The sequence below is a fragment of the Tauraco erythrolophus genome, chromosome 1 (genome assembly GCF_009769465.1).
Source record: "Tauraco erythrolophus isolate bTauEry1 chromosome 1, bTauEry1.pri, whole genome shotgun sequence".
NCBI lineage: Eukaryota > Metazoa > Chordata > Aves > Musophagiformes > Musophagidae > Tauraco > Tauraco erythrolophus.
In genome coordinates this window covers 61,179,213-61,467,570 of record NC_141465.1, presented here as the reverse complement: position 1 = coordinate 61,467,570, position 288,358 = coordinate 61,179,213, and the positions used below count along the sequence as shown (strand labels likewise).

At 41.3% G+C, this 288,358-nt stretch overlaps 2 protein-coding genes across 4 annotated transcripts; one reads left to right on the top strand and one right to left on the bottom strand.

Moving 5' to 3' along the window:
* Nucleotides 1-71,230: 71,230 nt before the first annotated feature.
* GABRB3 (gamma-aminobutyric acid type A receptor subunit beta3) lies at nt 71,231-276,243 on the bottom strand. Of its 3 annotated transcripts, none has more exons than XM_086609878.1 (10): nt 276,143-276,243; nt 201,176-201,223; nt 193,111-193,202; nt 192,885-192,952; nt 104,538-104,758; nt 97,979-98,061; nt 96,731-96,868; nt 89,104-89,256; nt 84,519-84,763; nt 71,231-71,581 (listed from the first exon to the last, which is right to left on the bottom strand). In XM_086609878.1, exons 1-10 carry the CDS (start codon nt 276,241-276,243, stop codon nt 71,231-71,233), a joined length of 1,500 nt encoding a protein of 499 aa, XP_086466004.1. The 3 variants fall into 3 exon arrangements, with proteins under 3 accessions (XP_086466004.1, XP_086466022.1, XP_086466012.1); XM_086609896.1 differs by lacking the exons at nt 201,176-201,223; nt 276,143-276,243 and adding exons at nt 76,575-76,596; nt 193,381-193,427 and having other exon boundaries at nt 84,535-84,763; XM_086609886.1 differs by lacking the exons at nt 201,176-201,223; nt 276,143-276,243 and adding an exon at nt 193,381-193,460.
* Nucleotides 228,046-283,459, top strand: GABRA5 (gamma-aminobutyric acid type A receptor subunit alpha5). Its single transcript, XM_009982921.2, has 9 exons — nt 228,046-228,131; nt 236,430-236,551; nt 238,386-238,453; nt 238,567-238,787; nt 256,062-256,144; nt 274,551-274,694; nt 280,440-280,592; nt 282,006-282,217; nt 283,157-283,459. Exons 1-9 carry the CDS (start codon nt 228,046-228,048, stop codon nt 283,457-283,459), a joined length of 1,392 nt encoding a protein of 463 aa, XP_009981223.1.
* The last annotated feature ends 4,899 nt before the right edge of the window (nt 283,460-288,358 follow it).

Genomic DNA, 288,358 nt, shown 5'->3' with positions numbered 1-288,358 from the left:
AAGAGGACCAATACGAAATACTGGAAGGAAGCCAGAAACACAGGCTGCAAATATTTACGAAAATGGATATGCATCTTAGCAATCTGAAGTCATTGACCTTTTTCTCAATTCAGCACACAGAGTGTCTATACAAGCATTTAAGACTTAAGTGTCTTGGAAGACATGCTTAGACTTAAATACAATTATTGATGTAAAGAATTACGAAAATCATTATAACATAGTAATTTATATAAATATCACATGTTGCACAGTTTATGGGAAAATGTGAAAAAAAGTCACCTAAAGTGTAGGACCAGGGAATAATTTAAAAGCATTGCTAATGCAGAACTGATAAATTGTGCTAGTAAGAACAAGAAAAAAGGTGTTATAGGAAGGTATATCACAGCAACATATGCACATAGATGCTGATGAATGTAAAGGACCAAGAGTAGAGATGCCTGGGATAGGATTAATCTTACTTTCCTCTGGTAGCTAATTTTGAGCTCTCTTAGTTCCTATTGGTGCCAAAAGAGATCTAGTAAACAGAAACAATGGTGTATAAAGAGTGATTTACCTGGTGGCTATTTTATACTGCAGAGAGTCGCTCTCTAGACTTTATTGGCTGGTGTTGGCTAGATGGCTATTGACTAGAGTGGAACCAGGCTAATCACTCACATGTTGGTATTTGCCTTGTAGCTAATCAGGTTAATACGAGATGAATTCAGTTCTAAATTTGAGTTATATTCTACCTTATTGTTGAATAAATGCAAAAAAATGAAAGGGAAAGGCAAAGGCTGATATTGTTAAATTATGAAAACTGTATGAGAGAATCAAAATATGAAAAAAAACCACTTGAAATTAACTATACTGGTGGGAAATAAATATTCTTTTCCATTTGACACCTGTCTGGAATGCCAACTCCATTTTACCGTCAAGGTTATTTCAATAGAGATGTGATTATATGACTAGCTTAGCCATCAATATTTTATACAATTTTGCATTTATATAATTTGCACAATTACATTTTATACAATTATAATTAGATACTTTCATATTTCTTTTTTGTCATTGGCTATATTTTATTACAATTGAAGTAGTATCACAGCTTCATAAATCTCAGGAATTATTCTTTGCTTTGAATTGCTTTTTTTGTATCCCAATGCATTAAGACCTTATGCATTTTTTGTAGCTATTCAGAAAGGAAATAGAATCTTTGATGACTTAATAAAATTAAATCAATCATAATTACACCATTAGACTGCAGAGTGGACGACTGTTATGAAGATAACTTATCTTCTAAAGACAATGTTTGGTTGGTATGGCTTTTGGTTTCAAAAACAAAATTCAGACCTACTCAGGTGGCTGGTTGATGATCAGTAATTTTAATTATTTTAAATAATTCTAAGGATGGTTGAGGTTAAAAACATGTTTCCTTTGCATGATGCCAAAAGAAAAACAAAAGAACAAATAAGAGAAAATATCTTATAACTTGGTCAGTTATTCTAAGGGAACGCCGTTTTCCTTGGAAAACATTACGAGTAAGACTATTGGAAATAAGTCTGCTCCATGGGGTTTGTACACAAGGGGTATTCACACACACACACACACACACACACACACACACACACACATATTCCTCAAGCAGGGTGTTATTCTGCTGATGGAAAGCATAGCTCAACTGGATCAAACCTGCTTGTTTTACTCTCCAGGAAAGTAGAACAGCCAGAAGCCTTGGACATGAAAAAGAGGTGAGGAGCATTCCCTCCTCCATCCAGTTCAAGCTGTACCTCTGTGCAGCTAACAACTTAAGAACTGATTCTACAAAGAAGAGGTAAGATGGCTCAACAGCGAGGTGGTGAGGGCCACTGTCTGACAGGACCTTCTCCCATTTTCATATTTTGCCACTAGGGTGAAAAACATGAAAAATAAAAATCTAGTTCCTGCACAAAGGCTCAGAAACGAGGTAATCCCAATTCTGGCTACAATCAAATGTACAAACATGGTCTCACCAATATTTGCGCATTTTTGACGGCAAAACTTGATACTATTGGTGCCACAGCTACCACCTTCCAGCTCAGTCTGTAATGAAATCAATAAGGGAGTTTTGTTGGGGAAAAGACGATTTGAATTTTGTGAGACTGATAGGTCACTGAACCCAGGCATATCATTTCCTGAGTCATCTCACCAATATAGGTTTTTTGTTAGAGAAAAGATCACGCATTTTTGACAATTATATTATAGCACTCTACTTAATTTTTGTACTGTCCTTGCTGTTGTCAGGGTGCATTGTGTGTGTGTGTATCAAACTCTGTATCATGGGACGACTTCAGATGAGGACAGATTTGCCTTGTAAAGACCTCAGCACCCATCGCTGTTACAAACTGTATCTACACTAGCAAATTGTGTGATACAAAAGGAATGGATTTGAACAGTGAGATAGGTAGTGTGGAGGACCTGATATTTGGACTATATATATGTTTTTCCTTACACTAGCTCTAGCCTCAGCCCATGGACTCAGTGACCATTAACAGCTGAAAAGCATTTGGTGCATTTTGGGAATACATCTCCTAGTTCAATTAATCTGAAAGGAATCTGCCTTAAGTGCTGTGAGACTCATCCATGAAGCACCGTCAGAGGGACAGCCAGGAGATCAGTTTCAAAAGTGCACCCCTGTTTGAGCTAATATGGCAATATAAATATACCCACAGAAAAAGAGTGTTACACCAAGAGCAAACTTGGCCAGCAAACACCTCAGCCTCTGCAGATGCCAGAGAGGTTGGGTGGGACTTCATAGGTCATAGTTTTAAGCTTAGATATCTACATGTTGTCAGAGTCTGTTTAGATACCTCAGTATTTCAGCAGAGCAAGGACTTAACCTCTCTGGGCCTTCATTCCTCAGGTGTAAGGTGGGAATGATGGCATATCTCTCTCTCCAAGGGAAGTTGTGAAGATGAGAAAAAAAGACTGCTAAATACTTCAGATTCTATGGTGATGAAAAATAACAGTACAGAAAATGCCTCATTAATAATTTTTAAAAGGCTGTCCAATAGAAAGTTCTGTTACTAATAAACTTGAAAAAAAGACCAAAGTGTGAAGTATGTGGAGGGGGAAGCAATACACAAGGAAGCAGAGGAAAGTTCACAGTGTTGCAGAGCTCAAGGAAGAGCTGTGATCTCCATCAGCAGTGCTAGCAGCATGAGGGAAGATCTTTAGGCAGCGCAGGCAGGTGAGGCTGTGTTACTGCCCAGCTGTGCCTGCTGAGGTGACTGTACTCTTAGTAGCTTCGAAAATCCGACACACATATATTGATAATTCCCCACCAAGGTGTGAGGCCATAGTGCAGAAAACTGTTTACTTAGACATTGCAAGAAGTTTGTTTTCCGTTGAAAAGACTGAAAAATTTCAGGTCTAATTTGTGGAAAATAATTTTCAAATTGGCCTTCTCCCAAGTGGCTGATTAACCTTATCTGATACAGAAGTATATCATCAGGCCTTAGCTAACCATTACAACAGTTTGAACGGCTTACAGAAGAGCTAGTGACAGAGACTCATACCTAGACATTACTTTACAGGTTCTGTGAATAATGAGACATTTAAGAGAGTTTCCTTGCAGCTGATACATCAACAACAAGGAAGATTTAATTCCTTGAGTTCTCAAAGTTACATTCACAGACCTTACAAGTCAAAAACTTAATTCTGCTGGAGTTCTTTCTTTCACTGAGATATTTTTGAAAGCAATGTGCCCTTCACTCAGAGATTAAAGCAGACAACCTCTCTTTTAATTTAAATTTACAATACTCATTTGCGAGGCTATCACTTGTTTTCATTTTTCTAGACAAGCAGCTACTGTTCACCAGCCCGTGCACTTGAACTGCAGATTGTATCTGCATGAAACTCATAACTCAAACCACAACAGCATGCAAGAGCCCATTTGGAAAATGATGCCCATCAGGAAGAGATTCATTTCTCTCCATGAATTTTTGGCAATACTCTATGCTTCATAATTTGTACTGCAACTGCTCTCGTTTACTGACACTACAGTTGTACCTTTGTGTGTTCATTTTTAACTGTAGGTGATTAAGGAAAAAAAATAATTCCCTCAATGATAAATCATCTATTCCATCTTTGTCAGATTTCCTAGTGCTTGACTTACAGCTTTTTCAGTCTGAGTCAGCTTGACTATGGTGTTAATGAGAAAACCAAGCATCATCAACTCTAGATCTTGAAAAGATCAGCGGATTGTCATTTAGATGAGGAATGAGTACTATGATCTACAACTGGATGTGATCAAATCAAGTACCATATCTTCACAACAAATAACCTGTATGAGATAAATGCAAAACCACGTACATTTGCAAGAGCGGGACTTCATTATCAAAAAACTTGTCAGTCCTTCTGGTCTCCTTAAACAGAGTTATTTAAAGATTTTGTGCAGGCTCATTTAGTCACACTTCTCCAGTGCTTCTACTCAGAGATTCCATATTTGAAAATAATTAACATGTCTGAGAAATAATTTTTCCTTGTATTTCATTCCAAGAAAAAGGAAAAAAAAAACAAAACAAAACAAAAAGAAAAAAGATAAGGAACTAAATAAACACTCTTTAAAACTGATTGCTAGTATCTTATTCAAATAGTGTCATGGAGAAGCAAAAAGCCAAATTCAAAAGGCATACCAGCATGCAGGGAATTACCAAGTTATCCACAAGCACTGAGGTTAGGGTGCTTCACTGTTGGGTGTGTTTCTAGAGGCTCCAGCAAAGACCAAGTCTCAGGATGATGAGAAAAAATGCAGGTCACTTTTTCCTCTCAGGGTCTTCTAACCACTATGTAGGTGAGTATTTAGAATTCTTTTGGTCCATTTACTGTGTATGCTTACCGTAAGGTAGCAAATATCTCTTCATGTATTCTCATTGCAGAAATGTAGAACTCCTGAGACCTACCAGTATGATAAAAACTGATTATGACTGGACGTGTATTAGCAAATGTGAATTGGCGCCTGAAGTAAATGCTGGCACAGCTACATTGACTAGTTATAGTCACCTAGGGGAAAAAAAAGTCAAATCTTGTGAATACATTATGTTCCTACCCCTCCCAGCTACTTGCTGCTGAAAGTCTTTGTTCACTTAATACCTTTCTTTCTTGAAAAGGACAGATGTTCCAGGTAAGTGCAATTATACAAGTCAGAGAAGGAAACCAGTAAAAAGAAACTCGATCTTTAGAGAAATGTAGGATAAATGCAGAGTAGGGGAAAGATAATTGAGACCTGCATCCAAAACTAGCTTTTTCAAAGCTTATTTGGGTATCTCATTTAAAACAGAAGCTTCATTGAATCATGTACAATTTGCATATTCTCTTTACATCTCATAAATCTTATTTTTCTCATGGTAGAAAGAAAGTGGTAATCTCAGCAGCAAATTACTTTGATGGAAATAATGCACTGGAATGCACATCAAAACAGTGTTTGTATAATATCTTACAAGCACTGTAAGTAGTCACATTTGAGACTAAGTACCAGCTTATGTGAAGAAAGATTTGAGGGAAGCATGGGGAAATCCATCTGGATACATGCAGCTTGATGAAGACCCACTAACTGGCTTTGAAGCATAGCGACACACCAGTGCGGCCACAATGGGTTTGGGACCTGAGCTGTCATCTCTGCACAGCACTGCAGTATGCATACTCCTTCCTTGGAAAGGCTCAAGAACTTATAAGGAGATGCAGCACCATAGCTTTGATAGTTTTCCATGCAGCTGTAGCTAGGAAGGAGCTTTGATGGAGCTCCTGACAGAGCTTTGAACATGCTTAGACAAACTGCCAGCAATAGAGGGTGGGATTTAGTTGCCTACCTGCCTTATCATGCCTGGTCTTCAGCAGGCCACTTTAGACACCCAGATGTAGCTGTGACACTTGTGCAGGACTGGCAAATCTAACACTGGAGATGCTTTGCCTTTGGAGTAGCAGCTGGAGGACAAGGAGTTTATCCCATGGCACCTAAGTGGCATTGAAGATGTATGACTGGGTCCTGGAATCCTTCCCAAAGTATTAGTGTGCTTCAGAGCAGTGACTTGCTTTGAAATATATCTAAGAACTAGCAGGAGAATTAGAGAAATAAAAGCACTATTAGGACATGGTTTTTATCATGCAATTTTGTACTTCTGTCATTAGCATAATTCTGGGAAATGATAACTTTTAAGAACATGTTGTTTTGTCCTTTTAAACTTGTCTTCTTAACTACAAGACAGGTTTTATTTTAAAATATTTGGAAACCGAAAACCAGCACTAATAAAGACTGTCTTACAATGATTTGTGCTTTCTTTTGCCACCCCTCCCTCATTAATCTTGTACTATCCACTTCATCGCTACAAATAATCAGTGAAAGATTTGAGAAATTTCATTGTATATTTTGGCCTGTGGCCCAATGGACAGGACATGCTTAAGCAAGGCACTGAACTTGGATTTTCTGCTTCATAATTAATCGCTCCCACTACTTGGCTATGGTAAAAAAGGAGATCTGTAGCCCTTGCCACTGAAAGCAGTGTGTCTTCTCCAGTTCTTTAGAAAACTGCTGGTAGCAGCCTGCTCTTAGGAAGAAATTTGAGCTCTGGACTCTACATGAACAGAGCTTAATAATCCTTACCTAGGATCTAAAATGTGAAGTTTAGGCAAATATTTATGCTTGGAGGCTTTCCAGATGTTTGGCAGTCTCAGGTACTGAGCCCCTCCCATGTGCTGAGGCAGGACGGTTTGCAGACAGCACAGTCTGGTAACAGGAGCCCAAGCAGTGAAGCTAATGTGCAGTTGTACCTCCCTTTCATATACTTACAATCTTTACTGGACTGGCTCCAAGTCCTCAGCAAGGGTCGGTCTTGTTCTCATTAAAATGAATGAAAGTTTTCCCACTGAAATCAATATAATGAGAATCAGAGTCATCTTCATTAAGTACAATTCTCATAGATTTAAGAGTCCATCATTTTATACTGACTGCTTATCAGTCAATATAAGAAATGGACCTCATTATGGAAAAAAACAGCATTGAGCTTCACATTTTCAAAGCATGGTTTAAATATGAACCAATTAACTTCAAAGTTTTCACCTGATACAGTGACAAATCATGATGACAAACATGCTAGTGCTAGTTATGAGTCTCACTAACCCAGTCTCCATGCCTTGGAGTTAAGTCTATAAAAAAGTTTTGAAAGAACCAAAGTTCTACAGTCATGGTTTATAAGGGAACATGAATCATTTATACAAAGAAAAATAATGAAAGAATTTTACTCGGAAAGGTATTTGCCTTTATGTACCTTGATGTTAAAACACCAGTAAGTTTATATACTGCTAAGAGAAATGAAGGGAATAGGACGGTTTCTGAGAACTTAAAAGAAGCTTTTTCTCATTCTCCTATAGCTGTCAGAAATTTTGTAAGGTGAAAAAAAAAAAAAAAGAAAAGAAGGTATCTATGATTGTGTCCAGATTTTACATTTTTTTTCTATTTGATTTTTAAATTATACTTCATGTTTAAAATGTTTTGCTCACTGCTTTTAAGACTGAATCTTCAGAAATTTTTTTGTGCATGTCTCCAGAATGTCATCTTCTTTAATGTAGAATGAGCATCCCTGCTCATTCTTTTCTCTTCTCAATGTTTTGGAAGACTGATTAGCAAGAAGTAACTTCAGTGAATTGAGAAAACCAAACTGTAAGGACTAAGAACAGACATTTTTGACAACAAAACAAAACACCCCTCTAAAAAAACTGAGCCAAGACTGTCACTACCTCTTTTCCTAAACCAAGTTTAAGATGGTCATCTATCTGGGAAGATTTCTGATGACTGGAAACAGTAAAGTGTCACAATCATTTGCAAGAAAACTCGTCAGCTTCGCCTTAGTTCCTGGGAAAGTGGTGGAGCAAATACTCCTGGAAGCCATTTCCAAGCACATGGAAGTCAAGAAAGTGACCTGGTTGCCTTCTGAGCCATGGGCTCATTTATGTTGACCTTGGCAAGGTCTTTCATGTAGTACTTTTAAAGCCAAATTTGTGAGACGCGATTTGTATCAGTGGATATCTTATCTTTGGATAAAATACATGCAAGATTGGACCACTAGGCTCAAAGAATTGTGATCAGCAATAGAAAATCCAGCTGGTCACTAGCAGCTACTAGTGATGTCTGTCAGGAATCAGCACTTGCCCAATGCCCTTTTAAGTCTTTATTTGAGATCTGCACAGTGGGACAGCATGTCCCCTCAGCATGTTTGTGGATAACACTAAATTGGGTGGAGTAGTTAGTACGCTGGAGGGCAGGGCTGCTATTAGCAGCCACGTTGACGTGCTGGATATATGGGCTGATAGGAAGCTCACAAAAATGCTGAACATCAAGTTTAGCAAAGGGAAATGCAAAGTCTTGCACCTAGGAGTGAATAGTCTCCTGTATCAGTATAGGCTTTGGGCAACTGGCCAGAAAGCAGTTTTGCAAAAAAGGACTTGAGGGTCGCACTGAGCAGGAAGTTGATCACAAATCAGCAGTGTCATAGAATCATAGAATATCTCAAGTTGGAAAGGGGTCATAAAGATCACCAAATCCAATTCCCAGCTCCTCACAGGACTGCCTAAAACTAAAGCATATGACTAAGAGGGTCGTCCAGATGTCCCTTGAACTCTGGCAGGCCTGGTGCAGTGACTGCTTCTCTGGAAAGACTGTTTCAGTGACTGACAACCCTCTCAGTGAAGAACCTTTTCCTAATGTCCGATCTGAACTTCCTCTGACCCAGCTTCATACTATTTCCATGTATCCTACCACTGGTCACCAGACAGTGGAGATCAGCACCTCCCTCTCTGCGGTTTCTCTTGAGGAAGCTGTAGACTGCAACGAGGTCACCCCTTCTCTTCTCCAAGCTCAACAAACCAAGTGACCTTAGCCAATCCTCATAAGCCTTGACCTCAAGCCCTTACAGTATCTTGGTTGCCCGCCTCTGGACGCACTCTAATAGTTTAATGTCATTCTTACATTGAGGTGCCCAAAACTGCACACAATATTCAAGGTTAGGTCTGCACCAGTGCAGTGCAGGGTGGCAAAATTGCCTCCCTCGACCACCTAGCTATGGTAGGCTGGCTAGCTATGCTAGATGAAGGCTAACTGGATACTGGGGGGCTGTCTTAGCAATACAATTAGTCAACAGGTTGAGGCAAATGATCCTTCCCCTCTCTTCAGCACTTGTGAGACCACATCTGGAGAACTTTGTGTAGTTTGGGGCTCCCCTGTGCAAGAGAGACTTTGCCGTACTAGGACAAACGCAGTGAAAGCCACCAAGACAGTCAGAGGCTGGAGCACTCAAGAAATGAGGAGAGGCTTAGGGACAGAGGCCTGCTCATCCTGGAAAAGAATCTGTTTTGGGGGAACTTATTACTGGTCTTACTGACCTACTAGGAAGATGTAAAGAAGACTGAGCCAGATTATTTTCAGAGATGCACAAGAATAAGACAAGAGGCAACAGATACAAGTTGAAACATAGGAAATTCCAAGTGTAGGGAAAAATTTTAAAGGAAAAGGTAGCTAAATTTTGAAAGAAGACACCTGGAGAGGATGTCGAATTTCCATCCTTGGTGACATTCAAACTGCAGCTGGACACAACCCTGTGCAACATAGTCTGACTGGACCTGCTTGGAATGAGCCATCAGCCTAGACGACCACCAAGGTCGTCCAACTTAGGTTATTCTGTGCTGCTATGAAAAGAGGGCAGAAAAGTGGAAAGGGCTGGAGCACACCTTTCTCCTGAGAGTAGTGATGGATGGAGTAAACTCTTGTGTCTAGGAACTGGGCACAACTCACAGCTGAGTGATTGAGTTACAGTCCTACTAATTTCCCTTACTTTTAGTGTGTAACCCCTTCTGTTGACAATTAGGATTTTCTAGTGAACAAGCAGTTTGCAATGAAAACTGGTTACAGTGCTTCTGTGCTTCTAGCATCAGGTTTTTTTCACTTTGCTTTATCTCATTTTCTCTGTGTACATTCATTTTTACAACTTCATAAGAACAAATGGGTTTGCCAAAGTAGAATTTTCAGTTTTAGGTCTCTCTCATCCCACATCTTAAATATCCAAAGAAGTTGCAAAGTGCAAATGGATCTAAAAAAAAAGGCTTACATATAACGAGATAAGGCAAATAAGAACAAATGCAGGTATTACACTGACAAGTTCTGAATGGCACCCACGAAAGCAGGCTGACAAACAGAATGCGTTCTTATTGCCCAGAAAAGGAACAATAATTTTATATTGAAGAGCAGAACAATCTAAAAAAACCCAGGATTCCTTCAATTTTACATTTCAATATGGCTTAAAAAAAGTGACACAGAAAACCTGGAGCCTTTTTTGTTCCTTAAATTATAGCTTGGAAAGTCATTACCATGAATATCTTAATCTTTCTAAATGATCATTGTCTTCTTAATATTCTTTTGCATAATACACCATCAAAATCGAAATTCAAGAGTGAATTTTTTAGCTGTGAGCCATTTTACAGCTGAATGTCATGATCTGCAGACTGTATACGCACCATTTTCCTCCTTCGTTCTCTCTTGCAGATGTGTAGGTGAACTGTGTTAATTCTTACTTGGCAAATAGTACTGTTTTTCTACTTGTAAAACGTTTTTTCCTCCACTCAGGCTTCTCAAGACAAAATGAAAACTCCAAATTAATATAATTTGATTTGTTCTCCCAGAAGCTTCAGACATTTTAGAGCCTGGAGATGCCACTAGGCTTGCTCTATCTTGGAGACAAGACTGTTATATCCCATCTCTTTGCCCCCAAATTGAACACTACAGTCTGTATTTAACTAAACTATTTCTTCCAAACAGAAAGGGCTTGATCTGCTAGCCTGAAAGGGTCCACCATTTCTTTTGGTAATTTCATCTCATGATTAGAAGTTTGCACCTGTCTTCTTATTTAAATGTGTCTGATACTAGCTTTCAGTTGCTAGTACTTGTTAATCTCTATTAGATTAAGGAATCTTTTCATATTTGTTCACATTTTTGTTCCTGGGATCAGTCTTAAATATTGCAATCAAGTCAATTTGTAATCCACTTCATGATAAATTTTTGTCATATGCCATGTTACTGTGCACTTCTTATTTTTAAATCTTACCCTAATAGACCTTTGCTTCAGCCTCTTGAAACATTTTTACTTAGCTGTTGTGTTTTAGCCCAGCCAGCAACTAAGCACCACAGCTGCTCGTTCACTCCTCCCCTCCAGTGGGGTGGAAAGGAGAAAATATAACAAAAACCTCAAGGGTTGAGACAAGAACAGGGAGGGATCACTCACCAATTATGGTCATGGGCAAAACAGACTCTGTTTAGGGAAAAATCAATGTAATTCATTACCAATCATGTCAGAGAGGATAACGAGAAAAAAAGAACAGATCTTAAAAAACACCTTACACCCACTTCTCCCTTCTTCTCAGGCTTAACTTTACTCCTGATTTCCCTACCTCCTTCCTGCCAGTGACGCAGGGGGATGGGAAAAGGGGGTTGCGGTCAGTTTGGCACACGTTGTTTCTGTTGCTCCTTCCTCCTTCCAGGATGCAGCTCTTCAAGACCTGCAGCAGCTTGGGTCCTTCCCCTGGGGTGCAGTCTTTCACCAACAGATTGCTCCAGTGCAGGCTTTCCCATGGAGTCACAGCCTTTTTTGGGCTCAGCCACCTGCTCTGACGTGGGGTCCTCCACAGCCACAGGTCTTCACAGACTACTCCACCATTAATGTCCATGGACAGCAGAGGGGCTGCCTGCTGTCTCACCACAGGCTGTAGGAAATCTCAGCTCCAGCACACCTCCTCCTGCTCCATCTTCGCCGACCTTGGTGTTTGCAGAGTTATTTCTCTCACATCTCACACCTCTCCTTGCTGCAGCCATGTTGGGCCCAAATGACCCGATGAACGCCAGTGGCCCCAGTGGGATGAGTTTTGCCCAGTGGGTGCTCTGGGGAGCATTGGAGCTTTCCAAGCTGTGGCCATCGCCCCTGCCATCAGGAAGAGGGAAGTGAGGGGAGGCTCAACACAGAGAGCTGCCTGCACCTCCCACCACCCTCTGCTGCAGGTCCCACATAGCGCAGGTTTCTTTGTTCCTTCTTAAAATATATTATTCACAGAGGTGCTGACTGGCTCTGCCCCGGCCAGAGGTGGGTCTGACTTGGAGCCAGGGAAGCTCCTCTCTGCTTCTCACAGGAACCATCCCTGCAGCCCCTCCCCTGCTAGCAAAACCCTGCCACATAGACCCGACGCATCAGCCCTCTCCAGTTCCTCGTTGTATTTGACACCGGAAGTGGAGGGGTTTTTTTTGGTCTTGCTCACATTCAATGCTGAAGAGACCGCTTCCATATTCTTGTTAATTTCTTCTCATGTATTGATATGAAGATCACATCAATCCTTCACTCACGATGTTATACGCAGTGATATTGTCTTTACTTTCCCCAAAGTCTTCTGAGAACACTTACTTTCTACAGTAGCATCTCCCCTACCCTATGTTGGTTTATCTTCTTTCTTCCTAAATGCACACTTTCAGGGGATATTCACCAAAGGCATTCTCCTGATCAAATCTATATTTATAATGTAAGTGCCTACACCTGAACTACCACATACAAGATAAAGGTGGAGATATTTCTAAGGTCCTACTGCTCTTATCCTGAGGAAGGTGTTAAAAGTAGGCCAGGTGAAATCATGCCCTAAATGACGCATTTTCTATATTGATGATAAAGGCAGCTGAGATGGCTAGATCTGATGTAGGCAACTAGTAGGAATCTACAATGAGGTAAGCATCACCCATCATGCTTGCTTGCACTCATCTCACTGAGAAATCACCTTATGCTATATTACCTCTCACTCCTCTCGTGCTTAAATATGTATATAGTATATATTATAAATATATATAAAATGATACTCATTTCTTCAACAGTTTACATCACCCACAAAATGCGTTGGCAGTGATGTTATACTTGCTTCCAAATGAAGCACGAAAATTTGACTGTGTGATGTTTAGCAGTAATGCCTGAAGAATCATTGAGTAGCTGGGACTGCCCTCTGTTCCCCCCAAATGTCATCAGGTCATGGCCACAGGTACCGTGCACAGTCCCTAGTGCAGTAGTGAACCTACCTTTACCCTTTACAAGAAAGTCCGGAAGAGCTGTGTGCCATATGCTTTGGACATGAAATGTCATCCTTGTCTTTTAGAAGTTGATATGAACTACTGGCTATGTACAATTGTACATCCATCTCCAGATTGAAGCTCCCAATGAAGTCCATGTGATTTCTTTCCATGCATTACAAAGGACCGTTAAATCTCATTTCTTATTTATACAACATCTTTGCTGTGTTCCAGTACACTCAAACTATGAAACAAAATCCTAGCGATTTACAAGCTCCTCATCTCTATTTAGGAAACAAAAATAACCTGCTCTGTTTTAGAAGGTGATGACTCTTTAAATATTTAACCTAATGATTGGTATAAGACACACATCTTCTAAAGGACAAAGATAAAGAAAACTACAGTAGTAAATTTAGTGCTAGGAGAACAGGCTGCATCTTTCCCAGTAAAGTTACTGAGACTTCTGTGACTTACACTCTTATTTATGTGATATCAAGGGATAGTAGTGGATAGATTGCTTACATTCCTCTGGTGTTCAAATTGACTTTTCTAACCTCTGGAGCACCACTGAGACTTTCTTTTTATCTATTAAATCCTCTGTTCCTTCATTTCACCATGGCACTAATTTATGTGAGCTGCAGTGCGTTGACATTGTGGGTTGGAGTCACCTCATTTAACTTTTTAAAGCCCGCGATGTTGATGTCCACATGTGACCATGTCTTCCCAGGCTCAGTTCAGAGTCACTGGAGCTTGGTTCCTCTGACTTATTTTAAACATCCATGTTAAGACTAATTAAATCACACGTAGAAAAGCCTGCTTCTCTCTCCTGATGGTAAGCCTAGGACATGAAAGTCTACAGTGGAAATCTGGACATCTGGTCAGGTGAATCCCACACGCACGTCTGCCTGTAATTGAGGCTGGCTGAAAGGCTTCTGTCAGTCCCCTGCCCTCCATGGTAATGAGGATGACAGGAAGAAAAACACAGAAGAGGTTGCTTTGCTTTGAAATACTAAATACAGCAGTGAGTCAAAATAAGCCAGTACAAACACATTCTCAATGGAAAATGAAAACTATGGTTAAGTCATAGCAAAAGTCCTCTCAACTACTGAAACCAAAGGCTGTTCAGTTTTCAGATTCAATTTAGAGGTAACATTTTCAGTTGCAAATTTTAACTCAGGTAGAAGTCTGGGCTCACTTTCTGTTCAGAATAAAAAAGTTTTCAACTGATTTATTTAAATGTTAACATTTAGAATCCAAATGCTCTAACTATGAAACATTACTTTTATGTATTTCCAAAACGTCTCTGAAAAATGGAATTGAAAAAATTCAGAAGGCAGCAACACAGCTAAAACAAGCTATTCAAGCATGAATTATTCAGTTTAATTCTAGGTGAAAAATATTTGTAAAACAATAGATATCACAGTGAAAAAAAGCATATTGCCAGCATTTACTGTTGCATAAGCATTGAATCTTCAAACATTTGTATTGCTAGAAGGGAAAGATAAGTTGTGCCATCAGACATGATCGTTGTCACAGGGCCCTTGTTTCCCATGGCAAACAGCCTGGACAGCAACAGCAGGTAAGACAGAGATGTGATGGTAAATGATGCGTGCGCACGCACGTGTGTATAGGTCTAACACTCTAACTCTACAGAGGGCATCGTGCTCAAGAGGAAAACGTCTGTCTGCAGGATTACATGATAACCAGGGAGTTTCACAGACACTTTTGAAACAAGGAAATCGGCGAGAAAATGAGCATAAAAGAAGCATAAAATACTTGTATTAGAAGAGAGAGTGCTTGGGGTGGAAACAGAGTGTTGGTGAAAATTTTGGTGGCCCTGTGGCTTCACAGCCCCTGCCCAGACGGCCTCCCTGGGGGATGGGGACAGGGACAAGCAGACAGTCCAGAGAGGGTGAACGTGTGGGTGCAGCGTGGAGGGACCCACACCTCTGGGTGTGCCTGTGGAACCATGGGGGCTTCCTCACCCTCATGGAGGTCTGTGGAGTGTTGGGAGCAGTGAGGGTGACATACAGCCAGCACAGCCACATCTCTCACGTGCTGTGTGTGTGTGTGAGATCAGAACTCCCTGGGACCAGCTATAGAAGGACATTTAGAAATCTGTAAGTGTTCATTATCATTTTGTAACTATCTCATTTTGTGGTTCATCTGTTACATTACCAGTATTGATACTGCATATATGGTTCGTGGATTGTGGGTCAACGGTTTGTCATTAATAAATCAATAAACTGTTTCAATTCTGATCGAGTTCAAACCATGGGAACTGAGCAGTTTTTCCCTGTGACATCAGAAATGTCTGCAAACAAACACTTCAGTCTATACTGCCGTCCCTACAGTCTCTTTGTGTGCTGTTCCAAAATGACACTTTTGGCTCCACAGTAAATGAGGTCTTTTCTTATTAAAAAAACCCCAACAAACTAAACACATTAGAATTGCAAACTCATCAGCCCTGCAGCAGACACTGTCCACAGAGGGAGACGGTGGGCTGCAGCTGCTGGAAGAGCAAGCAAGCAGAGGCATTTTTAGGAATGACTGGAGAAAGGTAGCTCTAATATATCTTTCTGCCCTGTGCTTCTCTATTGGTTTGCCAGGGATCAGCTAATACAACCCAGCATTGCCCAGATTCCCAAGGACTCTAGAAAGTATTTCTCCCCAGACACACTTGGTGTCACCTTGAGTGACTCCTTCCACCAAGCCTGGACCGCTACCACAGAGCCTTTATGGCTGCACAAATCCTGGCGTTGTCATCAAAATAATTTACATAAGCAACTGAAAGTGGCTGACAGTAGCTTTATGCTATATCTGAAGAGCCTGGTTTGGAGGATGCGTGCATATTTGGGATGAGGAGGACCCGGGCATGGAACATTTCTAGTGCTTCTGTACACCTGCAGCATCCTCCTGGGCTGAATCAATTACAAGCAGAATCTCTCTCACTTTCAGTAAAGCATCATAAACAGCTGCTGCTTTAATGTTATACTTACAATTTTAAAATATTCTTTCCTTTCTTCATTTTTTTTGTGACTGTAATTGATTTTGAAAGAAAAACATAATGTCAGCAAGACTCACCTTGCCCTCTGGGTATCTCTGTAACGGGTGTGAGGGCACAGCCAGCAGCTAGTCCAACACCTGACAGCTACATTAACAGATAACGGCCTTTTCCAGGAAATAGTTATGCTATCACTCATAAAAAAAAATATATATGTGGAAATTTATCATATGATTCTATGATAAATACAGGAAAATTACAGCAGAGAAGCAACTCAGTCCTTTATAATTCTGTAATTTGCAGAAGGAAAGCCTTGTGTCTTGTCTGGTACTATTCTGGCAGATCTAACCTTCAAGACTATGCAAGAGCTGTTTAAAGACACTTGCTTCAAGAAAGCTGGTGCAATGACCTCCCACAATGGCCCTCTTCTCCAAGTGCAGCCTTGAAAGAAAACTCCAAACATAGCAGCACAGCTGGTGAATAGTCCCTGCGTACACAGCGCCTATCAAACAAGTAGGGTATTTAGTAACTAACCCCTATATTTAATTAACCAAATATAAGCAGTTGTTTGCTTCTCTGTTCTGAAGATGTTTCTCCATTCTTCTCCCACAAACATTTTCATGAAAGTAGTTGCAAGACCAAGGCTGCCTGTCTCCTTTTGTACTGATAGCTATGCTGTTCCCAGACTCCCCAGCCCTGGAGATTTGCAGGTTCATTTCAACCCGTCTAGATTTCATTATAACAATAGCACCTACGTTATCTAGGTTTGATTGGTATCATCCAGGGTAAAAATGTATGAGTTTGACTTTAGGTATTCCCAGTGGGAAGAGGAGGCTGCCAGGTCTGAGCAGTACATATAGCCTGTACAAGCACAGCACATCAGCTTCCATTCTGGTGAAAAGCAGCAACCTCTGTTGATATCAGTGGTTTCAAACTGATCTGACCAGGAATACACTGATACCAGTGCACAATTTGTAGCAGTGTTTGCTTGTCTGTTACAGGTGAATTTTGCAGATGATAAAATCCTGACTTTCAAATCAGGGAGAAGAGAATGGCTTTGGGGAAGCTGGTGGAGCTGCATATCTACACCATGGAGAGCAGGATTGGGTCTAGGACTTGTAAACTGGAGCACTGATGCAAACTGGAGATCAGCTGCAACTGGTTTGTGCATAATGGCTATCCAAGAGGTGCAATGTTTAGTATTCAGATGCTATGCTTCTAAGACGCCAGGCTCATCAGGGGAGATTAAGATGTCAAAAACTGACAATCTAGACAATTAAAAGCTTCCATTATTGGAGCCCATGAAGTAAGAGGGAGGTGCAGATGGAGGGAAAAGGGAGGAGAAAGATTTAATGATTCCTTCAGGGAAATTAATTTACATCATCACCTTTTGTATTTTTGCCAATTTCTGGTTGATGAATGCATGCACAAAAAGCAGGAATTTTAGTGAGTGTTTATGACAACATTCTTTTGAATGCAGTTAATCGCATTAACCTCTTGTGGGCCCTGGTAAAAGTTCTAAGTTAATAACCTTTTGTAAGTCTGTAAAGTAAAATATCTGCATCTGGACAGGGAGAAAGAGAGTAATGCCTGATACATAAGAGGAGTCACAGCACTGCCTTGGTTATCACAGTGGCTGTCCAACAAATGTTTGCAAAAGGTTTCCCCTTGAGACACGTTTGCAAGTTCCTTAAAATGAGGCCTGAGCGTCTACTACAACTCTTGTGAAACTGAAGTCTGTGCCAATTTTCCTTGTTCCTGTGAAGCCGCTTATGGTCTGACAGGTATTCCAGTGCTGACTCAAATGGAGGCAAGATATTACCAAGATACTTCTCCACAGATTTACAGTGAAAGCTTTTTTCTTTTTCTTATCATGTCGGTTTTTTTGCCAAAACATATATTCTTTTACTATTGTAATGTCAGGTTGGTGCTGCATTTGCCAAACAATTTAATCTGGGCTTCATTTGATCTGAGGTTGCTTTTCTGATGTCCTCAGAGGCCTGCAGATCCCCTCTGGATGTCTCAGATCCTCCTCACCGACCTCCCAGGAGAGCAGGATCAACACTGTGGTGCAGTTTTCCACAACATCTTCCTCTCACCCTCTGCTTGCAGCCTTTCCACTCTGTTCAGAGCACTTGAATACATTCAGGACCATCTTCTCACACCACAGCAGCCCTCCAGCTGGCTGCTTAGGGCAGCACCAGGGACACAGACCACCTGGGTTTCAGTCTCAGTGCCCCTGAAGAGTTACAGGTTTTGTGCATAGCTGAAGGGCTTCAGCAGAAGTGAAGGGCATGGTCCATGCCATACACCATGCTGTCTGAGGATAAGGCTCTTTTTCTGGGCTTTGAGTTGAGGAGAAAGGAAGATTTCTGTTGGGGAGGCTGAAGAGTTTCGGCTGAGCTGAAGTTGTTCGCCTGATTCCCATCCTCCCATTGAATTATATAACCTTGTGGGCTAATGAAAAATTCATTGCTCTGCTTTGATGTAACTAACAGTGGGGCCTGACTCCTATCTTACACCAGCTTTACCAGATTCAAAAGTTGGTAGCTTTTTGCACTTAATTTCAGCCCTATTTTTCTCCACTTCTCATGATTAAGAAAAGAGAAATAATAGAACAAGGTTAAAACACTCATCTAGCAATAGTTACATTTATCTGACAAATTTTGCTGTTAAGTAGCTATTGAAGTTATCTTTAAATGCAGTGATACCCATTACAGACATTATATAGGAAAAAAAAAAAAACATATCTGGGGGCTGGAAAAAGATTGTTTGTGTATCCTTTTTATCTATGTACTTATTTTAACACCATTGCATCCCAAAATGCCAAAGTCCATTTTCTGAGACAGGGAACTCTCAAACAGAAGGGAAAAGTAATTAAGGATGAGAGATTATACACTTGAAATTAATAACTTCTCATGAACAGTGCCTAGTGAACCTGCGTGGATCGCATTTCTTGGACTACATCTGTAGTAGTACTATTATTAGGGTCACCTAGCTGGGTGACAGGACAAAATCAGGCACATGTACACCCACTCACCTCATGATGTTGGTTCTTACAAGGACGAAAGCCTAATGTGGGGGCCGAGCAGATGCGACAGGGTGCTCCAGGAGATCCCTGGGTGATGGAATCAGTGGGACTGAATCACAGAGAGTGTTGGAGTGAGCATCAGTAAAGCCAGATACAGCTTTTGGTGCTAGCCACTAACACTCAGAAAATGAGAATTACTGCTAGAAAGAGCTTAGAACCTGGAAGATGAGATGTGTCAACAGGGTGAAGGAATTTTAAATAGGAGAAAAGTTGATTTATTGGATGATATTTATGGAACAGTTCTACAGATGCAGTAAGCCAAATGGTGGCATGACAAGCAAGGATTTCATTTGAATTGCTGCAGCCGAGGATAAGCAATACTCTGAAAGCAAATATTTCTAAAACAAAAAAATAAAAGAAATGGTTAATAAAACAGGTTTACATTCATCATCCCCTACACATGTAAACTCTGTTGAATAGAGTAGAACATACATACTATGAGCAGTTAAATCCTAACCATGGCAGAAGTAGGTCACTGCATTTCAAAGTATGGACTCCGTCCCCAAAATATGAGTGGATTAGCTGATTTAAGAACAAGTATTAACCTTTCATTTAAGTCACAAGCCTGCAAGGGATCTGTGTATACTTGACTGATGCAGTGTCACAGCCTTGCAAGTCACACGCTTCGACTTCGCTGGCTCTGCTGAGGTACAGGTTGAAAATAAGAGCCTGCAATGTGTCAGACAGTGAGGTAAAGGACATTAGAAGGAAATACTGAAGTGGAAACGTATGAAGAATTGCTCATAGGAAGGCCTCAGCTTCATAGGAATCTTCATAGCAGCTATGGAGAAAACAATGAGAAGAATTGCAAGCAGCATGAAAGCTCTGATATTAACAAAAGAAAAAAGGAAAAAAAGAAAATTGAGAGTAGAAAGCAAATAGCCAGCTTTTCAGTATCAGAACTAGATGATCTTCAAGGTCCCTTCTGATCTAAACCATTCTGTCATTCTCTGATTCTATGATCTCAAAGCAGATCTTTCCCAAATGGACTTTCTTCTCAAGCCTGGTAGCCCGGATAAGGTACCATATAGCCATTGCTCTGCTGACCTCTGTGTCCAGCATTGACTATGCCTGGTGAAGGAGCTACTTCTCTTAATACATTGTTCATTTTTCCAGTCTCAAGGGCCATGTACCCAAGTCACATGTAAATAATTGTGTTACAGCTCTTACTGTGGCACGTTTTATTCCTTTTTTAGGGTCAGACTTTAGGAGTTTAAGTGTGATTGACTTATAAAGGTACTTATGATCCCAATAGACTATTGAAAATGTTATACCAAGACTCAGGAGCTGAAGTTGTTTAGACGCCCTTGAAAATTTTACCTTCAAACCTCTCTTAACGTCAACAGAAGTTGCCAAACTGACAGAGGTCAAAAGTCAGACCAGAAACACGAGCATTCAGTGGATTATCATTTTATACTGTCTCCCTTGGACTATTTGACATCTTACTTCCCTAAGAAGAAAAATAGCAAAGAAAATTCACTTGTGGTAGTTGTTAAGCAAGTAGCAAGTATATATATATATATTTTTTTTTTTTACTCTGCAATGGAACTCATTGGATTCTTCCCTTCATCAGCTTCTCACAGCTCTTCCTGAATGTTGAACGTGAACTCAGGCAGTTAAGGTCTCCTCACTGAATTATTATAGGCAAGTTGATATTGCCAGGCCCAGAAAAAAACTAAAGTTTTCATTGAAAAGAAATATCTTTATTACAGCATTGCTTCACTGTATCATCTTAGGTGCAGTTCCTCTTGAAGTGTCGGAGTTAATTTTAACGTACATCAGATGCCCTTTAAATTTCCATTTAAAAAAGAAAAGCACAGCAAAAATTCATAGTCGGTGAGCAGCCCTCAGAGAGAATGAAAGAAATCCACAGACCTGGGCTGGCAGTCTCAACCTTTTGCATTTCATTTTGCTGGCCAACCGCATTGACTGAACATTTTTATCTCCCAAGGAAGAAAGCCTTCTTCATAGCTTTTCTTCAAACATATGACCACTGCACCCCTCTCTCCAGATTGTAGCTCTGTGTGTGCAATTTTCCAGATCTCCATAGCTCCTGGAAAATGAGACTTTCTTTTTTTTTGTGATCAGGATCCAGGAGGCAGTAACTGGAAGCAATGCAAATATCTTTATAAGAAGCTGAATTTCTTAACCCCCAAATTTCCAAGCCTGGCATGCAGTAAAAGCTGTGTGGCCAGAACTGGCTCTGCTGACAGGTTAAAGCACGCAGATTTTGCTCAGTGTTTTGCATTAATGAAAAGGGATTAATTTTACTGAAGAAAGTATTAGTGGTATTTAGAGATCTCATGGGAGCAGTCATGTACTGTTCTTGGCAGAATTCCTTCATCATCTAGTTAATAACTTCAGTTTCCTACACTGTTGACCCAGAGATATCTTTGAGGGGAGATGGATGATGAAATTAATTTTTCTTCTAATCTTTGATTAAACATGACAATGACTTACTTGAACTGATACATATATTATAAGACCTGTTTCAAGGGAAGAGACCACAGGAAAGGATGGAATACTATCCAGTTACATAGCTTTTCCTTATGTGTTCATGGTGAAACAAATTTCTGATTGTGTTAAGTGGTTACTGCAGGCTTAGTCTGAACTGAATGTTAGCTTCAGGACTGAGTTTAATCAATAAACTACTTTGTCAAAGTGGTAAATCATAATTAATCCCCATAAGTAGATTTTAGTAGTTTTCTGGAGTTAATGCAACCTAATATAAGGAATTTCTTGAAATTACACTACAATAGGATCGTTGTCTTCTACATTCAGTTTCCATTTTGAGATTACCCAGTGCTAAGTTTGAAAATTATGTGAATTCTGCTTTGTCTGAAGCAGAAACAAAAGCAATAGGCACTGGACACCAATTTTTGATATGTTCTAAATCTGCAAAATGTCCTTCAGATGGTAAAAAAGCATTAGTAGCTAGGATCATTTTACTTCTGTATATATGCAAAAAAAAAACCCTACACATCTGAAATACTGAGCAGGCATTGTGAACAAACTCAATAGTAGCAGTCACATCTGTTCCTCAGAGTTTACCTTGAAAATTCCTGTTAACTGTAGTGACTGAGTGCAGAGATCCAGGTGACTCAGATCTTATCTTTGATGTGTTGTAAGAAGTCGTTGAATGAAGAAACCTCTATTTTGGATAGACAGACAGTGTTGCCCTGTCCGACACAGTCATGCAAAAAATTGGTCATAGGGAAGAGCTATAAAGGCTTTTCTTGTAGGGGAATTCTTGACCAATGATTTTTTTTTTATTTTTAAATACTGAAGTTATCACACTTGTATCCTTTTTCTTTGCAATATGGAGGAGAACTGAAAGGATGCTATAAAATGTATCCACTATGTTGTACTTGAGCAGTTTTCTGGTTAGTTTTTGAAGGCCCAGTCCTACATATATATACTCTTGATCATAGAACTTGTAATGCTGAAAAAAATGGACAGATTGGAAGTAACATAAATGACCAGTAAGATTTTAATAACTCTCCAACATCCTCTCTGCTCAGCAATAGTCAGTCTTTATGCGAGCTCTTCTACATGGCATTTCAGCAGTGACAAAATTCAGAAAAGGGGCAAAATGCACTACTACTCCCTTTTCAGGTGCCATAAATTTTCCATGATGACCTTTCCCTTCTGGCATTTGCTAGAAACTCTGTTAACTAGAGCAAGATTCCATACTTTTGTTCTTCTGTATGTTGCTCTTCATTTTGCTGATCAACCTTCACCTTTTCTCCACGCTTGCATCCTAAAGATGATGCAGGGCACATTTGGCCATGGTTTTAAAAGCAACATGGAGAAGCTTTGGGATACCCATCGAAGTGAGCAGGAGAGTACCAACCATTATGTTTGATTTATTTCTAATGGAGTACGTTTCATCATACATTTCTACCAAGATGAGGACAATCATGGCAACAGAGCCTACTTAAATCTATTCTGAGTGTACTTTTACATCAAAGACGTGACTGGAAATGTTTTTTTAAATTAACATTAGCCAGAGCATTTACTTATGTTCAGAACCTTGCTCCAAGAATAAATAGCAACTGAGGAGAGAACAGCTTCTGCTCCTGAGACTGTGACAAGGAAATAAATATTCACTGCAAGAAGTCAGGCCATCTAACTGCGCTTTCTGTTTTCTTGGGTTTCCTTTCAGTCATGCAGAGTTTTGTGATGTCATCCAAATAATGTTACTGACGTCAAAGCAAACAAAGGCAATTTCTTTATCTGATAATTATGGCCTTTCTCATTCCCTGCTGTGTGTACTTCTTAAATAACCAGTGTCATTGACATCAGCAGCTACCAGTACATGTTGTCTCACTTGCGTACCACATGAAGCAGAGCTGGTAAGAAATGTTCCAAATAACTAGGAGGCTATTCATTGGCAATTAATCACATACTTTAATGGGTTTCTTAGCAACATCATTTACTCTAAGCATATGCCCCTAAGGGATGTGTTCTATGTTGTCAGACAAACAGCAAATGAGGGCAGCTATTGATCCCTACCCTATCGGGTGCTAATTTACAACATACAAGAATAACTATGTCAAAATTGGACATTTGGACTCAACATGCTTATAGTACTAGATGTTTTCAATGTTTTCATTAAGAATGAAATGTCCCCTCTGTTCCCCCAATGGGATTAGCATCTAAAAGTATGATTTAGTGAAGGGATTTCAATCACAAATTGCCAAAGAGTAAGTCAAATCTCCAATCTTGAAGTTATGGACGCATGTTAAAAATTCAATACCTGCTGGAGAAGAGAACGGAGACCCAGGTAGTCCCCAAAACTACATGAAAGCATTTAGTCAGAGTGTTTTTAGGGAAAATACAGAAACAAGATCTTGAAAAGCTTTAGAGACTCCATCTAGTTCTAAGCAAATTTCCATAGTGGAGTGCGCATAGTTTAAGGGCATAAAAGTTTGCAAAGTGATGGCAAAGTTTCTTCTAATGCTTCACATAATTTTGCATCTAGTATTTGTATTTTCATCTATTTCTTATTCCTTCACTTGGGTATGGAGGACTGCTCATTCCCTTCTTCTTTTGCAAGTATTGTTTTACATGTTTGAAAAATACCACTTTTCTGAACTAAAAAATGCCACTCTTGCAATTTTTCCTCATGCAGCAGGTTTTCTAGACATCTGATTACTTTTATTTCTCTACTGATCATTTTCCCTCCCCTTTATATTTTTTGAAGTTGTTGACCAAAGTAGATCTAATATACCTACGACAGCTTAACTAGGGTGAAAGCTTTGACTTACCACTGTATCTGAGAGTCAAAAACTCCTGTTAGTGCAATGATGGGGCTCTGTGTGCACCAACAGGTTCCATAACCTCTTCCCTCTCCTCAGGGTCTGGCTACAAGTGCTTAGCCAGCTCTGCTGTGGCTTGGCCAAGTAATCTGGGATCACACTGCTGGGAAAGAGCTGGGACAGAAAGAGCTGGAATAAGTTTCACCAGGGGCTCTCCTTTCCTTGGAGCTATATTTGAGTTCATTTCCTCTCTCCTTGTTCTTGGCTGAGCTATTGCTGTAGGTATGGCTACACCTGGCCATGTACCTCATTGACCCTGACCTACGGACTTGACTTCCCAACTGGACCTCAGCCCTGCTCTGGCACTGCAGCCATGCTGAGCAGTCACGTGGCTCTGGGTTTATCTGTCACCATTCCTGCGCTTGTTTCCTTGCTGGGCCCTAAGGGACAGTAAGGTCGGTGAGGACACAGCTCTCTGAGCCCCTTGACCACCCCGTATGCCCTGCCCTTGTCAGGACAGCTGGCCTTTGCTACGCCCTAGTAACCACTCAGGTCATTATTAACTCATTTAAACACGTTATCTATGTATGTATGTATGTATGTATGTATCTATCTATCTATCTATCTATCTATCTATCTATCTATCTATCTCCCTCCCCCCCTCCCTTTCTCCCTCCCTTCTTCCCTCCCTCCATCTCCTATGTTGTACGATGCAGTTGGCTGTTCCAGGCGCAATGCTTCTCCCATTATGAATGGACTAAATTCAAGATATGCTAGCTGATGTTTCTTCCCAGTCTTTAGGACCACTGTAACAGAAGGAAACTACACAGAATTTCAGAGTGCTATTTTAACAAAAAGTTGCTGTTATCTTCTGCCCATGCATGAAATAGACTTCAGTTAAATAAAATATTCCTTTTATCTAGTTGATGCTATTTGCTATATGCTTAATCAGAGGGTGTTACTCATCTCTCACCAGTGATGCTTGCTGGATCTGCCTTGTTTTCAGGACACATTCACAAGTGTCAACAATGTTAAGCCTCACTTCCAATATTTCTTGAAATAACAGTAGTTGTTTGGGCACTATTTTTGTAAAGTTCTTTTGAATCCTAATGAATGTTAAAAGGTAACCGTGAAATGGCACTGAAAACAACCCACAAATTAGCTTCATAAAAGTTCAAAACCAAGAATCGTGAATAGATAATTTGTCTTCTCACAGGTGGATCCTTTTTTCAAGAAGTATTGAAAAAAAAGTACAATAAAATTTTGTACAAAAACTATACAATATAATGCAATTTCATTTTAAAAAGACATATAATACAGTTCATTTTAAAGCTCTATTCATGTTTTCATTCTTGTCAAGTAGATATTCTGACCAGGGTAGAAAACTGAGGTTAAAGAACAAATGCGAAGGAGACCACAGCCAGCATCTACCTTGGTTTCTAGGCAATGTATGTACATGCAGAACTCTAAGGGCAATGGTAGCCCTGTGCTAGCTGCACAGTCGAGACAAAGAAGGTAGATGCACAATTCATACCCTGCCTTCGTCTGATCCAGGTGTCAAGGGCTCTCTGTTTCTTCAGATTGCCCAAGGCTACAAGCAAGTTGTTCTGCCCTTACCATGGGTCTTTGCTCTTTGAAGTCTGCATTGTGTTGGTAGCAAAGGCACAGTAGTGCCTGATTAAACCCAGGCAGGCACTTAGGACTTTCATATGTAAGCCTGCTTATGGAAGTGTTCCCTTGCTGGCTACAGGGTTCAAAGCAGGCAGGTGGCCCGCATAAGTGTTTTCCATTAGTATTTTTCATTGAATAGTCATCAGTTTTCTATTTTCTTCTTTTTTCTGACATCCTAGAACAAGATTTTTGCCATGTCTCTTCCCTCTACCATGGCCAGAGAAACAACAATGTAGGTGTGAAAAGCACAGCAAAAAGTGTGAGGAACAAAACAGATCAGGAACCTGATTTTACTGTCCATGTGTGTGTATCTATCTCATACTTAGCCTTCAGAGAGGTTTATGAATAGATCAGACTGCAAATGAAAAATGAGATCAATCAGAAAAAACTTACACGGCATTTTTCTCCACGTTTCTTCTGATATATCTCTGTGTAACTAGATCTCACTGCTCTTTTAAAGAAATTAGGGCCAAAATGGGAAGGGAGGAGGAAATCACCATTTGAATAGGGTTTTTATTCAGCACAAATACATGATAATGTTTCAAAAGGGCAGACAGAACATTAGCTTTATTGTGCCAGCCTCACCTGACTTGACACACTAGTGGATTCTGAAAATATGCAAACTTTTCGTATCATTTATGTTAATGGGATAAATAGTCATCAGTTATACTCAAGCGAATGATCGTATTCCTTTGATAGGTACTGCATTTTAATTACCCTTGAAGATCTGTGATACCATCCCCAGACTGGTACTCAGTAAAGGACCAAGCTGGAAACTCATAGATTTCATAGATTTCATAGATTTCTAGGTTGGAAAAGACCTTAGAGATCATCCAGTCCAACCGTCCCTAATCCCCATTAAACCATATCCCTAAGTAGTTCATCCACCCTATTCTTAAACACATCCAGGGATGGGGACTCAACCACCTCCCTGGGCAGCCTATTCCAGTGGCTGACAACCCTTTCAGAGAATAAATACTTTCTAACATCCAACCTGAATCTCCCCTGACTAAGCTTATACCCATTTCCTCTTGTTCTATCACCCATCACTAATGTAAAGAGCCCTTCCCCCACCTCCCCACCATCCCTTCTCAAGTATTTGTAGGCTGTAATCAGGTTTCCCCTCAGCCTCCTCTTCTCCAGGCTAAACAGCCCCAACTCCCTCAGTTGCTCCCCATAAGTTTTATTTTCCAGCCCCTTGACCAGTTTAGTCGCCCTTCTCTGGACTCACTCCAGGAGCTCAATATCTCTCTTAAAGCGAGGGGCCCAAAACTGGACACAATATTTCAGGTGCGGCCTCACCAGTGCCGAGTACAGGGGCAGGATCACTTCCCTGTTCCTGCTGGTTACACTATTCTTGATACACACCAGTATCCCATTGGCCTTTTTGGCCACCTGGGCACACTGCTGGCTCATATCAAGCCGGTAGTCAACCAACACCCCCAGGTCCTTCTCCGCCAGGCAGCTCTCCAGCCACTCTTCCCCGAGCCTATAGTGATGCTTGGGGTTTTTATACCCCAAGTGAAGGACTCTGCACTTGGCCTTATTAAAGCTCATGCCATTGGCCTCAGCCCAACAATCCAGTCTGTTCAAATCCCTCTGAAGGGCCTCCCTAGCCTCGAGCAGATCGACACAGCCTCCCAGCTTGGTGTCGTCCGCAAATTTACTGAGGGTACATTCAATCCCCTCATCCAGGTCATTGATAAAGATGTTAAACAGAACTGGACCCAGCACTGAGCCCTGGGGAACCCCACTGGTGACCGGCCTCCAGCCGGATTTAGCCCCATTTACCACCATTCTTTGGGCCCAGCCGTCCAGCCAGTTTTTAACCCAAAGGAGGATGTGCCTATCCAGGCCAGCAGTTACTGTTTCTCAACCGGAACACTATGAGAAACTGTATCAAAGGCTTTACTGAGGTCAAGGAAAACTACATCCACAGCCCTTCCCTCCTCGACCAGGCGGATCACCCCATCATAGAAGGTGATCAGGTTTGATTGGCAAGACCTGCCTTTCATAAACCCATGTTGACCCATAAATCCATAAACTCAGTGACAGTGTGAGAACCAGAGGACATTTTGTGTGGTAACCGGTAGTCTCTCAGGTCTATTAATTGAAATCTGATCAGTTTAGCCCTCATTTCAGTCACTTTTCTTCAGATTGTTCAGAATACATGCAACAAAAACTTTGACTTTGTTCCAGTAAAAGCACTTGGCAGGAGAGATTTGAAAGTTTGCTCTCATGGGGGAGCACACTATGAATTTATGTGCTTACTTTTCATTTTCTTTAGGATATACTTTTTTCACAAGAATTTTTTGAGAGTTAATAGCTGCTGTCCTCCTTCAAGATGAAGAACTCTCTGGAAGCACTAAATACTAAACGTTTCTGATTTTTTGCAAACTTAAGTAATCTTACCAAGATTTGAGTAATCATTTGGTAAAAAGCATTTGAGTGTTACTATGGACTGCAGAAATTCCTGGTTGCATTTTAGTTAAGATAAACCACTCCACTAAAACAAACAGTTCAAAAGAATCTTTAAAAAGTTAAGCATCTTAACACCACACAGAAAAGTTATCAGATTATTCCTAAAACTTTCCTGTAGAGTACTTGTGTCTTAAAATACAAAATTAAGCTTTGTGATTTGACAAAGATTGCACAGTGGAATTGCCCCTTTTTCTGTGCATGAATGCCAGCATTATTTCAAGTGACTCACAAGATGTTAGCAAGGGTCAGTACATGAAGTATTTCACTCTTCAGTCTGTTTGATAGTCATTGCTTCAATCTCTTCCCAATGAACTTCTCTTCCTGAATCCAGTCCTCCTGTTCCACATTTCTGCAAGTTGAGAACAATTCTGGGACTTACCACAGTTATTTTTTTCTTTCCAATTAATATATAGAGACTTGATTTACTAAATTCTGTCATTGTCACTGAGCAATGAAAGGGAAAGGAAAGGTAAAAAAATGCAAAATTCTTACATTTTGTTTATGTTCTTTACTCTCTTCTTACAGCTCAACAAATTGTATTTTGAGCAAAAAAAACTCTATAACAAAGCAAGCTTCTTCTGAACAATGTCTTCTAAATGTTGTCTTTCAAGAACCTCCCTCAAGTTATGAATGATATTTTCTTTTTATTAAGTGATGGAGTTATCCATCTCTCCACAATTTCAGTCTACAAAATGGCCCTATTTCCTAGGGAGATAAAGATGAAAACTTTCAACAGAGCCTGAAGAAAACTGATTGTGTTCTCTGAGTTATGAATCATTTCAGAAAGTCATGAGCTTTTGAAATTCTAATTTCTGCCTCTTGTTTTGGATTTGTATTGCTTCCAAAACGAATCTATATTTGCCATTAATTTAACAATCCAGAAGTCCCCGTATTCTATGCATTTAAAGTTTTAGTGGCTGTAGAGCATATCCCCAAGAGACAGGAGCCAGCGTAGCTCCAGGAATGTAATTCAAGCTCTATTGATTTACATCTGCTGAGGATATGCTGGTGAATGACATAGAAAAAGGAAATATACTCTTTCAAAGCCAGAAAAATCCTGTTAAGAAACCAGTTAAAGTTGCTACTTGCCAATAAAGTCCTTTTCTATTGCATTCATAGGTGATAAGTATTTAAAAGAGAAAGAAAATATCACCTAGGGATATTAGAAACCTTGTCTTACCCTGCAGCTGCTATATGTGTTTTCAAATGTTTTTAAATGATCCTTTGTGCTGTGTGCCTGATTAGTATGTTTGTGCCTGACTAGAAACATCTTAATTGTTTTATTTTTAGAAAGACAATCTTATAGCTTGTGCCCCCATCATCAAAAACATCAAAAGATGTTCTAGGGACATCTCTAGTTTCAAAATCTGCCTTCAGAAAATCTTGGTCCTTCAGCTTAAATTATGGATATAACCATCAAGAAATAGCGGTCTGATGGCTCTATCCTCTTGCCAACTTCACTGGTCTTGTGTCCCTGAGCTTAAGAATTACAAGGTCAGAGAAATAGAATTTGGCAGTTTCCCTCTTTGCCACCAAATCTGAAGAGATTTCCTAACTCCTTTAGACCTTAAGCCTCAGCAGAGAATACATCCTACCAGTCAACTGAGGGAGCCTGCATTCAGCATTGCCTTGCACTGTTCACAGAAGCTGCTGTGTCTGATGAATACATGTGAGAAAGGGGATTAGCAGGAAAAGAGTCAAAAAGAAGTGGGGACTCTACTTCAAGGCCAATCTCCTGCTCCAGAAAGCTCATGAAGGTAGACAAGGAATGAAAAATGTGTCAATATGAAGGCATAATAGAACATGTAAAGGGAAAACATAAGGCATTTCACATATTAAAGGTGTGTGAAGAAAGAGAAGTACCAGGAAAGGCTGAGTACAGTACGGAATCTCCCTCTCAGATAAATACATATTTGTTTCATTAACTGTCCTTGAGACAGTGAATATAAAGGTGAAGAGAACATGACAGAGCCTCCTGGTGATAGGAAAAAAACCTCATCTCAGTGTAAATTGAATTGGCATTGAAGCAGTTCAATTTATAGCATGTATTTAACTGATAATCAGTAAGCTGTACATTCAGGATCAATATCAGCACCAGAACAAATGTAAGCTGTCCCTTATTACCATCAATGCACTAGGACAGGTAGAAGAGTGCACGTTGCTGCATTCATGCCCTGTTCAGGAGCAGGAAAAACCTCAGGATGCTGTGAAGTAAGATCTTGCTCCCCAATGTTGTGCTTTGACTTCTTTCCACATGCTGTTCTCTGCTGCGTTTTTCTCCTGGCTGCCTCACATATTTTTCTCAGAAACAAACAGCATCTGAAAGCTGCTTAGCATGTGGAAACAGAAGAGATGGCAGTGACAGAGGACAAGGGTGGAGTATGGTTCCCTAAAAACAGATGTCCAGGGGCTATTGAAATGTTCAAAGTTATCTGACTGCCACTGCGGAGTGCCATGAATCTTTCCTAGGACAGATAACCTAGGAAGGTTTTATGTCATATCTGACAGCCTGTAAGGATTTCTTTCCCAAATGTCACTGAATTCCTAATGGGTAGGTGACAGCACCAGCATTCAGTGCAGGCAGTAGAGTTGGAGACTCATCCAGCTTTCCCTGAAGCCGATGCTTGTAGTTGGTGAGTTTGGGAAGAAATCTCTAGTTTCTTCACTAAGGTGAAGAGAATGAGTTTAACTCTGGTTTGAAATAGCACAAGACAAAAAGGCAAAATAATGTGGACCTAAGGTACTGTAAGTGCCTTATGGTATCAGAAACAAAGCAATATAATTTCATTTGGGATTCAAATTACTCTGGGGAAGAGGGAGAAATTAGTAAAACCTATTCAGTATTACTGGAAGGATTGTAGCTTCACGGGCCCTTTCATTTCCTTCCACACTGTAAAGTAAGGGTTCCCATTTCCTGGTGTTCCCAATCTTGGCTTAACAGGGAATTGCTCTTGGTTACAACATACCTTCCTTACCCTGATTTAATATCCCTATTTCGTGCTAAGACATTTGATTTAAGTGGTCCAAATATTGGACCTGGAATATTGTGTCCAGTTTTGGGCCCCTCGCTTTAAGAGAGATATTGAGCTCCTGGAGCGAGTCCAAAGAAGGGCAACTAAACTGGTCAAGGGGCTGGAAAATAAAACTTATGAGGAGCGGCTGAGGGAGTTGGGGCTGTTTAGCCTGGAGAAGAGGAGGCTGAGGGGAGACCTGATTACGGCCTATAAATACTTGAGAAAAGATGGTGGGGAGGTGGGGGAAGGGCTCTTTACATTAGTGATGGGTGATAGAACAAGAGGAAATGGGCATAAGCTTAGTCAGGGGAGATTCAGGTTGGATGTTAGGAAGTATTTCTTCTCTGAAAGGGTTGTCAGCCACTGGAATAAGCTGCCCAGGGAGGTGGTTGAGTCCCCATCTCTGGATGTGTTTAAGAATAGGGTGGATGAGCTACTTGAGGATATGGTTTAATGGGGATTAGGGATGGTTGGACTCGATGATCTCTAAGGTCTTTTCCAACCTAGAAATCTATGAATCTATGAATCTATGAAATCCACAATGATGTAAACTGGCTGAGTCACTGAAAAAGTTAGTCTACACCAACTTTGGCATCTAAAGATATAAGTTGAACACCTGTAATACCTTTAAAGATGGTTCAAAGAAAAAAGTGCCTCCAGAAATGACTCATCTTATCTTAAAATAGTTGTCCAAGACAGATCAAGCGAACCATCTCTGGAGGTGCCCATTTTTCTCTAATAACTGTAAAAGAAGCCTGCCGTGACTGGCACAAGCTTAGCACTCTAACTTTGACATTTCTAGGGTAGATGAGATACCATCTGTGCTCACTGACTTTGTGGCCTATAATGGTGTCAAGGACTGTCGAAGAGGCAATGCTGGAGCAAGCAGGTTGCCAAGCAAAAAGAAGTGCCAGGTTTGGATCCCTCGTCCTGGTTATCAGAATCGTGAACAATACTACAGGCTCACAGCCTTTGTTTTGTTGGAGATATTTCTGTTTTGAAAGCAGAGTTTCTGTGAAATGTTACTCATTTTCGCACTTCTCTTTGCTTCCTCAAATCTTCAGGTCTCTCACACAAAAGTTCCCTTCTAACACTCCAAATTTATGGCATTGTGAAAGGAGAGGTAATCACCTCCCAGGTTTCAGTGTGGCTGGTGTCTTAGTCCCAGATAACATACACATCTCATCCACAAGGGACTATTTATTCTCAGCCCCTTGTTTTGCTAGTCCTGAAGAAAAGTAGCTCTTACACTTCTTTAGCTCTGGGGATTTAGCTCTGGTGTTCCAGCCTTTAAAGAGGCCAGAGAACAGATACTCATACCTTGGGTCATTCTCAAAAGTAGCATTTTTTAGCTTCCTATTCCCACAAGGCATAGAAGGCTTATTTGCCCCTTTAGTTTTTTGGTAAAAAAACTGTACAACAGTGGGGAACTGACTTCACCCCAAGATAGATAGACCAGGGAAATGTAGCAATACAGAGACAACTGTGTGGAAAACCAAGTATATGTAAGCAATTTTTACTTTTCTCAGTTACAATGTATATTAGTTTTGTCTGTATGAGGTATTCACCTTCCCAGAGTCTGCTTTGTTTATGAAAACAAACAAGATTTATTTTAAATAAAAAGGAAGTCATAACTTTGTCAGTGAAATGTCTAAGTCAATGAAGCATATTAGAAGAAAAATGTCATAGGATTTTGGCACAATTCCAGAGGTTATTATTGCTTTGAAATGATGCAAGAACAGAGACCATCACTTACGTGACAAAGTCTCTTTCAGTAAGAATCCCATGCCAAACTACAGAGACTCCGCAGAGAGACTGATGCCACAAAACATTAACAGTAAATTCACATCTTCGTACCTAGCCAAGCAGGGGTTTTCTGAGCAAGCATTCGCAGGTTCACATACCTGTTCAAGAGGACATATCTATACTTCAGGATCTCCAAATCTGGCTTCCCTTTGCGGAGGGTTCTGCTGCTCTGGGAACTCTCCACAGCTGTGCAGAAGGGGCTGGATCCTCTGTGCAACATCTGCTCCCTTTGGAGAGCATGCAGGAGGAGCAAACACAGCAAGGGTGGACAAAGTTTGAGTGTCTGTATCTGTCCTAGTTTTAGCTGGGACAGTTAGCTCTTCTTTTTAACAGCTAGAAGAGCTCCGTGTTTTGGTTTTACTCAGAGGCTCACTCTGAGAAGAATGCTGATAGCAAGCTGATGTTTGAGACTCCAAAGACTTTTCAGTGTGCCAGACTGCAGAAACACGGCGGGATAAGGGGGAGCATAGCTGGGACAAGGGGGACACGATTCCCCTTGTGATTTGTGGTGGAACTTAAGACTGAGGGCCAAACTGGCCAATTAGTATTCCATATCATGCAGCGTCACGCCCAGTATAAAAGTGAGGGTCAGCCGGACAGAAGGGCTTTTGCGCTTTGGCTCTTTCGCTGCTTTTGCTCTTTTTGCGCTTGCTGCGCTTTTGCTCCATTGTTTTTCTTTTTCTCTCTCTCCCAGTACTCCCATTCTCGGAGTACTATCTCTTTCTCTGTCCCTCTCTATTTCGGGGCCTCGTGTTCGTCCGGGATTGCAGCTTCGGGACGAGACGGGCTTCACATACGAGGGGGTGGTGAGCATCTACCCTGTGTATTAAATCATCTGTATTAAATCACTCTTATCTCAACCCACGGGTTTCCCGTTTATCCTTTAATTCTCTCCCTCATTCCTGGGGATGGGGGAGGGGGAGTGACTGCCTGTGTGAGGGGTTTCAGCCTAACCCACAACAGTATCCCCCAGTGAAAGACAGACATTCTACTACAGAGGACAGAGTATAGGGGAAGCTAGGAGAAAGTGGCTATTGTGCAATGACTCTGCAGCTTGGAGATGGCATGGTATTAAACAGACCTTCGATATATTTAAATGACACCCGCAAGAGTACCCTAGAACTGCTCTTATGGGTATCAAAAGATGGCTTAGACCTGAAGCAGTTTATGTACACATTAGGAAGGAATGCTTAGAAGGTTGTCTCAGTACAGATATACGAATTTTATAATTAATACTGAGATGTAATTTACGGTATCTACAAAAGACTTTGAATCAAAGGTAGATCTGTGAGTGACAACTCAGATGCTAATTTTTACCTTTCCATCTCTTGATTGTTAGGAAATTAATGTTAAATGGTAATGTTTACCGTTTTCACAACTGTGATTGTGTTAATGATGGATTTGTCTGTGTAAGTTCAGGCTTAGTATGATCAATATTTTAAACAAATTTTTTTAACACTTGATAAATTACAGGTTTTACTTGCTGACTCTGTCAAGGAAATAAAACTGAGATCAGTTATTTCCCTAAACTGCAGTCTACAATCTGATTAAATTAAAATTCAAGTGCTTTGATTTCCATCAGTTTTTAGTAAATACTTCAAGCCTTCTTTTCTCCTTTTGCTTGTTTCTTTATGGAAATACTTTGGAGGCAGACAGTGAGGAAAAGCCTGGCCACTAAATTCAACATCACCCCTCAGAAAACATTTTGGAGGTTCAGTGCAGTCTCTTGGAAATGCTATTCTATCAAAAGAAAGGTAAAATGGGGTGAAAATAAAATTTTTCACTTCTTTGGGGTGATAGCAGAACAGATAACCTCCAAGATTTGGATTTCTCAGGGCAGCAGTTCTTGTTGCTGTCTACATACATTATCTGCAAATGTGAATTTTGCCTCCCCACCTGCTGCTTACCTACTCAGACAAGTTAGGATAGTCTCAGGGCTGAAGAACTCCATGTCCTAAGGCCTTCTTGGCAGAATCTGTCTTGGTAATCCCATGACCTCTTTCGATGCATCACTGCCATTTAACAGGAGATCCTTACTCTACTACAGTCTCCTTCCAGGAACAAGTAGGTCACTGTATCCATATCTGTATGGCCTCTGTTAGTCACAGCTCAGTGTGGATTTGAGTCAATAGTGCCTGTAGCTGTGTGATCTAAGTTAAGGTCCAACCCTGTGCACAAGCTTATGTAACATGTGGGTGGCTCATGCCTCAGAATAAATCGAGTCACTGCCTAGGTACTAAAGGAGAATGAGACATTTAGACTCAACTCTAAAAAAAAAAAGATGATGTATATTTGTAAATCTTCCTTCCAATAACATATCTTGTGAGTATGATGTGTGTCAAGACTTCCAATTCTGTGAGGAGGAGGGAGAAAAGACATTAAATAATCCTTTTATCCCTTGTTCCTTAATCTTAACTATTGAGGAGGAGACTTGGTCAAAACGCCTTTGATTCTTAGCAGCGCTTTTTCTCCTAAAAGAGGGATTTTTTCAACTGATCAGTTTGCTGTTGGTGGTGATTTTCCCAGTAACCACCAATAACAGTGTCACAGAAAAAGACTTTGTCACATTTCTTTGCTCCTGTCCATGAGTTGATAGATTTTCCCAGCCATGTATTTCAAGCTGCTCCTTAGGTCATACTCTGGATGTTACAGCTGTCTGCTATTCAGATATTTGTACATCCAAGTTCCCCTTGTTCTCTTCTGCTTGATGTCTGTTGCCCTCAGTTTACTCTCTCTCCTTTCCTACTCACTGACATATTCCCCAGTCCACAGCACCAGCCAGACAGTTTGGTCCCCACAACAGAATTTCCTTGGGTGAGCAAGATGGGTGCCCCAGCTGAGATCACTACTCTGCAGTGACCCTACCCTATGCTGAACTACTTTTTGCTCTAACAACCCTTCTTCTACCTCCCTCCCTCCATACTACTGCAATAGCGCTAGTATGAACTCTGTCAGAGGTAATTACCCTGCTTTCCGTTTTCCTTTCATTTCGGTAGTTGGCCTGTTTGCGATATTTCTGCACAGGGAAGTATAAATCTACCCTTGGCCACACATTAAGATAATTAGATGTCACAGCCTGCTGCTTTGTGAATAAGCTCTAATAGACAACGTCCGCATCCTGATAATATCCCAGGAACAAACACAGTAAAAAAGAATATGCATATATTTTAACAAAACCTGATATTTCTTCTGCTGTTGTCTGTTCCACGCCACCTGGAATAAATAGCCCTTAAAGCTTCTCTGCTAGTGAACAACCAGCCTCTTCCTCTGTGAAAGGTGCCGAGTGACCACATGTAGCCACCACGCTGTCTGAAGACTTAGGCTTGTAGTTGGCAGGTCCAGTAATCAAGTTAAATCTATTAGTTAAAACTAAGTTGTAGATCGGCACCTTTTTCCTCCATGACAGTGTTTCTCTGCCTCATTGTTGTCACCCCTACTATGTTGCCAGCTCATCTTCCAGTTGTAGTGTTTCTATTTTCTAGCTTTTCATGTTCTGGCCATGGCTAGGTGTTGTTGATTTCCTCTGCAAAAGTTCCTTTACACGCTATGATTCTCATCCAGACTTTCACTACCCCACATCTTTATTAGAACAAAATTGTTTTCATCTGCTTTGGCAAATCCCTTGCTTTGTATATACATTCAGATTGCTGCTGCAAAGTGCTGTTCTATGAGTCATTAATTTTGATCATATTACTCTTGTCTTGGAAGCTTTTCACTGGCTTTTTTTCTTTTCTATTTTATCAGACACAGACCACTTGTCATCTCTTTCAAGGATCTTAATGTCTTTGCCTTTCCATTTCAGCTCTGTTCACCATAATAATGACTTCTTGCAACTCTTTTCAGCCTATGACATCACCTGCCTTTTCCACAGAGTCCTCTTTAAACCTTTGCAAAGTTATATCAAGATTGTCCTTCAGTCCCTCCTTCACAGTCTCTTTCTCTGTGAAGATAACAAAGACCTTGACAACATTTAGCCTGCTGATGCACTGGAGCCAATACCTCCAATGCCTTTGAGCACAGTTTTCATTTACCTAATATGTTAGCTGGTTTTCTGCACGTAGTGTGCAAACTGTCTGAGGAAAAGATTAAGTTTTTACTTCTGTGCCTGCATTTCCTAGTCTTGGTAGACTTAATCCATTTCCGTGACTGGATTTCCTGATCACTGCAGATTACTGCCAGATGGTCTTATGACTTATTTAAAGTAGTACATACATAAGTTGACGTAAGCTTGAATGAGAATACAACTATATTGGTATACTTCCTGGAACGATATAAGCAATGCTGGCATAAAGATTTGGGATAGCTGAAACAGAAGCTTTTATTACTTAAATAGTCAAGTTAAATAGTCAAAGCTACAAAAATGTCCTTATTCAGAAAACCTATAGGTCTCATTTCACCATCAGACACTGTAAGGGTGGAGATGAGAATATACTGCTGTGAGAGTCATCAATGTTATGACAATGAAGACTAGAAAATACATATGTAGGTATTTAGTATACAAGATTACAAAGACAACACAGATGTCAAATCATCTGGTGGGACTAAGAACATTTTTTGGGGCATGACAAGACCAGTGACCACATCACCATTCACCTCGGTCAGTTACCATGTCTATGAAATTTTCCTCCCTACTTCCCCAACACATCTATGGATTGGTGCCCTCAGAGAATTATATTTATTGCAAAGAAAGCCAGTATTGAGAAATATGACCATGTCTTCTTAAATGTTTGAATTATTATTTGGTCTTCTGATTGTTCCCCATCAATTCCCTCTCCCATTGGATTTTTTTCCAAAGAAGCATTCCCAACATCAATTCCTTAAAGCAACATTACAGGTGCTAACAGCTTCTTTGCTGTGACAATGAAATGCTAAGACATTTTTTCTCACAGTTGCAGTAGATTTAAGTTGCCAGGAGCTAATTAAGTCTGTTTTATCATATGCCCATCCCTTAAGTCTAATAAAATGGAACAACCCAATCAGTCAGATCTGTTTAAAGAACTGGATTAAGAGTTTTAACTAACATGTTAGGAGTAGGAAGTATAACATTTTGATCTCTTCTAAATGCCCTAGTTGAAAAGAGTGAAGACTTGATATGTCTAAAAATAAATCTCTTCACCAGATGTCAATCTGGGGAGCTGAATTGATGCAGCAATAAGATTTAGGAATTGCTCAGGTGAGATTGAACTTGTGAGTCTTTGTTTTCGCAGGGAAAGGTCCTATCACACATCCCTGCATAGAGATATAATTGGGGCAATATTCCCTCTAGATCACATAAAGTAATCAAGAAGCTAAGGCTCTAATAAAGCAAATCCTGTTCTGCAAAGCCCATGTTCAAGTTATAGGCCTCTGTCTTTCTCATGTCATATCCTAATTAGTTACATGACAAGAAATTATATACAGCAGTGGTTAAAGAAGCTGAGAATTAGAGACTGTCATAGGAAATGATTGATAAAACCATCTGCAGGGTTTACTCCTGCCATTGTAAAGGGGAAAAATGATTGGAGCAAAATTCTGTTTACAGCAGCAGCTTCAAGCCCTCTAATTACTCCAGCTGTAATAGTGACATGTTTGCTATGAAACTTAGCCAAATCACTGGAGGAAGAATTACGCCTACAGAGGTGGATCCAGAGCTCAGTTAGACATTAGCATACCATTTTTTCTCCCGTATGCATATGGCCCGAGACAGACTGGTCCTGGATCCCAAGCCTTTAGATCAACATCTGTTCGGAGCATGTCGGTTTGTTTTTTTTTTTTTCAGCCTGAGTAAGTATTTAGATTTCCTTTCCATAGACAGTTGACAAGAAGTTGGGCACAAGGATTGAGGTAGGGCAAGTCACACCTGCGGTGAATCAGGACATTGAGAAAATGCACACCTTCATCCAAGAATTCAGGATTTCTCCTGGCTCATTAATTTAGTTGTCCCTCTGAATGGACTATCATAGGCAGAGATTATTTGCTTGTTCTGTGGTCTGAGTCAGAGGAGTCATCTCAGTCTGTTCTTGACTGTGGTCTATGAGTGCAAGTGATCCTATGCATCTAGTCTGTGTTCAGTCTTGAACCCTGCTCAGACCAGCGTATTTCATACCCTCTTCCTACTAGAAAGTAGGAGAATCATGTCTCTGAATCTCAGAGCGAAGGATGATGTGATAAATACACACCATTTTCAACATCAGCTTCCAATAAGAACTTAATTAGACAGGGCTAAGCAGATTGCAAAATCAAGCAATATAAAAGCAGCAGATGTTTTTGACTCTAAATAGAAGTATTTTGATAGTCAAATAGTGAATGGCAACTGTCCACCCTTCTTTAATGAAGGAAAAAAAGGTTATTTGACAGCACTACATCATTTGTTGCCTTTTCAAAATGCTGTCGTGTAGATGCCACTTGCATTATGTCATTCACATGAAATGTCACTTCAGTCAAGCAAGTTTATGGTTGAGGCTCTGTCATTTTCCACTCGGTTTGCACAATGAATCAGGCGCTGTGATAAAGGGGAGCAGCAGGCAGACAAGTGAGGGAAGTGGGGAGACAGCACACTGAGAAAGCTTGGCAAGACAATTTCTCTCAGCTTTAACCAAACTGACGAATTCTAAGAGAATTCCATTTACATGAAAACCATGATCAGCTTGCAAATAAAGTCTGGTGATTCACAAGCTGCCTCTGCCCTTCTGAAACAATATTTGCAGAGCTATGAAATAATGCATTTTCAATATAGTGACATTTAGGATACAGTAACAGGGGGAGCTGCTTGTGTTTAAAGAAGTCTGCAATTTGCACCAGCCCAAGGACACCCAAAAATGGTTTTCTCACCACATTTGCATCCCTATTTGATACTGTGACCCCATTCATTTCCTCCAACACTGTCCAAAGCCCTTCCAATGGAACTGGAGCTCCCAGAAGATGCTTCACCATCTTCTATGAGTCTGAAGTTCTTCTGAATGGGACAGGAATGTGTAGATATCAGCAAGATTACTTCATCCCTGCCTTTGCAGTTACTACTAGCTAAATCAAGCCTGGTTCTGGCCTTATTGGTGAGCCCAACACATAAGAGGGATTAGAGACTGTCTGCAGCCATCCAAGAGGAGTAAGAGCTGAATGAAATGAAATGCTGGCTCAAGTCTTTTCCACCTCCCAATAGCTTAACTGGAGTTTCTGTAAGAAATCTGAGATAAGAGTGTGTGGACAAGCTTAGCATGCCAGACTCTCCAAGCCAGCAGATTGATTGACCGCTTAGGCTGCCTTCAGTGTCAGGAATTTACCGCCCACTTGAGTTAAGCAGAATTTCTGAGGTCATGTCAATCACATGTTATCCAGTTAAGCCTACGGACTTCTGGTTATGTAGGACATTACTGCATGTGTCCCTGCAATACTGTTTCTATAAATAAACTCTGATGGCTGAGTGGACTTTGGGGGTAAATAAAGATCCTGCCATCAATTTTAGCAAGAACTGAAATTAAAACATATGTGACTCTAAATCACTTCTCCCACCCCATCCCTGCCTAATTGCAACCATTGCCCTGAAGGGGTTGGTGTCTACATGCAGATGGCTGAATCGTCCTGTAGGACTGTGTCAAGGGGCACAGTGATGCTGGAGCGTTGGTGTCAAAAACCGGAATAACAATGGTCTCATCCCTGTTTGAACCATCTCTTACGTGAATAGTTTGGGGGGCAGCATCTGACCCCTGAAAGACTCAAAAATGAAAGTTAAAATTAGCAAGTTAATTGAGGCTTTTCTTCTAACTAGTAAAAGCTACAAGCTGCTGCAAGAAGTTTAGAGTGGTAATTTAAACACTGGCTTTGCCATAAGCGTTCCCTGGGGAGCCAGCACAGTAGCAGCCTAATACATTTTATTCATTACCTGAGCAGAATTTATCCCAAGTGTGAGTGTGATGGTATTTCACTGAATGCAGTGAGCTTCACTGATCAGAAAATGAGAGCCCACAGTACTTAGGAAATAGCTTATGAGACTGAAAATTATGTAGATGTTAATGATGTTGAGATAATAAGGATCATTTGGATTTTGTAAGGACTACATATTCTATTTATCACAGTGGCTTTTAGCTTGCTCTCTTAGATATAAAAACTTGCTTCATAAGTGACTTTAATTCCAAAAAGTTTGTTTTGTATTTCTGTAGTAACTTTTAGAATCTAGCAGTATCTATGAGATTAATTCAGTGAACTCTCAAGCTTAATTTAGTGAACTCGCCTGATCATGATATTGCCAGAGTACATTCAGCCTATTTGAAACATATGTAATGCAGTCTGACCTTCAGGACATGTACATTATCATACAACATCTGAACAAATTATCAACTCATCTAAAAATACTTTTCCTAATAACAAAATGCCATTTTAACAAACACTGTTCTCTAAGCCAACCAACTCTAAGTATGAGATTTATTATCATGTAGTATAGTTGAATTCTACCTGAAATATTTTAAGACTAGGTAAAACATCTATTTTTAATTTCCCAGAAGAAGAGGGTGATTGCATCTGCTTTTGCATTCTCTTTAAATTACTCTTAGTTTATTGCAAAGCATGAGTATCTTCAAGCCACAATCCAATAAAGCTAGTTAATAAACATATTTTGAAAGATTTCCTGGGTGTAGATCACAAAACTACTTCATCCCTGGGAAAAATTAGTTATCACAACAACATCAGATGTTGGATTTAGTTGTACTGTTCAGTATGAGCAGTAAAATTAATAAGCATGATTATAAAGAAGTTTACCACTTACCATCATAGGTTTGTAATGCTGCCTCTTTGTTGGAATTGCAGCCTGCTTCTACACAAGAGAAGCATCAATGCTATTTTGTGTTTGGACTTTCCTTAATAAAGAGAAACGATGTCCTCACTGCAGGAAGGGGAGTTTAACAGATTAGCCACACCAATCTGCATTTGCTCAAGTGTACTGTTTGGATTCCATTTACCACTCCACATCTCATTTTATTATGATGTGAGTTGATTGACAAATTCTATTGAGAAACAGAGAGAGACTTAGGGCTGTTCTATCAATACGATGCTTTATTTATGTTACGTGACAAAAACTGTGGGCCAACTAAAAGGACATTTCATAACCCAGCAACCTATTTCCTTGGGAGGAGCATAAGGGAGGTCTTCACACTGTGTGTAGGAAGGGTATTGTTCTGGTGTTGAGTGGGAGCATGATAATGTAAGTTATCAGCAAAAGCAGCTGCTCAGTGTTGGCTTGGGTGTATTTCCAGAGCTCCTGTTGCCACAGCACTTCTGTGCCCAGCTGTCACGTTTAAGATACTGCTTTCTGTCTGAGGAAATCTTGGAGCAGATCATTGCAAAGTCACGAAAACCAAATTTCTAGTTCCTGTTAAGAGACTGAAAAGGGGAGAATGTCTGGAATCAACTATATCAACTACATATCAACAACAGTGCAAACAGGTCCCAGAGAAGCACAGGCAGAGTTGGTCTGACCACTGAGAGTGTACAGGACCAGACATCAGAAAACCACCAGGCTTACTCTGTGACCATAAATATTACACGTTAACTGGTGGCCAGGAGACCCGTGAAAAGAGCTCACAGTTACTCTAGACAAATAATGTGACAATGCAGCACATGGTGCTGGCTTGGGAAGATAGCACTCCTTGGTGTAACAAAGGCACATCTGACTCACAAATTAGCCTTCTGGTCCTCAGCACAATTGAGGCAGAACAAGCTCCTATTTGCACTATAAAATAAAGTGACTGTTTCTGGGCTCTGTGAAGTTATAAATACCATGCTTTATTTACTCCTGGTTTCTGTTCTCCCAAACTGCTCAAACACACTAATTTTTTTTGTTAAAGTCTCAAATTTATACTCACCAGAGAGTAAGCAAAGCCACAAGAAATCTAGACTTGTGGAGCTTCAGATAAGTTGTGTGGTACTTTCCATGGAAGTATAGGGTTTTGAGGTAGAATTCAATGAACATATAATATCCTCACAGTTCTTCAGCTATAGGTCTTCTATAAAAGCTCAGGCAACAACAATTAATCCTGTACAAAGAGATATACAAGACTTTCTTTGGAAGACAGATACAGAAATTACCTCTGCTTACCTCAGCTCTTTCCTGCAGTCAAACATTTATCATAGTACAAATTTGCACAAGTTATAAATAAATCCAAATGTGCAGTGCTTCAGGATGTTCTGATCCTCAAAGTTCAACCTCTTCAAATGTGGAAATAGTTTGAATATAGCCTGAAAGAGTCACAAAGACCATATAGTACACCATGGTATTTTAGTTAGCTCTGCCTCTTGTGCTGCAAGTAGGTGAAGCACAGCTGTCCTGGAAAAATAAATGCTAGGAAAACTGAACACATCCTTAAATCCAAGTGCAAGGCCCTGCACCTGGGTAGGGGCCACTCCCAGTTAGGGGATGAAGGGATTGAGAGCAGCCCTGAGGAGAAGGTCTTGGGGGTGCTGGTGGATGAAAAGCTCAACATGAGCCGGCAATGTCCATTTTCAGCCCAGAAAGCCAACTATACTCTGGACTGCATCCAAAGACACGTGATCAGCAGGTCGAGAGAGGTGATTCTGCCTCTCTACTCTGCTCTGGTGAAACTCCCCACTGGAGTGCTCCTTCCAGCTCTGAGGTTCTCAGCACAGGAAGGACATGCACCTGTTAGAGCAGGTCCAGAGGTGGGCCACAAAAATAGTCAGGGAGCAGGAGTGCCTCTCCTATGAAGACAGACTGAGAGAGTTGGGGTTGTTCAGCCTGGTGAAGAGAAGGCTCTAGGAAGATCTTGTAGCAGCCTCTCAGTACTTAAAGGGGACCCATAAGAAAGACAAGGACAGACTTTTTATTAGGGCCTTCAGCAATAGGACAAGGGGTAATTGTTTTGAACTAAAAGAGGGTGGATTCAGACTAAATATAAGGAAAAAAATATTCATGAGGGTGGTGAAACTCTGGAACAGGATGCCCAGAGAGATGGTATATGCCCCATCCCTGGAAACATTGAAGGTCAGGTTGGATAGGGGTCTGAGCAGCCTCGTCTAGCTGAAGACATCTCTGCTCATTGCAGGGAGTGTTGAACTAGGTGACCTTTAAAGGTCCCTTCCAACCGAAACTATTCTATGATTCTATGATAAATCCTTGAAGATCACTTTGATCTCCAAAACAGCTGGAAAAATCAATGAGAGAAAAGTTCTTAAAGCCTGTTATACACACAGGCACCACCTGCATCTTGTTCAGGATGCACTTGTGTCTCAGGTTACTGGAGCTAGGAGACTCTTCTGGAGGGATACCCATCTGCATGCCTTGCTCTTCTGTTCTTGACTACCTGTGGAGTAAATATCCTGAGCTTCTTTGGCTTTGATTTGAGCCGTGATAGCTCCTAATCCTTCTATATTTATGATGTGTCTTCATTGATGTTTGTCAGCAAACCAGTTCCAGTTCTCATGCTGTCTCCTCCTCAGGACAGCCCGTGCTGCTGTATATGGGCATCCATTGTGCGCTCCAATTCAATGGTTTTCTAGGCCAAAACTTTGGCCTCTTATTCAGTGTCTGACTAAATTCCTCCAGCACAAACAATCCTCCAGAACTGCCACTCACATTTGCTTTGTTTGGGCAATGTAGTGAGCAGCAAGGCAGCACAACATTTGGCAGATGGCTGGCCAAGCAATTACCATTATAACATAAGTGGGCAGCTGTTAGGCTCCCAAGTCTCCCAGCCCTGCGTCCTTTGCATAAAACACATATTTTGCCCCACTGCCTTGCATGCTTACTAAGTGGCTTCAAAGCACGGTTATGTACTTGGCACACGTACACACTCACCAGTTTGTCTCTTCACAGAGAACGTCCGTGTACTTCACAGGAACATCTTTGCTGTATTAGGAGCTGTTCTAGCTTGTAGCGACATTGTGGTTGAAGTTGGGCGATATCTGAGCACCTTCAGTAATGACATCTATACCTGAACTACTACACGCTTTAGCCTCTTTCTGCCTTTTTGGTCCTTTTCTCCACCTGTCTGCCCCTGTAAGCCTTCTGCCAATACAAACACCTTCATCCTTACCACACTGTTAGCATGGCAAAATTGCCTAAACAGGAAATCAGAGAACGGTAATTTAAGGTAAAATATAGAAGCATGATATCATTTGGCCCTTCCAGTGTTCCTCAATGTTTGGCAATAATTCATCTTATATAATTCTTTATACAAAATTTTAGCAAAACCCTCTCCCTTACAATAAGGTGCTTAACAAGTATTTTGATACTAATTCATCACACCAAGGCTGAATTTCTTGAGGGGAAATTCTTTATCACTGCTCTTCTTAGTAGGGGGAAGTTTACTGGGCTTGGGATTAGGAGGTCTTTCTTTTTGGATAAGTGCCAGGATCTTTTTGGCTGTGGAAATAGCAATGGTGGAAACCCCTCTAAATCTCTCCCATCTAATTTCTCAGTTAATATTTTGACCTCTTCACTTACATTTATGCTACACTAACAAGGCCTCAGGCATAGACTAAAGTGCAAACCCCTTCCTCCTTCTCCTATACTCAATGACCAGAGTTGCTTGAGGTTACTAAGTCCTCCAAAAGAGGACTCCTGGCCATAGGTAATTGCTTAGGTTACCTGCCCCTAAATGTGGCTGGTTTTCTGCCTCTTGAATTTTATTTTGTGCCTTCCTCTGACTTTCCTACAGACAGTATGTTAAAAGCAATGGCAGAAAGTGCACCGACTGCAACTGAATCAAAGTGTCACCTGTCGTCTCCTTACCTGTTGCGGTTCCCCACTTGTCAGTGCTCCCAGGCAGCCATAGCAGCTATGAATTCAACAATTAATGTTTCATGTTTCAAAAAGCAATTGTGAGCAGTTGGCGAGTAAATTCTTTATTCTCAATCCTACCTTATGAGCTGCAGTAAAACCTCTCCCAGTAGCTCCATTGAGACTTGAATTTAGATCATGGCATATAAGCATTTCTGGCAGGAAGGAGACACCTATTAAGATATTAAATGTTCAAGATGCTCCTGCTTTGTGATTACTGATTAAACAATGTGTATCCTCAGTGGTCACACAGTCACAGGCAGCATTTTTGGCAGTTGTCCTAGTGTTTTCTAATAGCCACCTGTCACATCAGCATGTCAGGTACTATGCCTCGTGTTCCCTATTGAGAAAAGCTGATTCAGTGAGTTAGAACAAACAAGCCAAGGGACATGTTTTTAGTTGGTTCACAAGAGGCTTTGTTACTGTGGCTTTAGCCATCTGAGGGCAGAGGGGAGCAGTCTTGCATTACCCAAGAGAAATGGATGTTTTGCCAAAGGAGGAGGCTAAGGGTAGGAAAACTTGTGATAACAAGTTTTTAAGATATTAATGCCAAAACAACACACGATTTTGGCATTAAGATACTAATGCTGAAATAACACACAGTTCTTTTGGTCACAGGTACATGGCCGTGCAAACATGCATACGGGAATGAAGGAGTCAATTTAAATTGTTTTCTGAAGCTTTCTGTTTAACTATTAACTCATTCCCTAACCCTATTTTGACCTCCTTCCACCAGCTGTCTTCAAAATCATTTTTCTGTTAAGGCACCATAAACCTCCCATTTGGCTACGACGCCTGAAGCCAGTCTTTGTCCAGCTTTTATCTAGCTCTGCATACATAGCCAAAGGGAGTTGGGCTTTGGGGCTAATTGCTCCACATTTCTGCCAGTAACAAGCTTGAGGGGCTGAAGCTTGTGGATACAGCGGATAAGGAATGGAAGAAGTTGTAGAGATAAAAGTGCTGAGAAAGAGTACTTCACATTGCACTTAGGAGAGCGGCTGGCTCTTTGCATATTGTAATGCTACTAGTCAATTGGAACAGGTCATGGGTTGATCTTGCAACCACAGTGAGAAATGTCATTAAAATGCCTTTTGGTCCAATGTGAGGAATGGGGAGACCAGGAGACTTTTCGCCTTTCACAAAAGTCAGCCAGGATGAGAATAAAGACTCATTAACAGTAAACTCTCCACAGATTTTGAAAAAAAAAAAAAATCTGTTTCCAGATTTCCAACTATTTCTAAACCTCACAGGAAACCATGGTTGAACCTGGAGCGTAACTGAGAGAAGAGAGGTTAGGATCACAGTTCCCTGAAGAAAAAAGCACAGAGAGAGAAAACAGTGCAACAAGAGCTCTGCAGTGCAAACCGCCGTGCTTAGCATGTCAGTGGTCCTGTGAGCCCTCAGAGGGATGTGTCCACAGGGTCTCTGCTGCACCTCCAACTGATTGTGAAGCTTCCTGGTAGCACTGGCCATCAGAAGAGTCTGTCCCAGGCAGTCAGCTTCTGCCAGACCTGCCATAGAAACTTCTGTGGCTCTCCATGTGCTCCAGAAACCATACGGATTTATGAAAGATTTTGTTCAGTGCTGACATGCTGTGAGGAAACCTGGAGTTAGTATAGATCTATAAACAGGCTCAGAGGGAGCAATTACTTCTGGCACATGAATGATAGGATCAATAAGTACACATTCTGAATAGCCTTTGCCCCATCTGCTCAGTGCATAGTGGAGATTATTTTTAACATGCAAGTTGTCTGCCAAGGTAGATTTTTCTACCTTTGCTAAAGTTACTTTAACCTGGGAAAGGCCAGGGGAGACACATCTGGTGGAAGAGTATGGACAGAGAGCAAGCTTGCTTCTAAAAGAGAGAAAAAGTTTGGACCAAGCTTGCAAAGCCAAAAGCTAGGTTAATTAAAATACATCATCCTGTCATTCTGATGCTCATGGAAGCAAACTAAAATACTTAATAGTGCCCTTCAGGGTCAGACCATGCTTTACTTCACTTCATTTCTAGCTGCCTCCCGCAGTCATTGTTAAGTGCAAGCCTCCAGTTCATAGGGACATTAATCGTATTAATCAGAGATAAGATTAGACCACATTATATTGGTTTGGGTTCCAGGATCACCAGGTGTTTTCTGCTGAGGACTGAGTCTGACACTTTAGCTTGACTGTGCTTTTCTGGGCATTCAGTGGAAAACCATTCTCTACAGTAATGCTGATAAGGTGTCACCAGATGAGGTACATCACAAACTGTAAAAGATGAGGTGGATTTCACATTAACAGAAAGTATTTTGGGCTAAAGTACAAATGCACTGAATGATGCAGCATGGAAGAGGTGTGTCTTGAAACAAACTCTTCCAATGTCCACAAGTGGTGGCCGGGGAGGCTGCAATACAGAGTTGCAGTAGTCTTCTGATGAATCTATAGAATCTTAGCATTAACTTCTTCAAAGTCCTTAGAAAATCTTCAATCTCCCTCAAAAGCCATGTATTAAATGACAGAAGTTGAAGACTACGTTTTTTGTGACTTGAAGCTGAAATCTGTACCATGGTTGCAATGGCATGAGAAGAGAGCAGAAAAGAAACAAAGAAGAGAAGAGTGATTCAAAAATATTTTTTTTAAAAAAAAAGGAAAAAAAAGAAAAGGAAGATCTATCATGTTTGAGGAGAAGGCAAAAGTCATGATGTCCAATTCCCAAACCATTGGACATCATGACTACAGCAAAATACTTGGGAGCTCAGGTTGGTCCTCTATGTCTTCCTCTTCAGGTTCTCCCAAACTGTTCTGCCTTGATTCTACACCATGGGATGGTTCCTCCTTGGGTCAGACAGTGCTAGCAGGAGGTGACAGTCCCCAGTATATTTGCTTAGATTTAACATGAGCTCCAAGCCATTCTTGTTCTGATATTGTTGGTAACAGGAAGAGATAATAGGAAGCTGGATACTCTAAAACAAGTGGCAGCACTGGAGAGTGAGACATAGACTCATTGGTGAGATGAGGCAAATATAAAAGCCAGTGTTGCACGATTTCCAAGAAACAGCCTCTTGGCAAAATCACTGGAAATGGATATATGCCAGTAAAGGTTTATTTCTCCAGGTTAAGGAGGGGATTACCTTTTCCCTGAAACATTTCTAGGGAATACACAGGAAAAAGAGCTGACTTACAACTGTCAGAGGTTAAAGAAGAGGTTAAAAATCCAAGGAGAGATACCATCTCCAAAGAACAGATACCATCTTCTTTGCTGCCTCTCTCTATTCAGCCTCAGGACTCTTGTCTCATTCATGGCGGTTGACTGTAACTACATCAGTCCTGAACACATACTCTGTCCACCCTGAAATCCAAAAACCATGTCTCCTTATGTCTGAAAGACATAATTTCTTGCATGTTTCCAGGTTTGTGAGGCACGCAAAGGAAGCTAGATTGTTTCCTGAGCCACTCTCTCTCCCTGGCTCATTGGTGATCACTGAGAGCTGTGATCCTACAGCTCAGCTCTTCTCTGATCCTCTACTGGTGTCAGCCTCATTTATCCACTTCTCTGCCTTCTTCTTCAAAATCCTGTTCTCCTGTGAGTCCCTCTCAACCACCACCAACAACAGAGCCATACTTCAACCGGTGTAATTCAACAGGACACCAGAACGTTTTTTTTTTAAAGAAAGAAACACGGAATTTCAAATCCTTGTTCTATGTTGTCCACAGGTCCTTCTGAAAAGATACGACGTTATTTCCTATTGTTCTCCTCATTTTTTCTTTATTCACCTCTATCATAAGTTAAACTGGAAACTGATTTCTTCCTCAGAATGTAATAGAGAAATAAGCAACAAAAGGAGGAGTTATAGCTCCATTTCTTTAAGACTTCTGTGTTTCAAAGGAACGAGAGCCAGCCTTTCCCCAGCTCTGCATCAGTGGGAGGAACAACTGCCGGAGGCACAACAGGCTCCTCTGAGGCTTTGCAAACACCACTAGAAACAATAAATCAAACGTGAGCCCTTTCTCAGATCAGATTGAGTCTTCTAGAGTTACTGTAGCTTTTCTCTTCTTAAAGTATTATCTTTCGTCTTTTTTTGTCTCAGCTGGCTGGTTAGACAGTCTCCAAAACTCAGGCCAAGCAGCAAGTGAGGTATAAGAGAAGGTGTGCTAATCCTTTCCTGTGATAGAGGGGGAGTGTATTTGCCAGCTCACAAAACTCTTCACCATGGTCCGTTTTACTGAGTAGTAGTATAATACTCAGTATTTTACTATTAGTGACTTTCAGAGGTCTCAGCAGTGTACAAGATTCAATGCTACCAACTCTCATGAGTTTATCATATAATTTGTGAGTTTATGTTCTGAGAAAAAATGATCAACTGTGGCTTTGTTACCCTTTCTCCTTAAGGAAACACAAGCCTTAGAGCCCTCCAGGTGCATATATAAACTCAGTTAACATCAGTTAGTAATATCAAGACTGATGAGAAAGCTGATGTCTGAAACCTGGGAGTAGTCCCCAGAGCTGGGAGGAGGGTCTGGAGCGGAGAAGGACAACAGACCAGAGAATGAGATGGAGTGTCTCAGGGTGAGGATGTGGGAAGAGGGATGGGCAGCTCACAGAAATGGAGACCAATTCAGCCATGTGGTTGCTGAATAGACTGTGGCTGCTGTAGAGATGGGCAAGAAGAGGTAGAGACAAAGAGGTCATTAAGCAGAAAGCAGGCTTGAGGTCAAAACATGTTGATAGTTTCAGGTTTGGGGCTGACAGTTGGGAGGACATGGGGAGTTATATCCCCAAACTCTGCACGTCAGTTTTCTCCAGCTGTCGACACATGGCTGTGAAATGCAACAACAGAGTTTGTGACATCCTGGGTCTGGTGGGGGTCCTTGCAGGTGGGGACACAGTACCCTTGCTGCTGCTAGGGGCCTCCACTAGCCATAAGCAAAACAACTAAAAGTGCCAACTCTGTGGTGTGCCCAAACCCGTATCAGTACAGTGGTACCTAAAGGAGCCTGGATTTCTCTTCTATTTCTGTTTTTTAGAAAGCTATGAAGACTTTATGCAAAACTCTTGAAAAAAACCTAAATCAAAATAATGCCATTTGCAGACTTAATTATCTCAAAGATAAGCAGTGTCAGAAGCAGGTGCAAATCAGTCTTTGATGACACATATACTAAAAGTTGCCAGTGTCATATGGAAAAGCAGTATCTGAACATGTAAAGGCTCTCTCACAAGGCATACGCAGCAGAGGTGAGGTGTTACATACAAATTACACAAGCAAATGTTGAGTTTTTCGAGCTCATGGGTGCTTTTTTCGGCCATGATAGTGGTGTTATTTTAGCTTCATGAGTTCCAGGTAACCCAGTGCCAAAGTTAATGAGAGGCAGTATACACTGAGCTGCATAACGACATCTATTTTTACCATAAGAGTTTAGAGCATTAATGCCCTTTAAACAGTTTATAGATTTTGCTTTAACTGGATATTTATTGCTTAGTCTTTCATATGTTTAAATTTAACCTTTACAAAATCTATATAGGGAGTTTATGTGTGTACGTACGCAAGCTTATGTACATAGGTGTACTGAAACACTGTTCCATCACCTTCCTCAAGTGAACAACAAACGGCACCCTACTTACCGGTTTATATAGGATATATGTGAATGGCATATGTATACCTATGCTAAAAACATGCATATGCAGAGAGAGGGCATAGAAGATTTTCTAAAAAAAATATTGCTTTCATTTTCTACTGTTTGTGTTGCTCTATACCAGAAATGCATGAATGTGCTAGTGTTTGTTTTGTAGCGGAGTACCTCCTCTACCTATGTCCACAGCATTTTAACTTCTAGGAACCCTAATCGGTGTTCCATTAGGCACAGTGCTAGCTTCACTTCGAATAAATATAGCAAACTCTTCCAGTATGCATCATTAATGACTGCATAGCACACAAAATTGTTCTCCATGAAGAAAAGACAGATGGCTTCTTTATGTTTTTAATATTGCACACAGTCAAATCTTGCACTTGCTTTTATTCAATAAAATCTTTTGTCTCCTCTGCAGTAAGATGTATTCTAGCCTTTATGGCCTCACAACTTATTAGATAAATAATTACCGAATTTCCATCTATCACTGAAGGCACAGATATGCTATAGATACAGATGGGACTGCAGTGTGTTTATGAAACTGATAGATCATCTTTAATCAGCGGGTTCCTGAAGTGACCTTCAGAGATACAAATAGGTGTCCCCGCCTGAAGAAACTGTTTTCTTCTTCCTATGAAGAAAACAGAGTAGGTAAGGCATGTCAAAGGGCAAATAAGAGGAGGAAGTGCTCTAAATTTTTATCTGAGAGGAAGTCTACATCTGCAGATTAGGTACAGTGGCTAGTAAAACAGTGTGAGCACCTAAGCAAAGTTAGAGTCCCAACAAATGCTGGTTGAACCTTGCCCTCTTCCCTCCTCTCCTCCAAGGGGAGCGGGAAGTACCAGAGGAGAGACTATCTTGGCAAGTACTTTGGTTATAAAAGTCTTCAGCCCCAAGGGGAATCTGGGCATTTCCTGCCAGCTGTGGTAACTCGGGACCACCCAAGCACACACTCAGCCTCTGTCTTGATCTCAGAGGCGATATGCTACCTGCTGATTCTGTGATATAATTGGAAATTGATTTTTTAAAGGATTGTTGGAAATGTGTTTACAGGAAGCTTCTTGTGCCTGAAGATGAGGCAGAGCTGGGCTGTTTTCTGGCCATTTTCCCACTCTATGCGAAACAGTGGAATGAATGAGGAAGGTGAGGTGGTCACCTCTCCAGCTAGAAGTTAATGATCTGCTCTAAGCTATTTACCTAAGCTCCTCTGTGAGATATGAAGAAAGAGGAGTGATCCCTTCTCCCTTGTCTCAGACACTGAGACAGTCCTTCCTGGAGGTGCTTGTCTCTTCCTTGTGACACTACAGGGTCACAAGTGACAGCCTCCTCAGTGCATCTACATTTTAGACCTAAATCTTTTGGGTCTTGATTCATTTTTTTTTTGGGCCTGCCACCTACCACAGGTATCACACAGGACAAGGTTTGCTTTCTCGCAATAGCGTTTTAGAAAAAAATCTGCCAGTCTGTGGTGAGAGGCAGTACATGTGAACCGAAACTGAGAGGGGCACGTTATGTTTTTCAAATGTTGAGTGACCTGTTGCAGTCAAGTAGCCGTTCTCCAGTCTGTTGAAGGGCAAAACAAAAAATAAACAAATCACCTTCTCTCCTGTCAATAAGAGCAATAGCAAGAAAATAAAGGATGGCAATCATTGGTATCTTAAGAGAGCAAGGAAAAAATTAAAGTAAATCACTGCCTCACTCCACAGAGAGCAAAAGATCCTCCTTAGGGAAGTCTCATGAAGCCTCCACTGGTTTTGCTGTGGAACCAAGTTACTTATTCCAGAGCAACAAATATCTGAAAGCACAGATGTTCTGCATTGATATTTGCATCATGAATGGCCCAACCTCTGCCCCAACCAGTGTCTAGAGTCTCCTCCGACGTCCTTGGGAATAAGGGCATCAAACACTCAATCTGACTGCTCTCATCCCAAATGAGAATCATTGCTTTCTTTCGCAGCAGTGTAACAGAGGCATAACACATTTGGGCAATTTTCAAAATATTGGAAAAGGGCACAAGGAATTCACACTGCTATTTTTGCAGTGGATTCATTTTTTTTCTCTAATTTTTTTAATCCAGATGAAGAGGAAGCTCAGGCCATCTGTACTTTCAGGATAACCTGGACAACAGCTGTTTCTCTTACATCAATGACGAACATTTTGTTCTCCTCTGTGATTTGTCATCTGTTTTTCATTTGCTGTTTTATTTTTACTAATGTATTCTTGCCCCACCAGGTCTCATTTTTCTCTGAGCTATAGGGGTGTAAATCAAAAGTGAGTCCAACGAAATCAGCGGTGCTGTGCTGACATGGAGACAACATTTTCTCAGTGGAGAAGTCTTTGGGCATGTCTTCCTAATGTTGTTACACACTCTTCTGTAACTGTGCATGAGCTGTGGAAGCTAGTGATTTTCTGAACCAGCAATTTTAATATCTAGTTACAAAATGTAGCCATATGGTCATTTGTCTCCTGGTCTTAAGGGTCCATATATCTTTGCATGCTTCCTCTACGAGGCCACCACAGATGAATAGCACTTCGGGGACAGAAAACAATAGCAACAGCAACACTCACTTCAGCTGGGTGGGAACAGATTCATACCATTCCCATGGTATTGCTGGCAGCTTCCACTTGTCAAAATGTTTATAATTTTCAAGTTATGTAAGAAGAGCATGTGTGCGAAAGGGAAAGAGACATACACAGAGGGAAAATTCTCTGCAATGCCTTTGTAAAAAATTCATTAACTGGAAATGGCAAAAAAATGCTATTTTGCCTCAATGGTACCAAATGTGTTCTCCATCTTCCCCTTGATCTATAAGTAGCTATTTAGGAGTCCAAAGTTTATCTGAATGTGGAGTGGTGGCCACCATTTTAAGTGACATTTATCTCTTTCTTTTAATTTATCTCTTTTTTCGTGATCCGTTCAGCTACCCTGCTACTGACTTTATTTCATTTAGCACAACCTTTCCTCAAAATCATTCTTGAGGTCAGTACAGCCAGGTGGTATCTCCTGACACTGTGTGGATAGGCATAATGACTGCCTGTGACCAAGACAACTACCTTTATCCACCTTTCTTTTTATGGCACATACCATCTTCCTCCTTTCCCTCTTTTAGATTTGATTTCTCTCCAATTACAAGTTGGAGTACAGCTGGATGCCAACAGGAAAAGGCAGCAGATCTGTGACCCTCTTGCTTAAATTGGAACAGTTTGGGCTGTCCATCAAATTGAAAATGAACGTGCCTAAAGAGCTTAAAATTCAGAGAGGGAGATCAATGGTAGGTGGTCTTTTGTGTCAGGCTTCTCTGGTAGTGCTGTGTGCACCTATGATCTTTATTTATTTGCCTTTCAATCACAAACAAAAGCTCACTACTGCGCTGTTTCTATTCCTCACATCTGCTTACAAAGAATCTCTCTGGGGGATGCCTGATGGCTTTTCTCAGATACGTAATTGAAGAAAGGGAACCTCTGAGGGAAAAAAGCACTTAACCATGTTTAACTTCTTGAATTGGATCCACAGGAGTCTTTGACCCTACGGATGATCTCAGATATATCCCAAACAAGATAAATATTCAGGAAGGCTCTTGAAAGTGTTCTTTTTCTATTCTCCAGCCTTCTTGAATTTCCCTCCAAGCTCAGACTGATCTGTGTCACATTTCATGAAACTTGTAATCTCCAAGGGGAAAAAAGCACTTAACCATGCTGTCAGGCTCTTACTTCAGGCTCTCAACAATCTTCTGCTTCCTCTGAACACTAGTGTATATGTATGAGACTTACAGATATTGTCTGACTAAACAAATCAAACCACCACTTATCTCATGGGAACTCCTAAGGTAGTTTTACTCCCCTACTCTTCAAAATGTCAGGATGTCTTTTAAATATGATTGAAAGTCTGCTAGTAAAGCCATTGAAGGTGTAGCAGCCTGAAAGCAGAAGGTGCAGCAGCCGGTGTAGCAGCCGGTCACGAGTGGCGTCCCTCAGGGGTCCGTGTTGGGCCCAGCCCTCTTCAACATCTTTGTCGGTGACGTGGACAGTGGCATGGAGTGCACCCTCAGCAAGTTCGCCGATGACACCAAGCTGTGTAGTGCCGTCGACACGCTGGAAGGGAGGGATGCCATCCAGAGGGACCTCGACAGGCTGGAGAGGTGGGCCCGTGTCAACCTCATGAAGCTCAACCAGGCCAAATGCAAGGTCCTACATCAAGAGGAGCGTGGCCAACAGGTCGAGAGAGGTGATTCTCCCCCTCTACTCTGCCCTCATGAGACCTCACCTGGAGTACTGCGTCCAGTTCTGGAGCCCCCAACATAAGAAGGACATGGACCAATTGGAGAGGGTCCAGAGGAGGGCCACGAAGATCATAAGAGGCTGGAGCACCTTTCCTATGAGGACAGGCTGAAAGAGTTGGGGCTGTTCAGCCTGGAAAAGAGGAGGCTCCGGGGTGACCTTATAGCGGTCTTCCAGTACCTCAAAGGGGCCTACAAGAAAGATGGGGAGAGGCTGTTCAGGAGGGCCTGTTGTGATAGGACAAGGGTAATGGTTTTAAAATAGAGGGAGGTAGATTCAGATTGGATATTAGGAAAAAATTTTTACCATGAGAGTTGTAGAACACTGGAACAGGTTGCCCAGAGAGGTGGTGGATGCTCCATCCCTGGAGACGTTCAAGGCCAGGTTGGACGAGGCCCTGAGCAACCTGATCTAGTTGGAGATATCCCTGTTCCTTGCAGAGGGCTTGGACTAGATGACCTTTGAAGGTCCCTTCCAGCCCTAACCATTCTATGATTCTATGATTCTATGATTTTACTAAAATCCAGAAGAACTACATCCATCACATTCCCTTCATCCACATGGCAGGTGACCTTCTCACAGAAGGATATCAAATTAGTTAAACAGGACTTTCCCTTTGTGAACTCATGTTGACTGTGCCTGATTTGCTACTGCTATGTAAGTCTAATTTCTAGGAACCCTGAGAAATCCGGGAATTCTAAAGGAAGAATCTATGTGTGACCAAGAATATGTTAAATCTATCCTGAATCACACTTGGAAAAGTACCAGAAATAAATACTTAAAATATTGTTAATCCGCACCTGAAGTAAAACATAATTTAGTGGATGTTCCACAGACAAGCACATTATCCCGGAGAACAATCCACAGAAGAATAGACTGAAAAAGTATACATTGATGGATGGTACACAGAATGGATGGGTTATCAAATTAAAGAAAACAGGACCCTTCTGCAGGAAAACCAATTAACCTTGTATGTGGATCATATATGTCAATAAGACAAAGAATCATTGAAGTTGACCGTAACTAATATCTTAGTTTGTGTGTATCAGACTCCATCAGACACAGATGAGTTGTGCAGACATTGCTTTTCTTCAGAGCTGGGTGTGCAGAATGCCCATTCTGATATCCCATACTGTAACCTAGGTATGTCAGTATTAGTTTAGTAATATTGAAGGGAAATACATTTCTGTTGATGGTGTTTGGCTTGGTATTCCACCCTTGAGATGTGTCTGTAATTTGGATGTCACAGAGGGATTTCTTCTGCATTACTTCCACGGTTCTTGCAGACCCTATGGAACCACATGCAGCCCTACAGAAATATAAAGGGATAGTCTGGACCTGTTTTTCTTCCTTTTTTCACTTTCTTTTCTTCCATGCTCAGTTTTATAGCCATCACTTAGACACAGCTCTCGGTTCGTGAAGAAATCTCAAACAGCCTAACAAATGGCATGGGAACAAGCTCTTGATGCAGTACTCTTGTACTCGACATCTCTGCACTGGCAAGCACTTACAATTCCCCTTGGGTGTCTCTAATTATAATGTATGGTTCATTAAAAATGACAACAGAGTTCATTGAGCCTGCATTCTTGTGATTAATTGCAATGTTCTCCTAATCAGTTGTTATTTATACTTCTGTCTTTATGCAACTGATTATACTGTACATTTGCACCATTCAGAGAGTAACAGAAGGCACAGGAAGGGCATGTTTACATGATGCAATGGAGCATGGTGTAGATATGCCTGAACTAGTGGTGACCCAAGCTGTGTGCTGGCACAGCACAGAGCTCTACAGCGCTAGAAATACTGGTCTGGGTCTCCGTCTCAGAGCCACAAGGAAGCCACGCCAAGCTCATAAGCTTTGCCTCTCTGAAGGATTTGTTAGACTCTATGGAAGGGCTGTGGACTCACGTGTTTTCTGCTTTTAGTTCCAGAGCTCATGCTGTCTCCAGTTGGTGAAAATTCACAGGCAGCTCGGTACAGGTATTTCTCAGGAACTCCCTTTGAGTGTTCCTGCCTGTCTATGTGTGTATATATCAGATATCAGATTTCAGCAACCAGAAGCTAAATCCTTCTTTAAGTCTCCTAAACACATCTTTAAAATATCCTAGATCCACTGACTAAGCACTGCTGTGTATTAAAGAACCCACTGAACAAAACCTTAAAAAATGTATCTGAAAATCAGCTCCTGCCCATCAGTAGGGACAGAAATTTTGAGGGTGCAAAACTCCATGTTAAGTTGCCAAGAACAACTCTGCAATTTGATTCACTTTGAGTTTATATCTGTGTGCAAATGATTTCTGGTTGAGTTTTTTTTATGATCTCAGGTAAAGTAGCAAGCTATTTTGGGGGCCTGTTATTGGATATCCCAATCTGAGACAGAAACCAGTAATCTGATTTTTGGAGAAATTGCGGAGCAGCTATCTCTGAAAGTAAGTTAGTCCCTCTTGGGTACACTGGATGTGCATACAAAAATTGGGGCAGTGACGTGCCCGCTCATTTTTCAGAGCATTTTTGCAGAGAAGCTGCAAACTTCCTACATTGTTACAGATCTTTCTTATGTCCTCCTCTTCATTTAGTTTTCTGCTTGCTACACATCTGCTCTGCAATTCTCCTGTTCCTCCATTTCAGGCTTTTAGTTGCAATCTAATGCTATTTGCACAGCATTATCGCCTGGAGGCCTAAGTCAACTTTGGCAAGCCTCCTACTGGCATGTTATCTTAATAACGGATTGGTTTTGTTCTCAGTGAGAGCAATTTGTTCCAACAACTGGGATTCATCCCACTTTTTTTAGCGAGTACACAGCTACGCTCTAGCACAAACACTAAAGGCCAAGATCTTTAAAAATAGAAAGGGAGGGACCACCAGCATCACTGCATCCAATCCAACAGCTGCAGGCAGCCATGGAGTAGCTGCCTAGTCCAAGCTGCACACCCCCACCCGACCCTGCTGTCACACAGCCTTGTTCCTGAGGGCAAATTTGTATTTTCAGACTTCTGACTGAAGTTTCTGAACATCCAAGCATCTTCACCAGCTTCAAATATTTAGACTTTTTAGCCAGACTGTTGCTGAAATTTTGGCCCATGCTAGTATGTAGATACTGCAGGAAAAATCATGTGGATAAAGACCTGAAACTTACTGCATTAATTCATATACAGCAAGAGGAATTAAGGTTGCAGAGAGTTCACTTATCTGCAATGTATCTGTTCTTCAAAATGTGCAAAGTATGTCCCTAATACTACATGCATTTGTATTTGTTAATATGAGGATGCATCTCCATGGCATTTTAACTGCCTGGGAAGTTTAAAAAAAATATCCTCAGACAAACAAAAAATGCTACTCATGAGCAACAAAAAATAGTACGTGAAAATTACTTTGTCATCACATGCAATTTGCATTTTTAAAATGTGTCTGTGAAATTTTACAGTCATTTGCATTTCAAGTCAGCAATTAGATTAAAAAAGCCCACAACTGCAGCTGTGACAAGCACTCCGTTATGTGAGAAAACATAAATAATCCTCTTGTCCTCCAGTAACAGCTCTGATGAGAATGAATTTTAGCATAGTGCTCAACTTTTGTCTCTTCAAGGTTGCTTTCATCCTTGATACAGTATAACTGGAAAACCTAAAAGAACTGGAGTCAAAACAAAATATGTATTTAATAACACAAATTGCTCTTGGTATTGCGCTTGACCCTTTACAGAGTGTCTTTTCAGGTGCCGTTAGGATCAGCTGTAGAGCAGCCCCAGAGCCACAGAGAGGCTTTTCCTGGCACACAGGGTGGGATGGCTTCATCCCATCAGCTCTGTCATCCTTCAGATGAAGGGGAGATGAAGATCTCTGGGGATGGACATCCACCAGCTCTGCTGGAGCTAGGAGCACATGCCTTCCTAGGAAGGAGAGCCAAGGCCAGGTGCTTTCTTCCCCATCTTCCCCACCTGTCTTGTTGACAATGACAGAGACTTTGAGGCTTTTGTTTGGCAAAAAGAGATACAAAAGAGCAGGATTGCAAATAAATACCACCTCTTTTTTCTCAGTTTCCTCAGCCTTCAGTACCAAAACTGGCACCTTCCTTACACAGGTGCCTCCAGCTCATCCTGAGCACTGGTGCACCCAAACCCAGGCGTAGCAGTCAGCCCGTGACACCTTTGCGGAGCAGCAGATACTCAGCGCAGAGAGGACTAACACTGACAGTTTAATTGTTCAACAGACGCTCACGGACCAGGTCTCTGTTAAACAACCTCTATTCTTAGCTTCGTCTTCAAGTTCTTTCAGTCCTGCCACACAAGGCATCTCCCTGTTTAGTGCTACATCCAGCGGGTCACAACCGGCTGTGGGATCACTTTTCTTGGGGCTTGAATAGGATCTGATTTTCAGCAGGGACATTTTGGAAATCAGATCTCCATACAGCCCTGCAAGCAGAGTATCAAAAATGAAAAAGAAAGGGCTGGCAGTTTCAGTCATTTTAGAAAATATCAGCTAGGGATAGGATATGCTTCAGAGGGAAAGCTCCGTTGGCTTTCTGAAACAGCCCTGCTGTTTCAGAATAAAGGACAGTAGGAACAGTATGTATATTTTGGTCATTTATGATCCAGAAAGAGGGTGTTTGTTGGGTTTTTTTTTCTGCAACAGGTGAGAGGAAGACTAAGATGGTGGTCAGAGGAGAGAAAAGCACAATGTAACTAAAAATAGCTGAACTTGGTTTAGCTCAGCAAAGGGAAGGTTGAGAAAGACGTGATTCCTCTCTAGAAATATATCAAAAGAGTAATGCCAGACAGAGAAGGGCTATTTGAGCTAAAGGGCAATTTTGGCAAAAGAACAATGGAGGGTGAAAAAATCAGCCATAAATAAGTTGAGCCCAGAGAGCTTTCTAACTGTCTGAGCTCTAAGAGTCTGCAGAGTACTTTTCAGCTGGAGTCATCAGGGCAATCTCTGGGACTTAAGGGTAGGGCCTGATCATGGCATGGAAATGAGTGAGTGACAGGGCTGCCTGGCTTTGACAAGGCAGGATGCTCCTAATTTTCAGGTCTTGCTCTTGAAAAAGCCAGTGAAAACGGAAATGAGTGGAGGATTTGCTGGCAGCCTTTGTGTTAGCTAGCAGCAATCAGCAGGACTGAGTGCACTGAAAATTTGCACAGCTAGTTATCAGACCCTCATCCAGTCAGTCCCCTGAAGCTCTTACCTTCATGTTTTACAATCACTTTACAATGGAAGAAGGAGTATATCCATGAAGACAATGCTTCAGCGGTTATCAACAGTTTTTCTTTTTACAGCTGAAACTACTAAATATGGTTTTTAAGATCATTTGACATGCCAGCCAGGATTGAACTCCAAATAGGCCAGCTAAACATTAAACAGAAATTCTTCCAAAATTGCTACGTTATTGGCAGCACGAGGGTAGCCTCCCTTGCCTTCGTGCCTTAGAGGTTCTCACCCTTTTCAGTCATTGTGATTTCTCTGTCCTTGTTTAAACCTGTAGTAACTCATCCTCAGACTGGTGGGCTGGTGTCAGTGACCAGGAAGCAGCACAAGATCAGACCCCGTTTTTACTTTTCAACATAGGAAAGCAGCTTCTGGCCAAAAATTATTCACATCCTAAATCAGGCCTATCTCAGAGCTTGGGCTACAGTAACACAGTCAGCTCTTAGATAAGGTTTTCTTTTCAACAAAGCATGTAATATGTCTATATTATTATTAAATAAAAATAATAGTATTAATATCGTGATATCGACCTTTGTACTAATCAAAAACAATTAAAATACCTATCTGTTGCCATAGGACGTCACTCTGCTTCCAGAGGTGGGGAGAGCAGTCTGACCTGCCAGTGGTATTCCCCTTCCATTTTTTCCAAGTGGTTTGGAGATTTTTTATTTGGTTTGGTATTTTGCAGCTAAGGGGCAAGCCTGGGTTTTTTGGACATCCATGAGCAAACTAAAACGCAACCTGTTTTTTTGTCACCTTACCAGCAGCAAAGTACTCGATTAACCTAAAATCGAACAAATTTCTATCCCTTGTGGCTATTGCAATCAATTTCAGGTTTCAGTCATCTACTGTATTTTAATTTTTCTCATAGATATCTTAAGCTCTGGCAATTTTTTGTGTCTTGAATTTTATGTAATCAATTAAGATGTAAATTTTCGGTCAGTCTGGCTAACATTAACTTCAGGTGGTATGCAAAGCCAGTCGAAACCTCTGAGAGCTTTTCTGTCGACTATAATGGGCTTTGGATCAGCATTCTTAATAGCAGTCATTTGTTTGAATCTATTCTAGTTTAATGAGTGATTAGCAGATGTTTTTTTCTCTCTTTACCTAGCAGTTGATAAATCAGAATCCGTGAGGAGCTGTGTACTAAATAATGGTATGATTTTACAACCCTCAAATTGCTTTAGAAAATAGATTTATAAATCATGCACATAAAAGTAAAGGATATTGACAAATTCTCCACTATAAAAGAGGAGGCTTGCTGTGCTTTATGTGATCTCTCAACAATAAAGCGTTACCTACCATGGGACACTGGGAAAAACTATCAGATCTTTATATATCTTGGTGTCTTGGGTAACTCTCTCTCTTAGTCCCTTTTATTTGAGATAATTTACATGTCTTTGGTACTCTGGCTCAAATTCTTGCATCTTTTAGGAGCAGATTCTTGTATCTTTTAGGAGCAGATTCTTGTTTAAACAATGTTTAAGCAACTGTTTGTGCAGGAAGAGAGTTGTGCAAAGAAAAAAGCCCTTGATTTTCCAATTACTTGTTGTTATTCTTTAAGTCACCTTTCAATCCAAGCAATGTTTCTAACACTGAAAGATACCAACTATCAGGATTTGTTCTACTCGACCTTTCATGATATTTAGGCATCTGGATTTTCAGCTCAAGTAATAAAGATGATAATTAAACCTACATCTTTGTGAATGTCAAAACTGTCATCTGCATTCAGAATGTTACAGGTCTGCAAGAAACGATGATCAGGAGAAATTTAACATCAGTGAGGTCATTAGGAAATTGTTCCAGCATTGGCTTCACCAAAAACTGCCTTGTCAAAGCAAATGAGATACATGGAAGTATGCTGTATTAACTGCCCATATAGAATACCTAATCAGCGTCATTATAAATGGAGCATACTTTGCAAATGTAATTGTCGACAGTATTTTAAATAATGCCCAAGCAGTAGTAGCAGGTAATGGGTATCCTTTAGATCATTTCTCTATTAATAACTTGCACTACGTGCAGTTGTATATGCGTTTCTTACACAGATTAATTACTTCCCTGCTGTCAATGGGTATAGTATTTCTAGTGAAACCAACAAAACCCCTCAATGATTCACATTAAATAATGAAAAGTTAAACAGTATTTGGAAAATGAGTTAACAGTGCTTCCAGCTTAGAATAAGGCAAAGTCAGGAGTGTTAAGTTTGCAGGTAAACATGTCTTGAAATTGTTCCCATTTGCAAATGAAGTCATGCCACAGTTTTCCAATCTCAATAAACAATCAGAAGTTAATTCCCAATACCCAACGTGGCCCTGAGTTTCCAGCCAAAGCTGTAAGCACACCCTTGGCTCTCACCAATACCAAAGGGGAGGCGAGTGGGACAGTATTCATTGTGATATGGGATCACTCACATTACAGGATATCTTCTGTCTTATGCAACTGAAACAGTTTAGCCCAAAAGACTAGAAACCTAGGCAAGTCTAGGAATTATTTCCATTTCTCTGGCATTATTTGTCTCTTGTGCTCCCTGCCACGTGCAAACTTCAAGCACGGCAACTCCAGCTGCAGAGCACTGTTTCTCTGTAGGCTGCTTCTGCATCTAGTCAAGGAATTAAACCTCAAAATGTTGGCTTGGAACTCCAGATGTGGGCTTTAAATAGCCTTCAGTGTGATAGCATGTGTTTCCATTGGTTATAAATAGGGTCTACAACGACTGAGGGACTAACTGGGTGCCTCAAATAAACATGCCATGTGAGATGGAACGAAATCAGCCCTCGTGTCCTCTGCAGTGGCAGGGGAATTAGACAGCTCTGAAGGACAAAGCAGCATGTCCAGTGTGCAGCTGTCCAGGAGCAGCAGCAGGAAATACAGAGGTTAGGGAGAAGCCATGCCTTGAAGGCACTTGCAGATACCTGCTGGGTACCCAAAGCCTTTTCATGACAGGAGGTTCCGCTCCATCTAAGATGCAGTTAGATGTAGGGCTTTGCTCAGCTCTCTACATCAGAGGCAGATGCTAGAGCACTGGCCCAAAGGGTTCTCTGGGTCATGTCCTTGGACTGTTCTCAGCTGAGCAGGGAATTTCCATCAAAAGTCTCCAGCTGCTCAGCCAGGAAGAAGGACCTTGGAAAGCAAGAGGAGCACAAGTGCCTGACTGCAGCCTAGCTGTCGGGCTGCCTGCACTGGGAGGTTTACTGTGTGCTGCTTCCTGCTCCCGCAATTTGTTTGCGCCTTTCACATTAACTATCCCCAGAAGAAAAAAAGATGGAAAGATTTCATTGCTAGCTATTTTAAATACTTTTGCATCTACCTACATCACTGGTGTTTTGGACTGCAAACTCTTAAGAGTAGCCCTAGGCAGGAAGAATTTTGTACTAAATTACTTCTGTCCCTGTGGATTAAATGTATAACCTGCAGCAAAATTTGAGCCTGGGTGTATGGAGAGAGGTTCTTAATTGCCTGACAGCCTGCAAATTCCTCTTTTTCTAGTCGTTTTCAAAGGATGGGAAAATGGGGTCTCTAGTGGCAGTGCTGGTATTTTAGACGGAAGAAGTGTGAAGCAGCAGCTAGTTGTTAGACTAATATAGCATCTGATCTGTGAGACACTTTCTAACAAGCAGAAGATCTAATGGTACAGCTGAGCAAGTCGTCACTTGGCAGCACGTCTGCAGGCTTGAGCTCTCAGTAACCCGCAGATGGGAGGTTAACCTAGTACAGGGGTAACGTAGACTCTGACCTGTGATATGGATGAAGGACGGAGGAAATGCCCAGCAAAGTACTGCTGAATGGATTTAAAGTCTTCAGACAGCTCTCCACTCTCTGTTCCAGGCTCCCAAGTACGCTCTTATAAAAAGCATCAGCACCTGGAGACAAGAGTCCTAACTCTTGAAGACTAGAGCATAAACTGAAATATATTTAAATACAATGCTAGAAAAAATAACCTAAAGATTAACACGATATATCATAGCCCTGAGTGCACATGCAGTTTGCCAGTGTACCTCCTGCCAGCTAGGATAATAGCTACTTTATTTCCAGGTTTTTGCCGCAGGAGCAATAACATCTGAAAGAAGCCAACTGATGGTGGTAAACCAGGGGATAATTCAGAGTTTAGCCTAAGGCTCCCTCTGGAGTCAAAGGAGAGAGATCAATGTCGCCAAGGAGGAACACAGAGCTGGGATCCGAGTGGCTTTGGGGAGTTCCATCTAGGGAAAACCCAGGGAGGTGAAGTGCTCTCCCTATACCTCGCTGGAGGTACGCCAGCACAGGGGCAAACTTGGCCTGAGAAGCCACTTTCAGGGTTTTCCCTTGTTGCCAGGGGAGAACAAAACCTGCTAATCCAAATTAGGCTGCAATGCTGGGACAGAGGCATACCGCATAGCACGCCGTAAAGGTAAGGGACACTGTCCAAAGAAATATTGTGCTTGCTGAAGTGTTGCCTAAAGTTCAGTTAATTAGACAATAATTTAAACTCTGGCTGACTTTAGGGACAGTAGTTTTTCTTTTTGTACTATTGCATATCCGATGCACATGGCTTTCAAGTACGACAAGTGATGCTATATGTTGGGTCATCTGCCAAAGGGTTTGATTTTCAGGCGTATGTCCGAGTCCGTAAGTCAGGCCCTCATGAGCTATAAGAACCACAAAAATTAAACACCGAAAATCGGAAATAATTTTAGAAAAGCTCAGACCCTGTATTTGGAGGAGTTTGAAGGCACTTAACCAGAAATTCTTTGTTCAAAAACAGTTCAGAGAAGCCTTGGGATTCCCACTGTTTTTAGTTTAGTTTTCAGTTGTCTGCCATACTACTTCTATTAGCAGGTTGTGTTTGCTGTTGTGACAGTTGTGATTATAAAACCAACATCTAAAGTGTATCTAAAGGGGGTCTTCAAGAAAGCTAGAGAAGGACTTTTTGCAAGGGCATGTAGTGATACGACAAGGGGCAATGGCTTTAAACCAAAAGAGGGTAGATTTAGATTAGATCTAAGGAAGAAATTCTTCAATCTGAGGGTGGTGAAGCACTGGAACAAGTTGCCCAGGAGTTGTTGATGCCCCATCCCTGGAAGTGTTCGAGGCCAGGTTGGATGAGGCTTTGAGCAACCCGGTGCAGTGGAAGGTGTCCTTACTCATGGCAGGGGGGTTGGAACTAGATGGTCTTTAAGGCCCCTTCCAACTCAAATCGTTCTATAATTCTATGCTCTGTGGAAATAGTCTTGATACCAATAGGACCATATTTATTTTGGGAAAACAGCCTATCATTCCTACTAAAACTTGAACTCCTTTAATATAATCAGTAGTACTTAAGCAATTAATTGATAATGTTTATCCATAGATCAGCTCCAAAATACGCAAAGAAAGACATCTCTTACCAGATATTCCCTATCACAAAGCTAAGCTTTGTAAATCATTAGTTTCTCCTACTCTACAATACAGGCTGGTATGGAACAAATAGATAATAGATGCTACTTATGATGTGGGAAGCATTGCTAAAAGTGAGTAGAAATGTACTGAAATCAGAGGGAGTCCTTCTGTTGACTTCAAAGGTCTTGCAATCACATCTACAGTGCTGAATATTTTATCTGCTCCTAAAAATTGTGACATGTATCATTAGCTACTATAAGATTTAGGCAAGTGTGTGACAGCTTGTTTCAATGCAAAGCATGGAAACTGAGTTTTAAGGACGGTCTGCTTTCCAAATCTTCAGGTTTTTTTTTTTTGCTTTAGGGGAAGGGGTTGGAGAACTACTGTCAAGATGATGTTTAAAACCCCTTTTGGAATCTGCCTGTATCCTGAATCCTCTAAAATAACTTGCTAATATTTAGCAATAAAAGGTGTAAGGAACACAATTAGCATTCTTGATACAATTAGCATAGCTGGAGAAAGATTTTTGGTTTGATTTTGAAATATTTATGACTTGATTAATGAAACAAATAAACAGGACATCACTGTCTTGTTTTGATATCAAAAGCTGTTTTGCCTCCTGGACAGGTAGAACTTTCATATAAAGCAGCGGACAAACTTTCTGCCCTTAACTGGCAATGCCCCAGCTTGAAGAGAGGTTGGTTTGCTATTAAGAATCTTGCTAAATCAGTGGATGCAGTTTTTCCCTCTTCCTTAATCTACCACAGAAAACACTAGGAAACATAGTTGTATAATGCTTAAGAATCCCTTTTGTTACCTGTGTGTCAGTAAGAAAATGTTTTTGTGGGTTTTTTTTCTTTAAAATTGTGTAAGACTAATCATTACATCATATTTAATATATAATTAAACATTAAAATTTAGCCAAACAGAGTCATCACACTCCCTCTATCCCCAGGAAAAAAAAAAAGCAAGCAATTAATCTTTAAATCCTTTTTAATAAATGAATAGTCATTCATCAATATTTTCATAAAGCATCTCTTCATCATTCCATTTTACTTTTTTTTTTCACTGCTGAAGAATACCAAAAATACATAGATGTGCCTTAAGCAAAAAATACAGGGTTTTAGTTTATCTTTACAATGGGATGAAATCAACTTAGAGTTAAGCCACCATATATTTCTACTGCTTATTGACCCTTTGGGCTGTAACACAAGATAGTTCCAGGCTTTTTTATTTTTTTAATGCCTTTTACAAACAAACAATGTGTAAATGTTATTTAAAGTAGTGTTGAGTTAGAAAGGAGTTAATTAGCTATGAAATACACTACTCTGGTGAATTTGGTTGAAATATTACCATTTTTAGTCTTAAAGCCATCTATGGTTAAAATCATATACTGCAGCTAGCATACAGGGACAAGAGCCAGAAAATGGGAAGTCAAGGCAAACACTGTTCTTAACACAAGGTTCTGTGTGTCTGTGTGTCTCTGTGTGTAAGAAGTGGTGCTGGGACTGGAGGAAGGGAATTGGCAAAAAAAGGCACAAAAATGTGTGTTAAAGATGAAGTGTTAACCTTAAGTGAGATTTTCCTGGCTTTTTTCAAGTCAAACCAAGACTCGGATCTGTTCAAGGTTCAAGCTGCTTGTGTCCCATGGAACTCAACTAGACTGATGAATATGAAATCTTGTGAAAGAGCTGAAACATGCCACTGTCCACTTTTCGGCGGTGACAGGCAAGGTGGGGGGTACGGTTTCATGAAAGGGGCTGCAGTAACACATTGCCCTCCAGTTGTGCAAAGGTTAAGAGAGGGGGAGTTCTCAAAGACTCCGTTCTCTTGCCCGGGCCTGGTCCCCAAAACGCATATTGCCTCTTTGCTCTGGCCAGACAGTAGTTTTCCATCTGCTTGGAAATCCTGGCTGAAGCCACTGGACAACTGATTTCAGTGGAATTTGGAGTACACATTTCTACCACAACTAAAAAGTCTCCTCTTCTTGTTCAAGATTTCTGCCCAATCACACGATTTCTAGGAGTTGGGGCTTGAATAAAAGAGAGAACTGTCATTAAATCACAAGGGTGGGACCACTTTCTTCTTAAATCCCATTTTTCAGGGTAGTTCTTTAGGGCACTTAAGGAGTCGGTCAAAGATCATTTAGTTAGGGTAATTTTTTTAAAGCAAAGCCTACCATTTTTAAGTTTTATTAAAATCAGACGTTTAATTATATTGTGTTACTGGGATAAAAACTTGGGAGGGTTTTTCAGCAATTCTACCAAATGAGTGCTTTGGGATTGTGTTAATTGTTTAGTTAGTTTGATTATAATGATGACAATGTGCTCAATAATCCCTTCACAGTTTGAACAGATATTAGTGAGCTCATAATACATTGCCGTTCACCAACGGGAGCTAATACTGAGGAGCTTTTAAAACCCAAGTTTTTCTGCTCCAGCTATATGGGTTCCTTTGAGGCTCTTCATACTGTACAGTTGCCCGCAGATACGGTGCTTAAAAACTGCAGTTACAGCCATTTTGCACCACTGCCAAGGATGCAGCAGGACTGCGGTGCTGATCCTGCACACGCCGGCAGCCGGGGCTACGGTGAATGCTCCCAGCCGGGGATCGCACTGCAGCTTTGCTGCAAGGCAACTGCTTGGAGTGGGCAACTGCCGCGGAGCCCACTGCTGCTCGAGGAGCAGCCCCGAGGACGGGCTCACAACACAGACGTTGCCACCCAGGTTCGTCTATGCTGAATCTCAGCCCAGAGCAAAGTTTCACAGTTCAGTTGCAGATAGTCAAGGGCGGGAACAGCAACGGACTGTACGGGGCAGCAACACAAGTGTCATTGCTCTGCTCACAGATAAATCAAGTACTAGCGAGAACACGGGTCGTTACAGAGCCAAGGCAGCCTTTTCAGTTTCATCCCTTTTCGGTGTTTTTGGTAGATGCATATCCACACATTTTTCTCCCATAGACATCTCTGACTAGCATCCAAAGCTCTCTATCTGCCAAAAATTCCCTTCAATGTCCAGAGGAATTCTACATGCAGAGAACTGTCAGGGCCACGCCGGAATTATTTTTTTTAGATCTATGTATGCTACTGTATCTGTTGTTATTTGTGAATGTACATGATAGAAACACTGTTTACAAAAAATATATCTTCTTTTCTTTAGAAAGATTTAGTTCTGATAAATAACAAATTAAGTTTACAGATCTGAAACTGGCATACCTTGATGACTACAATCTACTAGATTGAAAAAAGTTGGAATCCTGGTGAGAGGATGAATTGGGATGCAAACCAAAGTGGTCACATTTGCATGAAGGATATGTTTGAACATAGTTGATGTGGAAACAAAACATACTGTTTGCTATCTCTTGTGATCTGTGACAGCAGCACACTAGTTTGATAAGTGTGCTTTCAGTATATAAATAAAATATGAAAATGCTCCATTACTGAATCAAAGAATCGGAAGTGCTCTATTTGCTCAATTCTAGAGAATAAAGAGTTGTAACATCACAGAAACAAAAATATGACATAGCATGCGGTCACGATAGCAAGCACAGGGAAGAAAAATATTGAGAAAATATATGCATATTATGCAAATATATTTTACATTAACATACAATGTTATAAGAATGTTAAATGATGTGAATGCATGTTTAAAAAAGGCTACAGCTAGGTGGTTTCATGTCAAAGTAGCAAATAACCTGAGACATCTTCTATGCTTTCACTGGAATAACAATCTTTACATCTACAGCAGTCGTAGAACACATTGACAGTAGTTGAACTCTCAGCTAAATTATACTAAAAATGTGCTGTTCTTCTTCAAAATGACATGGCAGCTGGAACCAGTCCAAGGGAAGGAAAATGTGCTGTACATTTACAGTACTTACAAAAGATTCATTTCATTGTTGATGGACACTTAAAATGCTTGTTTGAAATATTATGCACATGTATATGTCTCCAAAGACCTACAGCAACACTCCCATGATCAGCTTGCTTACTGCAGAAGAGAAAGCAAGAGATCAGTAAAAACGATGCCCATTCAGGACTGGGAAAAAAACGTATTATGACATATATAAACCCAAGAAATTCTAGCAAAGAAAAATAAATTTGGCTCGATGAAATCATAGCTGATGGATCTGCAACATAAATGACTTATTTTAAACATACCAGTGTAGCTCTACTGCTTTATGACAAACAATGTTACTAATTACTGACTTTATACACGATTACAGCTGTTTGAAAATTTCTATGACAATCAAAGTTTTGCAGTGCTAATATACAACACTTACTTTCTCAAGGCTTGTTGTTTTGACGACACCTGCCTTTCAATTTAAAAAGTTCCTCTGAAGTGCATTCTATATTAAAGTGTCCATAACCTCAGAACGAATGTGTACATGTGTGTGTGCATACATATACTTTTGCTTTGCAGTGTGTGCTTTTATATACACACAATTCTTCGCTGTATGTATTCACACATACATGAGTATGGTCTACATAGTAAAAGTTCATATATATATATATTTTTATATATAAATATATATATAAACTCTGCAGGCAAGTAGTACTTCACTTGTTATAATTGAAGTCCTTTAAAAAAGTTCAGTCACTCAGTTAACATAGTATAGCCAGTAAATTAAGTTGAAAAGAGAAAATGTGAATGGAAACACCATTCTTGACCATCTGTCGATGGCATTCACATCTGTTAGATCAGGGATTTTTATTTTCAGCTGCGAAGACCTTCTTCGTAAATGGCCCCTCTTGCTGTGGGAGCCTGTTCTTTCTGACGAACGCCGTCCAAAGCTTTCACGATGTGAGCTTTGTTTTCTGTACTGGATTCCTGAGTTGTCAAAGGATATCGTTGAATTTCTGGCATCCGTAACGCTGGTGGTGACCTCATTGCTTGCCACCTCGTTGTGAATTTCAAGTGATGTTAGCAGAATGTTTCCATGGGTGTCCACCTAGGGGGCAAAAATAGAAATATAAATTGTTTCAAAAGACTTGACATCTATCAGCAGAATGTGGGTGTATACAAATCTCCAAACTCACACATATTTTAAGAAAGCATCTATTCATTTTAAGCATGTGATAATCTTAGAAAAAAATGGCAACTCAGCTGCTTAAAATTAGACAAGTACTTCAATACTTTTACAAAGAGAGTTATCATCGTACTACTGATACGCTGTACAAAAACTAATCGTTTTCCTCTCCCTCTAAAACAGTCACGTTTTAAAGAATGGTTTAGTTCAGTGAAATCTCTACGTTGCTGGTGGAGTGGGGAGAGGGTAAGGGATAGATTCTCTGCTACCTACACACAAAGTTTGCTAAAATCACAAGAATGGCTCTGACCTGTTGAACTCTTTGCATTTTGGAATCACAGCACTTATTTACAACTTTTCTCTTAAACTTTTCCTTCCAAAGTCATTTGCACAGTTCGGCAATCATGGCAATGCTTAACTGCAGGGCTTCTCCACTTGGGTACGGGATTTTAAAAAGCAATGAATTTAGACAAGGAAGAAAGCTGCTGAACTGAGGAAACAGGTGGAACTCTTTCCTTCCACCTCCATAGGCAAGAGGCGGTGAGTACAGTGTTGAGCACAGGTGAGCAACGCGATGCCATTTTCAGTAAACAAGTGGAAGGTTATAATCTGACCTAGTTGAGAGGCGTCCCTGCCCATGACAGGGAGGTTGGATTATATGATCTCTAAGGTCCCTTCCAGCCTATGCCATTCTATGATTCTATGAATCACTTAGAGTCTTTAAATTCTAGTTCAGACTCTGTAGTCCCCCTGAGTACCGACAAACGAGGAGCACCACAGAGTTAGGTAAGACTCCTTCAATCCAGAAAAACTTCCAGTTCCCATGAGTAGCACTGATGGGCAGTCCCAAACGATGCTTAGTATTTGGTAGCTTCAATGGTGGAGCACCACGTTCCCTTGTGCCCCATGCCCTGCATGCTGGAGGAGGGGCAGAGAAGACAGCTGGTGCAGGAATCAGCTCCAACTTTCCTGCAGCTTTTGGGAAAGGAAAATAACGTCTGAATGTAAAATAAGCACTCTGTGCTGGGAATTTTCAGCCAGTTAACGCATGTGTGACTCTGTTCAAGTGAACTCGGTTCCCCATGTCAGAAACAGACAGTGAACCATGGCACACAGGATAATTTCCAGTTTTACGTATAAAATTTATTCATCCACAATTCATCCTCCTATTAATACATTTTTCTAACCTGCCACGTGCTCTAGCTGTTGCACGTCTCATGCCAGAAGCATCTGTTTAAAAGTGGTAGAGAAAACACACTACTGTCACGGCCTTTTGAAGTTTGGACAGTTATCCGATACCACGTCCTTTGCAAGCTTCGTGTGATGTGTTAAAAGTACGGGCATGTGCCTGTCCATATGCATTTAGGTTTTTTCAATCCTGTTAAAATTCTGTAAAGTGGATATTTCTTTCATCAATTATTGATGCTATAGCTTATCTTTTCTCAGTGAAAATAATTATGATAGTATATCAGTAACGCTTTGCCAAGTTTCTTGCAAATGGAAAAAGAATATAAAATGCTATGAATGACATACAGGCAAGTAGAAAAAAAAATCCTGAAGTATCCAACAAATCTGGCTCTTGTAGGCAACAGTATCTTACGCTGATGAGTGTCTATAAATAAAAATAAACAACATGAACCAAAATAATGGGGTGGAGAAACCTCAGTGGTGATTAGAAGAATTTATTTTCCCCATGGCAGAAAACCATTGGGTACAAAAGTACAAGCCTGAGATTTGTGGAAACGAGTTCCTGCTGTTGAGCAGTGTCTGTAAGCAGGGAATACACACAGCTGTAAAACACAGCCATGGGTATCGTCACTACTTCTGGTGATCTCCGAAAAAAACTGATTCAGTTTTCTCTGTTTTTTTCCATAAAGTACAAATTATGATCAAGATTTGTAACGGCATTGCGTAAAATGTCTCTACAATCTGCATTTTGCTTATGAAGTTTAAATCTAAATTTCTCATCCAGGCTTCCATGGTGTCACGTCACCTCCTTTCCCATCTCTCCCCAGACTTTGAGAAATGTCCTTCAGCTTACTAAAAACATCCCAGCAGAATCCATTTTGCCGTGCTCCACCCTGACAGCGCTGTCTTCCCCTTGCAGGTCTCTACTCCCTCTCCTTCCACCACCACGATGTCAGCTGCTCTTTCCCTCAGCGCCTCCAGACCTCTCTCGATTCTGTCTGCCACCAACATATACGCAGACATTAGCCTGTCCATGGGGACTTTGCCCTTCTACATCGAGCCCCGCATTTTTCTAAGTGAGGGGTCTGCTGAAAGCTTGAATTCTGGAGGGTGCACCTACATGTTCAGGCTTCTCCTGCCCAAGGAGAACATTAATTTGATTCCCCTTATTTCATCACACTGCACAGCCTGCTTCACCTTATCTGCCATCCTTACGTGCCACCCTAACATAGCTTCTGCCTCTGATCTGCCAATGACGCTGCCACTTTTCACTGCCTGTCACTGCATCTATAAATCAAACCAGAATAGCGATCAAGAAAGTTGCAACATTTGTGTAAATGCTTTGTCTGAACATACCACTATGTCCTATGAGGTTGTATGACAGCATGTATTTTCTCAAAATATCAAACGAGATATATTTGGAAACATACTTTTGAAATGCATCTCTTTGTTAACGGAGCAACAGATTTGCATGTCAAATACAAGGAAGGAGCAGATGGAGAGAAGAAGAGGTCTGCATATACTCGAGACCTGTTCCTGAAAATTGTATTGATTCCTTCAGAGGTTTTGGATAAACCACCTAAGCTCTCAACAAAGTTAGAGCAATGCTTTGTGACAATCTTAAATCGATGTTGTGAAGTATGAATACTTGATGCATGCAACATGTTAAAAAGAATTTGCACATAAGCATGACTTCAGAATGATCTAGAATGGTGCTCTAGTTACCCGGGACATAGAGAAGGCTGAGGTACTTAATGAATTTTTTGCCTCAGTCTTCAATGGTAAAGCCTCTTGTCTTACCACCCAAGCTGTGGAAAGAACTAGCAGGGACTGTGAGGATGAACCACCGCCCACTGTACTTGAAGACCAGGTTCGAGAACATCTGAGGAACTTGAAGGTGCACAAGTCCATGGGACCTGATGAGATCCATCCGCGGGTCCTGAAGGAACTGGCGGATGAAGTTGCCAAGCCACTGGCTATTGTATTCGAGAAGTCGTGGCGGTCTGGCGAGGTCCCCGATGACTGGAAGAGAGGGAACATAACCCCCATTTTTAAAAAGGGGAACAAGGAGGACCCGGGCAACTACAGACCGGTCAGCCTCACCTCTGTGCCTGGCAAGGTCATGGAGCAGATTCTCCTGGGAACCATGCTAAGGCACATGGAGAGCAAGGAGGTGGTGGGTGACAGCCAACATGGCTTCACCAAAGGCAGATCGTGCCTGACCAACTTGGTGGCCTTTTACGATGGGGTGACAGCATCGGTGGACAAGGGTCGACCAATGGATGTCATCTACCTGGACTTGTGCAAAGCTTATGACACTGTCCCGCACGACATTCTTCTCTCTAAATTAGAGAGTCATGGGTTTGATGGATGGACCACTCGGTGGATAAGGAATTGGCTCAATGGCCGCACTCAGAGAGTAGTGGTCAACGGCTCAATGTCCAAGTGGAGACCGGTCACGAGTGGCGTCCCTCAGGGGTCCGTGTTGGGCCCGGCCCTCTTCAACATCTTTGTCGGTGACGTGGACAGTGGCATGGAGTGCACCCTCAGCAAGTTCGCCGATGACACCAAGCTGTGTGGTGCCGTTGACACGCTGGAAGGGAGGGATGCCATCCAGAGGGACCTTGACAGGCTGGAGAGGTGGGCCCGTACCAACCTCATGAAGTTTAACCAGGCCAAATGCAAGGTCCTACATCTGGGTCGTGGCAATCCCAGGCATAAATACAGACTGGGTGGTGATTGGATCGAGAGCAGCCCTGAGGAGAAGGACTTGGGAGTACTGGTGGACGAGAAGTTCAATATGAGCCGGCAATGTGCTCTTGCGGCCCAGAAGGCCAACCGCGTCCTGGGCTGCATCAAGAGGAGTGTGGCCAGCAGGTCGAGGGAGGTGATTCTCCCCCTCTACTCTGCCCTTGTGAGACCTCACTTGGAGTACTGCGTCCAGTTCTGGAGCCCCCAACATAAGAAGGACATGGACCAGTTGGAGAGGGTCCAGAGGAGGGCCACGAAGATGATAAGAGGGCTGGAGCACCTTTCCTATGAGGACAGGCTGAAAGAGTTGGGGCTCTTCAGCCTGGAGAAGAGGAGGCTCCGGGGTGACCTTATAGCGGTCTTCCAGTACCTCAAGGGGGCCTACAGGAAAGATGGGGAGAGGCTGTTCAGGAGGGCCAGTTATGATAGGACAAGGGGTAATGGTTTTAAAATAGAGGGAGGTAGGTTCAGGTTGGATATTAGGAAAAAATTTTTTACTATGAGAGTGGTAGAACACTGGAACAGGTTGCCCAGAGAGGTGGTGGATGCTCCATCCCTGGAGACGTTCAAGGCCAGGTTGGACAAGGCCCTGAGCAACCTGATCTAGTTGGAGATATCCCTGTTCCTTGCAGGGGGGTTGGACTAGATGACCTTCGAAGGTCCCTTCCAGCCCTAACCATTCTATGATTCTATGATTCTATGATTCTATGATTTAAGCAATGATTTAAATGACTTTGGCAAATGTACACAAGCTCTCTCAATGAATAAAGAAGCAAACCAGTAATGGTAGGGTGTCCCGTGCAAGTCAACTCATGTTTGCCTAAATACACAGGCAAGGCAAAATCCTCCATGAGTGAACATAAGTGCGGATTGGTGGCTCCAGGAAAACTGCTCTCCAGGTACAGATAAAGATTAAGAAGAGTAGTTTCCCATCATGGCTACACATGATGAACAAGGCCAATGTCTTTGATACGACTTTAGTTTTACTCATTATGAGCCTTATAATACCATTTTATTAGAGAACTTGTCCTACGAGGAGCGGCTGAGGGAGCTGGGACTGTTTAGTCTGGAGAAGAGGAGGCTCAGGGGGGACCTTATCACTCTCTACAATTACCTGAAAGGAAGTTGTAGGGAGATGGGGGTCGGTCTCCTCCCACGTTATGAATGCCAGAACGAGAGGGAATGGCCTCAAGTTACGCCAGGGGAAATTTAGGTTAGATATCAGGAAGAATTTCTTTCCAGAGAGGGTTGTGAAGTATTGGAACAGGCTGCCCAGGGAGGTGGTGAAGTCCCCATCCCTGCAGATGTTTAAAAACCGTGTGGCTTTGGTGTTGAGGAACATGGTTTAGGGACCCTGACAATGCAGGGTGAATGGTTGGACTCGATGATCTTGAGGGTCTCTTCCAACCAAATGATTCTATGATTCTATGATTTTATCACTTGACTCAGAAATGTCACTGTCTGTGCACTGGAAATTCTCCCCAAAACTTAAACACTGGGCTTTGCTCTTGAATCTTGTTATAAATTAAAGAGATAACATTGTGTATTGGGCCAAGCTCCCCTCACTTCTCACCATTGTGCTTTAACCTAAAGATTTCCCTTGTCTCTCTGTGCCTCTGTGGTTCTTGTAGTCCCCATTCTGCCTAACTGTGGTCCCACCTGAAGCCATTCATTCCCATTTCCCCACTGTGGTCTCTACTGCTGGTGCTCCCATTTTCTCCCTGACACAAGCCAGGGCATGTTGTTTCCATGGAGTGTTTCCCAGTGAGCTCTTCAAAACAGATGGAAACAGCTGAGTACCGAATCATTAATTAATTCCCTGCTGAATCAGCATGGATCCAAATATGCAAAACCGATGCTCTTACTTCAGAATCAATTTTAATCAAAGCCCATCCCTCCCACCTCTGAACAACTACAGCTCCTGCATCAGGGTGAAGTGATTGAATTTCACATAACTCCGTTTGAAGGCTGAGGACCATGAAATGCTGTGAGACGTTTTATACTCGGAAAAACACATTCACATTCGAAGGTTCACCATTTCTGAACTACACATATTACAGTACAAAGAAAAAATTCAAAGACTCTAGCAGCCTACTGTCATTACACAAAAATGGCCATGCCTTACCTAACTGAAGCCAGAAAGAGGAAAATTAAGTTAAGGCTCGTAAAGAACCTCTGTTCGTTGCTCTTGGAGGAACACCATGTCTCCAATAGGCTCAACTTAGATTGTACATTGTAGGTAAGAAACTTCAACGCTCTTTTTACACCTAGAAAGTCCTGTATCTACTTCTTAATTTTAGACAAAATACTGGCTCATTTAGATGTTAAGTATTATATTTTTAAAGAAATACAAGCTAAGAGCTGTTATTGAATACTTCAATCAAGATTCTTGGAAAATTTCAGCTTTAATGCCAGCTTGGAAACACTTTACTAGGGTCAGGAAACTACCATAAGGCTTGATTTACTGTTATGTAGCATCGAAATTATTTCAGGTTCATTTAGTTCTTTGTTTAATATTCTATAAATTTTAAGGAGCACTTTACAATGAAATCTCTTTTTACTCGTAAGTCTCTCGCTCTACTACACAAAAAGAAAGAGGAAGCATTTTGCTCAAATCTCATAGGTATGTTTAGGAGTTCATCAACACCAAATTTTTAAATACCATGTAAACACTTTCCATCATATGAAGCAATATAAATGCAAATAGCAAGTTTAAATAACAGCATGAAAAGCTGTCTCTGTAGTTAGTCTTGAATTATTTTACATCAGAATTGCTACTCAAATACGTTATTCCACAAAATAGATCTCCCCTTAAAATTATGACAAAATGAAAATTATTTTTGGTAGAAATTGTAATCTAGACTCCAGCTACCTGATTCTCACCTGACCTGCACTGGTACAAGCCTCTATGGTATGCAAGGAGCAAACTACCTGGTAGCAATTTTCATCTTCATTACTTATGCATAAATGGCTTTCCAATATGTAGAACAGTAAGCAATCAGGCCCTAAACGTTATCTGTGCTTAAAGCAAAATTCCTTGACCACGTTATGCCTTGGATAATTTAAAAATGATTAAAAACTGCAAGCACAACAAAATAATATTGTCGAGTGTTCCCCGAGTCTAAAACTTGCTACTTCTCTCACTACTATTTTAAGATGTTTATATTAATCAATAAGCACACAAAAATGAGAGAGACGATTATGTTATATCAGCCTAGTAGATGAACCCAGAGTAGGCAGTGGAACTGGGAAGATGAGAAGATCTTAAAAATAAAGGAATAAAAAAAAATGACGAAGTTGCATCACTATCTACCAAGAACAGAGTTTGACAATTAACCTTGGTATGTTTGAACCGATGAAGCAAAATGAAATGTATATACGGTCCTCCCTTCCCTTGCATTTGACACTGTCTATGGATCCTTGCAATCTCTGGGCTGTACTATGGATTACATGTACAATCCTTCTTACCATATCTGGATTTGCACCATTCATACTTGTGCAAAGTGGCTGCAGAACAAAATCAGTACACGCGTGAGTCTCCCAGTGCACAATGAATGTCTCCATCATAAACGCTATAGGACTAGAGTTCTTCCCACACAAACTGTGCTTGTTATCCGTGACAGATTATTTTTCAAAACTTGGCACCTACTCATCACACTCACGCTTCAGAAATATCCCACTGTTCAAAACAGCACCAAAAAAAGTATCCAGGAAAGATGAAGACGCACAGGAGAATACTGCCAGCTTTGCTATTCTCATATTTCCCAATTTAAACTGAGTGATAATTCTGCCACAGCAGCCAAGATATTCATTCTCAGAATAAAACCCCGCTTGTGAGAAGGGTTGCTACAATTAACAATTCTTTAAAAGCGCTAAGTAGATGTAAGTGGCCTGAGTCCCTATTCTCAGCAATGCCTGGTGGGAAGCTGTCGCCTTGGCTGACAGCAGAGGTTTCAGCCAGGAATCTCCAGAGCCAAAAAAATATGCAGGAATTGCCCGATGAGAAGGGCCTTTTTATAAGGGGTTATGCATTATTTTTGTTCAAAGGAAGCTCTTCCCACATGTCTGACAGCCACGGGGGGTTGAAGCTTGAATGAGCTTCTGTGATAGTTACCCTCCTGATTGATACCCTGGGGCTGAACTTTTGGTCCCAACAAACTGAAAACGTAAATTGCCACAGCTTGAACTAAGAAGCAATATTTTTAGCAGGAGACTGTAACAAATCATAACCTCTGTGGATTGGCCCAGAAGGAGCAATGTCCAAAACACATGCTCACCAGCAGATTATGCCAGTAGCCTCTATCACAAGAGTGAACAAGTGAGAACAAGATTGCCTTAGAGCTCTCTCATGCTGATTTAGTTGTAAATTAGGCTGTATCTGAGTCTTATTTAAAAGAAACAATTTATGTAGCAAAACTGAAAGTGCATGGAGAGCTACAAATGAAGCCTGAATCTGCCAACGCAAACAGGAGAAACAGAATTGATCCGTAACAATGGTGATCAATTTTCAAAGGAAAACATTTTTACAGGCCACTTATTCTTTTCTGACAGTTTTTCCACATACAGAGGGCTTTGATTTAGGCACCGATACCATAGGCAGAAGAAATATTTTATGAAAAATCAAGATTCACTTCTTCCTTTTTCCTAGAGCTTGTCCTTATATATGAAAGAGTGTATCAAGGCTGCCACGAGAGAGTTTTCAATCCAAAACTGGTATATGTATGAAAATTGGTTTCCACAAAAAAGGAGTATCCTATGTTCATCTCCAGTAACTATGGTTTACCAGGAAAAGGCTGGAAAAGTTCAGCGAGGAATACCATTTACAGTGCATTATCTGAAACAAAATATGATGCGAAAGCAGTCAGAAGAAGAGACGACTACATGTGAAATTTTCTTTGTAGTCAGCTGCTGATCCACAGATGAGTCATTTGTAAAGGTTCCCTCAGGTTTCAATCTCATCACCAGCTTTGAATCTTTGGAAACCATTTCCAGAGATTCAGTTTAGCCAGATGTGCCTCAGTCACTGTGCCACCTTCAGCAATGCTACCTGGGAGAATGCAGGGCAGAGTTTTCCTCTCCCTTCTGCTTTTCTTTGTCACCTCTGCAATGAGAGGACATTGGCTGCGCTGTTCGCAAGTTATGAGGGTTCTTTTTTGCCGAATGCCTGGAACTATTGGGCTGCTTGGCTTTAATACAGGGGCAGAACCGGACAGAAAGCCACAGGGAAGCAGTGAAGCCAACAGGCAGCTCAGCGGCAGCAGCTGGTGGAGCCTTCCTCAACACAGCAAGCCTCAGTGGCAGCGTATCAGGAATAACTCAGAGAGAAGTGGCTAAAAGCTTGGCGTTGGAGAGACATGTCCATAGCAGCAGCATCAACATGGAGACGGCTGTGCCAGCTTCGGCTTTTCAAACCCATAACCTCTGTTGCAGTTCAATGCAAATGCATTAGGAAGCAGAGTTACTGAGCATGAACAGTGGCTGCTTTGCAAAGCAATTATTAAATAAAACACAAACATACCCACAACTGTGAATTTTGTGGCCTAGAACATTTTTGTTACTAAAACTCTCCTGCTCTACAATCAAATTAAAACTAGGAAAGCATGAAAAGTCCTTGTACTACTCTAAGAGAGGTGTTCCTAACCAAGCCTGCTTAGCTTGCACTCCAGACTTCAATCCTCTGACATGTAAAAAATGAACTACAATACCAGTGTCCATGCTGGTTCTACTGGTTTTCATGGGCTTCTGAGTGAAAATAATGTGGCATCTTCCTTCATCCTTCTCTTCTTCCCTTTGTCTGAGAGACAGACACTGCCTCAGCAGCACTCCCACTCTTGGGTACCATAAGAGCAATGCTTGAACTCAGGGCTGGAATGCCAGGCAACACACTGTGCCGCCTCTGCTCTGCTAGAGCTGCCTCCCGACACCAACAAGTGATTTCCACAGCGCTGCAGCCCCTCCTGTCTGAGCACTGACTCAGGCTGGACCTGATACGGAACAGAGTTGTTCTGTCACTGCACCCACAAGTGACAGCATCTGATGTGAACAATAAATTGACTAATGTTTATTTATTTATTTGCTTTGGTTTGTTTGTTTGTTGTTTTTCCTAGTGTCCTGAGCTAGCACTCTAAATCAGTGACGGGGAGCTCATGCACGTGGTTCATATATGAGCAAATTCAATTACTAAAACTAAACAGCAACACAAATCAATCCAAAATGGTAGTCTTAGAGACAAACTAAAAATAATGTCTTTTCCCAGTTTTATATTTGAACCCTTTTCAATCTTCTTCCCAGCACAGCTACATTTTGACAGTCATCAAAAATGCCTGGTTTTAGGCATTCTCCCTTTCTTTAAAAACGGCGTTTAGATCCAAAGAACATGAGATTTGAAATATTACCCAGGATTAGAAACCTTCCCTTTCTGAATGAAAATACACTCCATGGAAGCCTGATGCCTCACCGAAATCACAAAACCAGTAATTTCATTGAACTTGAGCAATGTAGTCTTCATCTATGGCTCTGAGCCTCCCTTCCTATGCAGTATGCCCTCCAGTTTGTGACCCTCTCCCAGGACACCCAGCCCCTGAGTCCCAATTCTAAAGCAAGAAGCAAGCAACTGCGGAGCAGCTGTTATTTCCATCAGATTCAATGATCTTCAAGAGCCATCAAAGGAGAGGCTGGAAGTTAATGCCTCTTTACTGCCCCTGAAGAGGTCAGAGCCAACGTTGTAGAGCTTTCAGGTCCTGTCCTACACGGCACGTATGTTAGAAACTCTGGCATGACTATGTGTCTTGCTACATCCATGGATGTCTGTACATGTCTGTACAGCACAGTACATGGTGGGCATGATCCAGAACCATGGAAATAATTTTCCTGCTTCAGGGCTGTGCTGTCTGGAAGCCCTGGTAAACTTTGTCCAAAGTAGATCTGCTAGATGGATATTCCCTGAACTGCTTGTCCTGAAAGCAATGGGACCTCTTATCCACTCTAAGCAACTCCCTCTGCTTTGCATTTTCCAGTATTTCTCAAATGAGAAATTCAGATTTGACATCCTTCATCCACTGAATCTGCATTTTCTGTCTATGCTCTATTTCAAAGGAAGATTTCTGATCAACTCCACCTGATGTTTCTGTCTTTTCCTGTTGTATACTGGCACTGTTTCTCTGAAGGCACTGCATACAGTAACTGCAACGAAGCCCTACTAACTTCACCAGCTGAGGCCTGCAGACAAAATGTTTTCTACAGAGAACAGGAACATACCTTATGATTTATTCTATGTCATTTGAACAGCAAATATTCACAGTCAGTATATGTATTTCTACAAAGCATACAGAGTTCCCTTTCACAGCTGGGACTCCAAGGGACAAAGTAACACACTCTTCTTCCAGCTCTGGTGTGCTGAATTTGTATCCTAATTTCATTCATGTGCAGCTGATATTAAACCAGCAGAAAAGTCAGAACAGTTCATGATATTTGCTTAGGATGGTCCAGAAAGAAAAGAAAAGGTTGTAAGCCAAAAGTGAGAAAAACAGGTTGACATATGGTATGATTGGATCTGGGATATAAAAATAGCATCATCTGGGTATGAAACCCCCTCATTTTCATTAGTTAAGGCACTCACGCTTCTGTTGATAATATAGACCAATCGATCTCAAGATAGAAGAACAGTCAGGCATGGGGTGCGATTGGGCCCATCAACAAGACTTGTACTGAATTATGTAAATCATTTAAATGGATGAGATTTACCAGATGGTTTCCATTGGGAGAACTGAACCTTTAGTGCATACATCTGCATTACCTGCTTGCAGCTAAAATCTTCTCCACTACTTTCAGTTGTGATACTCTTTTTTTGTCCATCTGCTTTTTTAATTATTACAACTATTTACTTTTCCAGGAAAGGGAATTCATTCTTGCTGCTAGCTTAGTCCTAAGCAGTGCTGCCAACTGTGAGGAGAATTCGGTCTCATAATATAAGTGGACAAAAATGAATTTACTGGTTCAAAAATTATTTCACAGATATGAGTGTCAATAATTAGGTGTAGTTCTGCATTACATTTACTATAGTAGACGGAATCATTAGGATCAAAAATACAGCTTAAAATTACTTTTATACTGGTATTTAATAAACAGGTAGTAGTTTTGTCACTGTGAACTCTTGTAACTTATAGCCAGTCCTACTCAACAAAAATGAATGAAAAAGCCTCACTGGGAGCATTTTAGCCAATAAAGATGTTCTAAGAAAACCGACATGGCTTGCTAACATTATATAGTGTTGAATGCCTTGAATTTTTCTTCCAAAGTGGAAAAAAAAAGAGGTATTCATTGGATGAAATAATACTCTACGCAAGGAAATAGGCTGGAGTGTAATCAGCACAGAACATGCCAATACTGTGCTTCAGAAATCAATCTCAAAGTTTCTCTAGGAATCATGATTTTCTGCTGGTCTTAAACAGCAGCAGACGAGGATGCCACACACAGCAGTTCAGCTATCTTGGCCTATTATCTAGCATGGCAGAACTAATCCTTTATCCGTTCTCTCTCATTCTAAATGTGTCTGCTCTAACTGAAAGTGAGAAAAAGTACGCTCAGATACTGGATTCCCTTACATAGGTACATAAACAAAATAACAGTTAAATTATATTTCATTTACAGAAGTAAATACCTTTGTAGATCTGAGCCTTTATTTTTAAGCTAGCTGCACTCCCATTGTTTTCTTCTTTTTACAGTTACTTGTCATACAGATCATACTCACTTCAATTTCTGTATGCCTAAATATATTCTTCTATGTAGGTTCTTGAATATAAAAATGCCAAAGTTTATCCACAAAAAGAAGATGTGGTTGGTGAGCTTTGTTTGCTTATTTCACACAGTTAGTTTTGTAATAAAAGAAAAGAGAGACTATATATAGATTAAAGAATCCTACCCGATTGCCTTCAAACTTTGAGCGATCATTGTTTGCCTTTGCTGTTTTTTCTGCAAGTTTCTTCTGCCTTTGAGGGCCTTTTCCAAAGAAAATGTAGTTGACGAAGGCGTATTCAAGTAAGGCCAAGAAGACAAATACAAAGCAGCCCATAAGATACATGTCAATGGCTTTAACATATGGAATTTTAGGCAAAGTCTCTCGCAGATGAGTGTTGATTGTTGTCATAGTCAGCACAGTTGTAATTCCTATGCAAAGAAAATAAGAGCACATATCTTACAACTCCATACATATCATGCTTCAATTTTATTCTTCTTTTTGGCAAATTTGCCCTGTCAATGTGAAAAAGCTTCAAAATTTGTGAAACATATCTCGCAGGTGATATCATTGCAAATGAAAGCAAAATTAAAGCTTGATGCATTATTATTCTGTTACAGTATTTCCTTCACATTACCAGGTGGAATAGCTAATAAGGGGGCCTGGCACCACTGCTGTGAGTTAACGTAGCTTCAAGGAAGTCAGTATAGCTGTGCTGAGTATCTCTTCCATGAAGACCAAACTGATCTGCAATAGGAAGGCAAATAGTCTGCCAAGCACTAAAAGCTGTGCTCTTACAGCACTATGCTGCTCAACCCAATGGAGTGAAGTTTTTAAAAAGTAACAAAACTAATCAGGCGTCTGGATAGATAAAACCATGTACACATATTAAGGCAGAGTGTTCCTATAGATGGTGAAAGATTCCTCTCATGGAGTTTTAAGAGTTAAGCAGTTGGTTGAAGGTAGACCTGTAGGGCCTCCCTGTGGTAGATGAAGAGAGACAGGGACCTTCCTACAGTAGTTAATTCTATCTATTTTAGACACCTATTTCATAGAATACAGAATCGTAGAATCATAGAATCAGAATGATTTGGGTTGGAAGGGACCTTAAAGTCATCTATTTCCAACTCCCCTGCCATGGGCAGGGACACCTTCCACTAGAGGAAAGAACAATACAGAAGGACAATTTCAGGAATTCTGGAAAATCTTTCAGGAAAGGGAAAGATTTGATATGACTAGTTTAGAGCAGTATTTACTTTTGACATAGAAAGAAGTGAGACAAGCAGTGAGAGGCAAACAGGCATATGCGTTTGTGGAAAGAAAAGCCAAAGAGGGAGAGCAGCATTTTTATAGTCATCAACTGGACACTTAATAAAGTACCTAGAAAAATCTATAAGGTATGTCAAGCCCTCATTTATTTACCTAAGGATGGACATAGCACCTGAAAATATATTACAGAGCATGGTTTTGAAAAGCTGGTAAGAAAAGCAAATTTATTGTCAGTCTGCTTGAATTCACAATAAACTGCAGGGTCTGTATCTCTGCTGGAAATTTTATGAGAATCACAAATCACAGGTGGCTGAAAACACTGATTTGTGGAGTAAGTCTACATTGGTAAAAGAGGCATGCCATTCTAAGAGGTCCCCTCCATCACTATTTTCTCCGATTCCATAATTATACCATCAGTTTGTAAGCAGTCACTAAAATGCAAGCAGAACAAAAATAAAGAATGAAAGAAAATTGCTACCATATTATAAAGCACAGCTTCTTTTACCTGAAGAGACAAAAATAAAGACAATATAACTCAAAATCAAGCTGTCAGCGTAAACGGTGTCACTCCAGGGAATTGTAGTAGTAGCCTATGAGGTTCTGTAACAGGTACTTTGTGTATTTAGCAGGTCAGCGTCATGTGGTTTTCAATGCTTTTCCTCTAAACTATGAAACAAGTGTGTGTTGATGCCAGATGTTTCATGGCTTGCAATACAGCAGAGACACACACAGTATAAGCTTATTTAAAAATTGTATTGGGCACAAGATACTCAGCTCTGCAGTAAAATGAGGAATATAGCTGACACATTATTTTTACCTAAAGAAACTTTAGACAAAGTCTCTAGAAATTCTCCATGCCAGCACAGGGGTGAGAAAGCTGGAGGACTGCACCAAACGCTATCGTATATTTGTGGCCCAAGGCATTTCTCTAGCCTAAATTACCCTTTTTCTTTGTATTACCTGCTGCTGCCTCCCATAAGGGATTCCAGAAGTTACCTAAGATCAAATTGATTTTCCTATCAGAAATCCCCAAGATTCCTTTTAACACACCCTTGGCATCTCACTATCATCCTACAGATGCTTACCAAAGCTGAGGTCAACAAGGGACTTAGAAGCCTGCCCAGCAGGTGTTGTAATGCCCACATTTTTGGCGTCTGTTCCCAGGCTGTAATCTCTATTCCAGAGATAAGTCCTTAAACACCACATGGGGAGAGTTTTGTGGCTCTTTTGGTGATCCAGAAGATTAAGCACACTGAATAGAAAGGTGGCTACCATTAACCAAAAGGAAATATGTCCCCTGGGAGATTCTGCTGACACCCTGCAGGCAAATGCCCTTCTGAAGATCAATAATTTATTTTAAAGCACAGCTGGAGGACAAGCATCTGACACTCACCTATCATTTAAAAATAGGATAAGCTTGTGATTACAGTCCTTCTGAAAAGTGAGAACTCTTGAGATTATTTTTCTCCTCACTCATATGACTGAATTTAGGAAGTTCTTGGGCTAACCAGCAAAAACTTGGTTTTGAACAGAATTGATGGTTTTGAATATTACTCTTGAGATCAGCTCTATATATACAGCCTCTACCTGCATTGTCTATAGCACATAGTCTCTGGAAGGAGCTGGTATTTGTGCCATGCCTGGGTTTCTCTGTTGAGGGAACTACTTGGTTCAGTGCAGCCTGGACTACAGACAGTGTGGGCAGTGAGGGACCAGAGACAGGAGCAAAACATGGAACTGAACGAACTACAATCAGGCTCCTTCCGAGAATGCATGTCTCCATGTCCCTAAGGATTACACAGAGAGTTCGTCCTCTAACAAATAGCTAAGCCAACAGGCCTCATCCTCCTCTGAAATGAGTTTTTCAGAGCTAGTTACATATGTCCAAAGGTGCTATATTGCCTTTAAACTTTGATACCATTTCATATCAGCTTCAGACTCATAAGAGTGGCTATACAAGCGAACACAGGATTAGACTCATGGTACTGAACATCATTATATAAACATCAGGTGATACAGGACATAATCACCAAGGCTCTAATTATTTTCTCAAAAGAATCTATTAGATGGATTTTTGTCCCCTCAAAAGTACTTTCTATCAATTGGAAATAAAACATCTGGGCTCCTGAGCTTTCTCTGAATGTGCTCTCTGACTTTGTTCCAATATTTCTGTTATCACAGTACAGTACTTGATGAACTTGTGCTACACAGAAATAGGCGACATGAGACAGTCCTGTTCCTTAAACAAGGAAAAACCATGTGAACCCATTACAGAAGGGCGTGGAATGTCACTGGGTTTGGTAACTTGTGTCTAACCATCTGTTCTCTGCAGTCCTGGCCAGTGTGTAAAATCTAGATGCTGACTGAAGTGTTTGAAAAGCTCCCCTCGCTCAGTCATAATGTCTCCAGGGTGGATCTTTGCTATCCAGTAGTTCATTTAAGAATACATCAGAGCTGCTTGGACTCTATGTTCCACCTCCCATTAAGCTACTACTTATCTGCAACCTGCTGAGCAGGCACTAGCTGCTGAGTGGCAATGCCAGACTGTGTCATGCCCATATGCACCAGCCAATCCACAGTATCTGTAGAATTACTGTATAGTAACTGCAGTTAATCTACAATACCTTCAGTTACCCAAGTTCAGGTGCTAGGACATATTATGATATTGCACAAAGGTACAGCTGTGGCTGCCCAGTCTGCTTTGGTATGTGGGACCTTGGGGGGTACGGGGTACAGAGATGGGAAATCATATGGACATGGGTTGTAGTCCTGGTTTGCTGTGGTACATATCGGAAAAATAAGGGAACCAGGTAATATGTTCCTGTTTTAAGAAGAGAAGACAATACAGCAGGAAGATATACATCACAGGCTTAGTGACAACTTCGGGGTAGGAAGCTATGGGCTATTGGGAAGCGCAGAACTGAAAAGGTCTTGGACAGGGATCACCAACCTATGTCAAATCCATGTTTTCTTGCAATGAGGTAAACAGCACTTTAAGCTGTCATAAAAATGCAGTTAGCATACCATGCATTCTGAGAGTTAGGCAGGATGTCATGGTCCATAGCTGATGTGCCCCTGCACTCCGAACTAGCACATGGTTCTTGAGATCTGTTCCTGCCACTGTCAGTTAAAGCAGCCAGGGCCTAAGTAGGAGACTTGGAGCCACACTTGTCTTCCCACACTGAGCTGTACTAAAAGCCCACACTCAAGCCCCTGGAGTATGATTCTGGAGCTGGTCCCCTCGGTGAAGCTAGTGACAACATTAACTTTGAAGAGAACAAGGCTAGGACCTGTAAGAGCAGCTCATGTCAGAGATTTAGTGGTAGCTACATTCTTGCATGCAGGGGAAAACATCACTTTTGAGGCAATACTGGATGACATGATTTTGACGTAAACGATTTTGGAATATCAAAACACTGACATCACATTGCAGTCTTTTAACAACCTCCAAAGGCTACATTCAGTCTGACATTTTAGGGTCCCACTCATTCTTAGCACATACCAAGGGCAACTCTTGCTGCTGATGCATCATAATTGATCCAGAATGACACCCATGATAAAATGGTAATCAGTATGGAGGGCATGTAGGTTTGAAGAATAAAGTATCCAATATTTCTCTTCAACCTGAAGCTCAGTGAGAGTCTTGGATAGGCACCTGAGGAAAGGGAGGGGAAAAGAGCGTTATTTATACTGAAGAAAAGACACTTGCAGATAGTCGTCTTCAGTTTCCGTAGAAACTAAAGCATGCAGATTTTATGGGGTAGTATGACATCTGCAGAACAGTTGAGAAAACACCTTCACTGTATTACTGGTTGGTATTAAAAGAAACCTTGCAGTGAATATAGTGATATCCAAGCAATTTGTATTTGGGAAGAAAAGAGAGAGAGAAAGTTATTCTAGATTGCTGGACAGATGAGTGAGCACTGGTTAGTTTTTAAAAACAGATGCTTAGGTCTCCAAGTAAAATGCTTATCAAAATACGCGATTTTATGTATAGTATTTATATTGAGAGGATTAGTAATAGCTTTTTATTTACATGGAAGAGTTGTTCATGAGATGGCACTTCTAAATTACATCTGAACTACGAAAAACATTCTACCTGTGTTGTCAAAAACAAATTGTAATGAGTTCCAGTGAGGAAAAGCCTTCAGACCAGATCCTCTAACATCAATTAGAGTCAGACAGAATTTTTCTTCAAAAAATATTTTAAGAAAAAAAAGATGATTTTATATGTGTGTATATACATATATATATATAGTATATATATAGGATTCATGAATTGTTACAATTGGAGCGAATAAGGAAAAAAAATAATAACCTCAATGTCAATGTCTCAAACAAAACATTTTATTATTTAACTTCAAACTGTTGTATTTCAAAATTGATGCTAATCTTACCGAATATATTTTATATATTTAGAAATCTCAAACAGTCAAAAAAAAATTGCAAATTCTTTCATCAAATGCAAAGAGTACAGTTGTACAAGAAAAAGGTAGTCATTCACACATTAGCTCTATGATTTCAGTGTTCGTATTACTAGTCCTAGGAATGATACTTCTAATAGCTCATCTAAAAGCTCTAGTTATAGCCTACATCCCAAAAATCACTTCTGAATGTATCGAAAGCTCAACTAAATATTAGATCACACCCCACCCATTATAATGCAAATATGTGCAAGATATGAAAGATTACATCTAGAAACAAATAGAAAACTACAAACTTCCCTTTAAATTATGTTTGTACGTTTGCATATGAGCATAGGAAATTGCATTTGCCCACATACACAAGAATAATGGATTTCCTTAGAGAGAAAGCGAAAGGAATAGAAAACTGCAGATTTCTCTTCATCACGTTCCTGATAGTTCAGTATACTTTGAGTCATATGACAGAAAAAATCCTACACCATTTCCAGGCAGCAGAAGCATCCAGGGAGTATCAAACTTTATGCAACTATCCTTAACTCTTTCATCGAACGATCTCAGAAGAACTATCACTGCAAAAAGAAGTATTTGGTAGATGTATTTGGTTGCTGGGATTACTTCAACCAGTAGTAATTTTTTCCAGGATGAGATGCCTTCTAGTTTCAGCAAAAGAAGAATACTGGTGGAGTCAGAAGAATTTATTTCATCATGAAAATGAGACCAAGGTTTTCTGCTGCCTAAAGCAGCCAACATAATTTTCAGCAAAGAATCATTTAGACTTTAGCTTGCTTAACATCTTTATTTTCCAATGAAAAATGTTTCATTTCAAAAGATAAATTCTCTCTGACACCATGCTTGTTTTTTTGCTAACAAAGTTTAACTTTTTCACTGAGCTTCTTACGAAATGCTTTCCATGGCCTTGTGTCTTCAGACTATGTAAATAAAACAGGAGCATACCCTGACATCATGAAATACATCAAAAATGTAGCAGAGCTGATAACCTTTCTGCAATAAGAGTAGTGCATCAGACAGAAATCTTTACAAAGTTCTGTTGAGGAAAATTATTTCATACAATACACCATCCAGGCAAAGGATTCTCTCTAAATCTCTTCTTTTCCAAAAGTCCTCTCCAGGTCTGGGTGTCTGTGGAATATCATTGATAAAGGAGATGACTGGAAAATCTCCCATAAAATACGGATTCTTTGATAAATAGTCTGAAGGATTCATTCAAGAAGGTTCAGTGGAACTGTATCACTGAATCAAAGCCTCTTCTTAGGCTGCTCCAGTGGCAAGGACCTGGACACACTGGGGAACAACCTCAGGAAAGAAGAAAGCACTTTCCTGTTGATAAACCAGGGAAAACAGTGGACGAAGGAGGAGTGTGTCAACAGTGAAGAGAGTAATGTGTCATGTTTGCCAGTAATGTTCAGTAATGAAATTCTGAACCGAGGAACAGTGTAACAAAGCAAACTTCAGACACTTATCTTGAATACTTCATCTGTGACCATCATCCATTACCTCATCATCATCTCTGTCTAATGAGATACAGTAATTACTGAAACTAGTAGGACCTGGCCTGAAAGGTGGGCTCTCCAGATAGGTTGTCTCAAAGCCAGAGACGTTGACATAAAGTTGTTTCAAGCACCAGGTTCTTTGTCCTGAAGCTAGAAGATGGAACCCTAACAACCATACCTAGAGCCAGGGCTGCCAGTGCTGTCTGCCTTCCTGCTCTAGAGTTGGAGCTGGACTGTAACAGAGAGATTCAGCTGTGAATTTGAAGGCATATTGTTCCTTTTGAGATGCTCTATGACATCTCAGACACCAGCATGCAGCTGGTGGACACGACACAGCCTCTACATCTTTTTGATCAGCAGCAGGAGGCTAAGGTCGCTGCCCTATGCCATGTCAAATAGCAGCTGATAAAGAGACTCACTTGAACTGCATACACATGAGGTAGATGCCTAAGCTCCGACTACATTTACAGGAGAGTCAGTTCATCTAGTCAATCTAGCAAAGGAAACCTAAAGAATTATCCAGCTCCTCCTAAAATAGACTCCTGTTAGTGGACTGAATTTGTCTCCAGACTCCATAGACTGTATTGACTAGATTCCTATCCACTAAGACATCTAGTTCATATGCAGACACTGAAATTACATTCACCTTAACTCAGAGCAAGATCAATCCCAGCCCTGCAAGTCTCAGGGTCTGCAGTTCCTGGGGAATCTAACCAAAAGTCTTGCTGGCATCATGGCTATTTACTGCAGCTGACATCCTTGCTCAGCTTCACAGAGCAAAATTGAATGTCATCCTGTTTTGTGGTGATTTTCCAAGCTCAAATTTTACTGGGATGTCTGGACCTCAGAAAATTTCAGAATAATTTGGTCTTTGTATAGTTGAGGTTGAAACTGAAACATGAACTGGTAGCCTTGTTTTTTCATGCTATGCAGCTGGACTTCTCCTTTAGGTAGCTCTCCCTGAGACTACAAAGGTTTGTATTACTTTCACCTGTATTGCTTTTATGCCTTCACAGATGATCTATTGGCCCTGCCTCCAGCCTGCCATCTATGCTATAATATCTCATCTCCAGCAAACAGACCATAGGAATCTGTGGGGAAAAAAAATTAAAAGAAGTAACATTCCTTATTTCCCCCTCTTTGTCTGGATGGCTAAAGCTCAGTAAAAACAACGGTCCTAACCTGCACGAAATGAATATTGTAAGCCCAGATCTTTATTTATCTGAAAGAACCATCTTGTGTAATTCATTTAATAAAAATGGATTTCTTGGTGAGCTCAACAATTACACTGTTACTTGCCTGATTATGCTTGGATAATGATTTGTCAGTTAAGGCTCAGTACATTTAGAGATTAATTACGAGGAAATTCTAGTTGTTAACATTCCAGCAAAATTTGATTTTGCCTAAAGAACAGCGTTGCTGTTCGAGTCCAGATTTGTTACCTTTCCTCCCATCTCATATAACATGTTGATGTCTATAGGCTAATTTAAATAGTACAGGAATAACAAAATTTGGCCTGAAGTATTTAAATATAACAACAGTATTGAGAATGTAGGCATGAAAACAAATACTTAATCAATAACTGAGCTCAAAATATTCCTCTTTCATATACTTGAACAGTTGGTGAAAAGTAATTACTTGTTTCTGTTTCAATTTCATTAAAAGCTAGCAAGCTGAAATATCTAGCTTCACAGCTAAATTAGTCTCTTGCTGTTTTATCCAAGTATGAACCAAGATAACAGAGCTGGTCAGTTACAGAATTCTTATTTTAATTTGCTCTTCTGGGAAGGTTCTTCAGCTAATTGGAAATGTACTTTACAGATTGATCTTTCAGTATACAGCAAAATATTAATTTTCAAATCTTTTAAGACTACCCTCCTCTTATCAACAGGTAGCTAATCTGCCTCTGACTGCTATGCATCTTGAAGCTTTTAGGTCGTGTTTTAGATATCCCCATTCCTGTTCAGTTTCTTAGCATTCCTGGATAACAAAAATTTAGGAGGCGGATTCAGCTCACAGGTCTAGGTACTAAATTTCATCTGTTTGTATATAGATATTTACATATGGATGGTGCATAAGCTCTCAGTATAAACCATGGAGATCTAGGCTTACAGTCAGCTGATCCTAAGGATGTGATTTAAATGCCTATACAGAGGTGTCTAATGCTATTTGAGATGCCTTAGGCTACTGAAGAGTAGAACTTAATTAATACTAGTTAAGTAATTAATACCGAAGCACTAGATTGGCACATATGACATAAGACTAAGACTCTGGAATATCAGCCTAATTGCTAAGCAGGATGCTCTGCAGCATCTCAAGAGGCACCAGATACCTATGTTTAGGCAACTCCATAATGTCCTAATAGCTATTCACTTGACAGAATAGAGGTGTTCAAGAGCTGAATAGCTCTTCAGACTCCACCAACAGCACTGATTTGATATCATTTGACTATGGGCTTGATTCAGTTACTAACACACAGGCATCTAGTGCCATTTTAGACATCTTATGGTAGCCTGTTAAGTCTTTCACCTGATATTAGAAGCATTAGAAGGATAGTCAAACTAGATTCTTCTTCTTCACAGAAATTTAAATACTACTTTCTCCTCTTTCCATCACGAATAAAGAGAACAGGCTATTTCTCATGTCTTTGCAGATACCTTCTATACACTTGGAGACTTTATTTAATTCCCATCAAGTGGTGTTTTTTTTTTAAACTACACAATCATACCTGTTTCTCCAGTAATCTCAGGTATTCCATTTTCTAGACTTCCACTCATACTTACTAATTTTCCCTAGACCCTCTTCTATTGCTCCACAATTGTCTTGAAAAGCCCTACCCATGACCACAAATATTCAGTTCAGGTGGCAATGCCAGTCAGAGTCCTTATAGGATGCAGTCTGTTTTGGTTTTTTTTTCCCAAAAATGATGTTATTGGATCATGTTCAGTCTGAGATCAACACCAACCTCTAGATTTCTACACACAAACCCCTGGTCTAACCTGGTATTCCCTATCCAGAATTTGGATAGGAATAATTAGTTGTATAGACATATTTTGCACTTGTCCATACTGACTTTTATACTTTTTTTCATACCCATTTGGCTAATTTGGCAAGATCATTTTTAACTCCAATACTACACTTCAACATGCATGCAGTTCCCCCAGTATTCTTGCAGTCCCACACAGTTTTCTGTCATTATCTATGGGGCTTTTCTCATGCTTACCATTGCTTCTCAGTAGTAACTATGGGAACAGATTTTTTCGTTTGCATATGTTACACAAGATTATACAGCACTGTTCCTCATGGAAGGCAGCAGAAATAACTACTCCAAAAGCTGTTTATGGCAGGACTCTGAAGTCTTCTTTTAGTTTTATACAATCAAAGCACACTAGTACTGAAATCTCTGAAATGTTCACTGAGATATTGCGCTCAAAGAACTAATATCTTCCCCTGAGACTTCAATAACCTCAAAGCCAAAAAAAAAGGCATGCCTGACTTATTTTCCACAAAAAAAGTAGAAATTGGACCCAATTACTAGAACCATAAGAAAGTAGGGTTTTGAGAAAAAAATTGAAAAGAGTATGCTGATTTTATCCATCATATTCACTAGTATGCTTCAGATGTAGAATTAAATACATGGTTTTCAGAAACAAATATAGTGTTTCAATTGCATCAAAATACTTGGGAAAAAAATCATAATTAATCAGTCATTTTCATAATGTCCTGCACCAAAATAATAGTAACTTCAGTACCATAAATTCATCAGTAACAAAAATTATATGCTACAGAAAATGGTACAAGAAACATGGAGTAATGTGACTGTCTCATCCTACTCCCTAATGTCAAGCTGACTTAAACCTTGAAGCATGAGACTTTTTTACTCCTTCCACAAGTGTTTTTGGAAAGACCTGTTATGATTTTTAAAATCTAGCCAGTCATATAAATGTTTACTCCTAGTTCTCATTCTCTCTCATATTTGTCTCATAGCTCTTCGGATTTCTCTTTTTTCCTGAATTTAACAAATTTCTCTCATCTCTAAATTACTAAAACGTGCCTTCACTGAAATATTTCATACTGGACTAAAAGGTGGCTTTGTCAGAAAACCTTCCCAAATAAGCTCTCCGTAGTCTCATTGTTGTCCCTGGGAGCCATCCTACAAAAGCATATCCAGTCCTGTGGAGGGGCTGGTAAGCCCTGGCTGCCAAAGGTGACACTAGCTGCACAATGGAGGAATATAGGATTACAGTATCTGTTTCTCTACAGAAAAAACCCTTTCCATTCACAATGATAAATAAGAACAGCAGCAGTTGGCAAACTCCCTCATATTAATTTCAATCTCAGCAATATTTACATTTTGTTCTGAAATACAACTCGTGTTTCTGCGTACTTTGAAACAGATGCTGTGTCCAAAGAGTGGGTGAAGTGATGCTTACAAACATAATAGAGCTGTGCTTCGTTTGTTCTAGTGCACTGGGATGGACCAAACAGCACACTCCTGTGGTCTGAAGAGCACTGAAAAGCTGGAGGTTCCAAATAGTGACCCCACACTTGCCGATGGCTTCATGTGTTGCTTTGGTATTGTCACACACGACAACATTTTCCTATGCTGGTGTCTAACATTGAACATGTAAATCAACACTGTACTTTATCACCTGAAGACATTTAATGCTGTGAGTTACAAGTAACTTTTATCACATCTTCAGGGAAACAAGGAGGAAACCCAGGGATTTAATTTTAGCATCTTAACAATGATAACAAAAGCACTGGCTATGTATACCGAACTATCTACTCATCAGTGCAAATCAAGATATAAAAGGCATTACATTCACTATACATGCACTGATAAGTTGTAGGGAGGTGTTCATAAAAATGGTTGCTTCTTGACCTAGTATGTCAAAACATACTCATGTATGACCAGTAACCCTGTAGGCTAAAAACCGATGATTCAGAAGTGAATGACTTCATATTTTATTTAGATCATAGATATTTAGGTGCCTGGTTAAGTCTTACACACACATGCACAAGAAAAAGAAAAATAAACAAGAAATGCTATTTCATAGACTTCTGCCTCCAGGCTTTATCAAGTCCTTTCTTTAGCCAAACACACAACACAGTGCTAAGACTCATGATTAATAAATGATTAATTGTCGTACACAGGAAATCAAACACTACACGTGCAAATGACGATACTTGCCTGTGGCAAAGACAACATTCTTTGACACCAGTCTATATTCCACGATGGAGAACTGAGGAAGCTCAATCCTCTCCACGCCAGTGACTGCGTTATCTCCACCTCTCCAGTAGAACTCTATGTCGTCGGTTGTGTAGCCATCTGCAGGCAAAGCAGGCGAGTAAGTCAGAGATAACAGCAGACTCAAGGATAGCTTCAAACACAGTACACGCAGTTTGTCATTTGAGACAATGAAAAGAGTCAGAACAGCCAGAGTGGTGTATGGTATTTTGTTCTGTATGCCTGCAGGAAGGTTTCCCAAAGACCCGTGCCATTATAGTCTGCACAGGAATAGAGGCAAAAATACTCTGTTTTCTTTTTTTTTTTTTTTTAGTATCACTCTTATAAAATTCACATAAGGATTAATGGCCCCAATGAGACAGAAAATGCTACCCAATAATCTGCAAAATAGCAGATTAGCATGATTTAAGGCATCATATGTGTTTAACACTGAAATCAAGTGTATATTTATGCTGATAATCATCATCATCAAGTTCATTATTCAATGAATACAGACAAATGTAATCAGTGCAGATCTTTTCCCCTCACACTAAAGAGTCACATCATTTCCATTAGCTTTTGTAGTGGAGGGTGGAGGACTACAGTTGAATATAGAATATACACTAGTATTTTCTGTATATGGCCCACAATCTCCAGCCACTAGCAGAAACAGAGCAGGAACGCTTGAAGTGTGAGTATACATCTGAATATTGCAATCCTAGGACATGACTAGGTGGAAAAGAAAATCTGATTCTGTGTGGAACACAATTGCAAATCACAAATAAGGCTGATCTGAAAGCTCAGGAGGGGTCCTGTGGCAAGACCATTCATGCATAAAAAAGCATACTGAAAGAAAATGATCTCATACTGTTTGCTCTCTTGAAAATGAATCTGATTAAAATACAAACATTCATTCTCTTGTATTGAAGATAAGCATCCAGCCACTGTCTCTGCCAAGTCAGGTGGGAGCAATAAATTACTTCATTCTGTCCTAAACCCGTTTTTCTAGGATGTATCCATCCATCTAGAAATGGACGACCCCTTATATTTTTTAAAAAATTCAAATAAACAAGCAAACAAAAAATCCAAAGGGTGATAATTACGTGATTCACACAGTGCTTACAGACACCAGTGTAAATATTACACAGTTCTATAGAAGGAAAACGGCCTCACGTCTGAGTAGGTTTTACATGTATTTTCTTTTGTACGTACAGCTCTCTATTTCAAGAGTACAGTTTTGTTCATCTAGTGGATATCTTCTCAAGTCCATCATACAAGCTGCAGTGGTTGTGATTCTGAAAGACAAACACCAAACAGAATTATTGTACAGCCAGTAATCCAGGTTTTGTTGTTTATTTTTCAAAGTGAGGACTTTGAAGAATAGCTTACAATAATTGAGAATCTGGTCCATAGTTTTACCTTGAGCAGCAGTTTAATACAACAGCAGTTGCACTGACTGCAATGGAACAACTCACTGTAACTTACCCTCATGCAGCCAGTCCCTTTGGGGTTCAATGGAGCCATCCACATATGCAAACATTATACAAATATTTGCTGAGATTAAAAAATATGGCTTTATATCAGAAAATGTGAAGTGAAAAAAGTCTGCTACAAACATCAAAGTTATTAGAGTTTTGTGAAGAACTGATTCCTTGGGTTTGTGGCAGCTCTAGGAAAAAAATGAAATGTTGAAATAATGTCCTATATTCAGCAAAATGGTTAATTTCAAAGTTGGGTATATTTCTCTAGTTTTCAAAAGTAAATTAAAGAGGATTTCGTAATGATTTTGCTATATTGAATGTTAAATTTTCTCTTCAAATACCAATATATTTTTGCTTCTCTATTTCCAATGCAGTCAATTTAGCACAGAAAGGATTAACTTGCAAAACATTTCACTATTGATGAATCTGCATTTTTCATCAAGCTCTTGTGTATCAGGAGTGTCAACAATACACATGTACAACCAAAATAATTTTATTAACAACTTCACACAGCATTAGAATCATAGAATCATTTAGGTTGGAAAAGACCTTGAAGATCTTCGAGTTCAACTGCAAACCTAACACTACCAAGTCCACCACTAAACCATGTCCCTAGGCACTCATCTTTTAAATACCTTCAGGGATGGTGACTCAACCACTTCCCTGGGCAGCCTGTTCCAGTGATTGACAATCCTTTCAGTGAAGAAACTTTTCCTAATATCCAATCTAAACCTCCCCTGGTGTAATTTGAGGCCGTTTCCTCTTCTCCTGTTGCTTGTTACTTGGGAGAAGACACTGACACCCACCTCATTACAACCTCCTTTCAGGTAGTTGTAGAGAGCAATAAGGTCTCCCCTGAGCCTCCTTTTCTCCAGGCTAAACAACCTCAGTTCTCTCAGCTGCTCCTCACAAGACTTGTACTCTAGACCCTTCACGAGCTTTGCTGTCCTCTTTGGATACACTCCAGCACCTCAATGTCTTTCTTGTGGTGAGGTGCCCAAAACTGAACACAGTATTCGAGGCGCAGCCTCACCTGTGCTGAGTACAGGAGATCAATCACTTCCCTAGTCCTCCTGGCCACACTATTTCTGATACTAGCCAGACTGCTATTGGTCTTCTTGGCCACCTGGTGCCTCATACTCAGTAGGCTGTTGACCAACACTCTCAGGCCCTTTTCTGCCGGGCAGCTTTCCAGCCACTCTTCCCCAAGTCTGTAGTGTTGCATGGGGTTGTTGTGACCCAAGTGCAGGACCTAACACTTGGCCTTGCTGAATATCATACAGCTGGCCTCAGCCCATTGATCTAGCCTGTCCAGATCCCTCTGTAGAGCCTTCCTACTCTCAAGCAGATGAACACTCCCACCCAACTTTGTGCCATCTTCAAACTTACTGAGAGTGCACTCAATCTCTTCATCCAGATCATTGATAAAGACATTAAACAGAACTGACTCCAATACTGAGCCCTGGGGAACACCACTTGTGACCAGCATTGGCACTTTATTTTCAAATTGACAGATTTATACCTGCATGCTAACTTTTAGACAGATATAGCCATATGCTCATGATTAATCTTTATCTTATTTCAGTGTTTTGTTGAATCAAAGCCTTCATCAAAAGCATGTATATTATGATGTATCATTTTCTTTATAATGGCTTCATACAAATTTCACATTTAAATTATCTTCTGGGCCTGACTAGGTCCATTCCTTACTGATCCTTTTCTGATATAAGCAAGAGATGCACCTTGTAAACAGTTAGTTTCTAAACAAATAATATTCTGGTGACAATTTATATACAAGAAGAAAAATGCCTTAAATGTACCTCTAAAAGTTGGAACCCTCAATGTTAAGGTTTTGTCCATGTGTTGTCTCCATTTTGAAGCTTTCTCTTTAATCCTTTAACCTTCTGAAATTACAATCTTCTAATCTAGTAAACTCCTTTAAAATTCAGAGGCAACAATTCAAGAGGAGAAAAGTAGTTAGGTGCCTTTCTTCAATTCTTTCACACTAAAAAAAGTCCTGTTGTTATTATGAATGCCCTATCCAATCTCCCAGAAAAGGAAAGAAAGAATTTTTATTCTTAGCATATAGGTTATTTCAGATGGATAACCATGTAATATCCAAAGGAAGGGATTAAGACCATTATAACTATCTCATAGGACAAGAGAGGCCACCCTTCTCTGTCTGAGAAGGTGCTTTTGCAAGAAAATATTACAATGTCTTTGCACAGGGAGAGACAGCTGTATGAGCACAAAGACAACAGATGAGCTAGAAGAGGAAAAAGCTCAAGGATCTGTTACTTAGAATATCTTCTCATTTGTGTTCCTACTAGTAGCCAGTGAGAAAAGCACACAGCTGATGTTTGTCCTTCCCAGCCTCATCTATGGCTGCTGGGAGATGCTCTGTTTCCTCTGTTCACACGTGTCCCAGTGGGCAGGAATAGTTTAAAAACAGCAATTCCTCAGCTGCTCTGCAGTTTAAGGGGACGTCTTCTCTGCAGTCAGAATTTTCAAGTGCCCTTCTGGACCCTCAAGCAAGGTGCTAGACACAGGGGTATTAATTATGGAGATGAATGTCTCCTCAATATGATGACTACTAGCAGCTCTAACTAAGCATATAAAACTAGGACCAGCCTAGGGTCTGAGAGGAAAAAACTTAGTCTTAAATCTGTGATCAATGATGAACGTTTTAAATGACCAGGTCTTAGCAGTGATCAGCTTTACAAAGCCATACTGATTGTGCAATCAAATGATCTTGCTCCTGAGTCAACTGCTAACTGTACTCAAAGTAAAACATGTAGGCACACTTGGGCATTGCTGCTGTGAGGTTTCTATCCCGTGCTTTAGTACGTTCTCCTACACTGACCTGGGGCTCATTTAAGATCCTGCAGCAGAATCCACATGAGCTGAGCTGACACATGAGAGAGTGTGGTACCAGGATCTTAATTATTATGTTGTTTAACTAGCTTTAAATGCCAGCCATACAGAACACATGCACTTACAAATGATTAATTTGACAGAATTATTAAAAATTATGCAGCTGGCAAACTTGTATTCAACTTACTAATTGTCTCATGACTTTCTAAGGAATGTATTTTTATTTTGGCCTGTTCACATACCTTAGCAGTTCTGTGTCACAAGTTCCAAGAACTGTACGTTCTTGCTCAAGTAACTTTTTACACTATAGTAAAACATATGTTTTTAATTGCATAAACATCCTCTAGAGAAGAAGATACAGCTAGATATAGATAGAAACAGATTTACCCCATTTACTCAAAGTAAGTTGAGTGCTCAGAGGTTCCTCCTAAACGAACATTCAAGCAACCTCATTTTACTTGCACAAACGCTCACCAAAAGCAAATGTTAATTCTCAGGCTTATACATGCTCCCAAGTAGAGCAAGTTTATTTTTTATAGGATGGGATGCTGCCTGACACAGCAGGACAACAAGGTTTCAAGAACTCATCATCATAGCAGTGACAGAGAAACAATTACGAGTCAGACAAAGATAAAGCAGTACACAAATACACATACATTTTGAGTGAAAGCAATACACAAAGGAAACATTTTTATTTGTTTAAAATTCCCTACTCTAGTTATCTTTCCTCTGGATATAGATTCTCTTATCCTTCTCTGCTACTTTATTAGCAGGCTGATTGCTTTTGATTATATTGCTATATTGTGTAGGAATCCTACTTGTGATGTGCTGGGAGGTACTGCACAAACAATTGACAGAAGGATATTTCCGGTCCCCAAAAAGTTTACAATATACATCAGTCTAGGCAATATAAATACTTCTTATGTGACTAGGTCACAGCCCTGATGGCTAATTTGATCCTCTTTTCATCTTGACACAGAAATATATTCATCCAAAAAAGAACTGAAATAAGGGCAGTTGCCTTGTCTGACCTATCACAACTAACCTTTTCACCTTGCAAACATCCATCATTATATATGGATGATAGCTACATGAGTCCTTTCAGATAAAATATATATATTCCTCCATTCATTTATTTATAACATTTAGCATTGTACTGCCTGAGAACAAGAGGTTTAATACGTCAAACACTCAAGCAGTCGGAAAGTCTCTATTTCTGATCCCAGTCTAACATGTCATTATTTCTTTTTTGGTGTATTATGAATAAAAACTATTGTACCGTCACACGTCTTGTATATTGTTCTGAACAAGATGGAAACAAGCCAGTATCGTGCCTAAAGGAAAAAAAAAATCCCCAGAAATGAGTTGAACTTCAAAAATCTACTGTCCCATTACCCTACTCTCATAGATTTTTGCTGTAGTAGCAAACTGCTTTCTGTGAAGTGGAGAGAAACCTTGGATAACGGAAGGTCAAGTCTTTCGAAACAATCATAAATTCTACATTGTTCAGAAGAGAACACAGAGTCAACGTGGTCTTGAGATCACTTTCATCATATATTTTTTGAGGAACTGCTTTGCTCTGTGGATATTCTATAATCGGTTGCAACTCTCCAAAATTCCTGTTATTCTCAGTGACCCTGTGTTTTACGGCACATAAAACCTCAGGTTCTGGTCTCACCCCATGGGATCAATAATCATCTCCAGACTGCAGCTTAAGGCCAACGCCATCGGGATGGTCTGAAGCCACAACACAAGAAGATAGGCTAGTGGTAGAGCAACACAAAGCTCAAGTCTTTACATCAATGGAGCTAAGGCCCAGGTATTTTCTTCCTTCTGATCACAATGTCCTATATTTTGCCAAGATTTAATTTCAGACAGTTATCTTTCAATAAGTAACTCAGCTCCTTCACACCATGGATATCTGACTCTGGATATTGCATGTTTTCAGAGGAAAGGGAATGGAAAGGAGTGTGCCACACATGAGCCACTGGTGAAATCCCTGCTAAGCAAATGCTATCAAATGAAACGCAACCTGCTTGTGGACATTTACATTTTGCAGAAGAGGAAGCTAACTTATTCAAATGCACTATTTTATGTCAGATAATCTTCACCTGAATGACTCCAAATGTTTTTAGAGTGTGACAGAAAGAGTTCCATACGTTACTATGATCACAAGTGTTCTCATCTCCATCACTTGTTTATTGCATTGCTTGCAGGGGTGGTTCTTGAGATAAAGGTAACAAAAATATCTTGCATCATGTTTGACATTTAAATACTTGTGGAAATAATCCTAAACCTGCAGTGTTTCCTATTGGTCAATAGCGTGCAAGATGAAAGCCTCCTTTTGCTAAAACCAGATAATTATAGAGACAACATGTCTTGAACATCCTAAACTTCTTTTAACTTTTGTAACAGGCTGAGTCTGTTTTTATTTTGTCTAAAAAGATTCATCCAATTATAGTCCACACATAATATGTCATAGGAGTTAAAGAGGTGAGAAGCCGAGACTCAAGTCAGGTAAAATTTCAACTGATGATAAAAAACAAAAGCAAGTAAACTAGTCATATAGCCCATGTGTACCACTTTTCAGATCTCATTTATTTTTATACTAGGGACTCTTTATCCTGTACTACATATGGGCAGCAATCTAGAGTACTATCTATGCTTAAAAACACAAGAAACTTTTGATGATGTTTTCACTGGCAAAGACTTGTTTTTCTGGTACAGTTTAAACCACTGGAGTAAATGGAGTAACCTGTCCAAAGAAAGGTACTTTTTGATACTACTGAGTCTTCCATTAATATTTTTGCTAGTGTAATTATGTTTATTAAGAGAAGGATTTTTTAGCATTCTTAACATAAAAGCTATGACAGAAAACAAAGAAAACACAGGTCAAGCCTAAAACAGGTAGAAAGTAGGATAATATAAGGTCACTTTGTACCTCTGGTTTGAAATATAACACATTGCAGTGCTGGTCCCTGTTCGAAGAAATCACTGAAGGCACTCAGTCATGGTCTTAACTGTGGCTGACTCCATTCAACCAGAGCTGCTTGTGGCTTTTTCTTTAAAGACTACAGACACATCAAGAGACAACATAAGCACCCACATTCAATCTTATCGCCTGTATCTTGGACAAAATTTTCAGGTTTGCAATTAATGCTTGCCTTTCTGCTTCCTAGAGCCACTGGGCTTTCCAGATATGGTGACTCTATAGAAACAGACAAAACCTGACTGAAGGCGCTTCTGGCAAAATTAAGAAACATCGAGTGTGTCATTTGTTTTCTACGGGCATCTTTCAGAGTTACAGGGAAGGTTATATAACACACTACCCAATGTTTGTCATAACCTTGCACCGGGAAGCAAATATCAACAATACATAACAACAGCGATGAAATCTTCATCATGGAAGTACAGACCTGAGGCCGTAAAGCACCGTTCCGTCCGGGTGAAGGCGAATCATTCGATTCTTCACAGTAACGCCATGCACAAATGATTTCTTGTCATTTAAGAAGTAAGTGTCAGGCACCCACAGTTGATCTGCCACTCGGTTATCAAGTGTGAGATTGAGAGGTATGCCAGCGTAAGCCAGCCTCTTATCTCTCCAGTACTGTTGAAAATACATAGTCAAAGTATAATCCTGGAGAAAAAAAAAAAAAAAAGCACAACAGTCAATCATATTTCACCTAACTAGAAAAATATTTTTTTCCCCTGTCACTAGCTTATTTTCCTCTTGGTTTAATTTAATTTGAAATATATTTGGAACAAAAATACTTAATAAAAACATTAACTATTCCTATCACTTATTAAATAATTCTAATAATTCAAGCATCACTATAGTTGAAGCATTTCAAATCTTAAGAAATTCAGCTATTATCAGTATGTTTTGTCCTACTCCAGCAGGCTACATCAGTACTTAGAAGAACAGTGAATTGCAGTAAAGTTCTACTTAATGTCAATGCTTGGTTTTCAAAATTTTGTCAGTAAAGGTTTGCAGTGTCTGCTAAGAGCAGAGATAACTAAAATAAGAGCCTAAACATGGACACAGAAGCCTAAAACATCCATTTTAAAATTCTTTATTTCATTTCAGAATTTGCTAAATTGACTCGGTCATGTTGTAATAACGCTATATTAAAACAGTTTGAAAGTCTTAGACAATAAGACTCATTCATTAGCTTCATGGTATTATTTAAAAAAAAATAAAATATGGGTACATCTTAAAGTTAAGTGACAGCAAAATTGAAAACAAAAAAATCACATGAAATAGTAAAATTTCCTGTTAGGAAAGAAAAATCTTTGTCTCTTCCTCATAAATTTCAAAGTATGGAAAGATTTTTTTCATTTTTTGAAAGTCTGGTTTTATGCATAAAAAAAAAAAAGGCACACATCTGGAAACAATACTTTCTTACATATGGAAATTAATGTTTACAATTAAAGAAAACACTGGGTTTAGGTCTGACGATATTGCTATATTTAACAAAGGAGAAAAAGGAGACAGTAAATATAGGCCATTAAAACTCTGATTTTCAAATTACAGAGGTGCTCTAAACAATAAAACTCTTCACGAAACTCTTCACAAAACACTGAGAAATTTATGCGATCTCCAAACACATTTAAATATTTAGCAGCAGGTGTGCAAGCTACGGGATACCTGCATTTGCATCTGGTTCTACAAGCTGGTGATGCAAAACCCCTCAGGCTTGCTGCTTGTTTGGGAAAAGGATTCTCAGGCTTTCTAAGTACTGCTATTGGGAACAGTCCATTCTTGTAATGGGATTCCTGTGGAGACAACCCAATTTCAGGCACTGATCCTGCCCTGCTTCCCTCAAGCCCTATAGCCTTTCCTTGAAATCAAATGAAACTTGAGCACGCCTTTCACACTCAGAGCCTTTGCATTTTTTATTCAGTGATTCATTCTCTTTAATGAGAGAGCTGCAATAGCTTTAAGAAATCAATTTTAATTGCTTAGAAAAATAAATCATTATAGCTATCAAGGACAAGCTGTTCCCATTTTAGGAAACTGATAGGAGACCTTTGAAAAGAAAAGGGCTCGGTGATGGAAGAAAGTGGTCCGTGTGGAACTGCCTAGAAGGAAGCTCATTCTTCAAAACTGAAATCCAAGACGACTGCTCCAGAGAACATGCTCCGACCTTTTGGTCAGAAGTTGTCTTCAGTGGGACTAATCGTCCCGGCTCATCACTGAACAAGGTACATGCTACACTGGGTGCAGTCACCTCGCTTCCATTGGCACGTCAGGAAGATCACATCTCTCCTCATGTTCTCTGCAACCGATTTTCTGACACTGATGCATTAGAATGAATATCAACATCCTCTACCAGCTCTGTCTCGCCTTAATTAAAGCTTGTTTCTATAAACGTTCAAAACTTGCTATGTGCATGGCTTCTATAATGGTTTGTGCATCAACATCAAGAAATCAGGGATTATGAAAGCTCTGGACACATGAGCAGCACACCAAAAGCTCACTACGTATAAATGCACAATATATGTGCAAAATAATGCAAAACAGAAATAAAGAGACAAGGTGGCACTGCACAGCGTTGAAAGAAGTGAACCGGCTGGCACCAAAATATAAGAGAAGCAGGACATTTGAGCAGAAGAGCTTTAGGCTAGTCGCCTTTTTCTGTTGGCTTGAGACAAAATGCGTTTTAACAGCTAACGAATGGAGTAATTAACTAGCTAAGTAAAACATAGGTAATACCACAAGCAGTAATAGTCTGTCATTTTATTTGTTTATTTAACTATGGCAGGGAACAACAGAGAAAAAAGTTTACAAATCGCACACTAAAAGAGCAATATCCACCAAACATCAAGAAATTTCAGTGTATGGACCAAAAGGCAAATTTTCAAAATACATCCTCTAAGGTACAAATTTTATTAGTGCTTTCTCAATTAACCTTTACTTCTTACTTCATCTTAGCTTTAAATAACAACCACCTATTTATATGTCTGCTAATGTATATGACTATACTTGCATGTATTGAAAGCAATGATACCCTGAAACATTATTTTAAAAAGTACGTCATTGCATGTGAAATATCAGTTCTTTCCTTGCTATCTCTTAAGGAAAACGCTCAAGCAGCATCTTCTGCAATGGCAATATGCTACCCAGATGCACTGACACATCTGCTGAACCCCGCTCTCTGGACTTTGAACCACAGACATGGCAGAAGCAGAGTGCCCAAGAAAGCATGTGTGGTACCACACACCTTGAAGGATCACTGTCCATTTGTGCTGTGTCAGCCTGACCTGCTCTGAAGATGACGGGATAGAAAGAATTAATATGAACCATGCTAACTCATCATCACACTTTTTCTGATAAGCTCAAACCAAAAAGCAGCAGCAAAGTCCTATCAGAACTGCACTGAAACTGCCTGATTGTGCAAGGAGCAACAAATTGAGCAGGAAAAGCCACTACCTTAGGGCAGCTCTACCAACTTCACCACCACCAGAAACTAAGCTTATTAAAACCCATGAGGATGTCAGAACTCATTCTTTGATTAGCTAATTTGTTAGGCTTTGTACCCCTAAAGAAAGTTTTCCCCTTTTCTGTACTACAGAGGAAACTGGTTTGAGTGCGGACTGGAAAAAACACACCACGTATTTGTCAGGTAAAATGAGAAAATGGACTTTTACCCCTAGGCAAGTAGTCTACAAAGTTTATTACGGGCCACCTCCCTCCAGGGGAGCTTATGATGACTAGCTCTCAAATAGAGGTCAAGAGGGTAGATGTCTAAAGCTAGAAGAGATTAATCCCACTACAGCTACTGTATTCGGGTGCTATTGTATGTCAAAGATGACACAGAGCTGCCGCTTTAGGAAATTCTAACTACCGCACAGATCAGTGGACAATTTTCTCAGCAGCAAAGACCTCCATAAATCATTTTTTTTTCCCATACAATACCATGCCATATCCAAGGTCCTCCTTCCCCCTCTCCAGATCCTCACAGTAATAGACGCTTCAGGTCGAGCACGGTAACAAAATCACTCAAAGCCCTGACAGAAAGACAAACACAGTGCTTCTGAAGTACAGGAGAAATGTCCTCAAAAATGGGAAAAGCTTGGCTGTACAGGCAACATGAGTTTTCTTTTGTGTATTCAAAGACCATGGAACATCCTACAAGGATAAAAGAATGGTGATGAGCATCCCTGACTTTCTAGCACTGTGACGATGCCACTAACGACGATGCCACTAACGTAAGAAAAGGCACACAGAGAGGTGTGCTTGTGGTTTTTTGACACAGTTTTCCCTGAGGGGGGGGAAAGAATAAAAAAAAAAAAAAAGAAAAAGCCCAAACAGTAGATAATACTTGGGAAGGAATTTACACAGTGGTAGAGAGGTCTATATCGTAACTTGAACACAGCATAATATATCTGCTTTCTTTGTGTGTATTAGCTGTGACTTCAAAACATCTTAAGCAAGAATTATAGACACAAATATTATATTAGGCTAAGCATGTACAAAGAAATTTTTGAGTGTTTTCTATATATTTGTCTCTTCACAGACTGAACATGCCACGTAGGAAGCACAATGATGATTTAACTGCAAAGCCACTTCAGACAGGCAGAATGTATTATAGTCTGCTACTCTACAGTATCTAATGCACTGACTATAGGACTAATGAACTATAAATACTAACATGCTGTGATACTAAAAGCAAGCAATAATTTGTTTTCTATTACAGGGTTTATTATCTTTAGCTTTTCTCTCCTGCACTCAATAAAAGGAAAGAAAAATTAAAAAATATAGTTTCCTCATGAAAATAAAATTAACAGCATTATAGCAGCAATAATGCTCTAAAATTGGCTATCACTGTTTACAGTCTTAGTGTGTTATGTATCAAGGATGTCAAAGTTTTCCATTAGCTGTAAAAACGTTGTGTTTCTTCAAAATGACTGCTAGATAGAACACTATATTTAATAATTATGATGCAATACTGTCAATATGGCAGTTAAGCAAAATAAATAATTTATGCAAAATAAATAAATGTATTGAAAATTATTGGAAAAACTTATGCAAAAAAGAACTAGTCTACCACTTGGGAGGACAGCCTTATATCTACCTGAAATGCAGATTCCTGTCTTAGAGTTGTATTTGGATGTAAATTCACATCCTTGTTTTCTTGACTAAAACACAAATGTGATTATTACCATCAGCTTTTGGATTACTTATTTTTGATGAATTGATAAAGTAAATATTCATTCAGTTGATAAAAATATTAATTGAAAAACCCATGCCTTAGTCTCTGCATGACTTCAAGGTCCCTTCCTTCACTTTTTCACATAATTTCAAAAATCAGATATGGCTGCTGTAGTAAAGGAGCTATTCTTGAAGCACTGATGGTTGAGTTACATTCTTCCCAATAATCATAGAATCATAGAACGGTTTGGGTTGGAAGGGACCTTAAAGATCATCTAGTTCCAACCCCCCTGCCATGGGCAGGGAAACCCTCCACTACACCAGGTTGCTCAAACCATCATCCAACCTGGCCTTGAACACTTCCAGGGATGAGGCATCTATAACCTCTCTGGGCAACCTGTTCCTGTGACTCACCACCCTCTCAGTGAAAAATTTCTTCCTTATATCTAATAGAACTCTCTTCCTTAGATCTAATCTAAATCTGTCCTCTTTCAGTTTAAATCCATTGCCCCTTGTCCTATCACTACATGCCCTTGTAAAAAGTCCCTCTCCAGCTTTCCTGTAGGCCCTCTTTAAGTACTGGAAGGCTGCAATAAGATCACCCCGGAGCCTTCTCTTCTCCAGGCTGAACAACCCCAACTCTCTCAGCCTGTCTTCATAGCAGAGGTGCTCCAGCCCTCAGATCGTCTTTGTGGCCCTCCTCTGGACTCGCTCCAGCAGCTCCATGTCCTTGTTGTGTTGGAGACTCCAGAGCTAAATGCAGTATTCTGGGTGGGGTCTCACAAGCACCTCCCTCGACCTGTTGGCCACGCTTCTTTGGATGCAGTCCAGGATACGATTTGCTTTCTGGGCTGCAAGCATACATTGCCAGCTCATGTTGAGCTTCTCATCAACCAGCACTCCCAAGTCCTTTTCCTCAGGGCTGCTCTCAATTCATTCTCCGCCCAGCCTGTACTTGTGCTTGGGATTGCCCTGACCCATGCGCAGGACCTTGCACTGGGCCTTGTTGAACTTCATGAGGTTCTCACAGGCCCACCTCTCCAGCCTGCCAAGGTCCCTCTGGATGGCATCCCTTCTCTCCAGCGTGTCCACAACACCACACATCTTGGTTTCATCTGCAAACTTGCTGAGGGTGCACTTGATCTCACTGATAAGCTCAAAGTGAGGTGCAAAGCAAAACTCATGAATTCTATGCTTTAATGAAATAGCTATAAATCTGTCCCCCATCATGTACAGAAATGACCTGAGAAATAGATTCATGCACACATTAATTCACATAGCTAAATATGAATTTAATAAAAATGTATATTCAGAAAGGCTAACCTTAGGAAGTCAGAATTTAGCAGCAAAACTATTCAGTTGTATGAAATTATCAGTTAAACATTTTTCTCAGCATTCAAAATCTTCTAAAAGCTTCAGCAACTTTCATATTAAAGAAAAACTTTACTAAAGAAAAAAATTACATTATATTTTACCTGTTGACATTTTGATTTGCCATACACTACGTACTTAATCGTCAGTGAATGGAGAAAATTACCAAAGTCTATTGTTCTGTGAAGTCTTTTACAAGAAAACTGCCTAATCGGAACCTCTCTGGTGTCACAAGTAGTTCCTGAGCAACCTGAGTGAAGGAGACATGCGCACGCACACAGACACACACACATTCATCCTACTTCACTAAAGCACCTTCCTCTGATGTTTGTTGGTCTACCTGCTGTTATAGTAAAGATTCATCTCATCTTTAAAATCCTGACTCGGGCTTCTCTCTGACACCACTCAAAAACCCTACAACAGTGACAGGTTAAAAATATGGCCCATATTTTCCCAAGCACATGGCAAAAATATTCTTCAGTTAACAAAACGCAATGCTAAAGCAGCTCAATTACACTGATTTCAGTGTGACTCTCCACATGTCCATGTTGTCTTGGTATCCTTTGTACGAATTTACCACGATATTTTTCCTCCTCTACTAAACTACTCTACATTCACACAAGGATGGTGTTATAAATAGATATAAGGAAACATTTAGCCTCCAAGAACCCATTTGATGCTACAAAATAAAGTTTTCCAAATGAATGTACAGTTGAAGGGGTATTTCCTGCCCTCTCATACCCTTTGGCGCAAGAGTTTCCATCTCCACTGCAACCATGGTGCCTTCTTCAAAGAGCCTGTCCCCCACTGAGCATCTCTGGGTGCTCCAGGAGGGTTGCCATACCAACCAGCGCTCAGCTTTCTGCAGGCAAAAGGAGCATGGTTGACATAGCAACCAGTCAAAGCAGCTTCTCCCCAGCTTTTCAGGGACAGATGATGGTCACTGCAAGAGAAGCTACTCAATAGGAATGAAGGGAGCAGCCAGGCACCCTCAGTGGGTACTGCCCCACAGCACCTCTCTGTCACAGCCATCGGAGCTTACTCTTCATAAGCTGGGTACTGGCTTTTCTCTGTATGTGTTCCTCTGCCCACAACAGACTGACTGGGATGCCTTCCCACTCTTGGGGTGTTCTTTCATCTGAACATCAGAGGACACCAGCTGACAAGGAAGCAGGTGCTTAGGCTGAGCTTTGGTAGGCGAATATGGAGAGAGAAAGAAAAAAGTTCCTGCAAATATTTCAGTTCAGGAACATAAGTCAGGACAGCAAGAAGTCAGTCTGGGCTATTTAATCCCTGATGGATGGGGATGCTGAGGGAAGACTTAAATATTCCTTTTCTGATTGAAAGTATCATATTATATGATAATATATAACACCACAGGCTTCTCAGTAATCAGGAGTTTCTATTACCAAAGGATCAATCAAAGGAAAACTAACATACACCTTTACACATCAAGGGTATCATACAGTCTGATCTGATGGCAGAAAGCTAGCTAAAAGAAGTATGGTCCTTCACTACACCTCTGAAGATCTATCCAAAGATTACGTGGCAAATTGCAATCAAAATCCACTTGGTGATGGACAAATAGAACATAAAATTCAACATCTGATGCAGGCCTCCCGAAAAAGAGAAATTGAAATAGAAATGTCAAATGTTTAGATGCTATACTTGAAAACTCTAAAAGAGATTATCAGAAAAAAACCTCACCAAAAATCTTAAAAAAAAAAAAAACCCACAACACTTACAAGTAAGAAAAATAATCCTAGGCTCAGAGAGGCAATGAACTTGCTTCATGAAGCACAAATTTATTTATTTTAGAGCTGACAGGACCTCAAGAACACAGGTACATTTAATTGCACTAATTGAAAACCTGCTAACAACCTACAGGGAAGGAAAAAATCAACCTTTATCAGCTATCAGCTGATTCTCACAATTGAGGCAGCTGACCTTAGAGAGATGGGAACTCACAACTAATGGATTGTGCCTCCTACACAGTAGTGGGATGTGCCACGAGTGAGTTGGAAAAAAGAGCTAGTGCCCTAAAATCTTAAAGCTATGGGATTTCTTTTTTTCAGTTATGAGATGTGAACAGAGGCTAAAAATTTGGGATCTACCAAGCACTCTTTTTAGAGAATGAAGGACTTCTCACACTTCTACTTTGTTCTACCCATAAATATACAAACTTCTATGTCTCTTTATCATGACTTGAATTATCAATAAAAATCTGGAAGGAAAAGCAGAACTCAAAGAAAGCCCTATAAATTGATATTATTTGTCATGTTTGTTCAGGTCTTCCTATTTCTTAGACTAGGACATGCATAATTCTTCTAGTATCCGCTAGGTGTTCCAGGACAGCAGTGATGGAGGTAGTTAAAAGCCTCCAGAGCTGGGCATACACAGATGTGGTGTCGATACTGTGACCATAAATATATAGTTCCATGCCCCTCTTGTTTGCTGTGATTTAACATGAAAACCATTCAAAACAATTTTCGGTAAACACATATTTCAGATTGAAAAGTCTACAGTCTTTTTGCCACCACAGAATTGTAAAAAGACCTTTCTAAAGGCACTCCAGAACTCTTACGATTTTTTTTAATCACTCCACAGTTAAGAAAAAAAACATCCAAACATACATTTAGGAACAGAGAACTAAGGGAAACATGCCCTTGAATGAAAACTGAAATACCTATCTGTTCACATCCACACTCTTTGGTTAAAAAAAGGAATATTTACTGTCGGGAGAAATTTTTAAATTTTCTCACCTCCAAACCTGTTCACTTGCTGACTCTGGGAGCCAGACAGTCTCCCTGGCAGTAGAGCAGCAAGACTGACACCCAAATTTCTACTCTGTCTGCGATTATCCGAACCACCAGATATTCTTAGAGGAAATCCTATTCAAGATAGACACTACAAACAAAATGCCCTTTGAGAAACAGAGTGAGGAGAACACATTGACCATCCAATGCTTTTAAAACATGTACTTTGAAACATGAGTGGTGTATGTTTCAGTATTGCAGCCCAGTCCGTTTGGGTGTGCCAGACCTGGAGGGCATCCTCAGACCTCGCTAGCTCTATAGCCCCCCAGGGCTCCCCCTTCCTCCGGGGTTGTCCGTTCATTGGGACCAGGATATTACGTGTTCATATTTGAGTTAGGAAAAAAACTAGAAGCTATTTCTCTGCAACAGCCAAGAGCCAGAGAGGCGGTCAGTGAAATGCCCCGTGCAGCCTATTGCCTTCCCTCCAGACACGTCACGGACGCTGCCAGTTCCCTCACTTCGCCCTTCTGCTCTATCAGTAACGCTAAATCCATCTTTACATTTTGCAGTAGCAAAACTAGGACACGTGCTAAGTCAAAGGGGAAACAATGCATTTACTAAAAACTCAGTACTACCATCAGGATAAACTCATCCTGTGACACGGCCGTGCTCGTAAAACTCGGTAAAGCGCAAAATAAATAAATGAGTAAAAAAAAGTCAAACACTGCATCCAGAGAAAATGGATACGTGATGTTCAACCCCCACACAAACCTCTTGGTTTACAGAGACTTGCAAAAGAAGTGGAAAGAGCCTGTCCCCTGCCAGTGCCCTTTAAAAAATTAGGCTGTGAGTGATTCTAAAGGGAAATGTCTTGCTAAGGGAGTGTCAACTCATCTGCACATGATCTGAACACCCTGCAAAGATCTGCTAATATCTTTTGTAATCAGGGAATTAAAATGCGTCACTGCATAAAGAAAGATGAGGAAGGTTTCAAACTGCAACGCTGCCTGACTCCTGAAGCCGCAAATAGGATGGTCTAAACAACTGACATAAAACATGTATTTAGTCACACATCTTCAAAACTTCCAGTTTCTGTAGCTGGACATTTTAAAGCAGAGTTCTCCAATGACAGTGAGAACTCCCAGGCGTTTGAATCTACTCAGGATACTTAGAGCAAAACCGGTCCTACAGTGGATAATGTGTTGGTTACTTTCTCCTTTGCAAAAACCTCATGAGGTTCAATAAGGCCAAGTGCAAGGTCCTGCATGTGGGTTGGGGCAATCCCAAGCACACGTACAGGCTGGGCAGAGAATGGATTGAGAGCAGCCCTGAGGACAAGGACTTGGGGGTACTCGTAGATGAAAAGCTGGACATGACCCGGCAATGTGTGCTCACAGCCCAGAAAGCCAATGATATCTTGGGCTGCATCAGAAGCAGCATGGCCAGCAGGTTGAGGGAGGTGATTCTGCCCCTCTATTTGGCTCTGGTGAGACCTCACCTGGAGTACTGTACTCAGCTCTGGGGTCCTCAGCACAGGACAGATACAGACATGCTCAGAAACCACAAAGATGATCCGAGGGCTGGAGCACCTCTCCTATGAAGACAGGCTGAGAGAGTTGGGGTTGCTCAGCCTGGAGAAGAGAAGGCTCCGGGGAGACCTTCTAGCAGCCTTCCAGTACCCAAGAAAGGCCTACAAGAACAATGGAGAACAACTCTTTATCAGGGAGTGTAGTGATAGGATGAGGGGTAACTGAAAGAGGGTAGATTTAGACTAGACATTAGGAAGAAATTCTTTATTGTGAGGACGGTGAGATGCTGGAACAGGTTACCCAGATAAGTTGTGGATGCCCCATCCCTGAAACTGTTCAAGGCCAGGTTGGATGAGATTTTGGGCAACTTGATCTAGGGGAAGGTGTCCCTGCCCATGGCAGGATGGTTGGAACTAGATGATCTTTAAGGTCCCCTCCAACTCAAACTATTCTGTGATTCTACAGTTCTATAATGTCTGTACAGTAACAATACTTTCCTTAAGGCTATCGTAGGCTATTTTCGGACATGAATGCATACGTGCAATACAAGATACCTCTGAAAATGAAAAATTGTGAATGTATTCTGCAGTATGTTCGCTTCAAGTATTTGAATGTAGAAGGGACTACTTGTCTTTGACATTCCTCCCAGTGTGGTACCAACTGGAAGGACAGAAGGCAAATATTTTTATTTCCTTGGAAATTTGGTGAAAACATTGAGAACTTAAAATTCATTTTATATACCTTCCTTACACAAAGTGTTTTTCCTTCACTAGACAGTTACTCTACTGTATGTAATGCTTCTGCTGCAGCAAAATTACTCATATAAATCTGTGCCAGGTAGACACACTGATTTCAAAGGCACTCCTTGAATTCAGGAATAAAGACCATTCCAGTTATTTAAAGAATCGGAGTCTTCCCTACCACAGGTACAGTCTATAATCACTGCTCAATTTCTTACCTAATTCGTCTACTATTGTCAAATACCTCAGCAGCAGCAAAGTGCATTTAAGAGGCAAGAAATCATTTTCCCCACGAGGCCTTTGGGTGAACAAAATGTGGATGAGTAAAGGAGCATGAGCAAGCTACGTTATATACCATTGCTTTCAATCAGAGATTAGTACTCTGCAGAGCACCTCAGTTATGATAATCAGATGGCCTCCTCAAATACGAAAATTATATCCTTGATCATCTACCTCTGCTCTTGCTCCAGCAATGCTTTTTTGTGCTGGCTGGAGACAATCTTTCAGACAATGGCATATGGATGGAGAGGTTAGATTCATCAGGAAATGGACAAAGTTTGTACAAAGTCTGTACAGCAAAAACAGGATTTAGGTAAAGCTGCTGGGACCAAAAACCAGGAAGGTTACCAAAGGAGGGGATTGAATTAAAGACTATAGGAAAGCCAACAGAAGAAAATCTGGCTTGGGGGAATGAACCATAGAGAGGTGAAATTATAAAGTCTTTATATCCTTGAGAAAAATATAAGACAGAAGCTGGTACAACTCATTTAGGACATGAGTTAAGCTCATTTTGCACCCAAAAATATCATTTAAAGATAGCACAGAAAAACAAGCAGCCAGATCAAATGCATACATGCTACTATTGAAATGCTAGAAGGTTTTAAATAAGATGAATGAATCCGGATACCTAGTTTTAAGTGAGAATACTGACCTAAATAGGAACATCAGAGACTTGATGGAAAGAAAGCACTGGAAACCTGTAACACAAACCAAACTACATGGGCAAGATAAAGAAGGATCTAGTGCACGATAAAGCAAGCTTTGAACCAGATAGTTAACTGTATTGAATGTTACACATTATCTCTATGGATTAAGATGCCAGGCCTAATCAGAACGACAATGGTGTCAGTGCGGTGCCAAGAAAGATTTAAGAGACAGCAAAAAAACAAATTAGTAATCAGAAACTTCAATCACCCCCACATAGACTGGGTAAATGTCAGGTCGAGGTGTGATGCAGAGACTAAATGACACCACAAATGACTGATTCATGGATGAGCTTTTGGTGAAAGCTGAAACAAGGGAAGACACTCTTGAGTTGGTTCTGAGCAATGTGCAAGACATGGGTCAAAATGCTGTGACTGAACAACTGCTCCATAACCCCGACGGAATCGGGAAATCACCTTTTAAAACCGAGAAAAGTTTAAAATGACATTAAAATAGTATTCAATTTCAAAAAGTATATTGTATAAAAATGAGGCAGCTAGTTTCCTAGTTGGAGAAGAGGTTGTTTATAGTCATCATAATATGAACTTCAGTATATCAAAAATAACTGTTGTGTAACAAATAAACAAAACCCAGAATGTTTAAAATTGCAGCTAAATCATTTTATTAGAACTAAAAAGATGTACTTCAAATAAGTCACACCCAAAGGAGAAAAAATAGATAAGATAAACATAGAAAAGCAAGCCAAAAACACATAAGTAATAATTTGCTAAAGACATAAACACTTTTGAAAAATCATCAAACAGTCTTAAAGCAAGCCTCGTAGAACAAGAAAGCATTTACTACCACGGATTAATGGCCAGGTAAAAGACAACAAACAAACAACAGAGCCTAGCAGTCATTTTTCACAACAGCAGGAGGTCACTTGCAGACCTGAACGGGGATCTGTGCGGGACTCCATTCAGGTCATCATCCTCGTAAACAGCACAGATAGGGTATGCACATTAGGGTGTTTATATTTGCTACATTTCCCAGAATAATAATAATTAAAGATGTGAGTGTGAGGAAGTGCAGAAGGACAGCAGCATTCTGAACACCCAAGCGATAAAATAGAGAACATTCAATGTTGATGCACAGTACTGCATGGGGAAAACCAACCCTAACTATGGACCAAGTGGTAGGTTCTGAGCTAACTGTGACCACCCAGAAAAAAAAAGGTTGAGATATCAATCAGCAGTTTTATGAAGCGATCAGTTCAATATTCTGTAAAGTCAAAATAAGCAAACAGAATGTTAAGACTGTTTGGAAAAGAAACGGAAAAAAATGAAAAATCATTGCACTGCATCATTTTAGTCTACTTCCTTACCTATTGAATACTGCATGCAGTTCTGGTCCCTGTTCCTAACAGGACAGAGCACAGCAAGATACCAGGAACTGCAGCAAGGGCAGTTAAGAAAAGAAAGGCACGGAACGTCTCTCATAAAGACAGACTAAACACACTGGACATTTCTGCCCAAAAAAGAAGTAACTAAGAGATACATTGCAGATATCTCTAATAACGTTGTGGAGGAGGCCCAGAGCTATTCACAGATCCTCACTTGTGAGAAACAGAGAGCAGCAAAAGAAATTATCAGATGTCAGGCTCAAAACAAATGAAAGGATACTTTATTTTCAGGCTGTCATGGTTTGATGTGTGGGGGGAGGTTCTGGTGGCAGGAGCTGCCCATCAGATCGGACTCCCATCCCCCTTGGGGTTTGAGCCAATCGGCGCCTCTGCGAATTGTCCTTTTTATGTTGGGACAAGGGAACGGGAAAGGTGTGCCTTTGCCCAGGAGCAAGGAGAAGGGAGGGAGGCACGGCCCCCGTTCCCCCCAGCGCCCGGCCGGGCGGTGGCCTAGGCCGGGCCAGTGCCACCCGCTGAGGATGGCGGCGGCGGAGACGCTTGGGGAACTCGGGGAGAGCCCCGCTCCTGGGGTGCCCACCGGGCCGAGTTCTCCCAGAGAGGACTGAGATCTGAGAGAAACGGCCACACCGACACCAGGTCAGTAAAGATGGAATGAGACGAGGTGTGCCGGAGCTGAGTTTCCCCTGCAAGCGGTGGCGAGACAGCAAGCGGCCCCCTTGCAGCCATGGCAGTCTTTGGTGGAGCAGAGACCCACTCGCGGCCGGTGGAGAAGCCACGTCGGAGAAGTGATGCCTGGGCCTGAGGACGGTATGCATCTAGAGTCTGTGGGATGACCTCTGTCGGAGGCGAGGTGTTTTGTTTAAAGGAGATGCCTGAGCCTGAGGACAGTTGTGAATCATGGGCACAGGTAGTGACGCATTTAAAGTCTGTATGGAGATGCATTTAAAGTCTATATGATGACCCACGCCGGAGCGAGTGGCAACAATTCCCTAAGAATCTGAGACTGTGGTAAAGCCCGCACCAGAGCAATCTGATGGGGAAGGATTGCATCCTGAGGGTAGGACTTACACCGGAGAAGTTTGTGAATTTTCCCCGTGAGTAGGGAATCCACTGGAGCACGGGAAAATGATGTAAGGACTCCTCCTCCTTTAAGAGAGAAGCGGCAGTAACAACATGGAATGAACTGACCTGCACTCCCCCATTCCCTGCCCCCCTGCGCCGCTGTGAGGAGGAGGTAGAGCCGGGAAGAAAAGGAAACGGGGTTGAGAGGTGTTGTTTTAAGATCTGGCCTTGTTTTCTTTTTATCCTTTTAAGTAACTGGTTTTGCTTTATTCTTTTAAGTAACTGTTAATAAATAGGTTTGCTTTAAGAGAGCTGAGTCCGTTTTTCCTGGGACCGTGGTTGGTGGGTGCTCCCTCTGTTCTTGTCTCGACCGTCAGTTCTTTTATTACATTTTTCTCCTCTCCGTTTTACTGGAGTGAGAGAGTGGCTGCATGGAGTTTAGTTGCTGGATCGGCCTAAAACCACGACACAGGCATACATGTATGGATGTGCATGTTCAAACTGGGCAGTTCATACCCACTGCTTGACACCAAAAATATGCAGAGGTCCCAGGAAGCCCCTGAGCAGTTTCATAGTTTGATGCTGGGAGAATATCAAAGAAATACCACAATTTAGTCTCATCCTACTTTTATACTCTTCTTGAGCCTTCACCATTGCCCACAGTTGGAAACAGTATACCAAGAAAGATGGACTTCTGGTCATAAGGTCATTCTCATTGCCTTTATCTTCTTGGATATTGATGCTATTAAGTCATTTCGGACTCCGGTGCGTCGTTCATGAGCTGATGCACTTGTCCTGTGGTGTTAATAAGCACTGCTGTCGGGGCTAACAACTTATCATTCCAGGGAGAAAGCAAGTAGAAGTTGTGACCTGGAACACTTATACAATTCATTTTTGATTCAACTGCATATGAAGATAATTTTATACATGAGATTTTTGCAAATAGCATAAATATGCCAATGTAGAATATTTAACTGCCTGTCAAAGTTCAGAAATTATTATAGAGTCACTTCTTTAATGATCTTGAGTGATAGTTATTCTCACTTTAATTTGTCTAACATCTGCTCCTGGCAAATGTAAGCAGATGCATCTAATTATTACCTTTCGATACTTCTATATGCATAGCATGAATAAGAACACGAAAGAATTAGATTTCTGTGAAGTAGAGGTAAAAAGTCTTTGAAGCAAATGACATGGCAATGAATCAGATAGATAGCTAAAATATCTATTTTATAGTTGAGAAGTTAGCAAATAAACACAAGAGTTACATTATTCCAAGTGAAAATATTGTTTGAAGATGACAGATATATTTAGTCTATGTGAAATTTAAATTAGTTTGGCGCTCAAAGTCAGAACTGCATTCTTTCCAGTTTATATTGATTGATAGGGGTAATATTCTTGACCTTATTTTCCAACTGCAACACCATTTACATTTTATTTCAGTGGTTTTTACATGTTGAAAGATTTTTAAATTGGTTAAAACCCCCCCTGAAGTGGTGCATTTATCCTTTTTAACGCAACACAACAATTACGTAGATTTCTAGTCCATGTCAGGAGACATAAGTCTTTAACTATAACTCCCCTGTGACACGATTCTCCACCCAATTACGTCCATCTTCTCAAACTGGGACCGCCAATGCCATAGCCCCTCCTGCAGCCTCTGCACCATTCTCACCCACGTGCGTAGCCCCGGATTTTGGGTCAGTTGTTGACAGCAGAGCTCTTGGACTTGCTGCCGTGCCCAGGGACAAATCGCTGCCACCCAGCTGGCTGCCACTACCACCCCACCGCCGCACAAGCCTCGGGCAGGCAACGCTGTCCGCCTGACTTGCAGGGTCTTGCTGCTGTGCAAGGCGACAGTTGCCAGCTTTACATCCGTACTTCTGACAGATCGCTGTCTGCCCTGTCCCTGGGCAGCTGCTGCTCTGCAAGTTGGAGAGTCCCTGCACTCTTGGGGTTACAAAAATCTGTTGCAGAAAGAGGGTGTGACGGGCTTCTAGGGTGATTTGACTGGGAAAAACTGAACTCTTGACAACTGTTGCAAGAGTAAGATAATCTCAAACAAATCAAGAAGTCGCACTACTCGCACCAAGTGCAAAGTTGGGTAGCTTACTATGTCTCATGCACAGAGCACAGATTGTGCCAGTAAGGAAGGAAACATTTGACTTTAAAATATCTAATCAATCCACAGACAAATTCTATTAGCAGTTGACATTTTAAGAACGTTTGTTTCACTATGAAACGATATGATTTTTTTCACAGTATGTAGACAAAATTGCTCTGCTCATAACCAAATATCGAATTTTCTATATGGTACAAAACCTGTATGTAAATAGTTCCAATTCTGCTAGATGAGAAACATGCACCTAAAACCATACTGCATTCCAATATAAATCAGTGAACAATCTGAAAATAATTATTCATCCACCTTAGTGTGATACAGTGAATTTTCACTCTGTTCCTATTTATGCAAACAGATACCTTTTCTACACAATTAGCTAGTTTCTGACACAACTATAAGAAGTTTGTATCTTTTTCTCAATAGAATTGTAATTATCAGCCACTAGCAGAAACAGAATTACCAAATCATTCATTATATGAAACAACAACAAAAGCAGACCATATCTCAAAGTCAGAAACAAAATGTGTGCGTGATTTGTACTTCAGGATATAACCTATTTTTACATCATCTCTTTCACGTTTGTCCAGGTTCATCTCACAAAGACTTTGCTCCTGTATGGTCAGCTTTTCTACATGGTCCCAAATCCAGTAGCTCGCCTTCAGAGTAGAAGCTGCAGGATGCTGAGCACTTTAAAACATCTGAAGCTATACTGGGAAAAAAGCTCTTAGAAGTCTGGTCGTAATGATGGAAATTGATGCATTTGAAAAACATGGTTGATTGGTTATCTTTTACAACTAACTGTAACAAATGCATTTACATTAATAAAAGAATTGACTTTCTCTGAATTCAGACTCCGCTCCCCAGTGGACTGATTTATTTTATGCTTAGAAAAGGCCTTTGCTAGAATTATTGATGCACGTATTACTATTGAAGTAACACGACATGGTAGAAATATTCCAAATGGATTCATGAAGTGAGTCCTTGATAATATAGCTAACTAAATACAAATATAAAGGCTTTATCTTTCCTACCGGATACACAGATTATACATGCCTTTGTATGTGCAGGCATGAAGGCTTTAAATCCTATCTCCATGCTACTGTACATGAGAGAAACATCCAGTGTCTTCATGTCACACTAACTGATATTTCCAGTAACACAGCTACCCTATCTAGGCTTTAAAAAGCTACTAGTTTATGGTTAATGTCACCATTTCGAAGAAGCAATTTGCTGATCATTCACAAGCCATATGAAATACATGAAGAGTCACTACTTGGGGCTGTTGTTTTAAAACTTTTACCTGAGGCTATGAATTCTAGAAGGCTAGTTTAATTAAAATTTATTTTTAAAATATCAGTAGGTAATATTGCTTTTTTTTGAGTACAAGAATTTATTTTACATACGTCGTGTTTTCAGAATTGGTTGACGTTCCTTTGCAGGAATATTCTTCAAATGACTATGAAATGTAATGTCATTTGGGTGTTTCTAGTAACGACAAATACAAATTACACCGAAACCCGTAGGAAATTCGCCCCTGCCTTTTATAATGCTACAATTTCATCGACTGTCAGATGTTCGAGACACACTCCAGTTACTCCTACTTAGTTAAGGTCTCCTTTCAGTCAAGGAGGATGCAGTGGTTTGAAATCAGGGAAAACAGAATTGGAAAGTCATGTGCCTAGGGACTAAGAGCAACAATGATGTTAGCTGCTCATCAGGTAGGAAGCATGGAAGATGAAGCTGTTTGCAGCTGAGTGGTTGCAAGAGTGCTATGAGCTATCAGTGAAATGCGTATGTGAAAGATGCTATTGTGATCCCATTGTGCGCCAGGCGATGGAAGTCGCAGTGCCACTGCACAAGGCATCAGTTAAAATTTCACCTAAAATACACCTTGAAGCGCTGGATATCTTTCCTCAAAAACTTGAACTGGAGAAGATGCAGAGAAGGGCTAATAAAAGGCCAAGGGAAGAGAGAATCTGTCTTTTGAATAAAACACTGGCTTGTTTACCTGAGTGATATGAAAAATGGATGTCGCTCACCAGCCTGGGCTGCGGCACCAAGGACGCTGTTGCATCTTCCGCAGCCAGGAGGAAATGGCCTGCCTCTTGTAGGCAGGATAGGTACCTTGAGTTGAGTAGTTAATTAGTAGTTCATTATCTCAACTCAGTCCAGCTGGGTAAGAATGATTGGTGCCATAATTCCCCCTTTTTGTTTTACCATTTTTATTTTCACAAAGGCTTTATGGGTGAGCAGAGACCCAGCCCATTCATCCAACTCCAGCACGCTTCCCTCCCACGAATACCACATCGGGGCTTGCGGCTTTACCTTCTTCTCCGAAGGACTCTCGCTCGAGCTCCCAGCTCCAGTGCTGGCTCCGGCTCTTTTGGCTCGGGCTCCTTTTGCTCGGGCTCTCGGCTCGGCGAGGGAGTCGGGGCTTCCCAGGGTCTCATGGATGTATCACGTCGGGGTCACCAGTTGTCGCTCACCAGCCTGGGCTGCGGCACCAAGGACACTGTTGCATCTTCCGCAGCCAGGAGGAAATGGCCTGCCTCTTGTAGGCAGGATCGGTACCTTGAGTTGAGTAGTTAATTAGTAGTTCATTATCTCAACTCAGTCCAGCTGGGTAAGAATGATTGGTGCCATAAATGGAGTGTATTATGACTCTCTTCCTGCACCACACACAACTGATTTGTTTCAAATTGAGTAACAACAAGTGGAGGTATCGTGGTTTAACCTCAACTGGCAACTCAGCCCCACCCAGCTGCTCGCTCACTCCCCTCTGGTGGGATGAGAGAAAATCAAAAGAGTAAAAGTGAGAAAACTCATGGATTGAGATAAAGGCAGTTTAATACATTAAGCAAAAGCCACGTATGCAAACAAAGCAAAACAAGGAATTCCTTCACTGCTCCCCATGGGCAGGCAGGTGTTCAGCCATCTCCAGGAAAGCAGGACTCCATCACACGTAACAGTTACTCGGGAAGACAAACGCTATCACTCCAAACATCCCCCCCTTCCTCTTCTTCCCCGAGCTTTTATTGTTTAGTGTGATGTCATATGGTATGGAATATCCCTTTGGTCAGTTGGAGTCAGCTGTCCGGCTGTGTCCCCTCTCAACTCCTTGTGCACTCCCAGGCTACTCGCTGGTGAGATGGTGTGAGCAGGAGAAAAGACCTTGACTCTGCGTAAGCACAGTTCAGTAGCTACTAAAACATCTCTGCATTTTCAGCACCGTTTTCAGCACCAATCCAAAACACAGCCCCATAGTAGCTTCTGTGAACAAAATTAACTCTACCCCAGTCAAAACCTGCACACCAGGGAACGTGTGCACCTATGTGCACAATGCACAGTCAGGATGCATCTGGATCGTTTACCTTGATCCTAGGGAAGGAAACACTCTATGTTCAGACGCAATCTAAGACAGTTTACAACTGATTGCCTCAAGAACCACTCAGCCACAGCTCATCATTTAACATTAACCTTTCACAGAAAGTCCTAAAATAAACTACAATTTATATTAAAAAGTAGGCAACGGGAACTTTTTTTTTCCAAAGGTGCATGGGTACTGTTAGGATGTTGGCTTCTAAATTACTTATGATCTTAAACTCCTTACCAAAGCTCTCATCAAATAAATGGTTCAAATTTTAATGGGAATCAATCAGAATAAATTAATCAGAATTTTTCTAATTTATTAAAAAAGATATTAATTATATTTAGAAGCATCAGTTGCCTAGTTAATGTTGATCTGATTCATTGGTTGCTGTCATTGATTGTCAGTAATGAAAGACTCGAAGTGTTTATTCTAGATGATTTTATAGTGTTAAAACCAGAAAATCTGAACTGAATCTGAAGTGTGAGACCTGTCCAAGTACTCTTAGGGATAAAGCCACAAAGCTATTTACATGTCTCAATTCTATTCAAGTGTGTACTTCACACTGCACACACACATCAGTGTGCATTTGGAAACCAAAACATGGACCTCAAGAGTATGTGAAGCCATGTGCGTGGGGTCTGATGACACTGGGTGGATGACAGCGACAAGCTGCACCTCTGCAGTCTGCGGAGATGCCTGATGCCGTCTTCTGATGGGCTGCCTCACCAAAAAGTGATGTAAAGGCCCAGGAGTATGGGAAAGGGAGACAAAAGCCCACTTTGAGGGTGTAGTTTGAGTAGTGTGACAGGTCGGTAAATAGTAGTTGGAGACCTCTGTGCTTTTGTGATTCAGACTTTGGAGTTTCCTAAGAGGAAATCCTAGTATCAGGATCCAAGTGTGACTGATGCACAGGCAAGAGCTCATGAGGTAGGCTGATGAAGAAAGAAGACAAAAAGCAGAGGTAAAGCTCTGCTTTGGCACCTCGATACCTGGCAAAACGCGGGTGTAAGTTACTGTCCTGGTATAAGTAGTTGCTGCTTTCAGACTGTTTGTACATCATCACGGTAGCATTATCAGTACCACATCAGCATCACAGTTTTATTTAAAATATGCTTAGTCTTGCATTCGAAGATTATGTTCAATTTTGTCTGAAAGGAAGCATTAAAAGGAGAAGATACCGATAAAAACCTGCAACGACAGCGATAGTATGCAGTTTTATGTTTAACTACAGTTACTATTGTGCTTAGGATGAGAGCATATTCATAGTTTTAATGCACCTATGGCACAATCTATGGCATGTCCATGCCTGGGCAAGCACTCTCTAGAAGAGAGTCATAGTAGAAGAGCCGCACATTTTAAAATACTTCTGCAGTGTGATTCAGAATCTGGACTGAGCTCAGACAGACAATTTACAAATAATGGGCTATGTGGGTCGGGGCAATCCCAAGCACAAGTACAGGCTGGGCGGAGAATGGATTGAGAGCAGCCCTGAGGAAAAGGACTTGGGAGTGCTGGTGGATGAGAAGCTCAACATGAGCCGGCAATGTACGCTTGCAGCCCAGAAAGCAAATCGTATCCTGGGCTGCATCCAAAGAAGCGTGGCCAGCAGGTCGAGGGAGGTGATTCTGCCCCTCTACTCTGCTCTCGTGAGACCCCACCCAGAATACTGCATTTAGCTCTGGAGTCTCCAACACAACAAGGACATGGAGCTGCTGGAGCGAGTCCAGAGGAGGGCCACAAAGACGATCTGAGGGCTGGAGCACCTCTGCTATGAAGACAGGCTGAGAGAGTTGGGGTTGTTCAGCCTGGAGAAGAGAAGGCTCCGGGGTGATCTTATTGCAGCCTTCCAGTACTTAAAGGGGGCCTACAGGAAAGCTGGAGAGGGACTTTTTACAAGGGCATGTAGTGATAGGACAAGGGGCAATGGATTTAAACTGAAAGAGGACAGATTTAGATTAGATCTAAGGAAGAGAGTTCTATTAGATATAAGGAAGAAATTTTTCACTGAGAGGGTGGTGAGGCACAGGAACAGGTTGCCCAGAGAGGTTATAGATGCCTCATCCCTGGAAGTGTTCAAGGCCAGGTTGGATGATGGTTTGAGCAACCTGGTGTAGTGGAGGGTTTCCCTGCCCATGGCAGGGGGGTTGGAACTAGATGATCTTTAAGGTCCCTTCCAACTCAAACCATTCTATGATTCAGCTAATTCGATGCTATTAGAACTCTACAGGTTCTGATGGGGTTGTGCTCCTGTAAAGGAGATGTATGTTTCTCCCAGTAAACAATAAAATAATGATTCATGTAGAATGCTATGATGCAAGACTAAATACAACCCAGAATTAAACATATATGCTTCCCTCCTTTCAGGGCCAACACTGGCTTCTTCTGTTGGTTTCTGCCTGCTAGATATTTCTTTCTCCTCTACAATCTGAGTTTGTGCTCAGGCAAATTCTGCATTTAACTTTTTTTTTTAGTATTCCACCTACAGTCATCCATTATATGGTCTATGCCACTGGAGCTTTATCCTCTTTGTCATATTTTTGTTTCTGAGTATATCTGATTTGGTCTGTGGTTTTAAATGCATTCCTCCTTCCATGGAAATCATATTTCTTCCCCTAAATGTATTCCCTCATACTTGTTTCTGCCACTATGCGCTTTTTACATTACACTTGTTGTTACAATATTATCAGACCAGAGCAATAGATTCCTCCTTATTTCTCTGCTGTAGATTTAGTCTAAATTCACATAGATGTAACAGTGCAGAAACTGAAATAGAACATTTTAAGGTGTTGGAATCAATCTTTTTCCACAAGTCAGCACTTGTATTTATGTGACTGTGTTTTAATAAGTATTTCTCTACCTTATAAAAGTGCTGTGAATAACAAACAGTCACACAATTCTGCAGGGCTGGTCTTGGAAACTTTGCTAGTCGCTCTGTGTTGGTTCTTGCCATGCTTCTGAGCATCAACTGTGTTTATTCATTGTTAGATGCAACCAGTTTAAACCTCACTAATCTAAACCTCTTCAGACCCCACAGGTAGCAAATATAACCCCCTGCCTTGGAAAAAATACAGATCATTGAAGCCACCTAAAACCTAACAATTTTATTAATATGCTCAGATTTTTGCATATGATCTGAGCCACCTGGGCTCAAATTTATCAAGCCCATAAATTCGACAGAAGGAAAAGGAAAGCTGAAAGACTTCCAAGGTTCAGCCAAAAGCATTCTGCATTTTATTCTAAGACTTACAGGCAGGTAAAAAAAGGTAACTTTGGCTACTGATCCCTCTCATTCTGGCAGCTTCCACAGGCTGATCCTGCTGTGTGTTTTAATGTTGCATTACAGAATTAAAGGAATTCACAGGAGAGACATTGCATTCAGGTCTAACTACCTGGATAGTTATACAAAAGCATTAAGGAAAAGGCACTTAGTAATTTGGAGACTTTTCTTTGAATTATATAGATTTCAAATCAGTTCCTCAAAAGGACAGCAGGATAACTGTTGAGAGTAATTAGAATATTCATTAGCAAGGAGTGAATCACAATAGATTGCAAACAAATTAATCTGATGCAGTCATTGTATTTGTTTCCCTCGTAAACAATACATATCACAACTTCCCCAGGATGCTCAAAATTCCTTCAGATGGATTAGCCAAACTACTTCTAAGCAATTTTTAAAACTCTTCTAAAAATGTTATAAAATTTATATTCTGAACATTGCATCTTTACTAAACATTTTGTTCTTTTACCCCTCCTATGTTGCATCTTTACTGAACATTTTATTTCTTTCCTCTTCACATGCAGAAACAAGAGTTGATACTCTTTACTCAAAACATCCTCTCTAAACACAATACTTAGAAAAATATTCTGGAGAGCACACACTTTCCCTTCACTGATCACTTTGACTGTGACGTTCTTATCAGAAAATTTTAATCAGAAAATCCTCAGCAATCTTGGTCCAGCAATATTGTTCTTATTTTTTAAGTTTTTAAACTACCAAGTAACTTCCAAAGTTCTTTGCTGTTTTCTGTCTCAGAAGCAAACTGGAACAACCATAAAACCACACAACTTCAGCCCTAACGTTTGTTTAAACACGTAGCGCAGTTGTTACTAGAGCCTCCAACCATAATGATGAAATCCCATTAATTTTGTGTAGCTATCACTCCACGAGAAGAAACAGCTTCACGAAAACACTGCAACTGAGTTTTACCCTTTTGTACGTGTACAGTTTAGTTACAGTGCAGAGATTATCCATGCAGCAGAGATAGAAACAATTTAGAAATACAAATGCTCTGTTGCAATGAAGTCAGACAGATTGGCTTGAGGGGTTGTGCTCTCTCTTGTCTGGCAATAAAAGAAGTAAATATTTTGATCATCTATTACCATCACATGACACAGTGTCACTAGGTGATACATTTTAAACCAGTATAAATAAAAGGAACCCAGAATGACACCTATATGCCATAGAGATTGACACTAAAAATATTTATGTCGTACGTCTTTACTGAAGCCAGAGGAGAAAAAAACCCAAACCCTAATGCACTACCCTTAAGAAGCCTGGCAAGTACTTCAGTCCAAAGGAGCTACAGTATTTGCACAGGTATGCTTTTACCAGGGAACTCAGACTTCCAACAAAAGAATGGAACTAGCCGAAATACTTGGAGGACGGCACTTTACACATGATTCGCCTCAGCAAGAAAAGGTATGTATCATACCAGTGTCCGAGGACAGTTTGAAAATGCAGATGCTGGAGATTTAGTTTCATTATAAAGATATACAGGAAAGGAAGAAAGGACCAGAGTAAAAATGCACCACCCATGAGGAGAACACTGTGTATGCTGCCCTCAGAGAAAGCCAAGACCCACAGGAGGGTTGTTTTGGATAGACTGCTTGTGGCAATGACCAACTTCTTTTCTGAACACAAGGGAGATTCTTCTTGTTTATGCACAGTGCGACCAGGAAAACAGGGCTTTGCACATATTCTTGCCTTTGTGTGTTTCCTTTGTAAATAAACACCACGACTTGACCACCGTGTAACATCAAACTCATTCGATTCCTTTTCTCACCAAAAAGGCAACAAGACCCTGGATATTACCAAACTGTGTGAATCTCAGCACAGTAATGTCCACACGTGCTGTTACAGTTTTAATGATTAATTAATAGTCAGAAAAACAGTTTCATTATTTAGTATTTACAAAATTGATTCTGCCTGGAATACACATTATGAAGCACCAGATGAATGGAAAAGACGAAAAGAAATATGCTCAAAGGCTGTTTATATATTAATATATTTTAATATGCTTGAAATACCTTTTAGTAAAATCTTTATTTTTCACTTCCATTTTTGAGATTTAAGCCACTGTGGAAGAAACTGACACTCTGTGGATGCCGAACAAAGAAAGACAGTTTTATACTTACAATATATAAAAAAGGGTAAACAAACGAGTTCCCAATTGCCTGTGTATTGAATTCCAGGGCTGAATCAGCTCATTCCTAGAGCTGCATTACACTTTCAGTGTTTCCAATTCAGGAAAACATCAGCCCATAACTAAACTAGAGTGTGTGGTTAAAATCCAAGATTTGCTCATTTCTGGGTCATACAAGATTTTATTATTATCGTTCTTTAGAAATGAAATTAATTTTAGAAAAGAAGTCATCTGCTTAGAAATAGCAAGTCTCTTGAGTTTAATGCATTTGCTGGGGGTAACAGGTGAAAACACCTCTCCTTCAGAATCAGTGACTGCCATTTCAGGCTGCAAAAAATAGAAAGAAGTAAAATGTCAGCTGACACAATGAATATCTGTATAAAAGCAATGATACAACTTGGCTAAAGCTAGGAGATGTATGTGATAGCTGAGGGCAGTAGAGCTGTCAGCCTGCTATGCAGATTTTATTGTATTTCTCACCAAAAAAACCAGTAACGTACTTTATATTGTGCAATACAGATACAATATTTTTGCATTTGTTAGTGCTTACCTTCCTATCAGCACTTTTACTTTGTCACTGACATAAATGTGTAGTGTTAGCAGCCACAGAATGAAGGTAAGCAACAGGATATAATGACGGCTATCTGCCTGTCCACTTATAGAATCATAGAATCATAGAATGGTTAGGGCTGGAAGGGACCTTCGAAGGTCATCTAGTCCAACCCCCCTGCAAGGAACAGGGATATCTCCAACTAGATCAGGTTGCTCAGGGCCTTGTCCAACCTGGCCTTGAACGTCTCCAGGGATGGAGCATCCACCACCTCTCTGGGCAACCTGTTCCAGTGTTCTACCACTCTCATAGTAAAAAATTTTTTCCTAATATCCAACCTGAACCTACCTCCCTCTATTTTAAAACCATTACCCCTTGTCCTATCATAACTGGCCCTCCTGAACAGCCTCTCCCCATCTTTCCTGTAGGCCCCCTTGAGGTACTGGAAGACCGCTATAAGGTCACCCCGGAGCCTCCTCTTCTCCAGGCTGAACAGCCCCAACTCTTTCAGCCTGTCCTCATAGGAAAGGTGCTCCAGCCCTCTTATCATCTTCGTGGCCCTCCTCTGGACCCTCTCCAACTGGTCCATGTCCTTCTTATGTTGGGGGCTCCAGAACTGGACGCAGTACTCCAAGTGAGGTCTCACAAGGACAGAGTAGAGGGGGAGAATCACCTCCCTCGACCTGCTGGCCACACTCCTCTTGATGCAGCCCAGGACGCGGTTGGCCTTCTGGGCCGCAAGAGCACATTGCCGGCTCATATTGAGCTTCTCGTCCACCAGTACTCCCAAGTCCTTCTCCTCAGGGCTGCTCTCGATCCAATCACCACCCAGTCTGTATTTATGCCTGGGATTGCCACGACCCAGATGTAGGACCTTGCATTTGGCCTGGTTAAACTTCATGAGGTTGGTACGGGCCCACCTCTCCAGCCTGTCAAGGTCCCTCTGGATGGCATCCCTCCCTTCCAGTGTGTCAACGGCACCACACAGCTTGGTGTCATCGGCGAACTTGCTGAGGGTGCACTCCATGCCACTGTCCACGTCACCGACAAAGATGTTGAAGAGGGCCGGGCCCAACACGGACCCCTGAGGGACGCCACTCGTGACCGGTCTCCACTTGGACATTGAGCCGTTGACCACTACTCTCTGAGTGCGGCCATTGAGCCAATTCCTTATCCACCGAGTGGTCCATCCATCAAACCCATGACTCTCTAATTTAGAGAGAAGAATGTCGTGCGGGACAGTGTCAAAAGCTTTGCACAAGTCCAGGTAGATGACATCCATTGGTCGACCCTTGTCCACCGATGCTGTCACCCCATCGTAAAAGGCCACCAAGTTGGTCAGGCACGATCTGCCTTTGGTGAAGCCATGTTGGCTGTCACCCACCACCTCCTTGCTCTCCATGTGCCTTAGCATGGTTCCCAGGAGAATCTGCTCCATGACCTTGCCAGGCACAGAGGTGAGGCTGACCGGTCTGTAGTTGCCCGGGTCCTCCTTGTTCCCCTTTTTAAAAATGGGGGTTATGTTCCCTCTCTTCCAGTCATCGGGGACCTCGCCAGACCGCCACGACTTCTCGAATACAATAGCCAGTGGCTTGGCAACTTCATCCGCCAGTTCCTTCAGGACCCGCGGATGGATCTCATCAGGTCCCATGGACTTGTGCACCTTCAAGTTCCTCAGATGTTCTCGAACCTGGTCTTCAAGTACAGTGGGCGGTGGTTCATCCTCACAGTCCCTGCTAGTTCTTTCCACAGCTTGGGTGGTAAGACAAGAGGCTTTACCATTGAAGACTGAGGCAAAAAATTCATTAAGTACCTCAGCCTTCTCTATGTCCCGGGTAACTAGAGCACCAGTATCCTTCCGGAGGGGGCCTACATTCTCTTTGGACTTCCTTTTGTCCCCTACATACCTATAGAAGCATTTCTTGTTGCTTTTTATATCCCTTGCCAAATTCAATTCCTTCAGGGCTTTAGCCTTCCTCACTTGATCCCTGGTCACTCTTACAGCTTCTCTGTATTCCTCCCAGGCTATCTGTCTCCGCTTCCACCCTCTGTAGGCTAACCTCTTCATTTTCAGTTGGTCCAGGAGCTCCTTGCTCATCCACGCCGGCCTCCTGGTCTTTTTGCCCGACTTGTTCTTCGTCGGGATGCACCTCTGCTGAGCTTGGAGAAGGTGCTCCTTGAATGTGGACCAACTTTCCTGGGCCCCTTGTCCCTCCAGGGCCACCTCCCACGGCACTTTGCCCATCAGGTGCTTCAAGAGGCCGAAGTCCGCCTTCTTGAAGTCTAGGGTACAGAGCTTGCTGAATGGTTTCCTTGCTGCCCCATGGATCTTGAACTCCACTGTGTCGTGGTCACTGCAGCCAAGGCTGTCCTTAAGTTTCACCTCACCCACCAGTCCCTCCCTGTTGGTGAGCACAAGGTCGAGCATGGCACCCCTCCTTGTCGGCTCCTCTATCATCTGCAGGAGGAAGTTGTCATCCACGCATTCCAGGAACCTCCTGGACTGCCTGTGCCCTGCTGTATTGTCTCTCCAACAGATGTCAGGGTGGTTGAAGTCCCCCATGAGGACCAGGGCTTGTGACCGCGAGGCTGCTCCTATCTGGCTATAAAGCACCTCATCTGCTCTGTCCTCCTGGCCAGGTGGCCTGTAACAGACCCCTACCGTAACATCCCCTATCCGTCTCCGTCCTCTAATCTTGACCCATAAGCTCTCTGTCAGCTCCTCCTCCGACCCCAGGCGAAGCTCCACGCATTCCAGCCGGTTGCTGACATAGAGAGCAACACCCCCTCCTCGTCTCCCCTTCCTGTCCTTTCTAAAAAGCTTATACCCCTCCATGTTGACACTCCAGTCATAGGAGTCGTCCCACCACGTCTCCGTGATGCCAATAAGGTCGTAAATTAAACTTGTTCAATTAAATCAGCTCAATGAAAATTTTAAAGCAAACTTGATTAAAAAGTAACCTTATTTATTTCTTTTTTTTTTTTAAATTACATTAATCAAGTCAGAGCACCTGCCAAATTACCATGATGTCAGTTTCAGTGAAGATGCAACCCAAAACTCCATGGGCAGCCACTCTGATGCTTCTGAGGATATTTGACATACACAAGTGCACATCATTTGCATCCCCATAAACATGAGATAAACACATTTCTTTCTTGCATCTGTCCTCTTTTGGTAGCTTTGGACTATTATGTGATCTCTTTCTACCAATATAATCTGGCTGGCACTAATTCAAAGAGTGTGTTCCTGCCAAGTAGTTTTCCCTATGACAAAAATGCTTCATATTTTTCCTTCTGTACTCCCACACATATTTGCATCCATCTTTGATAGCCTGACAACTGCTGGGCCTTAGAAAACACTCAAGAAGTTTGCAGAAAATAAACTGTTTTAGCTGCAGAAAAACTACTTGAGAACATTTTTTTTTGTCTCAGAACACATTTTAATATTCACACTGTCCTCAGCAGTTGGTTTGCTGATGTTGCTCTCATTGGCAATACATAAAGCCCAGAGCTCATCAAAAAGAGGATGAGGATTAAAAAAATACCCAAATGTCAACTAACTTTGGTAAATCGGGGTCACTAGTAAACATCATGGTGAAACCAGGACACATTTCCCTGGTACACAATGCTGATCTGACAACAGATACGAATAGTGAGACTACCAGTAAATTATGTAAATCACTTACTACTGATGCCAATACAAGCTCTTCCTTTGTCTTCCATGAAACAAATGACAGCATATATAAACAGGATGAAAAATCAGTGGCAATGATTAGTAGGAGATTTTATTTCCTTTTTGATTCCTCGTGAAGAGACAGCACAACAAATTACAAATGAAAATAAAAAGAAAACTCTACCCAACAGACACTGTTTACTTACAGTCAGTAAAAATTTAACATAATTTCAGCTAGATCTATAATCCTTGCATTGTTGCTTTGATGTTTGTGTGTACGCATCACTTGAAAGAACATATACATAAAAACAAAATAGCTTTTTTCCTGAAATCTATAAAGTAATCATGGAAGCACATTTTTTTCTGAAATACAAATATTACAAATAGGAGAAACCTGGTCAAATCTAGGAATGTAGATATTGATTATGAGATAAATTTATGAGATAGATATTTATGATAGATATTTATGAGATAAATTAACTTAGAAAGTGGATAAGTTGTTTCTTTTCCTGCACAAACAAAATAAACAGTACTTATTTTACAAGGATTTCTTATGATCTTTTTTTCAGTGGCTCTTTACAAAGTAATTCTAGTCCACAATACAGAGTCTTTCAGTGTGTTACTTATAGCTCATTTAGTCCTCAAGGTTTTGGTTTTTCAGAGCTCTCAGAATCTGGCACCCAAACACCTGCTTGTGACCTTGCAATACAGTAACCCATCTCACATCTTTCAAGAAAAAGAACATTTTCACTCTACTGGATACTTGACACAAGATGACTCATGAACTGAATGCCTGGCAACTTTGGGCAACCAGATTAAAACACCATTTTCTGAAACTTCTAGTAGCTTGCTGAGTACTTAATAATAATTCAAATTTTCCCTCTCCAAACCATCGCTTCTTTTTCCTTTAAATTTGCCTTTTTCCTCTCCTTTCTCCTTCTCCTCCCTCTCCCGAACCTCCTCTTTCCTTACTCCACCTCTCCCCTTCCCTCTTTTTCTTTTCTTATCAAAAATAAAAAAGTTCTTCACTTGAGCCATTATGCAGTAAGGGCAATTAAAAAAAATTAAGTGGATGCTGGATGACAACAGGCATGGTACTTCATGAAAAGTTCACCCAAGATACTCTCGCTGTGTATTGCATTCTTAATTCTCCAGCCCTGGAGCCATCCTGACAATTTCTAAGCAGAAAGATGTGACTGCATATTTCAGTTACAGCTTCCACATTCTGAACACTCGTGATCATTGAAAAACTCCTTCACAGTCAATAATACCAAATATTGCTGGATCTTAAAAAGGGAAAAGTTTCCAAGGAAAGAAATACTACACGCTATAATAAACATCTGAAATGAAGCCAATCTTCTGTTTTGCTGTATGGAGAGTGATTCTACATACAGGCTATATGATGATGACAGTTTCTTTTTCACGAACGACAGGAAAAAGGAAAAGAAAACATCTATTACTTCTTCAGGGAGCCTAAGTCCTTCGGCTCGGGCTCATCCTGATGAATTCTAAGTGCTTACATGACCGAGATGCATAACTGCCCCAGGCCAGTGGAGAAGGCAAGATACCGTAGAGGGTCCTTTAGATCTTAGGCAAGCTGAAGCCTCTGGAGATGTGCTTCTCTTTCCACTAACTGCATATGCAACCTAGGACAAACACGCTCCTAATTTAGGCACCTCATATGAACCCCAACTCAGTTTTCACAAGGTAGTTACTCAACTCGGATGAATTAGGGTTGAAACAAAGCCACCTCTGAACGAAATACCTCAGAATCTGAATCAAACGTCTATTGCAAATGAAGTTTTAGTCTTGCTATTCCGATTTTCACCACATAATTGCAAGCAACTCTTGCCCATTTCAGCCCCTCATTATATTTCTAGAGCTGAAGAGCTGGTATTTGTTTATAATAGGTTTAGAAAAAGCTTTATATTTCACTTTCCTACTGCCTCCAAATGTTCTGTAAATAGGATCATCTATTGTCTACTTACTGCTTAAGATAGTAAACAGATAACTAACCTCTTCTAATACACCATATGCCTCTATAAAACTTTCACAACACATTTGCTTGTAGAAATAAAGCAAGAAATAACACACCTACTTCATCTAGAATTGTTTCTGGCAGTTACACTTGCTAGACAGGCTCACAGACTCACAGGACAAGAATTGGTGTGTGTCGCTGTCATCTTACAAATATGCTCTAAATTTTCATCCCAAGGTGGTAAATAAATTGTTTCTACACACAATCATTAGCTTAATTTCGTTAGACTAGCTAAAGCTGTAATTTCATATTTATTAGAAACCCTCTTACGTTTACTGTAGGGAAAAAGAGGCTAAGTGAACAAACAATAATAAAATAATTATCATTACAGAACAAACTTAGACTCGCAATCAAACCCTAGGCTCAACTTAGGTTTCTTTTTATTTCCCAAGAGAAATTAACTCTTTGTCAGAAGGACTCAATAACCATAGCTCTCTTGAGCCCCCACCTGGAGTACTATGTTCAGCTGTTGGGCTGTTGGGGGCCCAAGAGCTGAACATAGTCAGATGGATGTGGACCTGTTGGAGCAGGTCCAGAGGAGGGCCACAAAGACGATACAAGGGCTGGAGCACCTCTCCTGTGAAGACAGGCTGAGAGAGTTGGGGTTGTTCAGCCTGGAGAAGAGAAGGCTCCAGGGAGACCTTCTAGCAGCCTTCCAGTACCTAAAGAAGGCCTACAAGAAAGCTGGAGAGGGACTTTTTCCAAGGGCATGCAGTGACAGGACAAGAGGCAATGGATTTAAACTGAAAGAGGGCAGATTTAGTTTAGATATAAGGAAGAAATTCTTCCCTCTGAGGGCGGTGAGTCACTGGCACAGATTGTCCAGAAAAGCTGTGGATGCCCCATCTCTGAAAGTGTTCAAGGCCAGGTTGGATGGGGCTTTCAGCAACCTGGTCTAGTGGAAGGTGTCCCTGCACAAGGGAGGGCACGTGATCATCAGTGACCCACTCCCTTCCTGGGACAGTATCTGGAGGCCAGATGGAATACCTGCAGCACCTAAGGGGACACTAGATACTTGTAATGGAGCAAAGGACTCCAACGCTCTCTACTACAAAATTAATACAGATTTAAAAAAAAAAAAAAAAAAGAAGAGATGAGATGAGTAAAAGTTGCAGAGACATTAGATTGAAATAGCTGACTGAGTCACTAGTAGCAGGCAAAAGAATAGGCCACAAATTCTGATGTCAAACAAATTTCATGCCTCCTGTGTAACTTCTCCCACTTTCTGTTCTATTTTGTTAACTTAGTCATAGAAGCAGCTCCTGCTGTTTCTCTATCAGGGTTTCATTTTTGCTTTATAAATGAGTCAAAAGAGAAATGAGATAAAAGATGACAAGAAATATTTAACTGATTCAGCTCCTTTACAGTCCATGTCCGTGATGTTCATTTGCAACTTTTCCACCCAGACATCCTCAAAATAAGTTACCGGAATGGGAATTTCAACTCCCAAAGCTGTAAACACCTCCAGATAAACAATGCTTGACAATATATATACACTGATAGGGTAAACACTCACTTTCCTGAAAGTCTCATTGTCAATGTCTTCAAAGAGGGCAGGATTTACTTTCAACAGGCAGACACACCAGCTCCTAGTATCTCTATATGGACAGCAAATGACCAGCTAGAAATAGTACCTTCAAGAAGAATGAATCTTGCCAGTGAAGAATTTGTCTTTCAGAATTACATGCCCGGCACCTGTCCTTGTGCAACTGTGGTCTTCTGGTTCAAGAACTCCAGCTTATTCCAAGTAGGAAGAGGAATAAAAACACAACTTAATTATACCAATATTATAGTTGCTATCTGTTTTATGACCTAAAATAGATAAAGGTGTAAAATTAAGTATTCATGTACATGTATACCTGGAGAATAGAGAAGTGTTTACATCCTATTCATCTCTTGTGCACAGAAGTAATCTTTGAAAACTCACAAAGCAGAGCCAACAAGAACAGCAGGAAAAGATTCAGTCATTCTTACTAATTCTACATCAAATTAATTAAGCAAATTAATAGCAGAAATGTATCTGTCAGACATCACTCATTTTACAGAGTCATTAAAACTTGATGTAAGGAATATGAGATGGATACCAGAAGAGCTGTATGATACAAGCTTTTAAACAGAAGGGCAAAATTATACTCCATGCAAATTGTTGTGCTACTAAGGCAATTTTACATATTATTAATTTTTTTACAATAATTATCGAAGAGCTGTTGAATTAACTTTTGGGATTCGAAAAAGGCAATATGGTTTAGTTCCGGGACAAAGTATGACCAATGCTAGATTCACTGTGTGCATCGTCATGAAGAAATCTAGTGAGGAGAAATAAAAAGAAGCTCATCCTATGGGAGCGACCTTCAGAAACTGGGAAAAGACATTCCATTCATTCCTGAGCACCTTAGCTGGGGGAATTTGCTCAGGATAATTGTACTGGAGGGATATGTCTGTGTTACAGAAGACAAGCATGAAAGCGGCCCACTATAGGCAAAGCTGTAGTAGAGATTTTGCAAAGATTCTGGCTTGCAACAGGTTCAGCACTGAGTTGACTTCTGCTGGTGGCTGCCAAGAGATCGAGAGAGAGAGAGAGAGAGGGAAGGAGGGAAGGAACTTCAGCAAGATTCAGGCCATTGTAACCAAGGAGATCAGAAGCTCCACATAGAGTATTCCAGTAGAGGAGCTTAGAAGACTGTTAGTAATCCATTTCCTGCGGATGTAGGATGATTTGGGTGACAAGCTGAAAATAATGGTGCCTGGTTTGGTGGTGTCTCACACTACAGTCACAGTACAACTGCTGCTACGTATGCCTGACACAGCTAAGGGGAGCTTTCAGTGGTTCTCTGGAGAGAAGAAGAGCTTAAAACAAGTTGCTCCATCCGAAAACAAACTGGGAATGAACGCGCACAGAATCGATACGTCAGAGTACAAGGCAGTTCTGGAAGAGCCTGCAAGGGTAAGTCACATGCCCTCCCGAGGTATGTTTCTGCCCCCTTGCACAGGGTTCCCAGGCTGTCTGCAGTGCACAGAGCGGGCTGGCAGGCAACCGCCAATCTGGAACACTGCTGTAAAACACGCAGATGCATAGGTTGCATCAGAGCACCTGTGGGAAGGAACAGCAACTGGTAGGACTGAATCTGAACTGTACCTTTGTTTTCAAACACACAAGGGAAACCAAGATGAGCCTAAACACCAGTAGATGACATTAGGAGCTAGGATGCAATTTTACCTCCCCAGGAAAACAGGTTAACATCAGAAGGCTTGCTGTACTGATGCCAGATGGACTTTTTCAACCATCTGTAGATCAAACTAAAGGCTTCAGGCAAACCAGAGACAAATACACGGCAGCGTTCATCATCCACTCATAAACAGTACCAGGGAAAATCAAACCAACCAAACAAGCGGATGCAAACAACGCTGGAGGCAGGATTCCTATGTTTTAGGCGTTAACTGAGAAGTGTATTGCCGTAATTTCTTTGTGGTCAGCTACCCCAGCAGGGACATAAGGCAAAATTAATACAGCTAAGCAAGACTTACAACAATTTTGATAGAAGTGTGCCAAGTATATGAGGAGAAACAATCTACTTTTAAGTAAAATCATAAATTTGCTTACATAGGCATGATTTAGAGACATAATGAGAAAACAGTTTGTAAAATTATAAGTGAACATTTTTCTGCTCGGATTAGCCATGCTAATTGGGCAATAGCTTTGCCCTTTCTCCCTACTTCTTTCTTCAAAACTCAGAAGTTAGCACAGTACCTCTTAATTCAGAAAAATGTTTGAGAAAACACAGGTCACTTGTGCTGAGGGACCAAAAAAAGACAACAAAGGAATTAAACATTTTTATTAACAATTCAGCAAGAGAACCAAGGAATATTAACACTTTGGAAATGCCAAAACGGTACTTCAGAGCTCCAGTCTGCCTTTTTCCATGGTTTACGTATAAGGTAGTTATTTAAGGCTCAGGAAACATCCTTTACATATCACCCCCTCGTGAGGAGACCAGCGATCCCCAGCAGTAGGCAGGTGCTCTGCTGCAGAGGGCTGCCTCTTGCTGCTCCTCCTGTGGTCCATCAGCCAGACGCCTGGGAAAGCTGGAACCGAACTTTCATCCACATCCTCTCCTCCACCCAAGCTTGAGTGAGAGAGCAAGAGCCACACAGGTCTTGCTTGGCCTCTTTCTCTGTTGCAGTATCAAAATGCATGGGAGACTGCCCATGCCAGCACACAGGCCAACAAGTTACGTCTCTCGGATCTCCGATGGGGATTAATCAAATCAGCTATAAGGCGACCATAAGAAAGGATGCTAATGAGACAATAATTAACATCACCAGTCATTTCAAGTATTTTAAATACAAAGTAACACAAGCAGAAAGCTAGACTTTGAAGTACTCCCAACACAAGAAAGAAGGAAAGTAAAAAGGGAGGTGTTACTTTATATTCTGTAGGACATCTAAGAGGGACGACAGCTGGCTTTAATTGTAGAGATTTGAATTCAGATCTCTCAGACAAGCATCCCTGCCAGGGGTAATCTGAAGGGTATTTTGAAATGCCTTTAAGCCACTCCTGTCTTTAAGGCTTCTTGTTCTTTCACTAGGTTTAAAATACTCAAATACTCGGGGAGCCATTATGAAGCAAACGTGAAACTAACTCTGTCACCCGACGGCTAGGACATTCACCTATACAGTGAGGTCCTCTTCCTGGCTCCAGCGAACACCAAAGCATTACACACCAAGTACAACACTGTCAAATGGGACACACTTGCAGGACCCCAATTGCGAGTAAGCTATGCTTGTGGTTATATTTTGCAAACAGTAAATGAGTCAAATCCCACTTCAGTAAAGAAAGGAATTGATCCTCAGATGTTCATGCATAAGTGTCACTGAAGGCCTATAAAGTAAAATGAAACCTCTTCTATTTAATTATACTGACTTAAATAGTATTTTTTTTCCTTTGGAAACTCATGAGTGCCTTCTGAATCAATATCACTTCTTCCACACACAAAAGAAAAAGATAACTCTAATTTTAACATACTCAGAGAAGGAAAAAATCACCACTCCAAAAGAAATCTACAGAGACCAAACAGAAAATTAAAAAGAAAACTAATCCAACTGGTTTACAAGTCAAAGGATATATTGGGAAAGGCTATGGTCTTCAATGGCCTTTCTTTCAAACCCCATAAAGAGCAATGTTCCACATCTATTGGAAAACAGTAACTCTGAAGAAGGGAAATGGCTGAAAAAGGCTCACTGTGGTATACGTCTCTTGAACTGGAAGGTCTTCTGAGTTTATCTGTCTATTTATACATATGAGCTAGTACTAATTCATGGTCTGCATGGTCTATGTTTCTCCCTGGCAGACAATTTCTGCCCACCCAAACTGAGTCCCTCTGTGGAAAGGAAGGTAACAGGCCAACTCTCTTACCTGGGGGCTGCTACATCACTTTCTATAATTCTGAAACGCTAAGTTCTATCCGTTTCCAAGTTGCTGCAGCAAAATATAGTACTTTATAGTACTTCTGGAATCTGTAATAGATTCCCCAAGGAAAAAGATGTACCAGTTTCATGCCAGCCATGGAAACGCTACTTCACTGTTTGTTTTCCAATGACAGTCATGGTAAATCCCAAGCATGAGTCTTGCATAATCCTGCAGCTCATTCCCCCTTGTTTGCGGATTTAATTATAGCTGGATAAACTATTGCTCAGATAACTTGAGACACATGAGAAAAAAAATAATTTAGACAATAACGTAATTAAATTTCACAGTGCAAATGTATGCTGTTTGTTTCATTTGTCTAGAATCATATGCCAAACACTAACCTTCTCTCTAATAACCATCAACTAGTAACACGGTAAAGCTGTGAAAGATGTACAGTTATGCTGAGTGCTGTCTGGTTGAAACTTTAATTTGCGTGGAGGCCCACGTGAATCCTTGGTGCACATTATGTAAAACTGTTGTTGGAAGGACACATAGGGCACAGTGAAAGGGGGTGAACTGAGGCTCCATGGTCTGGGTTAGCTGCTTGTGTCTGGTACTCTGATGATGCTACAAAGTTGTTATAGCAACAGGCTAGAACCCTCTTGGAGAGAAAAAAGAAAAAAAAACACAACGGAGTTTACGTGACATGTGGGTCACTGTGAACCTGTTTCGACTGAACAGGGATAACGAGCGGGCACTGCCCCATTCTGATACCTCTGTACAGGCTTGAATTTTTTAATTTCTCTGTTTAGCTTGGGATTTTATTGTCCATTAGACTCTACAACCAAATATGTACATCTCTATTCAACCTTTAATAAAATCCTAGCTGGTCCAGCCAAGTTGAAGAAAACAGATGGGGATATTACAGAAAACATATAGAGATATTAACTTTTTCCTGACTATTTCCCTACAGCTCTGAAATTCCTTAACTTTTCCTCTCTTGCTATTCACGCCTTCACCTTGCTTTTTGACATTTCTGCCCAACATCAACAGCAACCTGTAATGTAAGTGGTTTGAAAGGATTAGTGAGGTAAGGGAGTTGATCTGACTTATATTGAGCTTGGAAGCATGGAAACTATTGAACTGCAAACAAGAATGTGAGACTCTCTCATTGTTAATTGCTATGCTCATCTGCCTCCTTCTGACTTACCTTTGCTAGATTTTGAAACACTCACCAAAACCTGACCATTCATAACAATTTTCTCTTTCCCAAAAAGAATAATTAGTGTCTGGAAATTTCAGGCAAACATTTTTTCTTTTTACCACTCAATATAAAACACTGATAAGGGAGAATTCCTCATTATAGACCTATTTTTAATATTCAAATGATCTACATTTCTTATCCTTATTCTTTTTTCTAATTTGGTAAGAAAACGGAAAAATCAAGTTACTTAGTAATGCACCACAGGAAAAAAGCATTAAAAATCTGCATTTTAGTAACTTCAGCATCTTGAAAATAACAAAGAAATAATTAAAAGGATAATTCAGAAATGCAATCATTCTAACCATTCACTGCAGCATTGGTGCGGAGTAAGTAGCACATCATCTTGATAACGAACCAAAGCAACCTGGATAAATTTCATGTCTTGGTGCATGGCATGCAGCATATGGCAATCTTTGGTTTACACTGTCAAATGTAGATACAGGAAGGGTAACATCAATTCATGACAACTACATTATTCAGATACAGCAAATCTAAGTTTCTAAAACCTTCAGGGCTCTACAGTATGTCAAACATAGTTACCTTCTCGTGTTTAGTGGCCCTTAAACGCGTATCCTAATTATGTAAATACCTACATTTTACATAAAACTCCTCAAGGACTACTGGCAGGAAAGGGGACACACCTTTTGCATACACAAACACAGCCCAGAAAGTGAGGTCCTCAATCTTTCACCTCTTTTTAACCAAGGACTAGCAAAGGGCTGGAAGAAGAGATGAAGTGCTTGAGCTGCCATGAGCAGAGCAATGACCTTTCACTGATGCTTTTCACCCACTTATGGAATTCATAATAGGACATAAATGTAACTTCTTGCTCTACCTGTGAAACTAAGATATTTTTGAAAACATATCCGATTCAGCCCAGAAATAAATAAGCCACTGTACATTCAGCTACATGGGAATGTGCTGAGGATGACTAGCCAGCTGAGGATTATTCATGGCTGTGAAACCTGCTCTCAGCATTCACAGCTGATAAGCATCCAGTGCATGGCCTTTTGGCTGTCTATATTTGTACCACTCTGCTTAGAGGGCTTTGCATTCGCTTAGCATTGGTCAGGTCATTGCATCAGGCATCGGCGCTTCCCCGTAAAACAGCACTATCGCCTGAAGCGGTTTCAATCAGTTTGCAACTGGAAATGTTCCATACAGGTCAACGGCTATCAGTTGTTGGAGTGTGCATAATGTAATTAGCATGGGCTGCAATTGCTATTTTTGACTTAAATAAGAGCCTTTTTGCTTTATTGGAAAAGATACTGAACTTTCTCTCTCTTGTAGTAGTGGCACAGTCCATGGAGGTTTCATTCTCCGAAACACGAAATATGGACTGTTTGAAGAAATCCATTATGCATAAATACCACTGGAGGGGGAGGAGCAGAGGGATGTTTGACTTCCTCCAAGTCAATACTTTGCTGCCCTTTCTCTGCAGAATTTAGGAGTTGCCTTCCTCTTACTAATCAATACAGAACATGTATTGATTACTACATGTTGGAGGGCATGAAAGATGTTACTACTGTTAGTACATACTCTGTAAAGCCCTCCACAAACTGTTCCCTATTATGCCACACGTTATCCACATGATAGCCATTATGTCTGCTGAGTCTTTTGGACCCAGTTGTCTTCTTTCAGTAGAATCTTGGAACAATAGTTTCTGGGCTCCTAGGTGTCTACAGCCGTAAAACTGTTCGTGAACTGAAAGGACACCACCTTTCCTTCAAGCTCCCTCCAAGCTTCAGAAGTTTCTGCAGCTCCTCCTCAGCTGAACCACTGGCTGGTTTCTGCAGCACCCTCCTGTGTTTCTGGGTATTTTGGTAATTAAACAGACTGGGTTTCGAGAGGCAGGTCACGCAATTATTCTGAGGCAAACAAGACAACTTCTCCAGGCTACTGATAGCGGCTGTTGCCCTCTCATTGTGTTTTACATATTTGAAGCCTGACTTCCATCACAAGGTAAAATTAGCACTGAAGCAGATAATTTTTTAAAGCATCAGTTCATAATGTTAAACAGAGCAAGTGACTTTTCCTTTGAATTTGCATGTTAACATCCATCCCCATAGTCTGTGCGTTCCTTGTTTTAAATGGCAATAAGTGGGGAAAAAAGCCAGAGAGGTAAAACAGCAGCAAGCAGTAGTGGTGAATTGAAACAGTATTCAGTGCTACAAAAAGTCTTCTTTTATTACTATTAAAAAGCAACATTAAAGCATTACCTGAACGTATTGATTTAGATTAGGCTGGATTTGCTAGCTACTGTACCGAACAGACATGAATATAGTCTTTATTCTGTACAGTTTACACTCTAAAAGACACACTGAGATGCAAAAGGCTGTCTGGGAATAAATAAAAACATGACCAATTCTACTGTTACGCTAACCTCTTTGTGATTTAAAATAATAGTCAATTACTCTTATGCCATCATCTTCTTAACACACTTGAAAGCACTAAAACTTCGGAGTCTCTCATTGGCATTCCAGAAGAACCAGATCACAAGCAGCCTGAAACCTTACCCATGATGGAGAACTGCATCAAGAAAGGTGTGGGGATTTGTATTTGAGCAGCAGAAGGGTAAGGAAGACGAGGACAGCTCCCGTTGTGGAGGGGTAGAAAGTAATCTGATAAAACACAAAAATGAGCCAGCCACGAAAGATACGGCTGTTTCCAGAAGACAAAATGCACAAAGTGAATGTGATGGAAGAGGAAGAAGGGGCAGTGGTGGGATTCCCAATACAAGAGTTCTGAATTCAAACTTACTGGCAGAAAAAAAAATTACTTGAGTGTCTGTACTTAAAAAAAGGAGGAAAAATGAGAAAGATGTTAGGAAAAACCGAAAAAGAAAGGCAATGTCACTAAAGGACACCGAAGTAAGCTTGGATCACACAAGGACATGTTTTAGCGATTACACACAGAAAGAGAGGAAATAAAATGAGTTGTAACCTTAAACAAACACGAAATATGAGTGGAAAGGCAAGCCTGGGGCTATGTATTTATCTAAGCATTGTTCAGCCTTGATCAAGGAAACCAAAACCTTTGGATCCAAATGACGCCAAAGATCAAATAAAAATATATTGACAATAGGTACTGTTGGTTCAGGCCTAGACAAGAGAACTCATGAGAAGGTTTAACTATCGCATATGTACACAGGGAATTCTTTGGTAATAATTACAGGGAAAAAAAAAGAAATTCAAGCATGGAAGCTTGTCTTAGTAATAGCCAATGCTGAAGAAATCCTTCCTATCATGTTCAGCACAATTAGAACGTGGAGGGGTTGGTTTATTTTTGCTTGCGGTTTGTTTTTTTTAACTGCTGTGTCTCTGACATAATTATTAATTATTCAATGCAGGGCTCTGTTGGAAAGAAATGCCAGTCTGTTTCAGATGACCAACCACTGGAATTACAGCCCGTTGCTAATGATTTGTTCATCCTGTTTATTTGCAGCCTCGATCTCTTCCCTCTCCGTGATCTTTGCACGCTCTTTTTGCTGTTCCCCTCCTCCCATTCTTGGCAGAGAGGTGGACATTTTGAAGGCCAAGCATGAAAGGAAGCAAGAGCAGACTACTTTGAAGTCTCTCTTTCTCCCTATGCTAAGCTCAGCAGACAGTTTTATGGCTTCTAACATGACTTCTGTACCTGCAGCTTGAGGATACCCTCTCCTGTTTCAGGAAGGAAGAGAAGAGGGAGGGAGCCATTTGGACTGGTATCTTGTGCCTGTTCTCCTTATCTGTTTGTAGACAAGGGTATCAGTGCGACAAACTTTGGAAATGTTTGCTGTTCACTGGGTCTAACGTCTGGAAGGGGAAAAAAGCGAATCTGAATAGCATTTCTACCCAAACATGTCTACAGATACTTTGTATTGCCTTAAATCTAATTGTAAACTTTAAAAAAATCTAAACAAACAAAACTTTGCTCCCTCTTCACAGTAGGGAGGCTTCACAGGAGTAATGAGTGTGCTCGTAGACATCCTTGTTTATAATCAAGACCAAAATGCTAAGCTTCATAGGCAAGTTCTGTTATATAAATTAACTTAAATAGTTCAAGCTGGCTTAATTTGTATTGAAAAGATCCCATTAGTATGTACATTCTTCAAACAAAAAGAAATCTGCCTACAAGTGCAGGGTGTATTTATGTGTACAATTAGTGTAATTGTAATAGCTGCAAAACGAAAATCTGTAGAAACACGCCAGAAAACATGGAGTAACCAGTAACAATTATCATTCCTATTGATACAACGTGCTCACAATGAATAGCTCCCTTCTAGAGACTTCTGAATGAGTTTGGGTTTAGAAAGAGCATGAAAAAATGGACAGCTTAGATCCTTTGCACTACGGGTCATTTCTCTAAATCCACTGCAGGTTACAAGAGCCAGATAGCCAGTCCCGTACCAAGCGTGGTTCTCAGCTTGTATAAAGTATTTCATTCTCCTTAATGAAGTCTTACAAAGCACATCACAAAGACGGTTAAGGCACCAATGCTGAAAGGTGATTAATAACTTTTTTTTTCTTTATAAGTCTGGCTAAATAAATTCACTCTGCCCAAAACATTTCAGTACATTCCTAACTTTATGTCTAAGAGGTCACATGGAAGCAAAGGGGACAACATACATGCTTCAAGTTGACGACACCTAAGCGAGCTGCTGAATAAGACCTAAATTATACCCTTGTGAGGAAGTTCAGCTGGGAGGCCAAAGTCATAGAGAAACAAATTACCACTTCGCCCTCAGATCTGCCTTCCTCCAGACACAAACAGAATTATATCAGTGGGGGCTGGGGAGAATTTTGCATTGGTGACAAGATAGGTGCGATTTTCTGTCCAACCTAGGGAGAGTGATAATATGGCAACCCCTTGCAATGTTCCCACTGTCACTCCAGGAGTCCTGGGCTTCTGAAATGAGCTCCTGAGCAGAGCTCAGCCTGAGCTCTCCACCTCCTGTGTAACCGTACTGCTTTTCAGGATACTACCGTCATGGTCTTTAATCAAATTAAAACTCTAAAATCCACGGACAAAATGCTGAATGGTAATTTTATTCAGGGTCTGAAGAGTTGTTTGCAGGAATTGGAGTAATGTAGCAGGATAAAAACTCTGTCAGACGAGTGGGATAACCTCTGCTAGCAAGACCTTTGGAAAATGCACACCACTCAGCCAAGTATCTGAGAGCTAAGGACAAAATTCTCATGCAGAAATGATTGAACTGTACCTTGAGATGGGAGTCCCACTCCCTGACTACTGCCTTCAATCTATCTGTTCATTATGTGTACTTACTCAAATGATATGGTGATCAATAAATTAAAGGAGGTCTATTTTAAGTAAACTGGTTTTGGCCATTAAGTTCATTTCAGCTAACAATGTTCTATCACATCAGCAGCTGCAAAAGAATAAAACAAAGTATTTCCTCAGACAAGCCTCTCACTTCAGTCTGATGCTCAGCTGAGAGGTGGCCAGTTCCAGGACAGCACGGTCCACCAGCGGATGGGTGATGCAGAACCGCCCTGGCACCACTGGGTCATACCCTTCCCTGCCACAGGCGTAGCAGGCCTGGCTTCCAGGAGGAAGATCTTGCTATCCCTAGGAACTGGGTCCCTTTGGCTGCCTCCCATCCTGGCACAGGACTGACTGCTGGCACCTGTCCTGTGCATCAACAGGAGACTGCAACCCTCAGGGCTACGAGTCTAGTTCTGCTCCCTTCAAAAGCAATGAAAATTGTATTTTAAGACTATATAGACACACACATACGTATCCAAAAGGAAGACAACTTTTTATGCTACCGATGAGTAGCCCATAGGTCAGCCCACACCTTTGATATCTAAGAAAACAATATTAATATTTCTATTACGTTTGAGAACCAGGGTACAGAGCTATCCCAAGGAGTTTTACATTATTTTCTGCACATTGTATTACTGAGTTTATATTCTAGAAAACAAAAGTCATTCTTTTTCCGGCACACTCAAGCTTGCAAAAGAGATCAAGCACATTGTGTGAACAAGAATTCAGAGACAAAAAGAAGTCTAGCTCTTTGGTATGATAATTAATTTACCATAACAAATAGAAAGAAAAAACATTTGGAAGGTGGTGACGGACTTAGTGTTGCTGCTAGCAAATTTCACTTTACTTTCAGTAAGAGCATGGTCACTGCATAGCAAACTTGAGTTCACTTTGCCACAATCACTGTAGAAACATTCTGTCAACTGCAGTAGAATCACAGAATCATAGAATCATAGAATGGTTTGGGTTGGAACGGACCTTAAAGATCATCTAGTTCCAACCCCCTGCCATGGGCAGTGACATCTTCCACTAGATCAGGTTGGTCAAAGCATTATCCAACATTGCCTTGAACACTTCCAGGGATCGGGCATCCACAACTTCTCTGGGAAAACTGTTCCGGCGCCTCAACACCCTCAATGTAAAAAATTTTTACCCTCACTGTAAAAAAATTTTCCACAGCTCCATGTCCTTCTTATGTTGGGGACTCCAGAGCTGAACACAGTATTCCAGGTGTGGTCTCACAAGAGCAGAGTAGAGGGGCAGAATCACTTCCCTCCACCTGCTGGCCACGCTCCTTTTAATGCAGCCCAGGATACGGTTGGCTTTCTGGGCTGCAAGTGCACATTGCCGGTTCATGTTGAGCTTCTCATTAACCAGCACCCTCAAGTCCTTCTCCTCAGGGCTGCTCTCAATCCATTCTCCACTCAGCCTAGATAGATGTAGCTGGCTACAGGTAACTGGCCAAGAGTACACACTTTCAAAGTGGTGAGCTGGCAAGGCTTGTCTTCCATTTGGGGGCACAGGACAGGGCATCACTGTTTATATTTGTCTTTGCCTCTACTCTTTGGGCTGTCCTCTGTTCTTTACACAGGGCATATAAAATGCTAAATAGTAATCATCTAATTTTATCTGAGCATTTATGTTTAATGAGATCTGCGTTGCTCCTTCCTGTACATCAAAATATATCATTTGCCAAAAAAAAAAAAATCTTAAATGGAAAAAAGAAACAGGCAATGAGAGCTGAAGAGAGGAAAGACTAATGAGCAAAAATTTAGAGAAAAAAACACAAAAATATGGCTTGACCACCTAAAACAATTCCCAGCTGAGAACTCTCAGCTTCCCTACAAATAAAGTTGCTCCCCTGTAAGTATTTTATAAATCACTATTCTGCTGGCAAACAGTATGTAACCCATTGAGGAACTACAGATGTTATATCTACATCAGAAAAGAATAGCTCTATTTTCAGCCACAAACATGTTCTGGTTAAAGAAAAGCAATGTAAAGCCATGGCAATTAAACCTAATAGCTGTGCACAGCAGTCCTGTCATGCTGCCTCTCTATAGGTGAATGGAAAATGTAGGGGGACTAAAAGCTTTGTCGTTGTCGTTGAAGGAAATGGCACAATGGAGACATTTTTCTGATTTGGTATTTTTAATCTGGTTTTTAGGGGGAAAGAAATGATGTGTTTGAGATTTTCTTCTAATATTAGGGAAAACATTTCAGTGACATTTGTTCCTTCAATACTATACCTTATTCCTTCTAAGAATTACAAATACAGTGAGTTTCAGTTTCTTAGAGCATATTCTGCTGCAGAAGAGAAGAATGAGAGTAAGATGTAATCATTCACCATTTGGCTCTTTGCTTTCCTTCTAGGGTTCTCAACTCCACCTCTACTCTTTAGATCCTCAAAAAAAAAAAAAAAAGCAGACAAAAAAAAAATAAAATAAAAAAAATCCCTAATACAACAGAATGCTTTTTTTTTTTTTTTTTCAGATATTGCAGACATTACTCATTAGTTGACCTTTCTTCGGCCCAAATTTGAGAGTGCTTGGTAAAGCCATTTGTAAGATACAAGATTCAGGATAAATAGGTGTTAATTATGTTTTGAAGAGTCTCTTAGCACTTTTCACCATGTTGCATCTCCAAAAATTGTCTGTTCAGGAAACTTCAAATAAACCTTATCTGAAGTGAGATGTAGCTGGAAAAGGGCCATTAGAAGAAGCAGAAAGGCATTCTGGGATATTATTCGTTGGTAATTAGGAAAGTAAGAAGAATCTTACAAGCTCTGAAAGATTTTTAAAGGATGCAAAATGACTAAATAAGGTTTGGAGTCCTAAACCTTATGCTTAACTACAGGTGAACACAGCCTTAGAGGAAACAAGGGAGTAACAAGATTGTTAAAATTATGGCAATGAGCCCTCTTCCACCCCGTTGAGAGACATACATTTTTCAAGGCAACTGGCAAGGAAGTTTTACAGCCAGCAGTGCCTTAAGATGACATTTGCAGGATGACACTAGTGTCTGAATCAGAGAGGCTTCCTTCAGGTTTGCAGTGGAAAAAAACCCCACTGAACTGGAAGAGATTTAGCATGTCAAGGCTTGCACCCTATGCTGCATGGGGTATAGCACATCCAGCCCTTTGCGTCTTATGTCTAAAGAGATGGACCCAAGAGCTCTTCCAGGTGCTGCTACGAAGGCCAGAAAATAATCACAGCACTTACTGGCCTGAACAAGACGCTGGGGACCAGCGCTCAAGGCACGTCTTGGAGCCTTTTCTCTGAGGATGAGGTATTGCAGTGCTTCAGCTCACAGGCTACGATAAGGGTCAGCTATAGGTGGAAAAAAATGGCTGATAACCAGCACATCTAATTGAGCTTGAGGCACCTGTGCAGATTCTTCCTTTTTGGAAAACTACGGTCAGTGGAAGATGGCTTCCCAATGTGTGTTTATAGGGATGCTGGAACCAGATGTTTTAAAAGAGGGGAAAAACCAATTTCAAACCGCAGCTAACACAAATATATAATTTCAAGATTCACACACTAGAGTTCCCTCTTAAAATAAAGGGGTAGGACCCATTTATGATCTCTGAACAAACTTAGGCTCTCTTTGAGAGTCGTCGTGCAGTCTTTTCTTTATACACTTTCTGCCCTTGCACTCCAGCCAAGGTGAGCTTCATGAAGAGAAGCTCTGTTTCATATGACACTTTGTCTTAGTCAAATGGTTTGCTCCCAGATCACTATCACGAAGATTTCATTTTTCTTTTCTTTAGAGGGCATACGCTCGTACCCAGTCAAACCCTGAGACTGAAGTATCTCTTCATCTGTAATAAAGGCATATCACAGCAGTGACAGACACAGATGCTGTGCTAATAAACACTGAGGACCACAGCCTTATTTGTTACAGCTTTGTACCTCTGAAGGTCTGCAAGGAGGGAAAGCAGAAATCAATACATGCAGACGGTGGGAACACTGAGAAACTGCCGAGGTGGACATACGCAGCTCTTCAAAGGCTGAGGGAGAGGCAGGGGAAATGGAAAATCATGAAGTACTATAGAGAACCCACAGACCCATGAAAACTCCTCTTCAAACATTTTGTCCCGGTATCTTGTAGAGAAAACATACAGAAAACAAATTCCTAGAAGAAGCCTTCATTAAGCTAAAATCATAGTTCAGAACATATTTCAATAACTAAAGGTAATACAAAAGTATTTTGCTCGCAGTGAAATAATCATTAAAAGAGGAGGAAATTGAGTGTCAAATACAGCTAAATGGCAAAGATTCAAAAGCACTGAAAAGTGTGTTATTCAAACAGCTCTGGGTCTATTCAAAAGCTATTCATGCGGAATAACACCACAAAACCCAACAACAAAACAAAATTCAGTTCAGTAATTCTGAGATATCCTTTTTTAGCGGAATAAAATGGGTTCATTTTCATCAGCAATATAGAAAAATAGAATTATTTAAATTCAACTTTTAAATTTTTATACTAATACCATCTTCTGGGATCCACAGAGAGCTCACAACAGAAACCGTATCTTACACCAGTATGATTAAGGGCAGAAGATGGAAGCCAACCTTCCAAAATGTTTTACTGACAACCCTTCCATTATGTTATGGAAGCTCAGTATGTCACACAAAGGCACAGAGGTTACATGAAATAAGACTTGCACATATCTATAAAGCAGCAGAAGGAGAAAGAACCTGACCTTAAACTGTTAATTTAACAAAAACACAATTGTGCTTTTCAGCCTGAAGCCAGTACGCTTACATAAGTACAGTAATAGAGAAAAATGGTTTCCATGCAACATAGCTACATAATCTATCTGAATAAGAAGCTATTTTTAGTTTTCAAGAAAAATTACTTCTTCAGAGGAAAGCATCATGTTTGCTATACTCAAAAATTACTTCTTATCGTCATAAGTAAAATGTCTATGATCTACTTACACGTTTCACATAGATTTGATATTTTACCTGATACATTTCTTAAATACCAAGTTTTAATAAAATACATGTAATTTGTCCTGATAGTAGAATATGTTATTCCAGTAGCTTCTATTTATTAAAATGAATAAACACATTGTTTTTCTTGAAGACAACTGCATTGTTACATGCTGTGTATAGAAGTCAGTGATGTTTCTGTGATATTAAATGTAATTTTTAAAGGCACCGGTGTAATTTCTTTGTAAACCAATTTCTTACAACAGTACTGTGTGATAGCATAAGAAAGATTTTTTTTTTTCCACAGCTTATCCTTTAAGGACTTCTCTCTGCCCATTTAAAAACTCTTTTGCTATGCTGAATGCATGGCACTGACACACAATGCTCTACACAAAAGAATTTAGAAGATGCTATTAATTATTGTCACTGATTTGCACAAAGAGTGCACTACAGGATTAATTTAAAACAGGACTCCACACCAGAAGTCTCTGAGCCAGTCCCTAAACCAAAGTACTTATTACATCAAGAACAGTTAAGGAAAAAAACAAGCAGAGAGGAGAGCATGGCAGCAACTCAAGTCATACTAGTGTCATAGAGTGCCATGCTTTCTACATATAGATACATGAGGCAGGATGACAAAAGAAGTGGGAAGGCGAAAATGGCAGAGGAGAGGGAGCACAACAGGAGAGGGAATGACAGAAAAGAATAATATATTAAAAGCAATCAGCTTAGGCAGTGGATGAGCAGATGATCACAGGTGACTAAAGTCCTGTGATTCCAGTTGTAACTCAGCAACTCAACAGCGATTACCCTCAGCCCAACCCATCAGTGAAGTAAAACCATCTAGGACACCAGGCAAGTGGCTTTAACCAAGAGAGTTTACTTCACAGAGAGGAATGCAGGGTCATGAGTAGGGTCGCTTGATGCTGAGGTACCATCCAGCTTCTCTTTTAGTGAGAGCAGCTCCGTGTCCTCAGCAAGAGCAGCAGTTGTTTTTTTGAGCTAAGGGCACAATCACCCCAGGTTTGTTTGTGTCCACTTGTGTCTCGCCTTTACCAAGAGCTAGTGATGGCCACCGTGATTGTTCAGATTTATGTTTTTCAATGCTGTTCAGTTCTCCATCTGTACGTCAGGAAAATCATGGACTTACTTAGTTCATATATATTCAAAGATAATAATGCAATTCAGCACTACCAGCTGCTTCTCCAGGGAAAAGAAAGTTATTTAGTGTAAACACTTTGTTTACAGCCCAAACTGAACAATAATGCTGGCTAGCCAGCTGACATATGCCCAAAGAATCTTTATGTGACAAAGGAAAACTCCCTCGAACAACGACAACACCACAGTAACAAACAAGCAAATGAGATCTATTGCCCTAATAATACTGTTATTAGGATGGGATTTTAAAATGGAAATACTTTTGAGCGAAAATACCCCAGTTCTGGGAAACTTTCAGGTTTTGCAAAGTCAGCAGATTGTTCTCTTAAGTAAAAAACACCTAAACCCAAATTTGAAATCATATTCCTGTACACCCATAAAAGCTTGTTTCAGCTTTCTGTATCTGCATCTATCATTACAGGCTGTCCCTCGGCTGTGCCAACGCAACTGATATAGAGCTTCTTTGTGAAGCACGTTAGTCGAAAAAATCCTCAACACAGATGTAAAAAGCACTGCACTGCCACGACCATCAGCCTTGCACAGCTGTAGTGACTGCAAGATAAGTATTTGGGGCCACAGGAGGAAGAAAATAGCAAAGCCAGGGGAGAAAATACTGATGATATTGCATTCTCAGCTCCTGCAGCAGCAAGCCTACTTTTCCCTAAAACAAGATGTCAGTGCGTTGTCCTTAATTTTTAAATCTTTTGTGAATTCTAGTATTGCTTCACTAACTCTAAGTTCAGAAGGGCAGTTTATGTTAAGCAATCAGGCCTTGGCTTCTGTTGAATGGATTACAAAGATAAATTATTACTTTCAACAGTTTTGATATCCAACACACTATGGAAAACTTTTTTTATCTTATGTTGTTTCATGTGTGTTTCATAATGAAAACTCCTACCAAATAAAGTATCACCGATGCACCTAAGCATCGTTAACACTTATAAGAGCAACATAATAAAATATCCAAGACAGATAAGTCTTGAAGAAAAAGTAAGAATCAAAATGAACGAATTTACAACTCTAGTCATGAACCAGTAGAGAAGAAAAGAATAAAGCCTAAGGCTTTGGTTGGGTAGGAAGGGGGGCGGGTTGTTGCTGATATTTTTTTTTTTCATTTTACAAAATAGTATTTAGAAGAATATGTAAGACACAGATGAAAAATGTAGAATACATACATTATCTCATCTGAAAAGTATTGCCTGCAGAGTCTTGTTTTTAGTTATCAGTCTGGGATGAAGGATGAGCTCGACAAAGGATACGTAGTTCTGCAACACAGAAGAGTTTTACTGTCACCTGAGACAGCAACAGACAGAAAACTCTGAATAACCGTTTTATGCATGTATAGGGAAATCTGTTTTTATGAGTAATGGATCATTCAGGAAAAAGCTTTTAATGCCCTAACGCCCCTGAATGTGTAGTAGGGGAACTAGTAAATGGGTACTGTGCTGGTTGCCTGGGAACCTGGAAAAAAAATGATGTGTCTTTGTGGATCTTTCCCTGCAAGTCTTTTGCAGAATTCATACCAAGACACTCCATCAAAAAGTGTGTGTCCTTAAGATATACACAAACAGAACTTACATTAGTGGCTGTAAATTCTTTTTTGATCGCTAATATTATTCACCAGGTATTTAAGTGATTTCTGTTTTGTTTAGTTCTCTTTTTTTAAAGTTTTAACAGTACATTTTAGCTGTATTTCAGTTGGGGTCAGCCTGAACACCACTACAGCAATTGCTGTCACAGTTTTGGACCAAATGTGTTTGGACTGAGACAACTTGGTCATTTAGTTTAATTAAATTTCTCTACTCTTCTCCCTTTTCCATCCTGTATAATTTAGGCCGCGAATAGAATCTTAGATTAATGCAGCAGTGAGAAAGCAAATCTTTCTACTGGCAATTTCTTTAAGCAAATCTTATAGTTAGCATTAATAAAGCAAGTCAGGGACTGAATGAGAACAATCTTATGTTTAACAGTTTTTAAAACATTGTACATGTAAGGAATACTAAACATTCTTAATGTTAGTATGTCAGTGATGTTACTTTATGCTATATACTCTTCAGCTGGCACAGTCCCCAAGCATATTGCTGATAAAGCTCAATAGCTGAAATCATTACGCCACTAACACACTTAGGATGTTGGACTAAGCAAGGTGATTGCTATTATTAGCATTTGCCTTTTGATTCAAAATAATAACTCAGAGTGTAATTCAGTGCTAGAGAGAAAAAAAAAAGAAATCATCTCATCTGTGGCGCAATTCTAGTGAATATACAGAAGGAAGACTTTCGATCAATTCATCAACTAAATCTGTTGTATTACATATGTTCAGTTAAGTGACGATGACTTTATTTTGAAAAGTGCCGAAGAAGCACAAAATAAGCAAAGAACCTGTAGGCACCAGAAATTGTAATTACCTGAAGTGCTCCTTGAAGCTCCAAGTGAATCTTCTTTAGCTGTCATAGAGAGATGACCGTGCAGGATTTTCTGATATTTTGTTCTTAGTAAACTACGAAGGCACACTGTGCGGTTTTGTGTTTCTTCCCCAGCCCTCAGTTTTGAAAACTCTTATGTTCTAAAACATTACCATTCTGTTGTGATGTAAAAACCTTGCCTGTTGCTATTCGGCTGTGTTTTGGGTTCCCTATTTCAGTTTTGGAGCAAATTAGTCTTCCTGCAACTACCTAGCTAGACTACACGTTTCTGTTGGATACTGAGAAAAGTCAGGGCACATGTCCATACTTCTGCATCACAACAATCATGACAGCAGTCAGTTTGACTACAAAAAATCTTCTAGGGTCAAAGTTGCCTCATTGCCTCTCATTCTTAAGAGTGGGAGTGATTTGTAAGCAGCATGCTCCATTCTGGCACAATTTAACTGGAAACCTATTGGCTTCCCCTACAACCTGTGGATTGGAAACAAGGTAAGCATGTAGCCAGGGCTGAAAGGCTGTTCTTACAATCCACTTAATTCCCTTGTGCACACATGTAGCCAATCTCAATCTATCCTTTAAAACTAAACCAGAAGAAACGGATTAATCAAATACACACACATGCTTGCATTAGGAAAATAGAGAATGAATGTTATCACCTGTAGAATCAAATTCCATGACCACCACTGAATGTTTCTTGAAGGGTATAATATTTACTATTCCATGGGTTAAACAACCAAAAAGATGTTTAAAAATAAAAGGAAAATCAGGGATTATGCATTTATAGTATTAAATAGCATCAAATGCACTGTGGAGATTCCAGCTCCAAAAAGCAGGAAGAGCCCAAAACCATACAAGAAAAATCTTATCACCCGTGATCTGACAGGCTCAGAAAATTTTGTAGAAATATATGAAACTCTGTTGCTTTCAACACAGATTTAGAGAAAATTCTATCTACCAGAATGAACAAACAATAATTAAACTTGGTACTATGTCAGAAATTTCTACTTTTCATGCTATTGATTAACTGCTGGCAAAAATTACTGCACGTGTCTTGCATTTTTAAGAGCGATCTACATCTACTGCCCTCTGGACAGTCTGGGTCTCTTAAATTACATGTACTGACTAAGAATTTTAATAACTCTTCCAGTGATTGAAACTTTCTGGATCATCAGGAGCTGAATACAAAGAAAGCAGCACTTCAGTGTTTACTATTTTAAATAAACATCAAAAAAAAAGAAAGAAGTCTTCTTCAGCAGGACTGAAACTATCTGGGCAAAAATTATATCACTATTTTTTACAAAACATAAGTTTTCTAACGGGATGAGGAAAAACTCTTCAGGGAGAGGGACCATCAGGACGCTCTTTATATTCCAAACAGAAAAGCAATTAAACGTATAATACATATTATATTGCACCAACTTGCTCAAGTTATGAAAAAAATTGTAAGGAAGGCTAGACTCTAATATCTTCACTCTGCTACAGTAAGCCTATCACAAGCCACTAGAACGCCAACTGTAAAAGGACTGATTGGTAAGGGTAGGACTATCAGAATCAGATCCTACTCTCTCTCTTTCCAAAGTGAAACCTCATACTATTTTTCACTAAAATATGGATTTGACTTACAAAAAATTGGAAGACAATTTAAGAAAATCCCAGAAAATTTGTTTTTTTGAAAAACACATCCCCAAGCTATTTTCAATTATTCAGGTGTTAACTAACAATTTTCTTCAGTTTTTTCTTTCGGGTAAATTATTTTTGTGTAAATTTTTGTGAAATGTCCTGGTAAAGTAACAGAGAGAGTAGCACTGTATTAGAATTTACTGACTACTAGTCTGATTCCTTGATCTCTAAGAAGTTCAGTGTTTGGTTATGAAGAAAGCTACAGTAGATAGTTGATACCAGATCAGAAATTAGACCATTTTAACCATGGTATGCAGAGTCAGGGAAAGGCAAATAAGAAAAGACAGAAAAGTTGGAATAGAGACTCCAGTCAATGCAGAGAGAAGGTGATGGCAATGATCATGTCTAATCATGCTCCTGACTACTTGAAACATGCACTGGATGACACAGAAAACTGAGATTTCCACAGCATAATGAAGTTTGAGAGAAGCAAAATCTCTGATACAATAGTTTTGCTACCTGACATATATATTAGAAGGTCCTGTAGAACTTGAGCCATCATAAATAAGAAAATCAAAAAAAGATAATGCTGAGGTAACAGAAATAGCAAAAAGATGAGTTAGAGTGATCTGTCAACGTCACGAGTACTGATCAGCAAAATACCCGACACAAATTCCAACACCTACAAAGGAAAACAGCCTTATAAACACTTGTGCTTCTAATTTGAAAATCTGTCTTCCTTTGTGCAACTTCTGAGGTGGCATTAACCTGGAATGGGATGCCTGAATCACGGAAGGGTACAATTTACAGATTTTACCTCTTTGCTGGGTAACCAGAGAAGTTCCCCAGCTACAAGCATGTTCTTGAGCAGGAACAGTGTGCAAGCTGAAGGACACAGCAGCACACATTGGCTCATGCATCGTGAAATGTTCTGCAAAAACTGTTTTATTACACATAAACCTGTACAGGTGTCTGTACATCTCATCAGCTTGACTCCTTTACTGCCACATAGGCACTCTCAACAGAGAGCAGTCATTAAACAAACATCATTCCTTACAGGTCACCCAGGGTTTTTCCATCTGTGGATTGGATGAGGTCCACTAATGGAAGCATTTGCTACTAAACTCGTTTCCCAAGTTGTACAGATCAGACTAATAAGCCAAACAAGCTTAGGAGAATTGTTTCTGGAATGGAAAACCATTATTTGCATCAGCAGAATGCTTTAAAAACCTTGGGGGTTCCCTATGTGGCACAATCTCATGTGTGAGGACAAATAATACACAAACAATCTCTAAAGAAACCCCAGCCTGGTTATTTGAAGATTACTTCAAGGCTATAGCTACAGTTATAGGACTGTCTATCTGGGCTGATTTAGCCTGCTGACATTTTGCTATGAAGGCATTTTCAGTACTTTGGTGTTCTGAGTCTCATGGGGGAAGGGAGCACTTTTCACGGGACACAGCAATTAAGTAAATTTAGCAAATATTTAGATAATTTCAGCCTGCTGTAATTCACACTGCTCTGTACAGCCTTAGCCCTGAAGGTTAAAATGATTATTTAACTCCTTACTGACCACATCATCCTAACTTTAATCATATTGCCAATAGGGCACGGTAGAGTCCTTTAGTCTGTAAACAGGTGAAATATTGGCTGCACTTAAATAAATCCACTGCAAATTTACAAGCATAGGAGCAAAGAATGGGAAAGTACCATCAAAGTTACTGAACACCATCCCTTACAACGGCAGGATTAGATGGAGTCATAATTTCATCCACAAGAGAACCAAGAGTAAGTTAATAACCAGTGGCATTACACAGGCAGAAGCAGGCTCTTAAATTAAGGTTCATCAGCCAAAGACTGGTAGAGGCATTGTTTTTCCTATTGTACTACTAATCATTATGTAAAAGGCATGACTTCCACTTTGCAAGCTTAATGTTCTTATGCCCAGAGCATTTCAATTGGCAAAACTTAAATTGCTTCAGTGCTTGTAGAAGGCACACATAGCAGCAGTAGAAATACAAGCAATGCCTGCTCAAGTAAACAGAGCAGTGCAGTAAACAGTGCCTTCTCCAAAAGCTCAGGAACCACACTTTCGATTTTTTTTACCACGAGATGGAACTATCAGCCTTTGAAAGTTATTTTAGATACCAGTTAAAACCCATCTGATATGGGCATACAAATGGACAAAAACCCACTGTCATTTCCAGAATCAAAGGTCTTGCATACACAATGCAAATCATATGATGTATTTTGGGTAGGCACCTCCTGATGACCTTCAGGACTAAAACGATCCCAGATTCCTCTCCTGATTGTGTGCCAGGGGTGTGTCTTTAACATCCAGGTAGACAGCCAGTGAAAGCTGACAGATACAATTTGACAAATTGAGATCTGCTTGATTAGGTCATTTTAGTGTCTATATGCGAAGTACTGCACTCCTAAGTATTTAAGTTATCAGAGATGTTTGAGCAGGTCTGCCTCCAAAAGTGACCTGAGGGACTGCAAAAGAGAAATTGTTTGGATATGACAGGTTTTTCTGTGTGATAGGTGACACACAGGAGTTTTCAGAAAAAACAGCAAACACACCATACAAAGGAGAACAGAGAGTTCAAAGGTCCCGCAAACGGCTCTCGTGCCCATGGTGCAGCAGTAGGACTGCAACATGGCATGACAGGACTAGACGAGTCCTGAAAACACAACAACTATATCAGGATAGCAACACCATCACTCCACTAAGCTCAGCCACTACCTGTTTTGATACATCTTTGGAAGCACAAGTCCCACTGAGATCACACTTCACAGAGGAACATAGCCCGCTCCAATTAGCTTTGGTTTGGATGACTTGAGGAAGTTTGCTATAGTGAAGCAGATGGCTGTAAATGCAGCACAATCTACTTGCCTCCTGATTTTCTTTTTGAATGTGGGGTATTTGAAGGAAAGGGATATTAAACCTGTCCTATCATTATCTTGTTCAAAACAGCAAAGCCTGAAAATTTCTAGTAGAAAAATACTCTGGCATTTTACCAATACGGAAGAAACTGAAGAAACAAAAAAGCAGAAAAACTAAACTCCAGAAATGTCAGAGAAGTATTTTGGTGAAAGAAAGCGGACAATACGAGAAGGCAGCAACGGCAAAGATGAAGACAAAGACGAAGAAAAAGGGCAAGGGGGCCTAGGATAATTTTTTAACCCAGTTTTTGTTCATTGCAGCAGAAATAGAGGAGATTTCTCTTGAAACTTATCTTCTGTGTCTATACTACTACTGCACCATTCATTCGGGAGCATCCTCTAAGCCAAAAGCTATGACAAGTGCAGAACAAGAAACCATATCCTATGGAGCTAGGTAGCCATATGAGAGCTGTGGGGGAAACTACTGGATAAAGTTTTAAAAGGGTTTTGAGATGTCCAGTGCTGTAAAATAGTGGTTTGCACAGAGTACTGAGAGCCAAGAACTTCCAAGTTTTACCACAATTTTTTCATCATTCACTCCATTTTGGCAAGCACATCACTTCAGTCCACATCTTCCTAAACTGGAGAGAGTTGGACACTTAAATATATTTTTAAGGACATAGGTAAGTGGTTTGATGCCTCTCACCTGCAGCATGCAGCAAAGTAAGAAAGACCTGTTAACTAAACATGAAAACATTACTAAACATTTCATGAAGAAAACATTGTAGAATGTGATGCAGCAGGAGAACTGACTATGCTCCACTTCACGGTTCACTGCCAGACTTCTCAAAAAAAGGCAGCTCAGGCTGAACATTTTCAAAGGCAAACATTCAACACCCAATTACGTTTTATGAGGATACAAATGATGGCACCATATCCCAACATTACTAAAAGAAATGCAAACATTATCGAATCATCTGTAAAACTCAAAGCATTCAATCTTTATTTTACACACTCTTTTACAAAGGCAAAGTAGTCAAAGAAGAGATTTTCATCTTTATTAATCAAAATATCAGCCTGGCATAAGCAGGGTAAGTCAAAGCATTATTTCCATGCAGTCATTCAATAAAAGCCTACTATACATCTCAGTAGCATAACGGAGAGCAGAAGAAGGAGCTCTGTACTTAAGACCCAGGTGAAATATTTGCCACATTTAATCCGACTAGAATATTATTAAAATCAGAAGTTGTGACGGGTGTTATCATTAAGTAAATCAGAATGATAAAAATAGTATTATCAGTATTAACTGTTCTTGATCTCTGTATGTAGTAGTATTCTTTTTGTTCCTTTAACTAAAATATTCACTATCACCAAAGTAAATAATTTATTTTGCATTTACAGTATATTTCTATACCAACGTTGACTTACATGCATCTGTTTACTAGCAGCTTCTCCTCAACACATCGGTGTTACAGAACATCAATGTTTCATAATTGTGAGCACAATTCAGTCTTATGTTCACTAAAGTGGTTTGTTCACCTCGGCATGTGAAGATCTGAAGTGGGATTTGTGACCCATTCCTTTAAAGTGCGCAGTAGCACCAATAGGATCAGTAACAGTAAAGAAGGTTCATTTTACTTTAAAAGTAGAGCATCAGTAATTGAGGTCTATGTTCAAGTTCTCTTCCCTAAATTGCAAAAGCAGCCTTAGTCATGTACTCTGACCACTGAGAGGAACTTTCAGTGATCACTTTAATATGCAGAAACTCACAAAGTTTAAAACTCACAAAGTTTAAAATAGTTTTTCCAACATTTTTCCTACTTTCCTACACTCCGACTTTTTACAAGGGTGTGTAGTTATACGACAAGGGGCAATGGATTTAAACTGAAAAAGGGCAGACTTAGATTAGATCTAAGAAAGAAATTTTTTACAATGAGGCTGGTGAAACATTGGAACAGGCTGCCCAGAGAAGTTGTGGATGCCCCATCCCTGGAAGTGTTCAAGGCCAAGTTGGATGGGGCTTTGAGTAACCTGGTGTATTGGAGGGTGTCCCTGCCCATGGCAGGGGGGTTGGAACTAGATGATCTTTGAGGTCCCTTCCAACCCAAACCATTCTATGATTCTACAATTCTATGATTCTACATTCTCCAAATTAAAGAATTTGTCCCAAATACAATCAATTGCCTTAATTAAATATGCTAGAATCTATAAGGCTGTGAAGTGGTTTGGCAGCAGCTTTCCATATAGACTGAAACCTCTGCAAACACCATGCACAATCTTTTCCATCTTTCCAGTAACTATCATTCCACCCCTTATTTTTCAAAGAAATGGGGACGGACATCAAACAAATGGTTTGAAGTAGTCCTCGTAAAATTATACTCAAGCTCAAAGTGGCAGACAATCCAGATCACATTTGTTCTCCCTTAAGCTTTTCATTTTTCAGTAAAGTTTTTCCTAAACATGCCTTGCAACCCTGACTCAATTTAATTATGCTTTAGCTGTTACCCAAACAACTGAAAACGAGTCATTTTTGTGATTAACAAATATAGTAAGATTGCAACTTCCAACCCAGTTTCATTGCATATTCTATCATTTCAAATCCGCTCCACAGATACACGTTTAGTTAGTTAAATGACGAGCAGTTCACTGAGTGGACAAACACTGAAGAGCCCACTGAAGGGTAAACACTGCCTCTAAATACACATGACACGGGCATTTATTGGTTCTTAGCCTAGCTTCATTGTCTGAAAAAAAAGGGAGCCCACTGCACATATGCAAAAAAAAAATCTCAGTTATAACAAATAAAAAAGATGTCCTCAAACAAACTAAAAAAGATGTCCTCAAACCAAAGTATGCCACATTGTAGCCAGCTTTCAGGTAATAATGACACTAAACTATGCTGTCTATACTCTTAGCAAACACCACATAGACATTACAACTCCCTATAAAAAACATTAAACAGTGGGAGAATGATTTATTATGTTTTCTCGATAATATACAGGTCAAGGGATTTCAGTGCAACCTGTCATGTTGCCATTCTTTATCAAGTGTCTGAAAATTTAAATAAAATGGCTGAGCTTTACAGTGTCTGGCCAGAGGTCTCACTGGGAGGAGGAATAATGAATCATGGTATCTTAAGATAATTACGACCTCTTCCTCTCCAACATTTTCAGATATGCTTATTGGAGACATACAGCTAGAAATGCTTATAAGAGCTCTGGGCACATAGCTGGTAAGTAAAACAGCTAGAAAATTAAAGACTATCCACTTCTATAATCAAATCTTTCCACCCCCTACCAGAAAGGAAACATTAACTTTGTTTTCTATACAAAGGCCTAATTGTAGACTGAGGAAACTTAGCTGCTACTTACTTTATGTCCTTCCTTCAGTCACTTACGATTTACTCACATTATGCCAAATTCACATCAAGGACTTTGTAGAACCCTGCATAAAAATGTTTTAAAGGACCAATCCCATGAGAGAAGAATCAAAAATAATGTCTGATTCACTAAAAATTCAGGGAAAAATAAATCTTATCAAACTCCTGTGATTTTTAAAAAACACTTTTTCTTCCTTTTTTTATATATGATGAAACTGTTCCAAGTTCACCTCTGCAATTCTGTTTCTCAGTCCTAACTACCCATAACTGATTTCTTTCTCCATCTATATGCTTACGGGCATATTGTCTTCTGGACTAGAGAAGTTCTGTTCATACATACCTTTACACAAAAGATCAGTATAAAAAGGAAAGGTTCAGGAATCAAACTCTGGTTTTGGAGTCACATAAATTACAGAAGAAGTCCAAGTGTTTTAGAAGTTTCTAGCCCTTAGAATTGCAGAACAAAAACCTTAAAAAAGTGAACTCCCGCTGCTCAAAATCCATAAAACAACAAAACACCTTATGAATTATTTTTATATCTGACAAGCACTGATACAGTTCCGCTTTGTAATCAGTTTCGAGACGTGATAGCCATCATTAGAAGCGTTAAAGCAGAGCCCTGCCACCCTCCTGCTCCCTGCTGCGCGTTCTGCCACATGACCCCAGCCCAGCCCAGTCCTCTGCTCCAGGCCTGGCTCTCTCATGGAGCAGCGCAAACATATTTCACATTGCCTCAGTTCCACACTACGTTCTTGGAGGTTATGATCATGTCACTGATATGATTTACATGCTGATTCAAAAATTTATTGAAGACAGCAAGTGTCGGATCAGTTTCGCAAAGGCAAATAATAGACGTCTAATGCTTCTACACAGTCATTTGGCAGTGCTAAGGATCACAATGGTGTTGAAGAAATACATTTCACTCAAGTGAGATATGTACACTCAAAATTCATAGAATCATAGAATCATAAATTGGTTTGGGTTGTGAGGGACCTTAAAGACCACCTAGTTCCAACCCCCTGCCATGGGCAGGGACACCCTCCACTATACCAGGCTGCTCAAAGCCTCATCCAACCTGGCCTTGAACACTTCCAGGGATGGGGCAGCCACAGCTTCTCTGGGCAACTTCTTCTAGTGTTTCACCACCCTCAGAGTGAAGAAGCTCTTCCTTATATCTAATCGAAAGCTGCTCTTTCAGTTTAAATCCATTGCCCCTTGTCCTATCCCTACACATTATTTGAACTTATAACCAATAACTTTCATTATCTGAAAATATATAATTTATAATTATAAATTACATTATTCAAACTTAAAAGGTGAGTTTAGAAAACTAAAAGATCTGAATGCAATCCAGTTTCCCCATATGTTGGTACTGACAGGCATCTACAAAACCACTGCAAATCATCTCCCCCAGAGCTTCTGCTGACCTGGGCTCTCCGGTCTTGACACTCAGAGCCCAGGACTGACCACCCTCAAGCTTCAGATCCCTCCTGAAGTTTTTTTAAGGTGTCTGCTGCTGTTCACTCCATTTCACAACTGATTTTAATAAACAGGTGAAATTTACTGACACCTTGATCTGGAGCCAAAGGTAGCCAGTAGGTCCGACCACGCTCTGCTTCACCTGCAACGCGCACACATAAATCAGTGGACACCAAATGAAGGGACACAGGAAAAGAGCATGAGGCAGAATATCTTATAAGGGCTAAAAAGAACAAAAAACAAACATAAAAAATCCTGCCGAATGAATCATAGAATCACAGAATGGCATAGGCTGGAAGGGACCTTAGAGATCATCTAATCCAACCTCCCTGTCATGAGCAGGGGCGCCTCTCAACTAGATCAGGCTGCTCAAGGCTCTGTCCAACTTGGCCTTGAACATCTCCAGGGACGGGGCATCCACAGCTTCTCTGAGCAATTTATTCCAAAGTCTTACCACCCTCGTACTGAAGAATTTCTTCCTAAGAAGAATGAAGTGAGAAGATTTTTTTGTTTATGTGCGTATTCTACAAATGGCAAAAGATACTGACCAATCCTGCTAACCTGGTCACTTTGCGATTTGAAATCGTCTCTTCTAAGCATGTTGGTACACAGTTTACAAATGGAGACTTCCACTGTCGATCTCCTCTACAGCCCAACATATCCCACTTTCCACCTCCCCCTCACATTTGTTCCAAACCACCACCATATAGATTATTTGTATGGTATGTATATATTATGCCTCCTCTAACAACTCTGAATTGCTCTTTACATTTCAGTATCTGTACACGAGAAGCAGAAATTGCCTCAGGATTAGGGTGTTACTTCAGAGTATACCAGACGATCAGAGAAACTATTCTTGTGCTTGGTCTGATGCCACCTGAATCTAACATCAATTTGGCATTCCTTCATTGAGAAGTAAACAATTTCTAATTAATTATTAGCTATTATTTTTACTTTCTTTTCTGATCTTCCTACCAAATGTTCACTTCTGGTTTGAAAATTTAAAATGTAAAAAAGATTATGTGGCATAAAACAAAAAGCCCGTTAACACTGTATGTAAGAACGATGTTGCACTTGAATTAGCAAAGCATGAGAACAATGTAAGGGAAAAATAAGGGTTTAATTACAAAGTATTTCACTCTTCATCATAAAGTCATTTATCAAACTGTATTTTTAAATAGACCATGAACACTGAAACTGTATCCAGTAAGTTTTTCCACAAACAAATCCTTTAAAAAGGATCTATTCCCCAATCACAACACCAGGTTGGAAAAGCACGTTTAACTACTAGTATTTGGCAAACCACTTAGCAACAGCAACACATTTAATTCTGTTGACTAGAGCATGCCTCACTCACAGTGATGCTGAGCTTAGGCCTTAAAGCATCACCACCAGTTTGAACAACCCCAGCAAGGCTCTCCCCTTCCTCTCCATCCTTTCTGCACTGCTCTGCCACAATGCCACTTACAAAGCAAGCAGGCAGGACTCTGTCCTGTAGAAAGGTTAAGGAGCATCAGGGTGTCTGAGAATGCTCTGGGGAGATCTTCTAGCAGCGTTCCAGTACCTAAAGGGAGCCTACAAGAAAGCTGGAGAGGGACTTTTTACAAGGGCGTGTAGTGATAGGACAACGGGCAATGGATTTAAACTGAAAGGGGGCAGATTTAGATTAGATACAAGGAAAACATTTTTTACAATGAGAGTGTGAGGCACTGGCACAGGTCGCCCAGAGAAGTTGTGGCTGTCTCATCCCTGGAAGTGTTCAAGGCCAGGCTGGATGAGGCTTTTAGCAACCTGGTGTAGTGGATGGAGGGTGTCCCTGCCCATGGCAGGGGTCTGGAACTAGATGATCTTTAAGGTCCCTCTCAACCCAAACCATTCTGAGATTCTATGATTCTAGGACTCCTGCGAAAGCCTGAGCAGAACAGCCGGGACGCTGTCATTTCTGAGGTGGTTTTCAGTAGATAAACCGAAAGGAAATTCCTGCAGGCAGATGACAAACGGCAGGCCTTTGGGCTGCGCTCCTGCAGAGGCTAAGCACGGTTCAACAGCGCAGGGAGCGGCAGCACCCTTCACCCAGAGCACGCGCAATGTTTCTTCGGGTTTTTCCCTTCCTTTTGCAGCTGGCATTCTCTCTTTGAAGCGGTTACAAGGGGCAGTGCTGTTAGCAAGAGGGGAGGAGGGTTAAAAGAGCAAAGCTGCTGTGACACCCCACAGCCTGGGGTATGTGACACAGCCCTCTGGAGGGCAAATCGTCGGGAAAGGCTCCCAGGAGGAAGCACCCATGCCGCTCACACCACCAGCGTGACTGGCTCCTTCTGCCATTTCTCAAACGCATTAGCTGGGAGACTTAAGTAATCTTGATTTGATTCAATCTGGTGGCTCTGGGGGACAGTAAGTATTTCAAGCTCCATCTAATTTCTGGCGGAAGCAGTAGATTTAGGATTGGAGGAAGAATAATTTTTTTTTTTTTCCCTGACTCTTCATTTCTCTGCTTCTTCATGATATAGAAAATAATAAAAATAGCAAGATAACTTTATCTTTTAAAATAGCTTCTATTCCCAAAAGGTGAAGCTGCATTTGCTCACATTTACACTCAAGAAGACGATAAAAACATTTAAGAGAAAATGAAGAAGTCTACTCAGAAATCATCCACACTTCTAACAGATGACAACGAAGGGATTAGGAATTTATGACTATAATCAAGGTAGGTTCTCCACATTAAAGAAATCGGCTTTAATTAACAGAGCAGAAAACCTACGCAAAGCCTCCAGAGACTCCTTGAGTTACTCTGGGAGTTTGGAAGTCACTCACAGCTTATTCAGAGGGTTTTTCCTCCAGTGGCTGCTCTGTCACGTTACAATATGCGCGCCGTGTGTCACTGCAGTAAAGGAACTTGTAACAAACTTCACTGACATCAGTGTTAGAAATTTATGATGAGCTCTCAAAGCATAAAAGACCATTTAAAATAACTGACAAAAAGGAGAAGGTTAGAATTGCTATTATTTTTATCAGACTCTGCAGCAAAAACAATGAAAAAGTATACCTTAGACTTTTAACTGCAACGTCTTAATAAGTACATGTCTACAGCTGGTTTTGAAAACTTTAAATATAATAGTGAAATTGCATGAAAGAAAGGAAGAAGTTATTTTCTTTCAGAGTCACTTCTCTACGTTTTGCTTGCAGTCATCCGATTTATTATTAAAAAATACACGGCAACTCTGGGAAAAGGAAATACATATCAAAAACCCCACTTTTTTAATCCTATAATCTTATCCAAGAAAGTGTTTGGAAAAAAATTGCTCACAGTGGGAATGGAAATAGGAGTTAGCTTTACTAGCACTACAGGTTTGAAAGAAGCATACTCTTTAAACCAGTATTTTTTAATGCACATGAACAAAAAACAGTGTTGAGTGAAAAAATAAAACATTCAGTGCTGGTTCATCTTTCTTACTCCTCTTTGAGAACACAGAATTATCTATGATTTTACCTTTCTGAAACAGTAACTGGATTTGCAGAAGACTGAGTGCAACATAGGACTGTACCTTGGAGGCAAATGCCTACCGTACGAGGAGAAGCAGTCCAGACACTACAAAAACGCATATGAGCTGTTCAAGCAGAAACACAATCTGAACAAAAAGCAAAACATCATTTTGAAAAATTAAGTGACAACAGGCCAGGACACATTTATGTAAACTGTTCAAAGTCTGTCTTTGTTTATTTCTAAAATTATGAAATATCTTAAAGGAAAATAAAATGAAAACTCAGATGACTAATGTTCTATTAAGCAACTAACAAGTTATAAATAATTACTAGCTTGTCTATGCACTATTGCATGAATAATTTTTACATTTCTTTTTATGCTAACATGCACACAGTACTGGGAGTCCAACACCTTGGTTAAGATACAGTCAAAATCATAAGAAATAATTTTTTATGTTAATGACTTTTAGTAGCCACTATAGAGACATTTTTGAAGTTGGGATTTTTGCCCGACTATTTTGTTGCACTCCTCTGTGAAATTATTCCAAAATCAACATGCTTCTAAAGTACTGATCCCAAGACGTGTTTTGCTATAGTCATTCCAATCAATTTAAACAAATTATTTTCCCTTTATCTATAACTAGTAAAGGTTAAGTGATGCCACCCTGACACTAAATTATTTCATGTGCAAAGGAAGAAAATGCAACGCTTGCCAAAAAGAATAATCTAAACAAAACCTGAGCGTTCTACAGAGGGGTGATGAATTAGATTCGTTACTTTGTTCTACTGTATCGAATCTCAGCTGAACTAGTGAAATGTAGCATAGTAGAACACCCTTTTATTTTCATACAAGAAATGATATACAGCATCTTCCAAAAAAACTAGTTCCCAATTGACACAAAATATCACAGTATCACTACCCTTCGAAGTAGAAGAATCATAGAATCATAGAATGGTTAGGATTGGAAGGGACCTCAAAGATCATCCAGTTCCAATCCCTCTGCCATGGGCAGCGACAACCTCCACTACACCAGGTTGCCCAAAGCCTCATCCAACCTGGCCTTGAAGACTTCCAGTGATGGAAGTGAGCTATTGCAGATAGAGGTACACTTGTTGGGTCATGGGATAATGTCAGCCAAGAAACAAGTTTGTCAGCTACATCAGGTGTATGACAGAGGAAGCAGGCCAGCGTCTGAGACGCATGTCATCCGTCTTTTTTTCCTCTTTTCAAAAAGAGGAAAAAAACTTTCCGCAGTAATTCAGGAGGTTCTAGCAAGAAGGCAGCTCATTGCTTGCTACAAGGAGCCTCACTGGGAGACAGCACTGAAAATGCTGCAACTTCAAGAAAAGACTTACGTTTCAATTGGAATATTTACTTTCCTCCTCACTGTAATTCACTATTATATATAGCTACATATGTTACTGAGGATATAAAATATACACATTCTGTGACGGTTAAAGTGTAAAAAAACTTATTAAATAAATCTGTCATAAAAATAAATGAGCAAATTATGCATCAAAGAGGAGATTCAGTCTCTATTTTAGAGTAATTTCTAAGGCTGACTTGCTGCTCCAGTAGCAATCACTCTAATGCAATGACATGATTTTTACAAATGCCACATCATTGCATGCATCTGGAGCTCCTTTCCTGAGCTTGGACTGTAAGCATGACAGCAGAATCTTGAGGACTATGAAATTATCCCAGTACGGCCCCAGTAACAAGACTATCCTGAGAGTCTGGGACTTTCTGCAACTTTTGTGATATCTGTGGTCTCACACAGGAATGAACAGCCCAATAGAAGCATGCATTGGTTAATGACTTTTACAATGCCAGTGCAGAAAAACACGCTCAGGCTCCGCTTCAGTTCCATCAGTTTCCTGTGTGCTTAAGGATATACTGTTGTATCTGTACACAAACCACCGGCTGGTGTGACCAGCCCTAACGTTACACCTCTCATTCTAGGCTTCGTCAGGCAAAAGACACTAACATCTCTCTGCATATGTCCCTGTCCAAAGCAAGAAGGACCAAATACTGACCCATGTATTCTTTATATACTCATTCAGCTAATTTAGACTAAAATCAGTAGAATGTCGTAGAGCAGATGCAATTTTACAAAGGATCATAAAGGTCTGCCTGATAGGGTACATTCATAGAATCATAGAATGGTTTGGGTTGGAAGGGACCTTAAAGATCACCTAGTTCCAACCCCCCTGCCATGGGCAGGGACACCCTCCACTACACCAGGTTGCCCAAAGCCTCATCCAACCCAGCCTTGAACACTTCCAGGGATGGGGCATTTACAGCTTCTCTGGGCAACCTGTTCCAGTGCCTCACCACCCTCAGAATGAAGAATTTCTTCCGTACATACAATCGAAATCTACCCTCTTTCAGTTTAAATCCATTACTCCTTGTCCTATCACTGCATGCCCTTGTAAAAAGTCCCTCTCCAGCTTTCCTGTAGGCCCCCTTTAAGTACTTTATACCCTATCCTGTGAGATTAGTCAATCAGAATGGATTGCAACTGTAAATCCTTAGAGAAATATTTAGTAAGTATGTAATGTTTACTTCTCTGAAAGCGTCTGATGCAACCGGATCCTACCGTTAAAGACTGAAATGTTCCACGGAAGCCTCTTATGAAAATAAGATAAAAAATAAGTAAAAGAATAAATAAATAAAGATATGAGTAGGCATATCTATCTAATAAATTGATTTCAAGCAGAGATTTGCTAGAGTATGATGTGGAATACGGTTACAAAGCAAAGGTATGATCATCATATCAGAAGCTCAACATGAGCCGGCAATGTGCCCTGGCAGCCTAGAAAGCAAATCGTATCCTGGGCTGTATCAAAAGAAGCGTGGCCAGCAGGTCGAGGAAGGTGATTCTGCCCCTCTACTCAGCTCTCGTGAGACCCCACCTAGAATACTGTGTTCAGCTCTGGAGTCCCCAACATAAGAAGGACATGGAGTTACTGGAGTGAGTCCAGAGGAGGGCCACAAAGATGATCCGAGGACTGGGGCACCTCTGCTATGAAGACAGGCTGAGAGTTGGGGCTGTTCAGCCTGGAGAAGAGAAGGCTCCAGGGTGATCTTATAGCAGCTTTCCAGTACCTAAAGGGGGCCTACAGGAAAGCCCTGTAGGGATTTTTTACAAGGGCGTGTAGTGATAGGACAAGGGGCAATGGCTTTAAACTGAAAGAGGGCAGATTTAGATTAGATATAAGGAAGAAATTTTTTACATTGAGGGTGGTGAGGCACTGGAACAGGTTGCCCAGAGAAGTTGTGGCTGTCTCATCCCTGGAAGTGTTCAAGGCCAGGCTGGATGAGGCTTTTAGCAACCTGGTGTAGTGGATGGAGGGTGTCCCTGCCCATGGCAGGGGTCTGGAACTAGATGATCTTTAAGGTCCCTCTCAACCCAAACCATTCTGAGATTCTATATGCTAAAACGCTGGTGTTATCTGTGCTGTCTAAAATAACAGTGAAAATAAAAACTTGAAAGCTCAGGCTGCAAGACACTTCTACATTCCTGGAGTTAGCTCTGTGATTGCTACTACATGGTAGTAAGTAAATACAGGCTACTTTAAGCCTTTATTTTGCCACTTGTACTGAAGAGATTCAGCAGGCACATGTAAGCCAGTTTTGATACACACGCACTTCTACTTTGCTAGAAGCGTTTAGCACCGTAACGAGTAGATTCCAATAGCACTGTAGCTGCTTCCAGATTGCAATAAAGTATTATGGCATCAAAATCATATTTTATCTACTAGAATACATTGATTTTGACAAAATGTCATTTAGAAAAAAACTGTTTGAAGAAAATCAATGTTTTATTGCAATATTTCCGTAAATACTTCAGTGTAGTTTGATATTAAATTAGCCTTACACTGAAAAGAAAAAATCAGCGTCATGATAAAAAACATTTTGACTGCTCTCAAGAATTATTTTTTTAAGTATGTTCTACTGAAAATATTTATATATGAAATTTTTGTTGATTGTAGGCCAAAACAAATGTGTAAATAATAAAATTGTCATTAAGTGGATAGTCTGGTTCTCGCACAGTTCCCTTAATTAACGATTTGCATGTGGAAGTGGCCCCAAGAGAAGACTTCACACCACAGTAAGCCTACTACTTGGTGTCCTCCTCCCCTACACTCCAGACTTCTTTTGGAAGGCTTCTACAGTGGTTCTTCATACCCTGCAAGAGTAAGAGCTCTAATTCCTCAAAAGGCACTTTGTGCCTGCTGTCTGCCTATCTGATCACAGCAGGAGTCCACACTGGACTCTGACAATTCACAGCTATGGTTAAGATGGGGTGGAGAACATACAGGCACTTGAGACTTCTCTTGCACCATCTGGTCAGCAACCTTTGCCAAAATAGTCTTGGAAGATTTTGAAATAAGCCACTAGAGAAGAATTTGAGCATTTAACAGCATCACAACAGAGGGAGAAAACAACTGTGAAGATTAGCTTCTTTCTTTATCTCCCCATTCTCTTGCTCTTCATCATATCTGAGGCTACAGTGATTGACTTCTCTGGAAAACTCTATACCAGTTCCAAGGTAGACAACAATGAAGAAGATGCTGACATGAAGAACAGGAGGAAGTACATACTGAGGAGACTGTGTGTCAGTGAAAGATCTTTGTGTGTAGTGGGAACCACAGACTATGTCTCATCTGGGACATCTGAGAACTCATTGCCAACTCCTGAATAAGGGTGCGTGTCTCCAGGTGCCGTATCTCAAGAATGCCCTGACCACAAGAAAAATACCGTTTTCCACCTTTTTATGATGCAAATACAAATTATGTTGTCCACTTCAAGAGATGCAATACCTAATCCTGATCTCTAATGGATTTTTTGTTCTAGATTTCATGATGACTGAAGTCTTGAAGCTTTATCTTTTTGGAAAGGGAGGAGTCAGGAGTTCTTGAAAGAATACTGTATCTGCCTTCACTTCCTATTCTGCACTTAAAAATACAGATTTTAACAGCTTTCAAAATGTATTACAGTTTCTTTTTTTAAAGTTCATTGAAGCCATCAGAAACTCTCATCTTGGGGATTACACACTCTTATACGTTATACTGCAGAACTCAGTATTGTAGGCAAAAGAAGCTTGAGGAAATGTAGTCTCAGATATAAATTAATCCATGACTGAATATCCAAAGACATTTGGATTTTTCTCTTCCTGAATTCACAGTAACATAATTCAAACATTACTTCAGAAAGATTTTTGAGGACTAGTGCAATTTAAAGCAAACAAACTGCTGCTTTGAGATTTCCAGATTGGAAAAGTCCAGAAATTCAGGGGAGAGTATAGAGTTTTCCCCCTTTACAGTAGCAGACAGACACACAGTGCTTTATACTGTTTGTTTATTGAAGTTTCCTGGCATTCAGAAGAAACAGTTGGTGAAAGCAAGCAACTTCCAGAAACCTGCATGAGTGCACAGGAGTAAATTTCACTGCAATGTCAGTGATTAACACTGGACAGCTTTGGGGATTTAATGGGCACAACTAACAACAATGATGATGTGCGTTGTAACAATATGTTGTAAAAGTATGATCTACATGGAAAAATGGTGCAAACTATATATAGAGATATCCTTTATCTAGGAGCACATTAGCTAAATAAGTGAAATCATTTATTTTATTATCCTTTAGCTTAAGCATTAAGAAACCAACTGCAACCACAGATACTCCTGAATTGAAAATCATGAAGGCTGGGAGATTTTTCCAGGGAAATATCACTTTTTTATGCTGTTCATTAAACATCTGATACTAGCCACAATCAGAGATATGACACTGGGCTAAGAGACATTTGGTAAGAGCTGATACAGCCATTCTTACACCTGTTTACCACTGTTTCCTATAAACAGCGGAGAAATGAGAATAGAGATAAGAAATAAGATCACTTCACAACTAGTTGCTAATGAAGTGATGAATAAGCACCAGATCAGATGGAGATGTGCTTCAGCATCTCAAAGAGAAATGACAATTCATTCTAAAAATGGAAGTCAGTACGGCTTTCAGTTATCTATATTAGCACTGCAGTTCAAATCGGGAACGTGCTTTTGAACTGAGTCTGCCAACGGCTCTCCCTTACTACACCTTGGTTCACGCTGCAAAGGTGTTCGGGTACATGTCAACTTTACTCCTTTTGGACTGACCCCAGTCAGAGGTGCTCTCCATAAGCACAACTAAAGCTCCAACTATAAATTGCTTTGCAGCCCACTGAACCAACCCAGAACTACTTCTACAAAGCAAACTCCCAGCAGAAGCATTTAATGCGGATATCAGTCATCCAGCTGAATTCTGCAGATCTGCATCTACTGGGCTGCATGGTACCAGCCTTTGTCACCAAAAACTGGACCAGACTTAAGGAAGGCAGGGTCTGTCACTGGTCTGCTGAAGGATGGAGGACATGCTTTTTCTCTTGTCTGTGGCCCCTCAACATAGGACTATTTAACTCCTTAATATGGAACTTGGAGAACTATCAGTGAAAAGCAATTTTCACAGTTATTTCAAATGCATGGTTGACATGACATTCTGGTAATCAATTCCCTTACAGACATACATTGTTGGATCTTGGTTTTGTAAACTATCTATCCCCCACCCACATCTCACTTGTCAGGTTCTTCACTAGAGAAGAGATGATTTTGGGCAGAATCAGACCCTCTGGACCCCATGAGCAGCTCAAAGGTCAGCCTGCAGAGCACACAGGTAGGTCTGATCAGCTCAGTGCGGAGAAGGCATTTGTAAATGGAAATCTCACAGATTGTGGCCATAAATGGAGATGTCAGTCAGCTTCATTCTCCACTGATGCGTTTCCAAAATAGAGAGTTTCCCACTTTTGTTAACATAAAGCCTGCAAAATAATTCTACATAGCATTAAAAAAAAATAAATTTACCTGATTTGATCAGTACCCATCAAACAAATTTTTACCTGTGTTAACTTTATTGACATTTTTCTCCCTCGTCTCTCACGCACACTGAATATCAAGCATTTCTTTGGAGCGCTACAAGGAAAAGAAAGTTTGCATCACAGAAAGGCTCTAATGGTGCCAAGGATGAAAAGTATAGGGGGATGGCACCCGCTCAGTTGGCCATCGCACTCAACAGGGGCAACCTGCCAGTGCAGCATCAGCTATAGGTTTGAGCCCTGTTGAGTCTGGAGTCATGCATTTCCTTCAGAAAAAAAAATTCTTTGGGAAAAGCTGAACTGCAAACATCACTGGAGCTTTTTGTCATGGAAAACTGTGGGGAATTTTCACCAGCTCTGAATTCCTGCTGAGAATTAACCCTTGTTTTAAAGTCCAACAGGTATGGCTTAGTGAGGATGTTTAATAAGGCTCAATGCAGTACAGCCAGTACATCTGGTAAAAAAAAAAAACTGAATTTATTAGGCCTACAGGTCAGTATATAAATTTCTCAAAGAGACTCTATGGCTATGTCTCTACAAGTGAATTAAGCATGACTAGAATATTAAACCTATACTCTGGCACTAAAACCATCTGGCAAGAACATCTCAAGTCCTTACTATCAGACTTTTTCAGTGCCTGTAGGCTACACAGGTATCAGAAGCATCTCTGCTCTATGCAGACTCCTGAGAAGTGCCTGGGAAGCCTTTGAGGGAAGACCAGCTCTCAGGGGCCAAAATCACCCCATAGAGCACTCCAAGAATTTACTGGTAAGGTTGGTTGGACCTCCAGTACCCAGGAACACTTTCCAAAAATGTCATGAAGTAGCCTATGGGCAGTGATGTCTGTATTTGTGTGTCTCCCGTCTTTTTTTTGTGTAAGTCGAGAGAAGGAGTCAAGACTTGTGGTGGGATGGCAGAAGAAACACAAACACACATGTACGCATCTCAGGGACATTCAGTTCCTGGGGATATTTCTCCATGGTCCGGCAGTAACTGTTGAACTGTACTGTCCTTAACAATTTCTTTGGAATGTACACTAATTCTAAATGACACTGAACCTCTGGAAATTACTGAATAATTAATAAAACATTTTTTCTCCCCTTTTATCAGTGTCTAATGCTTTAGTATATTTATTCTCATGAAGGGAAACAAAGAAAAATATGGTGTTGGACCTGCTGGTAGGTAACAGACACTAAGTCAAATAAAACTTTTTATTCAGTTTCTGAATTTTTCACCAGTTTTTCCTTAAGATTATTAAGAAAACAATGTTTTGAAAGCGTACTGATTGGATCTTCATCAGGTAGAGCTTATAGTCAGAACAGCTGAAGGGAAAAATGGGAAAAGTCGTCTTAAATCATCTTCTTGTTCCTCTGATCCCAAAGTGGCCAGACTGAGCCAGCTCTCAGCACAAACCACAGCAGAGCAAGGACTATGATGCTGTCGAGTCATCTAAGTGTCAAACAGACCTTGTTGAACACAAATTCTGCCCTCTGCTCATCCTGACAAGTTTCTCTTTGTATCCCACCTAAATGGAAAGGGGGTATTAGCTCTAAGAAAGTATTTTCAACAGCATTTCCCTTCCCTTCTGCCTGAAGGGAATCCTCAGCTTCTTATATACTCTTGCCCCAGACAACAACCAACATCTAGACTCCAGAAAAGGATCTGGCTACTTCCTAGACTTCTGGATTTAAAAAGCCTCTTTTCATACACAAAACTTACAGTACAACGCTAGGCAATATATCAGCATGAATCATGACTGGCATTACAGTTGGTGGCCACTAAAGAGAACACTTGATTAACAACGACAAAGATAAGCTGGAGTGATGAATGCAAAAGGTTAAGTTTAAGAAACATATCAGCATTTCAGAACTCTAATCAATATTCTTGCAAAGCTAAGGAGTAAGTAATACCATTTGCATCTGTATGATGTTGAACTGAATATCAGCCATAGTTCTGCTATGTGTTTTTCTGCTTTTAGAAACAAGGAGAGGGCAGAATGAGACCTAAAATTCATACGGATCATGGGACGATCAACAGAGGTAACTTTGAAATAAGTTTTTTTCAAAGAAATGACGATTCAAAGTAGCTTCAAAATTTAGCCTTGTAATTATATATAATTCTTCTGGTGCTTTTATCACACAGTCCAATGTTCACAATGTTGTGGTCCTAATTTTTGGGGGGAATATACAAAGTATGGAAGGTGTGGCCACTTCTACCCCTTTGAAGCACCTAAAAATTCAGGCTACGACACCTAACTGCTTAAAAATTCCAGTCTTGGCGTGAAGATCTGTGTGTCTGTAGCTTTTGTACTATCCTATGAAGACACAATGGGATGAGCTGATGGTCAGGATATTAGCATTAGCACTGGATTGCTTTGCCTCTGCCAGTCTGTGTGACAGCTGACAGAAGATGGGCCGAAATCCCTTCTCTTTGACACTACTGAAATTGCACCACTGCATGTAATAGTCAAATTTCATACTGTATTTTCCCTGGAAAGGTAATCAAAATGTGCTCCTCAGAAGTCTGATATGACATAATAAGCTAAAATAGTTTCTGCTTTTTTTTTTTTGTCAATCAATAAAATAAGAGTCTTGGAGGAATATTGAATACATGTTTTTCATCACGTGGAGACTACAGCTCCTTCTGAGTAACTGCCTATTTACCAATGGTTTTTGTGAAAAAACAATAAACATATCCTGTCCCTGATGAGCAATGACAATCAAATAAAATCAAACTGTCACTCCACTATGATCTTACAGTAATCTAAAAATTGAACAATTCCCCCCACCTTCCTTCCCTGTGTTCTCTAATGCCATTAGAAACAGTCAGGGTTTATAGTATGGATCACTACAGCAAAAGCACAGGTAGGAGTAAACTGGAAGATTTTTTTGGAAAGGTCTGGTCCCTCAAGTCTTCTAAAGATTTGACCCTTCTTATATTTATTTATACAGCACAAATGTCTACAATTCAAGTCAAAATAAATAAACAAATAAGACATAGCATAACAGTATCATTAAAAATAAGCACTTTCTGTTTCCAAAGAAATTAACATGCCTGTACTGACAGCCATGCCACACTAGTAGAAAAGGAGACACAGAAAAGGATTTGAAGCTGAGCATCGAGGAATGAGGCAGGTCAGTCAGCTGTAGGAAAGGGCGTCTTGAAGAACACAAAAAAGTTTAGGTGCCAGTGGGTTGATTGTGCTGCAAGAACCGATGAAAAAATATCACACTTCTGACAAAAAGATGACCAGAAAGTAATAGATGTGAAGATTCAGCAAAGGACAACAGGGAAAAAAAGATGGAAATAGGCTAGTAGTCTCCGTAGAAGCCAGGACAAAATCTGGTTACAGTGATAGATGATCACAATTCAGTGACAGATTGAAAAGCAACCCTGACACATTCATCCTTTGATTGCCTTCATCAACATTACATCTAGTCAATTCTTCATACCCACTATTTCCATATATCTGAAGATTTATCACTCATCTTTGAATGGTGGTGTTTCATTTTGTGTCCTCTAGAAACAATTAACTAAATCCATCTTCTGAATCTTCAGCATTGTTACTGCATTATTGCTGTGTTTTAATCGAGTTCCTCAGAAGTGATTTGCCATTAAGTATAGATTCTTCATAACATCTTATTTCAGGTTTGCTTAGATTTTATTATCATGAAGGAGGTCACAATAACATATCAATGTATAAAGAGACATAAGGGATTCAGCAATGCCACACATCACAGGGTGCAGGTGACGTTTGAGATTGCTCTGTAAATGTTATAACCTAATAGCATCTAGTGTTGCAAAGAATTTCAGAACTCATTTATTACCACGCTATGCAGTAGCTGGGAAGGACTAGGTGATTGTGTGCCAGAAAATAGCAAGCTACATTTGTATTTAGCTTAATTCAGCAGTGTTTGCAGGGAGGGGGAGGGATCTGGTTTTCTCACAATAGGGGGGGTGGTTTGGTAGACTGCACACTTTAGGAAAAGGACTAGAAAAGTAACAATGAGAAAATGCAGCCTCCTGCCTCAGAGCACAATAGATGTGGATAATCAAGAGTCAACAGAGAAGAGAAAGAAAAATTGCAAAAGATTCATACAGGAGTCTCATGAGATTTGGTCACTTTCTTGAGCTATTAAAAAAAAAATCATTCAGGGACTTTTAGAGAAAAGAAGTAACAATTGGCTATGACTTCTTTCTTAAAGACAGCTGTTCAGTGAGCACCAGCAGACAAATTAATACGTATACTTATCTGAGTGGAATAATTATTTTTTCAGTTAAACCACTTCGCACATATAGAAGTCTTTGTGCCAGCAGGTTACTAAATGTCATTATACATGTGTCTCTGTAGGTAAATTAGAGGAACATAAGGTGAGATTACAATTAGATTCTTTTAGACGTGGCTAATAAAGGAAAGGGATAACATCGTTAAGTGTTAGGGCTAGATTATTTCTTTAGGAAGGCTAAGCAAAAGAGATCTTCAGAGGCCGAAATTATTTTTTTTAAATGTAAAGATAAAGAAATACTTCACTAATGGATAAAAGATTACTTTACACAAACTTCTGGCTTCCCTTTCCAAATTACAGCATCAGCATCCAGTTCAAAAGGCACCTAACACCACATAAATGGGTGTGCCGGGAAAGACATACAGCATCAACCTTGATGCAGTACTTTACAATCAGGTTAATAATACATGAGCATGAGACTACAGTGGGTCTACTGGAAAGATAAGCTGATCAACTATCTTAAATGCATTTTCTAATTCACTGCCCATTTTTTTCTTCCTCTTATTTTTTTCTGTCCATTTAAGGGAGAGGGTTTATAAAAAGAATTGTAGGCAGATAATCAACATTTTTAAAATAACTAATCTATTCTGAAGCAAGCTCAGTCATTTTTCTGGAAAAAAAATGCAAGAAATGTAAGACACCATTTTTTGATTAAAAGGAAATGAAATATTTCCTCCTTAAAACTGATTTCTCTTAATCACCTCTCGTTCGTCACACAACATACAGGAACTGCTAACTGCTTCTCTTCACATTCCATAATCCTCTACTGTCCAAGGATAATCTGCTTTCTCTGACATATGAGGTAAAGGTGAAGTCCACTCCACCTCATCTAGGCAATTAACTTGCACATACATTCTGGGTGGCTAATGAAGGCTGCATAGAGGACTGATATTTTCTTTAGTTTGTTTTCATGAAGAAATGTAAGTACTCTGAAAATCTTCCTCAGAAAGACCATGATACTGAGATGAACAACATCGCTATCTGAATTTAAGTGCACATTAACTGTCCAGTGTAGCTGGCTCGGGTGTCACCTCAAGCTTCTTCTTCTCTTCATTAGTAGCTGTCACTCATCCACCAGAGCTTTCTGCCCTGTGATGCAGCTCAACACGCAGCTTTCAAACTGCATGGGAAGTCATTGTCAACAGATATAAAGCCAAGCAAGACCAAGAGACAGACCTCCTCCCCAGAAAATAAGTTTGCAACAGTTTTGCAATATGCAGAGAATATTTGTCCACCTATTTTCTCTAGAAAATGTGTTCTCAAAGAAAAACAGAGCTCTGGCAGCAGGGCAGAGTCAAGAGGCCATAGAGGTGGCATTCACATCATCTACGTTCAGAATCATAACAGATGGGCATTTGGCCCAAGCCATGCTCTCTGTACAGAGAATGGAAAGAAACAAGCTCTCTACAATGAGTTATCCTCTAATATAGGTATTGCCAGTCACACAGGATGTATCGCCCTCCGGAGAGTCACAGCTCTCCCATCAGAAAGGGTGACTACATAACTTCACGCAGATGCAATGAACTGCACTTTTTTGATGTATCTAGCCAAGCAAGTAAAGTGAGCCAGGGAGTTTTCTGGTCCAAAAAACAGGTGGTGTGGCATGGCATGGCCTGGCACGGCATGGCTTGTTTCTATCTAAACTTACTTCACGGCACAAGTAGTTGCATCCAAGCTGCCTACTGGGAACGGACTGGCATATGCTAACCTCCAGAAAGTACTCAAGCATCACCTGGGAAAATCCTGGACCAAATCCATGCTAATGATTAATATATGCTGGGTGCATGCCTGAGCTCAGGTGCCATGCTCAAGCACAGAAGTCTTGACATTCTACAGATTATCAGGAGCATAACAACTCTTAAATCTAGTAGATCCATAGTTGACAGGGTCCTTTCAAAAACAAAATTGAGGGTCCTATCTATTCTGCAAGTCCCACAAACATTTTCCTATGCAAAGTTCCGGTTGGTTTATGAGATGTTTTTGTTATTCAAACAGAAAGCCTATTTTAAATGACTGGAAAATGCTTAAAAAAGCCAAGTGTTGTTATCTGAATAGCCTAGGAGGTCAGAAGCTAAAGCAAATCACTGCTCGTGCAGAGAAACACAGACATGTCATTGTGTTACATTACAAAAAAAGGCCTAAGTTCATCTTTTGTATCTTTAATGAATAACAAGACTTACTGCATTACTCAGTACTCCCATCTTGAGTTGGTGTATTTTAAAATTCAGAATTTTAATGCATTTTTGTATTATCTATTATTTTCAACTTCAACGTTTCAGTGCTTTTTAAAAAGCACGCTGACACCAGAAATCACAAAAAAAAAAATAGCTATCTGCTTACAAAGGAACTTTTGATTAAGCAGAAAAATGGTTTCCACTAGTTTACATTTTAGCATTCTAAGTCTGGCAGATTCAATGTCTTAGTCTTCCAGACTTACTTCTCCACCAAAAAATGTTGAGAAGGGCTCAGCTTCTCTGCATAGCCAAGCTCAGCTCATGGAAGAGGAAATCCTCAGCTCTCTGATTCTGCACCAGCTCAGTCCCGAAGAGTGAAGGACCCTTCCCAACCAAGCTCACATGGCGTATGAATTGGATTACACCTCAATATTTGACATTATAACTAAGCAATGAGGTCACATGCTAGGCTTATGATGGATAAGCAACCACCCGAATGGGAGATGTTAAAATACCCTTCATGCGATCAGGAAGTAGCCATGTGTGACTCAAGAGAATGAAGCTCTTCCTTTCAAGTAACTTTAGGGTTAACAGACCAGCAGAGTATGACAGTAAGGCTATCTTACATCTCAATTAAAAAGAGCAAGAGTTGAGCTATTTTTAATCACATGGATTTGAGCTTGCTTTTAAAGGTTATCTTCTCTGTCCTACATGTATGTCGATTCAGGACACACACAAAGTCTACCTGAAACACCCTCCATAGTTCAAATTGAATTTTACACACATGAACCTGCAGGGGTAATATTACATAGTGCTGCTAAAGATCAACTGTGTACTATTCAGCCCAGTCTTCTACTTACCTTTGAAAAGGCAAGTTAAGGAGGAACAGTAGGTGGAATTCACTCCAACATTAACTAAAAACTGAGCCTCTCTCCTAGGACAGTCAACTCCTCTCATTGTCTTCTCCGTCCCATTACCCTGTTAGCACCTCTAGACACTAGGCACTTCTAGAGGGCCAGTCATCCTTACTGTCTTAAATACCTGTCTTAGAACAAAAAGTATTGTCTTATGGAAGTGCTTCTCTCTGTTAAAGGGAGGTCTGATGATCAGCTCTGGCTGAATCGTGGTCATATGCTGGATAAGCTACTCAAAGCTTGCGAATTGCGCCGTATTCAAGGACCTAACTCCCATTGACGCAACCATCCTGTATAGAGCTCTGTACTGACTTCACAGCTTCCAGAAACTGTACTAGCTGCACCACAGGTACCTCTGGCATCTCTGCAGAGTGCTGTACTGTGCCATGGAGACATACCCATGAACTAATGAAAATTCAACATTCATATTAGTATAAAGAAAAAAGTCATTAACTGCTATTGAACTGCCAATTATCCAGTGTAACTGCAGTCCTCCCAGCACAGCTGTTTCACCTTCCCTCTCTGCTGTATGCAATATTACATTCATATTGCAGGTTACATTATCACAGCAACCTGTAACCGGTTCCTAACTGCTGAGAGAACAAATTATTTAGGCAAAATTATTGGTTCAAGTCCGTAACAGTGAATAATGAATTAGACATGCCTAGACTTAGGGATTTTTTCCTTGCAATCTCTGTAGTTATAAGGAACTGTGAAATTCAATTAAAAATATTATATGAACTCTCCTTTTGAAATTATTCTTCTTCCAGCTATTTTTTAGGACTCTGTGTCATAGGGGAGAAAAAAGAAAGTTTGTCCTGGATAAGCTAAAATTCCTAATGGTAACGTAATATTACTCAATCTCTTCCAATGAAAGATTTTATTATCCTTCCGTATTGATGGATTGCACTTGAAACTACCACAGTTTGCATTCTTTATATAACCAAAATGAAAATATATTATTAAATCTTTATTAAAACGAAAATTGTGGGGAGAAGTGTATCATTACTAAATGATCCTAATGCTCTGGTGACACTTAAACAAAAGGTAGTCTCTCTCAGCATCTTGAGACTCAGGAAGTCTCAAGTCACAAATCACGGGAGGTTGCAAGAGTACACTGAAGAAGTATTAGCACATGTTTATTCAATTCTTTCCTCAGTGTCCCCTACCAGCCATTACCAGAGTCAGAATACTTGGCTGGGTGGACCTCCAGTCAGATGCGTCATGGATGTTCCTGGATTTGTATGTTGTCACCCGCCAAGCAAGAGATTGTCTGCCCTGCCTTTATCAATTTGCTAAGCTTTCCATATGACTACAGACATCAATTATCTGAATGAGTACTCAGTGCATGAATAAAAATCTTCATATAAATAACACTCTTTCCTTTCTTTCTTTTCTTCTGTCTTCAAAGGAATGGGAAAAATTGCTAGGCATACAGTACGTATAAATCCATAAAGTTTCTGTGAATTTTGCACTCCTATAACTTAAATGAGTGCACTTGCTCATTACTTGGGCATGATGAAAGGCTGTTGACAGAAGTAAAAATTTACCCATGGTTACGTGCACAGAAGTCCTGACCTTGTACTTTACGACTCTTTTTTTTATGACTAGTATATTTGAAAGGACATGCACGCGACACCTGTTGCCATCAATGCAAAGATACCAAGAACACAATGAAGATACATATACAATGTTGGTAACTAATGACATCTCAGATGGTGTCGCATATCCTTATGACACTGGCCTATATTACGAACAACTGGGAGACACCTGATTTTCTGCAGTACCAGCATGAGACCAGCACGGGCATCTGAAACCACATCAAGACACACTTGTGTGCACAACTCCAGAGAGCACTGACAGAAATAATAACTAAATGAGAGCACAGGTTCACAGAAATACAGTGCTGGATCTCAAAGCATCAGCTAGCCCTGCCTCTCCAGAGGCAAGAGCAACACCACTGGAAGAGATATTTTTCTAGTCTCTCCTTGAAAATCTGCAACAAAGGAGATTCTACAACAAACGTAGCTAGCTGAAAACTAATCTGAAATCAATTAATTAATTTCTTCAGGTCTTACTTCAATTGGTTCTAAAGTGCAGCTGATCATACTCCTCTCACCACCAGCTTCCTACATAGTGGGAAATTTATGTCCTCTCTCCATCCTATTTTTCAGTGCTAAACAAACTCATTTATTTCAACGTTGTCGCATACGCCCCGTTTTCTAATTATTTTAATTAGAAACATTTGTTTCTCTTCCTTACACCTCCTGTTCATTTCCATCTCCCTGAAAGCCAGTGCAAAAACACTGGATACAGCGTTCTTGCTCAGGCTTCACTAATGGTGGACGGAGAAACCCCTGTCTCTTGTGAATGACACTTCTATTTATGTACCCAAGAGTAAGACGCATCTTTTTTCAACTGTATTGCACTTGTGACTTGGATGAACTTTTCCACTTGTTTTAGGCTGTCCAGTCCAGTCTGGTCCAGTAAAACCTCCACATCCTTTTTTCTGTGCTGCTGCTTAGCCAATTCTTTCTCATTTTAAGTACTGGATTCTTCCTTCCTTACAAAATGTAGCACTTTGTGCTTGCCCCTTCTTTATTTAAGGCCATTCCTCTAATTTGTAAACGTAATTTTGAATTCCCTCTTTATCCCCTGAAATGCTTGCAATTATTCCAGATTGATGTCATCACCAATTGTATCTATTTCATCATCCAAGTCAGGATGATTCAACGCTGGCAGCTGGAGCTGGCTTTTAAAAAGCCTATTGCCACCTCCCAGCAACATTAACTACCTCCTTGTCTCCACATAATCAGGTATTTCTTCCCCTTCACAGCAGCTGCTTTCCTCTGCGGATAAGCAGAAGCCCGTCATCGATTCCCTTGGCCAAACAGGAGTCATTCTCCTATCACACTGTCTGCTACAAGCACTCCTCCCTGTCAACAGCAACTATGAAACATGACAGGAGTGGAGAGAAAGAGTCAGGTAGGCTGGGGGAGTTCACGGGTACCATCCTGAGGAAGAAAAAAAGCACGAGGCCAAGACAGAGAATCAGAAGGAAGGAGGCTATTCTTGCCAGCCGGCAACCAGAAGGCACATAACCTCCTAAGACAGACTGTCCTCCAGGAGCAGTAGCCATCATGGCCGTCTCCTCGTAGATGGCTGCTGGCTCATCACCAGCACAGTGACACCACTCTCTGCAGGGCTGTGCTGGCCTCAGGAGATGTCACCCTGCTTGGGTAGTGTTTCTTTCTTGTTCTTCGTTTTTGTTTCCCTGCATTATCTATCAAACACATACACACGCACATATATATACACGCACACAAAAAAAGTTATTTATACAGTCTGCCATACATATTTAGTATGGTCTACTAGTCTCCCTATGTACATTAAATTATAAAATATAAAAGCAAAAATCAGCATATAAAGTTATATATTCTATTTTATACTCTTGTGATTTGTGATCAAGTTATAAGCACTGCACACATGAATCTTCTACCTAGAAAACTTGTGTTTGCAATAAAAATTATTATGTAATCACTCTACTGGTACAACTCATTTAATTTCTCCATCTGAATCTTCGAAACAAAATAAGTCACAAATCAGTTACCATTTCCTGCATGAGGTAACTTTGAGATTCTGTTTGCAAAGTATGTAGAAAGTAGCTGTTTATGGCAGGAAATATAAGCTATGTTTATGACAGGAAACATAGGTCAGATTTCACTGTGCCTAGCTGCAGCCACTAAAAGACTAACCAAGGCTCTCTCCATAGCCATTCAGGAAAGATGGATATCTCTCAGGAAGATGAGGGGTAATGGCTTTAAACTGAAAGAGGGTAGATTTCAATTAGATGTAAGGAAGAAACTCTTCACTATGAAGGTGGTGAGGCATTGGCATAGCTTGCCCAGAGAAGCTGTGGATGCCACATCCCTGGAAGTGTTCAAGGCCAGGTTGGGTGAGGCTTAGAGCGACCCGATCTAGTGGAAGGTGTCCTTGCCCATGGTAGGTGGATTGGAAGTAGATGATCTTTAAGGTTTCTTCCAACCCAAACTATTCTACAATTCTATGATATGATTCTATTAAAGTGTCTTCTTTATTTTAAGATGAATAGCTCTCTGGACTCCATCACCTGTAGTGACATGAATAAGAGTCAGTTGTTTAAACTTCAGGAGTTGGTGCCATGTCTAACACATGTGCACAGAGCACACAGACATGGCAGAGGACTTGCAAGAGATCTGTACCAATCCGGACTGGAAATTGGAGAGCAAGTGTGATACCATGAAACCAAAATGACAGTAGACACCTTTGCCTAAGCATCCACATTCTGTTCTAGATCCTCTTTAACTACAGCTGTAGAGTTTAGCAATCCAGGTCACATTTAGACATCTAATTGTATACATCTCAACTAACAAGAACTGAATCCTATCCCATTTTTCAGACATCTAAAGTAAGACGTGACGAATCTCATCCATGTAAGTAGGAAGGTTCTGCACCTTCAGTATTTCAGGTGAAGTACGAATTAATTCACCTAAAAATAATTATTTATGCATCAGTATCTAAGGAAGGTATTTGCCCTCGGTGAGTAAGTACTTCAGTTGACCTTAAAGCACCAACTAAAACACAGTTTGTCAGAAAGATATCAGAATTGCTTTGAAAATGAGCAGGCATCCAAAGAAGTCCATATACATACTTGCATTTTTATAACAGAACATATGTAAAAATAAAAAATTACAGTGGTAGCATAGAACAGATTACATCTTTTTCAGAAACAACAACTCATAAGTTTTATGGTCTGACTTTATGTCAAACTAATTTTCTGAGTACAGTATTCTCAAAACAGCAGGATGACTATACAGCCAATGACGCCTCCTGGGTTTTGCTGTTTTGAGTTTAATTTTATTGAAATTAGTGTCTTTAAGAAACCCTGGATGAACAGCTCTGAAGTCTCCTCTATACACAAAGAGAATGCAGACAGCACTTTAGAGAGCAGTAGCACAAGTTTCCCTTCTTACAGAAGACCACACTATTCTCTGCAAAATATTATCTCTAAGGAGGAAGGTTTATTTTCGAACTGATCTCCTTGTTTTCTCTATCCCCTTTGTAGCTCTACCTCCCATAAACTATAAAACACATCCTAAAATAATGGGAAAAATGAAACCACAGCACCTTAGTCTTCCAGCTATAATGATGAGTTTAAAGAGAGGGTTATTTGGAGACTCAGTGCATTGATTATTTAAATTCCTAAGGATAAAAAGCTACGGGAGTATCAGGGTGCTTGAAAATCATATGCCTGGAACTCAAGCATTTGATTCACAAAACAAATGTTCAACGAGAATCAGACTATACAAATTCACAAATTGTGGATGCTGTCTTACTGGAAATAGGCTGAAAGACTAGTAAAAAGCATGAGAACTATTTCTTTTTCAATTCTCATCATCTAAGCAAACCATACCTCTGAAAAACAGAAAGCAAAGAACACCATCAACCCAAAACATGTAAAATGATACATTATAAACTACTGTAATCCGACAACAGTAATCTTCCATACTCTATCTGTAAAATGACTTACAGTATTTTCTCAGTATTATATCTGTTATTATTGATCAGTATTTTGTTCGGAGATGTAAATTACTATACATTTTAGAGCCGTTTACAGCAGTTTTAAATGCAATTATTGGAGGTATCACAAAAATAGGTAGGTGGTTAAGTACCCAATTACAGCTATAATTTGTCAAATAGGCAAGTACTAACTGGAAAGCATGCACAAGTAAAACAGGGATATAAAGCACATACGTAGATATACATATATACGCATATATATATGTGCAGGTCTTTAACAGACTGCAGCCCTTCCTTGAAAAATGCACTTCTTACATTCAACTTCATTAATTTATTCTTGCTACCATATCTATAACTCAGTATAAATACCAAAGCGTATTTTCACTTCTTAAATGTTTTGTATTTTCAGTATGATGTAAATAGTATAGCAAAGTAACAATTCCAGTAGTGCTCCCCAATATTTTCAAGATTTTATGAGGTCAGATAGAAATTGCTTATTTAAAACTTTTTAGTAAAACAATTTGATACTATGCAGTCCTGATACTTGCATCAGTCCTCCTGATCCATCTTAGCATTTCAGCATGAAAAGTAAAGAAAAATGTTAATTGTTCCACATAACCTGAAGAAGATGCACGCTACTATTCAGTTAAGTCTATTCTAAAGAATAGCTACAGGTAGTCTGGATGCACAAAGGGCAAAGGATTTTTAATAATTTTCAACAGAAAGACTAAAAATAACATAAATAAATTTTTTAAATGCTGGAAAGCCAAATGAAAAACTAGTAACTGATGATTCACAGAGGAATATATCATATATAAGCCTACAGTTTTATTAAGAACAGAAAAGTGTATGATACAAGCTGTAATTCTTGTTACCAAGAATTGTCATCAGATGACTGAAAGCTACATTACAGGCTGCCTAGAAGGCAGTATAATAAAACTTGCTGTAATAACTTTTTATTTATATTCATAAAATTGAAGAATGTTAATTCTCTGGTTATTCTATTTTTAATATAGAGATGAATTTTAACAAGCTAATTTATAAAAGGTTACACCAAAGTCTAGATTTAAATCAAAGAAATTAATGTCCATACTGCCACAGTTCGTAGAGAGAAATTTTGTAAGAGATTTCAATAGCTGATGAGGCTAAAGGTCAATGCACACAATAGCTGCTTGGAATTAAGTGAAAGAATATGACAAAGATTAGTTGGTAACTAGCATGAAGTTCAACAGCTACGCCTCAGGTCTTCGAACTAAATGTGACTTCCTTTCCCCTCCCAATTACTCTCTTAGAATGTTTATTTCAGTAACTTTGAAATGCTCCTTCTGTTCATCCTTATTCATTGCTTCTTTACATTTATTCAAGAATCTTTGCAGATCAGTATAAAGTTACTTTATATTGTGCTTAGTCAAAGATGACTTCTTTCATAGAGAGAAGAGACAAGCTCAGCTGAAACTCCAGTTGTAGTAAGGTGTTCACCAACCAGAAGCCCTTTCTGCCTATTTTTCCTGAAGTAAATTAATACAGCTTTTGTAACAACAGTACTTTTGCAATTCGCTTTGAAAACATATATTTGTTTCTGTTGCAAGATCCGTATCGGCATTTTTCAGACTTTGCATTGCCCCATGAGAAAGCACAGAAAAAAACTCTTCGCTTCTTTAGAGCTCTGGCAACTAATGAGAAACAGCGGGCACTGACTGGTGGGGCAGCTAGAAACTAAAGCAATTGTTAGGCTGCCTCACTGTCTGGGAGAAATGGAGGGTACCCATCCTCTTGAGGAGCTCCTGTCTTATTCAAGTTCTAATTACCCAGTCTAGCAGCACAACAAGCAGTTTAATTACTTACTTTTCCTTATACTCCCGCTACAGTGGGTTGGACACGTTGTTATTTAAACCTACCAGGCTTTCCCACAGCTGGAGGAAAAAAAAAAAAACCCACAACATAAAAAGCAGCATACATACTCTCATTTTCTTTCCAGTCTCAGTCTGCTTTTCTCTGATACCTATTGCCTGTGTGACACTTCGCATACACAGAGTGTTATATATTAATTCAATGTGTAATGCAGTGTTTCCCTAAGTGTGGAGCATAGCCAAAAGCAAGGAAGGTGGCAGTGGGGACAGTGAAGTCAGGCTTCTCAATTACTCTTCAAAGACCCAGCTTCCATTTTTTTAAGAATCAATCCTACAGGTACAGAAAAGCCTGTGGAATATACGACGTGTCTCTGCAGCTGCCTGGATTTGCAGGAAGCCTAAAATAAACTCTTGTAAGTAAAAACTATCTTATTTGTCCCTCCTGAATGAGTAGAAAGGCAGACGCTGGTGGCACTTTTAACTGCAAACAGGTGACTCTATCTCTGTTAGAAACAATTTTTAGAAGCTGGGAATAGAGCAAGAAGTTTCTATCTCAGAATTTTGAGCAGGTGAAAGAATGGGCAGGGTAGATGAAAATACACAGATCACGTATAAAGCCAAGCTATGCTAGCCTGTGACACTGCCACAGGGCACTGAAGGAGGGGAGTGCTGTCGTTAGTGCCAAATTTACTAAAAGAGAGCTCAGCTTCCAAACATGCAGAATTATTTTTAATGCCACAAATATAACTACAGCATTGCAGAGGAGGCTGGTCTTTTACCTCAGGTTTGCAAAACGAAGAATAATAGGAAAAAATCTGAGATACAGGAGGAATGTTTAGTCTGCTCAGAAACATAAAACGTCCACCTCAGATTTAGGACTGGGGCAAGAAACAGCAATTTCACCTTCCAGCCTCAAACTACCAAACTGCACAGACCGGGAGACCAAACGGCAGAAACACACTAAACACGTCCCTTTTCCTCAGCGAACCCGACAGCCTCCGAACAGCAACACTTTGCAGAGCAAAATTACAATTCTTCCGAAGTCCATACGGAATCCCGCCTGCTCTGGATGCTCTACAACAATTAACACGCTCGCACATGTCAGAGTTTATCCACCGACAAGCCGGGCTGTTCTCTTAACCTGAACCGCGCAAGAAGCGGGGAGATGCCAACAGCCGCGGCCCTCCGCCTCCGCCACTGGCCGGGCAACCGCCGCCGCCAGCCCGCTCCGTTCCGCTCCGCATCCCGCCGGCTGCGAGGCCGCGGCAGGTGCCGGTGTCCCGGCGGAGCCCCAGCGAGATCCGGCTGGCGGCGCCCGGAGGGGAACGGGGAGGAGAAGCGGGGGGCAGGCGGCCCGGCATCCCCGGGCTCGGCCGAGCCACGCACGCCCGCGGGAGGCGGCTGCCGGCAGCGAGGGGGGAAAGGGGGGAAACGAAGAGAGAAAGCGCGTCTCCGGGGAAGTAAAGTTCTCAGGCGGAGAGGGCAGCGCTCGGCGCCCCGCTCAGCTCGGCTGCCGCCCGCCCGGGCAGCAGCGACTTCGTGCGAAGCGAGGGACGGGGAACGGGCGGCCGTGATCCGCCGGGCTGCAGCCCCGGCGCCGGCCGGGCCCCCCCATCCCCCGCCGCGACTCACCATGTTGACTTCGGAAACCATGTCGATGCTGGCGATGTCGATGTTCATCCCCACGCAGACGGGCGGACCTGCGGGCAGAGCAGACCGTTATCCGCCGCCGCTCCGCGACCTGGCGGCGAGAGCGGCCGCGGCAGCGGGGGCGCGGGGAGCCGGCTCCGCCGTGCGGGAGCGGCGGCGGTCCCGAGGCGGGGGGCTAAGGGCAGCGAGCCCGGCCGGGGCGACTCACCTCCGAAATCCGGCCGGAGGCGGATGTCGTAGCCCTTCAACAATTTATCCACAGTTTCTTTCACGAAGGACATGTTGCCGGGATCGTTCACACTGTGGGGGCGAGAGAGATGGAAGGGGTGTCGGGCGGGGGAGGCAGAGGACAGGGTGCGGGGGACCGGGGGCGACGGCGGGAGCGGGAAGGAAGGAGAGGGGGGAGCTCATCAGCTCATTCTCCTGGCGAAAAGCATCCCGTGCTGCCCCGCCGCCGCCGGGGCACGCTGGCTCCTACCTCTGGGCGCAGCAGACCACGGCCACCAGGACGGGAGCGGAGAAGATCCCGAAGATCCTGCCTCCCCCAAAGCCCCACATCCCTCCGCTCCGCGCTCGCTCCGCGCAGCAGCAGCAGCAGCCGCCGCCGCCGCGATCCGGCTGCCCCGGCTACCGCTGAGGAAGAGGCGGAGGCGACAGTCCCCGTTCTACCCCCCCACCTCGCCCTCCCCCCCCCCCCCCGAAAAAAATCCCCCACCCCCTGCCCCAACGCCGCTGCTCGGCCCGCGGGAGCCGCCCGCGCACCCAGCTGCGCCCACCCCGCGGACGGACGCCGCCGAGCCCCGGAGGAAGCCGCCCTCCGCCGGAGCCCGGCCGCCTGCCTCCCCGCGGCCCGCCCTGCCGCCTTCCCGCCAGCCGGGAGGGGAGGGCGCCGCCGTCCCTCCCGGCGGAGAGCCCGAGGCGGGGCACCGCGCCGAGCGGGGCTGGTCGGGGCCGGGGCCGGGGCGGGCAGCGGGGGGGGGTGGCTCCCCCCGCGCCGCCTCGGGGCACGCCCGCCCCGCCGGCCACGGCCGCGGCCCCGCGGCACCAGCCCTGAGGCGGGGGTTCCCCCTCGCAGCCCCGGCAGCCGGCGCTTTCACTTCGGGAGGGCGAAGGGATCCTCGGGGTGGGAGCGGGGCTGCGGGAGCAGGGCAGCCCGCCGGGACACCCTTGGAGCCGGTGGGAGGGGGCTGCCCGACGCCGCGCCGGGCTGAGTGGGTGCGGGCCCGGCCTCAGCCCCGGGGCAGGCCAGTCTCCTCCGCCCCTGCGCGGGTTTTGGCTGGGGTACAGTTAATTTTGTTCACAGGGGCTGGTACGGGGTTGTGTTTTGGATTGGTGCTGGAAACAGTTTTGATACTGCAGGGGTGTTTTCATTATCGCTGAGCAGTGCTTACAGAGCCAAGGAATTTTCGCCTTCTCACACCATCTCACCAGCGACCAGGCTGGGGGTGCATGAAGAGTTGGGAGGGTTCACAGCCGAGAGAGCTGACCCTGACTGAGCAAGGGGATATTCCATACCATATGACGTCACGCTCAGCAATAAAACCCGAGGGAAAAAGAAAGAAGGGGAGGACATTCGGAGTGATGGCGTTTGTCTCCCCAAGTAAGCGTTACACGTGACAGAGCCCTGCTCTCCTGGAGATGGCTGAACACCTGCCTGCCCACTGGGAGCAGTGAAGGAATTCCTGGTTTTGCTTTGCTTGCACGCATGGCTTTTGCTTTACCCATTAAACTGTCTTTATCCCAACCCATGAGTTTTCTCACTTTTATTCTTCCAATTCTGTCCTTCATCCCACTGGAGGGGAGTGAGCCATCAGCTGGGCGAGGTTGAGTTGCCAGTTGGGGTTAAACCATGGGAGTCCCTGGGCCTGCCCCGTGCAGGGTGGCTGCGCCCACCTGCTCCTTGGCATATCCTGGGAGCGGTGCCTGGGGGAGGCCACTGGAGCAGGAGAGGGAGCTGAGCTGGGAGCCCTGCCCTGACCCACACGGGACAGGGGTGCAATGTGCATGTACAGGTACTGAGCCTGAGACTGCCTTCAGTCATGCCTGAGAGGGTGTCATCAACACAGACCTAGATTGTCCTTTTTTGCCAGGCAAAACCTCCGCTGGCTTCAAAGCACACATAGCCGGGCTTGTTACGTGGGACAGTAATGAAGGGAAATGGCACTGGTGCCAAAGAAGCCTACAGTGAGAGCTGTCGGCTCTCTGTTGTGTTACCTGTGAGCTTCTGGGTACTCTTAAATTGGTACAAGACATTGGTTAGAGTGGAGATAGCACAGTTGTTTTTATTGTTAGCCCCCTTCCGGGTTAATTAGTCAGTTAATTTCAGCAGGACTAATTGGCATGGAAACAGAAGCACACTGACTTGGCTGTATTGCCTGTGGTTCCATAGCCAGCTCCTTCTCAATGCCAGACGTCTTCACCATGCTCTACCAACAGTGTAAACATGCCCTTAGCCAGCTACTGATTCTGGTGACATTGCAATCGATGGCCTCTGGTCCATGACAGAGCACAACTAGTCAAGGGGGAAAAGCAATGTCTTTTTTTACACTTTTTTTCCTACTACTTGTTTCTGCTTCTCCATATCTTGTTCCCTTAGAGAAACTGCTAGGAAAAGGATGTACACTTGAGGAATGCTGTGGTGTTGTGTGCAGGTGAGAAAGCATGGATGACTTTTCGTCTCTCCTCAACAAATTCTTGAAAAGAAAGACAAGTGCAATCCATGACCTGTGTCTTGACCTTATTTCTGCTGCAGTTAATAACAAACCTCCAATAAAAGAAGGAACAGGCTCAGTTTTAAAAACAATATAAAACCCTGTAGGCAATGAGGAAAAATGTGGAGAAACAATGTTGCCAAATCTTGCACTTTCATTTTAAATCTTGCAATATTTGGATTTTTTAATAGTGCCATAATTACTATGATTATAAAGTAAGTGAAAATCTTAGCTTTCATTTAAAAACTAATAAGGCTTATGATGAAAGCTTGAGAATTGTGGCATGAAGCATACATGACTCAAGGGCTCAAAAATGAAAAGTCAAATTATTTTTATATATATATATATATAAAAATATACATAAAAGTGATTTGAGGGTCCTCGATCCTGATTTTTTTCTTTTTAATGCTATGGATGGACAGTACTGAAGACTAGTTCTTTCAAAGACCTCAGAGAAAGTGAATTTAGGGAAAGGTATCAACTCAGTTCTCTGCCCTTAACTGCTGAAAGAAAGTATTAACACTGAAAAAAAAAATATTTCTTATGAAGAATTTAACATGGTTTAAAAGTACATTTAAGCACTAATAACTTTTCTTAAATAGATTGTCAGTTTTATAACAGAAATAAAATATTTTAGAGAATACTACTTCTGATTAACGCGCTACCCTGGTACTTTGGAAACATATCTGAGGTAGGAATGAATCAATAGTGCTGTAGAGTCTGTCATATTTTATCACTTCATTTAAGTATTTGTCTTCTTGATCTTTCAGAGCAACCGTTTCCATTTACTTGTGAGAAGTTTAAAGATAATCCAGGTTGGAGCTGATGGAACAAGGAGTAGTTAGGGGGTTATGGAGCATTTGTTCCTTCGGACTTTGGGTTCATTTTGGCTTAGCGGTAATTGAAAGACATTAAAAATTATAAGTGATCAATGAATTTCGTGAAAGGTAAAAATCATCTTGACTTCTCAGTGATGTGACATTTACAGTGAAAATGGCACTTTGGGTTTTGTCCGCAGCAAAGACTCAGAACAAATCTTCTGCGGCAACAGTCTAGAGGTAAGACCCAGCACAGTGCAGAGTATTTAAGGAAATAATGGAAGCAAAGACTTTTGGGGAGATATTTAATGTGGCCAACAGGAAAAAAATGAGCACAGAAGTAGACTCCTCCTGCCCCAAAATTCACCACTCTGACTTTTCTCCTGGAATTAGATTCCTAAACATCTCCTTTCCGAAAGCAAACAGGTTATTTCAAGGCATGGCAGGAAGGAGTCTGGGCACTTTTAGTGACTAAAGCAAAGCACCCAGTCAGAACCCACAGGTTCTCCATCCAAGATGGATGAGAGATCTCTGAGATCAGTCCAGACTACAGGACCTCAGGGTAAGGTTTTCATCTCTGTTCTTTGAAATGTTCAATTTTTTGGCAAATAGTTAAGTAGGGGAGGGAGGGGAAGCGTTAACATGACTCTGTGGCCTAGTGATTTGGTTCTTATCTGTGAAGTACTGTTATTTCATAAATAATCCAGTAATTCATTAATTAATTACTGGATAAAATAAATCAACATTCAGTGGTGTATGGAATGAAACTCGATTGTCTGCTCCCCTCAAGGTGTCTTCATCATTGCTCATTATCATTCTGGCTCTTTTTCCAACATTCAGTCTTTCTGTCCCAGTAAAATTATCGCTGTAAAAGACAATACTTCGAATGTTGTAGTTCAGGGACTAAAATTCATCACTGTTTCTACTACTCTGGGGAATATTCCAGCTTCTGGGCCATGGGACAGTTAAGATCTATGCCTCTGATCAAATTTTGTTCAATAAGGTAAGCATGGTGATATTCTTTTCTTCCTTAGTATTGACAATATTGGTAAAGGCCACTTCAAAAATGGGTAAGTCAAAACTGCAAAGGCAAGCATTACATGTCAAGGAGCAAAAGGACTGTCCTTGAGCTGATGCAAATACATCTGGAAGAATGCATCCTCCAGGCCTTACCATGAGGGAAGTCCTTGAGGTGAGTGGGGTTACAATGGATTCGTCAGCGATGTCTGGATTAGCAAGCACCGAGGACGGTCTGTAGAGCAAAATTGCTGTTGCTGAGGACCTGATATCCACACCATACACATTTTGGTTTGTTTGTTTTTTCTTTGAGGAAAAGTTCTAATCTGGTCCCATAGACTAGATACTTATTAGCAGTGGGACCACATTCAGTGTGCTGCTGGTATGTGTTTTCCATCATAGTTTCATATGAAAGGATTTGAGTTCACGTACTCTGAGACTGCTCTGAGATGCGAACCAAAGCGCAGAAAGTGGGAATGATCAAACAATTCCCTTCACAAGCACAATCCTGATCTGCACTAAAATGCTATGTGGATGCAGCCGTCATCTCCTTTCAGAAGGAGCTGGAACAGAGCGAGCTCAGCCTTTATTAAAGGATAGAAATTATTGAAGGCAGTGGGAGTGGAATGAGGAGCCACCCAAAATTTTGGAACGAGTTCCAGTTTTCTTCATCATTGTCAGTACTAATGGAGATAGAGAAGAGGAGGCAATGACAGGAAGGCCAGAGAAGAAGAGAGGTCTGCTCGCAACTGATGCATTTGCAGCACTACCACTATCAGTCACCAGACTGTATGAGAAAGACTGGCTGTAGAATCAGGGAAGAAGCATTTGATCACACCAGGCAATACATCACTGAGCTCTTGCACTGGAAAGTGGTACTGAGAGTTTACCTGACAAAACGAGCATAACCCAACTTACGCGCTGAGGTCAGAATCACTTATCAGAACGTTTTCTTTTTCATTTTCCTCTCTGGCTTGTCTGTCATTTAATTGATTTTGACAAAGATCCAGTGTTATCCTGAAGCAAACTGCAATCACAGAGGATTCAGAGATACAAAAGAGAGAAAGACAGAAACTGGAAAAATAGTGGGAAGAATTGCTGCTACAGCTGAAGTGGTATTGTCTGAGGAACATAGGACATTAATCTTACTAGGCTGAGACCCTTACTGCTGCTTACCTATTCTGCCTTGAAGCAGTTTTAATAGCCTGCTGGTTTAACCTGCTGAGAAGGTGTAATTAATAAAACCAGCTGGGAAGAAAATCCACAAGAAAATTTTCAACTCTTTTTTTTTTTTTCTCCAGCCTGACTTCTCTTTTACTTTATGAAATCAAAAGCTGAGGATCATTTTTGCCAAAATACCATTCAGCAGAAACTTAATATTTCCTTCAGAAAGCTGAGCTCTCCTACTTTCTGTCCTACAGTATCTCAGCAGAAGCAGGGTTTGAGAGTGACAGGAGGATGCTGGGGAGTGCATACATAGTATCGGGGCTCCAGGGAATACTCTGCCCTTTGACAGCTTCATACACTGTGTTTTGCCTGTTCAGATAATAAGCAGTGGCTGTTGGATGTACTGTGTGAGAAAAAAGATATTATATTTATCAACTATGTATATTTATCAGAAAGTGTATGTAATATTTGCTGATGTTGAGTAATGCTCAACAGTTTATGCTGAGCTTATAACTGAGATTGAGTTTCTACTCACTGTCCCCATTTCTGTCAGGCAGATTGCAAACAGCGTTGCATGAATCCATTTGCTTTGGTTGCGTAATTTGCTGGTTTTCATTTAATTATACAGAAATATTAATGTTGTTATGTCAACAGTTCTGATGTAGTGGAGATCTGAATGTTTCAGTGCGCCACATAAAGAATGAAGTATTAATCAATATGAGTAATGGGGACAAATTTGCCTTCAATAACAGGCTTGACCCAAATTGTTTTGAACTGTTGTTTAATTTTCACATGGTTATTTTTCTTCGTATTCCAGAAAATAGAACAAAAATTTGCATTATCTGAATGAATTTAAAAGAGTATTCCTGCAATATTCCATTCCTTTTGCGGCAAAACCTCTGGATTATGCACATAATGAGTCAGACACATCAAAATAAAAATCCATTGACACTTTGGCAGAGGAAGAAATAATCAAGACTCTTTATAACTCCCATTTTCTCATCATAAAGATTAATGATTATGCACTGAAATAACACAAATACATTAGAGAAGTCTGTGGTGCTGTGGAAGTAGTATTCTTTAAGTCTCTGTCCTGATGAAAACACAGTCTGTTTAGAAAAACAGACAAGTAACTGAGTTAAGGTTATTTTTTTTTACTGTAACTGCTGTTGAGGAAGAGCTATTTTGCATAGGACTTCTTTGTTAAGATTTTCTACTTGAGTGTTTTCATCTATATCCCTTTGTCAGGAGCACATTATTCTTAAGAAAACAGTTGCAGCAGTTACCCTTTTTTCTTTAAGGTTAGATAAAACCAGAAGGATGTAGCCCATTTCTTTGTGTTTTCATATTTATCAATATCTTTATGAATCTCATTTGTGATAATTATAATGTGATAATTATGTGATTAATATATGTGATTAATATGTGATTATGTGTTATAATGTGTAATTATGTGATAATTATTGTGATAATTATTTTTTTTACTTCAGCAGCCAGAATTCCAAGTCAAGACTCAAGACTCTTTGTGCAGGAGATGTGAAGTGAAAAAGTGAAGAAGACAAGCGTGAGTTGTTTGAATTGCTTATACTTAGTATTATGTATATTTAAAGGAAGATCAAGTCAATATCTTAACTGATGCATCTGTACAAGGACTAGCTAAAACACCAAGAGATGTTGGTCCCTGACATTTTCATCCAAATGTCCCTTTGAATTTTAACAGTGGAAAAGTAGAAAGACAAAGAATAAACACTGAGGGGGGAAGAAAGCTGTTTATACATGCAAACACTCCCACATAAACCAAGATAAGCAATGGGAAGTAAGTGCAGTGAAATGATTTGGCATCAATCCTGATTTGCTAAGATTAGGAAGAATTCTGGAAGTGATAATCCAGGGTAACAAAGAAAAAGTTATGGGTAGAATGAAGTGAAAGTCTGATCTATGTCTTGCTCTTAACCTTTGAGTAGGTTTTTTACTTATGCTAAGGACTGCCCTTAACAGGAAAGTGTAGTGTCGATGAAGGATGAGGAGAAAGGAAACACTTCAAAGCATGGAGGGTGAGGCTGTACCCAGCCGCACACTGCCAAGACGCTGGTGGAAGTGCCTTTTAGTCTTTTTTAATGCATCCTCTTTTGTCAAGGCTGTGCCAGCTAGCCCTTTGCCCTCACTCCCCAAACACTGGCATCAGAAGCAGCCACAGTGAAGATAATACTACACAGTTCAGGATCATGGACCATATTCCATCTGTGCAACAACATGTAAATTAAGCTGGCTGTGTAGCTACACTTCTTTGTCATATACACTGTATACAAAAGGAAATCACTACATATAAAGGGGAATCATTATTAGGCAAATACAGAACTTTGTGCATGATGATCTAAAATATTTGTTGTCGTGTCTTAATTTAAATTTAATTTAATTTATAAATTTTATAAATTAATCTATTACTTTGTGACTCAGGAAAAAACATATTTTTAAATAAATGTTAATAATTTTTAGCATTTTAAAGGTTAGCATTCCATTTACAGATAATTGTAGTTTTAAAGTACTTTTTGTTACTCACCTTGTGTCATAAATCGCATATAGTTTTTTGTTTTCTTCAACTGCATTCCTAAAAAGAAAAAAAGATAGAATATCATTTGCATGCCTTGGGTCCATTGCCAAACAGAACATAGTTTAAGGCCTTGAAGATTTTCAGATCATCATTGCAGAACCTAGAGATGGGAAATAAAATCTATAAATTGACTTGTTCAACCCCTGACATGACAAGATTGTAATAATCTTTTGGAAATTGTCTAAGTTTTTAATTATAGATCCATGACTCTGTTGCCAAGAAATGAAAAGGAAAAAAATAGTCACTGCTTTTGTGAAAAACACAATGCAACACTATGATTTCGATAGAGCTATGTGAATAATTTTCAGAAAAGATTTCTAATTGATCCAGATGAACATTATCCAATTCAGTTATTTCATTATTTTTTTATAAACCAAACTAAAAAATACATTGAAGTCTAATGCAATGTATTAAATGTAAAACGAAATACTTTATCTTTGATGTTTTGAATACTTTTATGTGTGTTTAAACATTGAGACTCATATTAAAAAGGTATATTGAAAGTTTGAAGCTTAATTCTATATTTTTGAGCTTTTTCAATTTAAATCCATGTGACTGCAGAATACATTTTGTATTTTTTAACGAGAAAAAAGAAATCTTTTTTTCATGATTTTTTTGTTGGACTGTTTCAGATCATGTGGAAACAATGGACTCTTCTGTAATAGTGCCACTGATTTGAGGGAGAGCAAGAGGAGATATTGTCTGAAATGTGTTGGCTTTGCTGGAATCAGCAATAAAATATAAGTTTTAGCTAAGTAGTTTCTGAGAAGGCGTGATGAATGTAAGGGGTACTCCATAATAAGTATTGATTTGTATCTTACAATCTGATTTATGTCTCCATGCGTTAATTTACCTGTCTGCTTAGAGAAGTTAAAAAGAAGCAACTAAAAGCATGGGGTAAATGATCCTGAGCTTGAATGCATTAAGCTCTACTTACATGGGAAAGGTAGATCCCGGGTTTGGTCCCTGTTTCTGAAGTGGTTATGCATTTTACATTAAATAGGCACTGCCTAAAGGATGTTAACAGCTGAGTATTGTGAATGCCCAACTCCCTTCTGCACTGGGCAGGGAGATGTGGGGCCTCTCTCATGTCTTGGATCCCCTTGTAATAGCCAGCCATCGATTTAAGATGCCCTGAGTTACTTGAGACGCTGCAGAGAGCTGTCAGTTACAACGCAGGACTTATGGGAGACCCACACTCTTCTGGAGAGGTAACTGGAGTCCAAGGGGGAAACCTTGGAGCATTCCAGTGGCTCAGGATGCTTGTGTAAGGAAACTGTGCTGAGCCTCTCAGGTCAGATTCCACCCATGAGAAGGATCCCCAGCTTTCTATACATAGGCTCCATTAACTGAGTTGACTAGATCTCTGTTGACATAATGGGAGCACCCAGTTCTTATGTAGACACCTACATCTAATCTTCAGATGAATCCTACTCCCAACGTCACAATATCTTATGTTCTTTTGATGGTTCTAGGCATCAGGATTCACAAGCCACATCGCTCCGGATTTAAAGATCATAGTATTGCATGCCTGCAGCCATGCCTCAGCATGCTGGTTTGTGCTTCGATTAATACTTCCAAGTACAGTTTTGTCTCATGTCCACACTTCTTAGTTGTCTGGTCCACTGTGACTCCATATAGACTTGGGGTAATTTCTTGAGCTCAGCAAAGGAGGGAGGAGTGGAGGAAGGGCTGAGAAGGGACATCTGAAGCCTCAACACTGACCCAAATATACCCCCTGATTATAGTCACGTATCTCATATTGGTAGAGGCACATGGTCAGTATTGAGACAAGAAGATGGCTGGGCTCTTTTCTGAAGTGCACATGGCCACTTGCTGCAAGGCGTTGGAGCAAGCACTCTACATTTGCAGAGGCTGGATATAGAGAGCCAGGGAGCACGCTCGACCTTCGTCTTCCTTTAGGACTATGCTCCCAAACAGATCAAATGACACCTAAGAGACAGATGCAGCTCACCCTGTAACCATGACAACTGGCATGGGATTTATAGCAAATTAGCTATGGGTGGAAGAGGGCACCACTTCTAAATGAACATGTACAATATAGATGGAATAAGTGTCTGTTTTCAATCCTCTTACCTAAATATATCCACACCCATAAGATAAAAAGACACTTGCATATACTAACAGTTTCTGTTAATATATTTACTGAAATTTTTGAAGGAGTGCAAAACATCTTGAATGGCCACCTTGTGTTTATAACTTTTGACATCCATCAGCAAAAATGCCAATGGCAGGATAGAATTAACTTAGCTTCTTTTTTGGAAGGGAGATGATAACAGCAAAGGGAGATCAGGAAAACAGGCAGGCACATGTAACAGGAAAGAATCAAATTTAACCTTTTAAATATTGAAGTTCCACAATGAACTTTTATTCAGACTGATAACGCACTCCATTTTTTTCTTCTCTTATAGAAATATAGACACATCTTGATGTTGAAATTCTCCTATTCAGCATAGTGGTAAAATCCTTTCGTCTCTGCATTGAAAAATGCCTTCTTGTGAATGACGAGTAAATGGAGTTCATCTCTCGCAGAAGTCTCCTACTGCTGCTGTCTGCCTGGCACCAATAGACGACACACTTCCGAAAGTATTACAAAAGTAATTCCCTCATCACAAAAGCGCCACATTAAAAGTACTTATATTAAAAGCACTTTGTTGTATACGAATATCATTCTATAATTGATTATTCCCATTAAAATGCTTTGCATCCTTATCACAACTTTAATAAAAGAACAAAACTGCTTTGAATATTATACATGCACTTGCCTAAAGCCACTATTAAGCAGAGAGGCTCTGTGTGCAGCCAGGCAGTCATTGATGGTAAATCAAATGGAGGGCATATGGTTTCAGTATTGCTGCTGGTGGAGTTTTTGTTGCTAGAAAGAGCTAATGTTTTGCATTCAGAATTATTAAAGTAACAAAAATAGTAACTCGTCTTTTCCCCTTTCCCCGCCCTCCAGCTCTCTTGAAGGCTCACTCAATATAACACAGCAAAACATACCATGAACAACTCATGCTGGTACGTTAGGTCTCTCTTGAACTGCAAAGTAAGAACTTTGTGTGCTCTTTTAAAGCCAGCACAATTTCTGGATGATACCATGACACAGAATGTCTCTGGTTGGGATTCCTCCTTGCTGATGTAAGCATCAGAAATTAAACATGTAAGTCCGAGCCAGTTTCCATAGGCTACTTTAATAATCAGGGTGGGCCAGGGGGAAAGCAAGTCCAAACACTGAAACTCCAAAGACTGAAAAAGACTAAAATAGTGTAGATGAATCACCCTCCAGAGATACCTAATAACTATGAACATAGCCTATACCTAGCTAGATGTCTAACTTTTGAGTATGTAATATTATGTAAGATAAATGCCATCTATGGTGATTTAATGGGAAGGAAAGCTAGATCTGTTTCAGTACATTGAGCATATTGCTCTCCAAAAGCTTATCAGACCAAGGTGTCTTCTATCTCTTTGGGTTGGAGCTCCATTAAAAATATCTCTGCTAATGGAAAGTGGATAGCAAAGAAACAGGAATGCTGTTAAGTTAGTACTATGTTTCTGGAATTGCTAGTCTTCTAACAAAATGTAAGTTAAATTTTAAACATTGATCATCACTTTCTGTCACACGTTTAAACCTATAAGATCATGTAAAAGCAGAAATTAAGTATTGTATTCATTTGAAAATAATCTTTAGCAGAGTGAAATGTAATAGCCCTTTCTGGATTAAGGCCAGGACACAAAGCAATGCTAGTAAATCACAGAATGCTTTACAAGTACTCCTGATGTTATGTATCTAACAAAATGATTCAGCATGAAAACACAGATACAAAGGCTAATATTTATAGCTTGGAAGATAATGCTAACCATAAGAAAATAAGTGAGATATTTCAGCTTCAGATTCTGAAAGCATCTGAGCATGGAATACCACTATTGAGAAAAAATAATAGTTTTTTCTACTCTGGAAAGAACTCTGTACACCTCACACAAGCCATTTACAAACAGGAAGAAAAACAAATGTGATGCTAAACTCCTTCTCCACGGGCTTGGAGAGTACACACCTCGTTATCTTTCAGCCTTTTTCATTCTGAAGTGAAGAAATACTTTTGCTGATTGACCCAATATACACAATAGAGACCAAATTAAGCCCATATTACCTGACTCTGGTGAAGTCACTATTGGTTGTAACAGCTAGATGCAAAACTTCAATGTAAATCTTTCTCCCTGGAACAGCTGCTTCTGGGCTCCTATCTCAAGATTGCTCAAGCCACCTTGCAAACCCTCCCTCCAGAAACTTCAGCAGCAGTGAGGCACTTGCACCAATGTCTCAATAAAATTCATTTTCCCTTTTCCTAGGAGATTCAACCCCTGCTAACCAGGTTAGGTATTCAAGGGCATCATTGTCACACAGCGTGATAGGCACTAGCAAATTATTTTCAGTACCCAGAAGCCTATTAAGAAAAGTAAGAAAGTACAGACTGAAATGCCAAATGCGAAAATGGGAAACGGTGTTTAAAACTCCCAGGATATTATAGACACAGCTATTGAATTACCATTGTAGATCTGCTGAAACCTTGGTAAGCAGCAGACAATGGAGGTTTCTGCTATAAATATAAGATTCACATAGCTATCTAATATTTTTTAGAGTATAAATTAAGTGGATGCAAGCCAAGATTTCATAAATAATGCCAGAAATGTTTATGTATGAGAAGCTTAAACTGTGTGGCTCTAGCTGAAATAAATGTTTCAGTGAACATGATTTTAAACATGATTTATTCAAATGTTATGTTAAGTAAGCATTCAATATGCTTTTATGTAATGCTGATGCCCAAGTTACATGTAATTATGATGACATTACAGCATCCTTGATCTTTCATAACCTCTCTAGAAATTCATTTTTCCCAGCATCAAGCTCCACAAATAGTATGGAAGTGACAATGTCACATAGTATAAACAGTTATCAGAACAATACTTTTCAGATCCAATTCTATGAGGGCTAGCCAGTCTTGACTCCTTTTGACATCAGCCAGAGCTGGGAAGTTTAGCATTGCTCAGAAACACGCTGATGAATTAGCAAGTCTACAAACCCGTCTGCTGGCAGTTAAGAGCAAGGTAGGAAGGATGAAGTGAGAATGTGTCAAGACATAGACACCTGTTTACTCACATTTTAAATCACTTCACATTCTTGAAGGTGTCTGGTTCTAGTTCAGATCCAATAGGTTCTACACCATTATTTTAGTCTGTATATTTTTATTTTCCTTTTTTTTTTATGCATTCTATTTCCAAATATAATAAACAGAACAGCAGTGCATAAATTTGCCATTATTCTTACAGTGAAAGTCTCAGAGTCACTGCAGATAGTTCAGTGAAGGTCCCAGCTCCATGCTCAGCAGAGGTCAAAAAGATAAACAAGTGCTAAGAGTAACCAGGGAAATAATAGAAGAAAACAGGATCGGTATGGTATTGTAGAAATCTGTGGTCTAGCCACATCCTGTTAACTTCATGCAGGTCTCTCCCATCTCAAAGAGCTTGAGAGCTAGATAAAGGTATAGGGAAGAGCTACAGGCATGATTAGAAGTGCGAAATGCCATTGGTAGGAAGAAAGGGACTTAGGCTGAGACTCTTAAATCTGAAAAGCAGATGAAAGAGGAGAGATATGATAGATGTATATCAAGTTATAGACCACCTAAATCATTATTATTATTGCTCATACTATAAAAAACAAAGGAGCACTCAGATGATCAGGCGGACGGTTTAAAACAAGCAGTATGAAGTCCTTTTTCACCCAATGCATAATTAAATTGTGGAGCTCATTGCCAGAGGAAGCTGTGGAGGCCAAAGTTATAAATGGGCTCAAAAATCCATTAGACAAATGCATGAAAAGGAGCTCCATCAATGGCTATTAAAATCAATGCTGTGAATGCACCCTCTGGCTGAGGAAGTCCATAAACCCAGGCTGCTTGAAACTGAAAGGTTATACCTGGGAAAGAATTGCTTTCTATCTGTCCTGTTTCTTATGCTCCTCCCAAAGTATCTGCTGCTGCCCATTGTCAGAGGCAGGACAGCAAGCTAGATGCAACTTTGGCTTGATTCAGTATGGGGATGTGATCAGAAATACATGTTTCTGGTTTACTGTAACCCAGTGGTAAAATAATATTCACATCTTAAACTGTCCTGTTGTTTTCATTACTACACTCTCCACAAATAAACCGCAGATTTTGCTTCTCTTCTTTCAGAAAATCTTTCAGTTGCATATTTTTGATTTCTGTTCTTCAATCCCCTGAAGCACTTGCATAGATGCTAGGGTAATAAAAAGTTTGCCAGTGTCCCTGCTAACCCTTCTGAGCTGTTAGAGGGCTGTGCATTTTTCAGACAGAAAAAATTTCTGATGCAGTTAGTGCTCATAAAATCCTGTAGAAAATAACCTCTTCACATTCTCACAGACCAGAATACATGTTCAACAAGTGTATCCATATTATAAAAGACATGAGATCTACCTCTTGGTACAAGGATTGTGCACCTTTGATGTATATTGAAGTGCATTTCAACATCGGTGGCAGGAGACATTATGACTTAGAGCGAAGCCTGCTCTCTCAGACTCTTCAATGTCTTTTTATTCTTTTAAGTATTTTTTCATTTTCAAAATGAAACTTAATAGCCTGGGTAAAGTAAAAATTAATTAATGAAGAACAGTTGATATCACTTCTGAAAGGCTCATGACTGAAAAGGCCAGCTCCCCACAGAGGGATTTAGGTTTTCTGTGCAAAGTTACATGGGAGGCGGAAGGCAGCCTTGAGCTCTCATCCTGGCATCCTAGTGGGCATTGTATATGTTATTCAAGGACCTGTTTACAAAATTCAGAGGTCACCTTGACCCAACATTATGACAGTTTTGAATGAAAGTAGATGTCACTAACATGCTGTGTGCTGAACTCAGTATTGTTCTGTAATAACCATGCCAATGAGCACATCTATTTGACAGGACCCATTAGGTACCCCTCAGGTACTTTTACTGCAAAGATGTAAGGTGCTCTTGGTCTCCGAAGAAGTTAGGGGTTCTTTGGGTCATTTCTTGAGTTTTATAGACACTCACAGAAAACAAAAACTACGTTGTTTTGTTTCGTTTTAAAAATAATATTCTGAAAAAATGGACGGAAGTCTTTTCCATTAAATACTCAAGTATTTCAGTTATTGGAAAAAATATCACAAGGGAGAATAATGTCCTGATCCATTTGAAACCTCATTGTGAATGTATATATTGTTATACACAAATGCATATAATAGGGTTAGGAATCTCTCTGACACCACCCACCCTTCCTCCCTGACTACCTACTTATGCAGACAAAACTCGTGTCCAAATTGTGCGTGGAAGAACAATTTTAAGATTATGAAAACATGTATAATCAGATGAAATAATCATCTGGATATGTACATGGTAATACTTTCTCATAGGTTACTACTGCTTTGTAAGCACAGCTTAAAATAATTATTCTAAGTGATTTTTAGCTCTTTTGATTGTTTAGATAGGAAGTCTTTATAAATTCAGAGGTTGTTGGCCCACAGTGTGTCAGGAAACTTGAATTTAAGATCCCAGCCCTAACATTTACATTCCTAGGTTGTGTTTCAGAGTTGGTTGTAGACGTTAAGAATATTGCCTTTGGGACCATTAAGTGCATTATGTCATAGCCTCAAGCTGTACTTTCTTTTATCTGCAACTCTTCTTTAAACATCAGAAGTTTTGATATAAAAGAGAAACAAGCTGGTAACAGAGTGTATGCCTCTCTGCCTTTTCCCCACTTTATGTCAAGTGTAAGGGTGAGAGAAATGTAAAGTGTAGTTAAATAGTCATGGCAGTCTACGAAAAATTAGAACTGTTCTATGAATTGGAAAACATGGAAATGTTCTTTGCTTTAAAAATTAATCAGAAGAACTAACACCATTTTTATTTTACAGGTTTTTGAAATGTGAATATGTACATTGAAACTGTCCTGAATATACTGGGACGTCCCACCATCTGTTGCAGTAGTGCTTTATTCTAATTCTGTGCTTTTAAGAGGGCTCAGTGGAACTTTAGCAGCTAAAACTTTTTTTTTTTTTTAATGTAAAATGGATATCCAGTGACACCAGAATACTCTCAGCTCTCCTCTTGACTTTGCTGAAAAAAGGAAACTGACTTCTTATGAATGAAATGGTTTAGATATTTTTATTCGTGATGTATCAAAATTCTCTCCATCTTTATTTTAAAACACTGCAAAGTACTTAAGTCTGAAAAAAGACTGCTGAAATCCAAAGCACACATTTCAACACCTAAGCTTATCAAGAATTTTATGAACAGTTTTGGATAAGCCTGAAATACTTTTCTATCGCCAGTAAACAACAAAAAATATCTATTCATACTCCTTTATTTATTCATATTCATTTAGTGTTTATTCATCCACTAGAATCTCCAAATTGCCTGGCTTTGTTCATCGTCATCTTTATAAATTGTGTTATGCATTCAAACTGGCTAAAAGGCTCTAATATAATTTTTAACTATATTTGTGGTTTTTTCTTTCAAAATTCTCAAATGTTGTGTGTACATATATTAGACAATGTAAAATTGAAGCATCTGAAACCTCAGAGAAAAGAGTAGTTATTCATTTCCATTTAAAAATTCCACTTGAGAAATATGGGGCAAACACCGTGGAATTAAGTCATTTATCAATGTCGTGCTGTGAGTCCTGGTTGTAAGGTTTCCCTGGCAGATAGGGAAGAGAATGTTCATCTCCTAATACCCAATACTTTGTTGTAACTTCTAGGAAATATAAGTGATATTTTCCCTTATGGAAAGCAGCTCTACAGTCAACTGTGCTTTAGACAAAATAAATCAATTAGACATCCATTTTATAGTACTTCAGACTTTCTAATACTCTTCCTTTCAGCGTGCATAACTCTTGCTTATAGATTTATTACATATGATTAAATATAGATTGACTTTTAACTCTAAACTGCAGATCGTTGGAACTTAGGAGTTATGGCAAAGTTGACTTCCCACTGAGCGTTAGGTGCCAGGGAACACAATTTTAGTCCTCGGGCAAATGAGATACTAATTCCTCTACCACCAGAAAGTTTCTGATTACTCCCAAACTGCCTGCCTATTATTTTTTTTCCTTTCACCCTCCCCAGCCCCTTGAAATTTCAGCACATAGACCTCAGGCAGAGAGTGGGGGAACACCAACAGAGACCCAGAGCGGACTGGGACCGCAGCAGGAGGGACTGTGAGGCTGGAACCTCTTGCAGCCTTCCCAGCCCTTCATTGCTACTCAGCACCAAGGAAATGCCTTCTCTTTGGGTGGCTCTCGAAGTACTTGTCCTCTTCTCACTCACTTTCTGTGAGTTTCTATGGGGAATCATCGAACAGGATATTTTGGTCTGATCCAGCATTCCCAGTGTGCTTATAACTGTACAAAGATTTGCCATTTTAGTAGGTGTCTGTACATTTAGCAGCAGCTTTAAATCTTAACAGAATCTCTCAGCAGAAATGTCTATAATGAAAACAAGCTATAGTTCACTGAACTTTAGATCCAATTTCCTTTTTGCTTTAGAAGTCAACGTCGTATTATGCTTTACAAATTTTCTTGCTTTTCATTCAATGCACACAATCTAATCACTTTTAGAAAGTTTAAAACCTCATTCTTTAAAACAGTAGCAAATTGAACAAAACACATACTCTGTCAACCTGTATTCCTTCCTTAATATGAACCCTTCAGTACTAAATGAAATTGCTACAAGTCCACTGTAATTGATGCTAGACTGAAAGAGGAACCAATGGAGCTGACAGCTTCTACATTTCAATGTGGTATGTTCTGGAGTCTTTTCAAGTTTCCCTCCTGGAAAGATGAATATAGCTCTTGTAACATAAATCATTTTTTTCAAGTCATATTTCTTTCTAATCTGTTTTCATTGACACTTATGCATACAATCCACTTAGAACAATAATTAAAAAGAGATAATCTTTAGAAAAAGAAAACATTGTTCTGAGTAACAACTTACTCTCTGTTTTTCTGCTCAATTAAGGGGCATATATGAAACCATAGGCCAGATTGTGCCTTACACAAAAAAGCTCACTCTGGAGGTTACGGCAAGCTGCATAGCCCTTTGGGAACTCTGCAGCTCCATCAGGCACAGCAGACATGCACCAGATGCTACACCTTCTCAGGCCTATGATGTGCCCTCTTCTGGGGGTTTGGCTAGGGTAGAAGATGGCCAGGTTTCCTTTTCCCATCTTGGAGGATGGTTTATAGACAAGGAATGGGAGTGCAGTGCAGACACAGCTCTCAGTAAAACACCTAACTCTGCCTTGGAAGAGTGTGGGAGCATCCACACAGGTACTTGTGTGCCCCCACACCCACATACACATCTCACATGTTGTAGTCATCCTCCTTGGTCCAAGGGCCGGTTAGCATTAGATCAACCTTTCCCTTAGGAATTGTCTCTTATGGATGCTTATGGATGAATAAAAGCACTTGAGTTTCCCATCAACTTTAAACTGTGATAAAACCGTAGTGTTTAGGGCTTTATCCACATGGGGGTGACACCATTTTTAAATTTGATGTGACTTTATGTGTTGATAGTCAAAGAACACCCCAGATTAAACTGAGAAGTGTCCTTAATACTGCTCCCCTAAACCCAAAGAGCTGTTAGCCTCTGTAATGCTGTGGGATGCGCTCTTCAATCTAGAGGCTTGCCAGGCCCCAGGTCTTCTCTTCTTGTTCTCTAAAACATATTAAATGCCAGAGCAGGACTTCTCTGCTGCATCCAGCCTCTGAGCTGTCACTTAGCCCTGAACTGCTGCCCAACGCTTCAGTGATTGGAAGGGTGCTTAGGTATGGAGATAGAGACGGCTCAGTGAGGAGGAAGGGAACTGCTGGAGAACTCTGGCCATTCCTTCGTAGGGAACTGGGATGAGAGAGAGTATGGAGCTGGTGAAATCCCAAGTGAAAGAGAATTTGGGACAAATCTCTGCCTCATCTGTGCAGCTCAGAGAAGTAGAATAGGCCAAAAAAATCTGCGTTAAGTCCAGACTTCAGAAGAGACAACACAGAGGAGAGTGCAGTGATGGCTTAGCATGGATGCAAGAGCTATTTTGCTAATGAATTCAATGGATGAACAAGTTTACTTTGTTTCTCCTTTGGAAACAGCCGTACCTTACTGTGGTACTGGATAGCAGCATCTACCTACTAATATGGTATTACTGTAAGTAGGTTAGCCTGAACTGTGGGGAACTTCAGTGATCTTTGAAGACTCTGATATACCATCTGATATGAGATCTGGGTCATTTTCCTTAAAATTAGGTAACAGGAAAACTTTATAACATGGGCAGCATGGGTTTTTATTCTAGAGCTTTTATTTCATATATTCATTGGCAGAAGCCAGAAGAGTATATGAAGAAAAGCATTTATCTAACATCTGGGATAGACAATTTAAATTTTGTGCCCTATAAAACAACATAGTTATCCTTATTAATATTTCCTTCCTGTTACTGAGAAAGTCTTGACCACATTGCAGGGTGCACAGAGGATTAATCCGTTTGTTCTTGCAAGGTGCTTATCTATTTCTGTGTGCAGATGTGCCCAGCTCTACACCTGAGTTTGCCTTTTTCCCCTCTCCTACTATTCTGCTCCACTAGCTAGCTATGTACTGGTACTATTAAAGAACATTCACTTCATGATAACTGACATTTTCATTAGGCAGGTCTTAAATAGGGAGTGGATAATTCAATTTCCAGCTAAGAAAAAGAATAATAAATAAATAATGTGGAAGCCATCTTCTTGTTCCTCCCTAATGGGAGGTTAATCGTTAATCTTTTAGCCACTGGGGAAATAGATACAAGGAAAGGTTAGGAGGAAAATAATAATAAAAAAAAGAAGACCAAAATGAAATTACCCACATTAGCAAGGTTACCAATATCATGGAGCATCTACATGCAATAGAAATAATGACAGGAAGGCTTTCATTTTTTATGTAGACTTCTAAAGGCCTAAAAGCCATGAAGTAGCAGCCATATCTGTTAATTTTTTTAAAGGATAGGAAATCTTCTGAATGATTCAGGCCCTTTATATAATATGGAGCATTGTCAGGTTTCCATACTATCATCACCTGAGTCCGGCCTTCCAAACACGCTCAACTCTCTCCGTGCATCTCAGCAAAAGCACTTACACAGCAAAACTTACAGCATGGGCTCCTTTCTACATTAAATTCTTGTCTTTAAAACGTAAGCCTGTGTGCAATCATAGCTGAGTTAAATAAGCTACAATGGCATAGCTGCTTCTTGCTGCCACAGATTTTGTTGAGTTTGGGCATGGCTTGTGTTATAACCTTGCTTGGGGCGCTGGCTCACAGCTCTACATTACAACTGGTTCTGGAGTGGCGGTAGGTGGTACATTCTCCCTCCATTCAGGTTTTTCCCTGGTCTCATCGTGACCTTTTCGGAATACATGCCGTGATATGAAAGACGGCAGTGATCTCTCCTTCCCCTTAATCTCTTTCCCTGACACCACGAAACAGATATCACTGTTTCAAATCGGTTTTGATTGCAACCATTAGGGTGCTATTCCAGGAAGACGAACGCTTTATGTTGAAGTCCAACTACAGCCAAGTTACAATCATTCCGATATATTCTAGCACTGAATTCTTTATATTTAGCACGGTCCCTGCTGAAATACTACTTGTTGCAATTATGTTCATCTCCTGCTTCTCAATTGTAGCATTATTTCAGTGGCCGTGTGTTTCGTGGGAGATCACGGTAGGAGACTTTTTCCAGTGAGCATCACCAGTGATTAAAGAAAAAGGACATTTTCAACTGGCCTCTTGTTCATGGTGGAGCCTACATGAAAACTCACATTCGGATAATCCACGTTCTACTTAATTGGCTATGTTTTCTAATAGCTATGTGTCCTGAAGATGTAGACCTAGCCAATAGGAAACATTAAGTAAAAGATATTAAAAGAAATAGAGGCCATCAGATTCTGTCAGACAACAATGCAAAGGGTGACATACTTCTAGCAAACTTTTACTGAGCATCAAGGCTGCCGTGTTCACAACAAGCTAAAGATTTCTTCACTGAAATCTCTTTTACAGTCATCCTTTTCATATGCAAACTATGTTTTAAACGTTTTCAATGCACAACAGCAGATATTTTATTCATAAATGACGAGAGGTAACAGCCATCTCTGACAATAATTCTGTGCCTATTGTTTGTATCCTGCTCGTAGCTTTGTAAAGTGAAAAGTGAAAACCTGAAGGACAGAGTGTAGCAAACATTCTTCTACTGAGTTAATCCCTGCAATAGCTTTGTGTATGGGTTCAGTTGCAATGAATTCACAGGCCCAGAGTGAATCCTGTGTGCAGTTCATAAGGTCAGGGCCTGTTAAAAGACGTTTATGGAAATAATTTTCTTCAAAATATTTTCTCATGAAGGTTTTCAATATAAGCAGCAAGAAGAAATGCTTTTAAGATATAATTTTAAAATATTCTTTGAGGTCATGTATCGCTTCGTTTTGTGCAGTATATTCTTATTATCTCAAATAGATCTCACATATAATGGATAAGAATATCAAGTAAGTGTCTAGAAATGTGTAGAGTTAGAATACGATAAAATACGCTCCTTCATTAGACATACTGAAAGGCTTTAAGGGTTATGCAGTGGATGATTCTCTTTTGTGTCAAGACTACTTCAAATATCACATTCTAATTTGTTAGATCCAATTTTTAAACCTAGCATCACCAAATGGGGCAAAGATTAGACCAACAAATCTGTGCATATTCTATCTCAGCAGAGCTCAGATCTCCTTATGCACAGAAAAGTTAGCATGACTCCAGCTATACTCCAATGAGCCCCGTTAGGGGACTGCTGCACTGACACACAGTATACACAAATACAAAATAGGGAATGACTATACAGATCTCTGAACGACGTAATTGCAAAGGGACATTTGGCAGCTTCTTTTGTGGATTGCACATGCTTTTCACAGATGCAACAGCAATGGTCTAATAAGCAGTTAAATTTCAGGATAAACACGCTCAGACTACCCTAACAAAGTTTGAATTGAAATGTTAGCATACCACTGTGTACAGCGGTCTTCATTGTTTTCCTCACTATTTTCAACAGCAAAAATCTATTTGTTGAAAGAGGAGCTCTTTGAGGGGATTTTATTTGTATATAAAGAAAGAGCTACTGTGTGAACAAATTTAACAGGTTGCCCACCCTGCAACTAATCTGAGAACTCAGAAAAATGCAATATAAGAATGGGAATATGATGGTATGATCAGAACAGACACAAAAAAAGAAGAGGGCAGATTTGTTTTTTCTGGTTTTCAGACGGATGTAATTGCACATGAAGAAGGGATACACGCGCACAGTCAAAATGCTATTTTTGAGTAAAGCTCTTATGGCAAGGTGAAAGTTACAGATCTACCTAATCATATACCTGCATAGAAGATAGTTGCCTTAGAAGAACATTATGATGGTTGCCAAAATCAAGTGCTTTAAAGTGGGAGAACACTAAAGCCTAAATGGATGAAGAAAACCTAATTGTATTTTCCTGTAAATCAGTATTAAGATTTTTCTTGAAATGAGTCTTGCCTCCCTTTTTTTCCCCTAAAGAACCCTTTATCATTCATTACACAGAATAAGTAGGTACTGATTACACAGTACCTACTGAATAAGCAGCTACTTAAAAGAGTAATCTTCACCAGCCAGTTAGCAGTGCCTTATTTACTGCACACCCAAAGCCTGCAGTAAATACAGAATTATTCATTTTCTCATGGTCTTTTCTGGGCCACTCATCACTGTAGTATTTGCATGCCTCAAGAACACAGATTAATTTATCGCTGCCAAAAGATAGGAGACCATTATTATTATTCCCATTTTACAGCTGAAGAGATAGGGACTTGCCTGGAGCTACACAGTGAATTAGTGGCAGAGCAAGGATTAAAATTCATGGCTTGCAAACCCTGTGCACATTACTGGAGCCTGCACTGCTTTGCAGTCAGAGGTGCTGAGACACCACAGCTCTCACTGACTTTGTCTACCACTGCAAGTGCTCTATAAGCCTTGGGCAGCCTAAGTTGGTCATCCATAAAATAAGACACACAGTTAATAATCAGCTGCCAGAATATGGGGTTCATCAACACATTAAGAGACTAATACTTGAATGTGGTGTTTACAAATGGATCTTGAACCTGGTTCACCCATGCCTGGGTGGATGCTTGAGCTACTGGGGTGCTGGCAGTTCCAGGGTGGGTAATTTACTTTTCCGTGGTGTAGATGCTGGAACTCAAAAAGCTGTAATAAAAGCATCATGATCTGATTTTAGCAAAATGGCACTTTATGATGAAACACATTCAGAGTGGAAAACTGACAGGCTTAAGGTGTCTTCTCTTGGATCATTCACCCGAAACTCATTCCCTCCTGCTGTCTTGAGCATACCCAGGATTCTGTCCCAGTGCTCTCCACACAAAAAGCATCTGATTAACATTTGATGGCTCTTGTTTTGTTCTTTTTAGTAAACTGGGAAAACACCAGTAGATCAAACTGCAACGATTCTAGCAGTCATATTTTATTTAAGTTATTTTTTCTCTTTGAAGCTTATTCTTTTGATCCTCTTCTGTGCACCTGAAATGTTCATTGACCATTCCCACTCTTTGGCTTCTAAAATTAACATGGGTGTTCACTCCCTGGATCCACAAGTGATACTGTTTAGACAAGAAGTTAAAGTTTCTTGTGTATAATTAACCAGCAGTCCGTGATCCAAGTATACAGCCCCAAATGAGAAACTAATTCACCAGTTTTCAGTTGCTGAAGGTGAAAGGTGTGGTGACAAATCCAGCTCATCTTACTTTTGCAAGTAGCCCTTTTCCTCCAAAATTTGCACCCAATGGGGCTGCTGTGGAATTTGAAGCACAACCAGACACAAGGAGCGTGCAACCTGGAGACCTGGACAGAGCGTGTCACGCTGTCCCTTCAATTCACATGCCTGTTTGCTTCCTTCAAAAACTACACCACAAGTAGTCAAGGAAAATATTCTGCATCCAGGACTGAACTTGAATTTGCTACATTCTAAATACATAGCCTGGAGGTAGGGCGCTTTCCTCCCCTCCAGGCAAAGCTTTTCTTGGCAAGGGCTGGCACGCAGATGTTCATCTCCACTGATAGCTGACCATTGAACACTCAAATCACTTCTGTAAAACTGGAACAGTTTATCAGAAGAGAACAAGGAAAAGTCATACAAAGTTCCCTATGTCCAAAAAGATAATGGCTATCCACAGCAAAGAGTTAATCTGGGTTTCTCACAGCCAAAGGGAATATCCAAAGCACGGGTTGTATGGCAATTCCTCACAGCTGTTCTTAACTGTTTGTGCAGCTATATCCTCCTCTTCCATCCTACTGACTTTTTTAGAAATATTAAAACCAAAATTCCCAATATCTGTAGTGTTTTACCCTACTTTTTTTTCCTTTGACTAATACAAATTGCCAAATTTTAGCCTGCTCTGCAGATGTTTTGTGAGCAAGTCATCTGCATTTTTCATTGAATAAATTATTTACCAAAAGGAAAAAAAAAAGGCCCCTACTTAATATTTGTGCCAAATCTCATTCTTCATATTCAAACAAATTCTTGTTGACTGAATCGTAATTACTGGTCACTCGAGGCATCACCTCAGCTGATGTATGGGTGTAGTTTTACTGCCCTTCACTTAGTCAGTTTATGCTACCTGAAGATCTGGCTTATTGATGGATATACATAATATATGTTATTATTTTTATCTTTCTGAATTCTACTGCACTGAGACTGACAAAATATTTTCACACAAATCTGTAGGACTGGCATCACCTGCATTGATGTGGTATATTATAATGCTTGCTATGGTTCAATCATTAATATTTAACATACTGTACTGTTATGTATAGATCATTGTGAAATCTCCATCGATATCCAAGGAATTTTCAGGTTATTTCCTTTTTATAATTTCTTTTAGCAGCTTTGTCCAATTTTTGTAAATGTTAATTCTAGATTGAACAGTTCAAAATCTCGTTTTTCTTGAAATTTTATTTATTATAGCTCTTGAATCTGTATAACAGAAGTCACATTTAATGGGATTTGGAACTGCTGAGAACATTTATTCCCACCTAACCCTTGCCAATAAATTTAGCCTGAAAATCAGTATATTGCAAATCCTAAAATAAATGTAAGTTGTGTCTACAGCTTTCCAAATGGTATGCATTAATGTGTTTTTTTTTTTTTGTAGCAGAAGCTAATTCTTATAATGAATCACTACAATGTGACTTGAAAGCATTTGTAATATTTTATGGAAGATGAAACTAATATTTGCTGGTATCTTTGACAGTTACCTGTGCTGATCAGAAACAGAAATAATGAGTTCTGTCAATATGCTCAGCACAGACATAAACCACACAGAGAATTGCAGTAAATATGGCAACTATAGCACACAAAAGAGACCTGAGTTCATCACAACAACTTAAAATGTGCTAATCCAATCTTATCATAGCATTTCTATAGTCAAAACCCAGTTGACAGGTACACTAGATATATACATACATGTATCAATAGGCATAAATATTTATAGCTTGCAATCTAAATATGAGATATATACATGCATATGTATGTATAATAAAATTCAGAGATATACTGTCAAGTAGAATTTGGTACGTCTTCTCTGTATTTAACCAATTTCTAAACTTCAGATATTCTGTCCTTACTATCACTAAGTACATTAGGTTACTGTAGTCCTATATTGTCCGTAAGTACACTCACCCTCCATCCATTACGAACATTTGAACATATACTTAATGAAGAATTTATCAACATTGATCCTTCCATCTTAGGTCAATGAATTTCTGTGTTGTTTCTTCTGAAATTTGTTCTTTCTTTCCTGTTATGAAGGAATTACATGTACAGCAGCATATACATAAACCCTTGAATATTGATGCAAAACTCTAGTTTAAGCCTGATTAATCTTTATGAATCATACATTTAAAACTAAATCATTGTGGTTATTCTCCACAAAGTGCTTTCTTACTTAGATGCTTCAGAATACAGGGTAAGTGGGTTTTTTTTTGCTTAAATGTCTAGGTAAAAATGTGCTCTGTCCTCACAAGAAGTGCACCATGCAGTCTCATACCTACAGAAAACATGCATTTGAACCACCAGATGGGAGGACTGAGGCCTTAAAGATCATATACAATGCTACCCTAACGACTCATTGTTTTTCAAGTGTAGATATAGCTGCTACGCTAGCTAGCTAAAATACTAACCAGTAAATTTGGCCATTTTGAATAAATTAACTAAATATATTTTATATATGATAGGATCATAAAGTTTAAGTTCAGTTTTCTAAGTAGATGCTCACTTGTGTTGAATAAAAAAATCTAAGTTTACATAGAAAACTAACATTTTAGATGTAAGCATGTATCACCGATGCTTAACATAGAATAATCTATTTGAACATATTAGTTACAAGTATCTTATATGTTTAGAGAGCACGTATTCATCCTTTACATTATTATTTCTTTCTATGCAAAAGCATAGTTTATATATTTCACGCTTAAAAGTTAAATTCTGGAGAACTGAAAGATCCACAAACAATTGCATGGGAGTGTTGGGATACAATAACTGCTGCGGCTGAGTAAGCATTCAGACTGAGAGAAGACAAAATGCACTTCTGTTTGCTCCACAAAGCAGAACTTCTTTGCTCAACAAAGAAGTTTTTAGAAGTTTGTTGTCTAACTTTGGCTTTGAATACACCTGCTTCTCACTAGGCCTTCTAAGAAGCTTAAGTACATCTACTTCCGTTGTCATTTCCATACTATTAGCACAATATCCATGGTTACAATGCAGGGAAGCTGTAATGGGTCCAGTTCAGAGGTGGGCAAAATGTGCACTTCACATCTGTGTCCGCTATGTCCGTATAGGTACCTGAAATCAATTTGTTAATTTGGACCAGGACATCAAATCTAAGAGATGTTTGGTTTATAAACCAAAGATTTGAAGAATCTTTCTACTTGCAATGCCAATCTCTCTAGCCCACAGTCTTATCGCTGCTAAAAACGCTGCGCCAACAAGAGAAGAAACCGGGGCAGATTGAAGGTGAGATAACAGCAGGCACTTGGGGATATGACACTCAGGGAGGAAGTGGCTTGCTGCAAAGTTCGTGGACATCCAGAAAAAACAGCCTGTATTCTCACAAAGTTAGAGGAAAACAAACCAGAAAGTCACAGTTCATACTGCTATGGAAATTTGTGGATCGTGTGATGCAGGAGGGACTGCTTCTAGGTAGCCCCTTCTGTCCCCCAAATGTAAGACATGAACTAGCAGTTCATGATGTGGCGCATGCGTCAAATTCCTTCGGCTTTCATCATTTGTATCTCAAGGGCAGACTTTGGCAGGCTCTGCAGGAGCAGGGAGAAGATTTCACATCTGAACCTGGCAGGAGTGTGCGTAAAACCTCAGTTCTTCCATGGGAAAAAGGTCTGTAAGCAGATTTGATCCCATGCTCTGACTTTGCATTGCTATCCACTGATGTAAAGGAAATTTTCTCTTTTCCAGGACAGTGGAGAAAAGGGCTATTTTACTGACAAGGTGGACTGATATGACCTATCAAAACCTGCCTGTGCGCAACATTTCCCTGCAAAGGCACTGCGAGGGTGATGCCAGGCCTGAACCCCACCGTTGGCCCTGGCTCTGTGCTCCTCACCGAACAGCTCCAGGCTTTCAACAGTTACATTCATCTCAGCCACATAGGTGGAACTTAAACTGTGCAAATCTGGCCCGGCTGAGTTAATCTGTAGAGAGGACAGGATCTGTAAGGGAGAAGCGAATTGCAAGGTGTCAGACAACAAGTTGGTTTTGGAGAAAAACGTGGAGCCCCTTTATGTGTCTATATGCAGAAAGACAGAGATGTTGCTGTAAGTAACAGACAATGTTTCCTTTAATGCTCTAATCCAAGGATTTAAAAACTTACACTAGACTGAAAAATTTTGGAAATGTTCTCCACTCCTTTGGGTGGGAGAGGTATCTCTAGATATCATTTCTGTGGTGATCAAGAGCCAGCCTGGAGAAGAGAAGGCTCTGGGAAGATCTTATAGCAGCCTTCCAGTACTTAAAGGGTGAGAAGGCTGGAGAGGGACTTTTTGCAAGGGCATGTGGTGATAAGACAAGGGGCAATGGCTTTAAACTGAAAGAGGGCAGATTTAGATTAGATCTAAGGAAGAAATTCTTCACTCAGAGGGTGGTGAGGCACAGGAACAGGTTGCCCAGAGAATTTGTGGATGCCCCATCTGTGGAAGCGTTCAAGGCCAGGTTGGATGGGGCTTTGAGCAACCTGGTGTAGTGGACAGTGTCCCTGCCCATGGCAGGGGAGCTGGAACTAGGTGATCTTTGAAGTCCCTCCCAACCTTAATCATTCTGTGATTCTATGATTCTATAATGGAGCAAAGCATCTAATACAGATCCAAACTCATTTAAATTTCCTGCCAGCCACTTTTTAGAAATAGGGCTGCCAGCACCTGAGGCTCTCTTACTTACAGAGTAGGGACCTCTGTAAGGTGCCAGAAACCCTGTGAAGCTTAGGGCATGCTATAAATCCATGATAGCAGTGTTGAGGCATACCCTCAACATTCGCTCAGCTGTTAGTCTAATAGGTGGAAATAGACTGAAGCATAGGTTGCCCATAACAGACAGGATGAACCTCCAAACAGAAAATGTAGTCTTTCATTCATTTCTAAACTGAATGTGTGCAGAAAGCAACCTGCTCAGGATTAGCTTCAGATGAGGGTTTCAGACCTTTACACCTGCAGATTTGGGAATTGCAACAAACAGCACGCAGAAGCATCAGTGTCGCTTGCTAAAGATGCCGCTTTTCATAACCAGCTGGAATTTGTTGGGACAGTGAGGGCGATCACCTGCCTCTCTCTCCCAGTGGCACCGTATTTTGTGTCACACAACAAGGGACCAACCCTATCTCCAAGCAATCCTTCCCAAAGTTGCTCTGCATCAGCCACCTTCCACAATGTTCTGTTAAGTCACTCTCTATTGCCACCAGGATGCACAAACCACCAAAACATCAGGTCCTAAATGCAGCTCTGTCTACAGCGTGGCCCATCAGACAAGTGAAATTCAGGTCACCGGTCGTGTTTTATGGGTGTCCATGACATTGTAGAGGGGGCATGCATGAGGGAAAGAAAAGGCTTTTGTTATCCCTCCTTACCATAAGAAGCACACCAAATGCTTCAAAATCTATCAGACTCTAATACCTCTCACATTGGCAGGGTTATTTGTATTATTTCACTACCAGACACAGTTGTGAAACAGTTTAGGAAAAGTAATAAGAGTTTCACAGGATGACACTGTTTCATAGCTTAGAGGATCACAAGATAGCTGAGGCTGGAGGGCACCTCTGGAGATCAGCCAGTCCCACCCACTGCTCAAGCAGGATCAACTACAGTGGGTTTCCCAGGATTCCTTGCCTTCGGGTTTGGAGTATCTCCACAGATGGGAACTTCACAACTTCTCTGGGCAACCTGTTCCTATGTTTGACCATGCTCAAAGTTAAAACTTGTTTTCTTGTGTTCAAATAGAATGTCATGGGTTTTGATTTGCGCCTACTGCCCCTTGTCCTGTTACTGGGGACTGCTGAGCAAAGCCTGGCTCCCTCTTCTTCATTCCATTCCCCATCAGGTATTCATACACTGAGATCTCCTTTGAGCCTTCTCTTCTCCGGGCTGAACAGTCCCAACTCTCTGAGCCTCTACTCATAGGAGAGATGTTCTAGTCCTTAAATTATCTTCTTTGCCCCAGTATGTCCAAGTCTCTCTCACACTGAGGAGCCCAAAGCCTGGATCCAGAACTCCAGGTGTCTCACCAGGGCTGAGTAGAAGCCTCTTGACTGTCATGTCTACAAATACTGAGAGAGAAGGGAGTGGAAATGAGACTTTCACCCTTTGTTCAGATCCGTTCTCTGTGTTGAGAGTGGCCAAGCAATGCCAGCTGATGGTTAGGGATTCATGCAATAATTGATGAATTTGGACTGCTCTCCTGGAGAAGGATTTGTATCACCAAAACCACTGTCCCAAGTGCTACCTTTTACAGAGTCTTACCTAGGAGGCCAAAAGAAGATTTCAAGAAAACAGACAATCCTCTCCACCTAGCTGTCAGAAGAGAAACATTTTGGCAGAGGAGAATGCCTCTGAAGAGCCTACTGCTTGGGTCAGTACCCACAGCACATCAAACCTCCACACAACTACATGAGCTTTCTGTAGCTCATCTGGGAGAAGAAGGAATGGCTTGGGCAGTGACAGAGATGTCTTTGGTTGCTTGAGAAACAGACCATTTCCCAACACAGTGTCACAGTGTTAGGACTTGGTGTGCATTTCCCACTGAGCTCCTGAGTGTTTAAGTACTCACGAGTGCCATGGTAAAGAAATGACAACCCAGTTTGCCTCTACTGTTGTTTCAGTCCCATGCAGAGGATGATCTAGCTCACATGCATTTATCTCTGCAAATAAGCAACATTACTTCACTATACGGGGAGGAGAAATGTCAGAGAGGGACCATGCAAAACTTCTCCCAAATATGCAATGGCTTTTGGTGGGCTGTGTCAGCTTTTGCTAAACACCAGCGCAGAAAACAACCAACCAATGAAACAGAACATTTCCTTGACCACAATAAAAAATAACTGCTTCACATACTAAATTCAACACTTCAATTCCTTTAAAACCGAACAAGGAGGCTAAGAATACAAATAGGGTAAGTATGAATCACAGGGGAGCTCCTGAAAAAACACACAGCGGAGGACACATACAATACTCTTGCCTTCAAAGAGAAGATCTCTCTATTGCTTGTAATAACTCCGCTCTCACAGGTGAAAGCCACCATCCTGCAGGGATCCGATCCCCAAACCTACGCAATTAACGTCTGACAAGCTCTCCAGAAAGCACCTTTGCCCAGGAGTTAATACCTCGCATTAAAAACAACCCGTTTCAGATGCATGGTGTCATTAGCTATAATTAGCTGCCAAACAGAACCAGACCTGTATCGCACTGCTGCCACACAGATAAGGCTACAGGAAAAGAGAAACCACCCGATGCTGCTGTTGGGAGCCGCCAGATGCGCTTCCTCGCGGAGCGGTGCCCGAGACACCTTTTCCTCCCAGCCGCTTTATTTTCGCTCCCGTTCAGGCGCCGCCCAGCAAGCGGCGGCTTCCCAGTGGCTTTACCGGGCAAACCACCCGCCGGGTCCCGGCCGGCACCCGCCGCCGCCGCCGCCGGCCGAGCGGGAGCTGCCGCGGCCCGAGGGCGCCGCCGCTCGCCGCCCGCGCCCGGCCTTGCGTGGAGCGGGGCTGCCCTCTGGCGGCGGCGGCCCAAACCGCGGCCCTTTGCCGGGGTCGCCCACCCGAGTGGCAGAAAGACCCGGGGGGGTGAGGGTTGGGAGCACTGGGTGGGGCTCAGCGCGGCGTGGGCGCCCAGCGGCGCCTTTCGGGGCGAGCGCGGCTTCCTGCGGGGCACTGGTATGTACCAGGTCGCCCTTTCCCTGAGTAAGGCGCTTTTCCCTTCATTTTTTTTCTTTTTCTTTAAGCTTTTCTTTAACGTTTTCTTGCTTTTTCGCTTCCCCGAGTCCTGACTGCCTTCTCCCTTTGGTTTTGTTGAGTGGATCTGCAGCGTATGGACTTTGCGGAGGCGATGTAGCAAGTCAGAGGAATCACGGCTCAGTTCTGCTCTCCGGAGAGCTGGAGCGAGTGGTCGAAGAGCGCGCGGTGCTCGCTCACTTGCACGGAACGTCTAGGCCAGTATTTATAGGGCTTGCTTTTGCAAAATTATTTAAAGAACACATATTTTTACAACATCACCTATGCGGAGATATAAATAGTTCATCTAGAAATCAAAGCACTGTAAAAAATCTGATTTAAACACTCCTAGGCAAGAACATTATCATGAGAAACTACTGGCGCTTCACGCTACTTTACTCAGATATTTTTAAGCACTGGGAAAGCTATTCTGATGGCAACATTCATTCATGACTTCATATTTATTGAAGTCACTAAGGAACAATGAGGAGCAACGTATGCCACTGGCTCTGCATTTAAGATCATAAATCATTCTGGGAAACCTGAACGCAGCTAAGCACCACATATAACGAAAAAAAAAAAAAAAAAATAGAGAAAATTTAAGTTCATAAGGACCAGTTTTCAGTTGAAACCCTGCAGACTGTAAACTAAGCACATGTATAGTAGCACCCTCTATGGCAATGAGCTATGGAATCAATACTGATATCAGTGGAAAGATTAATTTCAGAGAGTTTTTTTATGGATATAGGAAAAAGACAAATGCTTCATTGATCCATAGTGTTGCCTGAAAGACAGACATTGCCTCCTTAGACTTGTTAGTTTAATAACCGAGTTTGGAGCATTATTTCGAAGTATAGTCACAGCAGTGTGTATCGAAATCATATTTATCACATGCAACATCTGCGTGTTACAAAGTGTCACATGCATCTCAAGGAATCTGCAGGAACTGGGACTATACAGCACTCATTTCATCTTTTGGACAGTTCTAAATGCACCAACCCTTCTACAACTGCAAGCAGTGTATCATACATGTGGCCCGAACACCTAGCAAGTGTAGTGCTCGCTGTATCCCAGGCTGCGAAGCAGTGCATGCATCCATGTTTCTGGATTAACACTGCAGACGGTCCCCAGGAATCCTCGAAGTCATTGCAAGTCTCCTGAGATTTTTCATAGCGGTACAAACCGCGGATGTGCAATAATGAGGATGTACAAAGAGAGTTAACCTTGCGCGTACAAATCCCCGCTCCAGCATTTAAGAGTTGAAACGGTTTAATTCAGGTCCGTTGGCCCCAGAAGAGGAATATAGCTACAGATTTATGGATGTATGGGGGTGTATACACATGTATGCTTATATACGTATGTGTAGGGAGTCTATATACCGGCAAGCCTCACCCGCTGTTGGGGATGGCCCTGCCCCACGGTCACACGACACCTGCACGGCCGGGCGGTGGCAGAGGCTTCCCCCGCCGAGGGTCGGTGCGGTTGCTCTCGCCCGGGACCGTGTCCCGGGAGAGGGGGCCCGGTGGGGGCTGCTCCCGGTAGCCCGGGGAGCCGCAGGGCTCTCCCGGAGCTCCGGCGGGGCCGGGCGCGGCCTCTTCCGGGGGGTCCTCGAGGGGCGGGCGCGCCCCGCGCCCCGACCCGCGTTCCCGGCCGCGGGGGCGGCGCGGGCGCGGGCGCGCGGCGCTGCGGCGGGGCCGCGCCTGCCAGCGGCGGGGAGGCAGCGCCGCCGCTCCCGCTCCGCTCCCGCTGCCGCTCCGCAACTTTCGGGCAAACATTGCCCCCCCCTCGCCCTCGTCCCTCCGTCGGCGGCTGGTAAGAGCCGGGCTCCCGCGCCCGGCCGGACCGGTGGAGGGCGGCGGGGAGCGCTGCCCGCAGCCCCCCGGGCGGCCGCCGCTGCGCCCGGCGCCGCGCACATGGCCGCGGGAAACTTTGGCAGACGGGCGGGATGGGGGCAAGTCCGGGGGCGCCGCGGGGATGGGAAGGGGAGAAGGGAAGGGGCGGCGGAGCGGGCGCGGGCGGGCAGGTGCCACCCTCCGCGGAGCGGTGCGGAGCGGTGCGCGGTGCTCCGGGGCGCAGTGCGCGAGCGGCGGCGGAGGGGAACGGGCGGCTGTCGGCGGGCAGGTGCGGGCGGGCGGAAGGGAACGGCGGCCCCGCAGTGCCCGGTGCGGAGCGGCGCGGAGCGAGCGGGACCCGCCGCGGAGCAGCGCGGGCCGGGCGGGGGGAGCCCCGGGGGCGGCTTTTGGTTTGGGCTTTTCGCCTTGCTGCGCCGGCGGGGAGGGGAGAGTGAGTTGGTGTGCGGTGTAGCGCGGGGGGCACGGGGTTCAGGTGGAAAATCCAGGCAGCTCCCGTCTGGGTTTGTTTTGGGGTATTGTTTTGGGTTTTTTTTTGTTGGTTTTGGGTTTGATTTTTTGGGGAGGGTTGTTTTTTGTTTTGTTTGTTTGTTTGTTTGTTTTTTAATAGGGCACAGAGGAAAACGTTAGTGCACAATGCTGAAATTGGTGATCGGGTCGCTGAGGCAGGTATCCGAAAAGCGGCAGCTGCTGGAGCAGCTACATTACTGTCATTCTTCGTGCTAGCCTGAGGTTTATGTGCCTTTGCGAGGAAGGTCACTTTTTACACACCCCCCCTCCCATCCATCCCACCCTCTTTTTGCTAAGCCATACATCAGCAGCATGAATTCCAAGAAGCAGTAGGTGTTTCTTGGCATTTCAACTGGGATTTTGGAAAGGGAAGCCGGGTATTTAATGGGAAAAAAATTGCAATGGAAGGAAGGGATGCGGAGGCTGCACACAACCCTGGGTTTGCAGGCGTCTGGAAGTTGTTGTTGAGATAGGTAAAGGGTCGAAATTGGTGACTACTTCCTTAGTTACTTGTATGATGGATGAATATACGGGAAAACTGGGCCACTAAGAATTTTTCCTGCGTTGCAGTTTGCTGTCAGCAGAAGGTAAAACATGTTCTTGAAGATATACAATTTTACATAAACAGCTGATGTTTACATAAGCCTAGATAAGTTGGTGAAAAACACAGATAGCAGAAGATGCGGTGTTAGCTGAACTCGGCTATCCTGCTGTTTGTCCATGTAATAATTTATCTTTTTTTTTTTTGTATTGTTGCAGCGTAAGAACAAAGTGAGCAGCTGCACCTTTACCAAAGCAACTACCTGCTTTCCTCCTCTCCTCTGGAATGGACAATGGGATGGTCTCTGGCTTTATCATGATCAAAAACTTCTTCCTCTTCTGCGTCTCCATGAGTTTAGCCAGCCACTTCGGGTGAGTTGCCAATTGCGTTTGAATTTTTGCTGTGGATTTTTTTTAAGGAAATAAAAATACCTTGGCTCCGTGTGGTGCGGAGCAGCCGAACGAAACAAGTGGGCTTTGCATTTTGTCTTGACATGCTGGTGTCAGGGGGAAGGGAGCAATTTGCTTTCCTGCTCAAATTCAGTGTCTCGTATCGGTTCTTTCTGCCCGTAACGCTGTGGCGGGAAGGCTTTTAGGGGCATGAGGAGCTCAGACCGGGCCTACAGCTGCTGAGCGCTCTGGCCTGGGCGTAGCGGAGCCGGGGGCTGCGGGGCTCCCTGCCCCCGTGGCTGTGATGAGGAGGGCTTGCACCTTCCCTGTCACCTGGCGGGTGCAGGCGATAGGCAGTAGTGCAAGACCGCAACAGCAGGGCTCGGTGCATGCTGCTGGCTGGTACAGACTTTCCTGGTGAGTAAGCTGAGATCGTGACTGCTCAGAAGGACGGCTGAGTTGGAAACTTGCTAGAATAATTAGAAATTGTGTTTCCCTGAAGCGTATAGCAAGGAATCCTGTTTCCTTATTTTTGCTTTGGATCCTTTCCTGACAGTGATATTCTGAAAACTGTATTGAAGAAATACTCCTACTATAGCTCTTAGGGGGGAAAAAAAAAAATTAAAAAAACCCTATTTATATGTTTTTCCTAAACCCAGAGATCTTAAGAACTTTCCAAAATCGGGCTATGCAATGGAGTCTAGAAAAAGCCTTTCACAAGTGCTTGGGAAACGTAGGTTGATTCTTCTTTGTGGAGGAGAACAATTATTTATGATTTCATCAGAAAAAAAAATGAATCCTCCCAACGTGCTGATTCACAAGCACACCCATCAATTCCTTGCCATAAGAAGATACAAAATGGAGATGCAAATTGGTTTCTAATTTAAAGCAAAGTGATTTTTTTCCAGATTGGAACTAGGAGAAAGACCAAACTTTGAGTGATGACTGTCTATGCTGTAAGTGAAACTTAGCTCTGTCTCAAGCGTGTGTCCTGTGTAGGCAGGCAGAAGCCGGTGACCACAGTGGCTTATATGAATGGTTGCAGGACTGCATGCTACAAAGGGTACAAAGAGCTGCACACTGATTTGTTCACCTCTGAAAAGCTTGGTCCTGCTTTCACTGTTGTCTAAGGCAAAACTCTCTCTGGAATTTGTGAAAGAAGTGAAGAGGACATAAATAGTGTGAGATGAGTTTTAGTCGTCATGACATGGTTGTGATTTGACTTAGTATTATTACTACATTAGGAAAGTCTTGAGGACTATAACCTTAAGTCCTTCCGTATTGTTCATCATCCCTGCAGAAGGCAGCACATTGCTATAGTTGAGCATGACCTGGTTGGTGTGGGGGTCTTTTAACTGTGTTACTCCTGTAACAGACGAATAGATAGTCGAGGCTGCAAAAAAAAAAAAAGAGGGTTTAACTCTCCCTTTTGACTCCAAAGCAAATACTGAATCTAAATCCCAGGTAGGAATCGGTGTGACCTGTAACCTGGCAGATAATCGGAACAGGACAGTTAGAGGAAACTAGGGCACTTGTTTTCTGTGAGTTACTCGAAAAGCTTCTGTGCACTAAAATGAGATCATCACGTAACCTTCCCCCTCGCCCCCCCCATTTCTGATCTAGTAATTTTAGTCCGGGCCTGCAGAGATAAGCAGCTCCAATTTGCTGCACCACTCACATGCTGCCTTAGGGCTGAATTTTGACCCTACTCAAAAGACAGAGGATGCTCCAGCACTTCTGTTTCAGAGGCAGAAGCAGTTTCAGCGTGTAATTTGCTAAGTGCTTTGGGACTGACTCTTCGGGACAGAATGATACAATTTACATGTAGGCTGGTATGTTAATTGCAAGGATCTAATACTGATAATACTTGCTGTTGCTACCAGGTTCTTCTTTATTAGCTTCATCCATGTTTGGACTGCACTGTTACATTGCAGTGCGTTTTGCAATGTGCTAGATAAAAGTGATTAGTCAAATGAGCACAAATTAAAAGGAAAAATACAGTAGGACATTACAGATGAAGGCAAAGATTTGCCTACGATTCTCCGTAGTCATTCCATATTTATATTAAATCATAAATATAGTTTTTGCTGATGTAGCCAAGGCCACCTTGGGGGATTTTGATGCACAATGCCTGGTAAAATAAACAGGAATTATGTATCTCAGTCTCCTAGGCTACTTCAGAGATCTCAGCAAAAGTCTGTGATTAATGTTTAACGTAAATGTGGAATGACTATCGAGAGTTATCCACATCAATAAGTGCTAGAGAAGGATTGTAGGCATAGTTGGTAAAAGTTATTTGAAGAAAACCCACTGAATTAAAATTCAAAGATACAGATGAAATGAGAAGAGGATGTGAAGCCCCCCCACCATTGTTGGTATGGCAGTTCTATGAGTCTACTTCTGCAGAAACGGTCCAGCACAAGTCCAGGCTTTTTCAAGCTTGCTTGAATTCAGCCTTGACTTGTATAATGCTCTAACGAGTGAAGGTATTCTACTGAAGCATTTCAAGATAGTTCACAATTGCCTTGAAAGTAAACATTAATAATAGAGCTAGAGAATGATTAAAAGTCAAATACAACCGTGCAGAGTATTTTCATGTGAGACGAGAGGCTGATTCCTCCCATTTGTTTGACGTGAAGGATTGCACTGAATTTGGTCTCAGTTTCATGAGTGCAAGGCCCACGGGGTCAGGCTGACAAAACCAAGCAGAAGGTGGGCGCTCCCCTGGCAGGTGGGAACACAAAATGATTCCGACTCTGCTCCCTTTGGTCTGATGCCCACAAGAGTGACGCTGTGAGCATCCCACAGGGAGCAAATCAATGTGCACGGGGTCCTGTCCTGCCAGACTCAGTGGGTGCCGTGTTGCTGCCCAGAACCTTATGCTGCCTGGCCCTCGGGGAGCCCCCGCCGTTGCAGCCCTGCAAGGGTGGGTACAATGGGTGACTGGGTGACTGCCTGCACCCAGATCTCCCCAAGAGGTGGTAGCGTGTGGTCAGCCCCGTGCCAGCCAGCCTTGCCACATCCTGAATCTTTTGTGCAAGCCCCGGCCTGTCCACGGGGACATCTGTGGGGATGCACTGGTGACGCACTGTCCCCGTGCGTTTGCATTTTAGATGTGCAATTTCAGAAATGTGTCCGAGAGCCGAAACCAACGGGGACAGATGTTGTTGGTGTAACCACAGTTTAGTTGCCATCTGCTAATAATATTTATAACAGTAAAAACACAGAAAACAGAAGATCCCCATTAAATGCAGCCAACGCAAGACTCCTCTGTGCACTGGAAGAATTCAGTTCGTGGCGTGTCTGTAGTTTCACATACTTTTCCACTACCTCACAGCCCTTATCACTAAGACCATAATCCTGCTATTTAGGCTGAACATACCTCTCCTTCAGGCTGTTATTTCAAGTTAGTCTCTGCAACCCTAAGCAGTTAGTTCTGCTGGGTTGTCCCTTCCCAAGTACTTGCAGATGCTAGGGAGTTCTTCCTCATATTTTTTAAGCCTAATGTTGTAAGAATTATCATGTGCTTATGCAGTCATGCTCATCCTTTTATTTTTTTATTCTGTTTTCCTTTTTTCCTCGATGTCTCCAGATAGCTTTTTGAACTCATTAGACAATTTTAATACTTGGAAAACTAAGTGGGTACCTAGAACTGCTTGGAGGAGGCAGACAGGCATCAGTCAATCCCTCTGCCGAACAGAAAGCTACAGCTTCAGCATCTCTGTTTTGCTTGCCCTGCCAGCTGGCCAAATAGCAGGCAGGTACCCGCAGGCCACTGGCACGTGCTTGGTGCAGAGTCAGCCCTGGCACGCGTTGCCTCCTAGGGAAGCTTCAGGTCCGTGGCTTGGGGAGCTGAGTGCTGGGAGGTGTTTAACAACTGGGAGAAGTTCAGACTGTTGAAAGGGGCGTTAAGGTGCCAGGGGGTGAGGATGGTAAGAGATCACCCTATGAAAATAAGACTTTCATTTCACTGCCCACGAATCGCGCATTCCCAGAAGGTAGTAAAATATGGCAGGTGCTAAATAAAAGAATTAAAGTATTCTTTAAGGATCTGCCAAGACCACTAAAGTTTCTTTAGTTTCAGTCAGTCCTCTCCCCTATCTTAATGATGTAGAAGAATTAATCTTCACTGGACAAATTCACAAAATATCAGTATTTTCATGTCTCAAGAATTTGTAAGAAAGGGATGGTAAGAAGCTAACTTAGAAAAGTAAATCCTTTGGTGTCTGTCCAGCTAACAGTATCCAAAAGTGTGCAAATGTGTTCTCCGCTGTCTTTTCCATAAACTGTTAATTTGTCTGAAGTTCTGGTATAATTCAAATCCTATTAAAGCAAGCTATTGGAAAGTCTAATTTTGAGAGAGAGAAAGAAAAAATACAACCTTCAGTCGCAAAATATTCCTCTGTTATTTTTCCAGTCTCTTACTTTAAAAAAAAAAAAAAAAGGGAAAATCATGAAATATCTACCATACATTTTCCTCATATTTACAACTAAACTATGAATAGTACCTGTCATGATTTTGACTAGATGGCAAAAAAGACAGTGATGTTTAAAATGGTAAATGATGAACTCCTCGGAAGAGGTAGCTGAGGATCTTTAGAGAGTTATTACATTTTACACTGATGGGCCCCTTCTGTGGCTTCTGATTTTTCCAGTCACCCTGAAATTGCAATATTAGATAAATGTGATGAGAAGTATTCCTGGTTGGTTTAGTTTATGTTCAGTAATGAGCTTTAAATGTAATTATCTTAGAATTTTCTTAGCATTTTCCTAAAGTTCTTTTCTAGGTTTATTTTTATCCATAACTGAAAATGTCTGCTATAAAAACATTCTTGGTTGCAGAGAGGCAATAATGTGCTTACCTACTAATATGTTGATAAAACCTAATCTTTAGCTGTGTAGAAATAATTTAGGATATCACCTGTTTTCTCACTGTCCATAGAGCTATAATATCTAATATATAAACGTAATTTGGCGAGTACAGTTTAAATGTCTCCTCTCATAAAAGACAACCTCAGCACTTACCCCAAAACGTGAGGGGTTTGCAATCTCAAAAATATCTATTAAACGCTAACTTTTCTGAGAAAGAAAAAGTATCATTTGCATTAATGGCAAACAGTAATTTATCCACAAATGCAACTTAAAACGACACTGACATTTCTCCGAAATTCAGCATCAGATGCCTTCTTTTTCGGGTGAAGCAATCTGCCAAATCTAAATTGGATTGCAGTTTTGCAGATGAAGTGTACAGACTTTTTATGAGTCTTCACCCTAGTCATTCCTCCATCTTTTTAATGTATTAATTAGCTTTTCTTTCAGAGATGTAAAAGTATTTCAGCGTTTTGAGTTGTGCATTCTGTTCTTGTGAAAGATGCACATAGCTGAGATAGAAGGAAGCAGCATCAACTTCTCTTGCTAGATTCAGAGGAGCAGTTGTCAGAACTAAGTATATTTTGTCCCATCCCCACAAAAATAGTTCAATGGAAACCTTCCCTCTGAGTTCAACTGGCTTTGAATTCAGCCATAAGCACTAAAAATAACAAGCTTTTTCAGGAGCAGAGAAACTAGTGAAGCTTTGTGTCCTGCGCCCCCAGCACCGTACCTTTGCAATAATCCTGGCTCCACATTTGGCATCCCTTGTTCCCATCTCCCATTGCAACACCTGCGTTTTACCTCTGCGGTCCTTTTCTCCCAGGATCTTTCCTAATCACCCGGCAAGTCTCCTCTGTATCTCTTAATTAGCAGAGAGGAGGTGGGCTGGTTTTGCTGAGGCTGTTTCTGAGCTACATGTGTGCTGACTGGCCCAGTCGGCGAGCCAGAGGGAATAGATGACTGCTGACCTCACATTTTTACTTAATGAGGCACTAATTTAGGTCGCTCTCCCCTTGTCTAGTCACTGCTTTTCACGAAACTTGTAGGAATGAAATGGAGTTTGATCTCTCTGCTTCTTTGTCAGACGCATCGGAAAAAGAAAACGGGTTCCCACATTGATACAGTGAAGCAGGCAGACAGCATGATGCATATCTCTTTCTTACGAAAAAAAGAAGCTAGAATACATGAGAAATGTTTAAAATAGCATTCTAGGATTTTACCAAAGCGCTAGTTATGGTTGATGAATATGCAGAACCTCTGTAACTTCTGTCTCATGTTTGTGTTTGTTAGGCTGCTGCTTGTAAATATTCACCTTTCTATGGTGAATCCCTTAGATTATGATTGACAAAAAACTGTATAGTCTTTGTCTTGAATGGTCCAGTGTGCAACGATGTCTGATGTTTCTGTAATCAGTTTGCATCTGCTAGATGAACTGTCTTTCATCATAGTCAAACATGTCGGTGACGTAGTCTGCCTCAGTTACTCACTAGAGGTTGTGGTCACAGCATAGAAAACAGAATTAATTTGGTCTTGTGACCATGGAGAGATGGGATGGCCTGAGAAATGGGTGAGATCGGTGGCTATGCCTCTGCCTGCAGCAAAGAGTCGCTCCTTGGTGGCCTCAGGCTCTCCAGTGTTGAGCTTGTTGAGGGTCACAGCCGGGCCAATGGCACTCAGGCTGCAAGGAGCACCCTGGCCAGGTGTTCCCGTGTGCTTCAGCGTTGCTGGGAATCGGACCTGTGCTCCCACTGCCTGTCATTGCTTCCCTTTCCTGAGAGGGTCTGCAATCTTTTCTTTTTCCAGCAGAAGCATGCAAGCTGTAAAGGGAACAGGCGCAAGACTGGTGGTCCTTATGTCTGTGAGGGGCTACGTGGCCACCAGCAGCTCGTCCTGAGACAGGTCTCTTGTCACTAAAACTTTCAGACCCATTACACGGGTGTCAGTGAGGTCCCATTAGTGTAAACCTTGTGCAGGTAAAACCAGGTTGAGGTCCCTTGTCTGTCCTTGTATAAATCCTGTTCTGTTAGGTAAACCTAACACATATGTTACAAGCGTTCTGCAAGGCAAGCTGTTCAGAGGGATGCTCTGAGGTTCTCTGTTTATTTACTGATTTATTTCCCTGGGGACTGGTAGTAAATAAACATGGATTTTAATTTTTTTTTTTTTTTTTTGGTCTCTGGATGGATGGCTCACACCGAGCTCAGGTTGTTGGAGTGGAAGTGATTCCTGTCTGCTGGCAGGATGCACAGGGCAGGGTACAGTTCCTAGTGGGGCAATGCATCCTGTTGCAGCTGGAGCATTTGCTTTTTGATTCCAGCAGAGACTGAAACTTGAATAAGCAGTGAGTGTGAGCAAACTCACTGTCTTTAGAGGTGCTTATTGCTTGCTGCAGGTGAAGCACGCTTATGGATAAACTTATGTGTCTACTCTTTAGGTAAGCAACGGCATTACTAGGCAGGGGGTTCTCCTACGCATCTTTAAATGAAAATCAAATGGATTTAAAAATGCAAGTTACAGTTGTTCTGTCAGCTGTGGGCAGCTTCCTAGGTCTGAGCTGTGGATGAAATGATGATATAGGATGGAGTTCAGAATAAAAGCAAATCTGGCCCAAAAGAAATGGAACAACAGGCTCACTACACATTGCTGTTATTTGCGTACTACAAGGGAGGACTAATTTATGCAAAAGAGAGAGGAGGAATGAAGAACCATGTTTCCTGTACTGCAGTATGTTTTTTCAGGTACCCCAGTGACCTGGGGTGGGATTTTTGAATGCAAAGGGAGTTCATTATCCTCAAATAAGGTCAGAGTTCATCCTTTGTCCTGACAATAAATTGCATGAACTGTGGAAATTGGAAGCTGTTTGGCATATAAGGATTCAAGACTACCTTCAGGCAGACTTGAAGGAGAGACCTCAGGCAAACCCGTGCTGCTGGCACAGCTCCCTTGCCAGCCGATGCAATTCCCAAAGAGTGGGGAGCTGACCCGGAGAAACACCAGTAACAGCTTTTGGGGGGCCTGTGAGCTGACCTTGCTCCCTGCAAGGGATGGAGACATGCCAGCGCCGGGGAAGTGGTGGAGCTGTGGTGGGGCAGGGCAGCGCCGGGGACTGGGATCTCCCTGTGCGTTATGACAAGAGGGTCAGTGGGTGGGCTCAGGCGTCCTCCGATTCAACACCCAAGGGCTTTACCTCCATGGCACGAGTACTTCCTCAGGTCCTCCTCCTCCAGGGAGAGCTATTAGTGATTGCTTGTAGCAGTGATGAAATGGCCGCAGTTCCTTGTGCTGCTCAGCTGGAGTGGCCGGAGAGGCTCAGAGGCTTAGAGGCTCCGTCGCAAAGTTCTCTTGAGACTGAAGCCCCTTGAGGCTGGCGCGGATTTTGACGTGTTTCTTTTTGTTTGCATCAAATAGCTTCTCGCAAACGCCAACAGCATCGGGAAAAGAGGACGCCAATGATAACATCACGATATTCACCAGGATCTTGGACGGTCTGCTGGACGGCTACGACAACCGACTGCGTCCGGGACTGGGAGGTAGGATAATGTGTTCACTGTGGCCAGTCCCCTGCTATGTGGGACCATCATCTATCTACGTGATGCCCTCCTGAGTGGGTACCTGTTTTCTGCACAGGCCTTGATGAGAGAGTTGTGTTTCATTAGCTAAATGAAGCCCAGAAAGTAGATTTGTGTCCTGGCAAACGGGGCACAGTACAAAGGCCACTGAATGTCTTCTGTCAGTCGTTGAGGTCATCTGAGGTTGCGTTAGAAGAGCATGTGTGATGCATTTTTTCTGTAATTGAACACAGTTTGGCTTTCTTTTCTTTCTGGTACTCCATAAAGTGAGCGAGACAGGTTGCTGCAAGGTTCCCTCACTGGTCAGCATGTATAAAATTAAGCCGGCGACAAAAATCTCTGTTAAAAACAGATCCCCAAACCATCCATTTTTAGACAGCTACGGCAAATCTGTATTGATATGGCATTTTGATAACCTCTACAGTAGCTATTTTAAAACCATAACATGTGAATAGTTGCTTGCCATCCTAACCTTGGTGAGCTCTCCTTCAGCTCTCTATCCCCCAGATTTCTCTCATCTTCTACCCATGTGGAAACCATCTGTTATGTTTCTTCCTGGCCCTTTTTTAATCTGGCTACCCCCACCCCTTCCTCTTGTGAGACCAACACATTGCTTTCATCCCTTTCTCTCCTTCTTGTCTCACTTTACACAGAGATGCTTGAAAATAGGGCTTGATGCTCCTATCTTATGTAACGCACTTCTGAAATTTCTGCCCTTAAATTAAATTAGTCCTGGATTTGAAAAGATGCCAGAAGGACTTAGAGTCTTGAGCGTAGAATTAATTTCATGTAACTTTTGACATCTATAGTATAGATGTCTGAAATTGGGCAGATCACCCAAGCCAGCGGAGGGGAATAGGTCCTTCCAAGATACGCTTCATTTCATCCTATAGTAGGTATAGAATATGTGCCAGCAATATGTGCTTACAGCCCAGAAAGCCAATCGCATCCTGGGCTGCATCAAAAAAATTGTGGCCAGCAGGTCAAGGGAGGTGATTCTGCCCCTCTGATCTGCTCTCATGAGTACTGTGGTCAGCTCTGGGGCCCCCCAGCACAAGAAAGACATGGAGTTGATTGAGGGGTCCAGAGGAGGGCTATGAAGATAATCAGAGGGCTGGAGCACCTCTCCTGTGAAGACAGGCTGAGAGAGCTGAGGTTGTTCAGCCTGGAGCAGAGAAGGCTCCAGGGAGACTTTCTAGCAGCCATCCAGTACCTAAAGGGGGCCTATGGGAAAGCTGGAGAGGGACTTTTTACGAGGGTGTGTAGTGATAGGACAAGGGGCAATGGATTTAAACTGAAAGAGGGCAGATTTAGTTTAGATATAAGGAAGAAATTCTCCACTCTGAGGGAGGTGAGGCACTGGAACAGGTTGCCCAGAGAAGCTATGAATACCCCATCCCTGGAAGTGTTCAAGGCCAGGTTGGATGAGGCTTTGACAACGTGGTGTAGTGGAGGATTTCTCTGCCCACGGCAGGGGGATTGGAACTAGATGATCTTTAAGGTTCCTTCCAACCCAAACCATTCGATGATTCTTTGACCTATGATCAAAATCTGTCAGTCAGAGGAATTATGCCTTTGAAGGGCCTGTTTCTTTCCACTGATTATAAGAGAGCCTGGGCTCCCAAAGATGGACAACTGGATTTGATCAGGGATGAAATTCCACCTCAAACATCTTTGTGTTTTCAAGCTTTTGAGAATTTCTGAGTGATTCAGAAATTGTTGGTAGAGAAATGCATCACAAGCATGTATTTGCATCTTAAAGCAGTTACTAATGCAGAGCCTATATTTGTTACAGAGAGAATAACTCAGGTGAAAACAGACATCTATGTTACCAGTTTTGGTCCCGTGTCAGACACAGAAATGGTAAGTTTGAGTGTGTGGCTGCCAACTCTATTGTATTTACTTTGCTAAAGTCATTTTTGGAACCATCGCTTCTATTCAGATCCTGCAATACCTTGACTGTTTCTTTGTGCCAGGAATACACCATCGACGTTTTTTTCCGACAAAGCTGGAAAGATGAAAGGCTGCGATTCAAAGGACCTATGCAACGCCTCCCTCTGAACAACCTCCTTGCCAGCAAGATTTGGACCCCAGACACTTTTTTCCACAATGGCAAGAAGTCTATTGCTCACAACATGACAACGCCAAACAAACTTCTGCGCCTGGAGGATGACGGCACTCTGCTGTATACTATGAGGTAATAAGTGGGATTGAGTCCTTCTGATGCCAATTCCCAACTAGCTCTGCAAATGCTTGTGGGGAGCATCACTTCCTCCGCTCCTAGTAGAGCTGGGCAACCAATGTTTCACACATATTTATATGAATATCAAGAAAAATGGAAAACATAATCTCTGCCTACAAGTACCAATTAATTTGTAGCTTCTGAATACTGCTAGTGCTTAAATATTTCCTTTGATTAAATGGAAGGCATATTCTCAACAGATTTGATGATTCAGTCTAGCTTTTTTATGAAGATCTGTTCTCCCTTACCATTTGTATTTGCAGTTGCAGTGCTGATTGCAGGAGAGCTGTCTCCAAGGCCAGAAACTGAGGTCTTGTTCTGGGGCAGTACCTCTTGCACCCTTGGAGCTTTTCTTATTTTTTTTTTTTTCGATTTCACTAGTAGTGCTAAAAGGCAAATCATCATAGGGATAAACAAAATAAGCTAGCAGCACTGTGAAGCTGCTTTAGCAAGTACTTTCCTGAAAACGAAGCCGCCACATTATATTGGCAGAGAAGCAAATTGGTGTCTCAGATCTTCAGGGTCATGGTCCTCATCTGATTAGAGGATACTGTCAAGCTTCATCACTGCATAACCTACATATGAGATATAATACTGGTGATGTTAGAGGATTGCCTGAAATTCTTCTCAGGCCAAATCCCACATCAGTGTATGGCAATTTGCTCATTAAAAGTAATTAGCCTGTAGTAATTAAAACTGCCATCTATCTTCAACAGGGTTTTCTCCAAGAGTGTAGTCATATGGGCAACACTTGAAAAGAGATGAAAGGAAAAACCTACTGAGCAACAAAGTGTTATTCTGAGCTTTTCATATACAGGCCCAGAGTGGCACCTGAGACCCAGCAAAGTGCTCAGGAACCTGAAGTTAGGTGCTGAGATGCCCAGGTTGTCAGTAGGCAGCCCCCAGTGAAGGGAGGTGGGAGCTGAGCCCCCAGTAGCACCTGTGGGGCAGAGCCGACAGCCACCTGGTGCCACGCATTGGGAGGGCGAGCCCCGAGCTCACTCCCAGAGCCCGGTGGTTAAGACTTGTTGGAGCTCAAGGGGATTACATTTTCATATACAGGCACCTGGAGCTTCCCAGATTTTATTTCAAGTGTTTTCCACCTGTTTTACCTATTTATTTATTTTGGCCCTGGCGTTAAATCCCTTCTTCTGAAAGAAAAAGAGATTTAAGAGAAGCAAGCTCTCCCTACTTACGTCATGACGGCTTTAGACCATCACAGTTGCAAGTGCGCTAGCGCTAAAAGGACTTAGACATGATAGAGGTCATGTTTAAAAGAAGGAAAAAAAACCCTGGTTTTCTCTTCTACTATGTGTGTTACTGTTCTTAGTAGCCCCAAGTTAGTGATCTCCGCAATAATCAACTGAAACAGTGTGGGGGCACACATGCAGGCTTAAATGAATAAAAGTCAGAATTCTAGCTATCAGAGACACTTATTTTCACAAAAATATTGGTAATGCCGGCCTTAAAACCAGTCTCACTGCTGCTAGGGCTGCATGAGCAACACTCCAGGGACTGCTGCGGAGGCAATTCCCAATTAACTGTGTAAGTGACTCGTGTAAGTAAAGTCCAGATCAGGCTTGCAGTCAGCCTAGAGCAAAACATTATGTCGTGTGGCAGATTCGCAGCTGGCATGCTATTTCTGTGCAAGCACCGGGCTTTGCGGTGTTAAAGAAACGCAGCGAAGCTTCGATTCGTGAGGCAATGAGCTGAGTCACCTGCGGCAGCGGAGCGAGACCTGGGTGAGCTCACGGCTGGATCCACGTTACTCTGTGGAGGTGCCTCTCCTGTGACCATGCCAGAGTATTGTCACGTTAGGTGTCACAGGCTATAGGTGTATTGAGGAAAAGACAATGCCCTGCGCAGTATATGCAGCTGGAGAAAAATTTGAGTTTGACACGGACTTCCTCATCGTCCCACTCAGTCCCCGTTCCCCTGGATTTCACAAGGGGAAAGCTCTTTGGGATTGATGTTATTGTAGGCTACAGAAAGACACGGAATGCTTTTGTAACCTAAAAAAACATGCATCATAACTCTTTTTTTTTTGATAGAGTATTGTGTGTGGGTGTGCATGTGTGTGGAAATAAATTCCCACTAACCATGGTGTATGTGATAAGAAATGGAGCGCAAAGCTTTTTAAATAGCTCGCCTTCCACTATTGCAAGTAATAACTTTAAAAATAAAAGAGTGTCTATGCTATTCTGTTTAAACACAAGCCATGACACTGCTTTGGTAACACACGTGAAGCTGTGCTACTTTAGGGATAACAGGTTTTTGTGATGGGCGTTTCAGCAGTGTGAGCGACAATCTGCCATGAGGCGGCTTGAGGATCCCACCCCAACCTGTGCAGAGGTGGCCGTGACATGCAGCCAGCCCCTTCAGCTGCCTTTGCATGTTCCCACGGAGGTAGCAGCTCAGCAGGGCTACCGAGCATGGCTTTCCGTGAGAAGATCGGGCTTTTTGAGGGGAGGGCTGCTTGCCTTGGCGGCAGTGCACTGGTTGAAGGTGCTGGGTCTTAGCTAGGGCTTGAGCCCCATCTCCTGTAGCTCCCGTCAGGTTTACTCAGTTCTCAGGCTCTGGGGATGTGGAGACAGCTCTCTGTTAGCTCTGCATTCCCCTCGTTTCCAAGGAGGAATTGCAAGCTTCCCAGACTGTACGTAGGAGTAATCCGTGCAGGGAGGATGGGACCCTCTGTCATTGACGGAGATGCCTGAATTGCTTTTGCAACCTCGCATCTGGCTGCCTGAATGAAGAGGAGGAAAGCAGCCGAGCCGACGCTGACCTTCCTTCTTACTTGACTCCCAAATATGCCGAGTATGATCAGCTGAGCAAACTTCCAGCTTTAGCACTTGTTGGTAGATACATTTTCATGATATATGTGTTTACTTATAAAGAAAAATGTATTCTTTGCATATTGCATTTGATGATATGTTGTCTAGGTCAGAAGTTGATGAGATACATGTTGCTAGGGAGATCTAGTAAATGGGCTTCTATATATGTGCAGTGTTAAAACCCTTCTGCATGAATATAGGAACACAGCATGCTCTTTAGACAGATTTCATAGGCAACAGCGTTCTGTGCAGGGAATGACTTGATAATTCTGATTGATTTGGTAGGCCCTATTTGTTTTATCTCACTAATGTGGTTTATAAACGATACACTGCTGAATTGAATGTTGCAAATTCTATTTTTGCCCCTAGAGGGGAGTATTGTCCATATCTCCACTTTTAAATTATTAGGTTTTTTTAGCAAGAGCACTGTGGTGAAAAAGCACTAGCTTTTTTAGCAAATATACTTTGTATTTCCATAATCTGTATAGAAAATAGCTTTGGGAATGGAGGCAAAAAGTTGATTCTTTCCCTTTAAAAATTTAAAAGATACTTAGTTTACCTTATCTAAGAAATAAATGTAAAAAGCATAAAGCTCATTCATTCCGTGAAGCTATTTTGAAAATCGGGGACAGTGGTTTAAGCAATCTTTTCAGGCTAAGAGAACTACTGTGTCTTGGTGAGCTAGTGAATTTTTCACTCAGTGGGATTTGGCTATAAAGACAGAAGCTCTGATAAACTTTGCTGTAACATGCCAGAAAAAAAGCTGCGAATCTGCCTTTTTTTAATTTTTTTTTTTTTTTGCCAGAACTTCTATGAAGTAGAGTGTGCTCGCTAGAGTTAAACCTGTGGACCACAACTGAGCTTTTCACCAGCAGTTCATAGGGAATTTTTGATGATTTTCTATCAGCTTGTAGATACTGAAAAATCTTTTTGTGCCATCATGAGGGCTAGGCTCCTTGGAGCCCCACTTTCACTATCATTTTGAAAGGACCCCAAGCCACTTTTGCTACCAAAAGGGCTGCCAGGCATCTGATGTAATTTGGGATTTTAAATATAACATGGTCATACATTTGAAGAGTGTATAAACAGATTTTTCCTGTGTTATTATGGTGACTGAAGGTTGCCAGAGATCCTGAGAGTGTACACAGTCAAATCTGTGCCATCAATCTGCAAATGCCTAATTTATCAGCTGGAGACTGCAGACATTTGTCAGTACAGCGTTGAACGAACTCCAAAAATTTTAGTACAGCCTTGAAATATAGTTATCTTTACCACTCATGGAAGACGCTTAAAATTCAGCAATGTGCAGGATGGCTATCCACTTGATGGCAGCATAAGCACGCTGCTTGCTGTTCTGTAGCGAACACACGGGTTTATCTAGGCTGAAAATACCGTTTCTTAGGTTAGCACTGAGCGTTAAGATTGTATGTGCAAGTGTGCCCAGGTCCTGGGTGCATGTTAGCACAAAGCCTGCTCTTACATGAAGCACTTTATTAGCAAGCTAACCATTTTATGCTGTAGAGCCATTGATTATAAAACCTTTCAGTTAACTGGAACATACAATGCTGCTTTCAAAACTTCCATTGGGAAAGCCAGGTTTTGTTGCCTTAGCTTTTCTTTAAGGGAAAATTATTCTATGAAGAATGCGTGGGTTCTCAAGCGCTGGCTTTGCCAGGAGACAGCTGTTCTCAGATGCAGGTTTGCTTGCGTGGCCCTGAGCGAGGAGTGACCAGCAAATCTACGCTTTAAAAAGAGCCCTTAGTTTTCAATCAGCCACCCATCTAGATGAGAACATTTCTGTTCAATTTGCATACGTTGCTCTTCTTTCAAAGGGAAGATTTCATTTATGCATCCATTTATATTTACAGAAAGGGATCTGGCAATGCTTTTGGGCATTGTATAAATATTACAAAACTAATTAGGAGCTATTAAGCCATACAAATACTCATTTCCTTTCCCCATGTTAGACTTGCTGCCTTTTCTCTCCTATTCAAGCTTCAATCTGCCTGAAGCTGGAAGAAAAAAAAACCGTAATTTCTTCACATTGGGCCTAATCTTGCAGAGTGATGAAAAACTACGATGGTGGCAAGGACTCTCAGCTGCTTTTCATCAATTCAGATTTTGACAGAGCGAGAAAAAATAGGGATATATGAAGTGAAGGACCCTCCCCTGAGGATAGCAGCAGGATTCTTGTTTGAACACCAAGCCTATCGGTTCCCATCTCTCTCCTTTGATTGCACATTGCCCCATATCTCCAAAGTTGTCCTTCGAGAAATTGAGATTTGTTGTTTTGAAAAATCCATGGCTGGAGTTACCCACAGGGAGAGAAAGGCATCAGAGGAGACTGTGGTGTAATACATTCAAAACGGGCAATTATGACCTGCCCAATAGAGTCCCTATGTAAAGTGCATGACAATAGCCTATTCTACTGGTAATAAAAGTGGTCAGAGCCCCATGGAGATCTCCATTGCAAAGACGGGAACTCGCACAGCAAGGGCAGAATTGATTAAAAGACAAAACCCAAATCAGAACCAGCCCGTCCTTGGATGAGAGAGATGTTTGCCTGTACTTTGAGGGGTTACAAAAGGTCTAACTTTAGTTTCAGATCTGCACTGAGCACAGAGGCAGACCCATCTTTCCCTTGGGTTAGCTGGCACAATTTCTGCCAGCTTCCCTTGTGCTCCCCCATGACCTGACATCCCGTGTGTGCATGGAGGGCACAGGGTGACTGAAAAGAAACCAGAGGGAAGCAGTGCCCTGACAGGTACCCCCCAAGCATCTCAAAGCACATCTGTGTTGGTGACTCTGCCTTTGCCCAAATCTGCAGACAGATCCCAGCTTCTGCAGCTGGGGGCTTCAGAAGTGCCTGGTAGATGCTGAATAATTGTTATGGCTACACTTTTTTCATTACCGGGGGAGGACAACACTAGAGTGAACTCCCTAGTCATTTCACTTAAACTGAAATTAAAATCTTCATCTACCTAATCGGAAATACCGTCCCCTGAAGTACATTTATGTTTGTGCTGAAACATCAGAGCGCCAATGAGCAATCTAAACTACGCTGTGGTGGAGTGCACCAGGCAGGATGGGTGGTATTCACCTCAGCTAATTTTACTCATCTGTAATATTGTTGGCTGCAGCCGAGCCTCTTGGTTCAGAATTGCTCCCAGTGCAGGGGAGAGACTTTCATAAGGAGTTAGTTGTCTGCATTATTTCAAATGTCTACTTTAGTGTGAAAGGTCCCTTTTTCTCTCCACTCATACTTTAGGAGGTTCCTGGTTTTCTTCACAGTGGCAGAAGAGGAGCATAGGATAACTGCTGTTACTATTGATATCTGTGTTTAGTCACATAAGTCCCATCCTAGTTACTTGTTTCCCACTCCCATACTCATGTATCCTGGAGACTAGTAGTGTGCCAGTCACCTAAAGCTGTGGGATGTTCTGACCAGCAGCTGGTCCTGTAGCTGTGTGGTGGAGGACTTGCACAGTTTCCTCTCCTCGCAGCATCAAGCCCAAGGTTGTGCAAGCGTAGCACATGTGAGTGCGCTTAAGTTGGGTCTAGGTGGGTGTAGGATGGAATATAATGCACTTTAGGACAAGCTTAAGAAATCCCAATAAATTCCAATCCTAGCTTTGCTTGTTTAGATGAAGGGAAGAGCCGTTACAGTGCATATAGCACAAGAATTTTGTTGGTGAGGAAAGGGGTATCCAATGAGGGATGCCAGAGGCCAGCTAGCTGCTAGTGGGTGCTGAGTACCTGTGACTGAGTCAGGCGTGGAGGATCAGGAAGATGCATTTGAGGGCTCAGGTGAGAGGGTTTTGCAAGAAATGGAAGTAGAAGGGTTTTGAGGAGCAGGATACTTGGTACTGGTGATGGTCACTCAGGAGTAACTGGGAGGTGCTACAGATTGGGATATAGGTATCCAATGAGGTAGTCAGAAAGTAAAAGCATGTGTGTGAGGCATAAAGGGCTTAGGGAGGCTGGAGAGCGGCTCCAGGCTGCTTCAGAAAAGAAGACAGCAAGGGCCTGATCTAAGATGCTTCAGAAACATCTGATTAGATTAACATACTATGGTGGGGTGAGAAATTAATCCTGAATCATGTCATACCACAGTTACCCTGTAGGAAATTCTTGGTAATTTGCCCTTCTCTGAAGGCTTTGTCAAATCAAAATACTAGTGTATATAGCTAAGTCAAGTCATACAATGGCCATGGGTAGGAGTAGTCTTCATTGTCCCATTCCATTCCTTTCTACTTTCTACAGGAAAAGTGTCTTGGTGTGATGGTGCAGATGAAAAAATGCACATGGCTTGTCATTCAGTGAGTAGTCTACTGTCAGTGCCTATTTCTAGCCTTTTGTCTACTCCATTCTGTAGAAGACTGAAGACATTGTCTTTGGACATCTCAGTTACTTTCTAAGAGATCTTATGAACATATCTTATGTTCGGCCTGACTTTTTCTATTTCCTACTGTTAAGTTAAATTTTCCTGAAACCACATACACAAATTTATATCTTACAGTCATGTTTATATTATTAAAAAAATTCCAAACTGTTATTTCTATCTGGTTGCTCTAAATGATGAAGCAAGTCTTTTTCACCAGACTCTAGCTAAAATTCTGAGGTTGTGTCCAGTATATGCACTATATCCAATATAAAAACCTAGGAAGAATTTCTACAAGCAAGGATGGCCTTCCCTTTTCATACTGCTGTCAGGAATTTGGGCCAGGAAACTTTGGGACCAGAAGGGATGATACAACCCTGGATAATTTTAGTGGGTCAGTCAGACTTTATAAGGTTGTCTCATTGCTGCACAGTCATCTCTTCAGTGGCTAATGTGCTCATGTGTCCTGTCCATGTTAAAAAAAAAATACTATGTTTTGATTTGGAGATTCAGCTAAAAGATACGGAAAAATAGCAAAACCTCCTTAGTCAAAATGATGAATACCTACTATGTTTTTGCCATTAACTGTACATCTTAAAAACATCAGTAACGCAAATTGATTTCAGCATCAATTAAACTCAAACCACTATCTCTAAGTTTGCTCAGTACAGTGGTCAAATGTGTATCTATCTCACCCGTTCTACCTGCTTTTGCTTTTCTGTCTCTTCTGGAGGTGTCATCGAACTGACCTGTCACTGAGACGTAGGCACAGCTCCATCATCCATGTTTGCAGGCAAGGGTGCAGGAGTGCATGCCCTGGGGGATATAGTACCTCACTGATCTTGATGGGAATAGGGAGCTCCCATCTAGCTGCATAACTGCATCTTTGTCCTGGGGAGATCTGGATGGAGAGAAGGAGCCAAGTGCACTGTTGAACATGTTTTACTATGAGGACAATCAAATATCACTAGGAGATTTGGCCCTTCCCTCAGGTTACAGTATAGCAAATGAGTGCTTATGCTGCAGCAGATGCCAGTGCTGGTGGTGGTATAAATAGCACACAGATGGTAAATCGAGGCCTGTTTAATGACTGTTTATGGTGTGAAACAGCTGAGGGATCGGAGGGCTCTTTCCCTAGAGCAGCACAGAACCACAGCCTGCCCCTTTACCTGCCACTTCATGGCTGTATTGACCAGGAGCATGTAGCATTTCAGAGGCAAGGCAAAAAAACCCCGGATAATAATGTCCTGCTTGGATGCCTGAACAACCTCTTCCATGTACCAATAGGGGTACATATAAATAGGCATGTGCATGCACTTCCCCGTGAAAGAGTCTATCATCAAATTGCTTGATGCATGCCCTTTTCACACAGAGGCATGGAGGAGCACTGAAGTCACACAAAAGGAAGGAGATCTTGATGAGGGGTGACCTGGGAGGCGGACAGAGAAATGTGAAGTGAATAAGAAGAGACTGGGGTTAAATGCGAGTTGCTGAAAGGAAACTGTGGTGAGGTGTTCTGGAGCTCTCAACCATTTGTCTGAACTGCAGAAAATAACCAAGGATGTCAGCTCTGTATTTAGGGGTGCCAGATCATTATCCCTCCTACCTACCCTCCCATGTCTGTGCATCCCAGTCTAGATGTGAGAGAGCCCAAATGGCCTGGTACTGCCCATCTGGTCCCCCCTGCCCCTTATTACTTTCTAAATCCAGCTCATTTTTCTCTATAGAAAATACTGCATGTGGTTTTGTGCCTGTCAAATATAAAGGTTGTGTGAACTGGGAGGAAGGAATAGAATGGCTGTGCAGCCAGGTAACCCTCATCCAAGGAGGAACGTGTGCCATCCTGACAGGCAGCAATGGAGGAACGAAAGCCCCTTTGGCCAGTCAGAAAACCTGTGCAAATCAAATCACATAACAGGTGGTGTCAAAATTGGAGGACGGGTGCACTGTGCTGCGTCCACCACAGTCCTTAGCCTCTGTCGCCTAGGGTGCCTGCGAGAGCTTTCTGTGCTCTCTGCTTCCTCATGTACTTGGGTTTTCTTCCCCTGAAAGCAAGGATCAGATGACCTCCTGTGCAGTTGGGTGGCACCAGGCTTTGCCTTCACTGCCTGGTTCTGCCAGTAGCTGGGACTGGTCTCTCTTGAGAGCCAAAGGGAAGCTCAGTCTTACATAGCACTGCAAGAGCAATTGTATTTATTGAAGTTAGCACACAGCTAAACATGCCACCAAACGGCCATGCTGATGAGATCATAGTCAAAATGCATGCCATGCACAGACTCAGGGAAATGTGTAGCATGGCATCATGAAATGTGGGCTGGTTGAGATGCTGTCTCCCATTTTACTTGCATCAACAACTACCTCAGCTTCTCAGCATTGCTAGTACTAGTTAGATTTTTGGGTTTAAATTCAAGAATTCAGTAAAAATAGAAGCTACTGCAGAGGAGAGATTTGAAGGCTTTCCTCATGGGATGTCAAGGAGAGTTCATCATGTATAGGGACCAGAAAGGAGAGAAAGCTTAGAGAGGTTTTCAGGTGAAACTGTCAAGTAGATGAGTACAATATTATGCTATAGCATTCATAGCTACATAGCCATATTGGTCTAAAGTTTCTTTAGGAAAGTAGGGTTTGTAGACAGAGAACCTAAAGAAGGAGCTGACTGCCAAAAAGCTTGAGGTCTTTACTGCACCAGTTAGTCTGATTAAAAAAAAAAAAGCTTCTTCCAGCAAGTTTTACCTTGCTTGTGGACTTCATTAGACATCTTGCATGGCAAGGATGGATAAGCATAAACTCAGTGCTCCAACCATTGGTTTTATCCATATTAAGGAAATACTGTAGAATGAAAGGTGTTATCTCTACTATAAACTTTTATTAGGAGTTGGAAATGTGTTTCTTTCTATAACCCCACAAATCCCTGTCAAAGATCAGAAAATTTCAGTGTCCCATTGGTTATTTTGTTGCCTTTCTCAGTTCTTGTGTGCCTAGAGGCTGAACACCCCCCTGCCCCTGTCTAAGAGTGTGCTCTGGGTATGCAAAGGAAGTCCACATGCTGGGAGGTCATTCCTATAGTGGTGCAGCTTTTGAGATCAATCCTGTCCACCTCAAATCATCTCAGGATAACCTACTCTTCAGCACAGTTAGTCTAGGCAATTAAAGTCTTGTTTTCTCACTTCAACATAAGCTATGCTAAGGATTTGGTTTGCTTAAAATGAGAGTTTCACTGTCAAGTACACCGTGTGTCTGAATTATGTATTCACAGTTCACAAAAACATCAGTAACTGGAGCTCTTAGTCTTCCGTAGCCCCTTCCCTCTGGCATTTTCAAAGTACATTTCAGTATCATGTAAAGATAACACATCTCAGCATCACAGGAAAGTTGGGAAAGGGTAGTATTCTTGGCAGAGTGGTTATGAAGGAAAAATAGACAAAAATAGACATTTCTGCAGACCACCTCCCTCCAGCTCCTAGCTTTAATTTCTATTCTGTGTTCACTTTCTGTGGTGGATCCCAACAAAACAACTGTATAACCGGTGTTATAAATAAGAAGCAGTGAACTGCCTCCACATCCCAAACAGAGCTGCAGAACAAGGCCTTGAGTCTTTTTTTTTGCCTCTTATCCAACACAGTGATGGAGATTCTTAAGCAAGGCAGTATGTGAGTTACCGAGAACAATCACTTCTCTCCCCTGCGCCAGGCTGCAGACAGTCACCCAGCCCGGGACAGGTTTCAGGATGAGACTTACAGCTGTCAATACCATGACTGAATGTGTATCCACATCCCAACACTTGTATGCTGTGTTAGGTAACCCACTGTAACCACCATCTGCAGGATTTGTTAGGGCGGTATGAGAAGTGCTTCAGAACCAAGAAAGGTCTTTACGTACATATATATGTGTGTTTGTGTGTGTCTTTAATGTGTATATATATGCTCACATACTTAAGGAACACGGAGAGACACCAATTCCCTGGCCTACACACTTACTGTGCTGGGGCCTGAAACAAGTCTTGCTTTAAAGCCCTTTGAAAGGAATAACAGTTTGGTTATAAAAGGGCTCCCAAGACATCATAGTGGGAGAACAGCGTGAGTAGTTGCGTCCTGAGTCAAGGCTAAATGAGTCATTTCACAGAGTTAACAGTGTGTTCACAGTTTGAAAAAACCAACCCAAACCAGCAGCTCCCTGTTACTCTGTTATCCACGTGAGCGTGCGAGAGTGCGTACTGGAGATGCCGCAAGGGCTCACATTGTTCTGCCGAAGTCCTGTTGAAGCAGGTACCCAGGAAAGCTCCTGGAGTTGTCTCCTGAGAAGGATCTGACCCAACCCTGAAGTCTCTCTTTGCAGGGAACCAGCCAACCCCTTTGGGTACGGCACAGCTTGGGTAAGGCTGGATCCACTTAACTCTTTGACATGTTGGGGAGATGTTGAGATAGCTTTGAGATGAGTTTCAGGCAAACATTCTGCCTTTTTCTAAGGAAAATGGTGATGGCTGGCCTCATTCTGAGAAGAGCACTTTGGCTTTTCTGCACCCACTCTGGCCCGAGTCCTGAAGCAGGTACTGGTTGCCAGCACAGGTAGGGCCAAGCACAGCATTGAAATGCTCCTTTTGGTCAGGGGTAAGGACAGTGCACAGAAACGAACAACTTGAAAGACGGAGTTAGTTTGGGGATTAGGGCAAACAGGCAGAAGAGCTTCGTATCTCTCTGGCCCCAATACCTCAGAGACAACAAAACTTTCCTTGTGTCCCTTTCATCAGTGACTCTTGTTATTGAACACTTATCTCAAGTTAACTTCTCCCAAAAGCCACTGGTGACTCTATTCCCCTCTTCTTCTAAAGCTCTCTGTTTTAATTTGTTTGCATACTGAAGCTAGTAGCTGATAAGAAAGAGCAAATTGCTGTGAGTGGCTGTTGGCTCCCCGGGCAGGCGACTGCCCTCACCTCCTGCCTGGCAGCTGCAGATAATACTCCGGAAAGTGTTTTCTGCACTTCCAGGGTAGCAGAGAGAGGATAGCTTTGCTCATTCTCCCAGCTCTTCTCCCACAAGTAGGAGCAGATGCTCCTTGTGTTGAGGGAAATCGTGGGAACAGCAGGGAGGCCCCTGCAGTGCCCTAAAACAGGTTCTTGCAGGACGGGGTGCCTTGTGCCTCCGGGACTTTGGCTGAGGGACTCCCACCTCTCCTTGAAGCACACTCGCTACAGATGTCTGGCTCCCAGACATCTGCATTTATTTCCTTGCCACATCCTTGACTTTAACACCTCCTTCTCCTCGTTAAAAAGCAATGGTCTCTTGAAAGCCATCGTCATACTTAATTCTCCAGTGGAAATGGTTGAAGGTGACTTTTCTGAAGTGAAGGAGCCTTGCTGCTTGAATTGTACTTTGGTTAGACAGGTATTCGTTTATGTGTCTATTTTTGTTGAAATAGAACTTCAGTAATCACTTTATGTTCTTAAAGTAAAGGCTATACATAATGAAGCTTTGATGAAGCTTTAATGTACAATCATGGATGACACATGAAATAATTTGTAGATCTAACTTCTTTTTTTCAGATAGTTAATGTATGCTATAGCATTTTGTTGGTTGATTAACATTTGGATAGCAGTGTATTTGGAGCATTATGAAAGTGAAATTTTGTCATTAATAATAAATCAGCAGCTGTAAGCAGGGTTTGTTGCATATTTTGAGTGAATACTGGCCCCATTGAAGTCAGGCAGAATTTTACTATTAACTTCAATAAAATCAGGGTTTCGTCCTCCCATTGTAAAGGACCTTTAACAGCCACTTATAATCTTGTCAAAAACTCTGAGTCAAGCTGATCCCATAGGGCTTTTATTAAGACAGAATGATGGTGGAGGAGGGAAGCTTTTAAATGCTTCTGTTGGAAAGAAGCGCAGTTTGAGCAGTGCTTGTGCTGTGACAGAAAAATCCTGGTTTGGAGACTGTCTCTAGCTCAGAGAACTGTGCTGCAGTGAGCACAGCAAGATCATACTGGAGTGACCATACTAAAAAGATTAGGCAAAGGCTGTTTCATACATGCATGCCAAGGCCTCATTTCTCTTCTTTCAACAAATGCAAACTGGGAGTAATTTTGTTATAATCAGCTGTGTAAACTAGCATATGCAAAGGACATCTAAGCTTTAACACGATGTTAAAATCCAAAGTGTGCAAATATCACCCCAGGTGATATTTGAAGGAGCAGACCCAGGTATCAATTTCTTTATGACTCCTGGAGCTGAATGTATCTATCTGAATATACAGTTTGTACTCTGCACCTAGGAGCAAATCTGTATGCAGTGACCTGTGCTTCCAGGCCCTCAGGGTGTAAGAGATGGCTGCTGTGCTGCTTTTTTTTTCTGTATGCAGTAGAAAATCCAGTCCTTGTGAACCAGGAGTCAATTTAGTGACTCTGTTTTTCAGGACCTCACACAGTAATGAAAAACAGCTCCTGTCGGGCACAGAGCACTCTGCAGAAATTCAGGGTGGTGACATTTAATGTGGTGTATCAGAACTCATAGTCAACTTTTCTTCATAGTCAACTTTTCTGCTGCATTGCCCATTAGAAGATGCTTCACAAGCCTTGGATAATGCACACTTTGTAAGAGGTAGCGAGGAGGGTGTTCACTGAGCATTTTACATTTATGTAAGAGGCTCAGCTACATACTTTTTAAGAACAGCACATAACAAATCGGTATAGCCAGTTCATTAGTCCAAGATGGCCAGACTAGGAGTGTCCTTAGGATGGAGGCATGGCAAAAGGAAAGCAGCACGTAGATATGAGTGATAACAAGCAAAAGGAACTTCTTCATCCAAAGAATTTGTGTTAATGAAAGGAAAGGCTGTACCCGAGCACATCTGCAGCTACTCAGCTCAATTCTCCCTACCCCTGGGCTAGACCCAGAAGACTGCACCAGGCACCATCCTTTTAAGGGATGCGCTGCCTTTTGCTGGATGAGGAGTTCAGAGGGGCACAGGAGTAGCCAGCCCTGGCACGACCAGAGTCTCTGCGGCTTTCAGGATAGGGAGTGGCAGCCAGATGCCCTCCAGTCTGATGTGCTACCCTTTCATTTAAGACAGGCAAAAATAACTTCTGGAGGGACTTAATTAAATTCCGCTAGGTTACAGTCTCTGTGCACCTCATCTTCACTTCTCCTCCACATTTACAGTTGAGGAGTGTCTACAGCATTCCTCATCACATACAAGGATTATTTCCGGAGGTGCAGGCAGCAGGGTACAATTCGTAGGACAATCAGATGAAACAGAAGGTCTTATTCATAATTCTGCATTGAATCTTCCTTCACTTCCTGATTCTACAGCTGCTGTCTTGGTAAGATGGATATAGGGATCCCCTCCTTCAATGTTTGCAGATGACAAGGATGTGTATTAAAATGTTGTCAAGCTGCAGCCTTTGAAGCAACATACTTGAACTATTGATAGACAAAGAGACAGGAGATGGACTGCAGTAAAACACGCCAGTTTTCTCATGGCACTTGGAGCAAGGTTTCTGAATTTACAAGAAAATTGAATTTGTAATACTTAGTACAGAAAATATAACAACGCATTGGAGGGATGGCAGCCTTGCTTTCAAGTACCCATTAGAGTGATTTCTATGAAAAGGATGCACGTTCTGGGCAGGATACTACTAGAACCAGCTTTTTAAATTCATCCGTGTCGCACTCTCAGTGACTAAGGCTTTGCTGGCTTTGGTGCCCAAGGGCCATTTCCACTGCAGACAACTCCGTATTTTAGTGATTTTAAAATTTCTTTTACAAAAATAAAGTCCAAGAACAGTTTTGCCTAAGGGCAAGTATCTCAGGCCTTAGTAATTTCTTTCCTATATCGTAGACTTCCTGTCTGTTCTTACCAAATGATGGATTATCTCTATTCGGAACTGGATTTTTGTATTTTTTTTGCTTTATATGGCATATTATCTTTACATTTTCTATTACTGTCTGCAGTTTGCCTTTTTCCCTCCCTGTTGCCTCATGATACTATCTCTAGCCAACGATACTATTACATTCTCTGTACTTATTTTGCCATTTCCAGCTATTGGTAAAGCTCCAGAATTTCTGTGCATTGGCAGAGAGTGGAGCTGTTTCCCCCAGTTTATTGTCTATGTAGCTGAAGCACCCCGGCAAGGCATCATTGTGTTGTATTGAATTGGACTGGCTGAATGCTGTGCCATCTGTACACAGACAGATTGTTTACCCTTTACGATCCCTTTGGATAGAAGTTCTTGTAGCAAGAACACTCACTTTGGTGTGCTAATATGAGGCAGTGAGTATATATATCCAGGGAGTATATATATCCAGTACGTGCAGCATTGCAATAGGAAAGGGTACTTTTGCATTCTGGTAGTAGGGTGTTGTGGATTTCTTTGAAGATTTTTGCCCCCCAGGCAGCAGTTTGGTGAGGAACTAGGCTGCCCTCCAGCAGAGCCCGGCATCACCCCAGCTCTGGGCAGTGTGTGAGGCTTTGAGTATCTCTGGTCTGTTGCCTTTGAGGCAGAATAGCAGCATAAAACGAGAGAGCCATAAGGGTATTCATAGTGTAAAATGAGATTTGCATCCTCGCTATCCTGAGCAAACCATCTGTATTATGCAAATATCAAAATGGCCTAATCAAAACTGGGTTCTCTATGTGCTATGTGCTGCGTGCACCTAGAAAAGTAAGCTTTGGCTCTCTTAGTGTATTTGATATCAATATAACTGATATTGGACTACTCCAAAATTTACCTTAGGCTTTTCTTTGTTTTCAGCTTGATCTGTCAGTCCTACAGAACATCCATAGGATATGTCTATTTTTTCCTAAGTTTTTCCTTCCCTACCCATATGTCCACTATAGCTTAAGAATTTCCATATAGTGGCAGGGCGGTCCAGGGTAAAATTGTTTCCCCAGGCAACACATTGGTGAAAATGACCCTGGTGTTTTTTCCTGACAAGGTGCCCAGGTAATTCACAATTGGACTGTCCTGATACCATGTGATTTCCATCACAACTAACTGTAGTGCTATATAAAGTCGTATATAGAGAGAGATGGATACAGATATAGATATGTAATTGACTTTATATATGACTGTTTAGATACAAATAATATTTATTTTGTATTTTTATTTATTTACATATATTTATGTATTTAAATAGTTACATCTATATATAAAGTCAGTGCTTCTTTATGTCTGTAACTGTGCTATACTCGGGAGTCAAGTTGGCAGAAGCTCCAGGACAGGAGTTCCTTCACATACTAATAAGAAAGAATGATTTTACTGAAACAGCTTGCACAAATAAAATCGGTTCATGTGTCTTAGCGTGCCTACAGCACACACACACAGTGGTCCACCTGGTTTAGCTCACCTTCAGTTTAACAGGGAGTTGCTATGATTTCAGCAGGAGCGAGAAGCCTTCAGGAAAAGCTGAAGGGTACGTATGTAGAATCATAGAATCATAGAATGGTTAGGGTTGGAAGGGACCGCAAAGATCATCTAGTTCCAAACCCCCTGCCATGGGCAGAGAAATCCTCCACTACACCAGGTTGCCCAAAGCCTCATCCAACCTGGCCTTGAACACCTCCAAGGATAGGGCATCCACAACTTCTCTGAGCAACCTGTTCCAGTGCCTTACCACCTTCAATGTAAAAAATTTCTTCCTTATATCTAATTGAAATCTCCCCTCTTTCAGTTTAAATCCATTGCCCCTTGTCCTATCACTACACGCCCTTGTAAAAAGTCCCTCTCCAGCTTTCTTGTAGGCTCCCTTTAGGTACTGGAAAGCTGCTATAAGATCACCCCAGAGCCTTCTCTTCTCCAGGCTGAACAGCCCCAACTCTCTCAGCCTGTCTTCATAGCAGAGGTGCTCCAGCCCTCGAATCATCTTTGTGGCCCTCCTCTGGACTCAATCCAGTAACTCCATGTCGTTCTTATGTTGGGGACTCCAGAGCTGAACACAGTATTCTAGGTGGGGACTAGGGTAAGAGACCTAAAGGGAAGATGCCCCCCCCAAAAATGATGTGTTTTCTTTTTATTCCCCCACAGATTGACCATCTCTGCTGAATGTCCCATGCAGCTTGAAGATTTCCCCATGGATGCACATGCTTGCCCATTAAAATTTGGAAGCTGTAAGTTGTCTTCTGAAATAAGAACTGGAAAAATCCATTGTTATCTGACTTTTCATGTTCAGCCATGTCTTGTAGGAATCATTCACTCTTTCCCCCCCCTCTCCTTTTTTAACATTGCTCACTAGCACCCCCAGTCTGCCACCCCTGCTCCTACCCTGCTGCTCATTTTCCATGAGGTTGCTTTATCTGGCACTGCTGCTTTTCAGCTCATGCTTGCATGCTCCGTGATAAACAGTGAGCTGATGGGTAATATGTCTTATATATCCACATCAAGCATAACAGCCACTGTTAGACGGAGTGGTAGATGAAGACAGCTCAGTTGATAACTTGGTTTTACATTTGTAGAAGAATGAAGCTTTCATTGGACAATGTCAGATTGATATGTTATTGTGGTACTTATGTGAATCTGACTGCAGTGCAATATCTACATCATATATATTAAAAGAGATCTAGAATATTAAAAGAGGAAATATCTTTTCATTTTACTTTAATAAATCCAGTCCTGTATCTTGTTACATGATGTTGCATACACATGTATTTGTATATATGCACACGTTATTCTAAACTGTATGCTGAACGATGATTTTTCCTCAATCCAAGCCTCTAATCCACCTCACTGCTGCCTTGCCAGAAGCTTACTTTAAAAATAACCTCAGGGGATCAGATGGTTATATTTAAATACAAAGCTCTTAATTAAAGTACAGATGAGGCTACTGTAGTAGACATTTTTCATTTCGGTAATCAAATCAGAGGTTCCAGGTGCAATCAGTGTCTTTGAAGACTTTTGAAAATTACCAGACAAGGCATTTTGCTAGTCCCTGAAGCCACCTAACTTCAGCATTTTTCAATATTTTCAGTCGTATCAATTTAGAGTCACTAATCCTAGTAAGATTAAGCTTTGGCTTTATCGTCTGTATCTGCCCTGGTTTAATACTATCTATGCATTGTCTTCTAGTGATCATACTAAGAAGTAAAAACACTGTTTACAGTAATGATTACCAAATTACCAAACTTAAGTTGAACTGATTTCCCTTCCTTCTTCCAATCCAGATAGACCCAGTTTCATCTGAATAGCCACCAGTACCTTTACAAGGTCACTGCAGGTTCAAGTGTGTCCATTTACTTCAGCAACATTAATTTACAGCAAAGGCAATATAAATCTGAAGGTCTGTACACCTTTACAGTAAACTTAAAAATTATATGCAAACCATCCATTTTGTTCCAAACTTGAAAATGAGAAAATATCTCACAGGAAAGTGTCATTATTTGTACATAAGATTAAACAAAACCTACTGGAAAGAATTAAGATAATAAAGAAAAATAACTTGTCCTTCCTGGTATTACATATTCTTTACTATATTGATAGATAAAGTTGAAGTCACAGCTGTTGTTCTCTAATGCAGACTATTGAAGTGGAATGTTTGGTAGCTTTATGAAACCTTGCAAAATACGCAATATAAAACTAAAAGATGCATATTTAAACAAATTGCCTGATGCAGCAGATATCCAAAGCTCAACCTTAAAGTGAAATGGATGCTTCAATGCATTAGTAGTCTAGGTGCAGTAAGGTACAGGTTCTAACTCTCCATATAGTAAGACAAAAAAAACCCAAAAACAAACATGCTAGTGCAGGAGATAACATTACTAGATAAGCTACAGATGCTTAGAAGGAGGACAGTCTTTAATAGCATTGGAAAAAACCCAACGATCTGTCTGAATGCAATTATGTGTTCTGCTTGTGCCAAATGTGTTACATATTAATCGCCTATTAGCACACAGGTAATTTTAAACCAGGGGAAAAACAACACTAAAAAGTCTAAAAGTTTTAGGCATGTGAGGTTTGAATACAGTTTTAGTTCATGCTTCTTGCCACGCTCAGTATATACTCCTAGAGTATATTTTATGAACTACTACAAGTCATCATTCTTCTACAGTGTATAGACATGGAGCCTGTGCTAGCCCACACCAGTAGCCTCTGCACTAAATAAATATATAAGGACAAGCTATAGACAATCTTCCAGTCTTGGGAATATCTGTATTACTGATCTGACAGCTCATTAGTAATTTATTGTGATTTAATATACAGATGTTCGCATAAGTAGCAGCCAGTAAATCAGGGTTTATTGAATTAGCCCAGAGGTATTTTAAGAGAATATAATATTTATTCCCTATTTACAGCAATACAGGTTTGCATTAAGTCATCGTCAGACTTGCAGCAAGACAAAGCCTACAGGGGTATAGTACACACAAACACATGGCCTTTCTGCTTTAGTTTCCTCCCTGTCTTTCCCCAAAGGGTTTCTTTTTAATGGTCTTCTTTCCAAGAAGGGTTTTGAAAAGCCTCAAGGAATAGCATCAAAGTGAATGTTAAACACATTATCAACAGAGCTGGGAGGATGGAGAAAAGACCAGTGCTAACTGGTCAGAGGATGGAGACTGCAGGGCAGCGAAAGAAAGCAGCCGGCGCATAGGCAGATCAGCAGCAGAAAGGATGCTCTGCCAAGAAGCCATTGGTGCCGCATCAGAGGCAGGAGCAGGTTATTATTTTTCTGGCTGCATGAGCATTCACCACACTTGCTATAATTCAGCAAGCAAAAGAGAAAAAGTCCTGACATTTCCTTCAGTATTAAAGAGAAGGAATGTTAATCTTGCTCACAGAAATAAAGGTAAATGTTGAATTCTTATGTCCCGTTTGACTGGTTTCTTGCTGTATTAGAATTGTGGGAGATTTTTATGAGCCTAGGCAGCATTATATGTAGCAACAGAATACTTTGTAGAAATAATTAAAAACAAGCTCGAATATGGGAAAAGAGATATTTAGTTACGTGCACACACCACCAGCCTAGATATCTGCTGGGCAGTTCAGATGCCAACCACAGAAGTAAGACTTCTTAATGCCCTTTAGCATGTCATGAAAAGCTATGTTGGCTAGAGGCCAGAAGTTCAAGGACGGCTTCTAATGAACAGAACAGAGCAGGTTTTAGTTGTCCTTCTCTGAAGTACAACACCCCAGCACTGAGAGATGTCAAGATGAGTTGGGTCTGCTCCAGGAGGTGCATGTACATGGGTACTCCAAGCTTGCATCCCTGCTAGCGGTCAGGCCACCTGTGGAAAGCATCCCACAGAAATCTCATTTAGAGGTACAAGAGAACTGGGAATGGTGGATGAGCACAAGCTCTCGGGTTTCTGCAAACACTCTCTGCTCCCCTGGAAGCAGAGGTGCTCAGCAGACATGGCCGTGGCAGTCGGTTCATTACCTCATGGTAGCATGGGAAGGATGCTGGTTTCTTCCAAGCCCGAGTTTAAAATAAACTTTCCGTTGCAACTCTAGTGCTGACCTGTACTCTAAATAAATTTGCTGGTCAAACAGGGTCTGATGAAGTTTCCTGATGCCGGCCACAGTTTCACTAGCAGTGTCTTAGCCTAAGGAATTCCTCTTTACCCCCAAGATATTTCTGGTGTGGGGAGGAGGAATTAGATAAGACAGCAAAGCCACTAAAGCTTTAATGTGTCACCTCTTCCACTGATAGGCCTTATGAGTACATTAAAAGTATCGTTTAGTACAATTTCCAAACACCCATGTGTCACTGGGTAGGTAAAGCATCATTATCTCTTGGGCAGCTGAGGCAGAGAAGTTAATTGACTTTCTGTAAGGTCACACAGCAAATCAATGTCAGAAAAAGGATTAGATTCAACTTCTTTGGTTGGAGAGACAGATGTCTAATCCACTAGACCATAAAGGCCTCTGCCCAGGCAACTGACTTAACTCCTAAATCTCATTTTACTCGTGTGTTAATTATATCAGTTTTACCTAGCTCACAGGGTTGCCCTGAAGATGAATTAGTTGATTGCTATTAGTGAACGTTAACCAGTGCTTTGACAATGTCAAATACTGTAGGGTGGAGTCTATTTATGGCAACTGTCTCATGAAGGCATAGTGTCTGAGTACATGTAGCTATCAGATCTTGTATCGTGGAACAGATAAATGCATTAATCTGCTGCCCACTAGTCACTCGGCTGTGAAAAAAACGTACTATTTTTAGATTAAGTAGAGAGTCTAATGAATATTCTGAAAATAATGAGATCCCCGAGCTCACGAGCAGGGGAGAAACAGGCCTGGCATTTATTCCTGATGAATTCAATTTGACCGTGAAGATGGCTAAGGTTCTTCACCGTAGATCAAAAAGGGAGCTTGCCGACTGTTTGTGAGAAAACAGCACTAGGTACAATTTGTAGCATCTGTAGAAAGTAGTTACAACGGTTTATGTGCATCTTGCTTTTTAACAGCTCAAACTGAGTCATAGTGTCTGCTGTGGTCTTTGATAAAGGAAAGTGCACAGGCTATTTCTGTAGCAGGAGGCATGCTCAAATTACCTTCCTCTAAGAAGGCTGGTGAAGTCAGAGTAACAAGAAAACAGTAACTTCACCAGTATCCCAGGATTTTATTACAGCTCTTAACATTAAGGCACTCACTGTTCACAAACTATCCATGCACCTGCAGCTGGTGAGAAATTTCTCCAAAAAAAGTGTTTTAAGAAAATTCCCCTGATGGTGACATTTCCCCGACAGTACTGAGATGAAGGTGTCTACAGGGGGTTTCTTGATTTTATGCTTCCTCCCCTTAGCACCTGTGAAGCTGCAGGAGAACTGCAGGGATGGAGGGAGAACTTCAAAACAGCATCCTCCTAAACAGGCTCTAATTCATGTTTAGTAAAATGTGATAAAGAATGTATTCAGCCTCTCAAAACCTGTGGGTGAAAGTCTTGTATGAGAATATAATTAAATGAATAATAAATAAAGACAAATGTTAGTTTTAGGAGACTTTTAAAAGGAGAAATGGCTTTTCGGTAGGTTTTCCTGGGTTGCTCCCAGGGAGAGCTGGAACTGCAATCTCATGTGGAGCAGCAGAGCTTTTCTGTTACTCATCTTTGTCAGCTGGCCAGAAGAGGATCCTGAGTCCATTCATGAGAGCAGAGACAGGCAGCAGGGCATAGGCGTCTAGCCTGAACTCATTTTCCATACAACCTTTACAGTGAGTGCAGGAGGTGAAGACCACCTAATGGTATTGATGTCATTTACCTCTAGTTTCCTTGAAATCATGGACCCATGGCTAGTCGTGAGGCTGCATTGTTTAAAAAATACAGCCTTTTAGCTCAGAAGTTCTTAACTTTTAGACTCCTCACTGAAACATACTTAAAAAATCATAGGGATTCACTAGAGCCATGAGACTTCCCTAAATTCCCCCAGATCTGCTGTGGCTTGTACCTGTTCTGTGACATGGAAATGCTCTGCTGCAGAATGAGCAGGGTGGTTTTGCCCATATCAAAAGCCTTGCATTGACAGCAAAGCCTTGGAAAATGGACAGAATGGATCTGTCACAATTTTAGATAGACAAATATTTCACAGTTAGTTGTTTAGGCTCCCTTTATGACCACTGAAATGTAACAAGTACTTCTGTAATGCGGTTCATTAGAACTATTTTTGATAACTGCCCAAAGATGAGATCAATCATATTTTAGAAGTTTCTACTTTTCTGCAATACTAGCTCAGATGTAGATAAATATATTGTACCCTGGTCAGAGTAACTTAGAGATCCGTTTTTCTCTACACCACTAGCTCAGAAATACACGCTTCTGTTGTATTTTGTTCAGAAGAAGCAGTCACTGCTGTAGATGAGTTAGGTGTTAAATATATTGGTGGTGAGCTTTTGTATCTCTCTTATGTACTATTTTAGCTATTTCTGCTGGAAGTCCCATTTTTTCAAAGGATCTTAATAAAACAGTCAGTAGGGCTCTTCAGCATAGAGACAACTTCACCGTTTCTGTAAGCATCTTGTATGAGCTGTGCTGTTCCTTCTGCACTGAGTGAAGTTACACCAATAGATATTTATGCCTTCTCACAAGTCGTGCAACATAACCTGTACTTATTTCAAACATGTACGTATAGCAATATAGACACCTCTTTAATCCAGCATTTTGATCAGTCTGTGCTGTCAGCAGCTTCATCCTTGCACTGAGTCCCATAGTCTGCATGGAGCAATGCAGCAAGGAGCTCCAAAAAGGTGTCAAAGAAAATACTGTAATATTCAAGTGCTTCAGAGCTCTAAGAAGCCTTTCTTAAACAGAAATCTGCTTAGAAATTAAAACATAGGCTCCTGAATCTGGACTGTGTGGTGTGGGTTTCTGCAGCAGCTACTGTTCTGGGATCCCAGTCTGCATCGGAACTTGCAAATAAACATGGCACTAACTTCTTGCTTGTCTGCTGGGTTTCCCATAGAAGTGACAGCTGTCAGTGTGACGAAAGGAAAAAGAGCCCTTTCTGAGAGCTCCCTGAAATCATCAGATCAGTCAGTTTTTCTTCACTCATTACAATGACACACATTCAGGACTTTCCGGAAAAGGCTAGAAAAACTATGTTAGTATCCTCTTTAAGTGTTTGCAGTTGCTGTCGTTAATTAACTTTTCGAAGACTTTGTTGCCACGTATACATGATTACTGTTCGCACCGAGAGAATTTTAAAAATACGTTAAAAACACATCCAGTCCTCCGGGTGTGTGATGGCTTCCCTGTGAAACACTGCCCAGCTCTCAGTCAGTCACTTCCTACTTCTGGTCACCACCCCCCGCCCTCCTTTCAGAAGCCAGTGAGTTTTTCCCCCTTAGGCTTGAAACAGAGCAAAAAAGGGAGGTCAGAAAGAACAGGGCATTTGCCACCTGATCTGAAAAAGCTGTTGCCTTCCCCATCTGTCTCAAGCCAGAGGTAGCCCCAGGCTGCAAACTCTGCTGACGTGCAGCAGCCAAGGGCTAGGCAGGATCGCCTCTGATGAAACCCTTTTTGTATCTGTAAGGAGTGCTTCCCAGGAGCAGCAGCAGCGGCTTTCATAGCAGCTGCAGAGAGCCCCCTTGAGCAGCCACAGCTGAAAGGCTGTGAGCCGCTGGCCCAAGGAGCAGCCTCTTCATCAGGAGGTGGCCCATGCACTCCGGCTTTCTGGGGAGGAAAAGCTCAACTGGTAGTGTTTTCGAGCTCAAGGAAACAAAAGTTCAGGCAAGGGAAAGAGTTGGCATGGAGATACTCAGCCGTGATTTTCTGTTCTATCTCACCTGAAAGAGATCTAGACACAATTGTGGTGGAGCGGCATGGAGATGTAGGTGCTTTGCTGATGGTATGGACATCAGTGTGCGTTTCCCACTCCGGAGATTTCAGCCTAAATTTAAAGGCTGCGCAACTGCCTGATTATGGGAAAACGGTGATTCAATTTTCAGTGGTGGAAAACAACATGCAGAGCCTCTGTGCTTAATGTACTTAAGCTTTCAAATGACCCTTGGGTGCAAACCTGCAAAGACATTGCTGGGCTCATGGTGCCCCAAAAGTTGCAGTGAGGGCTTACGGTTGCCATCTGTGGATGACGGGTTTGTGCCACCGGTAAGTGGGATATTATTTGTAAATGGGACAAATAGGTAAATACTGCTTCACCTCTCTACAAGCCAGGTTTTTATAAGCTGTTATTTTCTAAGGTGGCTGTTTCCATGGCTTGTAGGCATTTCATAAATGTTTCTGAAATCGTTCTCACGATGCTGGTGTGAGGTTGGTAGGTCTCTGCCGCCTGCATTTTGTAGGTGGGGATAAAGGAGGCAAAGAGCAATTATAGTCTCTTCTGAGCAAAGATAGAGTGGTTCATTACTTGCTTTTATTGCTTCTGTCATTATGGGTCCCTGGGTTCAATTAGAGCCTCCCAGTGCTGCTGCAGCAGGTTAATGACCAACTGACTCGCCTGGGTTTTTTGCAGGGGGGCAAAATGCTGCAAAACATTGCTGAAAGTTGAATTTCATTTTCCAGTCTGGCAGCTCCTTTATGCCACCTCAGTCTCTCATGGGTCATGGAGTCTTCCCTCTACACTGCCGGATCCTGCGTTAACCTCCTCCCCTACACAGAGAGCCACGTTAGCCTGAGCCCAGCTTAGCCGGCTTCTTCAAAGGAAACAGTTGTCTCCTGTTGTCTTCCATGAGGAAACGGGAGGGAGGGAGGGAGGGAGGAGTGCGGAGGAGGAAAGCCTGAAGTGCCTTCTGGTTTTCCCTCCTTCCCCATCATGTCCACTGAAAGTCTCCTCACGGCCAGCCTGTACGAGCGGGTAGACGTGTTGCTGAAAGCATCCCAGTGCTAAATCTGTCAGCAAAGCTGGGATTCCTCCCTCCTAAATTTATTTTTCTGTAGAGTAAATATATACCGCTGAGCTGATCACTCTCACCCTCTTACAGTCAAGGGAAAGAAGTAGATATTTTTAGGCTCAGGTTAATCTCCTCCTAAAGCAGAGGACTAAAACAGGTCAGCTGATGGCCGTAGATAAGGAGATGTTTTACTCATGCAGAGGGAAGATGATGCCGCGTGCACCTTCTCCGTGACGGGAAGGGGTCGGTTCCCGATGAGGGGCCAGCGCCCAAGCGCTGTGGCGGACAGCGGCCGAACAGCTCACCCCAGAGGGGCTTCTCGAACCCGTCCCCGAGGCTGGGCAGTTTGCACCGACGGCCTCGGGAGGTCTGGTCCCCTTCTCTTAAATACGGGGCTGCGCCGCATCCCATGGCAAGAGTCTGTAGTCTGGCTTCTGAGATTTAGGTGGCTGCACCTCTGGTGTACGGAATAATGTCTAGTGATTGCAATCTCTGAGCAGTATTAAAGTGTTTGAATAGCGATACTTCAGCCTGCTGTCTCTACCTACCTATTGATTGCACAGTCATGCAGTGTTATTGATGTAGCAGTACTTCTGGGATTTGTAGATTTCTTCATTAGGGGACTGGTTCCAGAAACAGAGTTATATATTTAGTTCTGCAAGTAGTCCCAATCACTCTTCGCTGGTTTCAGGTCACACTGATTTATGAGTGAGGATGCTTCGAATGGTAAACTCAGCAGACAGGCCAGCTATGATGGGTGAGTTCCTGGTGCCACTCAAGTAGGTGGGAAGAACATCTGTTGATTATGGTGAGGTCACAGTTTCATTCTGTGATGTTAGATGTGGCCAAAAATAATCACATTTGTGAAGGCACACTCCACAACAAGGCCAAATGGAGTATTTTCTAGAATTCACTCTGCATTTCTCAAAAGAAATGCAGGTGATCCTCCTGGAGGAGCTGATTGCAATTGCTGATTCCATTAGTGAATGAACCACTGCAATCAAGATTGCTTAGAGAGTAAGGTACTATGCAAAGTGAATAATGGTGTCAGTCACACTTTGGAGGATACTTTTGTTTACCTTGCAAAAAGTAAATTAAATCTCGAACATCTTCCTCATGACCCTGCTGTTTTTTCTAATAAAGCAGTTAATATAGCTGCTTAATATTGCACTTGCAAATTCAAAGTTCATTAAATGTTGGTACAGCGCTCAAACTGGCTGACCGATTTGGAATTACCGTATGCCTGGCTTACAAAGATCAACATAGGGTTAGGAAGGTCCCAGGATATTTCAAATTTTTAAATGTCATCCCAGCACATCCTAGTGCTCTGTTGCTCTAGTCCTTTTGCAGCAAATATTTATACTGGCCATAACAGAAAAAAAGCAATTGTGTAGCCACCATTAAATGTGGTGTGAAATCAATTCTCAGGTTAGTTCTAGATTGAGACAGCTACCACTAAATCTGAAAATAAAGCAAGAAGCTGTGTTACAAATACTGACTGCAACTAGAGGAAGAAATGAGAAGAGGTGAATGAAGGAAGGCTTTGCCTGATCCCTAACGTCAGCTCTCAGGTGAGAGCAGGGACTTTGAGAAAATGACCTGGTGCTCTCTGGGACCTCGTAGCACCTGGATGTGCAACAGGCCAGCAGCAGACCCTGTTTAGTCACCCCTTTCAGTCAGCTCGTGGCAGGCATCCCACAACAACAGGTGGCAAGGTTTAGTTGTCTGTACCTGCATGTCTGTTGCCATTTGAGATGCTCTGGACTGCCCCATTGGAAAAGTTTTTCTTTGCTGTTTTTTTTTTCTGTTTTGCCGAGTGGAGCGTGAGGACCTGCTGTCCAATGACACACAGCTCAATTCAGTGTGCCATGCCTGATTTTTAGTCAGGTGCCTATATTGTCAGATTTCACAGCAAGGAGTCTGTCCTAGTGCTTCGGGAATAGATGCACCGTTCTGATTGCTGCCCCATGGCCACTTGGGCGAGCAGAATGAAGCAGGGAAGAGCTGACGCTGTCACTGGCGATACTGCCTGCACCTCTTTAAGAGGCATCACTCAAATTGCTGTGCTGCCTCCACAGTCATCCTTGAGAGACATTCTGTATTACTCTGCACAGCTCCTAGCTCAGGGATCTTCTTAAATGGTGTGATAGCATCCCATGAAGGTACTGCATCTGAGCGAATTATCAGGACAACCGTTCATTAGTATTCATCTTACATTCATCATTGGTGTGACTGTGATTTAGTGTACCAGCTTGCAAATAGTCAGTTTATTGTATGAAAGCAGTCAGCAGCCTTGCCTATGCTAATCATGAATCACATCTCCAAAATTACAAAGTTGCTTTCTGGCAAAATCGTACAGGATTTTTGGTGTTTGGTTTGGGTTTGGTTTTGGTTTTTGGTTTTTTTTGCTTCATGTTTTGGAGTTCTAAGTTGGATCACATTTAGAGTTTTCCTCCATGAACTGGAACTTCTAAAATTAAGCAGGACCTTCTACCTGTCACTTGCTTTGAAAAGCTGAAGAAAACGGCTTTTACAAAACTATGTATCTCAAAATGAATTTCACAGGCATCTTCAGTTCTGTATGTCTCACCACCTCGTGGGTACAGTCTGTGATTCCATTTAATTTCCAAGCCATAGACATTTCTATCACATTCCTATTCCCACTTTTTCCAGAGGTGACTTATAAATTACATTCTGAAACAGAGTCATTTTGACCTAACTAACTTAGGGCTTTATTTTTTTTAGTATCAGTATAGTATATTACTGTTACTTAGTAATGAAGTCTCTCGAGACCTGTCTAGCATGTTTTTCAGAACATCCTATTCTAGTCCCTGCGGAATCCAACAACAAGATCACATAAAACTCTGTATTGGGAAAATATATAAAATACTGTCTATGTTATGAAATTATATTTTTATTGTAACTTCAAGAGGGACAGAAATGATCATTTCAGAAAGACTGAACTTCCTACTGCCCATTGCACAGCCAATGGTGTCCTATTATTTTATTTCATCAGTTTTCATACAAGAATTTTTCCAAGACCATGAATAATTTCCTCCTTGGATGTCCTCCGTTGTTCCATGTAGATGATACCGTGCCATTCCAAAAATGTTCATTCTGAGCATTTCATTTCTGCTCACATCAGGAGCATTGTGTCCCATTCTGAGCTCCCCAGTGCAAGAAAAATACGGACTTTGTCGAGCGAGTCCGACACAGGGCCACAAAGATCATTTAAGGACTGGAGCATCTTGCCTGAGGAGTGAGAGAGCTGGGACTGTTCAGCCTAGAGAAGAGAAGGCTCAGGGATACCTAGTCCATCTGCATAAATACCTGATGGAGGGAATGAAGAAGAGGGAGCCAGGCTCTGTTCAGTGGTGCCTACTGACAGGACAAGGGGCAATGGGCACAAGTTAGAAGATATTAAATTCTGTCTGAACACAGGAAAACATGTTTTTACCGTGAGAGTGACCAAGCACCAAAACAGGTTGGCCAGAGAGGTTGTGAAGTCTCTATCCATGGAGACATTAAAAAGCTGACTGGACGTGGTCCTGGAAAACCTGCTTTCGGTGTCCCTACTTGAGCAGGGGGTGGGACTGGATAATCTCCAGAGGTGCTTTCCAGCCCTAACCATTCTGTGGTTCTGTGTGATGTGAATTTGTAATCCCATGTGTTTATGGTCCGTGGCACATATTTAAAATCATGCATGCTGTTTATCCATGTGCTGTAAGCTCATGCCAGTTTAAATGATCAGCCTCAGTTCTGATAATATCAAGTCGCTAAAGTAATTTCCATGACCCTCAAGTTCTTCCAAGAACAGCAGAATTCATCACACTATGGCAAAGTCTTCATTTTATGCTCTTAATCATTGAATATGTGAATACATTTCTCTTAGTATTTAAATTGCTATTTTACTTTAATAACTTACTGTTATAAAAAGCTATTTCCCCCTAGACCCAATCCATGCATATTTAGTACCATGTCTTGTCATTTGTATATTTAAAATTACATTTTTACTTGATCTCTTTTCCACTAGTTCTTCCTATAGTGCGATCTCATTTGTACATCGATTCATTCTTATCATCTCAATTTAATGGGAAATTCCAATTACAGAGCTCAAATCAGACCTCAGTTGCATAGACGCAACCATTGACAGATGCTTTGTAGTGAGTTAAGAAGTATTCGTGCACAAACCAGAATAAACCCAGCCTGACTCTTAGGATTCAAGCTGGTACCTGATGGCTTAGTAGAAGCACTGGTTTACAGCCTGCAGAAGTCTTTGAGAAGTTGTAAATCTCTGTTGAGTTGTCTAACAGCCTCTAAGTGAGTCAAATACGTTAATGGATAGATAAGATGGAAAGATAGATATTTGTATGTGTATTCAGATTGTAATTAGAGCTTCTAAAAAAGCTGGCAATTTAGGCACATCTTTCACAATCAACAGGCTTTGATGGGGATTAGCAATACTCCCAAGATTAGGCAGTCTGTTCATCTGTGGCATGTGCTAAATATCATGATGATAAAGGCTAAGAAGGTAACATCACAACTGTAATGAATAAAATAGAAAACGAGCCAAAAGTCGTCTTTCTACAGTATCCCTTTAAGTTAATTCAGCCTCTAACTAGCATGATTCTGAAAGAAAAGTTCCAGACACAGTTTGTGGATAAACGATTTGTTTAATTGTGAAATGCAATGTAAGCATGCAGGGGGGCCACCCATGCACACCGATCTCACATGTCACAGGTTGCCTTCGCTTAATTATGCGGGCACTTCTTTTATGACTCCCTGCGAGGTCTGTCAAAGGGTTTGGGGGGTGTTTTGCAGAGCGTCTCTGTTTTCCCAAATTATTTTATGCCCTGTCATATCCTGCAGATATGAAAACTTACTGGCAGACATCAGTGTTGATTTTTTTTTTTCACAGGTTGTATCTTCAAAAAATCAGTCCTAGAAATACACCTGGGCCCCACAGACTCAAAGTTTGGACTCAATCATCCGCATTTGGGTTTATTTGACTTAAGGAGCCAAGGAACACTTTTTTTTTTCAACTTCCCCCCCCCTGCTTCCCCCTAGAGTTTATTCCAATGCCAAGGACAAAGAAAGGGGAGAAGGAAGACTGTCTTTAAGTAGCCACAGGTGCCACCACTGCCCTGTGGCAAGTGAAGGCTCCCTGTTTGCGGGCCACTTGTCAAACATATGGGAGGATGCTGCACTGCTCCTACTGTTTCATTCACAAATGAAAACAAGGCACCCCTCAATGCCAAGGCAATTGGCAGGGATCCTCTAGGTCTTACCAACTGGATGCTCTGCGTTGTCAGACTTTGTCTTAATGTATTTCCTCCCTTTGGCTGTGGTCGCTCCCCTGTCCTTTGTCCACTGGTGTAAGAAAGACCATGTTGTGCTTTACTTGCCAGACATATGAGAGCAGGAGGAGGGTGGGAGAAAAGCAATGAAGATCTTTACCATTTTTATATTGTGTGGTGTGTTGGATGTAAGAATGTAGAAAAATGGATCTGCTATAAACACATATGAGAAGAAATTACTTATTTCATCATTCAGGTAGGTGATAAGCCTGCAGCCATTTATCAAATGTCCACTGGAAATAAATGTCTGTTGTCATTTTCTCACTCTTAGTAATATTATACCTCTCTGTAATTTTAGCTGTTCATCTCAACAGCTAACACTTTATTATTTCTTTTTGAAAGAGTAAGCTTAGGAGGGAAAGAATAATTTAACAAGGCTTTTCCCTTTCTTTGAAAAGCCAGCAAAATGATTGTAAAGAACACAAAATTAATTATTTGGATTCATAAAAAGAGAAGCAGCCCACTTGCTTGAAGTAGAATAAACACCAAACATTTTCAGTGTCTTTGAATTTGAATTTGTTTTTACAGCAACACCAGCAGCGTTCTCCCAGCTTGCTAACCCAAAGCCTCTACTACATTTTTCTACCACCCTTTGGGAGACTCCTTGTCTGTCCTGTGTGTACCAGGTGGAAGCTGTGAGGGCTTTATCCCTTATCAGCAGTAAGCCTTTCTTAGAACTCTAGAAAGCATGGGCTGAAGTTCTTCAGTCCTTCAGTAAGCGTGGCTGGTAGGCAACCTACTGGAAGCTTTACATAAGTGGAGGAAGGCTTTTACACAATTCGGTAAGACCAATAATACCATCTCTCCACTAGCAACTGCTCTATCCCAACAGCAAAATAACATTATTCTAGACTACTCCCACACTTTCAGCTTTCAATATGACTTGTGCCTAATTATACGGCATAGATTATCAGCAGCAGAGCTGGAGCTTCTGGTAGTTAAGTTTGGGATAATTAGAGTTTGAGGTTTCTGGAAAGATGTGGCAGAAGGTCTGAGGTAGGGAGACAACTATCTATCTGCTACAAGTACACAGGTTTATCTGCCTGGAGGTTTTATCTAAATGACCATAAAAGAGATGGTCAGTGGTTCAGCTGCCACATCAAGGTGCATGGGGTGGCCTTTTCCTGTCAGAGCTGTAAGTTTCTCTCAATGATGCATACGCACTGAGAGGGTGGCTGTATATTTTTACATTCACATTCATGTTTTGACATTTTCTCAATTCTTCTCTTTCTCTCAAGGAGTTTTAGACACCCAGAGCCCATAGTGAGGAAAAGAGGCACTAAGCCAAAAATCTTATATTACAGCTTTTTAAAATACAGACCATGCTTTCTTCTGTTTGCGTGGAAGGTAGATGAGATATCATATATGTGATCCTGCACAGCAGATTATCTCTAGAATGGGGTAAACTCATGTTATTCCTAATGTGACAGTCTTCTTTGGAGGGTGGGGGGGAAATCTCTGCAGGCTGCATCGGTTTGTGCTGGGCTCCACAGGGACACATCTGTTACCCTACTGTGTCTTAAAGCCCTGGCTATAACCATGCTGCTCCTGCACAAGAACCTCTTCTAGCTGGACTATTCTCCATTCTCCCATAGATAGTCTACTCCTGGCCAAGCAGTGGCACAGCTCTCTGTCTTCTGGCCTCGCAATAGATATTTTCCTATGAGAGAGGACCTGCAGGCTGGAGACTTCCTCCCAGACTGGCCTCAAGCTCTGTTCTTGCCTGCCTGAGTGCCCTCTATTCTCTACCATCTGGCGTGGGACAGGCAACCTTCCTTCCCTGCCTTGGTTTCAAAACAAAGGAGCCTCACAAAGTATCGCTTGGGCAAAGCTGCGAGATGTGGGTGAAGTTTTGGCACCTTCTGGCCTCTGAATTACAGATATTTTTTTAGAGGAGGAGGTTCTGGGCTTCTCCAGAGTAGGAGCCTCCAACCCTGTACCGATGCATGTGTTTAAGTATCCAGTAAAGGCTGCAATTCAAAGACACTGGTTTATTTTAGGATCCCCAAGGCTAGGCAAAGCAGAGAACTAAAGCGTCTGAATAGTTGTTAAGCCTTGCAGGCCTATGTTCCTGTGTGGTCGCAATTTCAGTGGAATTTGGTTACAGTGCTCTCACCAGGAAGCTTCTAGTCAGGCTGAAATATTGTGTGTTGTTGGCAGAAAACAGGACAAACCCAATTATCCCAGTGCCTGGCATCCTTGCAGTAACAGAGAACTGCTGAGGTGGGATACATCTGGATCATCCCAGCAAGAAGTCTAATGCTTTTTTGTTGCATGGGAAATAACGTACGTAAAAATCAAATTCTCTGGCAAACAGCCTGCACAAAGCCAACATTCACTGGGGATATCTGCACATAAATACTATATACCAGATAAGCATTTAAAAAGGAGGGCTTTCTGCAGTACCTTTTTAAATGGACCCATCTCCTCCCCCTTGCCTTCTCCAGATCTGGCTTCAGAATTGTTTACAACATGTTGTGAACTTGTAATCATCTCTGAGATGAGAAAGTATCTCAGCTCTAAAGGGAAGGTGAAATTCTATCAGGTTTTGTGATGCAAATATTTTGCAATAGGGAAGACATCCCTTCTTAGCCTTTCAAAGCGGATCATGAGATGTAATTACAGTAATTTTACTGCACAGCTACAAATATGAGTACATGGAAGGTGTGTGGGCAGTCCTGCATGGCTAACAAGGGGTGGAGGATTTGTAGTTCCTCAACTTCCAAACCCTGGATCAGTGCCAGCCCTGAATGCAGCAGCAGTTGTCAGATGTGTGACAAAAAAGATCTCATCCCATCATTATCTTTCTAATGATGGCAGTCCGTAAGTTTTTTCTCAGAAAAATGGTTTAATTACCACTCCCCCATCCCTCAGTTAGGAATTTGTGTCCTGTTCTTCATCTGAATACACCTGAAACCATCTTTCAGGCACTGAATTTTTCTTTTCATTTTGTCAGTAGTACAAGAAATTTACCCTGGTTTTAGATTTCTAAAACTTAGTATCCATACTCAGTGCTTGAGTCATGTCTCAGCTTCTTGTCAGTGAAGTTGAGCTCCTTAAACTTCAAATCATGACTTCTTTTCCGGGCTCTGGAGATACTTGTGACCCTCTTTTGAACTCTCTCCCCCTCTCTATCCTCGTTATTTCCATGTCTTTTCTGAGGTGTGGACAACAATGTACGAATAACCATAAATGGCCAGACCGAAGGTGTACCTAGCCTAGTGTCCTGCCTCTGGCAGCATGTCCCACAGATGCCATGGGAAGATTAACAGCAGCCAAAACGAGATGCTGCTTTCTTCCCTGCTACCTGCTCCAGCATCCAAATGATCTGCTGCTCATTATGCTACACACCTCTGCTCTTAACCTGAACCAGGATCGCTTCCCATTTTCTGATTGACGTTCCTGGTTGTATGAACCCAGGGAGCACTTTAGCATGTTTCTTGCCACTGCAGTGCCTCAGCAGCTCATGTTGACCCACCGCCTGTGAAAATGTTTAAGTCCTCCATGGAGCTGCAGCTTTCCAAGACAGCTGACAGGCTCTATCAAATGAAACTTGCATTCTGTTGGGGACAGCACACATGATCCTTCAAGTTAATCTCTTGCCCTTGACTCTCAAGTCTTTATCTGGAAAGCCACCATGTGTTGCCTCCTGCACAGATCACATTGAACTAGGATGTGAGTTTTTCTAGAAGAGAACATTCTACACCTCCAACTTAAAACTTATAGAGTGCAGAAAGTGAGATATTAGTATTTGACTTTAGGCTGCTTCTCACTCTACCTGCATTTCACCTCCTATTTGGAAAGTAAGCCTTGCCTGCTTTCCAGAAATTTTAGTACAATGGACTCCAGCCTACTGTAACATGTCTGCAGTAATGTTATGTGAAAGCTTTCAATGATCAGGGTGCCCTAAAAAGTGTGAGATTTACTTATATTAAATAAAAAATAGATTTAAATGTATAGTTGGCTCCTGGATTTTTCGAGACTTTATCCGCAGAGAAGGCTTAAAAAATAAAACCAACATTGACAGTCTTTCTAAAAGAAAACTGAGATTCCCTGGTAATGACATAATTACTTCAGGTGTTAAGGCACTAAAAATAGCAATGACGTTATAGAGGAAGGAATAAGTTGGCAGTACTACTGCCACCTTTGTTGCCTAGGACTTCCAAATGAATGCGAGAGAAATCTTACCACAATCACGTCTCCAGGTGTTTCCACACCACCGCCTGTTCACTCTGTCATGCACAAACTTCCCCCCTCCTGCTCTCCTTCATGCAATCTCTCCCCTGAATCCTATCTCTGCTCTTCAGCATCACAGGCGCTCACATCCCAGGTTCCTTTAGCTACAGCCGTCCTCTGCTCATGAGACCTGCCCCCTCATCCATGTACACATATCCCAAAATCAGCACGCACACACCCCAGACCCCCGCACTTGCTCACGATGTCACTTAGTATTTTATCCTGGAGGAGGGACGAGACACAGAAGGTCCCTGTTGTCCAGGCCCTTAAGCTGTCCGAGTCTTTTTGAGGGGGAAAATCAGCAAGATGCCTGTTGCACCTTGCTGAGATTTAGGAGCTGCCAGATAGGTGAGTATGGGTCTGAGCTGCTCTTTCCCAGATCGAATGGTTGTGATGGATTGTATTTATACCACCACTGTTCCAGCCTTTGACAAACCATCCCACACATCTGTTATATTAGAAGGCTTCAATCTAATATTTTTTGAGCTGGGCATATGGGAACATGATTGTATCATGTTTATTTCTTTTCCTCCATTCGCTCTCACTCCTCCATTCTTCCCTCTCCCCACCTTTTATCGTTTAAGGATCCACTAAAATACTACACGGTGTTTTTTACTCATCACCATCTATTTTTCCCCTTTGTCGACAGATGCGTACCCCAATTCTGAAGTAATCTACGTGTGGACTAATAGCACCACGACGTCTGTGGTGGTGGCTGAAGATGGTTCACGACTTAACCAGTACCACCTGATGGGACAAACTGTAGGAACCGAAAACATCAGTACCAGTACAGGTAGGGGGAATATTTCCACCCTATGGTTGCTGGTAGCTGGAGTAGGAGGGGAGATCCACAGGCTCCAGCTATTTTGCAAGGAAGCTAGGGAAGTGTCTATGGGAGGTGGGGTGCCAGGGAGATCCTGCGCAGATTCCTGGCTACTTAGCAGAGGCCCTGAAACACATGCTGGCTCTTGGCTACGTCGCAAGGCTGTTGCTGAAGGTGCGTCCAAGCCCCTGCTATCGAACAGGAGCACTGGAGAAGCCGCACGCAGCTTCTTGGCGACGACTTTTGCTGAGGCTGCCAGCACTATCGCCGGCTTATCCCCCTGTGGGAGGAACTGCCCCGGGAGGCAAACACCACCCACGCGTTTGATCCGTTTCAATCATCGCTTTAAAATGATTTACTTGATGAAACCACGCAGGGGGAGGGAGGGAGGGCAGGGCAGGTGGGGGCTGTGGCTGTGGCTCCGCAGCCTGTCCAGGCTGAGACCACGTGGCCGGAGAGGAGGCGCGAACCCTGAGGATTCCCGTTTCCTCCCGGGCCGCGAGCGGAGGCGCCAGATGTGGCAGCATTAGGGAGGCAAAGAAGCTTTAATCCCAAGGCCGGGCACCCACGTGAGCCGTGCCCCTCTGCTGCTTCAGGCTCCCACGCAGGGGCGGCCCCGGGAGCGCATTGGCGGGGGGGGGTCCCGGGGGGGTCGCGGCCGGGACAGGGTCACGTCACGTGGGCTCAGCAGGACAAGGGCTTAACCAGGTTACACAACGCGTTCGTTCGGGGAGTCATAGTGGCGTCCAGCGTGGGGGTGCTCCTCAGCCGGCAAAATAGCCTGCTGGGAAGGGAAGGGGGGGATTCCCAGTGCCACTGGTTGTGGGGTGCTTGGAGAGGGGAAAGGGGGCAGCCCGCAGCTTGCAGCAACGTGGCTGGGAGCTATTCCTGCTGCTAAAGCGTGACAGAGTCTTCTGGTGGTGTACTGTGTCCCCAGTGAAAAGCGATGGGCTCTGAACCGAAGACGGGATCATAGAGGAGAAGGTATAGGATGGAGTTAGGAGACTGTTACTATCCACAGGAAATGTAGGAGATGTGAAAGCAGGTACATGTACGCTGACACACACAGTTAGTTGGACTGAAAGATGAAGTGTGCGTAAAGATTCCTGCTCAAACTGTCCAGACACGGCAAACAAAGAAGGAGCCACTGAGCTTGCTGCTTATTCTCCAAAGAGGAGATGAAATGAGGGAAAGCTTGCCTCGAGCAGCACGGGGGAACTGCAAAACACAACCGACGTCTCCGTCCTATAGAGCCTTACGCCCTCCCTTGCCCATTTCAGGAGACACAAAGCTGTTGCTAAGGCAAAGATATCTAAAGTCCAGAGAAGCATATAGACAGAGGCAGAGCAGCCACCACTGCAGAAAAAAAGACAAGTACACTATCTCCCATCGAAAAGCAAAGACACTTTTTTCCTTACCAGTTTACCATCATAGCTGCGTTGTTTTCTGCAATGAACGGCAGCTCCCCTCTCGCCTTCATCGTTGCCAAGAAAAAGATCCAGAGGATGTACTGGGGCATCTCCTACAAGCTCGTTCTGCTTCTCAGAGCAAGAAAACCATCCAGCCCAGGCAGTGAGTGCTCCAGCGTGTCAGCTCCGGGCCACTTCCAGTTTGCAGCTTTGCCTGTGAAAGCTCCTTGTACTCCTGAGCCCAGGGAAATAGGGGACTCTTCAGAGAAATCCCAAAGTTTCTGCCCACTAACCACCTCCCTTCTGTATTTTAAGATTTAGGCTAATAAATGCTTGTTTTCCAATGTCAAGATTTTATATTAATGTCCCGGGTTACATCTGGGCTGGCTGGATTCTGATTGCAGGGTGGATCACAAAGAGCAGGACACAGATTGTGACTGGGGATTAGCAAAATACAAAAATCCGATTTTGCACAGGGAAAGCATCAGTCAGCCATGGATTTTCTGGACTTCATCAAGCTCATAGGAGGCCAGTAATCAGGGTTACTTATGAACGGCCGTCTAAGGCATTTCTTCCTTCTATTGAATTGTTGAATGTGAAAAAGAAAAAACAAATAGCTTGCACAAATCCAAGTGTTTGGATCTTTTGTGGTTTTTTTTGACACATAAGTCAAACTACACAGCCCTTGCAGTTGCATAGGCAAAATGTTTATGTATGTCATAGGAGATTTATGCTCTTCTTTCTAGCAGACTCTTTTTTTCAAATGGAAATGCCAGACCTGCTCCAATCCCTTGGGATTCTGATGATTTTGTAGGCAAGCTGCTAAGTTTAGCTGTCTTCTCAGAAAAAGATATCCTGGCACTCCTAAATCACTAGCCAATCTTGAAATTGGGAACACTTTAGCCATGACATAGAAAATAGCTTTGACATGTGCCACCCTTTTGGGTTGGTTTTTTTTTTTTTTTTGTGCTAACATCCTCAAATGTAATTCCCCAAAAAGAGAAGATATTTGACAACTCACACTGCTTCCAACCAGCCCGACATCTGTTATGTCCTAGTGGTGCAAGTGCTGAAGACAATCAGATGTGGAATTTGGGTCCTAGAGGATCTTGCTGCTTTCCACAAATGGTTGCCCAGTTCTGTTCTCCATACCCAGAATCTCTCATCACTAACTTGGGATCTGCAGTTCCACAAAACAAAACAAAAACCCACTCTTGTATCTTCTGCCAGCTGGAGCCTGAGCTCTGAAATATCCAAAGCCTAAATAATAAAAGAAGCATTCAACCCTTCATTTTGCACCAAATAATTCTGATCTTTCCTTGAGATTGATCTGTCCTGGAGATTACTCTTTCCCCTGTATCACTACAAAAAGGACACAGGCATCTCTCGTGGGCCATGATGGGCATCAGCATGGTCAGGGATGGTGGTGTTCACAGACCTAACATCAGGATCTTGCCAGAATAGTTGTTGATTCACCTGAGTCCAGGTATATCCAGTAAACAAACAAGCCTGGGGCTCGTCCAGCCTTATTAAAATACACTGTTGAATCCCAGCATAATGGCAATGGAAGAATGCATGTAAGATCCTGCAAAATTTGTAAGCATGATCTCCAGAACTCTGTCATCTAGATACCAAAAAAATACTGTAGCAGTTTTTAAAGCATAAAACTCCGCCCCCCCCCCCCCCCCCCGAACTTAAGACCAGCAGCAGCACACTAGCATAGCTCTGTGAAGAAATGCAGCCATTCCTGCTCTAGGGCTTTTCTTCAGTGCTTGCTAAATTTGTTACTAAAATCGTTTTGTGCAGTGATGGGTGGACTCCATCAGGAACAGGATTCTCTTTTAAGTGCTACATAAACCTATAACAAAAATTAGCTCTTGCTCAAGAAAGCTTATGGTCTAAGGATAAACAATAGCCTTACAGAAGTAAAAGGGAGCTTTGCAACTCCAACAGAGCCAGGATTTTGCTCTATATAAACAAAAGGCCAACTCAGGCAGCTTTTAGCTTTACTTTAAGCAGTGGTTCCAGGGCATTAAAAACCAAGCCATGAGGTTTTCTTAAGCCTTAAGTCTGATGGAGGAAGTGTGCCTAGTGTAGGCATTTTTGGAAGGAACAGCATGGGAAATTGGAGAAGATACAGGTTGGAAGAAGAGCAAGTACAAAATCGAGGTGATATTATTTCAGTGGAGACAAGAGCTTTGATACATTAAAGAAAATGATAAGGTAAAAATCAGCTGCGGAGGGCCATCAAAATGTAGGCATTCATGTTCTGCATTTTAAAAAGGAAAAAAAGGGGTCCTGTTGCTTTGCTGAAGCTGTGTAGATTTTTTTTTTTTATTCCAGCTCCAAAAGCATACTGTCAAAATCAATAATGCACATCGTCACTCCTTAGCGAGCTGGGAAACTGTGACTCAAACACATCCCAGTGCAGTAGCAACCCAGAAACAGGTTACAGGCACATAGACCATGCTGCTCCTGGCATATTTTGTTGAGTAATCCACAAACTGAGTGCTCCTAAATAAAAGCAAGTGGGGTTCCTCCTGAAACCATAGTGTGTTCAGCATCCCTGGTTCAAAATTACACTAAATGGAAGGGAACTAAACATTGCTTGCCAGGGTTTTTCTCCCCAGTTTCACGGCATTCCCTGTCCATCTCCACATCCCTCTTCAGGGAACCATTTCACCAGAAAATCAGGCTCCAGAAGAAAGTCATAAATATTGAGGCAGGCTGTCAGGTAAGGTATTTCTGTGCTATTCCAGTCGTTCTGTCTAAAATCCTCAGCACGAACAAGATCTGTCAACTTCATCCAGAATAACGGAGCTCCCCTAACATGACATATCAGTGCAGCTATACCTGCAAAAGCCCTTTCACTCTAGGCTTGTTCTCCGCTAATTAGCCATATTGTCACTTAGAAATAATCTGCCAAATCTAACTGCTTGGCAATGCTGGCTGCAGCTCAACTCGGACTATTCACTCAAGGCAGAATCAGTCTGTTACACATTTTCCTTTTGTAGCTGGTCTGTAGAGGCTAACAGTCAAGTCTCACAACAGAGATTATAGCTGTATTTGTTTTATTCTTGGAGGTCAATATATCTTTCAGAACAGGTATTACTCTGATTCATCAATACCCAGCTGAATGATGCATGCTTTTAAATTAATTTGATATCAATGTGAGTGGAGATCTGTTAGGGCTTGAAGGGGTTGGTTGTTTTTTATTCTCACATTTTATTTTTACTCTTATTTTTCCTAGGCAAATAGTAGCCTGTTTTTAGCTAGCAAGATTTTGTCTTTGGGGAGCAGCTACCATCAATGAATAGCCTTCAGTAAAAACCGTATGGTTTTACAGGAACAGTCTGAAAGAACCAGTTAAGTTTTGATTTTTTCTGAAACATTAGGGAAGGTGACAGCTGGTCTGTCGATTTTGGAGTGCATTTTTTTTCGGCTTTTATTGAAATTCAGAGGACCTGACAAAAGCCAGATTAAGGCAATGTTGTAAATTTGGCATATAAAAAAGACATTGAATTTAGCACTGCTGTGGCAGCTTTCAGCGAATTCTCCATGCAGGCAGTACAATATTAATTGCACAAGTGAACAAGACATGGCACAATGCCTGTCCAGCAACAGATTATCTTTCCAAGGGCTAAAGTGTACCAAATTCTAGAAAAACTGCGTGCACTAGAGAGGTGTTTTTTCCTGGAGGAGCAATTTGATGGGTTTGGGTACTGAGACCAACAAGACCTCCCAGGATCCATGTGCAAAGCTGCAATTTTTGCAGCACCCGCACTGGGACAGGCAGTCCCTAAAGCATTGTGCAGAAGGAGTGTCTGGACCTATTCTCATTCTTGAAGGCTGATGGCTTGGCAGTGACAATTGCCCTAATGATGTTAAGTCCTGCTGCTAAATCAGGTTTCTAAGAGTAGATGGCCTTAATCATGACTCTGGTAAGACAACTGTTTGTAGGACTGAGTCAAAACCAGGCAGGACTGAGGCAGTGCCAGCAACTTGGATTTTTTCAGCCTGTGAACATCAAGACATCCCAGGTGCATGAAAGGACTGCAGCTTTTCAGTGCAGTAGAAGTGGTCAGCCGGTGTTTTCTGCTTTTGAGGACTGAATGCAAAGACTAGCAGATTCTAGCAGCACCTCTAGTCCTGGTTTTCACAGTGCAGAAATCAAGACATTTTTCATGCCATTAAGAATGACTGAATGGTATCCTTAAATGGGGGAGGGGGGAAATCTGGCCTGCTTAAGTCCCTAAATCAGTAAGCCTCCCTTATTTTACCCACATGCACTTTTTTCTCCTTCTAGGCGAATATACTATTATGACAGCCCATTTCCATCTGAAAAGAAAAATCGGTTACTTCGTCATCCAGACATACCTTCCTTGCATCATGACTGTGATCTTATCACAAGTGTCATTTTGGCTAAACAGAGAATCTGTCCCTGCTAGAACTGTCTTTGGTGAGTATTCCACTTTCTCCCAGCATGCGAGAAGGATTGGTCTGGCTTGTGGAAGTGATTTGCTGTAACAAAACCACTGTGCACTAAAGCTTATTTCTGCTCGAGATGTTCTAGGCATTCCCTTGTTCTCTTCCAGTTTAAACTCAAAATCCATTTAAAAACACTATCTGGGCTTTTTTGGTAAAGTTATGACAGAAATTGCTCAAGAGTCAATTGTATGAAGGTTAAGGACAGAAGAATCCAATTGGTGTGATTTGTGTTTCTTTTTTCCACTCAGGTAAAATACTGCATGATTTAGAACAAAAAAAAACCCCATACATATTATCATATTTACTGTATACTTTAGCTAAGCATCTGAAGCATTTCACTTCAAGACGTTTTGTTTATCTCTATTTTAAGATGTTTATCTAGGAGAACTATGCAGAGCTTAATTAGTGACAATTATCTCTATTACCATCAAACAAATTAATATGATTTTGCATTTAGAAAATGTATATTTACTACACAAGTTGTCATGGAAAAATCCTTCAGGGTCTCTTAAATTACTTGATTTATCACTAGAAGACTGCGGAAAATAAACAGAGTCTTAAGGGAAGGTTGATGAAATACAAAATTTTCACTAGATGAAAAATGAGGAGAGCCGGAACAGTTTATTATGTAAGAGTTCATTCCGCTGTTCTTAAAAGAGTCGTTCTTCTGTGCAAACCTACTGAAATCGGTCAGTAGCTTTGATCAAAAATCAGTTCAGCAAGCTGTATGGGGAGAATACAGGTACTAGCATCTCTTTGCTGACCGGTGGTAGCCATTCTAGGTTTACAAATCTGTAAGTGAGAGTGAGAGTTTAATTTTGTCTCTTGGGGGCATCCTTCCACAGGTGAAAGTAGTGGCAGCTCTTGTCACTTACTGGCCTAAGGGAAAGGAGGAGCTGCAGCCAAGGAAATCAATAATAGCCAACAATTTCATACATAAAATCTCCACATAAGAAAATAGAATCAGTAATCCTACTTTATTCTGGCAGTTACTGCTAAACAGTTTGCTCACTGATTTTATAATGTACCTCCTAGCGAGGGACACTCTATACATACCATGCATCAGTGTACAGGGATAAAATACCAGTGAGGTTTTGGTTTGTGTGACAGCTGGGTTTGTGTTACCCTTAAAAATACTTATTTAGATACGCTATAACTAGGGAAGACCAGAATACTACAGAAGTAACACCCGAGGTCAGAGGCTGGTATTTTATCCTGGTGAGCGAAGTATCTTACTTTTTCAGGCCATAATACACAAACACTGGCTGAGTTCGTGTGACCTTCTTAGGTATCATGCTGAATTGAGGCTTGCTCATAACTCATTAGGAATCTCTTAGGGCTGCCAAACTGATTGCTGCCTCTTCTTTTTTTTCCTCCTTCACAGGAGTAACAACGGTCCTCACCATGACCACCTTAAGTATCAGTGCCCGTAACTCTTTGCCAAAAGTGGCCTACGCTACTGCGATGGACTGGTTTATAGCTGTCTGCTACGCCTTTGTATTTTCTGCATTGATTGAATTTGCAACAGTCAACTATTTCACCAAGAGGGGTTGGGCATGGGATGGCAAAAAAGCCCTGGAAGCTGCTAAAATCAAGGTGCTTACCTTACATTTTTTAAATACCTAGAATAAAAAGCAGTTTCTCGGTGTAGCTCAAATAACTGAATGGACAATTTTCAGCTTCTTTGTGGAAAAGGTATTTAATTATCTTATGACATACTTTCACCTTCCTATTGAGGAATATTTGGAAGGAAATATGCTGCCGCCTTTTCATGGAGATGGACTATCAGTCTCCACCGTCTGTATGGAGTGGATTGTTTTCAGCAGGATGTAGAGCATTGAGGATATGCAGCATGGGATTTCAGTGACCAAACTTCTGATTGTCGCAGACATATGCTATGAAACATATCTCTGCAGAGCACTCCCTGGGCACTCTCCCAACTAAAGGACAAAGCTCACATTGAGCTCCATGAGACAGGGTCCCACCACAGTATCCTCAACTGAAAAGAGACGAAAAAGTGGTTCTATGAGAACATGAACTTTTGAGTTTCACACTGAAATGAAAATTTTGGAATAGGCTTGACTGCAAATGGTCTCGTAGAGAGAGCTCATATCCGCAGGCATCCCAAAAGAGCTGTACAAAGAGGGAGAGCTGGCAGGGGCGATGAGCCCTTCACCCCTCTCCTTGCTGCAGGCAGGAGGGTAAGGTTCACGTCCTGGCAGCTTCCCGTGGGGCGGCAGCCTTTGCGGGTGCAGGACCGTGTCACCCTGACAGGAGAAGCTGCTAATGCACACGCCAGCTGGGATGCAGGTCCGGCTGGCCGCTCTTAGCTTTCTGTGGCAATAGGGAAAGTTTAACCTGAGTAAAGGCTCTAAAACTGAGGCAGAAACAGCTGTTTGGGAGTCAAAGTCGGAATAGCCAACAGGCATTTGTTAGCATGATTGATTACAGTACTTATGTTTTTGGGTTAATATCTTGAGAACGTGTTTCCACTTTCTGTTCCTGTGGTGTAATGTTTTGTTCTTTACACTGCAGAAAAAAGAGCGTGAATTGCTGGGAAATAAATCAACTAATACTTACAGCACTGGGAAGATGACCCCCGCACCAAACATGCCAAAGGACTCAGCCCCATCTGTCATCTCAAACACTGCATCTGCTCCAGTGAAGTCTGCGGAAGAAAAGCCCACTGAAAGCAAAAAGACTTACAACAGCATCAGTAAGATTGACAAAATGTCCCGGATAATTTTTCCAGTGCTGTTTGGAACTTTTAACTTAGTTTACTGGGCCACGTATTTGAATAGGGAGCCTGTTATTAAAGGTGCCAGTTCTCCAAAATGAACTGAAGGACTCTCAAGCCACATGTGAGCCATACCTACAAAGCAGATGCTACCAAGGAAAATTTGAGATCCAGATGACTTTCTACATTTGGGCAATATTCTTCAGGAAGTTTTTTGCATGTTTAATAATATGTACAAATAATATTGCCTTGATTGTTTCTACATGTAACCTCAGATGTTTCGGAGACGATTATATTACTTACAGCAACAGATCTTTATAAAAGATGAGAAGACATTGAACATGGCTTCTTTGCTGCTGAGTATCTTGCATTGATAGTTTACAAATAAAATAAGTTATATTTTTTAACTGTTCGAGTGTACTACATATCGTGGTTTTTATACTTCAGATGTACAGTCATACAAATGTCGGCTTAACCTATATTTTACAGAAGAGCTCCACTGTTGTCATCTGATAGGTTACTGACTAACGCCAGTTGTAAATGTGCCAAATTACTAAGCGTAGGGCTATGTTTGAGCACCTTTACTGGTTATAGGTAGCACATTACTCCACAGATAAAACTACTCAGCCCAATTTTCACTAGAAGTTAATGCAATGCAGTAAATCCTAATGGGGCTATGCTGATTTTCACTGCTTGAGCCTCTGGCTTGCAGTGAAGTAACATAGGGAGCAGGATGCTACTTGTGTAAATAAAGGTGGTGGAATTTTTTGCCCTTAAAAGAAAATATGAAGTTTGTTTGCGTTTTGCGTTCCAAGGAATTTTCTCAAATGATTCTCAGTATTTATTCCAAAAATTAGAGGTATATTGCATGAAATTAACATAGATTAGGAACATATTTGTGCAAATAAAATTTTTAACAACAGCAGTAGAAATTTTTATTAGAGTAAAGTAAATGATGTTTGGACATTTTCCCAAGAAGAAGATTGCGTTATGTTGGCAGAGATTAACAGTACAGCATTACGGTAATCCTGAAATAATTATTACTTGTTTCCCACAGTGAAAACCAGTCATCCAACACTAAGAAGTGTGATCAGAAAAAAAGATGTGCTTCATGACAGCAAGGTGTTTCAGTGACAATATTGACAGAAAGGTCTTTGTACAGTCCATCTGAAACTTTTCTATAAAACGCCTTGCTGCTGCCAATGTGTTTTGCTTTCACAATGAATGAGAAAATGCAATCTGAGTTTTCAGCTCTTTCCTCATTGGCATCCTTTCTTTGTTCCAGAAGCTTTTGTAATCTTAATGTTTAAATAAAAAATGCGTTCAACATTTGATAGCAAAATGTCATTCTTATACCGACTATCCTTTTAGAGAAACCGAAAAATCACTACAAAAGCTGGAAGAATTAACTGGAAAGCACACGTGCACGCAGATGATCACGTGTGTGCATGACGCATCCTCACTGTTGCCCAGAAAGGTACATATTGAGTGAAGATGCTGAATTGAGATGTTTCAGAATTCAGTGCCATCTTGCTATGGAGCATCAGCCCCATGTTCTGGACAGAGAGGAGAGTGCATGCTTGACTTTGAGGTGAGGGTCTGGTCCAGGACTGGGGAGCTGTCTGGGCTTCTTGTGTGTCTCCTCTTCATCCCCTTCATTCCTAAACATTGCCAAGAAAAAGTCTCACACAGCTACTCGTTTTCGCAGCTTTTCTTCTTCTTTCTTTGCAAGTTCTCTGTGGCCGCGGAGAAGCCACAGGGCTGAGCAGGTGACTGGAAGCTGGTAAAGAAGTGCAAGGGAGGAGCATGCCCATCTATTAGTTACAGTGCTGTCCTGAGCCAAGATGAGGATTTGGATCTCTGTTTTTAAGTAGGCTTCCCATGTGGCTTTGAGCAGCCATTTCTTTGTTTTTAAAAGGGGCATAACGGTATCTGAATGCAACGAATCTGGCCCTTTGGGGATCGAAAACAGTGAAAAATTGCAGAGTCTATTGGGAGGCAGAACTTTATGAAGCCTCATGGCTACTTCTTTTCTTGCATGCAGGTTATTCTCACAAAAAGGTGGGAGCCAACAAGACCTTGTGTTTGCTCGGTGAAGAGCATGTAGTTTTGCCAAGCCCAACAGGGATGCAGTGCAGTGCAGTGCACACACATTGTCCTGGGTGTCCCCAGTGATTCACTCACTGAGCACCTCAGAAACAGCTAAAAGCATCTGGTGACTGGCAGAGGGGAGCAGATCTTTCTGCATATGCAAGACAGGCCCTCTCGGTTGCAACCTCTTCTGCCTCATCCTATGGCCATTGCGATATACAACGAATGCAGTGCTATGGCTCCTGGAGGCTGAATATGGGGGACAAGGGGAAGTGAGCCCAACACGCTGTCAGGGCTAGCAAACATAACAATTCCTGTTAGCCAGGACGTGCACACCTGGGGAACTTCTCTTATAACCATTTGATACGGGTGCGCATTCCTCCCGTGGCAAGGCGAAGTGACCATGAAATGAGCGGCATGGTAGGGTCTCACTAGTTAGTCACTGAGGGAAACCGCTCGCAGCCCTGCAGGTGAGCATTTGCTCTCTGCCCTCAAGTCTTTTCCTGTGGCTGACGATGATGATGGGGCCTGCCATTGACACTGAGGGCAGATGGATGTGTGCTCGGTAAGACATCTGGACAAGGCTTCTTGCTAGGGATCAATTTACTAACAGCTTGCTATTTCTAGTCTCATCAGAATAACAGATGAGATGTAACTCTTGCAGCATCAGTGACACAGCATAATGCATCAAACTAATCTTGCTCAACCAGGTGTCTGAGGATGATGGGTGGACTGATGAGGACCCATCAGGACATAGTCCATGTGATGACTTGTCCTTTTTTTGACCCCATGATAGCATGTTGCCATGCTGTTGGCATATGCTACCACATTTTTGGCAGATATGTATCGGTACCTGTAAGCTCAATTCTCTTCCCAACCATTCTTGTGGCCTACAGGCAGCATAGGCTCAAACATTTTTATCACACATTTTTAATTATTATAATATTTGTAATTGGAAAAGGCACACTGGCTTCTGTTCAGTAAGAATATTACTTAATATTTCTTCCCCTCAGATATCAAACATTCTAGTTATATGAAAAACATGCTGATTTTCTGGGTTTGATTTTGATTTTTTTTTTCCACAGGAAGATTAGGTAGTTGTAGGGCTTTGAAATAAAAACAGTTACTCAACAATGATGTTCCAAAGATGAAGGAACTAATGGGACAGTCACTGACCAAAGCCGGGTTCTGTGGGTTTGAGTTCAATCTGGAGCATGACACTTCAGCACAAATCTCTTAATAGATTGAAACTATATCAGGATCCTGAGACGCTGATTGCTAGAAGAGAAATATCATATATACATGTTCTATTTCTCTTCCCCAAACCATCTGCTTCGGGCCACTTTCAGAGGAAGGATACTGTGCTGTCCAGACTTTTCTCCTGACCCCATACCACTACTCAGCAAATGTTCTTCTGCAGGAGAAGGGTGGAGTGCAGGAATGCCTAGTCAGACCCTAGGCTACAGTTTACTTGTGAAAATGGCACCAGAGTGCTTCTGGGACAATATGGAGGCAGTATTTACTACACTGCTGAATACTATGAGCAATCTGTGAACCTCCAGAGGACACCGTGCTTGATAAAAGGATGTCTGAATACACATGAATCCCAAAACAAGAAAAAGAGTCACCGGAAGTTGCTTTGCACTTTCCTCAAACTTCCACAAAAAGCTTCCAGTGTGAGGCTTTTCCTTACATGAATGAGAAACTCAGAACCATCTTTACAGCATCGTCTCCAGAGCCGTTCTGTCTGCTTCAAAGAGTTTTCTGTGCTTGTATTCTTTGCTTACACCCAAGTATGGCTTTACCCTGAATGGCTCAGCATCATTTTCTGGTCTCTGATGCAGGACTTAGTGCCAGGACCTCTAAATTTGACCAATCTTACTAAGATGGGGAGTCTCCTGTCTTCACTGAATACAGAACTACCTGCAAGCAGTGGAGTCACATGGTCACAGGATCAGGCCCTTTGCTTTATTTTGGTAAACAATTTATTGGAGTTTACTTGATATGTAGAAGACCTGATAATTACCTGCCAAAAGCATATGGCACCACAGATATTTTATACATAAATCATTTCCTGTTATATTGACTGTCGCCTTCTGTCTTTGAAGGTAAAGGCAGAAAATAATGGTAAGAGCTCATTCTGTTATCATGGATTTGCTAAACCAGGTTGAAGTTTCCTGGGGAAACCATCTATCTCATGTTTCTCAGAGAATCCCATGCACTCCTAATCCCTGCTGAGAACTGCAATGATAGAAGCCACCACCTCCCAGCATGTGCTCCTGCCTGAGTGGTAAGTGTTGTCCCATAGTTTGGGAGATGCTTCAATAAGCCCATCAGTTCCAGGCTGGAATACTTAAATGCCACTGCTTTGCACTACACAACACCTAACAATTTAAATCTCTCTGCAGTCAGTGGAGCTGTTTGTGTGGGAGACCATTACTCATTGATGGCATCTGAACTGTGGGAGATGGGAGCATTTCCCAGATTCTGGCTCAAAGTAAACACCTTGGCCTTGTCCTGCTCCAGGCTGGGGTGGTATCTGGATGTGCATCAACCTCCTCTGGTTTCCCCTGGAAGGAGCCTGGGACTTCAGAAGCGGGGTGAGCTATGTTGCCGTCCCCAGTATGGGTGAGCTGGCACATCTACTTCACAGCTTAGTCACGGCCGAAGAGAGTAATAAATAGGAATTGCTTGTCATTAGGTTTTTCCCATACGCTTTCATGAAAAAAAGAGTTGAAAAGTGAATTACAACAATTCAGCACTGGAAAGTAAGTGTGTGCAGTTCTACTGTCAAATTTCCTTACTGGCACCCATTAAGAATAAAAGAACAAGTCAAATACAATGGAAAAGGTTTTTATTTCTGATATTTGAGCTCTGCCAGCTTAATCCAAGGATGAATTTAGGCAATA

Bases quoted from the DNA above. Each gene is read 5' to 3' on its own strand.
- GABRA5 (XM_009982921.2), top strand. From the start codon at position 228,046: ATGGACAATGGGATGGTCTCTGGCTTTATCATGATCAAAAACTTCTTC. The intron at 228,132-236,429 runs GTGAGTTGCCAA...TGCATCAAATAG, and splicing joins AGTTTAGCCAGCCACTTCGG to CTTCTCGCAAACGCCAACAG. The intron at 274,695-280,439 runs GTAGGGGGAATA...TTCTCCTTCTAG, and splicing joins AAACATCAGTACCAGTACAG to GCGAATATACTATTATGACA.
- GABRB3 (XM_086609878.1), bottom strand. From the start codon at position 276,243: ATGCCCCAGTACATCCTCTGGATCTTTTTCTTGGCAACGATGAAGGCG. The intron at 104,759-192,884 runs GTGAGTCGCGGC...TTTTTTCTCCAG, and splicing joins TGGTTTCCGAAGTCAACATG to GATTATACTTTGACTATGTA. The intron at 84,764-89,103 runs GTATGTGCTAAG...TTCTTTGCATAG, and splicing joins AGCAGCAAGAGTTGCCCTTG to GAATTACAACTGTGCTGACT.